Source organism: Balaenoptera physalus (genome assembly GCF_965194825.1).
Source record: "Balaenoptera physalus genome assembly, chromosome: 2".
NCBI lineage: Eukaryota > Metazoa > Chordata > Mammalia > Artiodactyla > Balaenopteridae > Balaenoptera > Balaenoptera physalus.
Genome location: NC_138883.1, coordinates 168,994,549 through 169,282,906, shown reverse-complemented (window position 1 = coordinate 169,282,906; position 288,358 = coordinate 168,994,549). Strand labels below are relative to the sequence as shown.

Below are 288,358 nucleotides of genomic sequence, written 5' to 3'. Positions count from 1 at the left end.
AGACATCTCATGAGTGGAATCATACAATACGCGTCTTTTTTGTGGCTGCCTTATTTCACTGTATAATGTCCTCAGGTTTCATCCATGTTGTAGCATGTGTCAGAATTTCCTTCCTTTTTAATGGAATAATATTGCATTGTATGTATATACTGTATTTTGTTTATTCATTCATTTGTTGATAGACACTGAGTTGCTTCCATCTTTTGGGTATTGTGAATAATGCTGTTGTGGAGTTGCTTAGTTTTGGGGTGAAATTTAGAGGAAATATTAAAGAGTCAGGATTTGGAAATAGAACTGTTGCACATCCCCTGTGTATTCTAGCAAAAGAGTCTCAGAATATGAAATGGCTTCAGAGCAAAGAACCACCTCAGGGTGGGTCTGGAAAATCCTTTGTTAAGACTTAAGAAAGGTCTAAGGCAGTGTTTCATAGAGGCTCTCAGCTAGACTAAAGGACTTCTGATGGTCTTATGGGTATGCCTCATAGACCCTCACTGTTAAACAATGAGGATTCTAAGATTCTCAAGGCTTTATTTATTTATTTATTTATTTAAATTTTATTTATTTATTTATTTATTTTTGGCTGTGTTGGGTCTTCATTTCTGTGTGAGGGCTTTCTCTAGTTGCGGCAAGCGGGGGCCACTCTTCATCGCGGTGCGCGGGCCTCTCATTATCACGGCCTCTCTTGTTGCAGAGCACAGGCTCCAGACGCACAGGCTCAGTAGTTGTGGCTCACGGGCCCAGTTGCTCCGCGGCATGTGGGATCTTCCCAGACCAGGGCTCGAACCCGTGTGCCCTGCATTGGCAGGTGGATTCTCAACCACTGCACCACCAGGGAAGCCCCTCAAGGCTTTATTGCACAGTAACCACAGGACCCAAGATAAAAAACTTCCTGTCTTAAAGAGATTTGTAAACGTGACTTCTGTCTAATAGAATGAAACCCAGTAAGATTCATAGGAAACCTACGTTTTTCAATGAATAGCATAGGTAAGAGCACTGTCATCTTGAATTAAAAAGAAAAGAGATAGTGCAAAATTTTAAAAGACACTTTCCCCACCCCCACCCTTCTATGGGCAAGAAGCAGGCTGAGAAGGCCACTCAATTGCAAATATAGTCAGTTTCTTAGGGAAAAGGAAGGGTAGCTCAGAGGACAGACTCAAGAGCCCAGAGGGTAAAGCCAGGACCTTCAGAGAATTTTCCCGTTTTTGCGTTTACTTTCAGCAGGGTAATAGCCCCCATCTCTTTCTTTTTGACAATATGTGTTGAAATGAATTTCAGAATTGCCATAGACTAGTAACTGCTATGTGTATCCTGTTCTCCTGCTTTTTTAACTGAAGTGTTATTGTAATTGTCCTATCTCTTTATCACATGTGGATGTTTCAGGGATACTGGGGGCAGGGGACGGATAATGTTTCTTTACAGGTCTTTAAATTGAGAGATACTATACTTGAACTATACACATAGCACTCATGCTCACCTGGGTCTCATTCAGTTGGCTAAGTCCTGACTTCAAGACAGTATCACAGTGAGATAAGACTTTGGGGGTGGGAGACTTGAGAGGAGTAAGTGTATTCTGGAGATAAGAAGCCCTACTACCCTATTACCCTGCTGAAAGTAAACGCAAGGTGCCAGGTGGAGTAAATGTGGAAAGAGAGTTTACTGAGCAGTGCCCATGCATCCCCCAGCTATTCCAAACTTCTCAGCCCAGTTGCCAGATATATGAATGAAGAAGCCACCTTAGAAGTGGGTCTTCCAGCCCCGGCCATGCCAGCTGACACTGCATACACTGGAAACAAACCACTCAGCCAAGCCCTTCCCAGATCTGTGACTCACAGAACTGTGAGAAAAATGCTTGTTTTAAAAAGCCCCTAGGTTTTTCAGTAATTTGTTATGCAGAAATAGGTAACTGGAACATCTAACCAATATAGACACTGTATATGCGGAAAAGAAACAGTGGATTTAGAGGACATAGCTACCAAGGGCATCTATGCTGCCAAGGGCACGTGTGTGTGCTTGTGTGTATGTGTGTAAATTTATCAACAATTGACATAAGAAAGAAATAATTGTAGTTGGAAATTCTGACATACCTCTGAGAAACTGATAGATTGAACAGAAAGAAGCAATTAGCAAATATCTCAGCAGTACAATTAGTAGACTTAAGCTATTTAGGCATATATAGAGTCTTCATGTGACAAATAATTCACGTTTTGTATTCACATGCACAGAATATTTACTGAATATTTACCAAAAATAAACCAGAGATAATATTTCAAAGGGAACCTCAGATTCCAAACTATCAGTGTCATACACACTATGTCCTTTAGTCATAATGCATTAAATTATAAATTAAGTTTCTTAAAAGGATAGCTTAAATACATCTCACATGTTTGGAAAATTAAAACAAATTCCTAAATAACCCTTAGGTTGAAAAAGAAAATTAATGAATACTTAGATTTGAATGGCAGTGAATACACTACAAGTAAAAAAAAATTCTGGAACAAGGGTTAGAGAAATGAATGAACCTAGGGCTGGGGCAGGGAAAATGCAAGATACACTTAAAGCATCATTTTCAGAAAATAAGAACAAGGGCATGTCAAAAAGACACACAACCAGCTTAAAAGAGTTCCCAATTGTGGAAGCTGGAGTAGTTTGAGCAATGAAATAAATAATGATAATATCTGATTCAACCCCCAAAATAAATATTCATAAGTCCATACTCATATGAATAAATGATTAAGTTAATAAATGAGGAAGAAGACAGAACTCTTTGTTACAAAAAAATTCCAGCTCATACATTTAGAAGGAATGAGGGAAATAGAAAATCATCATTAGAATACCACATTAATAATTGTTGCAGGCAAGACCTGCTGATAAATCCTAAAATTAGTGGGAAAAACATTAAGAAGAAACAGGATATTTGAATAAGCTCAAAGCATCTCCCCCAAAACATTTATTCATTACTGTAGTGGTTTTAACATATGTCCAAAATTCTTTGATACTCCTCCCTCCAGGAAGAAGTGAATTCACCTTCCCTTGAGTGTGAGCTTAACTTAGTGATTCACTTAGAATAAAGTACGGAAAGGGAAAAATAGTAACTTTAGAGTGGAGAAACCTGGCAAACACCCCACTAACCAAGTGACCACGGTTAACATCACCAGTAATAAGACATATCAATACTATGTACTCTGTGGTATGATGCAATGAGAAGAGCATTTCCCCTCTATTGTATTCTTCCCAAAAGTCCGTAACCTCTGTCTTATCATGAGAAAGCATCAGACAAATCCAAATAGAGGGATATTCAACAAAATACCTTAGCAGCACTCTTCAAAAGTGCCAACTGACAGTTGATAACATGAGAGAGTATTGTTTAAAGGCAAGGAAAGACTGAGAGACTGTCACAGATTGGAGGAGACTAAGGAAATATGAAAAACAAATGATACATTAGTTTGCTAGGGCTGCCATAACAAAGTACCCAGACTGGGTGGTTTAAACAACAGAAACGTATTTTCTCATAATTCTGGAATCTAAAACTCCAAGGTCAAGGCATCAGTAGGGTTGGTTTCTTCTGAGACCTCTCTCCTTGGCTTGTAGATGGCCATCTTCTCTCTGTGTCTTCACATGGTCTTCCCTTTGTGTGTTCCTGTGCCCTAATTTCTTCTTATGAAGACCCAAGTCATATTGGATTAGGGTCTATCTTAATGACCTCATTTTAACTTAATTACCTCTTTAAAGATACTGTCTCAAAATACTGTCACATTCTGAGGTACTGAGGGTTAGGACTTCCACATACGAATTTTGGGGAAACATAATTCAGCCTATAAGATATGGTATCCTATTTTGGATCCTGGAAGAGAAACAGAGCATTAGTGGAAAAACTGAGGAAATCTGATTAAAATCTGTAGCTTAGTTAACAGTGTTGTACTAATATTAGTTTCTTAGTTTTAATAATTTTATGTAAGATGTTAATGTTATAGGAAGCTGAGTGAAGGGTATATGGGAACTTTCTGTATTGTCTTTGCTAATCTTCTGAAAGTCTGAAAGTATTTCAAAATAGTTTAAAAATTTTTAGTTATAAAAAAACTAAATTTCTTTGAAAAGATAAATAAGGGAGACTCAAGAATTAAAGAGAAAATATGCAAATAAACAGGAAATAGGCAAATAAACAATACACAGAATGAATAGATACAAAGGAATGTTTTAAAAAGCTATTATTATTTTTAAAAAATATATGATTAATTATTTTGTAACAAACTTTTAAAAACTAGAGGAAATGAAAAAAATGGATAAATTGATAGAAAATATACAATGCCAAATTTGCCACAAAGGGAGTGTAAAACTTGAATACAACCATAAGCATAGAGAGTTTTAAATCATTCACTTCCCAGAAAAGCTTCAGGCCTACGAACATGGTTTTGTTTATGAATTCTACCAAACTTTTAAGGAAAAGTTCTTTTATTTTTACAAGTTCTTAAAACCCAAAATTATCCAATTTATTTTATATGATTTTGATTCCAAGCCACATGAGGACAATATTAAAAAAAAAAGTCCCATTTTAACTTTGCATAAAGATCCAAGAATCCTAAAGGAAATCTTGGCTAAGCAAATATTAAAATATATTAAAATAATTATACATTATGATCCACTGGAGTATATCTCAAGAATAAAAGGATGTTTTAACATCAGAAAGTATATCAATGAAATTCAGCAATAATAGAAGAAATGAGAAAAATTATATGATTGTTTTAATCAATGTAAAAAGGCATTTTAAAAAGTTCCAACACCTAATTTTTTTAATGGTATACTAGAAATTGAAGGATACTCTTAACTTGGTAAAACTTGCCTCTATCAACCCTATACTTAAAGGAAGAACTTTTTCTTTAAGATGTTCCCTTTAAGTCAAAAATGTTTACTATCACTGGTGCCGTATAACATAGTTACTGAAAGTCAAACTAATTCTGTAAGAAAAAAAAAGAAATGAGATATAAAGATCAGAATAGAAGAGATTAAACTCATTATTTGTAGATGATATGACTGCTTAGCAATAAAATCAACAGACAAATATGAGAACAATAAGAAAGTTCAGCAGGATTGATGGATACCAGATCAATGTACAAAAATCAATAGCATTTCTCTACACCAACAATCTCCAACAAAAGTTATAACTAAAAAGATGCCATTTAAAATAGCAACAGAACCCATAAATTCTCTAGAAGTTAACTTAATCAAGAATACACAAAACCTTTATGGAGAAATTTTGAAGCTCTATTGAAGGACAAAACAAATGATCTGAGTAAATGGAGAGACATCACATGCTCTGAAAGGGAATAATTTAGTGTATTAAAAATGTCAATTCTCATCAAATGGAGCTATAAATTCAATGCAGAACCAATCAAAATTCTATATGGATTTTTTTTAGAAACTTGATAGCTTACTTTAAGTAGAAAAATAAAAGTCAGCTGTGAAAAGGGGAAAGAGGTAGGCTTTGCCTAAGCAAATATTGAGACATACTACCCAACCACAACAATGAAACATAATAGTATTGACCAGAAAACAGACATGGGAAACAGTGGAACAAAACAGAGAGCTCAGAGACATACACATGCATATAAGGCACTTATTTGTATGATAAAGGCTGATAATGTTGGGAACCTGGCTCACTAAATGGATAAAAATAATAACTGCATCTCTACCCAATACCATATACAAAGGTGAACTCCCAATGTTAAAGACCTGACTGTGAAAGGTAAAACTTTAATGGTAGTAGTCGATTATAAGAGAATATTTTTGTGGCAAAGCATTGAAAGACTTCTTAAAATGAAACCCAAAAGCATAAACTGTAAGGCAAAATTTTGACTAAGTAACATCAGAAATTTTTAAAAATTCCATTCATGGGGAGATATTATGGACAAAGTTACCTGAAAGATGACAGATTGGGTGATATTGCAGTGTCTAAAATTGACAAGGAAATAATATCTAGAATACACCAGGATCTCTTGCAGCATAACAGAAATATAAGAATCACAATAGGAAATGGGCAAAGGCTATAAACAAGCAGTTTACAGAAAAGTAAACCCAACAGGCTTACACGCACATGAAGAGATGCTTAAGCTAATTAGTAGTCAGAGAAATGCAAAGTAAAACAATAGTGAGATATCACTTTACATTCATTAAAATGGCAAAAAATTAGAAAGCTGTATGATGCCAAGTATTGGCAGGAAAGTGAGGCTATAGGAGCCCCTCTGCCCTGCTGGTGGATATGTAGACTGATGCAGCCTGTCTAGAGAGCAATCTTGCAATATTTTGTAAAATGACATTTACCCCTCTCTGTGACCCAGAAATCCTGCAATTCAGTTTATCTTTCAAGAAAATTCTCATGCAGGTCCATAAAGGGGTATATAAGCTTACCACAGTGTCATTGTAATGGCAAGGAACTGAAGACAATCTGGGTGTCCATCCCTAGAACTGGACAATTTCTACATGCTATTTAGCAGTAGAGTCCTAGGCATCAGTAGGGAAATGGACTGGTTGTATACATAGCAGCAGGAAGAGATTCTTAAAGCAGAATTGTATAAATAAAAAGTAAGCAGAATAATGAGAAATATAGCAATTATTTAACTAAAATGATTTGCACACAAATAGCACATGAACAGAAGAGCACGCTTCACAGGTTAGTTGCTAGTGGGGTGGGATCAAGGAAAAGAGACTTTTTTTTTTTTTTTTTTTGGCTGTGTTGGGTCTTTGTTTCTGTGCGAGGGCTTTCTCTAGTTGCGGCAAGCGGGGGCCACTCTTCATCGCGGTGCGCGGGCCTCTCACTATCGCGGCCTCTCTTGTTGCGGAGCACAGGCTCCAGACGCGCAGGCTCAGTAGTTGTGGCTCATGGGCCTAGTTGCTCCGCGGCATGTGGGATCTTCCCAGACCAGGGCTCGAACCCGTGTCCCCTGCATTGGCAGGCAAATTCTCAACCACTGCGCCACCAGGGAAGCCCAAAACTTTTTTTTTTTAAGGGACGAAGAGCGATTTCCTTTCTGTTTCCTTATAACTGTAGAAGACTAGATTCATGTTTCAGTCATCTTTGGGTAACTTCCTCACTTGGGGCCTCTCATCCTCAGAAAACACTGCTCACAAAAACATCTCTACCATTTAGCTCAACCCGTGACTACAAGAAGTACAGGAGAACCAAGAACACAGTCTGATTCCCTCTAGATTATCTTGAAGAATTTGACAACAGTCTGTCTTAAAGCAAGAAAATGTTCTCCCACATTACTTTGCAGCTGCCATGTCCAGAGAAGCTTGCCAAAGCTTTACATAGTGACAAATGTCTTCCTCTGTCTGGCTTCTTGTTCTTGGAAGGCATTTTGGCAATCAGGTCACACCTTCCTTGGGAAGATCTATGCATTTTGTGTGGGGAAAATAACTCAAGTTTGATTTAAAAAAAGAGAGAGAACCAATAAATATGAAGTAAGGTCAATCAGAACATCAGTTCTCCATCCACAAGTGTACAATCTTTGGGGCTCTTGGAGGTGATCCTTTTTCAAAGTTAAGTGCAGTACATATCTTAAAAGTGCTAGGGTTTAAAGTTTGATAATAGATGATTGTCCCCCTGAAAAATATATTTTGAGTTTGCTGCTTTTGCAAAAGTAGCTGACTAATGTCTCATTTTATGGTTTTCCTTCACTGCAATAATTTTGAGGTACATTCTATTTCAATTTTAAATGAAGAGAGGACAGTTTATTTTATCAAACACGTCCACAGTGTTCTTTATATCACCTCTTTGAATATGACCATTTCTAAGTGGGGTGGAAAATCCCTTGTCAGGGAACCCACTACAAAGAGATCACCTGTCTTGACTCATTTTATTCAAATAACACTTCTATAAAAGAGCAAGTACTTTTCTTGATTTATAGATGAGGAAAATAAGGTTCAGAAAAGTTATATAATATGTCCAAAGATATACTTTTTTTAATTGCTAGGGGAGAAAAAATAAGAAGAAAGTATATTCTGTCAGAGAAAATAAATGTCTAATGTGGACACTAATCTGTCTTAAAATATAACGATTTCCTACCTTGAGTTTCCTGGTGATTTCATTAAACAAGTCAGTTATGCTTGGCTACAATAGCTAAGTGAAAATAATCTTTTTTGTTAGTAATTTTTAAAATCATTAAATTTCTTTTTTCTGTTGGTTCTTATTCATATAGCTCTTCAAGTGAAATTACCCATCTGATAAGCTGCACAGTTTTTTATTCTAAATGACTTCTTTGTAGACCCTAATATTTTTTACAAAAGGTACAAGTTAGCCATTCATAGTAACTTTTCAGAGAAAGATATATAGCTTGTGCCAATGAATTCTTCTGATTTAGAAATAATAAGAGTAAGCAAGGCTATAAAGTAAATTTAAAATGTTCCCATTGGAATTTAAACTAAAGTACTTTGGTTAGATACCCAAGATATGAACTAAATATAGGATGTACTTATATGCTTAGAACCCTATGTTTTAAGTTATCATTTATTGGGTACTCATTGTGTGTCACACATTATGCTATACACCCTTAAAACACCCTCACTGAACTGTTATGTGACTGATATTATTCTCCCCAATTTATATTACAACTATATATGGTCAATATCATTCTCCTAAATAATAGTTGAGAAATTTGGGACACAAAGAAGTGAAATAGCATACCTAAGGACACACACCTAATAAGTAAAATAACTGAATATGATGTCCATATCTTAGGTATAAGGGTAAGGAGACTGGTCAAAAGACCTAAGTTTGAGTTCTTGTTCAAGTTGGTGAGTTGAGCATATGTTTCTCCACCTCGTCCCTCCACCTTAATGGCAGTAAATAAATACAAGAGGGAATGAGAAGAAGTAGCTGACCAGAGATTTGACATAATTCTCCAGGATCATACTGATGATAAGCCAGAGTGGTGGCAGCTAAGCCCAGGACATGCTCAGGAGAAGGCTGGAACAGAGGTGGAAACTATTCTTTAAGCAGAGTTTCCAGAAAGATTTTAAGCTCAAAGTCAACAGGTATCAAGAGTGGAAGTAGAAAATGAGGCAGACATCAAGGTGATGAATTGAAGGATTTCCTTCTAAACAGTTACACGAGTTGGCACATCCTCTCCTTGCATGCAGTGATGACATTTATTCCCAAGCTAAAAACCAAGATCTGTTACGTAAAGAGATTGAAAGAAATGTCTGGAAAGAACTAAAACTTCTAAATGGTTATTAGTTCTCCCAGAGTAAACGTCTAGGGTGAGCCAGAAACTGCCAGCTTCCTTCTCAGGCATCCTAAAATGAATGTTGAAAGCCTGACAGTCAAGGGGAGGTCTACTGAGGAACTAGGCCTACTCATCTGCCATAGGAATCCATGCCATCTAGCTATATATGTTTACCTAGCCCTTCAGTCATAAAATCGATGGCTAACAAGGATCATATCTGAGATGAACTGGTAGCATAAAGGAGAAGAACTGGTATGAACAAGCAAAATAACTGAACCTGGAACAAACAGCAATAATTCAGGGAACAGAAGACAATTCAGTAGATATTTTAATTAATATTCTCAAAGAGATTTAAGAAAATGAACATACAATTATGAAAAAAATAATCAGAGCAAGAAAGAGTTCATGGAAAGTAAAAGTGATTGCTAAATGAAAACTAATTTAATTTTTCAAAAAGGTAGAAAAAATAAAATCTTCTAGAAAGTAAAGTAAAAAGAAAAAGAGATGAAAAATGAGAGAAGAGTTAAGAAATACAGGGATCAATCCAGAAAGTTGAATACTTAACTGTAGGAGTTCCAGAAAGAGAAAATGCGTAGCAGAACGTAGTTTTAAGCCATCATAAAAGAAAATTACTGAGTGGAAAAGTCTAAAAGGGCCAACTAAGTGATGAGGTTGATGAATAAAAAGAATCACATCTAAGCACATCATCATGAACATTCAGAACCCCACGGAAAAAGAAAAGATCTTAAGAGTTTCCATGAGGAGAAAAGATTACCTACAAAGATATAATAAATCAGGTTAATACCAAATTTTTCACCAGCAGCAATGAATGCTAAAAACAATATAACAATGTCTTTAAAATTCTGAGGGCAAAATGACTTTGAACCTATAATTCTATATACAGACAATCAATCATGCATGAAGACAAAGACATTTTCAGACATGGGGGAGACTTAGAAATTTTACCTTCCACAGATTCTTTCTGAAAAAGTATTTGAAATTGCGCTTTAGAGGGTGGGAAAAAAAGAAGAATTCTTGAAATAAGAGGACCAGCACCCAACACACAATTGGATCCAAAATTTCAATAATTTGAAAATGTTTCCATCATAGTTATTCTGCAGAAGACCTAAAGCAATTTGTACAAATTATGGGACTCTAAGAAGCATGTTTTCAACAAAAATGTAAATTTTCTTTAACAAAGAATGATTGATTAAGAAGTTGGATGATCTTAGAAATAAGAAAACATAGGGTTTCTTTTTGTTTCTTTAACGTGAAAAGAAAAGCAATTGGCAGCTGCATGGAGGGAAAATAGGTGAAAAGTCTCCATTGCAGACATGCACAAACTAAAGGTAACATGGTTTTGTGCAACTGATCTAAGAAAAAGGGAGAGATAATCCATTGGTCCTTGAAATTTGGAACATTCTGAAAATGGCATAGATTCAGATATTCAGATTTTAATTTTTAGAAGCAACTAATGGACAAAACACAGAAGTGCGTTTTTGGGAGCTTTTTTTACTGCAGTGACAGACTGAAAATGTTACCATCTTGAATTACCTAAAAATATTGGAATAGGAGTAGGAGCGTAAAGAAAGAAAAGAATAGAAGATACTATTTAAAATTGATGGGTATAAAAGTCAAGGTAACCAATAGAAAAATTAAAAATATGATTAATAAAACAATGGAGAGAGTAGAGAAAGGAAAAGTGAAATATAAAGAAGCTTAAGTTTCACATTTGTCGTATCAGAGAAGCTAATGGTGATGATTTTACTCCCCAAAATTCATAATCCCAATTTTCCATTGATAATGCTCTTCATTAGAGATGTACTTCTGCCTATACTTCCTTTCCTATGGTGCAAAGTCTGCTTCCTCCAAATTCATGTCCAAATGTTTGTGGTGTCCCTTCTGGCTTTTCCAGTCTCACTTCTGTATCTTGTGCCTCTCACTGGCAGTTTTTGAGGCAGCCCCTAACCTGACATCTTAGTCCTCACCATAAAAGACAACAGAGTGAGGCGGGAAACGCCAAACGTCAAGACCTGCCAGCCGCCAGCTTGAGAGAGGTAGGGGACCCACTGCATGTCATCTCAGGCATGCTGGTGAGGGAGAAAAGTGCTTTGCCCCTGAGTTTGCCTGCTGTGCCTCTGCCTTTAGTCTCCTGCTGTCTGTGTTTGGAAAGGGTTTCACCGTACAGGTTTAAGCCAGGGAGCAAGAAAAGCACCCAGCTGATTTTTGCAAGAAATTCTAGATTTTCAATCTCTATCTCCCTTACCACTCAACTCTTTCAGTGTATTCATTCACAGCCAAGAATGGAGCAGCTGTAAATAGCTTCTTTGACTGAAATCTCATCAGAGAAGCTGGAAAGCCCAAGCTCCCAGAGCTAAGGGAGGCACTAGGCAGGAAGGCCAAGACTGAAAGAAGGAGGAAAGAAAAATGGAAAGTAAAGAAAACGAATATACATCCACAATCTACATAGTACTACAGGGCTAGAGATTTGTAAAGCCCTTAACATGTTCCTATATTTTAACCATTTACTGAGCACCTTCTACATCCCTTACTCTCATTTTCTATGTCAACCCCCCTCTCACTACATTCCAGCAACATTGACTTTCTTTCTGCTCTTAGAGCATTTGAAGCTCATTCCTATCTCAAGGCCTTTGTTCTCACTGTTCCCTATCTCAAGCATGATTCCTAAGCTTAAGCTTGTTTCATGGCTGTCTCCTCATCCTTCATTTCTTAACTCAGAGTCACATCTTCAGAGAGGTTTTCCTTAATCACCCTATTTACTGCAACGTGCCTTACCTCTCAGCCATTCTTTACCACATTATCATATTTATTTTCTTATAGCATTTGTTTGTATCAAGAATTATATTTATCTTGCTTGTTTGTCATCTATGTCCCCCCACCCACCAAAAAAATCCACAGGTACGGGATTTTTATCTGTCATTTTCACTATTATATCCTCAATACCCATACTTCTAGCCAGGCGCATGTTATATACGTTATTTTTTTAAATAACACATTCCATACATTATGCTAGGCTCTTTACATAGGTAAGATTGTTTACTCTTTACAGTGTACTCTATACTCTTTGCAGATAAAGAAATTGAGCCACAGAAGGAAATAACTTGCCCAATATCACACAGTAAGTGAAAGTGGAAGCTCGTAGTTTCAAATCTAGGTTTATAATCCTAAAACCCTTCTTCTTAGACACTATTCCACACTTCCTGAAATATGCAAGGCACTTTCAAGAGGCAGTGAATATGGGAAGTCATGAAGTGTGGTCCTTGCATTTGAAGGACCTGTAGAAATGGTTGGGGAAATAGGATGTTTACATTAAGAGACAAATTATAACAACAAGAGGCAGCTGCTCTCATGATAGGACCTGTGATCCCCCTGCCTTCATAACCTACTAGTCATCCTGCCCCTGCCAGTAGGGTCATGGCCGGCAGCCAAAGTTTTTGGACGACTACAGCTGAAGCTGCCAAGTATTTACAACTCTTAATTCTTACTCTTAAAATCGTTTAAAAGGAATTTTATGTGTTTCAAGCTTATCAGATACTGTTTACTTTTTCCCAAGTTTGTGTTTAAGGACCAGTTCCTTCTGAATTATGAAGACTTTGTTTTTGATACAAACTTCTGAAGCTGTCCCCACATGTCTCCTTCACAGGGTCTGGAAGGGCCTAGGAACATACTGTCAGGCTTTTCAGGTGATCCTGATACCCAGCCAAGTTTGGAATCAGTGAATAATGACCGTAAATTAACGTTTACTTGATGACTCAGGGTCTTTTTATCTGTGCCTGTTATTAAACTACAAGTTCACTGCAGCCATAGCCAGTGCAGATGATGGTCACCACTTCCCTGGGTCTCAATTTCCTCATGTGTAAAAGTAAAAATAAATTGGATTACATGATCTGTAAAATCCTTTTTACTTCTAAAATTCTAATTCTTCAAAAAGGAGCTTTCCCAGGATGTTTACTAGAACATTGTTTCTTTCAAGAATGCCCCAGTTGTTATTTGCTTCTTTCTCAAAAAAGTGGAAAGACAAATAAATTTCTAAATAACTTTCAGAGGGCTGTAATATGAGGGCCTTCCCACAAATCTAATTATTAAGTTAGTACCTGAAACAGCTTTCTCAAGTGTGCCTTATCCAGAAAAATAGTAATCTTCATCTTTCTCTTCATGAGCTTTGGTCTCATCTCTTAACATGCACAACATCATCTCTCATTTCTCTGTAACCCACACAATATACAGCAGCACGCGCCTCGCTTCTTGCCCCTGAAGCTCACCTGTACTACATGTTTATGGACGGCACAGGAGGAAGTAGGCATGCATCAGTTTGTGCTGCAGTAATTTGTAAAGCCTAAACATTCTTTTCCATCATGTAGCCATTGTTATTTTTTAAGGTTTCTTCTGACAGGACTCTAAACACTAGTAATGTTAAAAACTGTGTCTTTAAACATGTTAAAGCCTTAAATAATGTCTATATAATATGTCATTTTAATTATTTCTTCTAGGAAATTTCATTTATAATACGTTCAAATTATGAGCAGCGTCTAGTTGAATCAATAAAGGTAAAGTGGCAAACAGAGCATTTTAGGAAATTCCCTGGTGGTCCAGTTGTTAGGATCCGAGCTTCCACTGCAGGGGGCCTGGGTTGGATCCCTGGTTGGGGAACTAAGATCCTGCAAGCCATGCAGCGCAGCCAAAAAAAAAAAAAATCATTAAAAAAACCAGAGCATTTTAAGAATATATATTGTAAGGTATTAATATTCCTTTAATGGGATAAGCTCTGCATCAGCCTGTTTATAGCTTTGACTTCCTGAGATAAAGTTCTGAAATGCAAGCACAGTCAACCTATCTTTATAATGATTAAATCTTCAGGAACTTGATTTCTCACTACTTGCTAGAAAAGAATAATTCAGCTTCATCAGAACTATGAAAGTGCTCAGTGGTAAACGGAGCTTCATGAAAAAGTAAAACACTATTCCACAGCATCATAGATTGCTAACTGTTTTTCATTGTTTCATTCATCTCCATGTGTTCCCTGTCCACACTCCTCTCTACCCCCTACTTTTTCCCTCTCTCCTCTCTTTGTCCCCACAGAGATTCTCACACACACACACACACACATTTTCTTTTCAAAATGCATCCTTTAATGGGAAATCTTAAATATAAGACATTTAGCTATATAAGTAGCAAAGCCATGCTTAGCAACAAATTCTGGAAATAATTTGGCCAGATGTTCTTTTTGAGCCTTAATAACATCTAAATGTGAATTAATATTCCATCGATTCATCAAAATTTTCCAGTTCTCATTCATGTCAGATTCTATATGCAGTGATCTTATGTTCCAAACAAACAAACAGAAATGCGATCTGACAAAATCGCGTGCACACACACACACACTCACACACTCACACACACACACATACACACAGATACATATAGAACTCTTGAAATAGGATAGCCACAGAATAGCATTTTTATATGTGTTCCCTCTACACCAGCTGCTTTCAACCAGAGGCATTTTTACCCCTTAGGTGATACTTGGCAATGTTTGTAGACATTTTTGATTGTCACACTGGGCAGGGAGGTTGCTACTGGCATCCTGTGGGTAGAGTCAGGGGTGCTGCTAAACAACTTACAGCAAAAAAGCCCCCCAGCAAAGGGTTATCTGGCCCCAAATGTCAATAGTTCTGAGGTTGAGACACCCTGCTCTACACAGTGGTCTAAGGCATCAAATAAGGGGACAGCCGAACTCTTCATTCCGTTCCCGGCAACTGACTAGAAAAGAAAGAGAAAAAACACATACCTCCACAATTCCATTTAAATCTCTTTAACCAAAACTAGTTACATGGCTACACCACAAAGCTTTTATTTCCACCCTGAAACTTTTAAGCACTTTAGAAAGGAAAGACAGATCTAGTCCCTCTATTTTTAGTTTATAAGTGGTCTTGTATTCTCACTGTCCTATCCATCTCCCCACAGTGTGAGTGAAACGCTTTGCCAGATGGTGTAGGAAAGATTTTGATAATCCTTACCTCACCTATGCTGAAAATAAGTTTCTGCAGCTTCTGGCCCGATGTTTTGTGTATTTCACATATATTAAAAAGACAGTGTGGTTACATGTTTTAGTATAGCTTGTCTTGTTTAAAAAATTATTATGAAGACAAATAGCAATCTGATATACAGCAGTAAGGTCTAGGTTTTTTGTTTACATATAGGCATATTTTGCTGCATACTTATAGTTTATAGATGACAGTAGAGCTTTATAGTTGGAGAGACCATGGAATTTAATTTCCCATTTTCTAATATCACAGTTCATCAAATATAAAATGCCATTAATTGTAAGATATGCTATTACATTCTGTACCACTAAAAGAAAGTGTATGCCAGTTGCAAATGACATGCCCTCAATAATTAAGACACATCTCAGTTTGAGAGACATCAAAATGTGGAAAAGGTACATCTTAGAATTGATAAAATGCATTATTCTGTACTACAATACCTTTACCTTTTCCTCTTTCTGAGATAAAAGCCATGTGTCTTGTTATTCTATAAAAATCCTTCCACGATAATGTAATAAGGCATACACGTTGGAAAACACATAAGTGGTGAGAAAACCAGGTTAAGAAAGTAAACCAACATCTTATGTAATTCTAAGTTCCCTTTTAGGTTATAAGTGCACTGGGTACTTTGCTAACTGGACAGGAATTTTTTTTTAATCCTGTTTTGTCTTATTCTAAATGGGGGAAAGTTACAAGAGATATTATAATGAATAAAAATTAACTGGATTTCAATTAATTATAAGTATCAGTTAACTATAAAAGAGAAAGAGACTGCCTTCTTTAATAAAAAGGAAGGAAACAGTGTTTTTTTGAGAAAATGATCTTGGGGTCAGATCACATTTAAGCTAATCTCTGTTTTCTATAAATTCTACCTATAATGAAGGTAATAAAGCTAGGTGACTCCTGTGATTGCTTTGAGGCACTATAATATCCTTTGGTGTAAAAGAGAAAGTCAGTCATGGTTCGTACACTAAGTTTGGTATTGTAGAAAATGGGGCTGGGGGGGTGGGTACCTGAGAAAGACTTTTAGCCAAGAGCATTAATTTTTTCCTAAACTGAAGAAGTATTTTATAGAACAGTCTATCCACCTAAATCTTCTCATAGGTCAAGTTTTAGGAAGAAAGACTTGTTAGATGAGTAAATGCCCAACCAAAGTAGAAATTACACCAGAAAAGGTTTCTTGCTAAACCTTGAAAGACGAATAATACTAAAAGACCAGCAAAACAAGCCAATGTACGTATGTGCCATAGCTGTGCTAGGCAACAGCCTAATGATGCCGTTGTCTGCAAAGTCTCCGAAACATAGCCCCAGGCCGGTGAACTGCCCATTTGCACGTAGTGGCCATCAAGCTGCCAAAGTTACCAAAATTCCAACGTACTATTTCAGTAATTGTGTTTAAATAACCCTGTGAACATCAATCCAGTACTGAATAGAGAAAACAAACAAGGCCCTACTGCTTCTGTACCAACCAAGTACAAATAACACCAACAACGTACTTCTTGGCATCCCAGTATATTACAATATAATCATAAAACACGGTGCATGTTGGAAAAGGGTAGCCTTAAAACCCTGAACAGTGAACAACAAACTGCTGCGTTTATGAAGCTGAAAGTAAAATTTGACTTATCCAGCAATTGAGGCCATAAAATCAGTCTTGTGAGGCATGAGTTCTCTCCCCAGAGGGGAGGCCTAAACTCTTGTCATTTATTTAGCAGTCTTGAAATCCCATTTCAGCTTCCAAATGCGTGTTCTAGAAGGTGGCAAGATAATGCTGTACCACTGCTACACCACACTAAATAGCCTCCTTTGAAGTATTAACACCAACTACAGAGGTAAGTCAGAGACAGGTTGTTTTTTAACAGTAAGTAGGAGCTTCAGGATGCCTAAACATTGATTACCTTGGGGGAAATTACACAAGTATACTGAGGCCCTTGGTTTAGAAATCTGTGAAACAGCTTCTTGTTGACTTTAAGTAAATTTCAGGTGATCTTTCAAGATCTAGAAACTCAGATCATGCTTATTCTTATTTTGAAATGGAGTTCTCATTTCCCTTAGTATACTTAGTTCAGTGTACACCGAGAGGGCTTTCTCTAAATATCCTATGAGTAAATGACCGTGATAAAGTTAAACACTGAACATATATGAACATGATCTGCATTTAAGTGAGGCTACATTAACTGGCTTCAGCATAACAATCAAAACTTCACAAGTTAAAGTGACACAGTTAATTATGTACATAATCTTAGACTTTTAGATTATAAGGAACCCAACAGGTCACCTAGTCCAACCCCCTTTAATTTACAGATGAGGAAACAGGATTAGAAAGGCAACTGCTGCCCATGGGAACACCATAGTCAAGGATGTGGTCCAGGCTGGGGTCAACGTCTCCTGTCTCCAAGGCCAGTATTTCCCCCATGATCCACTGTAATTACAAGCCTTCGCAATAATAGGAACGAAACTAAGTCATTATATAAATTATAAATTACTACAAATCATGCGACTTTAATACTACTAAAAGTGTTCAGTATTTAGGAAGACAGAAGCTGTGACACAAAATATTTACTGAACTTCCTGTGTGATGACAGTTCTTCATTTAGTCTTTACAAAATCCCAAAGATTTTTACTTTACTATTCACAGATTAAAGATGAAATAATTGAGACTCAAAAGCCTCAATAGCAGAAATCCATCTAAAAACTGTTTGATCTATTACCCAGGTAGACAACTCTGTACTGTTCCTATAGGTAACCTCTTCACCACTACCAGTACCCACAAGAGAGACAAGATATGTTTGGCCTAGAGCAAGATGGTCATTTCTCTAATACTATGTAAATTGCCATCTGCAGAAATCTATACCAGAATCTCTGATGGAGGTGTGTGGGCACATGTTTGTGAAGGAGAGAGAAGTAACCCCTCAGGAGTCAGTGACTCAGTGACACCAATGTTAATTATGTAAGTTTCTAAAAAGGCGTTTCCACACTATTGTGGAAAAATGCAGGTCTGGTATTCATTTGGTGTCCTCTTCTGCACGTTACTCCCCCATCAATGTCATTTCCACAAGGTACTGCATTTATGTGTATCAGCCCTGTTTCCAAAGCCTCCTTGTTGCCCGTTGGATAGGTCACTTAAGAACTCATAGAACAAAGAGTTATAAAGGTATATGGATATCACCAAGTCTCTTTCCACGTTTTAATTGTGCAGAAACTGATTTTCAGACAGGTAATACAGCCAGTCAGAGACAAAACTGGGACTTAGGGCAAAGTTCTGACTCAAGTCTAATACTCTTCTCTCTATACAACATACTTGATTATAAGATTGGCCAAAAAGAACAAGTGTCTGTCACTTATTTGGCCAAATATATTAATTATTTCAAGCCAATACCATGTTACATTTTTAATAACAAGGTGAAAACAAAATTGGTAATTAAGAGATAGCAGCATAGGGTAGTAGAAAGACAATACAAGCCTCATAGCTAGATAGATCTAAATTTAATTCACGCTCCCTAATTTACTAGCTGTGTTGCCCTGGGCAAGTTGCTCAACTTTCCTGAAGTTGTAACTACCTGAGAATACTAAGAATTAAATGCAGTGGGATATTTATAAAACATCTGACACATAGTAGATGCTCAATATATATTGGTTCCCATTAATTCTAACCCACCGCAAAAGAGCTGTGCCACTCTAGCAAATTCCTTTAGCCCTTTGGGTCTCAGTTTCCTCCACTGTACAATGAGAAGAGGAAAGAAACCAAATGAATTCCAAAATCCCTTACAGCTCATCAAGTAAGAATTCCCAAAGGTTCCTTTACCTTAATTTAAATTCAACAAACACTTAGGTACCTTATATTCATCCTAGGCACTGAACAGTTCCAATCACCACCAGGAATGTGTCTATGATTTCATTAGAATGGGCTCCAACTCCATAATACTTTAAGTTCCACGCAGAAAAATCAGTATACAAAAGCAAAGGACTTAACTTTGAAGAAAACTCTGCAAGGACATCACAAACCTAATATGATAAATAAAAATAATTTAGGGTATACCTTAAATTGTTAGTCTTTTTTTTTTTTTTTTGCTGGAATAGAAGATGAGAACTTAAGTGTTTATACTATAGGTCTATAACAAGACTCAGGAGCCATTTAGGTAAAGCACTAATGCCATTTTTGGGGGGAAAAAAGCAATAAACTCTTCCCATGTGAGTCTTATACTAGGCCTTAAAATTTAAGAAACCTGTGTCATTCTGAAGCAGAGGGGAATAAAATTTATTCTGAGAGGTGTTTTACAGTGATAAGCATTAATATAAGAAGGTAGTTGACCATGTTTTCCACATTACTTTTGAATTTCATATTTCAGATTTGCATTCTCTAAAAATAAAATATAATTTAAATCTTGAACCTTGTAAGTAAGACCTGGGGAAATATTAGCTAAAATAGTAACTGAAGTTAAATGAAAATCTGAACTACAAAGTTTATCCTCCTCTTCTCTTCCATGAGGAAATCATTAGCAATAGATTTTTTTTATTACAGATAAGGCTTTTTGCAAATAACACTCTATAGATTCAAAATAGATTTAAAATCATGATTAGAGCCTAGTCATGGTTTCTCAGAAATTCATTTGGGGTTTACCCTGTTACCATACCTGTACAATATTATTCACTTATGTTATAAAATTTTAGAATACACATCTTAGGTGATAAAACGTCAAAAACATTTGCCTTTTATGAGTATGAAGAGACAGAAAAGGCCTATTGAAATTTATATGTATATATATATGGCATAGTGTGAACCAGAGGCAGAAGGCCTGGATCCTATTTCTGCTGTTGTTAAAAGCTTGATATGTGATTCTTGGACAAGTCACTTCACCCTTCTTATCTGTTTCTTTATGAAACAGGAAGAACCATCTGATCTAAGATTTCTTCCAGTTCCTATAATTAACATCTGTGTGAATCCTCAATACAGTACTTGAGGAGCATGGGACATGGGGCAAAAGTACTCACAGGAGAGCACTTATTCTGCTCTTCATGTGTGCTGCTAGGAGGAGCCAGATTCTGTAGAGAGCCAGACACTAAATGGCCTGGCTTCCTGCCTTGGCTAAAGAACACCATCGATGACTATGAAGGCACTTACAGAGACTCAGCCAGAGGAAACAATCTATTTTCTGAACATAGTCCAAAAATTAGATAGGGTCGTGTGAGCCTACACAACATGACCCCTGGTGTCTCAGCCTTTTATCTTGGCCTGTGGAAGGCCTGAGTTCATTTAGGTGACCTATGCTTTCTGAGCCTTATGAGAAATACTTCTGAAAATAAATGGTTCTCATCCCCAGTCTCATATCTGACCCTTGAAAATACATATATTTTTATGCAGGAGCTGCAATACATGCAGCACTCCTAGGACACCTTCATGAGACAGAGTTTAGCATAGTGGTTAAAAGTGTGAATCGAGCTCAAATCCCGACTCTACTACTTAACTGCTGCGTGATCTTAGGAAAGAAGCTTAATCTCTCTGTGCTTCAGGTTCCTTTTCTGTAAAACAGGGAAACTAATAAAACCTAACTCAGGTTTGTTGTGAGGATTAATCAATTTAATACATGCAAAGCAGTTAGCACAGAGCCTAACATAAAGTATCAATATACGTTAGTAAGATGGATGAATGGATAGATCAATTGGTTGATTGATCGATCGATCTTTCAGTTCTGGGACCTGGGACTCCCTGAAAAGGCTTATGTGAAGGCCAAAAGCAATTTTCTAGCAGTGAATGGCATCTGCAGATCTTTTCTGAGCAAATAATATAGCAAAGACTCAAAGCTGGGCTCAGCTCTTACTAATAGGATCCTGCAGAAATCAGGAGGAAATAAGATTATCCTTAAAGTAGGAAAGAGTTACGCTGGTTTAAGACAAGATCCTTTAAAGAGATAGACACACACAAAAAACATTTAATATGGTCATACAGAGTTAGAGAAAGGAGGTTACTTTTCATTTATACCTTCTCAAGTGTTGCCAGCATTAAAAGCCACAGAATTTTATAACTGGATGGCTCCCTAGAGACCATCTAGTTCAACTCCCTTACTTGATAGGTAAGTTGTTGAGGCCCAGAGAGATTAAGCAACTTTCTTGAGGTCATTCAGCAGTAAATAACAGTGCCAAGACAAATAAGCTTTCTGACTCCTCCCATTTGCCCACCCAGTACTCCCCCTGGTAACTTTCACCAGGTCATCATCCTGTCCTTGTTGTACCAAAAGGGCATTAAAACACACACAGGTTTCTCACTTTTGCCCAGTTTCCCAAAAAGTACAGAAGCAACCTCAACCCCCAAGACCTTCTTCCCACTGGGAATTGGGGAGGGTCCCAGTCAATCTGTGGCCTTCTCCCAGGCCCTCTTTGGAGTTTCTACTCTTTCCTTTCTGTTCCTCATGTTCACTCAACAGGGCTACTTCTAAAAGTCCCTCACCCCAAAAATCAGGCACGTCCCAGGGCACAAGATACCACCTGCTAATCTGCAAATTCTCATCTTCCCACAAATGCTATACCTTGAGGCAGGAAATACAGAACTATTACTAAATTTTCTCTGAGCTCCCTGAGTGAATTCAGTGAGAACTGATTCCTCCCTCCCTAGGATAACTCAACCAGGTTCATTTATAAAGTGTGTGTATGTGAAGGGCCAGAGAACCCTTAGGTGTGCCTAACACAGAAAACAGGAGAAAGAGGGGACCAAGGAATGGGAGATGAGCTGAGGGAAGGAGGGAGATGAGTAGAAGGAGCACGCCTATCGAATTGCGAAGTATGGTTCCTAGAGACAGCTATGCTGCTGAGACTGACTCACTGCTCAAGGGGCAGAACTGCCGAGGGGGCTGCAGTGCTTTCATTATGCGCTCTGGTAACTAACAACAGACTGGCGCCTCAAACTACACACGTAGGAGGAAGTAGGTAGAGGCTATCCCGAAGCAGCAGAAATAACGAACTCTCTTCCCACTCCCTTTTCTACTCTTATGAGTTGCTCACCACTCTGTGCCTGGCTGGCATGCCCTGAGCTTGCCAGGGTGCAGTGCATCACCCCTGACCGGGAACTCCCCTCCCTGCTCTCCCGAGGGTTAGAGAGAAACAGAGAGCATCTCTCAGCTCTACCAAGAGCTCCCGTCCCTTGCCCCTTGCAGGGGAACTGATTTGAGAGAAAAGCTTTTGCTGAGTGTCTGAAGCTGACAGATGCGGGGCACTTCTTGTCCCTAAGCACTTGCGCCTGCGTGGGGTGTCCCTCAGCCTGGGTCTCGGCTTTGAAGGTGGGAGGCCTAAATGTCACAGCCAGCGTTCCTTCCCCACACGCGCACCTACCCATGAAACCGGAAGGAAGGCTTTGCTTTTATCTTTTTTCCCTCCCTACCTGAATTCCGGGACCAGGTTAGGCTGCAACCCGTAGAAAGCAGCGGAGAGAGTGACCAACCACCCGGGCTTGTAACTGCCGTTCTCGCACTCCAGATAAGGCGAAGACCACTTGACGTGGCTCTTGTCCCCGCTAAGACCGTCCCTGCGCCGCCAGCTGTGGCCCAGGCCCCGGGGCCCCTGATTGGAGCCGCGGCGGTGCAAGTGAGTCCTCCACTTGCGCCGGAGGCCGTGGAACCACTCGGTCTCCAGCGTGGCGTTGGCCAGGTGGTGTGCTGAGGAGGACAGGTCCTGGAGCAGGATGCGACTCTCCTCGCGCGTGGCCTGGAGGAAGACCTGCGGGGCTGGGGCGGACAGCGACTCGGTGCTGAAGGTGATGGCCGCCCGGGAGATGCTGGGCTCACCCTCCAGGAGGCTCCGCACCAGTGCCTGGTACCACTCCAGGTCGTCCTGCAAGTTCTGCTCCCGCGACTTATTGCTCTGCAGCATCATGTTGAGGAAGTTGGTGGCGTGTGTCAGCGTGTCCAGCGCCCCGTGCAAGGAGGGATGGGAGCTGGCTAGGGCCGGCGACTTCCCCGGCAGGCCCGCCAACTCGTAGCGGCTGGAGCAGTTGGCTCGCTTCAGCTGGTGGGAGTCCCCGGTGTAGAGGTAAGAGGCCACGTCCATGGGCACCTCCTCGGCGATTTTCTGCGCCAAGATGGTGCCGTCGGTGGAGCGGCTCCAGGGAGCCGAGGGGTCCGAGGCAGAGGCTCGAGCCGGCTGCTGGGCGTGCTGCTTCGCCCTCAGGGTCTTCTCTCGAGGGGAATCCGTCCGACTTGGAGGGTCGCGGCCGGCGCCGACAGCTCCTAATCCCAGGTGAACGAGCAGGAGGCAGAAGAGTAAGGGATAAGCCATGGCTCCCATCTGCCTCGCATAAAGGAGAGGAGGTAACGGAAGGAGTCACTTTTTAAATTTTGGTCGTGTCTATCAGCAGTAAGACTTTTCCTAGGAGTCTTCCCCCTTTTCAGCTGGCACCCAGTCCAAAAGGACTTTAAAATAGCAATGGTCTGAAATATGCGCGGCTGACTAAGCTACCGTCACTGGAGATCAAATCACCTGTGGCAACGCTGGCTGCTCCCGCTCCACAGAGGGTCGGCTCGGGATTACGCACCTCGCAGCCTTGAGCCGAGCAGGTTACCTCCCCTCTCGCCGCCGGCAGCTATAGTTAGCCTGCTTACGTCTTTCTGCTTAGCAGCTTCCACCGCCGCTCTCATTGAGGTGTGTTCGGGAGCTGCTGCTGCTGCCGCCGCCGCGGCCGCCGAAGACGCTGCTCCATCGTCTCGCCCGTGGCAGGTCGTTCCCGCCTCCCGGCTCAGGCTCCTCCTCGTTCGCTTCGCCCCGAGGCGCGGAGCGCGCGCGCCCAGACCCGCACCGCGAGCGCAGCAGCTAGGGTTTCTTTTAAGGCGTTTGTCTTTCCGGAACCACGAGGGCTAGGCAGCTGGTTAATTGGAGTCTTTAAGTTTGGCCACAAACCACACTCCTACCTCTCCCTGCTCTCGGGAGGAAAGCCGGTTTAAAGAGGCAGCTTGGCCGCAACCAAACCCTTGTAGGGCGGCTTCAAGTCGTCTTGTGCGCTGTTTGGCCAGCTCCTCTGTCAATCAACCGACTGCCATTTGTTGGGCTGGGGCGGGAGCTGTCCAGTGCTGAACCCGAGGCGCAGGAGGAGGCGGTGGCGCGGGATGCAGCTCCGCTGAGTCCTTTCACCCCCTCGCGTTCCCTGATGACTCGGGAACCTGAGGGGGTGAGAGGTGGGGTGGGCGGAGTGAAGGGAGAAGCAGAGGTTTGGTGGCTCAGAGCGAAGGAAACTTGGACGTACAGAGGAGGAGGGTGTTGGCATATAGCATGCTTAGTTAAATCAGCCTTTCCTTTCGCCTGGAAAAGAGGGAGAAAGTAGTTTTCATTTGTGGCTTAAATCGGAGAGGAGGGACGTAGGATGAAGACGTGTCCTCCCGAACATCTGCTCATTTTAGGCAAATTATCAAATCTTCCTCCTTGTTGTCGGTTAAAGAAATGATTAAACCCTACTTGCCGAGGTCTTAGCTATAAGGGAGTAATAGAGACATCTACCGGCTGAACTTTAAGGGAGAAATGCCATATTAAAGGAACCTTTCTGCTTGAAAGGGATGAAGGGGAACCTGTGGAAGTGTAAGCAAATGAATATGTGGAAGGGAGAGAACATGTGCCGGGGCAGGACTCGGACTGTGAAAGAATGAGAATGAGTCTGTTGAGCGGGAAGGGAAGCCATTCTGACTGGGAGTTCCTAGAATTAATGGATGTAAGAACTAAGACATCTGGTTAACTATAGGTTGGGATGTCCCAGCCGAAGAAAGAAGAGCTGAATAAGTATGCCAAGACCCCCCAGAATGATTGGAAAATCCCTAACACAGTCTAATTGTTTTATTTGAAGCTTTAAGAGGGTCTTCTGACATTTTCATTCTGAAAATACTAATTAATACTTTGGATAGGTAGTGTTTTATGCACCTCCACCTTCCATATGCACCTCCACTTTCAAATTCCCCAAGAAAGACACAAGATAGAAAGTCTCAAATTCACTTCAATTCCCAACTTAAAAAAAAAAAAAGTTACCTGTGGCATTCTAAGGTAGCACTGCTTAGATTTGCTTTATCATTTCATTTTATTCTTCCTGTTGAGAAAATACCTAAGCACAAAAATTTAAGCTCCAAAGAGCAAAAGTTTGTCTGCATTGGTCACTGTAGTATCTTGAGCACCTAGAACACACAGATGCCTGGCACATAGTTGGTTCCCACTAAATATTTGCTAAACTAATGAATGAACCAGAAGATAATGATAATGAAGCTAGTTATTTAGCAATCCATCTCCTTACCTAAGAAGAGAAGTCTGCCTGTTGTGTCAGTGGTGAGGGCTTTTGGAATAAGACATAGCAACCGGTTTCCAAACTGCCATGTATGGTCTCCAAGGGAGTTTTTATAGCTTTGCAAAGAATGGTTATTAGATTTGTGTTTATTTACAAGTAGAGTTCGTGTTCATATCTGACTTATTTAAATTTTGCTTTGCAATGTATATGCTTTTGCTAAATAAAGGTCATCCCAGTTTAATCCTCTACTATAGCAATGTGGCAATAATAGGAGTTTCTGTTTGTTTAATTTATCAGAGTATACAATATGATTTTCTATTTAGTTGTCTAAAGACTGGTGTAATTTCATCATTAATTGATTTTTTAAAGAAAACCTGTATAACTTATTAACAATCCTTTAAAATTTCTAGTATTGCATTTTAAAAGGAAGATATAATTTTATTAGTCGGTCCTTCTATAAGTAATTCAATGACTTAGCATAATTGAAAGCCCTGGGTTCTGGTCCTATCATTATTTTAAGCAAGATATATGGACACTAGCAAGATATTTAAAGTTTCTGTGTCTCGGGATGCAAACTGTATGTGGGCCTCATGATTTGACATTGAGGGAGTACTGAAATGACACCTGAGCCACTCTCCTGGAGTGCCAGTCCTTCCCCTAGTGCACATCTAACAAGAATGGAGCAGGCTATGAGAGGCTCTTGCAATTTGGGCATTCCCTTCAGGGGATCACCTTCAGTCTACATTGCCAAACAACAGAGGTAAACTAGTTAGGTCTAGAACAACACTGCCCAATAGAAATATAATGTGAGTCACAAACGTGATCCACATACATAATCTCAAATGTTCCAGTAGCACATTTTAAGAGTAAAAAGAAAAAAAAGTGAAATTAAATGTAATAATATATTTTATTTAGCCCAATAGATCCAAAGTGTTATTTCAATAAGTAAACAGTATGACCATTATTAATGATATTCTGCATTTTTATACTAAATCCTCAGAATCCAGTGTATAATTTACACTCACAGCATATGGCACTTCATATAGCTACATTTCAAGTGCTCAATAACCACCCGTGACCAGAGGCTACCATAGAATACAAGCTCTGGAAGATAGTACATTGTGGTCTAGAATGATCTAGAAAACCTAGGTTTACTTACGATAAGGTACCATGGTCCAAATGATCTAAGAGGCCTGTCCATTTAATAGGTCTGGAGTCAAGGTAACTAACTGAGTAGATAGACAACCCTATGTCTATGTTAGTGTCTGTCACTGAAGGAGATCATCCAAAAGAAGTTATTAAAGGGGACCAAGATATAACACATACTCATACCCCTCTAAGCAGACTACAAAATTCCACAGCAACTCATAGACATATTCATTCAACAAATGTTGATTTAGCCTCTGCTGTGTATCAGGCATCGTGCTTAGTACTCGGGCAAACACCTGCATGATGGACACATGAACCTCACCATCAAGTGTATAGAGAGAGAAACATAAAAAAGCAAACAAATAAATTTTAAAATTACATATTGTGATCAGTGCCATGAAGAAATAAACGCTGTAAAGTTACAAAGAGTGCATGATATGGGGGCGGGGAGATTCTTATATAGAGAGAGAAAGAAAAGGAAGACTTCTATGAGGAGGTAACAGTTGAGCTAAGATGTAAAAATGAGGAGTAGTTAACTAGGTAGTAGGTAGTAGTGAACTAGGTAGGGGTAAGATGAAAAGAAACTTGGCAGGAAAGAGAAATGGAAAAAGATGACTGCATTAAGATGAAGTTCATATATAATATAAAAAGTACAAACAATTGAGATAAAAAGAAAATCATTTTATAAGATAATCAAGTGATCCTGGCATGAATAGCACCTCTGTCCCACCACCAATTACATGAGTGTGATTTGTAGAGGAGATAAATATCCCTGTGTAACCTCAAGTTAAGAGCTAAGTTATCTAAGTGCATATTATACTGTGTGGGAGCTTGACTGTAATAGAGCAATGTATACAAGACCCGTAGGCCCTGTGTGAAAAGGCCCAGAGCATTTTCATCACAGCCTGAAAAGTCAATCTAACTGCTTTAGAACAGTCAAATTTGCATTGATGAAAAAGCAATATGCAATGGAGCTTTGAGTTATTAGTTGTCAGTATATTATTGATTTATCATGACTGTAAAAAGGAAGATGTGATATTAGCATATCTTTAAGTAAAAGAAATTAAAGGAGGTTAAAAAAAAAACTGCTGAGACCAGATTTTATGTGAGCAGTATAGGTAAAGTTGTTTCTAAAATTTAAGTGCTCCTTTAAATCATTTAAATCAGCAAGGATTAGGACAGTGGGATATGGCGAAAGGACACTGGATTGGCAGTTGGGAGACCAAGCTCTAATTTCCACACTGCTCATATCTAGTCATGTGACTTTTGACAATTTCCTCAACCTCTCTGAGCCCTTTTGCTTCATCTTTAACATAAGAGTGATGTATTAAGGACTTCCCTGGTGGCGCAGTGGTTAAGAATCCACCTGCCAATGCAGGGCCCATGGGTTCGAGCCCTGGTCCGGGAAGATCCCACCTGCTGCGGAGCAACTAAGCCCGTGCGCTACAACAACTGAGCCTGCGCTCTAGAGCTCGTGAGCCACAACTACTGAAGCCCGTGCGCCTAGAGCCCGTGCTCCACAACAAGAGGAGCCACCGCACTGAGAAGCCCGCACACCACAACGAAGAGTAGCCCCCACTGTCTGCAACTAGAGAAAGCCCACACGCAGCAACGAAGACCCAACGCAGACAAAAATAATTAATTAATTAATTAATTTTTAAAAATACTTAACTTTAACCAAAAAAAAGTGATGTATTAGATACAGCCACAACTGGAGCAATTTTAGCTGAGTGATGGATAATGGTCCAGGTATATTTTTCAGGAACTCGTCATTTTTGGTAGTTCTAGATTTATAATGTAAATGTTATTTTTAGGTTAAATAATGCTAGGTCTCAGTAAACAAAGTGGCACAACCCGAATCAAATTCTTGATAAAGCAAATAAAGCCACAAAGAAGCAGCATAATCTGTCAATATAACACAAAATCAGAAATCCAGTTCTTATTCCTGGTCTTACTGAGATTCTGGATTTCCCTGAGCTTATGCTACCCCCTGTGCCTCATGTTCCCATTTGCAAAATGAAGATCATAGTCTTTGTTTTCCAAGGGCGGTGGTTTTGAAATTTCTGGGTGAAGAAGTATCACTAGAGAATTCTGATCACTGCTCTAGGTCTGGGGAGAGGTTAAGAATCTGCATTTTAATAAGCACCACAGGTGGTTTTGATGCAAATGATCCATGGAGCACATGCTGAGAAATGCTGCTTTGAGCCACGGAAAATAACTCTAAGATAATAGGGGAGAAGATCTCCTGGTAAACACAAAGCTGTGCTGTAAATTGTGAAATGTAGCGTGTGGGGGGAAAAAATGAAAATAACACCTATAAAGAGATTATCATCATCATCACCTAATCATTTATATAGCACTTACAGTGGCCAGGCATTGCTCTAAGGATTTTACACACTTTAGCTCATTTAGTCTTCTTTACCACACTGTGAGTTTGGTACAGCTACCATTTTACAGATGGGAAACAAACAAACAAATGAATTGCCCTAAGTAATACAGCTATCTGGCTCCAGATGTCATACCCTTAATCACTACACCAGTGGTTCTCAAATGTTGATACACACTAGATATACCTGGAGAACTTTTGTCAAAGCACAAATTAGTGGCCTTAGCCCCAAAACTGCTGACTTGGTAGGTCTAGAATAAGGCCTGAGAATTTGCATTCCTAACAAATTCCCCTGTGATGTTCATACTGCTGGTCCAGGGAACACACTTTGAGAACCACTGCTCTGAGATGTGCTTTTCATCATTATAATCCCTGACTTTTTGGTAACACTTTCCATCCATTTAATGTGGAAAGAGGAGAAAGTCAAATTAAGGGATGAAAATATGCCTGAAATCTACCAAGAAAAAAAAAAAACTATTTCTATTTCTAACTTAGAAAGCTTACTCAAGATGTTTATGTTTTTTACTTAGCAGTTTATTCTCATCTGCCTCCAGTTTACCCTTAAAACTCTTACTCCCTGTCAGCATCACTTCTAACAACACTCCTGCTCTTTCCAGAGTCGTCTCCTCTGTTTTTCACTGTGAAGTCATGACTTGGGCTGTTCTTGCATTCCCAGTGAAGTGCAAACACAGTATCATCTATAGAGTCACTAGGGCTTTGACCCAAATTGCTAGTTTCCCTAATCCCCTTACCCCCATGCACGCAAGATGGTTCTGCAAACTAAAGACACTTGAAGAACTTCCTGACCACAAGGGAAGAAAACGCCAGGAAATGGCATTTATGTTAGGAGAATCCTGAATGTGCTGAGGTGAAGTATTTCCCCAATGTCCCATGACACTGACCTGACATTCAGCAGTGCAGGAAAGGACCAATATGACCTTCACAAAAAAATCACACCAAATTAATTATTCAAAGCCCAACTCCATTCAATACAAGGATCGTCTCTGTTTCTTATTAAGAAATAAGAACAACCAAAAAATTTGAAACAAAGTTTACTGAAATATGGACTTTGTGGATAGCAAAAGATGGGAAATGGATTATTTTGTCTTTGCTCAATTTTGTCTGCTTCCCTTGCTGGAGGGAAGCCCCTCACACCATATGTACCCATATGTTGTTATAATTCATGATATAGCTTTCATCAGCATATTACCTTGGGCATAATGGGGGTTTACTTCATGTTCACTTTAGGACTTGTCTCTCCATCTGAACACAGGAGCTTCTGAAAGTTGGGATCTTCAGGTGCCCAGGATCATGCACACATAGGATACACTAACCAATGACGGTTCCTCATTGATGAAGAGCAGAAACTTGTAAATCCAAACAAACTTATAAAGAACAAGTTTAAAGTAGTAAGCTGCTTATAAACTTTTTGCTGTTATTTTTAAAAACTTGAAGGAAATTAATCCAGTAACGTTGATATTGTTGAAATTGCAGACATCATCTTAACATCAGGATTGTATGGAAAAGGAAAACAAAGAAACATAACATGGAAATATATGCCAACAAAATGTAGTGAAAGAAGACAATCACTGCACTTTTCAGGAATATCCGCAGGCTAAGAAAATGACAAACCTAAGTATGAATCCAGGTACAAAACAGTTCTGCAAATCTATCGTTTTATTTTAACAGTAATATTATGTATGCCTACTTAAAAAAAAAAAAAAAAGTTTCCTCCAGACCTCTGCTATCCCTAAAGAAAAAAAAAAAAGGAGGCAAAGAAATTTACTTTAAGATTTCCTATCTAATCTGTGGTCAGTTGGTCTCTCCTCCTCTTCCTCCTCTTCCTCCTCCTCTTACATACAGTAAGTGCTCAATGACAGATTAGCTGTAAGTCTGGGTTGTCCCCAGGGAAAGGGAAGAGAGAACGTCCATACCTGTGAGATAGTTATTGACGTTTACTTAGAAGTGTCTTCTTTTGATTACTTTCGGTACTAGCATTTAAGTAGGTCTGAGGCAGAAGCCTGAGTCCTGTGGCATATATAAATCATTTCCACTTGTCCTTTTGATGTACCCTTGGGAATCAGTAGTTTCAGGGAAAATTTTGCCTGGTCTTTACCAACAGCACCCTATTCAAACGCAGGAGAATTTTAGAGAAGTTTTGGCACAAGAAGCTTTCAGTTCCTTTTGTTCACTGTGTCACTGAATGTTCTTGGGTGATGGGGCTGGCTTCCAGTCTATATGGCCATCATTTATCACACTGTCTGTGGAGGGATGGGTTCTTCATGAGTATAGAAAAAGCACACTAGGGAACAGAGGCTAAAAAGACAAACAGTTTTCAAGAATCTGCAGTATCATGAAGACCAAATGTGATGAAAAGTAGCTGTCTCAACTGTTCATTTTTATATCTCAAATCAGATATTTTAGAGTAAAAAATTAAAATGTAATTAAAAGTCAAGAAAGAAGTAAGGGGGACTTCCTTGGTGGCGCCATGGTTAAGAATCCGCCTGCCAATGCCAGGGACACAGGTTTGACCCCTGGTCTGGGAAGATCCCACATGCCGCAGAGCAACTAAGCCCGTGCACCACAACTACTGAGCCTGCACGCTAGAGCCTGTGAGCCACAACTACTGAGCCCACGAGCCACAACTACTGAAGCTCGCACGCCTAGAGCCCATGCTCCACAACAAGAGAAGCCACCACAATGAGAAGCCTGCACACCGCAACAAAGAGTAGCCCCCGCTCACCGCAACTAGAGAAAGCCTGTGCACAGCAACGAAGACCCAACACAGCCAAATAAATAAATAAATTTATTAAAAAAAAAAAAAAAGAAAGAAATAAGAAAGCAATAAGAAGGCTTTTCTGAATGTCAAGGTTGTTTTTAATTGAAATGGATTAGCCAAGAGCAGAAGAGAATATCTTTCCTTGAAGAATAATTTGTGATCTCCAGTAGAAACTATATCCATGTATCAGAAATGAGTTATATTTAATTCTGCCTGGATAGACAAATGAACCAAATGGTCATTGGAATCTATTCTTCTCCTACAGTCCTATAATAGACTGAGGAATATATCCTGTTATGTCCCCACAAACAAGAAAACTAGTGCATGCATATTTAACCCAAGTACTTCTTTTAGGCATCAAAATCCAGTCTCTTTGTGCTACCTACCACTCCTCTCCCACTGCATTACTCAACCTGGCATTCAAGGCCATTTACTAACTTTTTTTGCCCATCCCAATAGTCCTCCACTACATTTTGGAGGTACTCCATTCTAACAAAGCTATGCTGTTTACACTCTTCCTTTATAAGTAATTTGCACACTCTCATCCTATGTCTGCCTTTGTAGAAGTTAGTTCTGTGTATTGAGAAAACTTCCACAAATACACTTCCTCTCCTTTAAGACCTTTAAGAACTACCAACACTTTGAGTAGACATTTCTCCAAAGAAGATATACGATTGGCTAATAAGTGCATGAAAAGATACTCAACATCATTAGTCTTTAGGGAAATGAAAATCAAAACCACAAGATACCATTACATACCCACTAGAAGGGCTATAATAAACAAGACAGATGATAACAAATGTTGGTGAGGATGTGGAAAAACAGGAGCCTTCGTATACTTCTGGTGGGAGTGTAAAGTGGCACAGTCACTTTGGAAAACAGATTAGCAGTTTCTCAAAAGAGTTGAATATAAACTATCCTGTGACCCAACAACTCTACTCCTAGGTATTTGCTCAAGAGAAATGAAAGCATTATGTCCACACAAGGACACACACATGAATGTTCACAGCAGCTTTACTCACAATAGCCAAAGTCCAGAAACCACGGACAAGGTCCATCAACTGGGGAATGGATAGACACAGTGTGGTACAGCCATATGGTAGAATCCTATTCAGCCATAGCAATGAACAAATTGCCAGCACATGCTATGTCACGGATAAAGCTCAAAAATATTATGCTAAGTGAAAGAAGCTGGACACAGAGACCACATATTGTATTTAGATGAAATGTCCAGAAAAGGCAAATGTATGGAGACAAAAGGTAGATTAGTGGTTGCTTGGGGCTGGAAATGGGAATAAGAATCAACTGTAAAAAAAAAAAAAAACAAAAGAATCAACTATAAATGGGCACAAGGGAATCTTACTGAGGGGGATGAAAATGTTCTAAAACTGATGATGGTACCTGTACCACTCAGTGAAGTTATTTAAAATCATTTGTGTTTTACACTAGAAACTGGTGATATGTAAAATGTACCTAATAAAGTTTGTTAAAAAAAAAAAAAGAACTACCAACTCTAAGTATTCTCCAAAATTGACTTGATTTTCTAGAATCAGCCTTTGATTCTAGCTAGAATCATCTTAGTTCTTAGAACCGATTCTGTATGATATGGTTTACCTATGCTGATTTAATGCTATCTGTGAACGTCTAGGTGAACAACCGAAGAAGTTTTGGGTAGCATTCTCATCTATATTATTTATTATTTTATTTTATTTAACAAATACCTATTGGGGGGTCCACTATGTGCCAGACACCGTTCTATATAAAAGTGATGCAGCAGGAAACAAGTCAAGTTTCTGCCATTGTGGCACTTACATTCAGATGTAATATGTACTGTGAGGAAAAATAAAGTGGGATAAGAAGATATATAGAGATTGGAGGTCAGGGAAAGCACCTCTGGTTAAGTGGCATTGAGTAGGAGAGTGAACGGTGTGAAAGACCGATACATGGGAAGACTCAGGAGAACAACTTTCCCAGCAGAAAATAATGATCATAAAACCCCTGAAAGAGTATCAAGACTGGTCTGTCCCAGGAGCAGCAAAAATTTCTGTGTGGATAGAGGTCAAGGAAAAATGGATGGAGAGAGAAGGCAACAATCAAATCACATAGAGCTTCTTGCGCTGTGGCAATGAGTTTTGGTTTTATTACAAGGGCAGTTGAAAGTCATGGGAGGGTTTTGACAGGAGTAAAAAAATCATGGGGGCTGCTATATAGACTGACTGAGGAGGGCAAGAATAGAAGCAGAGAGACTAGTTAAGAAGCTGTTGCATTAGTCAAAGTGAGAGACGAGGGTGGTTTAGACTAGAAGTGGATGGGAAAGCAGGATGATAATGGTTGAGATGGTTGAAAATTGTTGAATTCAGGATTGTAATTTTCCAAAGGTCTGGAATGTGGCTTCCCATTCATACCCTCTGAATTTCAGATGCAAATAAGGTTTTCCTAGAGTAAGAATAATATTAATATATAAAATAATGCGTGCCAACTTCATTTGGGAGTAGAATCCTAATTTTAGAATAAAAATTAATTCTATTCCTTAGAAAAATCACTGTTCCTATGTATCAGTTTAAAGTACTTATATCCCAACTGAAAAATGAGCAGAAGACATGAACAGAAATTTCAAAACAGAAGAAACATATATGGCCAGTAAACACATAAAGCAAATGTTCAACCTCATTAGTGAGCATGGAAATGCAAATCAAAACATGAGACATATGAGTTATATCTATATATTTGGCAAAAATTAAAAAGTCTAATAATGCCAAGTTGTTGGCACTGGTTGTGGAAAGGATGGAGGAGATGTGGATTCACAAAATCTCTTATGCTCTGCTGGTAGAAATGTAAATTAGTATGATCGTTTTAGAAAATAATTTTGGATTATCTAGTAATGCCAAACATTCACCTACTCTATGATCTAGCACTTCCACTCTTGATATATACACAAAAGAAACTCTGGCCCATGTATACCCTATGTTATATACAAGAATGTTAATAACATTACTGTTTAAACAGCACAAACCTGGAAATCCTGAATGCCTATCCACAGGAGAACAGACGAATGAACTGTGTTATCCTCACACAGATGAAAATAAAAACAAGGAAATTATGAACACAGGATTCAGAGAGATGGCTGACCTCCTTGGGTTGGGGGGAGGTATGAGAATGGGATAGGGTACCCCTCACCCTTTGCAATTCATTGGACTGACAAGTCTGGCAAAGAAATGGTATAACTGTTCCAGTAGGTGCCAAGATAGTACTCCTCCTCGGTAACACAGTCAGCTTTTCTGACTGACTTAGCCCAGTGGCCAACAATCTACTTGTGGCCAGTTTCGGTGCTCAGACAGGGATCTGAGGGAGGTATCTGAGATCAGGAAGGGTTTTTAATGCCTGCCTTCAACTGTGCTGAGCCTCTGTCTTTGACGAAGTCCACTCTAGGAGAAATTTGATTCCACTTCCGGAGAGTCCAGCCCTTTCTTCTCTTCCATATCAGTCTCTCTACTTACGGAGTCGGTATCCAGAGCACTATTTCAAGACCTCCGATGTGTCTCCTCAAAGACTGGCTGACCCACTTTCCAGATGGAGCCAACATCATCCTCCGTCTGATCCATAAATCATGAACAGAAGGCTGAGGAAATGAGAAGCTGCGCTCCCACTGGGAGGGGAGTGAAGCTTCCAGCATGGGGTGCACAGCATGATCACAGAGGCACAACATAATTCTCCAGAAAGCCAGTTCTGATGAATGACAGAACAGCCGGTTCCAGATGAAACTATCCTGGATTTTCAAATACAAACAGTAACACTGAAATGAGATAAGACTTACCACCAACTTAATTGGACATATTTAATTATATGTATTATGATTATTATGGCATCTGAAGACCAGATATAAATAGTAAGTCATTCACATATTTTACCATCATAGCTATTTCTGGGATTCCCTCAGACAAAAGATGGGAGAGAGAAAAGATAAAGTGTATGAGCTTCTCTCCTGCCAGAAGGGCACAGGGCACTGCTCCAGTCCTCCTTCTCTAAAAAGGACTGAGGGTGTCCCATAGTACCTGAAAGAAGAAAATAGTGAGATACCCCAGAGAGGCTGATTTCAGTGTTCATTTAAAAGTCCAAAGTATCAGGTCAGATCTCTCTCTGATAACAGCAGAGAGAAGCCCTACCTGGGAAGGGGATGGAGAGGGTGGGGCGTTTTTCAAACATCAAGAAACTGTGGAAACCAGCTACAGTTTAGTGAGAGCTGGTGGGAAAGACAGCTAGATATACAAGCAAGCTGGAAGAATAGCCGTATTTTCAGTGCAGCGTAATAATAACTCTTGCTCCAGGTATTTTCTTAAATCTAAGCTTTTTACTACTTAACTCATTCCAACTAAATTAGGAATTGAAGTGAGAAAGGCCAGATCATAGGATACCTCTTAAATACAGGCAGAGGATTTTAGACTTCATACACCAGTTCCTTGATCATCAATAAATTCATTTCTAAAATTGACCTGGAGGTTATGGAAAGAGTAACTTCAGGGGGAAAAAAAAAAAAAAAGCCTAGAAATAGGTCTCTGTGCTGCCAATGAGTTCGGGATTGGTGAATTCCTAAAAACCAGGACAGAGCTTCCTGCAAATTATGATGAAGTGGTTTTTGCCTCCAGTTCACTGGCTTTGTGTTACAATATCTACCGAAGAAGCTGGGTTTTCCCCCCCTCGCACCCACTCCCTCCTAAGATGGGGGCAGGTTTGGGACAAGGATCAGGAGAACACTGAGCCAAAGTGCTAATGGGTAGACTTTTGAAGCGTGAAGAGTGAAGAGGATATAAAAAAAATCTTGTCTCTGTATAATGTACCCACCTGAATTCCTCTTTTGGATTCTTTATCCTTATTTAAACCTGTCATTTGAGCAGCTGAAGTGAAAATATGGGCCCAGGATCTCCTTCTGAGTGAGAGAAGCACCTCTTCTCCAACATCCTCACCAGAAGAAATCAATGAAAACAGCCTCCAATCAAAGGTCAAGAGGAAATCAGAAGGGAGGGGGGGAAAGTCGCAATGAGTAGCAGGTCGGCCTGGCTACACTGGATCTTTCTAAGAGCTCAAGGTTCTCTCTCTCATAAGCTATCTTTTCCTGGTTGGATTTGACTTCTGTGTTTTGTTTTCATTTTCGTTTTGTTGTCTTACCATACGAGTGGTAAGGCATTAAAGTTTAGGGAGTGAGCCGGGAGAAAAATGGCCAAGAAAACAGCCTGGCTGCCTTCAGGCTAGGCTTCTGAGTCACGGAGAACAAAAGGGAGTCCTCCCAACAGCTCAGGTCCAGCTGAACTCACCAGGATCAGAAGAGCAGCGTGCAAATTGGAGTCAAAGTTCTGTAGAAATAAACAATACATACGACTTGGGGGTGGTTTTCACGTCCACACAGAGCTCGCTGGGGAACCTCATTCATTTGGGCTGAGTTTGCAGGTCCTGGTCATGACTACATTCTCCGTGACCAACACTGACTGATGGTGGGAGGCGGGAGTGCTGCCCATGACTAAGCAGGGTGAGTGGGTGCAGGCCCTGCGGGCCGAGCTGGGCAGATCTCTGCCTCATACCCTGTACTCTGCAACTCAGAGACACCTCGGAGGGGAAAACAGAGGCACCATGAGGAGGTATTTAGACACAAGAATAGGCAGCTGTCACCATGCCTCCCCCTGAATCCTTAGTTCCGCTCCTGACCTACACAAACAAAGCCTTTTCTTGAGCTCTGACCATTGGGAAACAAGAGTCAAGATGCTAATCACCCAGATTTTGAAGCAACAGACTTTTCTGTTTCTTGTTTTTGTATCATCACAAGGTTATAATCGTGGTTTACAAATTCAGATGTGAATGGATTATGGCTTTTAAATATTCTAGGAAACAAATTAATTGTTACTTGAATATTTCATCTCAATGAGCAAATCAGAAATTCAGCCTCAGACATTCTGGAAAGATCTGCCTCTCCCATACCAGATTGGACCAGGTTTCCAAGGCTTCACACAGTGACAGGGTGCGGGAGCTTGGTCCTCAGTCATCTGTTTATTTCCACTTACTACCAAGATAGCCGCTGTTCCTGGTTGTATAGACCCAGACCTGGTGGCTCTCTGATGCATTCCAGACCACACATCGGCCTCAGGAATCTCTGTCTGGTGCAGAGCTGAGCTCTGAAGTGCCTGTGATCTAGGGTTGCCAGATTTAGGAGGAATTATACACACACACACACACACACACACACACACACACACACACACAAGAGGACATCCAGTTAAATTTGAATTTCAGATAAACAACAAATTAATTTTTTAGTGTAGGTGCGCTCCATGCAATATTTGGAACATATCTTCTATAAGCAGGACCTGGGTCGCTGTGTCTCTATGAACCTCTTCTAATACTAGACCAGGGGAACTTTTTTTCTGGGGAATCATTGTTCTCAGTGGGATTAAATGTTTTGAAACAAAGCTGGGAACATCCTGCAGATGGTTCTGCTTTCCACCTGCCACATAACTGCCCTGAGGCAGTGAATTAGTCTACTACCTTGAAATGGCAAGGCAGGAATTAAGGTCTCAAATTGTTTATCTATACTTCCTTTTTTCCCTTTTGTTCTTTCTCTTACTCTCTCTCTCTTCCTCTCCTCTCTGCTTTCTTTTTGCAATATCAAAGGAAAATGTTGGAAAAATACATTTTTATTTAGGTCAAGAGATCAGGCAGTTCTTACACTATGTAAGAGATTTATGAAAATACAGTAAGACTATATGAAGCCCAGGAAGTCAGAGTACCTTAGAACGCAAATACAAAGGAGTAGGTATGCTCACATCTCACAAAAATACTTTTTCTAAATTTACATTTCAAGACCCTAGACTTTTTTCTGTAAAAGTGTGATCCCATTGTAACTCAAAACAGAAGTTACTAAGAAAATGCATGGTTGTCTGATAACCACATATACTTGTTTTAAAAGTATTTTAAATATATTTATATGTGTTTAATTTAATTGTTGATTGGACTATTCCAAGAAATCCAGAATACATTCTAAGGAATGAATGAGACAACTGCACAAAAACGTGTGTAAAAAGATGCTCATTGCAGCATTATTTATGATAAAGAGAGGACTGATTTAAGTGCCCTTTAATCAAATATTGATTAAATAAATTGTGCTATAATTACATGCTATGGCTATTAAATCTGATAGTCTAGTCATCATTAAATCAGAGTTCCTATAGTAAGGAAGAGAAGTTAAAAGATATAAGGAGTGGAAAAGAAGATATAAAACTGTCATTTTCCAATGACAACGTAATTATGCATGTATAAAATCCAAAATCATCTACAAATTATTTGAATTAGTAAGTTTAACAAAGTTGCCAGATACAAGGGCAATATACAAAAGTCAGTTGTAATTTTATACCAATATAAATAGTTTGAAAATGAAATTTTTTAAAAAATTTATAGCAGCGTCAAAAAAAAAAAGGAAGGGAAAAGATTTTCAAGGACTCTACACAGAAAACTATAAAATATTATTTAGTGAAATTAAAGACCAAAATAGGGGAAGAGATAGATCAAGTTTGTGAATTACAAGAATCAATGTTTTGAAAATGTCAGTTCTCCTCTAATTGAACCTATAGAGTCGGCGTAAACCCAATCAAAAACCCAGCAGACATTTTGTATGTGTGATAATTGATGAACTAGTTTGAGGACTTCAATATAAATGCAAAGGGCCAAGAATAGCCAAGACAATCTTGAAAAACAAAATGTCCCAGTTATCAAAACTTAAGATAAAGCTGCGGTAATTGAGACAACTGTGGTATTGCCTCAAGGATTGACAAAGAGACCAATAGAACGGAATAGAGTTCAAAATCAGACCCACACATGTGGTCACTTGATCTATGACAAAGGCAGCACTGCATAACAGTGGGAATAGGATAATCTTTTCAATAAATTGTTCTGAATCAATTGGCTTACTCAGATGCACCTTCAGGACAGAGGCTCTCATTCTCCCAGTTGCTGGGAAAGTTAGGTGGCTGCTCACAGCTGCATCTCGCTCTGGGAATTTCCCTCAGCCAAAGACAGCTGCATCACCCAAGATTACTCTCTCTCCCTGAGGGTACCCCACCTCCAGTGACTGGTCATGCAAGGATGCAAAGTCCTGGCCCTTGCCTAGATTGGTCTCTGAAGGGCTGTTCCAGTTCAAGAGCGCCCCTTGGGAGCAGCTTAGGTCACTGATGCAGCTGTGTCCTCACAGCTTGTCTCCCTGCACCCAATCCTGCTTCCTCTGCTGCCTTTCAGATTGTACCTGAGGGGTTTACGCCAGCAACACTCCTGCACACAAACCTCAAAAGCCCAGATGCTGTTTCCTAGGGAACTCACCCTGGAACACACTGAAAAAATGAACATTGACACATACCTTACATACAATTAATGCCAGGTGAGAGTATACCTAAATGTGAGTGGTAAAAAATAAAATTTCTGTGAGAGTTTCTAACATAACAGAGCCTCCACTACTTTGGAGTTAAGGAAGGATTTCTTAAACAGGACTAACCATAAAGAAACTAACCATAAAGAAAAAGACTGATAAATTGGACCACATTAAAATTAAGACTTTTTCTGTTTATCAAATGATACCATTTAGAGTAAAAAGGCAAGCCACAGAGTAGGAGAATACTATACAGTAACTATAAGCTACAAAGGCTTGTATACAAAATATATAAAGAAAGACCAAAAAATCAGTAAGTTAGACAACCCAATAGAAAAAAGGGCAAGAGACTTGAATAGGTACTTACCCCCTCCAAAAAAAGACAAAATGGCCAGCAAACAAATGAAAGGGAATTCAAACTTATTATTACTCAGGAAAATACAAATTAAAACCACAGTAAAATACTCATCTTAAACTCATTGGAGTGGTGAGACTCACAAGTGTTGGTGAAAATGTAGAGCATCTGGAATTCTCAGACACACAGCTTGAGGAAACTGGTATTACATAGTCTAATAAAATTGAGCACGTGCATGTATATCACTTTTAGGAATATCCCCAACAGAAATGAGTGGGCATATATACCAAAACACTTATGAATAAATGTTCATAGTAATATTATTCATAATAACAAAAAAATTAGAAGAGTCCAAATGCCTGTTAATTTTTATAGACAATAAAGAGATAAATAAGGCAAGGAAAATAGAATCAAAACAGATGAAGAGTAATCAGGAAATGCCTGAAAAGCAATCAAATTATGCTGAGGGAGAGGATCTAGAAATTAGGACAGCCTTGAGTAAGACAATGGTAGGGGGAAATAAATTTAACATTTTAGATATGGTGGATAATTCCAAATAATTAAGGAATTATTATTACTTGATTTATTTGTAGAAATTTATATAATTCATTCCTTTCCTCTAACTAGAGTATTATACACACACAGCTTAGAAATAGAAATGAACTGAACACAAAGTAGTATATCCTTCAGTGAGGAGCTCCCTGTCAGATCTCTGTTCCTCTGAGTTGTCCAACACCGTAGCAGCATACCACACCACTGGCACCCCTACCACCAGCCTGGTAGCAGGCAGCTTTCCTGGGTGCAGGCCCATGGTAGTTAATTGTATATGTCAACTTGGCTGGGCCGTGGTGTCCAGATATTTGGTCAGACATTGTTATGGTTGTTCCTATGAGGGTGTTTTTGAATAAGATTACTATTTAATTGATCAATTAATTTAATTGATGAGGCTCACCCCATAGCGTGGGTGAGCCTCATCCAATTGGTTGAAGGTCTCAATAGAACCAGGACAGACACCACCACCACCACCCCATGTCTCCCTCCTGCAGCAAGAAGGAATTCTGCCAGCAGAGTGCCTTTGGACTTGAACTGCATCCCTTCCCTGAGTCTCCAGCCTGCCAACCTACTCCATCAGATTTTGGCCTCACAGAGCCTCTTACAATCATGTGAGCCAGTTCCCTAAAATCGATCTTTCTCTCTCGTGTGCACGTGCACCCCCTGCCCCCCCCCCACACACACACACAAACACACACACACACACCCTCTCTTGTTTTCTGGAAAAGTCTGACTAATACAGAGCCTAATATCTGGGAAGAGTCAATTCCCCCACGTGGATACCTGGATGAGCCTGGCATGAATGGTACTGGCTTCACTGCATTCCTGGTCCTAAGTGAAGCCTGCCATGTAAGTTCCTCTATTCTCTCTGAAAATCAGTCTTAAACACATCCTTTCCTCCCAGTCTTTCAAACTGCACCATTTCTTCTGTGTCTTTATAGGGACCAAACTGAAGACTGTCTGCATTTTGGGGGAGAGTTATCTGTGCCAGGCTCTGGTCCCCTGCCATGATTGTGTGATGCTCTGACATGTGGTTCTCCTCTGAGCAGGCTTGTCTCATCTTTTTTTTTTTTTTTTAATTTACTTTATTTATTTATTTTTGGCTGTGTTGGGTCTTCGTTGCTGCATGCGGGCTTTCTCTAGTTGCGGTGAGCGGGGGCTACTCTTCGTTGCGGTGCACGGGCTTCTCATTGTCATGGCTTCTCTTGTTGCGGAGCACGGGCTCTAGGCGCGCGGGCTTCAGTAGTTGTGACATGCGGACTCAGTAGTTGTGGCTCGAGGGCTCTAGAGCGCAGACTCAGTAGTTGTGGCGCACGGGCTTAGTTGCTCCGCGTCATGTGGGATCCTCCCGGACCAGGACTCGAACCCATGTCCCCTGCATTGACAGGCGGATTCGTAACCACTGCACCACCAGGGAAGTCCAGGCTTGTCTCATCTTGAGTGTCCCCTGACACTCCAGTCTCTTCAGGATCCTTTTTGTTCTTTGAGTTTTTATTTAACAGATTGAAACTCTGTATAAACTAAACCCTCCTCTTTAATGTCAAAAGCATCTCAGATTTCAACTTTTTTCTTTACTAGAACTACATTCCCCAAGGTTAGGCTTGCTTAGCTCTGCTACTGAACGAGACTAATATTCTAAGGTTACAGTTTCTTCCCTCTGGCTAGCTCCAAGAAATCCTTTCCTGCCCTAAGGTTGATTCACTACCTGGTCATTCTTCAGCTTAGAATCACCCGAGGGCTGATAAAAACGTAGTCTTCTGGGTCCCACTCCCAGCGTTTTTCACTCAGTAGGTCTGGGGTGGGGCCTGGGAATTTGCATTTCTAACAGGTTCTCAGGTGAGGCTGACTGTGGATCCGGGGACCACACTTTGAGAACCACTGCCCTGGCTCTGGTTCCTTAATTGCTACCTCCTGTGCCTGTTTTGCCATTGACTCCCTTTAGCCCCTAAATCTTTTACAGATTTTATCTCTGCTGGTCCAGGATGAAACTCAGAGGGGGAAAGGGAATGGGAGCGCTCACACAGGCTTCCACAGTGGAGATCGGCCAAAAATAGTGGGAATTCATTTCAACATCACAACCAGTTTTTTTTTTATATAGTATTGTTAATTTCTCCATTTTTTTTTAATTTTATTTATTTATTTATTTATTTATTTATTTTTGGCTATGTTGGGTCTTCGTTTCTGTGCGAGGGCTCTCTCCAGTTGCGGCAAGCGGGGGCCACTCTTCATCGCGGTGCACGGGCCTCTCACTATCGCGGCCTCTCTTGTTGCAGAGCACAGGCTCCAGACGCGCAGGCTTAGTAGTTGTGGCTCACGGGCCTAGTTGCTCCGCGGCATGTGGGATCTTCCCAGACCAGGGCTCGAACCCGTGTCCCCTGCATTGGCAGGCGGATTCTTAACCACTGCGCCACCAGGGAAGCCCCCACAACCAGTTTTTTGAGTGGCTGGTGTGTTATAAAGCACTGGTGGGGAGGGGTTAGAGAGATAAATAAGTTTCTGTTCTCAAGAAACTTAACATCTAATAAAGGGAAAGCCCAGCATAGCACTAATGATACTATAAGGGAAAATGTATTCTCTTAGAAAAAACGTTAAAGGGCTCTGGGACTATCCAACACTGTTGGTGTCCCAAGCATATTCCCTAGGCCTACCCCAGAGGTCATGGCCAGGACTCATTCTCAGGGTCATGAAAGTGCAGTGTCAGTAACTCAACAATCCTGAGTGAGCACCTCTTTAAATTTTGCACCCTAGGGGTCTCCTAGGGTGTCCTCCTCCTAGCCTTGGCCCTGCCAGAGGTTACAAGAGAGTTCCAGTGTTCCTGATGGATTTCAGCCTTTCTCTCCATACAGGTATTCTCTACCAGAGGAGTCGGCCAGGCAGGTCTGAACCACGTGTACAGCTGGAGATGGAGCCAAGAGCTCATGAAATTACAGTGCAAAGCGTATAGAGCAAGAAGAGCAGAGGGCCTCAGGCTGGTATTTGAGGAATGCCAACATTCAAGGGATGGGATTCAGAAAGGTAAGTAGTAGAACAAAAACCAGTACAGCTTGAGATCTGCTTTGATGACTGAATGAAGTGTTAGACACAGAACTTGCCTTTGGGAAGCTTCCAGGCTAGTAGGGGAAACAAGATCTGTGCTTGAAAAGATAAATATTCTGGCACCAAGCCCCAAATCAGTGTTAAGGAGAGAGTGTAACGAAGAGGGTTAAGCTAAGGCTTGCCTTAACTTGAGCAATGTGATCCTCAGTTTTTCCATTTATAAATGGTAACAGCGATATTGATTGCATAGTGTTTTTATGAAAATTGTGTAAAATAATTAAACTCCTAAGCACAGTTGCTGGCCCATAGTAACCACTCAGTAAAGTGTTCTTATTGTAATGTCTGTTGTGATGCTGTTGCTGATGATGATGAGTAAAGTTTAGAAGAAAGAGAGGGAGTTGTGGGTTGTGTTGGGAATGATGGATGACGGACAGCGAGTAGTTGGAAGGGTCAGAATGTAGAGCAGGATTCGCCTACATCCTGGGGCAAGACACTGCAACACGGAGCAGGGGCAGTGATTGTTAAAAGTGCAGGGATGAGTCAGAAGATCGGTTTGTTCAGAGTGTGTGCAGCCTGAGAGGGAGGCGTTAAGAGTAGATAGTAAAAAAACTGCTTTTTGTAAGCATGTGTGGTGAAAGATGTTAACTAGACTTATTGTGATGATCATTTCATAATATATACAAATATTGAATCATTATGTTGTACACCTGAAACCAATATAATGTTATATGTCAATTATATCTAAATTTTAAAAAAAGGAGTAGATAGTGGCCACACTGTGAATCTTGGGATAGGAAGTTTGGGCTTTGCCCCAGAGTTAATCCAGAACCTCTGAAGATTTATGACAAAAAAAATAACATAAATGAAAACAACCTTTTAGTGAGATTAATTTATAAATTGAGAGCGGTAGTAGGAAAAATGATGCTGGGTAGCTCAGTACCTCAGATATGATATGATGCTAGGTTAGTGGAAATTGAAAGGAAGGAGAACATTGAAGAAATATTCAAAAGAAAAGAATCAATTCAAAACAGAAGAAAAGGGTGTTAGGTTAAGATATGAAGGCATGGATGGAAGTAGGCATCCTTTGTCCTCATACCTGGATTTTGAGGTCGGGTTTCCTAGAGAATGGTTGTATTAGTCGGCTTGGGCTTCCATAACAGAAAACCAGACTGGTCGGCTTAAACAACAGACACTTATTTTCTCACAGTTCTGAAATCCAAAAATTCATGATCAAGGTGCCATCGCAGATGGTTTCTGGTGAGACCTTTGTTCCTGGCTTACAGGTGGCTGCCTTCTCACTGAGTCCTTACATGGTCCTTCCCCTGTGCACGTGCTGAGAGAGAGATTTCTTCCTCTTCTTAAAAGGACACCAGTCCTGTTGGATTAGGGTCACACGCTATGATCTCATTTAACCGTAATTATCTCCATAAAGGCTCTATCTTCAAATACTGTCACATTGGGGAGGGGGGATTAGAGCTTCATCATATGAACTTGGGGCAGGGAGTGGGGCAGGGACACAATTCAGTCCATAACAATGGTGTTATGTGCTACTATGAGACAAAGGAACTACGAAGTTTGAGCTAATGGAGAGGAAGATAATTTGGGCTTTAGACATGATGGTTGGTTAATCTATAGCACCATCCAGTAAAACATCCTGCAATGATAAAAATGTTCTATATCAGCATTGTCCATTATTGTAGCTACTAGTCACATGTGACAACTGAGCATTTAAATGTGGCTAGTGAGACCAAGGAAATGAATTTTTAATTGTATATACTTTAACTGTATTAGATAGCACAAGTTATAACCATAGGAACCCTAGGCAGAGTAAAGAGGTTTTATCAATAATTAGATAGCTAAGGCTTCTCCTAGGCCTTAAAGACTGGTACTATAGATATTCAACTTCAAACCACCTCTTGTCGGCCAAGGAAAATCTGAAGCTCTGAAAAGATATATGACTGTTCCAGGTTAATGCAGCTAGTTAGTTACAGATCCTCAATTTAACAGACAGCTGAAGATATACAACTGTTTGTCAGGGACTGAGATCAATGCTTTGGAGTCATCCCCTGGACATGACATGATAGTGGATATAATCTAGAAAGAAAGGATAAGCCTTGATAAATACTCACCTAAATAGAATGAAAAGAAAAACAAATCATAAAAGGAGATAGATTTTCATCTGCCAAATTTATACCAACAATTAGACAGCCCCAGATCACCACCACCTCAACATACTCCAAGTGCATCTCAGAGAGGTGGGCACGGTTAAAGGGCGAGAGCCCTTGTGGCCCCCATCTCCACTCACACTGGCTGGCTGCCCACAGCGAGGCTCTCAACCTCTCTGCGCTTCCTTTTCCTCCTTTGTAAAATGGGAATAATGACAAGACCTCCTTCCAAAGGCTGTTGAGAAGATTAAGTGAGGTGGCATGTAAAGTATCAGCAAAGCCCTGGCGCATAATACACATTCTTTAAATTTTAGATTAAAAAAATGAAATCTGTCTTGTCCCTAATCTTGTTCCTCTTCCTGCGTCCCTGATCTGGGCTAATATAGCCTTGCCGTTCATCTAGTCAGTCTTTCTGGAAACCTGAGTCACCTTTGATTTCTTCCTCCTCATTCCCCACATCCAGTAACTCACCAAGTGTTACGATTCAAGCTCCACAGTCTCTCAGACGTAGCGTCCTCACTGTGCGTCCTCCACTCCTGCTGTCGCTCACATCCTCGGCACTTTCTGTCAAAAGCGTCTCCGCTAACAATGTGTTTGCTACATCCATCCATTCTGTACGCCAGGGTGGGATTTTGCGCCCTTCCCCTGGCAGTTTCTTTTTGCAGACAGGATTAAGTTGACATTGCTCAGCTCGGCACTCAAGGCCCTTCACAGCTCACCCCCCAATCTACCTCTGTTTTCATATTTCACCTTTTACTTTGAACCAAGAATACATAAATAGGAATCCGTGCATTTTAAAAATTCAAATGAATGATTGTCTTGTGACTCTGTGTGGACCTGGGAGGAGGAAGCAGAGTTGTTTGTTTGTTTGTCTGTTAATTTGACTTCTAGGGGAAAATGCAGAATTCCCCATTAGAGCTTACAGAGAGATTCCTTTCCAGTACCTCCTGTAATTAGGGGGATTGTGTGTCCTCATTTGCCCAGGACAATCTTCTTTACAACTGTCCGTGCTATATAATTTTTAGGAGCAACCTCCCCCCATTTCACCCTCAAAAGTGTCCCAGTTTGGGCAACAGGTTGTGTGGTCACCTAGAACCCACCTTGCCAAAATAAGTCAGTCTGAAGAAATGAAGGACAGCAACAGAATGATTGTCCCCACCCACCCATCTTCTTTGGCATTTGGCCTTGGAGTCACTCTTCACTTCTGTCAGCACCTCCTGCTTCCTGCTGGAACCACTGCAGGGCTGCTTAGGCCACGCTGAAGCATCTCTTCCAAGCTATTGCTTCATACCTCCCAAGCCTCTTTATTAAAAATCACCTCATGGCCCCATTCTCTGAACCTACTTGATGAAAAAAACTAATAGCTAAAAAGTAGCTAGATGTGCCACCTTCCAGAGAGAATTTATGAATTTTAAAAGGACCTTAAGAGCCCTGACCAAATGAATGACTAACGGAGGACTTTTAGAACTGTGTAGGTGTCAGCAGTGTCATTCAAGTGATGCATCAGAGGCCAGGGATGGCATGAGGGACCGGAGAGGACATGAGCCATTGCTCACACCCCTGACCGACAGGGAGAAAGAGATGGGGGAGGGGGGCGTGGGGGGCACATAGTAATGAATGATCCTGGAAACTAAGAGAAATGTGAAAATTTAAAAGAGGCATGACTCAGGGAAATTACTGCTGGGGACTCCCTGGGCATGTATTTGGAAATTAAACACGAGAAAAAAATTGTCAGAAGTAGAGGATACACAAGCTGTTACAAAGAACCGGCAGCATTCCAGCCAAGCCAAGTCAGGCAGGCACAGGGCAGGATGCATATGGTGACAAGGGGTTCTGTTCTCTGGCACTATCCCCAACATCCACAAGCTCCCCTTTGCTTGACACTGAGGGATGCTCTAGCACGAGCTTCCTGAACAGCGCTGGTCAGGAGAAATAGAAATAGATAGGAAGAAACTTTCTCAAATGGAAAAGTAAAGAGTTGACTTTAGTCAAGAGAGTATTTAAAAGGTTTCAGAAAGGGAGATGGGAAGAGAGAATAGATCCTGTCTTGGGAACACTTTACAAAGTTAAGACAAGAGATCAAAGACATTTCAGAGACTAGGCTGAGAAGGAGAACCCTAAAAGGGACAATGAGACTGTGTCTAGGAAGGAATTACATAGAATGGGAGCCCTTCCATCAAAGGGGCAGGAGAAATAGACAGTGGAGGCAAACAGGGATGTATTTTCAGCAATCTGTTTCTTTCCTCACTGCTTTCCTTCCTCCTTTCCCCTGTCCTTTCTAGTCTCCGTCCCCACCTCCTTCACTTCCTTCCTTTCCTGTCTTCTGAGCTTGGATGTGGACCTTTGGCTGGCGTGCCTTACTCTGCGTACCAACTTGGGAGGTACCATACTCGATGCAGTGACCTCTAGCAAGGTTGAACTCTCTCAGGGGAAGGGGGGCAGATGATGGAGGAAATTGCTGCAGGCAGAAGCTCAGTACCAAATATGACCTTATTCCTCTTTTAATAGAAAAGTTTGATTATTATATCTTTTTTCAGGATCATATAGAAATTGGCCAAAACCTGGTTCATCATCTGTACAGAAGGTCCTGGGAGGCTGGGCTTTTTCAGTCTGGAAAGACTATTCTCAAAACATTCAAATGCTAATTCACACATGGCTGATAATTCTACGGAGTAAAAACTCAATCTCATTTGTAATCAAGAGAACAACAAAAAAATTTAAAAATAAAAATAAATGCCATTTTTTTTCATTTTGTATTAGTAAAGACTTAAAATCAAAAAGAGAAAACACCAAGATTTGTGAGGAAAGAGTAAAATAGATAATCATATACTATTTGTGGAATTATAAATTGGTATAACCATTTTTGGAAGATTGGGCAATATGTATCCAGAGCTCACGAAAGTTTACATAAAGAAAGCAATCACAAATATGCCAAAACAGTTTTATACAAAGATATTTATTTAGTGTTTTTATAATAGTGAAAAAATAGAAAAAAAATGCAACATTAAAGGATTTATTTCTCCTATTGAAGTATATCTGACATAGAACATTGTATAAATTTAAAATGTAAACATGTTAATTTGACCCATTTCTATATTGCAATATGACTGCCATTGTAGCAATAATTAAGTCAAAACCGCTGTGAGAGATCACCCCTCACCTGTTAGAAGGACCATCATCAAGAAGACAGGAGATAACAAGCGTTGGTGAGGGTGTGGAGAAAAGGGAGCCCTTGTGCACTGCTGGTGGGAATGTCAGTTGGTGCAGCCACTGTGGAAAACAGTATGGAGGTTCCTCAAAAAATGAAAAATAGATCTACCATGTGATCTAGCAATTCCACTTCTGGGTATATACCTAAAGGATTTATTAAATAAATTATGGAGCATATTAAAAATCATAGGATATATAAACATGAAGAATGTTTACATTCTACTTAAATTTAAAAGGTCCTTTATAGGACAATATTACATATGATTTCAGCTCTTGTCATATTATATACGTATAGTAGAAGGTGAGAAGGTTTATATATATAAAAATTTATAGTTAATTTTTTTAAAGAGTGAGCTCACTCACTGTGGCCAGGGTTAGTGTTTAGGTCCTGAGGTGCCAGTATCTCTCCTGGCCCAGAACTTGGCATGTGCTGTTTCCTCTGACTAGCTACCTAGAACGTTTACCTACCTATCCTATCCTCCTTCCCTTCCTCCCCCTCTAATCATTCTTCAGAAGACAGGTAAAAGATGCGTTCTTCCTAGAAGCCTTGCCTGACACCCTGGTCTGTCTGGTTCCTCTGTTATGTGCTCTCTAGGACTAGTATCTTCTTCCTTCAGAGAAGCTCCTCAATTTGTAGTAATGCATGTTTATTAGTATAACTATTTTGTCACCGTCACTCCCACTTGAAGGTAAGCTGTACCAGCGCCCAGACGATATTTCTTTTGTTCACTGTCATATCCTCACACCTAGCCAGTGCCTGGCACATATTTTGTGTTCCATAAATACCTATTGAATAAATGAATGAATATTTGAATATTAATATTTGAATGAGTGAATGAATAAGCATAAAGGTTCATCCTAACTTGATCTCCAGATTAAATGATGCTCAAAATTGCTAAAAACCAATAGGAATCCTCCAAGTTTGTTGTGATCTGGAGTCAAATAGTCTTCATCACTCAACATACATTTATTCATCACCTATTATATAGTATAGAGGTTAAGATCACAGGTTCTAGGGTCAATGGCCTGGTCAAATACTTGCTGTGTGAACACTGGGAAGTTAGTGAACAGTTCTGTGTCTTAGTCAATTCATCAGATAACAGGAATTTTAATTGTAAATACGTATCTCGAGTGGTTGTTGGAAGAATTAAGTTAATAGAGATGAATCACAGAAACTGGCACATGGCCACAGTGTATGGGATCGATAAATGTTAATTATTGCCAGCATTACTATTAATTTTTGTATCCAAAAGCCCTTGCACTATAAGTTATGGAGGATGCGATGATAAATCAGGCAAGAATTGCCCTACGAGATCTTGTAATTAAGCAGACAAGATAAAGAGTATAACAGTGGAAAGAGCACAGATGAAACAGGAGAGCTAAGAGAATTCAGAGGAGGGAGCAAAGTACATCCAGGGTAGATTCTTTTCTGGGCATCAGATAGAAGACAAACTCTGATGTTGTTTAAACAGCAAGGTATATCTTGTTTACATTTTAATGAGCTCAGATAGGTACTCTTAAACAGATTAGACAAACTCTGCACCAACCTGGTTAGCAGCTCTAGCTCATTGGGGATGTAGTCACAGCAAGGGGCAGCCACAGCTTTATGCATGTTTTGAAAAGATTCACACGACTTCCCTGGCGATCCAGTGGTTAAGACTTCGCCTTAATGGGTCCGATCCTTGGTTGGGGAGCTAAGATCCCACATGCCTGGTGGCCAAAAAAACCAAAACATAAAACAGAAGCAAAATGTAACAAATTCAATAAGGACTTCAAAAATGGTCCACATCAAAAAAAAAAAAAGTCGGGCTTCCCTGGTGGCTCAGTGGTTGAGAATCTGCCTGCCAATGCAGGGGACACGGGTTCGAGCCCTGGTCTGGGACGATCCCACATGCCGCGGAGCAACTAGGCCCGTGAGCCACAACTACTGAGCCTGCGCGTCTGGAGCCTGTGCTCCGCAACAAGAGAGGCCGCGACAGTGAGAGGCCCGCGCACTGTGATGAAGAGTGGCCCCCACCTGCTGCAACTAGAGAAAGCCCTCGCACAGAAACGAAGACCCAACACAGCCATAAATTAATTAATTAATTAATTAATTAATTTTTTTAAAAAGTCTTATAAAAAGAAAAGATTCACACAAAGACATCTCCATGCCAGGTCTCCTGAAGACCAGCTGGCCAGGGCACATCAACATCGGGCTCAGAACACTCCCCGCTGGCCAATCATGGTTCACTTTTCTCCAGAAAATACTCTTCTTGTTTTTGCAAAGAATCTTGAACAAGGAGCCTTCCCTGAACCCTTGTTATTCTGCTGTTCAGCCTGATAAACATGAGAGACCACTCTTCCTCTCGCTAAGCTATGGCAGTTCTCTGCCAAGATAAGATTATACCGGAGAAGATGATTATCACCTAATAAAACAGCTTACCCAACTCAATATTAATCATGACTCAGTTATTTTACCAACTGCTTAGAGAACTATCACCTCGTACAGCCCAGCAGGCACCCTTGTATACATTTTCTCTTTCAGCAGAATAATCATCCACAGTCAGCAACGGGCCATTTCCATGGAATATTGCTTGCAGGTAGATAGCTCCACCAATGCTCCCTACTACCACCGTCACCTTCACCCCCCCCCACACACACACACATCCCTCCCTCATTCTAGAAATGCCTATCTGTCAGCCCCTCCATCAATGTACCGCATCTTGGTCTTTGGAGTGAAATGACAGAGTAACAGCTGGTGGACAGAAAGCAAAGTCAGTCAAATACAAACGTAGCACAATTTAGACTTTAAAGAGACCTGATTCAAAGTATCTCAAACAAGCAATTCAAAACTGTTAAGTGACCAGGTGAGTTTTGTGGTTACAGATTCAAAGTGAATTAATTCAACAAATATTTGACCGCCTACTCTGGGCCAGACCCTGTGCTAGTTGCTGCTGGTTTAACAGGGAGGAGTCTGGCCAAGGAAGTTTATACCCCAAAACTTGACAGTGTTGTGAGGAATGTCCTTACTCCCCAACTTCTAGAAGATTTGCTGATGGCAGTGACAGGAGCTGCATTTACTTGAGTTCAACTCTCATTTCCTAAGCACCTATATGGTGCAAAACATTTTATCCAGCACTGTAGGATTACATTCAAGTCATATAATACATTGCCCCTGCCCTCACAGGTACTACAAACTACTTAGGAAAGGCCAATATTTGGACAGGTCAACATACATGACCTACAACTTGAGGCCTTGAGCACCAGGTTAAGTTGAGCCAAAACTATTGGGTAAAATCCATCGATGGATGCTCTTTGAGCTAGTCCTTCAACTTCCTCTTTGCAAGGGTTTTATTTCCTATTTGAAATTGCTCTTCCCTAGGAAGGTCCAGATTAGGACTGCATAGGAGAGAGGCTGATGTAGAGGAAGCAGCCTCTACAGGAAGCATGTACAGTGACATGTGTTTGGTTGCAAGAAGCAGAAAAACCAACTCAAGAACATAAGTTGCATGTGCCATTGAAAAGTCCAGAGATACAGTGAAATTCAGATGCTGTTTGATCACTCCAGCACAGCCTTGGTAGTTGTCTCCACTCTGCCCTCCTCTGTGTGTTTGCTTCAACTTAAGCTAGACTCTTATAAAATAGGATGGATCGATGGATACATCAGTCCCAGGCCTCCGGTTTCCACATGGCACCATTTTGGAGGAAAAGGGACCTTTTATTTCTCCAACCACCAAAAGTCTTCCACTCTATTTGACCCAACTTAGTTCTCATACCCCTTGGAACTAATCATTAAGATTAGGGGAGTGTCAGGGGCTGAGTGACATAGGTTTAGAAATAAGAAGGTAATCTCGCCCAGGACCTGTGATGCCAACGCAGCTGCAAGGGGCGACGAACACTCGGGGTTGAGCCCCGAGTGAGCTGAGGGCTCGCGCTCTTCTAGTCTCCCGGGCCTGCCCCGCCTGAAGAAATGAGTGGTGGGTTGGCCCCAAGTAAAAGCACAGTGTGTGTATCCAACCTGCCCTTTTCCCTGACCAACAATGACTTATACCGGATATTTTCCAAGTATGGCAAAGTTGTAAAGGTTACTATAATGAAAGATAAAGATACCAGGAAGAGTAAAGGGGTTGAATTTAGTTTATTTTTGAATAAAGACTCTGCACAAAACTGTACCAGGGCAATAAACAACAAACAGTTATTCGGTAGAGTGATAAAAGCAAGCATTGCTGTTGACAATGGAAAAGCAGCTGAGTTCATCCGAAGACGAAACGACTTTGATAAATCTAAGTGTTATGAATGTGGGGAAAGTGGACACTTAAGTTATGCCTGTCCTAAAAATATGCTTGGAGAACGTGAACCTCCAAAGAAGAAAGAGAAAAAGAAAAAAAAGAAAATTCCTGAACCAGAAGAAGAAATTGAAGAAGTAGAAGAAAGTGCTGATGAAGGGGAAGATCCCACTCTTGACAGCCTCAGTCAGGCCACAGCTTTCCAGCAAGCCAAAATGGAAATCCAGTTCAGGGGGTCCCTCAACATCAGATGATACAAGACACCCAGGGATAAAGAAAAGCACAGATTTCAGTGATGAGGAGGAATGTACTGATTAAAATTATATATATTATGTCAATATCATTAAAAAAATTTTTAAATCTTGGAGTACCAAGTTCCATCGGGACTAAAGATTACTTTTAGAATTTGAACATAAGAACACTTAGTACCAAATAGTTTTTTACTTTAAAATAGTTCATAGGAAATTGAAAAGTAATTTTAAAGTATCATGTTTATCTTGCATCAAGATTTGCTAATAATCATTAATCTTGGAAACAGTTCATTTGAATAAAAAAGAAAACTTAATACTATCATAATAATGCTATTGTCATCCCAAGAAAAAAGGTAGATAAGTAAAAAGATTTGTTTGAGAAGTTCATTATAAAAGTTTATTCATGATTGGCTTATTTGAGGACTTCTGAAATAAATTTCATCTTTAAAAAAAAAGGTAGGGCTTCCCTGGTGGCGCAGTGGTTAAGAATCCGCCTGCCAATGCAGGGGACACGGGTTCGAGCCCTGGTCTGGGAAGATCCCACATGCCGCGGAGCAGCTAGGCCCATGAGCCACAACTACTGAGCCTGCGTGTCTGGAGCCTGTGCTCCGCAACGAGAGAAGCCACCAAAACAACAAAGAGTAGTCCCCGCTCGCCGCAACTAGAGAAAGCCCGCGCACAGCAACGAAGACCCAACGCAGCCAAAAATAAATAAAATAAACTAAAAAAAAAAAAAAAGGTAATCTCTAGGCCAGTTACCATGGGAACAGGGATGAGAATATGTTGATTGGTTCAGGACCTCCCCCCTTTGGTTTCGGGTTGAGGTAGTCAGGAGTCAATCCCACCCACAAACAATGTGTTAGGAAGTGGTGGGGGGGGGGCATTTTGGCAGAAAGGAAAGCAACGACGTACATCACAGGTAGACCCTTCGAAACTGGAAAGATTCAGACTCATTCACTAAAAGACGGCAATAAGATGGTAAGTGATATCTGGGGAAATGAATCAGTCCCTGTAAAGCATTCTGTAAGAATGAGCCACTAAATAATAAGCATGTAATCATTGGGATGCTTTGTACACATACTAACTCTGCAGATTGCCTGAGCTCAGGGTGATTTTACTGCTGTTACTCTGGCAGCAAGCCCTCCTTGCCAAGATTGTTATTATGGGACCAGCTGAGCTGTAGCAGCCTGGAGGGTTCTTTAGCTCCTCATTCATCACAGAGACATTTATTACCTACTTGGTACATAGCCCCCTCAACATAAAAAGAAAAAATTGGAGGAAGATCAGCAGCCATGGAACCAATACACCTCCTTCTAGCCCCTTCTGAACACAAATCTAAACACCTTTCCGGGCGTGGGGCAGGGCCCTTCGTGGTTCAGTATCTCATGTGGCTCTCTTCTCTGAAGGGAGCATGTCAGTTGCCACCTGCATGGAGGAGATATCATACTGGCCACACGATGTGGATAAGAACCCCAGTTTGGGAGTCTTCACAGCTGGGGCCAGGACCTGGCCATAGTGCGGTGTCTGTTGTGGGACCTCAGTCCTTTTGTCTCTCTGAGTCTCAGTTCCTCTTGTAAAATTAGCTAACGTTGCCCTATCACATTTTAAGAGCCTAAGTTTTTATGGTAGACTTCCCTGGTAGAAGAGTCTCCATCCGAGTTCAAGATTGAAAAGATGTTCTATCTTAGTCCTGGCGCCCCAGGAAAGAGATCCGTGTGAGGGACTTGGCGGGAGTGCTCTCAGGATCAACACTCCCGAGGGAGGGAAAGAAGTAGGGTTGGGAGGCGGACAGGTTGACTGCGGCGCGGTCTCAGTGCAGACCTCGCAGTCATCACACAGCGAGCAGTGGAGCTGGATGGACCTTCAGGGCCCACACTGAGGAGGGGGCTGGGTCTTATCGACAAGGCACAGGGTGCAGCTCCCCGCAGAGAGAGCGCCAGACCTGGGGCAAGGCCGTTCTCCTAAGCTGCTGGCAGTTGCCTGGGAAGGACTCAGTTGTGAACTTTCAAACAGCCAACACCCCTGGAAACCAGGGACAGAATGCCTCTGTCTTGAAGCGGGGTTTGGGGGTCTGAGTGACAGGCAACAGCACCCACTGCATGTCGTGCAGCCGTGTCCTCTGAACATGGGGACCAGCGCAAGGAGGGGCCATGTCTCTTCCCTTCCTAGTCTCTGTCCCTGTATGATGGCCCAAGGCACCCAGCTTTCCCTCTAGGGATTTTCTGAAGGGAAGACTAATGCTGCAGTCCCCCTCACCTGGCTTTCACGGATGCTGTGACTGAGCCTGACTTAATCATGCAAACAGCCCTCAGAGGAAACCAGGCTCCTTAGTGGTACAGGGGATGTTACTTTGACCCTGTGAGCACTGCTTTTTAAAGGGCGTTTTAATTTATCCCTCAGAAAAAAAGAATTTGGTATGTTGAATGTTACCTTTGAGAACAGCTCTACCCTTATATATCCTTGTGACAGTCCCCTTGTGTGATGTTATTAACATTTCCTTAATTTATACCTAGGGGAACCAAAGGCCCACAGCCTTTTTCTGGAGGGGCCCTATGTGTGAGGAACTCTCACCTGCCTTTTGCTGAGAGTGAAGAAAAAGCTTTCTTTACAAACTGAAACAATGTAGTTAATTTTGACATTCATTTTTCCTTTACCCACTATTTTTCTCTGATTTAACTGTTTTAGAATATGCTTTTCTTATATTTCTGTCCTTTGGTTTTGAGCAAAAGACACATCTTAAAAATATCTAATCAATAAAGACGATGCAATTCCATTATGCATCACTTCCTTTAATAGGACCTATTTTAAACCTGGACTTCCAGAACTAAGATATCCAATAGTTTATCAGAAATAATTAGACAGTTTGAATAAAGTATATTTGCAGGTCCACAACTGCCTCTTTGTATATAAATTTGTACAAAGCCATCAAAAGAATGCTGGTAAAACCACTCCACTTGAAATGACGTCCTCACTTAAATAGAATTATCCCAGTGCAGTTGTTCAGGGAAAAGGATGTAGAGACAGAACCTCCAAAATAGTTATTTTTAGAATCAATCAGGAGTTTAAGAGAATTCAACTTTCCAAATGTAACTCCAGTGTATGAGAAGACATTTTTTTGGCTGAGGAAATTCTCACCATTAAAAATCAATTGCACATTTTTTAATGAGAGTCTACTTTATGCTCCACAGTACTGGTCAGAGGAGAGTGTATCAAGAAGTATTAAAAAAAATGTCTTGCCCTCGAGAAATTATAATCTCATTGGGGAGAACACACTAGCACATGAGATAATTAAAGCACAATGAGGGCTTCCCTGGTGGCGCGGTGGTTGAGAATCTGCCTGCCAATGCAGGGGACACGGGTTCGAGCCCTGGTCTGGGAAGATCCCAGATGCCACGGACCAACTAGGCCTGTGAGCCACAACTACTGAGTCTGCACCTCTGGAGCTTGCGCTCGGCAACAAGAGAGGCCACGACAGTGAGAGGCCCGCGCACCGCGATGAGGAGTGGCCCCCACTTGCCGCCACTAGAGAAAGCCCTCGCACAGAAACGAAGACCCAACACAGCCAAAAATAAATATAAAGAAAGAAAGAAAGAAGCTTTCATTTAAAAAAAAAAAAAGCACAATGAAATCTAAAATACTCTAAATTTAGTGGAAGTTCAGGGAGGGGAGAGCCTAGTAACCGCAGGCTGATGTAGGTAATGAAAGCTTTTACTAAGGGGTCAGGAGTGAAGCCTTTGAGAGCCCCAGTCGAACTACAAAAATACTTTCTGGGAGGAGCAGTGTTTTAAGTGTTAATTACTTTTTAATGTCTTATCTATAAATTATTGATTAGACCGCTGAACACTTGAGTTGTACTTGAGAGGAATAGCCGACAGTGGGTCAGGTAAGCTTGGAGGGGGGGAGGTCCCAGAGAAGGTTTGAGAGCTGGAGGCGCCACGTGAGGAAGGGCAGGCCTGGGTGAGAGTCCTGGGGGTGTCAGCAGAAGGGGTTGACCCTTGGTCCACATGGACAGAAAGCCTCAAGGAAGGGAAGAAGAGGCAACCAAAGGGAAGTTCCCCCAAAGCAGTCTGTGCCTGCTGCACATTCAGGGCCAAATTTGCTAACCCTCCATGGAATATAAAGGGAGTTGAGAAGTATTACAGCTTCCCTGGTTATTTCAAATAACCCCCGGTCCTGGGCAGAGTCACTATCTGCAGTGGGGGCTTCCTGGCCCCAGCCCTTCTTTGCTAATTCTAGGCCTTTCCAAGTGGTAGAGAGCATCACAAGCAGACCTGAGTCACGTCAGCATGACTCAAGACTTCCAAGGAGAAACTGAGAAGAGTATGTAGTTGGCAAACGATAAGAGTAATTATGAATTGAGCAGGTACTCTGCTCGGCACTGCTGTACACATTTATTAGTCAGTACTTAATTTAACCTTCAAAATCATACTTTGAGACTGTGGTTATCCCGTTGTACAGATGAGGACAGTGACCCTCCTGGAGGTTACGTAACCTGCCTTAAAGGAAGTATTAGAATGCGCTCCCTAATCCATTCATTGAATGAATAATTGATTGAGCCAATCAATTAAGAATGCTCCATGAGAACAAAAATTACCAAAATTATGAAGATTTGTAAAGTGCCTGAGTATGAACAAAGTACTTTTGGGTATCGATTACCTCTCTTGGTTCTCACCACAATTCTCCAAAGAAGACATTTTGCTTTCTCCTTCAGCAGATAAGAAAGTGGACACCCAGAAAGGGTATGTGACTCACCTGTGACTTCTCAGCTGGTAGGAATCGCTTGAAACAAGATTCAAACCCAGATGTTTGAACACCAAAGCCAGTTTTGTTCCCACCAAGGACTCCAAGTCCAGGAGTAGGAAGACAGTCTGAGGGCTGAAGGGAAGGTTGCCCTCCCACGGATGAACAGTTACAACAAACAGAATTGGTTCGGCTTTCCCATAGTTATTATTCTTGTGATTCCCCCTATCCCCATATTCTTGCATACAAAACTTGCCTTTTTCAAAGGAGACTTTTTGTGGAATTCTGGTGTACAGCAGGGAAGGTGAATGTATGCAAAGACTGCAGCCTACCCTGAAACTAGTCTTGGGCAGGAGAAAGGCATAATCACAGTGATCTCAAGAATCTGGAGAGGAGAAGCCAGCAGAATCCCTGGGGGTTGTGAAAAAGAAAAAAGGGAGCAGAGAAGAACAAGAACAGATTTGAAAGGTGACATCAGGGCTTAGCTGGTGAGAGACCTGCCCAGTCTCTGCCGCTGGGGATGTTGTCATGGCAGTGAGGTCCCTGGGAACCGGGCTCTTCAGCCAAACTCCCTGCCCATCCCCCAGTATCCACCCCACAAAGCCAACCCCTCTCTTGGAAAGAGCGTGTGGAAACCATTAAGATAATGCAGTTCCTTCCTTGCTGACTTTGCCATTGGGAGCACCAGGCAGATCCCTTGAGCCAGACTTTCTTCAAATGGAAGAAGTAGAAGAGTTGCTGCCATGACAATGCAGTTCCCCTGCCCATTTATACCATCGGTGAGCTGGGGGAGATCCCTGGAGGAAGTGGTTCCCCACCTACTTCACCAAGGCAGGGAAATCGCCAAAGACACACAGATGGAGAGGAGCCTTAGGGAATGTTCCCTCTAGCCTGAAATGGATGCTGGAAGTTGCCGTGGCAACCTGATTCCTTGCCCACCAAACCATGAAGGAGGGAGAGCAGCAAAGCCGAAGGGCTGCAGCGGAGCCCGCTCCTGCCGGTCCAGCTCTGGGCTCCCACTCTGGCTGTACGGGGAGCGTCTGTCTTAGGTCAGAGGCGTCCCTGGGAGCCCAGCCCTTTCCTGTAGTATCTGTAAGGACGAACTGGGTACTGGCTCTTTTCCATGAAAGGACAGTACTAGTGAAGCCGGAGGACCGAAAGGAGCAGCTGAAGGAAACAAGTGGACAGTTGCTATCCCTCTCAGCAGTGGCTTTGTCATCGGGAAGCATTTGAATTGCAATGTGAATTGAATTTCCTTATTTTTGTCTCAGTTCTTGAGTTTCCTCGGGTACCTCCCTCAACTAATTATAATCTAACATTCAGAGAGGTGGGTTTTGCTTCTTGGGAGCTGGGAGTAGTTGTAGTATAGAACAGTAAGTTCAAATATTAAAATTCAAGTTACGCATGTGTATGTGATTTATATGATTAAAATTTCATCTAAACTATGAAAGAACTGAAAAATGAATAGAAATAAACTGTTTTAGGAGCCAAAGGCATGAGTTCAAGAATCCCAAACGCTGTTGGTAATAAGAAGTATGTGACCCAATTAAAGCACAGCCTTTGGAGTCAGAGACCTGAGGGTCTGCATCCCGGTTTATTATCATAACTACTAGTCAAATCCAGAGACTAATGAGTGAAGAGTGAATAAAACACACCAGTATATAATTGACTGGTCTTTTTTTAGACAGCTGTATTGAGGTATAATTGACATACAATAAGTGGAGCACATTTAAAGTGTATCATTTGATAAGTTCTGACGTGTGTACACCCCCTTGAAACCATCAGTGCAATCAAGTGAATATATTCAAGTCTCCTCATGCCCCTTTGTAATTTCTTCTTCCTATCCTTTCCTGCCCACCCCCAGCCCACACTTAAGCAACCCCTGATTTACTTTCTGTCAGTATAGATTCAGTTGCATTTTCTAAAGTTTTACATGAATGGAATCAGACAGTATGTACTTTTTTGGGTCTGATTTCTTTTGTTCAGTATAATGATCCTGACATTCATCCATGTTGTTTTGTGTACCAATACTTCGTTCCTTTTTAATGCTAAGTGTATGCCATTGTATGGACATACTGAAATTTGTTTATCCACTCATCTGTTGATGGACATTTGGGTTGTGTCTAGTTTGGGGCTCTTACCCACAGAGCTGCCTGAACATTTGTGTACAAGTCTTTGTGTGAGCATATATTTCTTTTTTTCTTGGGTAAAAACCTAGAAGTGAAATGACTGGATCATATGGTATGTGTATGGTAACTTTCTAAGAAATTGCGAAATTGCTTTCCAGAATGATTATACCGTCAGGAGTACATGTGAGTTCCGTTTCTTCCACGTCCTCCCCAACACTTGGAATGGTCAGTCTTTTTGAATTTTAGCCATTCTAATAGGTGTGTACTGGTATCTTGCTGGGTGATTGACCTTTTTTATTGCATTTCCTCTCATTGGATCATTTTCATTGCCTTCTGGGTTCAGAAAAGCAACATCACTTGAAACATGATGGAGGTGGGTTGTGAATCAAACCAGCTAACAGGCCACATGGCTAAATTTGCATTAATGAGAAGAAGAAATTAGACTTATCTCACCATCATTTTACTGTCCAAGAGTGACAGATACAATGCAATGACCTTAGTACGAGATGCTGGTGGCAGATGACATTTTATGCTCGTCAGTGATCACAGTGACAGCTACTATTTATCAGGTTCTTATTATGTATCAGACCCTGTGCTAAGGGCTTACATAAATTCTTTCATCTGCACAATACAGTGAAGTAGGCATTATTGTGCTCGCTTAGCCACTGATGGAATTGAGGCTAAGAGAAGTTAGGTATCTTGGGAATAAGTAGAAAATACCTGGCCCAAAGCCAACCCTGATGCAAAGCTAATGCTTTTAACTACTGTTCTCTGAGCTGCCCAGGTGGTTATGACTCAGCATACATATAGAGTACCCACTCCTGAATAGGCAAAGCAAGTTTTGTATCAGCTGCTATAAAGAGGAACATAAAGACAAATATATATATATATATATACAAATCTTATCTTAACATCCTTACAAACCTGCTGGGCAAATGAATATAATTCAGGTCAATGGCTGATCGTTTGATCTATGGAAATATCAAAGTAAAAGTACTCAACTTTACTAGTTAAAAAATATGCAAGTTAAAATAGGACACCATCAGTTATATGTCAATTATATCTCAATAGAGCCAAGTTAAAAACGTTAATTTGAAAAAATGAGACACCATATCTTCTTATCTATATCATTTTATCTACTTGCTGAGGTATGTTTACATGCACACAAACATACACACACACGAACAGAGCTAATGAAGTTGCAGTGGCACTGGACCTCTCATACACGGCAGGCGGGATTTTTAAATTGCAACCGCTGTTCTCAAAGGAAACTGAGCAGGACATACATATATACATATATATTTTTTCATATATCACAAGTGCTCCTACCACTTGGCCCAGTGGTTACCCTTCTAAAAATCTACCCTAGGGAATGAGGTTCAGAATAAGATTTACCTAAAGGCTATTTATCATTGCTTTGTCATAGTAAAAACCATAAAAACAGCTAAAATGTTGAGAGTAGGAGAGCAGTTAAATAAATCTTGGTACAGTCATATATGGTGGAGTATTGTACATCTATTAAAAATTACATTGTTGGGCTTCCCTGGTGGCGCAGTGGTTGAGAATCCGCCTGCCAATGCAGGGGACACGCGTTCGATCCCTGGTCCGGAGAGATCCCACATGCCACAGAGCAACTAAGCCTGTGAGCCACAACTACTGAGCCCGCATGCCGCAACTGCTGAAGCCCGCGTGCCTAGAGCCCATGCTTCACAACAAGAGAAGCCACCGCAATGAGAAGCCCATGCACTGCAACGAAGAGTAGCCCCTGGTCGCCACAACTAGAGAAAGCCCGTGCGCAGCAATGAACACCCAACACAGCTAAAAATAAATAAATAAAATAAATAAATTTGTTTTAAAAATTACATTGTTGAGGCATATTTAAAGACAGCAGGCTATGCCACCTTATAATGCTAAGTGAAAAGAAGCAGGATACAAAATTACATGCAGAACATGGTTCCAATCTTATAATAGAAATCACATATATACATATACTGAAACTTAATCAAGTATTTATATTTTTGTCTTCAGAAAATAAGATATAGAAGGAAAAATACCAAAATTTAATAACAATGATATTTTGTGGGATTTTAATTTTATTCTTTATGTTTTCCCTGTATTTTCTACAGTCAGAATGACTACTTTTACAGGCAGAAAAAAAAAATAATAACTAGTTGTTTGTTTTTTTTAATCAAAGTAAGAAATCAGCCAGGTTATTACAATTCATTGCCCAACTTGTTACCTCGCCTCAGCCATGTAAAACGGGGTTGACTGAGGCTTGGAAGAACCACCCAGACTGGAAGTGGCAGCATGGCTGTGTGAAATGCAATGACTTTTCTCCGGTAACTTGCATAGAAGACCTAATAAAAGCATCTTGAATAAGGTCATTACCCCTTCAAAGGAGGAGGAAGGCTGTGTCATAGCCTGACGTGCCTATTTCTAGCACTCGCCTTTGTGTGAGAACAGCATGACTGGATTATCAGCAAAAGAATCTTAGGAAAAGGCCCTGCCAATAAGGAGTCAAAGTCATGTGAAAGGGTCAGAGGAAGAAAGACCAAGGACTCAGTGTGGGAGGGACTTCCCAGACATACTGTACAACAGACAGAAAATAGGCACCCATATATCAAGTTCATTCCTCACCGTCACGAGGAGTAAATTCACATCCTGTGACATTGCTTTCTGTCCTTGATTATCTCAAATACAAGAAAATATTATCAATCAGCCTTTCTGAAAAATACCAATACCAATGAGCCACATTTCCTTTTCCTTCATTTGTCTGTGTTAACAGTGTTGATGTAAACCTTCCTGAAATAGAAGCCAGCACATTTCTTAAAATATTTTTTTGATGAGTGGTGCTCCCCACTTTCCCTTTCCTATTATTTCCCATGCCTCGCACAAGAAAAAAAAAGAATTCAAAATTTTTTTCCCAATTGATCATGCTTTGGTTAGCGGGGGATTTTTTTTTTTTAATCAGTCATCAATTTTATACACATCACTGTATACATGTCAATCCCAATCGCCCAATTCAGCACACCACCATCCCCACCCCACCTCAGTTTTCCCCCCTTGGCGTCCATACGTTTGTTCTCTACATCTGTGTCTCAATTTCTGCCCTGCAACCCGGTTCATCTGTACCATTTTTCTAGGTTCCACATACAAGCGTTAATATACGATATTTGTTTTTCTCTTTTTGACTTACTTCACTCTGTATGACAGTCTCTAGATCCATCCACGTCTCAACAAATGACTCAATTTCGTTCCTTTTTATGGCTGAGTAATATTCCATTGTATATATGTACCACACTTCTTTATCCATTCGTCTGTTGATGGGCATTTAGGTTGCTTCCATGACCTGGCTATTGTAAATAGTGCTGCAATGAACATTCGGCTGCATGTGTCTTTTTGAATTACGGTTTTCTCTGGGTATATGCCCAGTAGTGGGATGGCTGGGTCATATGGTAATTCTATTTTTAGTTTTTTAAGGAACCTCCATATTGTTCTCCATAGTGGCTGTATCAATTTACATTCCCACCAACAGTGCAAGAGGGTTCCCTTTTCTCCACACCCTCTCCAGCATTTGTTGTTTGTAGATTTTCTGATGATGCCCATTCTAACTGGTGTGAGGTGATACCTCATTGTAGTTTTGATTTGCATTTCTCTAATAATTAGTGATGTTGAGCATCTTTTCATGTGCTTCGTGGCCGTCTGTATGTCTTCTTTGGAGAAATGTCTATTTAGGTCTTCGGCCCATTTTTGGATTGGGGTGTTTGTTTCTTTAATATTGAGCTGAATGAGCTGTTTATATATTTTGGAGATTAATCCTTTGTCCGTTGATTCGTTTGCAAACATTTTCTCCCATTCTGAGGGTTGTCTTTTCGTCTTGTTTATGGTTTCCTTTGCTGTGCAAAAGCTTTGAAGTTTCATTAGGTTCCATTTGTTTATTTTTGTTTTTATTTCCATTACTCTAGGAGGTAGATCAAAAAAGATCTTGCTGTGATTTATGTCAAAGAGTGTTCTTCCTGTGTTTTCCTCTAAGAGTTTTATAGTGTCCAGTCTTACATTTAGGTCTCGAATCCATTTTGAGTTTATTTTTGTGTATGGTGTTAGGGAATATTCTAATTTCATTCTTTTATATGTAGCTGTCCAGTTTTCCCAGCACCACTTATTGAAGAGACTGTCTTTTCTCCATTGTATATCTTTGCCTCCTTTGTCATAGATTAGTTGACCATAGGTGCATGGGTTTATCTCTGGGCTTTCTATCTTGTTCCATTGATCTGTTTCTGTTTTTGTGCCAGTACCATATTGTCTTGATTACTGTAGCTTTGTAGTATAGTCTGAAGTCAGGGAGTCTGATTCCTCCAGCTGTTTTTTTCCCTCAAGACTGCTTTGGCTATTTGGGGTCTTTTGTGTCTCCATACAAATTTTAAGATGATTTGTTCTAGTTCCGTAAAAAATGCCATTGGTAATTTGATAGGGATTGCATTGAATCTGTAGATTGCTTTGGGTAGTATAGTCATTTTCACAATATTGATTCTTCCAATCCAAGAACATGGTATATCTCTCCATCTGTTGGTATCATCTTTAATTTCTTTCATCAGTGTCTTATAGTTTTCTGCATACAGGTCTTTTGTCTCCCTAGGTAGGTTTATTCCTAGGTATTTTATTCTTTTTGTTGCAGTGGTAAATGGGAGTGTTTCCATAATTTCTCTTTCAGATTTTTCATCATTAGTGTATAGGAATGCAAGAGATTTCTGTGCATTAATTTTGTATCCTGCAACTTTACCAAATTCATTGATTAGCTCTAGTAGTTTTCTGGTGGCAGTTTTAGGATTCTCTATGTATAGTATCATGTCATCTGCAAACAGTGACAGTTTTACTTCTTCTTTTCCAATTTTTATTCCTTTTATTTCTTTTTCTTCTCTGATTGCCATGCCTAGGACTTCCAGAACTATGTTGAATAATAGTGGTGAGAGTGGACATCCTTGTCTCCTTCCTGATCTGAGAGGAAATGCTTTCAGTTTTTCACCATTGAGAATGATGTTTGCGGTGGGTTTGTCATATATGGCCTTTATTATGTTGAGGTAGGTTCCCTCTATGCCCACTTTTCGGAGAGTTCTTATTATAAATGGGTGTTGAATTTTGTCAAAAGCTTTTTCTGCATCTATTGAGATAATCATATGGTTTTTATTCTTCAGTTTGTTAGTATGGTGTATCACATTGATTGATTTGCGTATATTGAAGAATCCTTGCATCCCTGGGATAAATCCCACTTGATCATGGTGTATGATCATTTTAATGTGTTGTTGGATTCTGTTTGCTAGTGTTTTGTTGAGGATTTTTGCATCTATATTCATCAGTGATATTGGTCTGTAATTTTCTTTTTTTGTAGTGTCTTTGTCTGGTTTTGGTATCAGGATGATGGTGGCCTCGTAGAATGAGTTTGGGAGTGTTCCTTCCTCTGCAATTTTTTGGAAGAGTTTGAGAAGGATGGGTGTTAGCTCTTCTCTAAATGTTTGATAGAATTCACCTGTGAAGCCATGTGGTCCTGGACTTTTGTTTGTTGGAAGATTTTTAATCACAGTTTCAATTTCATTACTTGTGATTGGTCTGTTCATATTTTCTGTTTCTTCCTGGTTCAGTCTTGGAAGGTTATACCTTTCTTAGAATTTGTCCATTTCTTCCAGGTTGTCCATTTTATTGGCATAGAGTTGCTTGTAGTAGTCTCCTAGGATGCTTTGTATTTCTACAGTGTCTGTTGTAACTTCTCCTTTTTCATTTCTGATTTTATTGATTTGAGTCCTCTCCCTCTCTTTCTTGATGAGTCTGGCTTATCAATTTTGTTTATCTTCTCAAAGAACCAGCTTTTAGTTTTATTGATCTTTGCTATTGTTTTCTTTGTTTCTATTTCATTTATTTCCGCTCTGATCTTTATGATTTCTTTCCTTCTGCTAACTTTGGGTTTTGTTTGTTCTTCTTTCTCTAGTTTCTTTAGGTGTAAGGTTAGATTGTTTACTTGAGATTTTTCTTGTTTCTTTAGGTAGGCTTGTATAGCTATAAACTTCCCTCTTAGAACTGCTTTTGCTGCATCCCATAGGTTTTGGGTCATCGTGTTTTCATTGTCATTTGTCTCTAGGTATTTTTTGATTTCCTCTTTGATTTCTTCAGTGATCTCTTGGTTATTTAGTAACGTATTGTTTAGCCTCCATGTGTTTGTGTTTTTTACGTTTTTTTCCCTGTAATTCATTTCTAATCTCAGTGTTGTGGTCAGAAAAGATGCTTGATATGATTTCAATTTTCTTAATTTTATTGAGGCTTGATTTGTGACCCAAGATGTGATCTATCCTGGAGAATGTTCCATGCGCACTTGAGAAGAACGTGTAATCTGCTGTTTTTGGATGGAATGTCCTATAAATATCAATTAAATCTATCTGGTCTATTGTGTCATTTAAAGCTTCTGTTTCCTTATTTATTTTCATTTTGGATGATCTGTCCATTGGTGTAAGTGAGGTGTTACAGTCCCCCACTATTATTGTGTTACTGTTGATTTCTTCTTTTATAGCTGTTAGCAGTTGCCTTATGTTTTGAGGTGCTCCTATGTTGGGTGCATATATATTTATAATTGTTATATTTTCTTCTTGGATTGATCCCTTGATCATTATGTAGTGTCCTTCCTTGTCTCTTGTAACATTCTTTATTTTAAAGTCTATTTTATCTGATATGAGTATAGCTACTCCAGCTTTCTTTTGATTTCCATTTGCATGGAATATCTGTTTCCATCCCCCACTTTCAGTCTGTATGTGTCCCTAGGTCTAAAGTGGGTCTCTTGTAGACAGCATATATATGGGTCTTGTTTTTGTATCCTTTCAGCAAGCCTGTGTCTTTTGGTTGGAGCATTTAATCCATTCACGTTTAAGGTAATTATCGATATGTATATTCCTATGACCATTTTCTTAATTGTTTTGGGTTTGTTTTTGTAGGTCCTTTTCTTCTCTTGTGTTTCCCACTTAGAGAAGTTCCTTTAGCATTTGTTGTGGAGCTGGTTTGGTGGTGCTGAATTCTCTTAGCTTTTGCTTGTCTGTAAAGCTTTTGATTTCTCCATCAAATCTAAATGAGATCCTCGCCGGGTAGAGTAATCTTGGTTGTAGGTTCTTCCCTTTCACCACTTTAAGTATATCATGCCACTCCCTTCTGGCTTGTAGAGTTTCTGCTGAGAAATCAGCTGTTAACCTTATGGGAATTCCCTTGTATGTTATTTGTCATTTTTCCCTTGCTGCTTTCAATAATTTTTCTTTGTCTTTAATTTTTGCCAATTTGATTACTATGTGTCTCGGCGTGTTTCTCCTTGGGTTTATCCTGTATGGGACTCTCTGTGCTTCCTGGACTTGGGTGGCTATTTCCTTTCCCATGTTAGGGAAATTTTCGACTATAATCTCTTCAAATATTTTCTCGGGTCCTTTCTCTCTCTCTTCTCCTTCTGGGACCCCTATAATGCGAATGTTGTTGCATTTAATGTTGTCCCAGAGGTCTCTTAGGCTGTCTTATTTCTTTTCATTCTTTTTTCTTTAGTCTGTTCCGCAGCAGTGAATTCCACCATTCTGTCTTCCAGATCACTTATCCGTTCTTCTGCCTCAGTTATTCTGCTATTGATTCCTTCTAGTGTAGTTTTCATTTCAGTTATTGTATTGTTCATCTCTGTTTGTTTGTTCTTTAATTCTTCTAGGTCTTTGTTAATCATTCTTGCATCTTCTCGATCTTTGCCTCCATTCTTATTCCGAGGTCCTGGATCATCTTCACTATCATTATTCTGAATTCTTTTTCTGGAAGGTTGCCTATCTCCACTTCATTTAGTTGTTTTTCTGGGGATTTTTCTTGTTCCTTCATCTGGTATATAGCCCTCTGCCTTTTCATCTTGTCTATCTTTCTGTGAATGTGGTTTTTGTTCCACAGGCTGCAGGATTGTAGTTTTTCTTGCTTCTGCTCTAGCGGGGGATTTTTAAAGCTACCTCTCCCAATTTGGGTTATTTCCATAACAAACTAAAAAGAACTATATTGCCAATATTACTAAGAACGTGCATAAAAAGATGCTTAATCCATTTCGATAAGCTATTCACAGGCATAAAGAAACATTCAAAGTGGTTAATCATTGTCATGAGAAGCTCAGGAAAACTATCACTTTCAAATGCAGTATTTAGGACACACTCCCATGCATTGAGTCAGCCCTCCAGCATTCATGCTGGCCAGATTCAATTTAGTCAGTGGCAGCATTTGCAGAGCTGCCACTGACTAAACAAAGCCTTTAAGAAACAGAGAGGGGGTTGGCTGAAGGAGCTAGCCTTGTGTGACATGCCAGCCCAGGCCTGCCGATGAAAAGCGTGTAGAAGGACATCGTGGAAAATTCCTAGGTCCTGGAATCCCAGCGCCAAGTAAGGGGAAGTTGCAGAGGTTGCAGTGCGGGTGCACAAGGAAGGCTACAGAAGTACAGCACAGAAAGACTTTCAGGGCCCACGCTGCCAAAATGAGGCCTGGAGAACATTAATTTGCAGAGCAGCAGGACTGATGCCTTTCGAGATAGGGTACAGTGTTTCTGGATGCTGATGGAGCCTCTTGAAAGGTAGATAAATTTCTGGGGTCCCTTTTAGGGAGACTCTCACCCCGGGCAGGCTGCTGATCATCACCGCTGACCTGAGCACAGCTATATACAGAAGGACGACACCAGGAAGCCTAGGTCTGTGCCTTTGGAAAGAAAAGCATCACACTCAGAGAGTCTGGGGAACTTTTATTGATATTAAGCAACAGATTCACAGGTATCAATATAATATAGAAGCCAAACTTCATTTAAAGTCTATAACTGTAACAGAGCTTATATATGACTTCCAGATCCTCACAAATCCATTTATTTCAGAAAAGATTCTAAAGAAGAAGTCTGGAAAATCCTTAATTAAATTTTGGGGTTTAGATGATGATGGGATACAGAATAAAGGAGGACTCACAGATCTTTGGGGTTGATCGGAGGAAGGCCACATGGAGGAAGTGATTTAGGAATTTTCTTGTGAAAGTGTTGGAAACATACCAGCAGAGAGGTCTGAAGACAGTGAGGCTGTCCACAGCAGGCACGGGCTGGAATGTCCACAGGCGGCAGCTCAGTCCACTTCATGCACGGATCCGGAAAGGAGCAGATCTGCTCAGAGTCAACCTTGGAATGGAGATCCCTGGCTGCTCTGGGTCAGCCTAGGGGATGGTCCCAGGCTGTTCTGAGTATGACTGAATTTCCTTTCTGAAGCAGAATCTGCCCTATTCCAGGAACCTAGGGTCTCTCAGAGATAAGGTTGTTCAGGAGAGACAGTAGCCTCCTGGGGATGCCTGGGATTAGAGAGTTTGGTCAGTGTGCCTCAGTCTTTAAACTCATATTTGCGTGGATATTAAGTTTGTCAAAAAGGTGGGGATCAGAAGTTGTACAAAATGAATGATCTGCAATGCTCATAAAAAGATACAGGGAGATGGGGCTTCCCTGGTGGCGCAGTGGTTGAGAATCTGCCTGCTAATGCAGGGGACACGGGTTTGAGCCCGGGTCTGGGAAGATCCCACATGCTGCGGAGCAACTAAGCCCGTGAGCCACAACTACTGAGCTTGCGCATCTGGAGCCTGTGCTCCGCAACAAGAGAGGCCACGATAGTGAGAGGCCCGCGCACCGCGATGAAGAGTGGCCCCCGCTTGCCGCAACTAGAGAAAGCCCTCGCACAGAAACGAAGACCCAACATAGCAATCAATCAATTAATCAATAAATAAAATAAATAAGTCTTTTAAAAAAAAAAAAAAAGATACAGGGAGATGGAATTCCCTGGCAGTCCAGTGGTTAGGACTCTGCAATTTCACTGCTGAGGGACTGGGTTCAATCCCTGGTCGGGAAACTAAGATCCCACAAGCCGCGCGGCGTGGCCAAAAAATAAGTAAATAAATAAATAAATAATTTTAAGTTAATAATAATAATAAAATCATTGAAGAGCAATCTGCCTCTTCTTCGGTGGAGTCTGAGAGCACCTAGGAATGCTGGTCAAGCTTGGAGGTTGTGCTGAGAACTTAAAAAAAAAAGAAAATTGATACAGGGAGAAAAAGGAAAGATATGACAGAGGAAAGCATCTGAAAGAATAGATAAAATAGATTGAGCTAGAATAACAGGATTTAGTTTACTCTTTAAATTGAAGGCAAGCAATTAGAAATGAAGGGTAAATTTTCTAGTCCTTTCTACTCATACATTCAAAAGATGTAGAGTAATCAAAAATGCATGATATGTTCTCTGTTGTAGTTACCAGAGAGAACCAACCCCCGCACACACATTAAATCTGAATAAAGAAAAAAATGCTGCTTTTGTGTGCAGGGAAAAAGAAAAAAAGGTCAATGGCAAGCAGGACAGGGTTACCTGGTGGTCCCAGAGGGGCACCTTTACCATGGCCCATAATTCAAGGTGGCTGATACAGACTAAAGGGGTTTAATTCCAACGGACCAACATTTAGTGAGCACCTACTAAGCCCAAGGGCTGGAGACTATGGAAACACAAAGATGAATAAGAAGAGACTCCTCCCTTCTCAAGTTCACAGCCATCTATTGGGAACCAGATCAGAAGAGGAATAAGAAAGATATAAGTGAATCCAGTCTTTAGAGTTGTAATAAACCAACCTTAAAAATGCCAAACCATTTGTTCATAAGAACAGCAATCTGTTCAAATGTAAGCCAAAGGCAGTAAGCTCTAAGGCCTGGCCAGTCTGCCAAATAGACATCACTTGTGATTTTAGGGATTCTCTGTTAAAAACATCAAATCACAACCCCTCTTAGTCCCCTGGAAACTCATAATCCACTGTTGAGCCTCGCTGAAGGTTTTCAGTATCTTGAGCAAGTCGTAATGTCTGAGTGCAGGCTCTGGAGTAAAGACTCCCTGGATTCAAACTATGGCTCCGCCATCTGCTAACTGTGTCCTTGAGTAAGCGTCTTCCCCTCTCAGTGCCTGAGTTACCTTATCTGTAAAATGGATACCTTCATCACAATATTGTTGAGAGAATTAAGTGACCCAACACTTGGAAAGCATTTAGAAGCATTTCTGGCACATAGTTAGCACTGAATAAATGTTAGCAACTTTTACTGTAGAGGCCCCTGACTAGGAAGTTCTCACTAATCCTTATCAACCAACACCCAAATAGGAAAGAGCAAGAAGAGCTATAGGTTTAGGAGGCTGGAGGTGAAGAGAAGTGGGGTTAAAAGAGTAGCAGAAAATAAATAGCTGGGGGCTTCCCTGGTGGCACAGTGGTTAAGAATCTGCCTGCCAATGCAGGCAACACGGGTTCAATCCCTGGTCAGGGAAGATCCCACATGCCACGGAGCAACTAAGCCCGTGCGCCACAACTACTGAGCCCGCACCCTAGAGCCCATGCTCTGCTGCAAGATAAGCCGCAGCAGTGAGAAACCCGCGCACCGCAACAAAGAGTAGCCCCTGCTCGCCACAACTAGAGAAAGCCCGCACACAGCAACGAAGCCAAAACCCAACGCAGCCAAAAATAAATAAAATTTAATGAAAAAAGAAAGAAAACAAATAGCTGGCTGCTTTTCAGTGCTGCTGGGTACCTCCCACGATGGCAATTCTGGACTGGGACTAGGGGGGAGGCTAGAGAGTTGCCTGGGCACAATGCAAAAGGAGGCATTGCTCTCAGGCTCAGGCAATCAAAGGGCTGCCGGGATGCCTCACTTGCCTCACCCTAGTTCCAGCCCTGCTCAGCATTCCTGCTGGTTTCCTCCCAGGGCTGGTTCCTTGGGTTTATTGTCATCGTTTTTGCTGGAACAGGAAAGGACACAGACAAAAATGTGAGAGAAATAAAGAAAAGTTAGCCAACTAATGAGTCACCAAACATCTGTAAAGCCACATGCAGTGAGTGATCCCAAGAGTGACGCCTGCCTCCAACATGGCTGCTTCCACCAGTAATCCAGTCAACATTGGGGGCGGGGGGGAGGGGTGCTGCATCAGGACGCCCCCTGCTTAGAGAGCTGCCCGTGTAAGCGGGAGTCTGGGGTTGGGGGTTGGGAGGGCCTGCTAGGTTGGCGGCAGGGAGAGTGCATGAGTTGGCTGCCAGAGTTGCTGAGTCTCTTGGAGTGACTCAAGCTGACCTCATGTAATCCTATAGAAGCATTTCCCCCATGTTTATGCTTAGCATAGCTGTAACCATAACCTCCAGCTCGTAACCAGGAATCCATTCTGTCAGAGAACCCTGCTCACGTCCTGAAAGGGCCCCTTTCCAGGGAGCGCGCTGAGATGTCTAGGCGCCCCCTAGTGGTAAAGGTCTGTGCCATGGCTGCAGAGAGCCCTCACCACCTGGAAGGCACGCAGGATCCTGAAAGGTGATGGGAAGACTATTTAGAAATGTGCTTTCTCCCCTCCCCGGGATGAATGGGTGTGCCAGACTGGCTGTACCAGAGGCCACGTGCCTCACCTCTGCCAGACAGTATGGGGGAAGGATGAGATGCTTGCCAGGCAGAGACCACACTGAATTTTCAAGAAAACTTATTATCCCTTATCAAACCTTCTCCCTAAGTAGTTTCTGGGGCAGGCTAATAGGTACAACCTCTGTGGACACTGAGCTTTCAATTTCTTGCCTGTTCGTCTGGAAACAAACCGGAACCTCTCTGAAGACGGAAAGAGGCTTCCTTCCCTTCTCCTGGTCGGCATGCTGGTAAGGAGACTGGAGGTCAAGCTGCAGAGCCGTCTCAGACTCCAGGGCTGACCCTGCAGGCTTCCCTGTGGATTGACGCAGGAGCCCTTGGTTTCCGGGCTGAGATTCAGTCAGAGATGTTACTCATTATTTACAGTTAATAGTAATTAACGTATAAAGATCACTTGAGGGAGTATGGGCTCTGGTGCCAGACAGCCCAGAATGAAATCCTATTTTTATCAGTTACCAGCTCTGTGACCTTGGGAAAATTACTTCACCTCTCTGCTTTTGTTTTCTAATCTGTAAATCAGGGATAATAGCAACTACCTAATAGGGTTACCCAGAGGACTAAATGAGTTAACATGTATAAAGCCCTTAGAATAGAACCTGACACATTATAAGTGCTGTGTGTTAGCTATTACTATTGTTGTTCTTGCTGTTGTGTGTTAGGCATATAAATTATTATTATTATTATTTGTCTGCTCTCTTTTACAATAGTTTATAAAAATCCTGATGTGAACGAGTAGTTTTTAATTCCTTTTTGGACTACACTGTCCTGAGGATAACATGGCCCATTTTGAGGATCGTGGTGGGGACTAAAAGCATGTGTAATGCTTGTCATGTAGTAGGTGCTCAACCAAAGCTAGCAGTAATAGTAACTGTCAATAGGAAACAAAAGAAGGTGAAAAATCAACACGTGTAGCAGCCTAGGCACTGCTACTAACTAGATATGAGAATTGCAGCCTCTCCAGGCAGGTTGCTTAAACCCTCTGGGTCCAGTTCCTCGTAAAATTTCCATAAATTGAAAAGTTTAGAGCTGGCTCTTCTTTAAGGTAACTGTCAGCTCTAACATTCTATTGTATTCGAAGAGCAACAACTGGCCGGGTAAGATCATACTCTCATCAGGAGCTTAGTGAATACTGTTGTCTGGCGACTGAGGAAAAGAAAGAACTGGAAGAAAAGGTAGCCAACGGCACTGCGAGGCATGGTGGAGCTGAGCGCAGCACTTCCCTGACCTCATCTGAAACAGACGTCTGCATCCCTCCTCCGGCTCCAACGGATGACTCCATCTCTGTGCCCCGAGTTCATCTGGTCTAATTAGGCGTCACTGAGTATTGACCTAGTGAGGGGAATATGAAAAGTGCGTTGACTAGAAATCAGAGATGCAGATTCGACCTGTTGCTCCAATACCAACTGGGTGGAAGTCACAAGTTCTCTGTACCCCAAGATCCATCCCCTCTCCAAAATGAGGAAGGACACTGTCTACCTTCAACATACTTCCCAGCAATCTTGGGAATGTAAGTGATTTAAACTTAGTAAAATGAACTTTAGGAATTTTGGAGTGCTTGAGGAAAAGAAAATGGAGACACTCTGAATCAACGTCGGGCAGACTTTTAAAAACCAGAAACGTATACTATACCATTTAGATGAGATCTGCATTAGAAAAAAAGGGGGGGGACTTCCCTGGTGGTCCAGTGGTTAAGACTCTGTGCTCCCAATGCCGGAGGCCCGGGTTCGATCCCTGGTCAGGGAACTAGATCCCGCATGCCACAACTAAAGATCCCGAGTGCTGCAACTAAGACCCAATGCAGCCAAATAAATAAATATTTTTAAAAAGGAAAAAAAAACAAGACCAGTGCAAACTAGAGGTGGCCTCAGAAAGTTGACAGTGGTAGTGTCAATTAATAGAACTGAAAGCACAACACAGATAATTTAAAATTTTGAAAAATCACATGTAAGCATCCTGCCCAGTCCCTCAGAGAGCTTCAGGTTCCATCCATTGCAAGGCTCTCAGCCTCCCTGGCATTCACAGTCCGCCCTCGTGTCCAGGGCATTCTAAGGGAATATGTTACTGGTAACTTTGCCTACATTAGCGTTATCAAGAATACAAAATGGTCCTATTACTATGTAAGCAGTCTCAGTTTTAACAGGCTGTCAGTCAGCTCCCTCCAGGCTTGGCAGCATCTACTGTGCTGGCAGATAGAACATTCCAACCTGGTTTATCCTGTCATGTTTTTGACAAACATTATCATAAGCCAGGTGCCTTTTTGAGCCGTCACCTCCTCTCAGGCAGCTGCCTTATCTATCAAGAGGGGCACCCGTTAAGAATTGGGGACATTATTTCAGCAGGTAATTAACCAAGCTAAATGAGCATATGAATTTGTTTCCAATTCAACTTTCCATTTCTTTTCCCAGCTGCTAATAGAGGGAGCAGAGTCAGTAATGTGTTATGAATGGATGATGTGTGAGGTTATGTCTTAATAAAAAACACATGTCCATGCAGATTTTTACAGCCAACAATTATGAGAACTCTGACAATTTTACAACATCCACGACACATCCAAAAAAGCACTATCTTGTATTTTGTGATTGATTATAAGTACGAAAAGTTGTGTTTTTTAAAAGGAGATTTGTAAAATGCATTTGCAGTCGGAGCCAAATACACTCAGAAGTCACCAGATGCCTCCCCTCGCAGCCCCTGCGAATTTCTGCACCTGATCATGACCTCACCTCCCTTAAATGGCCCAAATCAGGACATTCTCCAGAAGGGTGAACTGAGTGTCCTGTATAAACCCTTCTCAACATGCTTTATTTCGAAAGGAATAGGAATGAGGACAATGTCTTGAAGTTTGGACTTCTTTGATTTTTTAGAAGAGTTTGCAATCTACCCAGTCACCACCCTCCCCCTACAAGTAATCCAAACTTTAATCATGTGAACTACGGCAGTATGCCTAAGACAATGAGTTTTCACTCAGAGCAAAACAGATCTGTGAAGTTGGAGAGCACAGCTCCCCAAAAGGATGAGGAGGAGGACTCAAGGTACTCAGGCTAGTCCGAGGTCAGGCACCAATGTCTACTCCATGGCAAGGACAAGACGGCCTTCTGTAAATGGAGACTCAGTAAATTCGGGGCGGGGGGGTGTACTAGAAACAGAAATCAACAGAAAATGGAGTTGCTATTAAATGGTCAGTGGTTAACACTTGCCCCGACCCGCCCAAAGCAGGGGCTGAATGTGACAGGACCCTGCTCCGAAAGATAACTCCTTCCCTGTACGACAAGCTTATTCATGAGTGCAAACTGGTCCTGAACTTTGGGAAGGGCCAAGGGTAAACTTAGTGTTGGGGAAAGAACAGCAAGGTGGAGAGATTCCCGTCAAAGCAGAAGCCAAGTGTCACTTCTTTGGCATCCGGGCTGGATGGCCGGCCCTCACATGCAGACCATCACGCCAACGAGGCACAAGATGCAGTTTGGCGTCGTTCAAAGTGCTCTGACCCTGCAGGTCCCTGCCAACTTCTGTGCTGAGGAAGAATTGTGTTAATTAATAGGAAATGTGCGTGAAGAAAATAAATATCACAGCAAATGCCACTGGCTCTAAAGCCAGAGGATCTTGATCTTCTCCAGGGCTGGGTGGGGGACATGGCATTAGGAATAAAGCCCAAACACTCATCACCCTCTCTGCTGACTTCTTCCCCTCTTCATTAGCCATGTGACCCTGAGTGACCATTCATTCACTGCCGCCATTTACAAAGTTTATAGAATATTGAAAATGTTCCATATTTTGCGTTTCAGGCCTGGTCCTAGGCCCTGGGGCTGCAGAAAAGACTCTCAGATGGGATTTTTGGCCTCAGAAATTCATATATGAGAGCTTAGCCAGAGAGGAGACTGTCCTGCCTGCGGGTAATTAAGAAGATGAGACCAGCTCCGATCTTGCTTCTTGGAGAAAAGGCTCCGTCCACACTCCCTTCTCTGGAAACTGGCTGCTCCCCACAGGCCCTGGTGAAGGGACAGGGTGTCCTCTGACCACAGCTGATGGAATCGGAACTAGATAGGGGCCCCAAGAGGAGCTAAGAGATGCTTTGCCTTGAGGATTAGAATCGTAACCCAGAGACGATCATCCCAGGCGGTGTAGCTGAGAGACCAAGAGAGCTGGTTCGCCACCAGATGCGCCTTGACGGAGAATGCGTCGCTACGGAAAAAGGGCGGAAAGAATCAGATACCCAGAAGGAAGAGGAGATAAGAGATTGCCCGAGTGTCCTGCGGAGATGGGAGAACACCTTCAGGTCCTGACTTGTTCAGCCCCAGTGGAACCTGGCTGTGCTTCCCACCGTAGGGCCCTTTGACGGGGGCTGGACTGAGTGAGCCTGGGGCCCCTTAAGGAGCCAGTGCCGACAGCGCTGCGGCGGGTGGGAGGCTGGTCCTGCGAGCAGGCCTGTAGGCTCAGGAGGTTGGCACTCTTCTGACAGCCCTTGCAGTTTCATTCCGTTCATCAGAAGAGCCAGTCCTGACGGGCCCCCTACCTTCTCTCACCCTGCCTCGGGCCCAACACAGCGGGCCCAGCATGTGGCTGAGGAACACGTTTTGAATCCTTGTTAGAAGACATGGCTTCAGTGACCTTGACCTCATTTGTTTAGTTTCCAGCTTCTGCCACTTCTATTTTCCCCCGAAGAGCTCTGTTAACGTTACCTGGTGGCTGCTTCCTGAGCCGTGAATCATCACGCTGTAATCAGTCCCTCTGTGAATTCTGAGAGGCTGTGCCCCTGAACACTCAGCTGGCACTTGACGCTACCCTACGAGGACTCGGAAGCTGCTTTGCAGTCTTGAGTGGTTTTCCATCTGTCACAGGTATATGTCTTGTTTTCACAGTTAGAACTCCTTGAGAGCCAGGGCTATGCGTTGTTGTTTTTAAAGCCCTAATATACAGTCATCTCCACGCAAGAATAAGCCCTTCGTGAACAAAATGACAGTCAGGTCCCCTCAGTGCTTCTCTGCTCATCGGAACTGAAGGACATGAGATAGCTCTGGACTTGAGCTAGCCCATTCTTTCGCCCATAAGCCCCTTCTGCCCTCCACCCCGGGGCAGAACTGAACTGTAAGGCTGATTCTCAGCACGGGAGGAGAGACCTTAGGAATCCAGAAGAGCAACGCGTATTTCAGAGGAGGAAACCGAGGCCCAGAAAATGTCCCCTCTCCGTATCACCCACATCATCGCTCTCTACTGGCCCGCTCGGCCTTCATCAAGTAGGCAGCTCCCTTTTGCTTTATGATGGTGAGGAGGAGGGAGCAGGTCTGACAGTTTGTCTGTCTCTGCTTCTTTTGCCAGGCTCTGGAGCTGCGGGGAGCCTGGCTGCTGAGGAGTCCCCGCCCCTGCTTTCAGATGCTAGCGAGCCTGGCCCGCTCCCTCCTGGCCACGCTCCTGGTCACAGAGTCCAGCCCAGCACTGACCTCAAATGACTGGTCTCAGGACTTCTCTAGGCTTTTCTGATTTAAACCACTTCCTCTGCATCTCCCCCAACTGCCCCAAAGAAAACAGCTCCAGGATTCATAAAACAAGGCAAGCTGGCCTCACTCCAGCTCTGGGCCTCACCCTGTAGGGCTCCCTGACATCAACCATTCACGTACCACATCTTAGAAAATCAGCTCCTGGGGGAGGGTGTCCCAGAAGCTGTTTCTCTACCCAAGTCCAGCCTCAGACAAGGCACATTATGCAAAGCAGACACAAGATGGGCAGTTTGGCAGTTCAGTTACCTTGGATCATGGGAACTCTCGCCAGCTGTCTATGCAGAGGAAGTTAACGTGTTAATTAATGGGAAATTCATGTGAAGGAGGTTCGTGCCACGTATCAGAGCGAAGCCCCCCTCAGGAAGCCGGAGTCCGGAGCGCGTCGCAGTGTCGGGCAGGTAGCGGGTGTGCGTGAAGGAAGAGGTGGTCCTGCCTTTCCTCCAGAGCCTCGCACAAAGTCTCTGTCCCTCCTCCTCATGCTAATGAGGCACTTTCCTCTCCATTGTCTCCCAACAGCAGCGGAAATGAGTCTTTTCAGGAGGTTCAGCGCCTGCAGAGCCCACCTCTGCAGTGAGGCCCAGCTGGCAGTCACAGTGCCTTCGGCTGCAAACGCAGGCTCTGAGGGTGCTGCTCGGCAGCCTGGGCCCCCCGCTTCCCGGGGGCGCTTCTCCTCTGTTAGCACCCCCTCCGTCAGCCCCTCGCAGAGCTGTGGCTTCTCTGTGCAGAGCCAGGCTGACACCCAGCCGTGACCACGCTGAATGTCAATCGCTGCTTCACGCGTCTGCCCAGGAGGCCTTGCGCTCCCTGAGGACACGGCCCAGACATAGCCACTGGCCCATATTGTGGGATGATCAAACATGTCGAATAAATGAACGACTGACTAAACTCCCAGGACAGGCTCTGACAAACCCAGATTAAAGTGAAGATTACCGTGAGGACCAAGCGGTACTACTCCAGGATATTTGCATCCTGAAAGCCTTTCACCAACCTGAAAGGAATTGGAGAATTTTAAACACCAGGTCATTGGGAGGGAGAAGAGTTTGGGGAAAATCCAGTGGCCAATCAGAGAGCCCTTCGAGCCCAGGATACAGGCAATAAGGTGGCACCTTGTCGGTAGAGAATTTAAAAGCAATAAGAAATCTGACCAAGATTGGTTTACTTTTATTATAACCTTAGCCAGCAATTTTAATGTCATTGATAAAATACCTCTTCCCCCCACAAAAAAATCTTTAGCTGGTCTAAGTTGTAAGCAATTGCTGCAGTTTATTGTTGAGTATTAATAACAAGGAAAGAGAAATTCCACTATGTTTCTTTTCTGGACATTATTATTCTTCTTTTAATTTTACAATTATTACTGAAAATAGTTTTGTTGTATAGAGGAGGTGGTTGTTAAAATGTGATCCTCTTCAGATGTGAAGCCAGTAATGCCATGGGGAAATCTAGGGCACTAAAATCATACCGTGTAAGCACTGCACCCATTGCAGACCAGCTCTGCCCCTGCCACTCTCTCACTAGTCCTTCTCTACTCATTAATCTTGTTTTCCTTTCTTCATAGCCTTTTGCACTACCTGCAATTCTTCCATCATCCTCTTCCTCTTCCTCCTTCTCCTCCTTCTTCTCCTTTCTCTCTCTCTCTCCCTCTCTCTCTCTCAGGCCTCCAACTAGAATATGACCTCAGGAGAACAGAGACTGTATTTGTCTGTGTACTGTATGTAGAAGGTGTTAAAGAACATTTAGTGGATTAATTAATTAATTAGACAACCTAAACTTAAGGCAAGTTTCTATTCCAGTCTTGAAATGCTGACCTCTGGATGGTCCGTGAAGCCAGAGTGGGTGGACTTTGAACCGCAGGTCCGTATCCTTTAATTAAGTCGCTCTTTTTGCTCAGTGGTGCTATGATAGCTCAAGTCACGTTGCTAAGGGCAACATACCTTGGCTTTTCCATCTTCATCTACTCCCCTCAAAAAAAGTACAAAAAAATTCTTTTAAAAGGTTCAGATGTGAAAAGTCCCCAGAGGAAGAAAAATGTCCCCAAACTATACTCTTATGTAATCCAATCATAATTATAAAGATCTCAGTTCATCAACTTGAACAATTTTTTTCAGCTACCACATTAACAGGTTTAAAGGTATTTGCTTCTTACTCATTTTTTACTTTTTAAAAAATATTTATTTATTTATTTGGCTGTGTCGGGTCTTAGTTGCAGCACACAGGATCTCCGTTGCGGCACACCGGCTTCTCTCTAGCTGTAGCACGCGGGCTCCAGAGGTGCAGGCTCGGTAGTTGTGGTGCCCGGGCTTAGTTGCCCCGAGGCATGTGGGATCTTAGTTCCCCGACCAGGGATTGAACCTGCGTCCCCTGCATTGGAAGGCAGATTCTTAACCACTGGACCACCAGGGAAGTCCCTTTACATTTTATTTTGGGGTTTTCAGGGGGGAAAAAAAGAGAATTTCAAGACATGAAGACATAAAAATGTAGGTTTCCAAGTTCTGTGGTTTGCAATCCAAGTTATTGGGGCAGTAGGAGGGAACACAGGTGAGGCTGACAGTGGGACCCTGGGTTTGACCAGCACTGATTACTCCCTGCCACATCCCCACATGCAATCAGTCTCCAATTCTTTCAGACTATAACTCCAAACTATTTCTCAAATCTAACCTTTCCTATCCATTTGTTAATCAACAGCCTTCTGGTTTCCCTGCCTTCAATATTGTCCTCAGTCCCACCACCCATCCTTCCCAAGGCCAGTAATCAGACCATGCCCCTCGCTGTATAAAATGCTCCAATAGCTCCTCTTTGCCTAGAAAGAAAGGTTCAGGCTCCTTAATGAGCCATAAATAGGCTCTCCAGGATAGCACATCTATTTCTTGTCCCTCTTCTTGCTCTTAATGATCTAACAAACCCAGCTCTTGTAGTTCTCTGAACACCCTATGAGGCTTCTCACCTCTGTGTCTGTGTATAGGTTGACCTTATACCCCAATCCCTTACCCAACCCTCCATTCTCTGGTTGATTCCTACTCACCTTTAAAGACTCAATTTAAGAGTCACCTCCTCCAGGAAGCCTCGTTGGAAACACTTCACCCAGTCAGAATTAGGTCCATCCCTTCTATATTCCCTCAGACTCCTCTGTCATTCCCTGTATGTTCTCAAATGGTAATTACGTGCATATGGTTCCATTAACCTTATTAGCCAGGAATTCCTGAAGTCAGAGACTGGATCTTATTCGTTTACTTAGTGCTTAGACAATGTCTGGCACATAGTTGGCCCTTAATGAGTGCTTGTTCAATGAATTAAGTGAGTATCTGAATGACAAAGTAGCTTTTTTGACTTAAGTATATATTCTTAGAAAAGTCAAAACATTTGAAGAACTGCTTTTATGTAAAAACAAAGTCATGTGAACATGCGATCACCCCAGTCACTCTGGGGAAAGTTTGCCCAAGGGCCAGTTTAACCGCTCCTAGCCTGGCTTTCTCAAGTCCCAGGAAGGGACTCATGGCCCTCCTTTGTGCGTGGAGGACATTTTTCTCCGGGGTTGCTTATTTAGCACTTCTCATGGCACTGAAATAACTTACTTATCACTGGGTCTAGTTGCACCTCAGTTCAGAGCAGAAATAGAGACAAAGTGAGCTGGAGACAGGACATGCTTGTTTGGGAATTTACTGAAATCAGTCTTGACCTGCAAGCTTCTAGAGACATCAGTTAATTCCCTGAAGTTAAATCTGTGTTTCTAGGGAGAGCTTTTTCAACCTACACAGAATCTGCAGATATTTTGATAAAGCTCCCCAGTTACGCTAATATGTGCTCAGCCTCATCCTGCTAAACACAACCCACCTGGACAGCTGATCAGACTGTCCCCTCCACTCATGAAATGCAAGGGTCAGAGCGTGGCAGCAAGGGTTTTCTGGGAGTGGACACCGTACTTTTCCTCTTACCGCAGTTCAGCCCCAGCATTTCTGACGTGTTTCCCTAAGAGAACTTTAAGAATTGGGAAGATGTAGCATCGTGGGTCATTGGAAAGGACATAATCAGATGCTGGAAGAAAATGTGAATTAGAGGATTCCAAGGAAATGAGTACCAGCTGGTCTTCTGAGATTGCAAACCCCAAATAGGGCTTTTCCTGGCCAGGACCATGCCAAGAAGATGCCCTTGTAGTCACCAAGCCTGTGGCCGTGTGGTAAGGGCACACATTTAACCCTTAGTGAAGGTCCCCAAAGGCAAAGGAAAAAAATAACAGAGAATAATGATGGCAACTGCCAGCTGTGCTTCTTTCATAAAGTTGGGGTTAGAAGAAGATTGTGCAAACTCCGTGATAGAACAAGGCTATTGTCCTCACAACATGCCTAGTGCCTCTAAATGTCCAGAAACTCAGCTAGCAAGATGTTCCAGGAATTTCCCAGACCTCCTGTAAATAACAAACAAACGCACCAAAATCAAAGAAAAACACTTTTGTTAGCCATACATTTATTTGACAAATATTTATTGACATCCCTCCATATGCCAAGCCTTTGGTTAGATCACAAATTAAAAGACTGTGTCCCTTTGGCTCACTACTGTACTCCCAACACTTAGTATAGTACCCGGCACATAGTAGGTGCTCAGTAGAATGTCCAAATATATATATTTTTTATTTGATGGGGAAGTTAATTCAGTATATGAAATGAAACATTTTTCCTTTTTCTTTTTTGGTGTTTGATATTTTCTTCATTCAAACTGATACGCAGCCCAACGTTACCAGACTAATATACGAGAGTGCTGTTTTGACTAAAGGGTATGATTTCAGCTACATTTCCATTATATATGAAGTCTGACAATGAGGTAATTATTTTATCACTCATAAATGTGACTCAAAAACAATCTCAAAAAGGTGCTCTAAAAGACTTTAAATATGAAATGTCCCAATAAATTTAGACAAAGATCAGTTTCCACCATGACAGCATGAGGACCTCTGCAGACTTGTTTCCCAGTGAAATTGGTGAAAATTATTTTTTTTAATAGCCATTTAAAACCCCTAGAGTGACTTCCCCAGTGGTCCAGTGGTTGAGAATCTGTCTTGCAATGCAGGGGTCGTCGGTTCGGTCCGTGGTCGAGGAACTAAGATCCCACATGCCGCAGGGTGTCTGGGCCCGCCCGCCGCAACTGCTGAGCCTGTGCACTGTGGAGCCCGTGCCCCAGAACTAGAGAGAAGCCCGCACCCCACAAGGAAGAGCCCGCGCGCCACAGCGGAAGATGCCACGGGCCACAACTAAGACCCGACGCAGCCAAAAAGCAAATAAATAATTTAAATAGATAAATAAATAAGTAAAACCCCTAGAAATGGTTTGAAGGGCATACAGTAAAGGAAAAAAACATCTGTCCAAGAAAATCTATGAAAATTCATTATGAAAAAGGAGTCACTGGTATTTGAGCCATTCCCTTCCTGGCCCTCTGGGTTCAGTGAGGCAGAGACTCCCCTCCAGGCTGGTGGAGCCAAGATGGCAGGGCTTCCTCCCCCCAGCTCCCAGTTGGAGGCCTGTCTTCCTAGGAGGAGCAGGACATCAGCATTTTTATCCAGCCTCAACTTCCTATTGCTGAGGCTAAGTTGTGGGCAAGTGCCGTGGAGAGGTGGGGTTTCCCTCAAGCCCCCACTGATGGAAGGTAGGCTTTACCCTGGGTGCAGTACTGCTGAGAATCCTGGAGCCCCCATCACTCCGGGACCAGCTTGTAAGGCAGTGGTTCACGCTAGGAGTAGCAAGCGGTCAACAACTAAAATGAGGGTGTCATGCTGAAGAAGGGGTGCATTGTCCCTGCTCCCAGCTCCAGAGCCCTGGCTCAGAAATTTTGCCTGGAGGTAGAAACAGATCCTAAAACTGATAAATCCTAACCTCTTTCCAGAGGAATTATTTTTGCAGCACAGTATAGAGAAATTCAAGCCTAAGAGCTCTCAAGGACAGTGGATGTTGTTGTAGGGGTAACTGGGAGGAAGTTGGCTAATTCTCAGAAGGGAGTTGAGGGTGGAGGTGGCTGGGTGGACCCCTCCTGGGGTCAGAACAAATACCAGTGACCTTGGGAACTTTTCCTTCAAGAGAACCTGAATGTGACTGAATTTGTCTCTAGAGCAATTTATGCCTCTAGGGTATTGTCGAAAATAATAGAAGGATTAATCAGCCAGCAGTAGTGGAGCCTAACAGCTGGGTGTGGTCAGGGAAAGAGAAGACTAAAGCTCTGCCCATCCCATCCCATCCCGGGGTGACTGGGCGCCCCCAAAGCTGTGCTTCCCTGAGGAGCCCTATCAGAGGCTTAACACTGTGTGTGGGAGGACGCAGGGTGGGGGGGGAGGAAACTTCACTAAAACAATCCAGCCAATCATTCAAAAACGAAACTGGCAAATAACAATAACAAGCCCTGGGGTGGGGGAGCGAGGAAAGTACTAGAGTTGCTACAATATGTCCAGTTTCCAACAAAAAATTACAAGACATGCAAAGAAACAGGAACGTATGACCCAGATCCTGGGCAGGCAACAGAAACAGCCTGTGAGAGCAAACAGATGGTAGAATTAGCAAAAAAAAGACTTCAAAGTAGCCGTTATAAATCTGTTCAGTGAAGGAAAGGAAACTATGATGAAAGTAAAGAAAGGTATGATGATAACATCACATCAGAGAAAGAACATCAATGAAGAAATAAGTTAATATATGAATGAGTGAATGAATGAACTGGTAAATGAAAGAATAGACTTTTTTTTTTTAATTATTTATTTATTTTTGGCTGTGTTGGGTCTTCGTTTTTGTGCGAGGGCTTTCTCTAGTTGTGGCGAGCAGGGGCCACTCTTCATCGCGGTGCGCGGGCCTGTCACTATCGCGGCCTCTCTTGTTGCGGAGCACAGGCTCCAGAAGCGCAGGCTCAGTAGTTGTGGCTCACGGGCCCAGTTGCTTCGCGGCATGTGGGATCTTCCCAGACCAGGGCTCGAACCTGTGTCCCCTGCATTGGCAGGCAGATTCTCAACCACTGCGCCACCAGGGAAGCCCCGAAAGAATAGACTTTTAGCAGCAGGACTACCCCTAATATTTGCAGGGTCTAGGATAAGAGTGAAAAATGGAGGCCTGCCTACTACATATCTAAATATTTAAAAGATATGTCAAACTAACAGACTGTATGTTAGTAAACTGTTTTATCCTCATACTTTGAAACATGTACTTGCATAATGACTTAGGTACTTGGGGTATGACTGCGAACAACCCAGCCCACCACATTCAAACTCTGTCTCCCACTCTTCCTCCAAGATCTGCTTTTGGCCTCTGGAGGCACATCTGTCCTCAAACCGGGGGAAGAGGCCTGTGCAAGCCGTGGAGGGGGCGCAGAGCCACCTGAGAGGGGAATCTCTGGGTATTAGACCCCAGAGCCTGATCCAGATTAGCGCAGCAGTTCTCAAATTGGAGCAGACAGAATCACCAAGAGGGCTGTTAACACACTGATTGCTGGCCCCGTCCTTCAGGGTTTCTGACTGAGTAGTTCTGATTGGGGTCCAAGAATCTGCATTTCTAACAAATTCCTAAATGATGTGATGCTGCTGTTCTGGAGGCGGCATTCTGAGAGCCACAGGCCTAGAAAGAAGATGGGCTCTGGGCGGGCATAGCTTCATTGGCCTCTGGGGAGGGCCCTTTGGAGGAGAGCCAGAGCAGGGTCTTCTTAAACACGGGGCCCAGGACAGGGCTCTCTTGTCCAGGGCTACTTGGCAGTGGCAGAAGGTATACCAGGCAGCCTGAGACATTGCAGGGGATAATGCCTAATGGGGTGCCTGCAACTCTGAATGCAGCCATTTTTTCATCACTGGAGTCCGGTCATTTGATCAGGAGACACATACTCCCTAGCAACTGACCAGCCTCTTTACTCCAACCAAGTCCAAGTGCCAGGGGGCACGAGGATGCTCTCCTTCCTTCTATCACCAGTCAGGGGATGACACAGCAGCAGGGTCAACCGAGGTTCCGGTGAGAACAGGTATTACTTTGTTCACACTGAAAAATGCTAACTCAGTTCCTTTGAGCACAGACCCTTTTTCTGGAGTCTCCTCTATTAACATCACATGCAAGAATTTGGGGAATTACGGTACTGCCCTGTTCTAATGGGAGATTCAACTGCCTCCCCCATCCGACTTTTAAAAAGGTAACCAAGTGATCAAATAAAAGATTTATTTTCTTACTTTCTCTAACCCGGAGATGTCAAATGACTAAGCTGTGGATCGCAGAAGAAAAGACTGAAAACAAAATGATATGGTGAAATCACAATGCCCATTGTCTACACCTAAAGAGCCAGAGGAGTAATCTGCAGGTGATCAAATTAACTCCACCCTGGCTAATTGCACTTTTGTCCAACGGATTGATTTATAAAATCTGCAACTATAGCCTTACTTTACATCGGGCACACCGAAGCAGTAGTAGGCTACTTTATTAGCATTATTTTTTTAAGTTCATGCATTCTTTCAACGAGATAGCCATGACTAAGGTCTGGAAACAGCAAGTCACGAATGAGCCAAATAACCAAGTCACCGTCACCGGGCCCTATATCCCCCCACAGCAGACCTGCACATCTTGAACTTCTCTTCCTTCCTGTGGTCAGGAGGTCACCATCAGCCCTCTCATTTTCCAGGGTATGAGCCAGCACACTGAGGAAGTGACTTTCTCAAGGCCACGGGACCACTCATCTCTCCCAGGCATCTAGAGAAGCAGCATGGAGTTAATGTGCACCAGGAGATGAAGGGTTAATAATGAAGCTTAGCCTCTTGAAATAAAACCCCCTGAATTTGCTCAAGGACATCCTTTAAATTCCTTTCCTCCAGCACTTTGTTTGCAAGCCCATAAATAGCTCCTCTTCAAACACAAACTGAAAGCCCAATTTAATAAAAGAGGTAAAACTGTTTCTGGGCTGAAGTGCTTATTGTATTTGCACAGGTCAGAGCTATAGTGTTCGCTCTGATCTCAGTTTAAATAAAAGGCAAAGAATTTGAGTACAGCAGTCTCGGTCTCGAGATTCCCATGACATGGGGGACGGTTTTCTTAACCCACTGCAACTACACATGGAATGCTGGAGGCTGCCTGCTTGTCAGGGCGCAGACTGAGATGCTCAGACGCCCTGGGCGGAACAGCAATGAACTATTCAGGGGACACTTGGGCCGGGAATTAGAAAAAGGAAATAGTTCCTGCTTTGCTGTTCGAACTTGCCTTAGATCACGAACAAACAGTGATGGTGGTGGACGGAGGAAAGGAACTTTCTCGTAGATTGCTCTCTAAGAAGAAGCTAAGTGCTGTTTTTTTCATGCCGATTATAACTGGAAGAGCTGCTTACATCTCATCTAATTCAATCCTCTAATTTTGCAAATAAAATCTAGACTCAGAGCTTTCAAGCAGTTTGCTGTAGGTAGGTAGGTAGGTAGGTAAGCAGGCAGAAAGGAAGGCGATAGGTAGGTAGGTAGGATGCAAGGAGGGAGGGAGACCGTAAGTAGGTAGGTGGGTTCTTTACCAGATACCAGTTCACCTCATCAGGTTATAGCTCGACTTCTTTATAAGCTCATGAAGAGATCAATATAGAATTTAGACAATTCATGTGTGAAAGCTTCTCAGTTCATTCTTAAAATAGCAACATGGCTATCTGAGGTGATTGGCTAAATTCTGAAAAACAATACCATGGAGACTTTAGACATAGCCCTCAATAAGTGATTTGCCGGTAACTCTTGTAATATTCTCTTCTGTTTTTCTCAACGTTCCTAAAATTTTACATTTACAGGAAAGCAAAAGAAAGTGATTTTATGACATTTTCCAATAGTTTATCTGAATCTTCTCACGTTCCCAGCTGCTTTATTCTGGGCTCTGTTCATATTTGCAATGCCTCTAGCTCATGACACAGCAGAAAGTGAATCTGGACATAACAAGTTTCTAACACTGGTGAAAAAGAAGCACAACCCAGTAGACTGCTGAATTAATTAAAAGAAAAAAGAGGCCAGGATACTGCCCTGCAGGAAAAAAACATCCCCTGATGTCTTGTCTTGTGGCAGCAGTTGACACAGATGGCCTGTTAAAGACAAAAACTTCCATGGAGTGGGAAGACTCTCCTTCAGAAACACAGCTTCCATTATTTCAGAAGGGCATTTAAGGACACTGATTCTTGGCTTCTGGACCTTGCAGGGGAGAATCAGCCTGTTTGCTTAGTGCTGACATCCACTAGGGGGAGTCAGGGTCCTTCTGTGGATTTCTACAGGGACGAACTTCCCAAACTGCAGTCATCTGAAATAGAAACAGAACTATGGAAGCTGGGAGAGGACGAAGGTGTCACTTCTGCCTCGGACACACCTCTCTTTGAAGAACGCTTAATTAATTCATTGATTTAGCTCTTCCTTCCACAAACAATCACTGAAGGGCTATGTCATGTGTGTCTAAAGTCGGCAATGGGAACAGTGGACATCAGCACACACGGAAGGGCCAGCCTCACTTCCATTTTCGAACAATGTATGGAAAGTAGAAGCTAGGAAGCCTGTGATCTCGATTTACTAGTTGAAAACTGGTCAACTTTCACCCCACTTTCATCCTACCTAAGTGAAAAGCAGCAGTTGCTTCATCTGTCTCCGACTTCAGCCACATACAGAGGTAGTTAACCTTTTAGCAAGAAAATGAAGAGTCTCTTTTCCCTTCAAAATTATAACTCCTTCCTGTAACCAGTTTCTGCAGTTTTGTGTTAAAGAGACATTCCTTGGAGTCTTCAAGAATCCCCTATAAAACACCACCGATATGTGGGGGGAGAGTATGTTACAGTATAATTTACAATAGCAAAATCGGAAAGAGACTAGAGGCTCCATACCAAGGGAACAGCAGAATAAACTATGATGAAGCCACAGGATGTGATATGATGACAACTTTAAAATCATGCTTTAATATAATTTTAATGACATGAGAAATGATTACCAAATAGTGTTAAGTGAAAAACAGCATATTGGAGTTCTGATATAAAAAAAATCTCGATTTTTTAATTAAAAAAAAAAAAGCAAAGGCACCCAAATCCTGAGATCAATATCTCTAAGAGGTAGAGTTACAGATGGACTTACATTTTGTCTTATTTTTGTAGTTTCCTCAAAAACCTGTTCAAATGAATATTTATTAGTTTTATAATAAGAAAGAATTTTTTGTATACTATTAGTCCAGGGAAAAGTGATAGCTAACTTTTTGGGATTGTCAAAAGAAAAAGGGAGATTTAACAGCTAACCAAGAGCTAGGGATGGTTGACAGGAGAACTGAGGAGCAGGCCTGCAGGGAGTGGGTGGGGAGTGAGTAGGGGGATGGGAAGGAAAGATTGAGAAACAATTTTTTTCCTACTACTACCTTGTCACAATAAGGCCTTGCTTCACCTCCCTCCCTGGTCGGAGGGCAGCACTGGGCCCAGCCAATCTCTGTTCTCCAGGGTCAAAAATCAAGAAAAAAAGAATGACATTATTGAAGACCTTGCCTAATGAAAACAAGCACTTTTAATAAGAGACAGATTAATACACGGACTTTGAGATCTTTGCTTTGATGGCTTTGCAAGGCAGAGAGAACAGAAAAATTAGTTACCATTTAAAGTTTTATTTTTACTCTGCTCAGCTCAATTCCCATTGATTATGAATGGCCCAAATAATGTTTAATAAGCTCTAAATGGCTTTCTGTCCTTCATAGAACTCATTTGGTCACTTGCAGGTGTCTATGATTGGGTGTTTTATATATAGAAAGACATTTGCATTATACACCATGGAGCGAATATATTTAGCATGGAAGAAAGGGAACAAACATTACTTGGTAAAGTGATGTTAGCAGGAAATTACCACCTGGATGAGGGGGTGTTTCAAGCATATGTTACAATTTGAAAGAAAGCTTAGAGGTATCTCTTCCAGGCACAGAAAGTCTCTCTTAGAGCTAATTTCCTTCCAAGATTTTTGCTAGACTATGGGCAACCCAGAGAGACAGTGTATTGAAGGAAAATGCGAAGTAAGAGGTGAGAAAACTAGAATGGCTGACTAGTATATCTGTGAATATGTGAATAAGTACCTAGGATTTTTCTATTTATCTATGGGAATCTAAACAACAACTGTGGGACTTCCCTGGTGGCGCGGTGGTTAAGAATCCGCCTACCAATGCAGGGGACACGGGTTCGAGCCCTGGTCCGGGAAGATCCCACATGCCAGGGAGCAACTAAGCCCAAGCACCACAACTACTGAGCCTGCGCTCCAGAGCCCGCGAACCACAACTACTGAGCCCACAAGCCACAACTACTGAAGCCCCACGCCTAGAGCCCGTGCTCCACAACAAGAGAAGCCACCGCAGTGAGAAGCCTGTGCACTGCAACGAAGAGTAGCCCCCGCTCGCCGCAACTAGAGAAAGCCTGCGCGCAGCAACAAAGACCCAATACAGCCAAAAATAAAAATAAATAAATAAATTTATTTTAAAAACACAGGGAAAGTTGTGGAAGACAAAGAGTTCTGTCCTAAGTGTCAGAAGGCGCGGCAACATGGTTAAGAACTTGGAGCCATCCATTGTGAACCTGAAATCATCTTCCCTCTTGTCGTCACCCTGCCTTCAGCCTGTAGCCCAAAATGGGGTTGCGGGGTGGGAACCGGAACCATGAAATGACTGCACTGGCCAGAGACTAACCTCGAGACTTTGAACTTGTAAGTGTTCCTCTGCTGCTTGCCAACTTTCTTATCTCTTTGTGGTGGATCTTACTGATCTGCCTAGGCTTACAATTGTAAATGATTAACGGGTAGAAACGAAATGCCTAATCCTTTTGGCAGTTTCCGAAGATACTTTCCCTCCACAGCCAATACTGTGCCTGTTTATCAGAGAAACTTTTCCTTCAAATTGTAAGATTGGTCCCTTTGGAAAGTGCATTTTTATTTTATTTATTTCTTCAGCTCAAACAAGTGCTGTGTTGTTGCTTCAGGGTAACACATAAGAGCCTGGTCATCGTGCCTCAGTGCAGTCACGACAGTCTCCCTTGGAGCCTGAGGAACAAGCGTGCAGGGAAGGAAGAGAGAAAGCCATGAGAAGGTGAAGGTGCTTTCCCCGAGGGAAGAAAAAGACATTTCAGACACCGTGAGAAGGAAAAAGACAACTGTCCTTTCCATGCCTGCCAATCCCAGGGACTTAGTGCTATAGTGATCACGTACACCAAATAGGAACTATCCGGTAGGTTGTCTGAGAAGGAATCTCAACAATTTTGTAAACATATGACAAGAATCAGGGACGCGAATAAATGGTATTAAGCCATTTCTTATGTCAGTAATTAGATCACAGAAACAACTGCGTCCCAGCAACTCCTTCATCACAAGTGTTCGTGATATCACACCTTCACTCACTGTAAGATGGTTTGTTTCCCCCCCAGATGAAAACAAAGAAACCAGGATTAGTTCCAAACAACAACAAAAATAACCTAAATAAGCTCAGGGAGAAAATGTATTTAGATGAAGGCTTTAAAGGCATGGAATTCTTTGAAGAAGAGGTAAGGAACAAGGCATAGAAAAACTCAACAATGCCCAACTGTCTTAGCTCAGGTTTCCTAGAAGCAGAGCCTAAAGTGGGGATTCTTGCTCCAGTGACTTCTTGGCTCTTGCTCTCAGGACAGGGGAATAAGGGGAAGGAGTTCGTCTGGGGGTGGAGGGGGAAGCTAAGCAAGAATCTAGTCTTAGCTGGAGACCAGCTTCAGTATGGCTGCCACTGGGACACTGTGGAGCACAAATCGCACCTGAATTAGGTCCCATCTTTAGTGAGGGGGCTGGCCTGTGCCCATCCACCTTTTGCTGCCAAGGTCCGTTGGGCAGGGGGGGAGGCTACCCAAGGGTGCCGGGTTGGCTGGAGCAGACGGAGCGGGGCAGTCTGCAGCGTGGGGGCAGCTGTGGGTCACAGCAGCTACTGGATGGGTGCACTCGCTGGTGAAGGGCGTCTGGATGGGGCCGCCCATGGCATTCACTGTACCAAGCGAGTGTCAGGCCATGACCTGATGCACAGAGTGGGAGAGATGCTGGGCAGAGCAGTGGCTGAACATGATAGGAAGCTACTACGGACATTCACTCGAATCCATTCCCACCTCACCAGAATGAAAGTCCTTCCTTTTTGGAAGTGCAGGAGATAAAGTTAAATCAATAGTAGAACGCTCACATAACAAATCAGACAAATGTGGACCAGATGCCTACTAACTCTTTCAAGCTTTATAACATGGAGCAAATTACTCACTTTCTCTAAACCTCAGTTTTCTCATTTATAAATTAATAATAAATATAAATACATTTATTATTAGAGATAATAATACTACCTTAGCTATGGGATAAGTATTAAACAAGATCTTTATTAAACAAGATCTTGTATTTTAATCAGCTTAGCCCAGTACCTGGCACATAGTAAAGGCTAGATAATTGGGGATTATTATTAATTTGGAAGGCAATTTTTCAACAGTGTATATCTGATCGGAATTGTAAAATGATGCCCCATCAATGGGAAATCCAATAATTGTACCAATACCTAACATAACATGTCTCTTGGACTTGGCTGTTTACCAAGTGCTTTCGTATGTGTGGTCTCATTGACCCTGTTTTACAGGAAGAGAAACAAAGACTCAACTCAGAGAGCATGTCAGGAAAAGCCTCTGGACACACTGCCACAAGCTGGAGGTCCCCTGTAGATCTCGCTTTCTCTGTGTTGGCAAAGTTTTACCAACTCCCAGGGGGCAGATTTGTCAGCTTTTCCAAGGGGTTGGGTGACATCCAAATTTCATGTTGGAAAGTACTACTTAGTATTTTATCCATCCTGGAATGAGAGAAACATTGAATCAACAAGGGAACATTATGTATTCAATGGCTTCCCAAAGGTTTAAGTGTTGATTTACCTGTGTTGCTGGCAGAGCCAGGCGTGTTGCTGCTCCTCACTCACATAGGCTTAGCACATGGACTGGAGAGAATCATACCTTTTATGTGAGCACCAGGATCCATAATCCAAAAGCCGCAAGAGGCAGCAGGAGGCTCAACCCGAATAGCCTCGACTTAATCTTCCCAATCAGAAATTGGCCAACCGAAGTGCAAAGACCTAAAATGTGAACACGCATTGCTCTGCAATGTGCCATTGATGTCACAGCACAGTCATTTGGGAAAAGTGAGATGGGTCCTAGTTTTCTCTTCAATAACTAGTTCAAAAGAAAAAAATTATATATTTTTTCTTTTTAAGACTACGTGATAGTAAACAACAATTTAGCTGACTTTTTTCCCCTACTGAATGTTTTTGAGTATCATGTAGTCATTCCAGTAGTCAAAACACAAATTAGTCCATAGAGATGAATGATTTTTTAAGTTGCAACTTTCCTTGGTAATCTATTCCTAAGTTTTACAATTTTCTCTTTCGGGAATTTAATTCTTCATATTGGATCTAGGCCATGTCTCACAAAATTGTCTCTTATTTTGTCCTCAGAAAAAATAAAGAACATTATATTACTGAATACAATTCAATAGTACATCTTCGCCTACGTGTGATACTGGTCTACTCCTTCAACTTTCTCCCATGCAATTCAAATAATCACAGGTTACTAATTTCTTCAATTCCTCCTTATACATGATTCTTTATACATAGGTGGTACCAATTGTTTCCTAAGTTCAAAATAGTTCTGGGATTGTGTGATCCAGGATTGGTGCTGTCCTTTCAAGGTCTTGGTTGAAGATGTTTCTCAGAGAACCTGATTCAGGGATACCTGGGCTACAGGCATCCAAGATATTTGGGAGGCCCCAGTCTCCTCTGAGATAGTAGTTAAGACGGTCAAGTGGAAGCACACCTGAGTTTGGATCGCAGCTATGCCATTTACTGGTTGTTCATGCTTGGATAATAATTAACATCTCTGTGCTTAAGAACTGAGCCTAATAGCTACCTATTTCATAAAAGTTTTTTGAAGATAAAATGAAACAATACTGTGAAATGATAGACATTCCAGCAATATTAGAGATTATTAGAACAAACTTTAGTTCTTATTACATTATGTGCTCATCTGCTGCTTGCCTGAGTTCTACTGGTGGATGAAACAATATAAGATGTTGAGTTCACACATATTTCTTCCTCATCTTTAATTTTCCCTTTTGAATGTGTTAATGTAATGAATGTCATTGACCTTCCTGGGCCAAAGATATATCTTGTCTCCCTTGAGACATTCAGAGAAGCTCCTGGCTAAGTCATACTTAGTCTGGATTACTCCAGTCACCTGAGTAGCACACTCAAGGCTTTAGGATGTGCTGGAGAAAAAGTAAGTCTTCTAGGAAGCCACTCTTCTAAGAGCCATGTAATTGATCTCTGTCCCAGGTTTTGAAAGAAATTAGTTCAGAGGGAAATTCAGCAGAGAGCAAGCATCATTTAGATTTAGAACAATAGGTTCCCCCAACATCATTGTTGGAAGAAATCTTAGAGGCCATTTCCACCTGACGCATAAATTCTCCTTACAGAGTCCTTGAAAAGTAACCATTCGATCAATCAGCTTCAGACAGCTTGACTTGGTAGAAAGTTTGTCCATATTTTGAGCTAAAATATTCTCCACTATGATGACATCTACTCATTGGTTCTCACTCTGCCCTTAGCATTCCTATATCCTTGAAGGTGAATCAAATCCCTCTGCCATGGGACAGATCTTTCCTCTTGAACACATCCATCTGGTCCCTTCTACACAATGCTTACCATCCTTCAGATCTCCATTTTTTTTCAAAGTAAATATCCTCAGTTCTTTCATTAAAATGGAAAAAATTACCTTGTACGTATCACTGTGAGTACCACTGTAATTAAAGAAAGGGTTATTAAAAATCTGATTATACACACACACACACACACACACACACACACACACACACACTTTAACCTCACCTCAGCCACTATTTTGTAGCCAAGAGCCTAGAGCGGTTTTCCCCCATATTCTTTTTGCTTTCTTACCCAGCAAAACTGGGTAAGAGATCGCAGATCTCTGGGGCCAAAAAATACAATAGATTGCACTGAATATTGCCATTCTAAGCTAACTTTATATGTATTGTGGCATATATGGAACAGTAGCTTGCTTGGGTATGCCCAGAGGTCCCCAAATCAGTGGAGGTTGCAATGCTGTTTGCAAAGATTCCCCATTACAACCTCCTTCTTCCCAACCCTATTTAAAGCATACAGCTGCGCAAGTAACTTAAGAGGTCATTATGGTTTTCTACATTTACAGAGACAATTTAGTTTGTACCTTCCTTAGCTTGAAAATTGTTTCTGGTTTTACAGGGAAAATCATTCCAGGGAAGGAAATTATTGAGGTTTCTACTTTAAATATTATGGCACTACATCAAGATAAATAAACATATTTAAGGAACAATGAAATGTAAAGGGAATACTACCATAGCCATAGTGGACATGGTAGAAGAACACAAAGAACCACCACAGAGTAAAGTGCTTCTCAGTAGTGGGGTGAGGTTGCTTATTTAGTATTCAACTTAAGATATTTTTGAGAAACAGTAAATAAATGGGGAGGACCTAGATGGCATGTGTGGTCACTCTCATAGTGTCCTGAATGGGCAGAGTATTTAATTCATACCCTATAGAACGGTGCCTGAGCTGATTCATTTTGCGTACGTATCTGCTTAGAGATACACTGATACACTGATGTGTTTTTTCCCCGAACGTTGCATTATGCAGAATTGTTACCGAACCAGGTTTGTTTGCCAGACGCACAGCAAGCCAGACGCTGAAATACTGAAGTTTGCAGCAGAGAAGTTTATTTACAAGGCAACCAAACAAGAAGATGGGAGAACAAGTCTCAGATCTGCCTCCCTGAAGGTGAGGTGCTGGAGGTAATTATGGGATAAAGAAGCAAGGTGGTCTTAGGCATGGGGAAAGGTCATTGGAGGTAGGGAAAAAGTGAGGTAATCGGTGTTCTACACAGGTGTATCTGGGTTACGTGCTTCTTCATGGGATGCATATTTGAAAATGGAGGCACTTAACATGACCTGACAGTGGAGTTTTCGGCCCTCTGATGTCAGAAGGTCATTTATTGAAGACCCAGTTTTAGGGTTGGTGGCCCCAACTAGTCTTAGCTAGCCTGACCTGTACAAAGCTGACTCCAAGTTCCTAAAAAACAACGTAAGTCTTGTTACTATAGCAACCCATATGTCAGAGGTGTTATCTATAGAGGTGGTTAAGGAGTCTTGTGATACATTCCATAGGCTTTGTGAAGCTTGGAGGGTATGCAATTAAAGAAAGGAGAAAAGAAAAGAAAGAAATAACTAGGGCTTCCCTGGTGGCGCAGTGGTTGGGAGTCTGCCTGCCAGTGCAGGGGACACGGGTTCGAGCCCTGGTCTGGGAGGATCCCACGTGCCGCGGAGCAACTGGGCCCGTGAGCCACAATTACTGAGCCTGCGCGTCTGGAGCCTGTGCTCCGCAACAAGAGAGGCCGCGATGGTGAGAGGCCTGCGCACCGCGATGAAGAGTGGTCCCCACTTGCCACAACTGGAGAGAGCCCTCGCACAGAAGCGAGGACCCAACACAGCCATAAATAAATAAATAAATAAAAATTTTTTAAAAAAAAGAAATAACTAAAGGGGACTTAATCAGTGAAGGCAGTTTACAAGTAGAGGGGTTTTTAACAAGCTGTTGCTTTATCTGTTCTGTAAAACAGGCTCAAGAATTTCTGCTAGTCACCAGCCTCTGTTAATCCTGTGGGTCATGGTTTCCGAATATCTTCTTAAAGCTCAAGGCTATTTTGATTTCAGTATTTAAGAGAAGTGGTAAGTAATTCAGATACTTGACTTTCTCACATCTGCCAGTATCTTAGAATTCTCACAGGATTGCTTAATCTAAGAAAATTCTAGCCTCTTAAACACTACCTCCAGGGCACTTGCTATAAATTCAGAGACATGACATTATTCCTCGTATATAATTATAGGATTTTAAGGTTAATTTTCAGCCAAACTTTGACTATTGGCACTCTCCTCCTCCTCCTGCTTTATAAGTGAGGAACCTTTTAAACAAGAAATGAAATTCTAAGTGTATCCAAGGCCAAAAAAGGTGGGAATTTGTAAAATACAGTTGTGAGAATTTTTTTAAAGTTCATGCTATTTCCCTGGTTAAAAATACTGTGAGCCTGATATTCCCTTGGTATTCCTTAAAATTATTCCATTAAACAATCATAGTGACATATAGGTGTGAGTGAGGCACCCTTATAAGATTAATTTCACTATCCAGCTGTTGAGATGCTTGCTATCATTTTATTCACTCTATTTTTTTTTAAAGATTGATTGATTGATTGATTGATTGCTATGTTGGGTCTTCGTTTCTGTGCTAGGGCTTTCTCTAGTTGTGGCAAGTGGGGGCCACTCTTCATCGCGGTGCGCGGGCCTCTCACTATCGCGGCCTCTCTTGTTGCGGAGCACAGGCTCCAGACGCGCAGGCTCAGTAATTGTGGCTCACGGGCCTAGTTGCTCCGCGGCATGTGGGATCTTCCCAGACCAGGGCTCGAACCCGTGTCCCCTGCATTAGCAGGCAGATTCTCAACCACTGCGCCACCAGGGAAGCCCTATTCACTCTATTTTTGACATGGAAAATTAGAAAAGAAAATAAAAATGGAATCTTGGTATAATGAGATTGAGACTGTTATTCTTTTATCAACTTTATGCAACATGAAATCTTCTAAGAAATTTAGTAAACTTTATCATGAGCCTGTCCTAAGCACCGTATGGTACCTATTTTCAGATAATGAAATACCTACAGAAAACTTATAATGACTTATTTTTGTCTGTGGCTGTGATGCCTCTTAGTAATTCGTGGGCTTTTGACAGGAATTTTAGTCTTCCTAATGCAATCTACAAGGTGTGACCAGTTGTCACATACATCATAAGAACAATAGCATACTTATATTTTGTTAAAGCCGAGGAAAATTCTTAGGAATGAACGTCAATAAACCCGATCTACATGGCCACAAGTGGAGTCAAGATATAGCCCATGTTCTGTTCATCTGACCAAAATAGGGAGCCAAATAATTCTCAAATCTATTCAAACCTATTTTACAGAAAGCATCACATTTCAGCTGCTTATTTTTGTCTTCATTCTACTTGGTGCTGAAAAGAGCCACCTTAGTCTTAAGGCATAGCTTTTATCCTATTCTAGACACTTGCCCAATGGATGCAGAGAAAAATGTATAAAGTAATGAAGAAAAATGCTTGTAAGATATAAATACTTGGAGTGATCTGGTTCTTTCATAAGGTAGTATGAGTCTCTCCGCTTTTCCAAAAAAGCCTCGGGAAAAATTGCTAAATGTTTAATCCAGTTTTGCCAATAAAAAGACAAGATCATTCTTGATGAGTAGATTAGATCTATTTTTTTTACCTATTCACAAACTGTCTACTTAGTGGAAAGCCCCTAAAGAAAGCAAGACTTGCCCCAGAGGGAACATGGGAATTTCCTGGTTACATGAAGTTTGTACACAAGCTATAGCTTGAAAATATTCCCCATTCAGTGATTAATATGGCTACTGCAAATTGGAAAAAGTATCTCTGGCTTTGGATTTATTTGGGGTTTGGCTATTCTCTGGAAATTTAACATTTTTTTCAACATTCAATAACACTGAATATAGAGGTTTAGTTCAGCTCAAGATACTTGATTTTTGGTTTTAAAGCCCTTGTAGGTTTAAAGTGATTCTGGTCTTTAAGCCAAAATGGCCTCCTCTGCCATCCCTATGCTTTCAGTAAATGGACCTAAAACCCAACAGTATGATGCAAATAATTTACAACTCTACCTCCATTTCCCAAAAGCCAAGCAAAAGTCTCACAGAAAATATCATCCTATCAATAAGACTGGCTTTGATATTAGCTCCATATAGGATAAGTAATAGAACTGATCAAAAAGAGATACAGATCATTTGAAAACTAAAACATATACTTAGGAGAAGAGTTAAGGATATTAAGATATAGAACCAATATGCAATAAAGCCTAAATAGTCATTTGAGAATGTTTCACAAAACTTTATTTCTCGAGTGGAATTTTCATAGAATGTCAGATAATGTCAGATAATGTTATCCTGTGGGTAAATCCATTTTGCCTTGTTATTAACCTCTGTTGAAATAACTTTGGAGAAAGAAATACCACTGAGGCAGCTCCTTCCATTTTTTCAAGTCACAGAAGGGCTTCCATGTATTGAGCTGAATTTTATCTACAGTTTCCAAATCAAACTTGGTTTACTCCTCTTCTGCATGACTCGGATTCCACCACTGGACGGTAATTCTCAAAGCCCCTCCCAGGTGTCTCTGCAGAGAGCCACACATCCCTAATTAGTTCATTCATGCACTTGTTCATTCACTGATTAAATATTTATTGAGTATCTATTATATACTAGGCACTGGGGACATTAAAAAAAAAGGGGGGGTGGGACACACTTCCTGCCCTTATAGAACTAATGGTTTTAGGTAGAGATAAATGCATAAAAATAAATTTACTATACAGTATGGTATGTACTTCCACAGAGGTTGGCCAGACTTTGTGAAAGCCTAGAGCAGGGACACATTATCTTGGTTTGGGGGTGGGTGACCAGAGAAACCCCCTAGAAAAAAAGACACTTGAGATGAGTTTTGATGATCAAGTTGGAGTTAGCTGGGTGATTAATAAAAAACCACAATGATCCCATTTAACATAGCCAGGCACTGAGCTAAACCCGTTATAGACATAATCTCATTAATCCTTAGTAATACTGTAGAGAGTGATTTCCTCCCCGCCCCCCATTTTATAGATGAGAAAGTGGAGGCTTAGAAATGTCAGTGCCTTAAGCAAGTTCACACAGCAAGTAGCGTAGCTCTATCTAGGAGAGAGCCTCCTGCCAAGAAAACAGCATATGAGAAGGTCTTAAGAAGGGAGATAGACTGCCCGTGTGAGCCACACAGGTGGCACTGTGCATCTGAAGCAAAACCGGTACGTGCAGAAGTGAGGGTTGCTGACATGCGTAGACGGGCTGTAGCCAAGCTTTGCAGAGTGGCTAAGTTAAGTATTTTGGATTTAGTCCCATAGCTATGAAACCTCTTGAAGGATCCCACACAGGACAGGAAAAAAAAGAGTATATTTACATATGGAGGCTTTAGTTTGTTTACCTTTATTTTATTTGAGACCTGGTGCTGCCAGTTTGCATGACTTGAATACCATCCATTCCACCAATGAAAAGTTTACTCCTAACATCCATTATGCTTATGAACGTACCCTTTGTGGTGCAGATTTCAGTAATAATATTTGAAGTGCTAAGTCACCCCCCTCTGAAGTGTCGATCCCTAATTAGGGCATTTCAGATGCTAACTAACCACCTTTGGAATGTCGGTGCCTGATTCAGACACTTCAGATGCTTCCTCACTACTTGCAGGATGTAGATTATACCAAAATATTTCAAACTAAATCGACATAGAGACGACGTAGCCCTTAGATAGGGCTTGCTACTAAAAACAGGAGAGAAAAGTGTCCCTTTGTGTGTGTGTGTGTGTGTTGGAGGACGAGCAGAGACATGCTCTGAGTGATGTGGCCTAGTCATTTCCTTTTCCTGACCGGGTGTGCGGGTGACTTAGCAATGCGTGAGCCTCTGCACCCCTTTGTCTGAAAACCCTCGTGACACACTTGGGCTCTACAAACACGACCATTATCCCTCATGCCTTTCCTATAGCTCCAAAGTACAGACGTGAAGTCAAGGCAGACAGGCTGACACATCTGAGACTTGAGAGCAGGATCTGAAACCAAGGCTCCGACGGCATCATGTCTCCACGTGGCTGGCCTTGAGAGAGAGGCACGGTCTCTGGGCTCTGCTTGGGGAAGGGAGGCTTATTCTGGGCTAAAAACAGACGAAGCCCTGGCACCGCTGCAACAAGCAGGCCAGGCAGGGGTGTCAGTATGTCTCCCTCTGGGAGAGATCTGAGCAAGATCCCGTCTGTCTTCCTTTTACATGTGACAAAATCAACTTAACACAGCACTTCAGAGATGGCACAGAGCCCTGTGGGACCCTTGGGCTGAGAGAATCCCATGAAAGCTCTGGCCCCCATTCCCAGAAAAACAATGAAAGACCACATAGGCACATACATGGTTTTGTATATAATTTCAGGAGGAACATGGACCTTCCCCTTCCCTAAAAAACTATGTATCTTTCAGTGCAGCCTAAGATAGAAATATCTTGGGACGGCAAAAATATCACAATAAAGGGACTTCCCTGGCGATCCAGTAGTTGAGACTCTGTGCTTCCACTGCAGGGGGCACGGGTTCAATCCCTGGTCGGGGAACTAAGAGCCCACATGCCACATGGCACAGCCAAAAAAAAAAAAAATCACAATAAATACCTTTTCTATAATTTCATCTCATTTCAAATCAAATTTAGCTCAAAATAAAAACAGAATTGTCTGGTCTTTGGAGTGTCGGGCGGTGGCATAAACAACCCTGATTTCCTTATTCTTGGTAATGTTTGGCCAAGGTTGGGTGCTTCCTGGCAAGGATGCTAGAGAGGGGATTCCTATACTGGATGGCAGATTGGGCAAGACGCCTTACACATAGGCCTTTCAACCCTTAAGAGTCTATGAGCTTCCATTTGAAATATCTGTTGGGGAGGAGGAAGTTTCCCCCTCTATTCCTCTTGAGTTCTTGTGTCTGGACTAATAGTGAAATTGACACATCAAAGACAGACTAACAGGGAAAAAGAAACAAATGTTAATTCATGTATGTGGTTGTCTCATAGATACAGGACCTAAGAAATGGCCAAAGCAGACAGTTTTTATACTTTTTAGACAAAGGAACAATACATTTGTGAGGAATTCACAGGACAAAGAAACTCGGGTTTTGGCTGCCCGATTAGTGAAAAATCTAAACAGAGTTTGGGCTTGGGGTAGTCAATTTAAAAAGTAACCACGTTTGTCTGTATCTGCTTCTCCGTGGATTTTCCCTGTCTTTGACAGGAAGGGTGTCCTTCTACTTCCAGATGCAGCGAGGGCACCTTTCACATGAGAAATCGATATCCTGCTTTCAGAGGGACAGAGGAAGGTCAGTTTTCCTTCTTGCATCGGCTGCTTCTCAAGCGACTTCATTTCAAGATAGTCAATATGCTGTTGTGGCATGTTTTGGGTTGGTCCACCCTGAGCTCCAACACACCCATATGACCCCAAGGAAGGAGATGCTGAAGGATCTTCAGGAGTCACGGAGAATTCATCTTCCCACGGTCAGGTCAAAGGTCGTCTGAGGTTTAGGTCTCCATCAGGATCAGTTCTAACATCCATGAGGTCAGTAGCCCCTACCTACCAAGTCTACTCACTCCCAACTCCCTTAGGCCCACAGAGTGGGTGGGGACTGGGGGATGGGACCGGGGGCAGGAAAAGCAAGCCTAGGAATCAAACTTCCTCCAGGACTAAGAAGACAGAGATGAGCAATTAGGAGTACTTGAGGGCTAGAGGGCTAGTCCTAGGGGGTCAAAGTTCAGTTTTCTGGTGGAATTTGTTTCCTCCTCACCCCCTCCTACATATACTCCCAGTCCCAGGCAAAAAGAGAGGGTAGATTCTTTTTTTATTTTATTTTATTTTTGGCTGTGTTGGGTCTTCGTTTCTGTGCGAGGGCTTTCTCTAGTTGCGGCAAGCGGGGGCCACTCTTCATCGCGGTGCGCAGGCCTCTCACTGTCGTGGCCTCTCTTGCTGCGGAGCACAGGCTCCAGACGCGCAGGCTCAGTAGTTGTGGCTCACGGGCCTAGTTGCTCCGCGGTATGTGGGATCTTCCCAGACCAAGGCTCGAACCCGTGTCCCCTGCATTGGCAGGGATACTCTCAACCACTGCGCCACCAGGGAAGCCTGAGAGGGTAGATTCTTATTTGAAGAAAAAGAGAATGCATATGCCAAGAATAAATAAGTAAAACATACACACAAACATTAAGACAACACCAAAAGGGGACAATAAAATGTTAATAGTAATTACTTTGGGGTTATGAGCTTATAAGTAATTTTGTTATATGTATTTATACATATCTTTATATGGATTGCCTATGTTTTCTGCAACGATTTGATATTTTTTTAAAGCAATAACAATATTTTTTTAATGTACGTTTTTTAAAAGTAAATTTATTTATTTTTGGCTGCATTGGGTCATTGTTGCTGCGTGCGGGCTTTCTCTAGTTGCAGCGAGCGGGGGCTGCTCTTCCTTGCGGTGCGTGGGCTTCTCATTGCGGCCGCTTCTCTTGTTGCGGAGCACGGGCTCTAGGCACGCGGGCTTCAGTAGTTGCAGCACGCGGGCTCAGTAGTTGCAGCACGTGGGCTCAGTAGTTGTGGCTCGCAGGCTCTAGAGCGCAGGCTCAGTAGTTGTGGTGCCCTGGCTTAGTTGCTCCGCAGCATGTGGGATCTTCCTGGACCAGGGCTTGAACCCATGTACCCTGCCTTGGCAGGTGGATTCTTAACCACTGCGCCACCAGGGAAGTCCCAATAACAATATTTTAAAATGCAAGTTCTTATTTAGAAATACAACCCATCGTTGTTGTTGGATGCAGGCCCGGTAGGATAACTCAAGACCAGACATGATAATAATTAAATTAATGATAATAAATATGAACTAATTAATACTAATTAATATTAATGATGAAGTAATTCTGGGAAATAGTGGCTCTTGGTTTCTTTGGATGCCTGGAGCTAATCACCAATGCCAGGAAGCATAGGCAATACATCAAAGCAAATTAGCATCCAACAAACTGAATATTGCCAAAGAGAGTCTAAACACAACCTGAGCACATATACTTTAAAATGTAACGTCAGCCTTCAGCAACAGAAGAATCCCTGTTTTGCTTGGGGTTCCATTTCTGTGCTACCCTCTTTATCCTGGCACAATTCCAGCCTCCCTCCTCCTTCAAGAGCTGTGTGTAGTCTTAGGAGAGGTTGACAAAAGCCATGTTGTCCCCCACTTCTATTTTATTCTCTTCGTGGCAGCCTCCTCTAGCCTCTGCGATCTCCTGCGGGAACTACTCCAAGAATCTCTTGACAATTCTCTGCCTCCATTTCATCCCTCCCTCCTGCCAAAACCAGAGTTTCCATCCTGTGATTCCACCTTGCCTGGTGAATCAACACATTGAGCTGAAATTCAAGAGCAGGTGCTCGTAACTGCAAGCGCTGATTTTCAGTCCAGCTGTTTCTAACGTGAGTGTATAGGGAGATCCAGGGAAATGAGAAGCAGGATTTTCTTTATTTAAAAACATTTAGTGATTCTCCCGAGCAACCGTGGGTGGGCCAGTGTTGACTGATATGTTCTCATTTCAGCACACTGTCCTTACGGTCAATAGGAGTAGAGGTTATATCTTTTACCTCTTTTGGATCCTCCACTTCATTTATTGTAAAGCTGAGCACTGAGTAGGTAGTTTATAAATTCTTATTGACACGGCGCAGACATGACGGCCAAGGAAATCCGCTAATGCTGTACCCTGCAACTGGCAGTCCCTGCGCTTGGAGGCCCGTGAGAGGACCCTTCCTACAACCAGATACGTGGCGAGGATCTTTCTGGGAAGAGTGAACAGATTTATAGGGGCCTGAGGATGGCAAACTCTTTAGAATTTCAGACTTTGGACTCAAATCATCCACTTACTAAGCCAGCGTCCTGTGTCCCTGGCACAGTATGTCTGCTTCGATCCACAATCAGCCCATGAACACTTAGTGAGTGTCTGCTATGTGCCAGCCCCTGGCTGGTAAAGTGGATCCGAAGATGAACCAGGGGCAGTCCCTGCCCTCAGGTAATCCAAATCTGCTGAGATTGTGATACAAAAGCTGTGACAATCTAATAATTGCCTTATGGAGCGTGGATTTGCCCAAAGGGCTTCCCGGTTGCAAAGGGGAACAGAGGAAAGTTTCCAAAGAGAGAAAACTTTTGAATTGGGCTTTGAAGCACAAGACCAAACCCATGCAGACTTGAAGGAAGAGCACTGGAGGCAGAGGGAAGGGCGTGCGAAAGCACAGAGGCGTGAGGCGCGAGGTACATACAGAGGAAGACACATCCCCCACGGGCTGGAGCCGCTGAGGAGGCGGGAGTAGGGGGCCTGGCTTCAGTACCGAGAGCATGGCAGGATGCGGGCTGTAGAGTAGACTGGGGTGGCGCAGAAGGCGGGGGGATGGGAGAGACGCGCCCTCCTCTCCCGGCCCTTTCTTTCCTGTCGTTGCCCTGCAGCCCAAGTGGCTGGGTCTCTCCCGCCGTGATGTGAGTCACGGCCTGTCTTCTCTGAGCAGGCCTGAGAGCGACCTGATGGAGGTGAGCCCTATTCCTAACGCATTCCTCTGGACCAGGTGTCAACAATTACTAACAGATGAGGCCAGGCCCGCTGCGTCATCAGCTGCCAGAGGTGCCATCAACTCCCTGACCTTGCCTGCAGACAGATTCCTGCCTCGGGAAATAGGACAGCACCCTCAGGGTAGGGCGGGGGGGGGCACACAAAGAGGAAAAATAGAAGAAAAAAACTGCAAGAGACTTCCCAGACAGGGAGCGGCTGTGCAAAGCCCAAGGTTTTCCTCAAACGTTCCAGAACAGCTATGAAAAAACCAGGCTTAGTTACCTCTCCTGCCCCCTCAGCAGGACCCTCGGCAGGAATGTGAGGAAAAAGCAAAAAGGCCGAAGGAGAGCTCGCCCAGAGCTCGTAGCTCACTGAAGCTTTTTCCTCTTCTCGGGGAAACCGGAAATGCGTGGGGAACACGACACTAGCCTGACGGTGAGGAACAGAAGGGGGAAGAGAGGGCTCGCTCCTGCTGGGAGCGTCTGCCGCGCCGCCTGCTGCCCTGGCCCTGCTCCTCCCAGAGCCCGGGTACAGAGGGGGCCGCCCCCAACAGGGAAGGCGGCTGGAGGGGGGGCACCCTGACGGCGCTCTCGGCGCTGCGCTTGGCGTAAGGTTTCTTTCCGTCAGCTGGGCGTGTCTGGCAGCCGCGAACAGGCCAGGCGCCTGGGAGCTTCCCGTGGTGCTCGGTTGCCATGGAGCGTGAAGACAGAGCAGGTGGCTGGAGGTGGCTCCCCAGCAAGGGCTGACATTCTTGTGCCCAAAGATTTTGCATCTGGGCAGCCAGCCCATTAGCGGACCTGAGAGACCTCTTGTCTCATTGAAAGAAACAGGAAAGGTTGAGATCATCATTGCATTACATCCTCACACCCCTGGGGTGCTGTCTACTTGGCCAACACGGTGAACTGCCTACCATTCGCTTCAAGTTCAACCACCACTCAAGCTTTGTGACTTAAGACCACAAAAATTGGAGACGTTCCTCCTGGGAAAAGGGCACCGTGGCTTTGGTGCGGTGAGTCTGTGCACGTGGGGAGCACGTGGGAAGGGGCTGAAGGCTTCCTCAGTTCATTGGGTACTCAGAGGCTGTCAAGTGTTTCTTCCTCAGTAGACCTCACCTGCTGAGCATGAGCGCTGCTTCTGCTGCTGATCTGTTTGAGACATCAGAGCGGCCTGGCTGCCTCTGGTGGGGGGTTACTTTGGCCTTTTGTTGGAGAGCATGTTGAGAGCGGAGACCAGCATTCCTCATCCGGAGTCTTTCTTACCCAGGAGACTGGCACCCCGTCTGTTTGCACAATACAGTTTTAGACTCCGAGTCACCTTACGTTCTCTTCTTGGTATCACTTTGCATTAAACTCAGCAGCGTTCTAGTACCTTGGCTTCTCCTTTAAGGAAGCAGAGAGGCCTGGGCAGATGAAAGGATTGCATATATTAGATGCCCACTCACCTGGGACAGCCAGGTTTTGGTAACAAGGTTTTATCACCTCCAGCCCTACAAAACTCTCACCAGGCTGCCCTAGGCAAAGTGGTGAAACACGTCCAGTTCATCCAGGACTTTTTTCTCATCTCTCTTTATGTCAACACTAGCCAGCATATCCTTCCATTCCCACCAGACAGAGCTTCATACGGTAAGTGTGTGTTGACATTTATTTGGCCAAGCAGTGTGTGCCAGGCTCTGGGCTAGGCCCTGGAGGCGTGGCAGTGAACAGAACAGACAAGCCTCCTCCCTCATGGAGGGGTTGAAAGCTGCCATGACATTTGCTATATACATTTTTCTTTATACTTTGTACAGACAGAAGGACAAAATGAACATCAATCAAGTGTCCTCTTACATAGAAAAATAAGTTACAAAGGGGAAACTGTCAATGGAAGCCTGGGCCGTGGGGAGGGAGTGGGCAGGGGCTTCTCAGAGCAGCTGGTTGGTCTCTGAGCCTTAGTGGTCACTGCCACGTGCCCCCCCCAATCTGCCAGCCACAGCTTTCTTCCCTGCTGCCCGCCTTTGATGTCATTGGTCGGCTCTGTCATTTCTAATCAGGGTGGGATTAGGTCAAAGGTGAGAACCAATCCCTGCTCTATTTAAAACTGAATGATAGATATATACACTACTATGTATAAAATAGATAACTAATGAGACCCTACTGTATAGCACAGGGAACTCTACTCAGTGCTCTGTGGTGACCTAAATGGGAAGGACATCCAAAAAAGGGGATATATGTATATGTACAGCTGATTCACTTTGCTGTACAGCAGAAACTAATGCAACATTGTAAAGCAGCTATACTCCAATACAAATTAATTTAAAAAATAAATTTAAAAAAAATTGAATGATAGAGGGCTGGCAGAGGGGCTGGCAGTAGCCACTTACAATTATCTAAACACCAACCACATACTCTCCCGACTCCAGACTTACATTCATAATGTTCTCTTTATGGGAACTACTCCATAGTGATACCTGATGAAGTTTGATCTTTTCAAGGCCCTCCTCCAATCCCTAACTTTCCCCAAATGAGTTAACCCTCCCCCAAATATGAGTTAATCTTCCCCCAGGCCCACACGACATGTTTCTAGTCCTTAATAACAATTCACAGACTGGGTCTGCACTGCGATTGTTTCTCTGTGTGTCTTTTTCTTCCCATTGAACTGGGAACTCCTGGGGTAACAGGCAGGTGTTGTCACCTCTGTATAGCTTATAGTACATGGCACGTGACAGAAGCGCTTCACAAATGGACCACTCTTTGCAGACAGACTTGCATTCAAATTCTGACCCTGACTCTTACTAACAAGGTGAACTCAGCAAGCTGATTAACCACCCTGAACCTCAGTTTCCTCAACTGTAAAATGGAGATAACAGTTACCTCAAAGGAGTCTACACTTGATCTTAGCCAAAAGGCCGAGAAGCGATTCAAAGGAGTCTAAAGACAGTACCAGGAATGTGGTGGTTATGCTGTACCGTCTGACCCGTGTTATAATGATGATGGTGGATAAAGACGTAACATCCTCAACTTCTGTGTATGAGCAATATAATAAAACTGACGCCACCAGAAAACAACTATTCCGTAAGAATTTCCAGAGTCTTTCTCACACCTGCCATGCTAGAAATGCTTTAGTTGGTGACTGGAATTTCTCTAATAGAAAAGAAGGTTGGCAGTGCTGCAGGAATAGACAGATGAATCATAATGTTTGGAGATGTCTTCAATGAAAGTAAAAAGAAGAGCAGCTGAAAAGACACATAAAAGAGCTTCACTGTGTCCTTTTATCAACCACGCAAAAGGGAATATAATAAAATCTCCCCCCCTGCAAAAAAAAAAAAGATAATTTTTTGATCATCAGTATTTCTGTGGAATCTTCTGTTTGTTAACATTCCAACTTAGACCAAATCTAGAGCCATCTTAATGGAAATCCCCCCCACTTTTTTTTGCCAATTTATTTGCTCCCTGGAGCTCATGTCCGCAGAGAGAGATTCTACTACATCGGAGTAATTGAAGCATATTTTGGAAGCGTGGACCTTTCTGATAACATCCTGTAAAAGCTGTGCCTCTACGCGGAATGCAAGCTGGGAAGAAAGCTGGGTAACAGCAGTAACAGTTGAAAACCTGGACCATTTCTTTGAGATGTGGCCTCTAAGGTAAATTACACTGTATTCCTTCTCCCCACTCAACTTTTGAACACAGGCAAAATTGATTTAAAATAAAGATGGCACTTAAACTAAAAAGAGGTCATGAGAGGGCAGGGAGACAGAGTGAGAAGGAAGGGCCATCATTGATTCTTAGGGATCTCAGTGAGGGAGAATGGTGGTGACACTAGAATATTGTAACAGAAAAACCACCGGACTCCGAATCCAAAGATCCAGATGTGAGTTCTGGTTCCTTCACTTAGAGAGCTGAGAGAGCTTCAGATATTGACTCATCTCTCAGGACCTCTGTTCCTCATCTCTGAAATGGAGATAAAAGTACCTCACCGACCTCACAGGGATGCGGGGGAACTGAGTGAGGTAGGAAACAAAAGCACCTTGTAAATGCAACAGCCCCGTTCATTTTTTTTTTAATTTATTTATTTATTTTTGGCTGTGTTGGGTCTTCGTTGCGGCGCGCGCTTTCTCTAGATGAGGCGAGCGGGGGCTACTCTTTGTTGCGGTGCGCGGGCTTCTCATTGCGGTGGCTTCTCTTGTTGGGGAGCATGGGCTCTAGGCACGTTGGCCTCAGTAGTTGTGGCACATGGGCTCAGTAGTTGTGGCTCACGGACTCTAGAGTGCAGGCTCAGTAGTTGTGGCACACGGGCTTAGTTGCTCCACGGCATGTGGGACCTTCCCCGACGAGGGATTGAACCCGTGTCCCCTGCTTTGGCAGGCGGATTCTTAACCACTGCGCCACCAGTGAAGTCCCAGCCCCATTCATTTTAAAGCAATTGTTTTAAACCCAACTGATTTTGTAAAGTGTGTAATAAGAGGAGCAAAATAGATCAAAATAGTAACAATGGTTACTATTTCATAATGTTGTGTTTGGGGCAACAATTTTGTTTGTATTTTTATTTATACTTCTGTTTGTACCTCATTATCTTGCCAACCTTTCCACAATGAGCATGCATTACATTTGCAATCAAGAAAGTTACATTAACTAGTTAATACATGCGTGGCTTAGAGATACACACCATGTAGTGAAAGTATAAAGGAATGTGGGAGAATGTTACACACTGACTTCAGGATAAGGTTACCATTGGGATAAGAAAGGAGATGGGATGGAGAAGAATGCGTGAAAGCTCCAACTGTATTGGTAAAGATCAAATTCTTAAGTAGGGACTCCCCTGGTGGTCCAGAGGTAAAGAATCCGCCTTCCAATGCAGGGGATGAGGGTTCAGTCCCTGGTCGGGGAACTAAGATCTCATGTGCCACGGGGCAACTAAGCCCGCATGCCACAACTATTGAGCTTACATGCCTCAACTAGAGAGACTGTGTGCCGCAAACTACAGAGCCCACTCGCTCTGGAGCCCGTACGCCACAACTAGAGAGAGAAAACCAGCATGCCACAACTAGAGAGAAGCCCGAGCAGACCGCGGGCGGTGATGAAAAAGATCTCATGTGCCACAACTAAGACCTGACACAGCCAAAAAATGTAAGGAAAATAAATAAATTAAATAAATAAAATTTTGTTTTAAAAGCCATTAGAGTTAAAAAAAAAATTCTTGAGTAGAGTCCTGGGTACGCAAGTATTTTTTTAATGATTTATGTATTGTATGTGTTTTAAATATTTCATTATAATTTTTAAAACAAAGTATCAGTGCTGGGTACAAAGCATTATGTGTAAGGATGCTTATTAATTTGCAACAATCAAAATATTTTAAACTGACCAACAATAGAAAATTGGTTAAATAAATTTTGGCACAGTAAAAAAAGAAGGAAGATAATATTGTTAATATTATTATGATTGTCCTATGAACCTTAAGTCACCTCATTTCACTGAGCTAGCCGCTGCCTCTACCATTGAGAGTGGAAGATGACAGAAAATTGGCACCTAATTGAAAATTTGATTCCTCCCACTTCATTTTCTCCAGTACTTTATTAAGCCCATTATCGGTCTAAATGTATCCACTTAGGTGAGTATGCCTGAGGATTTAGAAATGTTCAGTCAGTATTGTGCATCGTCCCACACATATAAGAATATTTAATACTTAAACAAGGAGATATGAAGAAGGAAAAATTTGCAAGGCCCAAGCGAGGCCACCTACTATCAGGACCTACAAAAGTTAGCCTTTAGTTAGCATACTTGCCTCTTTACTTTCCAGGTGAGAAGGCTTGATTTAGGTTGACTTTTTGTCTCCTTCCTCTTATCAAGTTGTTAAACTAAGGGAACATTTTCTCACTTATTTCATTAGCCTGTACGAGAGATATTAAATAGTAATGGACCTTGCCTAGGATTTGACATTTCTGTCCACCTGCTTCTGCACATTCTATCCAAGAATTCTAAGAAATGTAGCTTTCAAATCAGTGATTAAAGACAACTGGCTTTCTGCTCTGTTCTCCGGTGATTACACTGTGATCTTGCAGCTTAAGGTAAGTTTTTTCCATTTTTATAAATCAAAAATAACATTATTTTATACATGTGTACATTGCTGATGCAGATACAGCTGCCAGCCACTAGGTGTCACAATGGCGAATTACAGTCTCATTTCAGAGGATCACCAGGATAGGTCTTAGTGCAGAAAGGTGAGCTGGATTTGTCCTCAGCCCCTCAAGACCCCTGCTTCTGCCCTGTTCGCTTCAACAGCTTAGTGCTCTCTCAAACTTTCAGGAAGGGACCCAGCAGAGTTCTGTGGGAATATGAACACGCAGACTGCTTCACCCAGGAGTATTTATTGTCCCTCTTACCTGAGGCTGACATTTTTACTCTAGGATTTTTTTTTCCCACTTATCAGTGAAAACCCCTTAGTATATTCTCTCAATTCTTTCCTTTCTTCCCCCTGTTGCTAATATTTCCTTGGCTTACTTCCACCCTATGACCTCTGGTTTCACGAGAGAACCAGATGCAGATGTGGGAACACTCCCTAAGTTTTCCCGCAGAACCTCTGCAGAGCTGCTGTGGCGAAACCATTTGTGCTGATGCTATTGATACACTTTCTCTGTGGTGCAGAGAGGGGGCAAAGGGAGGAACAGGGTCTTGACCTTGAGAAATGATTCAGAAACTGTGTGTAAGGGACCACGGAAATAAAAAGCATAAACAAAAAATGAAAAATGTGACCAGGAAAATATTCTGTGAGAAATAAAATAAATTAAAATAAGATCTAATCAACTCCATTATACATGCTTTCCTTCTGTACTATGCGTGTATGTCAGGGAAACTGCTGGGACCATCTGTTAAATGTTTATTTCCATTATTACTTCTGAGGTGCCAAAAATCCTGTAATGGGAAGAAAGAAGAAAATAGCCTTTAAGACTGTTGGAAAATGATCAAGAAAAGAAAAAGCCAGAAGCCAAGTTCAGGCTTAAGTTCTGTCTTCCTTTTTATACCAGAAAGTTCTAGAACACACAAGTCCACCTTTTCAGGGAATTACTACCTAGGCATATTGTTGATGCCACTTCTTTATGGCTGGGAAGGGGACACTTGGGAGGAAGACATCATGTCATTTGTAAATACTTCTTTAAAAGGACAGAGGAAGTCAAGCAAAGACAGGAAACAAAGCTTCTACTTTCCTTGTTAGCTCTTCTGGAAAAAAGGTTTGAGAAGAAGGATGAAGCCATCAGCCAAAATAAGATACAAGAGCTTGTCTGTACAATTTGATTATTCATGCTTTCCTTGCCCACAATTAGTCTGGATAATCAAATACTGAGTGACCCAGAAAGACTAAAAGACAATGAGGCACTTTCAGGTGGCCTCACATGCTCCTGAGGTTTAATCCTGCTCACTAGCGTCCAAGAAGAGCTTCATCATGGAAAAACTGAACACGGAAAGATTTGGCATCTCTGAACGAAACTTGAAAATTTGTGTTCACATTGGATTAACTTTATAAGAGGAAAAATTGGGTTTTTCTGTTCCCTGAACTGTAAGAATTTGGATAGATAAAAACTTAAACTGCCAGCAGCTTCAGAGTTAATAACCCTGAATCTTGTTGCCAAAAACTAATTTTAGTTGGCGGAAAGCAAAGTGAGAGTCTACTGGTTTGGCCGAAACTTGCAAATGACAAATTGTCATTTTTTTCTCCACCTAAATAAAATAGCTTCTACTGAAACATTGTGAATTTCTAGGATATTGAAACTAACATATATGACTTAACTTTAAAGACCTTTGGGCACTTCAGTAAATAAATGTTTTGGCTGGAATACAACACAGCAGTTTGGTAAAAAAGAAGTCAATCTGTTTAAGGAAAGGTATAGTGAGATTTCAGTATTTTACGGAACAAAATTATTTTAGGCTTAGCCTTTGGAAGGGTCATGTTTTTGGAGAAAGCAAAGGATTGTGGTGCTTCACATGTACTATCTCATGTTGTTCTCACAACCCAACCAGGCAGGTATTTTTATCCGTATGTTCTAGATGAGCAGCCGAGGCACAGGAAGATTTAGTAACTTTCCCAGGGTCTTAAAGCTGCTTTTGGAACCGGGGCCTGGATACAGGTGATCCAGCTTCAGAACTGCCTCTATAAATCATACGGGAAAAGTTTTTCACCTCTGGGATATTATAAAGATGGTAAGATGCAAGAAAACCTTTAAAGTATGGAATTAGAGCTTACCACCCACACAAGAAAATGGAGGTGATAGTTCTAATGATTGACATAATGCTCTCATCAAAAGTCCATGATACATACACACGCTACCACATGTAAACTAGTCGGCTGGTGGGAAGCAGCAGCATAGCACAGGGAGGTGGGCTCGGTGCTTTGTGACCACCTAGAGGGGTGGGATAGGGAGGGTGGGAGGGAGGGGACATGGGGACATGTGTATGCATGTGGCTGATTCGCTTTGTTGTGCAACAGGAATTAACACGGTGTTGTGAAGCAATTATACTCCAATAAAGATCTATAAAAAAAAAAAAAAAGCCCATGATACTATTGATCGTGAATTCCTCTTTTGTGTCAGTGAGATTAATTCTGGACTTGATACAATGTATCTAAGTTTTAAATAGATCATTTTGGCTTTGCAAAGATATGGCTTCTAGTATCATTCTGATTGTACCACCAGGAGATTTCTCATTTCCCCTGTGAAGAAGAGAAAACAGCCAGATTGAATCATAATAATTAATAAACCCCCCTCCATAGCATTGGTTAAGCACTGCTCCACATCCTCTTGCAGTTTTTTTTTTTTAATCCTTTTACTCTTGATAAAAAAGGATACTGAGAAGATGAGCAAGGCTTTAATCAGTGCTAAATCAAACCAAAGGCTGATTTAAGCAATTTCAGGAAATAATGTCCAGGTCATTCCACATCACTGACATTATGAGAAACAGATACCATTCATGAACTACTGAAAGAAAAAAAAAACATAGTTTGAAACAAAAGTGTGCATTTAAGATCATATTGTCCCATTCTATTCCAGTGTCAAAAACTGGCATTCATTTCAGAAATCAACCTAATAGGATTGCAGGGATTTTTCTTGAATACATTAAATCATTCTCAGAAAAGAAAACTACTACTTAAAAAAAAAAAAAATCAATGTGCTTCTCAGTTCTCTCAAAATTTAAGGCAGTATTCGTAATGGCACCCTAAGAATATCTTTTTTTTTTTTTTCTTTTTTTCCACACCACGCGGCTTGTGGAATCTTCATTCCCCGACAAGGGGTTGAACCCAGGCTCATGGCAGTGAAAGCGTGGTGTCCTAATCTCTGGACCATCAGGGAAGTCCCTGTTTTTCGACGTCCTTTTTTTTTTTTTTTTTTTTTACGGCACCCTGAGAATAATATGATGTATTCCTTAAAACTTCTCACATACATCAATTTACCAGATCCCCATAGCAAGTATATACCAATTTTAAGATTAAGAGATTAAGAAACAGATTAAAAAATAGAGGCCTGTACAGATGAGAAAGGTACTCACTGATACTGTAATAAGAGTATCTTTTAAATGTAAACCTAAGTTCCTTAAGAGTTAAACAAATGTCTAATGCCTAATTCACTTACTATTAAAAGTGGAGATCACAACCTGTGACAGGCAGCACTATGACATGGGGAAGTGGGGACACAGCACCATTCCATGTCTATTTAAAGTGTAAATTTCATGGGCATCCTTCAGACAGCTATCAGATTTCTATCATCTTTCCTGATAACCAAAAAAGTAAAACAACTCCTTTTAAAGGGAAACCATTTCCTGTGACACCTTACCCTAGAAAACAAACCAAAAAATTGTGAGTAGATGTTGAACAACAGTGGTACCCACAGGGACTTCCCTGGCGGTCCAGTGTTTAAGACTCCGTGCTTCCACTGCAGGGCGTACAGGTTGATCCCTGGTTGGGGAACTAAGATCCCACATGCTGAGAGGCGCAGCCAAAAAAAAAAAAATAGAGATTAAAAAAAAAAAAAAAGGTACCCACAAATAATCTGAAATATCCTATAATACTCTGTACTTTAGAAAGTGACTGCAAGTCAAAATGTTCCATTACATAAAGAAGGCTGCCCAACAAGCTTAAAATTCAATAATTTGTTGTGTTATCTGTTTTATTGTCAGTTATCAGAATGAAGTATACCAAGAAGTCAATTAACTAAGACTTTATCCTTTAGACAATAATACACTGGTACTTTGGCTGATATCAAAGAATTTGAACTTGTAAAGAATTTTATAATAATTTTTTTAAATGATACATATTTATAAGAAAGAAAGCCAGGATTTTAGCAAGTTAACTACAGAAGAGCATATAAATGCTAAAGCTAAAATGAACAGGAATGGTCGTTGCTCAGGGAATAATTTAAATGAAGTGAATTCTGATTTGCAACTTGAAAATGTTGACAAATAGATGGGCAGGATTTAGGAAGCATTTTTAGTAGAACATGGTAAGGAAAGACAGGAGGAAAGAAGAGCAAGACAGGTTTGGGTGTGTGTTAGGGGAGAAACAGAGATGCATTTGTTTGGAGGTGAAAGTTCTCCAGATCCCCACATGCTTTCATCAGTAAGGGAGTCACTTTACTTTCTCTTCTTTGAAGAGGGTTTGGAGACTATTTATTTCAAGATGTGATGGAAAATTAGAGTGAAAATTAAGTGTCTAGTGAGTTAGGCATGCAAAACCATCACCATTTCCTCTCCATTCTATTCATCACCAAGTCTGCTCATCCTACTATATTCTTGATCTCTGTGAATGGTAAAACCATCCATCTAGTTTACAAACTTGAATCTTTCTCCATGCCCTTCTCATTTAATCTGTCATCAAATCCTATAAAGTGACGTCCTAAGTATTTCTTGAAAATACTCCTTCTGGTTCCACTACTGCAGCTTATACTCTGGCCTCTTAATGGGTCTCAGGTCTGTGAGTCTAATCCCCCCACCCCACCCAGTTGCTAGCAGGATCCTTCTAAAATAAAGAGTTAATTATGGTATTCTACTTAAAATTCTTCAGTGATATCTCATAGCTTTCAGAAACGTGTAAACTCATGGATCCTGCCTGATTTTCTAGCTTCATCTTCACAACCCCATACATGCATGTTTTGTTCCAGGCAAGCTGAGTGATACATCCCTACTCGCCACCATGTTCTTCCCTCTGCTCACCAATTCACCTACACAACTGTCACTTGACTTTTAAACTTTGACTCCCACGTGATCATCTCTTCTAGAATGCCGTCTTTAATCCCTCAGTCTGATATCTATGACTCTCTTTTTGGCTCCCATCCATAGCCCCAGGTCTAAAACATGATCATGGCCTGAAGCAGACTAGGCAAGAGCCAGCCAGGCAGTTGTCCAGGGCACCAGTCTTCAAAAAGATTTACACGTGGTTAGGAACATTGCAGAGAGAGAATATAGTGTTTATCAATACCACTGGTGCTTAGAAGGACTACTTCAACAGGGTTCTAGGAATCAGAAGGTGAGAAGACCCAAGAATATGCTTGAATAACAATAAAGGATTTCTAAACTGCCTTTCAAAGAGGGTGAGTTTGGTTGGTTTCCATGTTTTTGTTTTGCTAGTAAGGTATGCAAGTTAGGAGTCCAAGCTGAGCTGCTTAGGACAGCACACGAGAGGGAACCTCTGCCAATAGGTGTCCTTCTCTGTCCTTCCCTGCACTGTGCTTGTGGTGGGGGGTCTGTGCAAAAACTGTGGTCTCTCCCCAGAAGGAAAGTGGAACAAATGCTTAAAGAACATCAGTTTGAAGGGGAACCAAATATCTAACTAGCTTTTTCAGGGTACACCATGTTTCTGGCTGGTTCTGGTCATAATATATATCATATGATCTTGTAATAAGTTGAATTACTTGCCTAAGTTCTCCATAAGCTTCCCAAGGACTGAGAGTATGATTTTTTTGTTTTGTTACAAATCTGAAAAAGGTACATGTTCACTCAAAGTGTGTGATCTGGAGGGATGATGATACAAAGATCAAGAGTTAGCAGTGTATATTTAGCACTGTCCAGAGAAGAACGACCTTGAGTCAAACAGGTAAGAATATTCTGTTCACTCAAGAGGTATTCTATTTTTATTTTTTAATTAATTAATTTATTTATTTATTTTTGGCTGTGTTGGGTCTTCGTTTCTGTGCTAGGGCTTTCTCTAGTTGCGGCAAGCGGGGGCCACTCTTCATCGTGGTGCGCGGGCCTCTCACTATCGTGGCCTCTCTTGTTGCGGAGCACAGGCTCCAGACGCGCAGGCTCAGTAGTTGTGGCTCATGGGCCCAGTTGCTCCGCGGCATGTGGGATCTTCCCAGACCAGGGCTTGAACCCGTGTCCCCTGCATTAGCAGGCAGATTCTTAACCACTGCGCCACCAGGGAAGCCCAAGAGGTATTCTATATTGTGGGATAACTACAGTTAATTGTGAGTAAAACATCCCTGAAAACTATCCTTCTCTCTTTGGTTTGACTTCATATTTACCAAATAAACTACTATTTCCAGGGTATCTTCTTAAAAGGGATGGAGAGTCTTAGGTGGAGAAGACCAAGTATGTGGTCACTGGAAAGATATATCAACCATTATAAATCAATAAATGTACATTTTAGTTTATGTTAATTCTTCTATAAGTGTGATTAGCGGAAGATAAAAATCTCTAAATCTGATCAACTTTGTGTACCTGAACAAAATTTAATTTCTGGACTTCTCACTCTGGTGACTGCATCAAGGCACTATGTCCCTTTCTGAGGTCTTGGGAAAATCAAATAATTTATGTGTAATCATTTTCAAAGTTATAAAGCTCCTACATGTATTTTTTTCCTCTTTGATAAGAATGTCCTGCATATTTCAAAGGATATTTTAACTTTGATTGTTTTCTCCTTAAAATTTCATTTCATTTCGGTATGACTTTTGGCCAGTAGAAATTTTATGCTCTTGACCCAATTTAAACTAATATTTTCCTTCCTTCTTTTGCTAGTAAAATATTATTATACTCAACTTTTGTCAAGAGAAATACGTTCTGTTTCTTCATAGTAGGCTACAACACTGAAGGGAAAAGGGGGTACCTTTTGACTTGACTCTTTTTCTGGAAAGTATACAGAATACTGTGAATAAATAAGCTTTTCAGATCTTTTAGGATTAAGTTACATTACTTTAATAGAGAAGAACCCTAAACAGATGTGGAATTTACAAGAAATGATGTTTTTTCTGGTAATGACCCATGTTGATTTGGCAGTTGTTTAAATATTATGTCAGCCAATTATATTTAAAATCTCAAACAGATTGGAGAGATAGTCCCAGAAAAAAAAGGTAATATCGAGGGCAAGTAAAATTATTTTCTGAAAACTTCTGCTATTTGATTTGAACCTTGTAAAATTCAAAACAAATATGAATAATCTCCAATCTTGTCAAACCAGGATGTCAAATCATTTTAACCAGGCCACTTGATCCAGTAGAAATGCTATTTTCTTGCATATCTTTTCTGTTAGATTAGGAAACTGTTGTGCTAAAATGAACAAGTTAACAATCCATTATGCAAAATCATGGGTTAAATGTTTTGCAATTCCAAAATTTTAAGATCTTAGAAAGGCAATGTCATGTGTTTGCCATATATTCAGTGTGGTAGTAATAAATGGCTCTCTGAAAAAAGTGTGTGTGTGTATACATAAGTTTATTAAGACTTTTACTGATTAAACAATGTAGAACACAAAATTACAAATAATAATAAAATATACACTACTCTTTCCTGTAACTGTATATAACCAATTTCCACCGAATGCTTTAACTTATTTTTGCCCAGCTCAAAATGTTTAACTACTCTATATCACTTGGTGCCAATCTCACTAATTTTACCTGTAATCATCACTTAGAACTGTATTAAGCAGGGTTGTTAATTGCAAATAACAGAAGTTACTCCGAACAAGTTTAAGCTTAAATTAAAATAAATTTATTAAAAGATAATAAATGGACCAAAGAATCTCCAGAAAACCAGAGAATCAACTTTAGAGGTTGGCACCAGAAACAATACCCAGGTCACATCATTGAATTGCTTTTGGGGACCACTAAAATGGCAGTAAAGTCATTAAAAAAGTAAGTCGTAAATGGACAAAAATGTCAGAAGAAAAGACCAGCAGCAGCACAGAAAGCAAGTGAATGACTCAATGAGAACATGAGATAGTAAGTGCTGCAAACAAAACATATTGAGGGACTTCCCTGGCGCTCCAGTGGGTGAGACTTCGTGTTCCCAGTGCACTCCAGTGGGTGAGACTTCGCGCTCCCAGTGCAGGGGGCCTGGGTTGGATACCTGGCCGGGGAACTAGGTCCCACGTGCCGCAACTAAGAGCTGGCACAGCCTAAATAAATAAATGAATAAATATTTTTTTAAAATATTGAAAACCTAGAAGTTCTCTAATTTTAAAGAAAATGATATACTACAACATGGATTGCAAATCTGGGGCGTGTGCTGTCAAGTATACCCCAAACAGTATTTTTTTATGTGGCTTCAAAAGAAAACCTATTGCTGGGCATATAGTTATAAATTAAAGTTTAATGTTGCTATGAATACAAGCAAGCCTAGTTTAATCTGAAATAAAATTGAGTGATTTAAACATCAACGTGCATTGATATTTGTGCCTTAAAGAGTGCCAACAAGAGTTTTTGTTGTTGTTTAAAAATGTTTTTAACTTCTGTTCAAAATGATTCCTAGCATTTTTTTCTTATTTTAGCATTTCTTATGAGCTCTGGAATATCTATCTTAAAGTTTCCATTTTGAAAAATGGCAATTTTTAATGGATTGAGAGAAACAGTATTTGCCATGATTGTTTTTGAAAGTGAGTTGCTATTAAAATCTAACAAAAACTTCAAAGAGAACAATTTATTACCTTCTAAACTCTATTTTGATGAAAAAATATTTTACAATTTTCATTAATATGTAATTTAAAAATCTCCTTTCTTTTTTCTCAAAAATCTTACAAGTTCACTATATTTTTGACGTGATAAAATAATTTCAAAGATAAGGTAGAAATTATAACCATAGCCTAAGAACTGATAATAATTTTTCATATCATAAACAGACCATACATTTTTATTTTAATACAGCCAAGATATGAAATCTATTTTTACGTCATTAGAAAGAATCACAAATGTTTGGAAGTCCATTTTCACTAGACTTCAACACAATTTTACAAAACAGTATACCTATTGGATACAAGAACATATAAATATTAGACAATCTAAATGTCCACTAACTGGCAAATGGATAGATTATGGTATTCATACTATAGAATATTATACAGTAATAAAAATTAATGAACTATGGTTTCACTCATCTGCATGGATGAATTTTAAAGTTTTTAAATAAAAGGTCATGGAAGAATATATATAGTATGATTCCATTTACATAAATTTAAAAAGAGGCAAAACTAAACAGTGCAAAATTGTAATACAAACAAGGGAATGATGAAGAGAAAATTTAGGATAGTGGTTACCTCTGAGGGAGAGAAGTAAATGTAATCAAAGAGGAGCCACAGCGGGTGTCAGAGAGGAGGAATGGTCTATTCATAAAGCAAGGTGTGGGGCACATGGTTGTTTACTATTCCTCCTTAAACTGTGAGTGTACTTTACATACTCTGGAGAAAATGGGAGGTAAGAAAGTGGAGACCATATATGCAGACAACTCTTTTTGAAGAGGCTTGGTCTTGAATGGAACATAAAGAAATATAAGAGTAGATGGGGGGAAATGTGGATGTTTAGTTTTGTTTTGCTCTTATGCTTTATAAGATATGAAAAGAGAGCATCTGAATGGCATAGAAAGCAAGCTTCCATCAGAGGGGAGAGGCTGAAGAAACAGCAGAGGAGAGAACTGATGAGGCAAGTGACGTGAGTGCCCTGACGGGAACAGAAGCCAAGACACACCTGAAGGAATACCACCCAGTTCAACCCAGCGGCAGGCAGGCGAGCAGAGAAAACAGGTACAGCAGATTTAGACATTTGGTGGTGGGAAACCATGTCTTCACTGCTGGCTTGTCCCTCTTGACTGAGGCAAGGTTTTTAGCTGAGAGGGAAGGGCTAGAGTTGGTTTTAAGAAAAAGTGAAGGCATGAAATAAGTTTTGGACAGAGAACAAACCAACCACAGATAAAGGCAGGTGCCCTGTTCAACAACTCACCATACCTATTTCCTTTGTCTGCCTAAAATGTATTTCCCTTTCCTTTTCACCTAGAAAATCTTGCCATCCTTCAGGACTTACCTCTGTTTCTCTGTCCTCTGTGAAGCCTTTTCTGACTGGTCCATGGTAATCCTACAGCTCTTGACTGTATCATTTTTCACTTACTCATGACCTGTCTTGCAATAACTCTTCTGTGTTGTATCAATACATGATTTAATTTTACATGTTGTCTCCTTAACTACAGTTCTTGTGGGCAAAAATCATGTCATTTTTTTTTAAACACTGTCCCTCCCACTTTCAGAAAAATAGTGCATTCTCATACACACAGGATAATTTACATGCATTTTCTAAACATGTCATTTACTGAAACAAATATTCTTAAAAGCAAATGATAAAATAACTAAGACCTATGTGAATAAGTAAACTTTGAATCTTCCATTATTTTCTTGTAACGGCTCTTGGTTTTCAAGTTTTGGTTTTAAAATGTACTTGTTAGAAGCCATAGATCCAAAGTTAACATAATTAGTTTAATTAAAAAATTTTTTAAACAGATTGTTTTTGCTCATTGAACGATTACAATTTTTTCTTGACTACTTGTAATATGTTTCTTTTTTTTTTTTAAGTTTATTTATTTATTTTTGGCTGTGTTGGGTCTTTGTGGCTGCACGTGGGCTTTCTCTAGTTGTGGTGAGTGGGGGCCCCTCTTAATTGCAGTGCGCAGGCTTCTCATTGCGGTGGCTTCTCTCGTTGTGGAACACGGGCTCTAGGCACACAGGCTTCAGTAGTTGTGGCACGCAGGCTCAGTAGTTGTGGCACGTGGGCTCTACAGCGCAGGCTCAGTAGTTGTGGCACACGGGCTCAGTAGTTGTGGCACGTGGGCTCTACAGCGCAGGCTCAGTAGTTGTGGCACACAGGCTTAGTTGCTCTGCGGCATGTGGGATCTTCCCGGACCAGGGCTTGAACCCGTGTCCCCTGCCTTGGCAGGCGGATTCTTAGCCACTGTGCCATCAGGGAAGCCCCTGTAATGTGTTTCTTTATGGAGGTAGTTCTCCCAGAAAATGAAGCAGAATGCTATCAGCAAAGACAAATTATGTTAGGAATGCCATCTTGTGGTTGAGAGTAGTCCATTACACAACAGGTCCTTTCACTGATAATCTTTAATTCAGAAATAAAACACCCAGGAAATTCACAAATGTAAATCATGTTTATAATGTATTGTTACTACAAAGAAGGAAAAACTAAATATGTGCATCAATTGTATGTGATTTTAGTTACCAAAAAAGACAATGTTCATTGAAAAGAGAGACAATAGACAAATTATATAGGAATGGAGTCCAAATAATACAGGAAAACGGGTAGAACTAGAAACATACTTCCATGAAGACTATTCAAATACCCTGAATTTTGGAAAGCTTTTCTCTTGAAATAGATACATAATTTTATTTCTGTATCCACTACTAAGTAGTTCTGTTGATTATTACATCGTGGATTTAAATCTTGTGTCTTGATTTTCAAACTACATCACCTTAACTATACATATCCAAAGGGGAGTGAAGGCCAGAGCACTTATCTAATCTGGGTAGCATAGAATACACATAATTAATTACAAGTCCGAAATGGAGAGTCAAAAACACTACTAGCCCTTTCTTAATAGATGAGCTTACTACTTCCTCCAGAGAAGTTAACCATTAGAGTGGTAAATTATCTTTCTATTCAATAGAGAACTGGTAATGGTTACAGATGTACTACGTAACAACTAGGCTTAAATGTTTTAATTGCCAGATTGAATACCAGACATTTTGGTCTGCTTAAAAGTGGGGGTGAGGGAGTAGAAACTGATATATCCCTCATGAGTGCAAAGCACAGCACAAGGGTCTGTGCACTATGCTACCTGTCACTTCCAGATTAAGGATCCAAGGAGCATGTGTAGGTATAATGTTCAGATCTAGAGATTAGGCTATTGAAATTCCAAAAGATAACAGATCTACATATAGACATACATATTTACATAACAAACAAAATGTTATTTGTATTCCAAATCAACTTTTGTGATCTATTATTGCATGCTTATCACCAGAAATTTTTTTTACTCAGAAAACTTCTATATGAAGTGATTTTGTACTAGTTTTTCCACGTGACTCTTCAGGACATTCACATCAGCTGCACAGGCCTGGCACTCCATCTTCTCTTGCTGTTTTGTTCTCTCTAATAAAGCCTCATGAGGTGGAGGTAATGCATTGTATGAACTCAGTAAATAAACCTGACTTGATGAAGTTTGACTGATTTCTTTGATCTTTAAAGCCTGCATGATAGCAGGTGCAAACTTTGAGTAATGAGCTGTAGATGAGATGATCACTGGGCAGGTTTTATCTTGCATTCTGTCTGCAACTACTTTTGCAACAGCAGTGTGTGGATCCAAAATATACCCGGAAGTATTGTAGGTGGAGTGAATAGCTGCTAGGCACTCTTCCTCAGAGCACCAGTCAGCTACAAAATCCTGCTGAACTTTCTCAACTAGAATCTTTTCTATCTGGAAGTGATGCTGCTCTTCTAATTGATTAAATAATCTTGTCATTAATTGTCCATCTTTATTAGCCATCAAGTGTAAATGTCGCTCCAGGTTTGAAGATTTGAGAATATCAATTGCTGGTGAAAAGGTTTGTGCTGATTTTCTTTCCCTTAGATCATAATGTCCTGTTTTTATAAAATCAGTCAAAACATGGTTCTGATTAGAAGCACAAATAAATTTTCGAATAGGGATTCCCATGGTTTTGGCATACACTGCTGCTAAAATGTTACCAAAGTTTCCTGTGGGAATACACACATCGACTGGGCTTCCAAAAGAAATAAATCCTTGGCTAACGAGATCAAGGTATGCAGAAGCATGATAAACTACTTGGGGAAGCAGTCGGCCCCAGTTTATGGAATTAGCTGAACTTAAGACTGTTCCATATTCCACAGTAAGAAAGCCAGTAAAATCAGAATCTTGAAAAATCCTTTTTATAGATGTCTGGCAAAAATCAAAATCTGACTTGACACCTACTGCCCATCCATTTTCGTTCTGACTGCCAATTATTTGTGCTTTTTGAAAATCACTTACTCCATCCTCAGGAAAAAATGTGGCCACGGCTATTCTTTGCTTGTCATTCTTACTAAGACGACTAAAGCCATTTAAGACTGCACTCCCGGTGTCTCCTGAGGTGGCTACAAGTATCATGTAATTACAACTTGGTGGAATACAGTGTGCAAAAAGATGGGGCATGAGCTGTAAAGACAAATCTTTAAATGATCCCGTTGGTCCATGGAACAACTCCAGGATGAACTGGTTGCCTGACAGGTGCCTGACAGGGGCAATTTTTGAGCAGGCAAAGTTTTCCCCATAAGCAGTTTCAATCATTTCTCCCAACCTGGAAGCAGGTATGTCAGCAGGATGTATACATTTTTCCAAGAGTATTTGTGCTCTTTCTATGTACGTTGCTCCTACGAGGCTTTTCCACTCCCCACAGTTTAATTTCGGAAACTCCTTCTCAGGAACAAAAAGTCCACCATCAGGAGCTAACCCCTCAATCACAGCTTCACTAAAGAATTTTGTTGGAACCTTCTGTTCACAGTCTTTAGGCCAAATGTGTCTTGTAGAAATGAATGTTTCCGAGTCCACATCTTGGTATCTTTTAACTGCATTCAGCACTTTGTCAGCCACCTCCTCCGGGGAAGCCCCATCTTCACATAAAACACGAGTATCGTACCACTTCTTATAATACTGTCTTCTAAACTTAAGTAAGTCTTTCATAGATGTTCCAGAATTCTGACCTACAATCCTATCTATTTTCATTAATTTTAGACGACTAACTATATCTATTGGAGGTACATCCAGATAAACAATTATTCCATTTTTCTTCAGATGCCGCATGCTAGCATCATGCATTGGATTGGACCCAGTAAGGGAAATCACACTTCCAGATGCAGAGAAGTTTAACACAGCTTTTCCTTCCTCTTCTAAAAATTGCTCATTACCAACATCCTGCAATTTTTCAGACACACTCATATTCCAGGTTTTTTCAAGGATATCATCATCCACATCTATGACACAACAACCTAGTTTCTGACCTATTATTCTGCCTACTGTTGTTTTCCCAGCACCGGGTGGTCCCATCAGGATAATATTTTTGTCTCCAACAAGAGAGTAGATTGAGTGCCATGACTTCCTTAATTCTGCAAGTGCAAAGGTTCTTGAAAGAAATAGCTGTGCATGTTTATCCGTTTTCACATGTGTACTAGAAAAGCATTTCTGAGTTATTTGTTTCAGATGCTGACATCGGTTAAAGTGGAGCATTCTCTTTTCACTTTTCTGCGCAATCCAACATAAAAACTGGCTTTGGCCCTTTCAAACATAAAAACAAACAAAAAAGACATTTGGTTACTAATTTCAAAAGACTATCCCAATAGGATTAAGTATAACCATGCCCACAGTACATAAACTGTTTAAAATGCTTCCAAATTTATGGGATATTTAAAAAAGTATTCAAACCCAAATTCTCATTTATTTCATATTATCCTTTTAACAATCTTTTCAAGTCTCAAGACATTGAGTAATCAAAACTTTAACAACTTGTAACTATGAGCAACACTTTATTCAGAAAACGCCGTATCATAGATGCTTTTTCAAAAAGATACTAAATCAAATTAGTATTTATTTTCCTATAATGAAAATTGTCTCATGGTTTATAACCCATGTAAATAAGGATTATTTGGAATTGGAATGCTATTTACTTGCAATTCAAAAAGCTGAACAATACTCTTTATATTTAATTTCTCTTTAGTTATATGAAAATGCTGATAGATTATCATGTTACTCATAAATTTCTTAGTCAAAGAATTCACAAGGAACCAGAATAAAACATTTGTTTATAAAAATAAATAAATAAGATGCTTAAATAATTTTCCAAACTATAGGGCAAAGGTATGACATTTTCTTTCTTACATGCCTTTTACATGCATACTGTTAAGAATCATTCTTACACATTTTTCATGTTGAAGGCCTTAAAAAAAGCTAGTGAAAGATATAACATTATGCAGATACTTAAGAAAAATTGATAATCAGCAGCAAAGTCAAAGGCTACATATCTATAACCTTCTCTGCATGGGACCATCACTTTAATTTCTGTCCTATAAACATCATCAATGGAGAGACTTAACTCAAATTCCAGACTCCAGAGTGATAGCAAAAAAAACTCAGGAATGTTTCCAATGATAAGAGGACAAACTTATTCTGGCATCCAGAGAAGCTCTGTAATTCCCCATACTGGTCAAATCCCTGTCTTTGGAAATATACTCACCATTAAAACACAAATGTATGCAAGACAAGTCAAATTTTTAGTCATATGTAAAGTACCATTTAATAACTGCTGCAATGTTTATTTAAATTGACTAAAGTAACTTTACAGACATGTAGTGGGGCTTTTCACGTGTTCTGTGGTAGAACCAATATGCAACTAAGCCACATTAAATGTCAGATCGTATGTTTAGACATGTTCTGAAAACTTTCAGTCATTTGCCACTCTGATCATCTATGCTACTCAAACTGTTCTCTAATAAAACATTTAAACTATTTTAAGCTAACACTGAATTTAACTTAAATTAGAACTTTTAAGAGAAGGAATACATTTCCTTATTTGGCTTTTCAGCTTGTATGTGCTTAACTCCCACTGACTTGTAAACATATGACACACAGGAACCAATCTTAGGTGAAGAGTTTGTGGATGCTGAGGCAAAGCCATCTTTGCAAAAAGTGGAATCTATAAGGGAAAAAATTTCAAGTTAATCATAACAGTATCATAAAATTCCACACAGTCTATTGTTAAAATGTCCATCTGAAATTTTTTAAGTACAGAAAAATAATAAACTGACCCTTTTCATGGTTCCCTAAAACTATTATTAAAAAATTAAAATACTGTCTCTTTTTCCAATATGTGCATCTTATGATAAAAAAGAATTTTACTAAAAAAAAAAATAAAGTTTTACTAGACAGTACCGAATTTCTGCCACAAAGCAATATACAAGGCAACATAACCAAATGATAAATATAAATCTTTCACACGACACCTAAAACTTTCAATGATTTAACTGTATGTTTAGTGATCAGTGGACTGAAGCTATGAAATGAGTATCTGAATTACTCTTTTAGGTTGTTTTATCCATCTGAATCACTACATGATTTAGATGCAATAATATCTCCTGTAAAAAGCGCAAACAAAGTGTCTGCCACACATGGGTACCTCTTGGCTACTTAAATGATCTTATAATAAATTCAAAGCACATAGCATGGTGGCTGGCACATAAGACCATTTATACAGTAATATTAACCACTGTCACTCAATGACAATAGACTAAAAACATATAAATTGAATCAGAATAGCTAGGCACAAAGCTAGGCATATTTTTTTATGGTTTGGTTTGTTTATAAACCTTCAGAGAAAACAGGGGTACTCGTCTGTGAATCAAGAACTGTTTTGTCAAGCACAGTCTAATCCTTTCCCTGAAACAAACCAAGGATCAGAGAACTGTACACTTGAACCCTATCAGCAATTTCTTTTATTAAACTACTTTTATTCTGGAACTCTTCTTTAACACATTATTTTGAGGACACTGTATAAAACAGCCTGATTAACCTCCTATTCAGGTGGCTTTTGCTTATAACATCACAGAGTGTCTTCTTTTTTAGTTCCCAACGCATAACTTTCTGAGGTCTATATTGGTAATAATTGTGTATTACCTGAGTAGCTGGTTTGTTTTTATGGGCATTAAATCTTTTATCTGATCTTTTCCAGTTTATGTTGGTTGCTACAGTGCTTAACATCAACTCCATTAAAAGCAGAAGACTGTAACACAAACATTATGCATGTTAACTTCACCTTATCTTTCGTAACCTTATTCTTCCTTTGTTTTATATGAATTCAAAGTAGAAAATTATGACAGTTCAACTTATTCTGTATCAACATTACTTCACCATGAAAATCTTCCTGAAACTAGCAGAAGGCAGGTATTAAGTGCTCTAACATTATCATTTTTAAAGAAAATTAAAGAAGCTACATACTAAATTTTGTAACATTTAGCCACAAACTCATTTTAGGGTTTCAACATCCACTGTAAGCAAACCAAAAGACAAGAGAAGATGGAATAATGCCCACAGCATGTAACTTTTATCTGGAAACTGCATTTTTACTTAAGAGGTAATGTAGTCAATTTTCATTATTCATGGTAGTTATGTTCTATCACGTCACCATGAATATGAATTAGTGCATATTGAACCATTGCTCCTAGGGGAAATACAGGGTTAGGTTCCTGTGAGCCTCTGGTCACAACATTTTTGCCAACCGATCAATACGTAAGGTTTTATGTGTGTCTCTGCTTAAAGACGTCTTATTTAATATATATAAATAGTGATTCACTACCATTGAACTCAGCCTTTAACACACACCTGAAGGAAACTTATCTAACACACACATTTTCTCTGTAAGGGACATCGTGGCCTTAGTGCCTTAGGAACACGAGCAGCACTTCGGCACTCTGCTTGGGGGCCATTTTAACCAGCAAAATCACCAGCTAGAAGCACAAAAATGCAAAAAATGTGGCACTTAAATAGAATTCAAAAAAGACACTGGTTTATAGTAGGAGCTGAAACAAGAAGGCAGAGCATCACCTTGTTTAACTCCAGCTTGGAATGCATATCTCGTGACTCAAATTTTTCACCACTGTGCACGTGGCCATGAATGATTGCAAAAGTGCTACAAGTATTAATTTTGGGTTATAAATAAATTTTAGCGAGTAGACTTCACAAATATAGAACTTGTGAAAAGTGAGGACCAACTGCATATCATTTTCCTTTATGATTCAAAGCCATGCTATTAGACTTTTTCATTTACTTATATTTTAATACGTTTTTCAGTACAGGGGTTATGAATAGGCAATTTTTCTTCAGCCAAAGAACAAAACTATTTCAAATTAAATGCAAGTCAATCACATAAGAGTCAAGAAACAAAAACAGTACTTAAAGACTAAATCTCTTGATCATTAAGTACTCAGGTTTTACTGAATCATTGATGTTCTCAAATATTTTTTGTAGAGTCAAGTCCTACACAAAAAATATTTTAGTAAACTCTCTAATTTCTCAGGGGATAGAAGATATATACCACTCCATTATACATTAATAATTTTTAAATAGGTTTTCTTATCACTTACAGTGGAGTTTTTTGATCCACTAGTTCTAATGGACACATTTTTGACATGAAAGACACTTGCCATTCAAATAGATAAATGGAAAGGCAGTGGTGTGTCAGTATCACAGCAAGAACTTTAAAAAACAAAAACAGAATGTCCACATGTACGTATTAATTTAAGTACTGTGTGACCTCCAAGTATGAAATTTAACAATTTTACTGTGGCAAGCTGATCAAAACTGAAGAATTCAAGGGAAAAAAAGTACAGAAACCACTTTTTTAAAGGTTTTTAAATTATTTCCTAAGAATGATAACAAAGTTATATACTTTTAAAACAGAAATACATATTAATTTTCAGGAAACTATTTACAGTGATATTTTCCTACATTTACCACTAGATGACTGATAATCAGCCAAAATTATATTAAACCCATTATCAATTTTTACTTCCAAAATAGTCCAGAAATTTTCAATTCCATTATAAAATTACCTAGAATACTTCTGGGAAATTGTCAAAATCTATTTAGTGAAAATGATTTAGCATTTGTCACCCATTTAAAATATTTGTTATTACTCTCCCAAAATAAAACATAAGACATAGCACTTCAAAAATTATTTCATGATGAGAACTGGCTACAGTTCAATGAACTTTTGAAAATATTTATGCCATGATTATACTTGTCATCCTGTTTTAATACAATCTCTATTTAAATTTCTAAGAATGACTAAATCTAGTCCACTATTTTAGGAAGAAAGACATTCTAAGGTTTTTAAAAAATTCTTTCAAAATTACTGCATTTTTACAATAAATTGTTTTCCCATAAGTAATATGAAAAAAATGCAAATACATTAGTATATAAACTAACCAGAAGGTTAGAAGCTTTGCTGCTTATGACTACTAAGTAAAAATCCTCTTAACAAGCCTTCAGTCAGTCAGCTGACTGAAACAGCAAGGAGGAAGGACCACACTTCAGTGCCATGTGGTAATCACAGGGGTCTTACAATGAAAGTATTTTCCAAGTTCACCACTCATCTTTGCCTTTATCTTAGAATCAAGCTGACTAAGCCTTTCCTGTTGGTAGTCTTAACGCTCTTAAATATTCTCTTTAAGGTCTTGCGTATCTAATTCAAAAGCCTCTTTAAGTACCCTTTGAATTCTATAACTTAGAAAAATAGTGTAAAGAATATGTCTTTAGAAAGGGTTTATTTTCCTCCCAATTGTCCTATTTATAGTCCCACCTCTGCCTATTTTATTCATTTAAGTAGATTAAAATAATACTTAGTGAAAAAACCTAATTTGTATGTACAACCATTCATATAAGGGGTCTGTGCAAACTACAACCACAGGCCAAATCTGGCCCACCCCTATTTTTGTAAATTAAGTTTCATGGGAACAAAACTTTGCTCATTCATTTTTTTCATTTGTTAAGTATTGTCTTTGGCTGCTTTTGAGCTATAATGGTAGAGCTGAGTAGTTTCGAAAGGATCCATCTGGCCTGCAAAGGCCTAAAATATTTATTATCTAGCCCTTTACAGAAAAAGTTCACGACCTCTGATGGTACACCAATACTAATTCTCTGTGGACATACTGAACATAGGCATTTCCTTGAACAGGACTGCCATTTTGAGGGAATTATAAAAATTAGAAATGTATTCTTTGTAAACATACTTTCAAAAGGCAAGAATTACAGACCAAGTATCTAAAGGAAAATAAGTTCCTTTCCAAATGATTTAACAACTTCATTAAGATGGTGCACTGAGGGCTTCCCTGGTGGCGCAGTGGTTGAGAATCTGCTTGCTAATGCAGGGGACACGGGTTCGAGCCCTGGTCTGGGAAGATCCCACATGCCGCGAGGCAACTAGGCCCGTGAGCCACAACTACTGAGCCTGCGCGTCTGGAGCCTGTGCTCTGCAACAAGAGACGCCGCGATAGTGAGAGGCCCGCGCACCGCGATGAAGAGTGGCCCACGCTTGCCGCAACTAGAGAAAGCCCTCGCACAGAAACGAAGACCCAACACGGCCAAAAATAAATTAATTAATTAATAAAAAAAAAAAAAGAAAAACTCATAGCTAACATCTTAAAAAAAAAAAAATGGTGCACTGAATACACTACATAGAGACCTTAAAGTCTGTTTAGTATTTTTAAAACCATAATAAATATACTGACATCAGTGAAATTACTGTATTCATTAACAGCAGAAAGTCAAGACTAGCTAAAGCCAGTGGGTGCTTACTAACTGGAGAAATCATGCTTTGCCTTTACTGGCTCTTTTAGGAACTGATTCACATAAACAGTCCTAAAACGTTCCTTCTAATTAGAAAGTTTATAAACTTTGGCCAATGACTGTCCACTTGGCTTAACGGTATTATCATTCTGAGTCCTTAGTTCAAATCTCAGCATATAGAGAGAACATTATTCTTCTCTATACATGCTAAGCAAAAAACCCAAAAACGTAAAATACTCAAAGTGGAAAGGAAAAGGGCAAAGTGGCATATACATATAAACTGTTTTGTTTCAAAACAGAAAATCCGATGTGAAGAACAGGAGCATTACCCCCAAGGTGCCAATCATCTGAAATAAAATGTTTGTTAAACGCCTGGGATAAAAAATAAAAACCTGACCGACTGGATAAGAAAAAACTAAATTTATTCTTGTCTAATGAAATTCACTAAGAGCCCAAGATGATAAGGACCCACACATTCAGCAAACCCTTTTAAGTTAACCAAGCCACCAGGCTGTTTTAATCGCTCCACCGAGCACCCTGGCAGTGAGATGACCAAAACTGGCCTTCCCTTATCTTAGAGCATCCTTAGTCCCTTCGGGCAGAGTGGCCTCTATAAGGTTAGTTCAGAACCATATTGCCAAAATGTCTTTCAAAGCCTCGGGATGGTGAGCTTCCTTCAGCAGTCATATGCGAATAAGTAGGTTCACGGAAGACCAAATGGTTCAAACGGAATAAAACCTAAGATCGTTTTCAAAAAGGGACACCAAAAAAAAAAAAAAAAAAAAAAAAAAAGGGCAACAACTCAAGGGCCCGTTTAAAAGGCTTCTCCCTCAGGCTTAGGCTTCTCGTTTAAAAAACAAAGACCTAAGAGGAGGGGCCCGATCAAGAGGTAAACTGGCGGAGAAGGGGCGAGGTGCGGGAGAAAGGGAGGCAGGTGGCCCAGGGGAGGACGGGCCGCGACAGGTGAACCGGGAGGACGGCGGGGCGCGGGCGCGCCCGCACAGGTGGCGGCAGGGCTGAGCCCGGGACGTAAGCAGCCGGGAAGGCAGGCGCGGACAGAGCGCTGGGATCACCGCCGAGCAGCGCAAAGGGGAAGGCGCGGAGCGGGAAAGGCATGCGATGGGAATGAACTGGTTTCTACAGTTTCCCTTTCTCCTCAAATAACTCACCAAGAAAATCACACTGAGAAGACGGGGGAAAGGAAAGGAAATGGGAAGGAGCGTCCGGGAGCCGCCAGTGCCACCTCGGGCGCCCGCCCAGGACGGCCCACACCCTCGGTCCCAGGCCTCGCTAGGCCCACCCAGCTTCCGCACAGCGGCCTTTGCGCCTGCGCCGAGGTCGGCCTCCGCGTCCTCGTGCGACGCCCACCGCCGGAGCAGCCCAGCACCGGGTACGTGACTCGTCCCGCGCTCCACCCACCCGAGCCCGCTCCGTTCCTCGGGCTCCTCCCACCCTCGTCCCACTCCCGACGTCGGACGTGCGTCAGCGTGGCCTCAGCCGCTCGCCCCGCCCCCACCGGGTTGGCACCTGCGCACAAGAATGTTATTGTGCGGCGTCTGCACGCCAGCTTTGCTGCTGCGCGTGTCTCTGGTAGAGTTTATCTTTTTCTCCAAATATACAGAAACAGGAAAGAGCAACATTTTTAAGGGGACGCCACTCTTCACCCCTTTACTACCAAAGGTACATATAAACAGTGGTTTTCGGGTTGAACTTCTCTGAGAGAAAAGGAGCTGCAGAGAGAGGGAAGAGAGGAAAGGTAGTTTGCAGGGCCACCTTCCACTTCCCCGTTGCCTAGTAACTGTTTCCAGGGCAGTCGCGCCGTCAACAACGCTAAGTGATCCCAAGAGTAATAGAAGAGATATTTTATTTTCTTCCCAAGAGAGGACAGCTAAGAAGAGGTCAAAGGGGAATTGTGTGAAAGAAGGCTTAGTTCCTTGAGAAGGCAAGAGAGTAGGAGAGGAAAGGGGAAGCGATGAAGAAAGGGATGGAGATATTGGTATATTGAGAAAAAAGCTGAGTAGTTTTAAGGACTCATTTGGTGGCCATGGATCCAACGTGCTCTTCTGAGAGCATTTATAACCTCATACCCAGTGACTGGAAGGAACCTCCCCCGCCTCCTAGGTATGTGGGTAAGCGAAGATTACCACTTGAAACAAGAATGGGGAATTATTGTTCCATTTCAGGATTAAATAAGCGTCATATCACTCTCAAAACGAGATAACATGTATTTTTGTCTCAATGAAGTAGCCTTGGATGACAACTTCTTAAAGAAGAGTTTGCAAAATATAAGTATTTAGCATCTCACAATTCACAGAGAGGGTGGCCTGGTGCTGTGAGAGGGCCGTTTTCTTATGTTAGCCTCCTTTTAATACGTGTGTGAGTGTTTGTAATTTAATTGTTCGTGTATGATGTGGCATACATCATAGCCTGAAATTTCTTATTGTTGAAAAGAGAAAATCACAATTTTATTATCCTGTGTTAGGATGCTTGAAACTTGGTTTCAGGAGTTCATTGTTTTGTTTCTGACTACACTGCTGCTCCCTCTATAAAGGGATAATACTTACTTTTTTTCCCCAAGAGTATTGTCAAATATAAATTCCTGTTTGTTTCTGAGCCTCAGTTTTTTGATTGGTGAAACAAAATAAATGGATGAGATCGTTTCTAAGGTCTTTTTTTTTTGTTAACTAAGTTGTCATTTTCTTTCTTTTTTTAAAAATAAATTTATTATTTTTGGCTGCATTGGGTCTTCATTACTGCATGCGGGGTTTCTCTAGTTGCGGCGAGCGGGGGCTACTCTTTGTTGCCGTGTGCGGGCTTCTCACTGCGGTGGCTTCTCTTGTTGCGGAGCACAGGCTCTAGGCGCGTGGGCTTCAATAGTTGTAGCACACGGGCTTCAGTAGTTGTGGCTCATGGGCTCTAGAGCGCAGGCTCAGTAGTTGTGGCACACGGGCTTAGTTGCTTCACGGTATGTGGAATCTTCCTGCACCAGGGCTCGAACCCGTGTCCCCTGCATTGGCAGGTGGATTCTTAACCACTATGCCACCAGGGAAGTCCCTCTAAGGTCTTTTTTTGATCTGATAGTTGATGGAAGGAAGAGTGGATTGATAGAGACCCAAAAATATGTAACTGAGTTAAGATTTTCATGTAGGTGTTAGGACCCCCTTTAATTCCCCAAATTTCGAAAAGGTAACCACACAGTAAACATCCCAGTTAGTCTCCTGGGACTTAGCGCTTACTTAAATCTATGGGGAGAAAAGAAGGTAACTGATAGAGAAAATCGCATTCCTCCTAGGATTTTTGCAGCTTTTACCTTTCTCTTTTTCCTGATCCAAATCAAAACCGCATTTCAAGAGCACTGGGCTAAAAACAAAAAAACAGAAAAAAACAGGCTCTGCAGCTAATTGGTTTTGTGATCATGAATACATTTTCATTTGTTTTCTGATCTGTAAAACAAACTAAATGAACTAGATAATCTTTAAGGTCTTTCACATCTAATTATCAATTATCTTTACTAGTAATTACTTGGGGTGCATAACATCTTCAACAAGAGGGCAGATCCTTCCATTTTTAAGCCTGAGTATCTGTTTTTAACCAAACCAGTACCTATTTTGTTTTTCATTAGCGTCTCAAAATCTGGTAGAAATTAGAAATAGGACTTCAAAGTACGATATGGTACAGTTGCAGAGTTTATGAGAAGTGTTCAAATTAACTATTGCTGAATGGACTTTTGGTCAAAAATTCCTGTATATTGTACAAGATAAAGTTTCTTTGTATAACTCACTGACAGATTATATTTTCCATAGAATACTGTATTTGAATGTTAAGATAGTTTATTAAATAGGTGTTTTGTTTTTTGGTAAATTTAAAAGCTTTACTGCATCTAGGTGACTTTTTCAAGAAATCTTATAGGAAAAATCTTTATTCATTTGGCAAGCACTTACTGAACCCCTATTAGTGTATAACATTGCCCTTGGGCAATGTTGGAGTGACAGCACAAACTCCTTGGTTTACTCTGAAGGAGTAAGGAGAAAAAACTAACCTACGGTGAAAGGAGCAGAAGGCATCCAAATGTGATGGCAAAGAACTCATTGCATTAGGGTGAAGTTAGCCTACACTGTCAGCACAACCATGAGTTTTTAATTTGACAAGATGTCATGCATGCAAAACACTAATTTATAAAAAACAGAGCATAATAAAACATTTAACCAATTCTTTCTCACCACAATAACACATACTTGCCCTTACCCAATCCCCTTACTGCAGTACAAATTCATGCTAAGAAAGAAATATATTAAGCTGCGAGCCTTGTTTGCATCACTGAGTTATAAACCCAGCTTCAATAAAGCTCACTGCAGCTCTTTGCAAGACTGGCAAGATGATCGTCCAGCTTTCACAAAGAGGTGGATTCCTTGGGGAAACCAACAATTGACAGCACTGTGATCTCCCTTACCTCAGATGTTACAGGCTCCTTGGGGAACTGAAAGATAAACATTAAAATGTTGGTTAACAATAAAACCATATATTATTGAAAACCCTAATGAGAGATGCAGATGCTAAATGAGAATTTAGAAAATGGATATATGTAATCAAAGTGGGATGAAGGGCACCCTCTTCCCGTTGAACAATGAGCTATGAGCAGTCTAGGTCCCAAAATTCTACACAATTGACTAGTGCTGCAATAATATTGGCCTGACATTTAAAACAAAACAAACAAAAAACAGTAGTTAACCAGATGTTCATCTAACCCATTAGGATAAAAAAAATCTCAATCTGTACCAACTCTTGGTCTGTATTTCTCTGTGTGCTTTTTAAGATAAACTGCTCTAGAACTGTGTATGTACAGATTTAATATGACTATGTGGTGACTATTGGCAAGAAAATAAGTGCAAGTATGATACATCTATTGAAGATAACTTTAGTTTTAGAATAATTAATCTATAGCCCACATCTAATAAAAAGTAGAAAGTAAGGCCAGTTGTCTAATAAAGTCACCCTCTGGATCTTTATAATAAAACCACACTATCCAGAAAATGGAATAAAATGCAACTATTGAAAAGAAAGTATAGTGGAGGCAAGCTAAGTGTCCATCAATAAATGAATGGATAAAGAAGATGTGGTATATATATACAATGGAATACTACTCCGCCATAAAAAGAAGAATGAAATTTTGCCATTTGCAGCAACATGCATGGACTTGGAGGGCATTTTACTAAGTGTAATAAGTCTGACAGAGAAGGACAAATACTGTATGATATCACTTATATGTGGAGTCTAAAAAATATAACAAATTAGTGGATAAAACAAAAAAGAAGCAGACTCACAGAAATAGAGAACAAACTAGTGGTTACCAGTGGGGAGAGGGAAGGGGGGAAGGGTAATATAGGGGGTGGGGGAAAAAAGGATTATTATGGGATTATATGAAATGATGTGGGTGAAACTTTTGAAAATTGTAAAGTGCTATAGAATTTAAAGACTCTTTCATGCAATAAAAAAAGAAAAGAAAGTAAGCTTTATGTGTACTAATATGGAAAGGTATCACATTATATTAAGTTTTTTAAAAAATAAATTTATTTTATTTATTTATTTTTGGCTGTGTTGGGTCTTTGTTGCTGTGCACGGGCTTTCTCTAGTTGTAGTGGGCAGGGACTACTCTTCGTTGTGGTGCGCGGGCTTCTCATTGCGGTGGCTTCTCTTGTTGCTGAGCACAGGCTCTAGGCGCGCGGGCTTCAGTAGTTGTGGCACGTGGGCTCAGTAGTTGTGGCTCGCAGGCTCTAGAGCACAGGCTCAGTAGTTGTGGCACACGGGCTTAGTTGCTCCGTGGCATGTGGGGTCTTCCCGGACCAGGGCTTGAATGCGTGTCCCCTGCATTGGCAGGCGGATTTTTAACCACTGCGCCACCAGGGAAGCCCCTATATTAAGTTTTAAAAATCAAGTTACAATTCATACATAAATAGAGATATAGAAAACAGAATTTTTTCTGGAAAATGAATTGAGGAGATGGAGGGAACCTAGATCTTTATTCCTTCTTGTTGTTGTTGAGATATAATTGACATATACCATTACATTAGTTTCATCATTTAAAAAAATTTTTGTAATTTGGAAAAATTACAAAATTATTATTCATATAGAATAGAATATCTTGTTTTCTATAACAGATGGTGAGCTTTCAACTCACACAAAATAGTGTAATGAATCACAAGATTGCAAATTTTAAAAAGGTGAGAGTATATGCACTCCTTTTTACTCCAGAGGAAGTTATTTTATTAAGGGATCATATCTGCCAATTCCAACTTCCATGGGAATTTCAAGGCACAGATTTGGATTGAACATTATTTCCTGATGGTATCTAGTGAGCTCATTCAGTTTGGACCATAATTAATTCCCAGCCATTTAGTTCATGATTGAGGAAAGGCTTCTAAAAGCAAGAAACAATTTAATGTTTCTCCACACAAACTTACCTATATAGTAAGATGAGAATACAAATTATTAAAAGTGGTATAGCTGGGCTTCCCTGGTGGCGCAGTGGTTGAGAATCTGCCTGCCAATGCAGGGCACACGGGTTCGAGCCCTGGTCTGGGAAGATCCCACATGCCGCGGAGCGACTAGGCCCGTGAGCCACAATTACTGAGCCTGCGCGTCTGGAGCCTGTGCTCCGCAACAAGAGAGGCCGCGATAGTGAGAGGCCTGCGCACCGCGATGAAGAGTGGCCCCCACTTGCCACAACTAGAGAAAGCCCTCACACAGAAACAAAGACCCAACACAGCCATAAATAAATAAAAATTTAAAAAAAAAAAAAAAAAAAGTGGTATAGCTGAACTTCTGCTTCCAATCAAGAGTGGAATTTACCCTCTCACCTTAAACAACTAAAACACCAGAAAAATATATGTAAAACAGTGGTTTTTCAGGCACTGGACAATAGGCAACACAGAGCAATCACCCCTAAGAGAAGGGAAACAAGCCCTACAATTGTCTCAACATACTCTCTGGAGAGACTCTCCAGACAAAAGTCCAGGAAAGAGAAATTAAAACAAAATCCAGCAGTTTCCCTGAGTTAAAGAAACAGAGTTCAGAGTTTGATGTGGTCAAGGCATGTAGAGTTCACAGCACAAGAGTACCAGAGAGGAAAGAACTACATATATAGAGAACTATAGAAGTATGCAGGAGAATTTCCCTGAAGTCTTTGGTTGACAGTACTTTTGTATGTTGAAACTACCAAGGCCAGGGAAATAACCAACAGAAGGCAGCAGAGCCAGATAAAGTTTATATTCCCACCAACCAGAGTGGAGACTCCTCCTAAGATGCAAGGGGTTGAGTAGTGCCCTCAGAAATATATTGCCTCAGTAGTAGGGCCAAATCAGAAATAGACTAAAAGCTCCTGGACCCAGAAGTACAATGTATAACCAAGAGAAAAATCAGTCAATACAAACAGACAAAGAAATGACATCAATGAGAGAATTAGTAGACAAGGAGATTAAAACCACTATTTTAAATATTCTCCATGTGTTCAAAAAGACAGAGGAAAACATGAGCAAGATATGGAGAGAAATAGAAGGGTAAATAAAACCCCAAATCTAACTTGAAGACATAAGTAATACCATGTCTAAATCGAAAATAGTATACTTAATGGGAATAACAGCAGCTAAGACGCTGAAGAAGAAAATATTGTTGAATTTGAAGACATAGTTATACTAGAACAATACAAAATGAAAATGAGAGGGAAAAAAAAACTGAAAAGGAAAACAGAATCAGTGAGCTATGGACAACATCAAGCAACCTAACACAAGTGTAATTAGAGCCCCAGAAGGAGAGTAGAGAGATACAGAAGAAATATTTGAATAATGGTTGAAATTTTGACAAAATTAATGAAATCTCTAAATCCACAAATCCAAGAATCATAATGAACCCCAAGCAGGAAAAGGAGAAGGAGGAGGAGCAAGAGGAGGGGGAGTAAACCATACCAAGGGCCATTAACATAAAATTTCTTAAAACCAGTAATAAAGAGAAAAATCCTAAAAACAGCCAAGGAAAAAAGAAACATTACATACAGAGGAAGAAAGAAGGTCAGCAAATATCAGAAACAGTGGAAGCCAGAAGTTTAAAAGTCCATAATGCATAAGAAAAGGGTATGAGTTGGAAATTTGGATTTACACAATGAAATAACACATAAAATGGTAAATATATGGGTAAATAATTAAAGTTTCTTCTTTGTAAATTTACTTCTGAATTTCTTTTTAATTTCTTTGGCTTTTTAAAGGGAAAGTAATCACAATGAATTACGGGTTTTATAACACACATAGAACATTAGGATAAAGGTGGCGGGGGGTAAATGCAAGTATTCTTTTGTAAGGTTCTTTTTTTTTTTTAAAACTCATTTGCGTTTTTTTTGTTGTTGTTTTTAAAATTTATTTATTTTATTTATTTTTGGCTGTGTTGGGTCTTCGTTTCTGTGCGAGGGCTTTCTCTAGTTGCGGCAAGTGGGGGCCACTCTTCATCGCGGTGCGCGGGCCTCTCACTATCGTGGCCTCTCTTGTTGCGGAGCACAGGCTCCAGACGCTCAGGCTTAGTAGTTGTGGCTCACGGGCCTAGTTGCTCCGCGGCATGTGGGATCTTCCCAGACCAGGGCTCGAACCCGTGTCCCCTGCATTAGCAGGCAGATTCTCAACCACTATGCCACCAGGGAAGCCCTTGTAAAGTTCTTATGTCCTATGTGAAGTGACATAATAATACTTGAAGGTAGGCTGTGATCAGTTAAACATGTATATTGTAAACGTTAGAACTTCCACAAAATAAAACAAAAACAAAAAATAAGGCAGAATAAAATAAGGAAGAACCAGCAATGGGGTATGTAGAAAAGAAATAGCAAGATGGAAAATTTAAACACAAACATATTTTAAAAATCACATTAAATGTGAATGGTCTAAATACAACAAAGAAATGAAACCCTTTGAAAGGATAAAAATTCTGTGCTTTCCTTAAGAAAATCCCCTTAAAAATAAAGACACAAGTAAGTAAAAAGTGAAAGAATGGAAAAATACTGTTACCATAAATCAAAGGAATGTGAACTGGTTATATTAATATCAGATAGAGTAGATTTTTAGAGTACAGAATTTTAAAGGGGATATAGAGTATTATTTTATAATATTGAAGTGATTAGTATTTCAAGAAGGTATTCTAAATGCTATGCACCTACTAATAGAGCTTCAAAATACATGAAGCAAAACCCGATAGAACTAAAAGAAGAAATAGACAAATCCACAATTATAGTCAGAGATTTCAACATCTCTCTTTCAATGATTATTAGAACACTTGAAAATACTTCTAACCAGTTTGACCTAATTGTCATTTATAGAACACTACAGCCAACAGCAGCAGTGTGCACTTTCTTTTCCAGTGTATGTAGAACATTTACCACGATAGACTATGCTTTGTGCCATAAAACAAGTGTCAGAAAATCTTAAAGGATTGAAATTTTACAATTATATTCTTTAACCACAATAGAAATTAATTAGAAATCAAAGAGGTATCTAGAAAATCCCCAAATATTTGGAGATTAAGCAAAACACATCTAAACAAACTCCTAAGCCAAAGAAGATATCAGAAGGGAATTAAAAAGGTATTTTTTAATTTTATAGCTTCTGTTAAATAAGTATAAAGGTTTAAAGTCAAATATCTAAACTTGTACCTTAAGAAACTAAAAAAAAAAAAAAAAATTGAAAAAGAAAAGCAAATTAAACTCCAAATAAGGAGAAATAGTAAAGATCAGTGCAGAAATCACTGAAATGGAAAACATGTGAACATTAAAGAAAATCAATGAAAAGCTGGTTTTTTAAGAAATCAATAAAATTAATAAGCCCTTAGCTAGACTTATCAGCAAAAAAAAAAAAAAAAAAAAAGAGAAGACATAAATTACCAATATCAGGAATGGGAGCGGTGACATCACTATAGATGCTACACATATTCAAAGCATAATAAGGAACTACTATGACCATCTTTATCCTGGCACATTTTTCTTAGGGCAAAGGTTCCATCTAGATTGCCTAAGCCTGATGGACAGGGCTCAGATAATTCAGATAATTATGCTTTATGGCTATCTCCAAATGAATATAGATATATATAAATTAGAAATGTATATCTTTTTTTAAACTTTAAATAATTTTTATTAGAAATATAAATGCTACAACTTTTTTTTTAAATTTTAGGTATGTATCAGTTTTTAAGGCAGCTGTAAAAGATGACAAGCAAAAATTTAAAACTGCAATGAAAACTATGGGACCAGCAAAACTTGAAGTACCTTCTCCAAAGGATTTCCTGAAGAAACATTCAAAGGAAAAAACTCTACCGCCCAGTAGGTTTTATCACTCTTTTTAATATTAAAAGTATTAGCAGATAATTTAAAATTATTTTGTCTGTGAATATTAAATGTTTACAGTGATAGCAACTTTACCTCATATTAACAGAATTTGAGAGACTAGGAGAAAGCAGAAGTCAAGAACATAGTAGATGCACCCCAGTGTTCATAGCAGCATTATTTACAGTTGCCAAGACATGGAAGCAACCTAAGTGCCCATCAGCAGATTAATAGATAAAGATGTGGTATATGTATACAATGGAATACTACTCAACCATAACGAAGAATGAAATATTGCCATTTGCAGCAACGTGGGTGGACTTGGAGGGTATTATGCTAAGTGAAAGAAGTCAGACAGGGAAATGTATGACATCACGTATGTGTGGAATCTAAAAAATACAACAAACTTGTGAATATAACAGAAAAGAAGCAGACTCACAGATAGAACAAACCAGTGGTTATCAGTTGTGAGAGGGAAGAGGGAGGGAGCAAAACAGAAGTAGGGGGTTAAGAGGTACAATATTATGTATAAAATAAGATACAAGGATATATTGTACAACATAGGGGATATAGCCAATATTTTATAATAACTATAAATGGAGTATAACCTTTAAAATCACTATATTGTACACCTGTAACTTATATAATATCAATATTATACATCAACTATACTTCAGTGAAAAAATATTTTTAAATAAATGTTCTCAAAAAGACCCACAATGTAGTAGAAAAAGAGAGTGGAGAATGCCAAGTTGCCCCCCAAATAGACTTTCCTTTGATGGTGCAAGCATCTTGAACTACATCTTGGACTATCTGGTAAAACCCCACCTCCAGCACCACATGCCCCACCATCTTCATAACTAGCTATATGACTTCAATAACAAGGATCATAAGAAGAGTTCTAAACCTCAGTGGGCAAGATAGCTCAGCATCTAAACCCTGTCTAGTCTTTTCTCCAAGAGATGAAAACTACAACCGTTACTATCAGTTGTCGAAGCAACTGTCAGGCTCACTTTAGCCTTGAGTATGGACTTTAACTCTCTCCGATCTCTAAGACCATTAGGACACTGAAAGAGTTAGATGTAATGGAGGAGCCTTCATGAATGAGGGCCAGTTTCTTGGGCATGCTACCTGTACAGTCACAAAGGGCCCCGTGCTTCAAGGATCCCACACTTGGTTTAATGCTCTGCTTTTGCCATCTTGAAATGCCTAATAATTTTTTACCAAGGAGCCCCACATTTTCATTTTGTACTGGGCCTCACAAATTATGTAGTCAGTTGTGGTCATAGAGAATATGGATATCAGGGGAAAAGGCCATCAGGAAAGTGGAGAGTGGATGAAAAAGGAATTGTTATTGGTATTCATGGAAGCAACTTCTTCCCATCTTGGGTATGTCTTCCCTGATGTTTTCAGATAATAAAGAGAAGAGGGCAATGAGTCTATCTATTTTAAAAAGTTAGCCTCGCTGACTTCCCTGGTGGTGCAGTGGTTAAGAATCTGCCTGCCAATGCAGGGACACAGGTTTGAGCCCTGGTCGGGGAAGATCCCACATGCCACGGAGCAACTAAGCCCGTGCACCACAACTACTGAGCCTGCGCTCTAGAGCCCGCGAGCCACAACTATTGAGCCCGTGTGCCACAACTACTGAAGCCCACATGCCTAGAGCCCGTGCTCCGCAACAAGAGAAGCCACCGCAATGAGAAGCCCGCGCACCGCAACGAAGAGTAGCCCCCGCTCACCGCACCTAGAGAAAGCCCGTGCGCAGCAACGAAGACCTGACGCAGTCCAAAAAAGCCTCTTCCCATCTTCTGGCATCAAGGAAATAATGCAGTATCTCAAGCCCAACTAGGGTGTGCCTTTTGACAAAAATGAAACTATTTCTCCCTATGGCAATATTATGTGTCCCACAATCCTCTCTCATAACCCTCATGCCGTGACAGAGGATGAGGACATTATTGGGAAAGGTGGAAGAAGCAAGTCTGAAAATACAACATTCATGCTGAAATTCATGTCTTCAGAAGCCTCTCTTGTAGCTCCCTTAAGTGGAGTCTTATTATTTTGTGACCCACAAGCACTTGAGAACACTGGAAAGTCTTAAAATGGAATTTAATACTTTAAGTGCCTTAGAACCAATGATACTACTTGGGTCCTCATGAATCCTCTCCGAGGTTAAGCATATTACATAACCTAACTATATATAGCCTAAGTTTCAAATAAGGAGAAAGGGAAGAAGTCTGTCTCTTCTCTTATAAACATTATAAGGCAAAAGAAACACAATATTTCATTGGCCTTAGGAATAAAGAAATTCAAGGCATTGCAAGAGCTTTAAAAGCCCCGTCCAGTGAGACAAAGTTAAAGGTAATATAGGCCAAAGCTACTGCCAGTCTCTTGGTGAATATTCTGCCATTCTGAACACAATAATTTGCTAGACACACTGAAAAATACCTAACCGGTACAAGAAGATTTCTCTAAATTTAAGTAGTAGAACATCTGCATGACTACGAGACCGTGTTGATATCGCCATTTTATTATAGCCTGAAAAGAAACCCAGTCATTTGGTTTTCAGACTTATTAACAGTACCACCGAATAATTTGTAAAGAGACATCCTCGCCCCATTTTCCGAGCCACCCCACATTGCCCACCCCTACTGCTCGGATGAAAAAAATATGATGTTTAGATATTGATAGATATAAGGGTAAGATGGGGTGGGCTTTAGGCTCTATCCAGTGCATAACCACAAACAACCAAGGTTTATAATATACTTACTCAACTAAGAATGAATTATCAGTCTTTCTAAACTGTTTCCTCATTTTCTGAGAATTCAGTTTTGCCTCTTAATTGCATTTCTAAAGCTATCGTTATGGGAGTCCTTTGCATGCGCTTTCAACTCATAATTAAATCTGGCTTCTAAATGTTTCCCATGTGAACATCTATAAGATGTGATGCCTCTGGTTTTTTAGGCAAACTGATTATGCCAACCTTACTTGATATACCCAACCTGACTTAGGTATATCTGGTAGAAGGGAGCTATTTGGGTTGTAACAGGCTTATTCTCTGCTCCGGGCTTTGGAAGAACTCCCTAATTCAATTTCTGACAATGCTCACAACATCTCAGTAGTATGTTAAATAGGAAGAGGATAACCATTTTTGTAGGTCAAAAACAATAAACAATTTTACATATAGTTCAAGCAAATATATACAGTATAGTCTACATATTATATTTTATTTTTTCATCCCCCACTATAATGTAAACTCCATGAGAAAGGGGACTTTGTCTCTTCTGTTCACTCCTGTATCCACAGTTCCTAGAGCATTACCTGGGGACATACTAATTGCTCAACAAAAATATATTGCATGAATTAATGAATAAGTGAACATTCAAAACCTCCTTTATAATGTTTCCGGGGGTGGGGTGTAGAATTATCAGGGGTATATTGGTTTGCTAGGGCTGCTACCATAACAAGTATGGGGTAGCTTAAACAGAAATTTATTTTGTGACAATTCTGAGAGCTAGAGTCCAAAATCAGGGTGTTACTGGGAATTCCCTGGTGGTCCAGTGGGGATTCCCTGGTGGTCCCTGGGCTTCCACTGCAGGGGGTATGGGTTCGATCCCTGGTTGGGGAACTAAGATCCCACATGCCACACGGAATGGCCAAAAAAAAAAAAAAAAAAAAAAAAAAAACCAATGACAAAACAAAACAAACAAAAAAACAAGATCAGGATGTTTCCAGGGTCATTTCTTCTGAGACCTCTCTCCTTGACTTATAGATCGCTGTCTTCTCCCTGTGTCTTCACATGGCTTCCTTCTGTGTGTGTTTGTGTCCAAATTTCCTCCTTTTACAAGGATATCAGTCATATTGGATTAGGGTTCACCCTAATGACCTCATTTTAACTTAAGTCCCTCTTTAAAAGCATGTCCAACTACAGTCCCATTCTGAGGTACTGGCATTTAGGGCTTCAATGTATGAATATGGTGGGGGGGACACAATTCAGCCTATAACAAGAGATAATCCATAAACTTTTAATAATAAGTATTTTTTTCTGATAATAAAAGTTATATAAAATGATTTAAAAGTTCAAACAGTACAGAAATGAATAAAGTCAAAGTCCATAGTAATTGTGATGGGGTTAAAGATTTGAGTAAGGTGGGGTTTTTTGTTGTTTTTTTAAATTTATTTAATTTATTTATTTTTGGCTGCATTGGGTCTTCGTTGCTGCATGCGGGCTTTCTCTAGTTGCGGTGAGCGGGGGCTACTCTGCATTGCGGTGTGCAGGCTTCTCATTGCGGTGGCTTCTCTTGTTGTGGAGCATGGGCTCTAGGCAAGCGGGCTTCAGTCGTTGTGGCGTGTGGGCTCAGTAGTTTTGGCTCGGAGGCTCTAGAGCACAGGCTCAGTAGTTGTGGCTCACGGGCTTAGTTGCTCTGCGGCATGTGGGATCTTCCCAGACCAGGGCTGGAACCCGTGTCCCCTGCATTGGCAGGCAGATTCTTAACCACTGCGCCACCAGGGAAGCCTTTGAGTAAGGTTTTGTCAAGATAGTTGTTGCCTTCGGTTCTTGGAAATAAAGTGTTTACATTTTAGCATTTTGACAAACCACTTTGATGTGGCTGTATCAAAATAGATAAGTTGGAATGGTCAAGTCAAAGAGACTGTATAAAAATGGCCAGTTTCATCTGCTGCTAATGAAGAGAATGTGGTAGAGAGAGATAAGTCACTTTGGAGAGCAGTTATTTTAGGAGGTGACCTGTAATCAGGGAGGAGTGAATAGGAAACCTCAGCAGTGTTGGTCATTTATCATTTCTTAAGCTGCATGTTAGGTACATTGCTATTACATGATTTTTATACCTTAAAATAGTAATCGTTTTAGTGAAAAACATCCACAGATTCTTGGATACATCAGATACATCAAGTTTGATTTATTTACTTGGCGATTTTACAGTAACTTTCCTCTGAAGAGGCAATTATTCATAATATTGAAGGTACTCAGAAAAAAGTGTTAATGTTTCTTTGGACTTTTTTCAGTGGGCATACTGAACATTTGTTATTGAAATCTTTATAAGAAAATATTTTTATAATAGCTAATAAAAATGTTTTAGCTAGCATATGATTTGGGGTGTTTATTTTCTTCCCTTAGATTTTTATATTGTTCTCCAACATATTAATTGATTATGTCACATTTAATTTTTTGCATTTATGATTACTGATTTTTACCTTAAATATTTGAATATATTATTAATAAAACTCTAATATACTAGTGGTAAAATATCTGGATGCTATAAATAGTACTGAGTAGCCACATTTATCGTTCAATATTAACAAGGAAATGTTATGTTTAACAGAAAAAAAGTTTGAACGGAATGAGCCCAGAAAGCCTCCTGTGCCATTGAGGACGGACCATCCAGTCATGGGAATACAGAGTGAAAAAAATTTTATAAATACAAATGCAGCCGATGTCATTATGGGAGTGGCTAAAAAACCTAAACCAATTTATGTTGACAAAAGAACTGGAGACAAGCATGACCTTGAAACTTCAGGACTAGTTCCAAAGTACATCAATAAAAAGGTAGCCTTGTGATATATTAATAAGACCTGATATTCAGATAATTTAAATATGGTATTCATAATGGTTGTCTGTATTATCACTAATAGTGCCCTCACTGACAAACTAATGGTTACCAGTGGGGAGAGGTAAAGGGGAAGGGGTTGGAAAGGGGTAGGGGATTAAGAGGTACAGATTACTATGGATAAAATAAATAAGATACAAGGGAAATATAGCTAACATTTTATAATAACTTTAAATGGAGTTTATATCTATAAAAATTTTGAACCACTACGTTGTACACCTAAAACTAATATAATATTGTAAATCAACTGTACTTCAATTAAAAAAATAGTGTTCTCACTGGACAAATTATCTAGAATGCCAGTTCTCACTCCTCTGAAGTCTGTGTTTGGTCCAAATCTAGTGTGATGAAATTACAGAGAATTTGGAATGAACAACAACATATAGTTCAGTAGAGGAAAACTGTAATTGTTTTTCGTAATTTCAATTATTAATATATTTAACATTTATAAGAAACATTCTCTAAAAGGTACTCATTTTCGGTGAGGTGGAATTGTCACTAGAAGCACAGTTGTTACTATAAATCTAGAAGGAATAACCTTTCAGAAGATCCTAAGATTTAGTCATTAGTTTACATTATCTTGTTAACAGAATGAGAGAAATGAAGAGGAAAACAACTTTAGAACCATCCATCCTATCAGTGTACTGTAAATAATTCACAGTACTATTTCAGTTTGAATATACTCATTTGTGTTTGGTTTGGAGTAAAGCAGACCTTGAAAGTGCTGTACAATATTTAGTCTTTTCAGGACCTTCATTTCTATCTGAAAAGGTGCTTATCAGATAGGCATATAATTTCATTGTTGAAAATTATAGAAGCTTGGGTTTAGCAGTTTAAGTATAGAACTTTAAAATTTAAAAAGCTTATGAAAAATACCTTATATAAGACCTATTTTACTTTGCATACTTATAGAGCATAAAAGTGCTAGAAACACACATAGTATAATATGAGTACAAAATCCTAAAGAATAATAATGCATAATAATAACTTGTGGCAAAAAAGAAAGGAAGGAAAGAAGGAAGAAAAGAAGAGAAAAAGAGGAAATTGTAACATTGATGTAAGAGGGGCTTGTACTGAGGTCATCCAGTGATCTACCATGGTGAATCCAATGACTGTTCACCGTCAAAACAGGAACGTCAAGGCTGTTGTCAGAGAACACTACTTATTCCCTGAGAAATCCTTGTCACTCAGCTGGCTGAGACACCTTTGGAAGACCTTAGTCGGAATCTAGGAGTTGGCAGCTCATGCTTACAAAGATTTCAAGTTTCTCTGGATACGTCTTCCTTCTATGGCCCCTGGAGGTTCTTCAGGGTCCTTGTCCCATAGGGTGTGGAAAAGCAGAAATTTCATTCTCCTGGATCTTTTTTTTTTTATTTTTTTTAATTTTTGGCTGCTTTGGTTCTTTGTTGCTGTGCGTGGCTTTCTCTACTTGCGGCGAGCGGGGGCCACTCTCAGTTGCGGTGCACGGGCTTCTCATTGTTGCGGCCCCTCCGGTTGTGGAGCATGGGCTCCAGGGTGCACGGGCCCAGTAGCTGTGGCACGCAGGCTCCGCAGCTGTGGCTCACGGGCCCAGCCGCTCCACGGCATGTGGGATCCTCCCAGACCAGGGCTCGAACCCCTGTCCCTGGCATTGGCAGGCGGATTCCTAACCACTGCGCCATCAGGGAAGCCGCTCTCCTGACTTTTTTTTTTTTTTCTGACTTTTTAAAGCCATTTCCAATCCATCATTTCTCCACCATCATGTAAAAACCCTTCTCCTTTGATGGTCATGCCACAAACCGCCACACTGGCTGCCTTCCACCTAAGCTGTCCATTTCAATACATTTTCTGCCTTGAACAGGAAATTGAGAGTCTCCATCACAGAGACAGAAAAATACAAGGTTAGTCTACCTGTGCTTGTCTATGAAGCCACGCAAATTCTCTGCTCCTAGTGTACTCTCAATGGCTAACCAGTCAGGGCTTACGAAGAACTAACTCAACTTACTTTCTACTTATCTGAGTTAAGCTTTAAAATCTATTATTGGTAAGTGAGATAGTAAGTCCTTTTAAAGGCAAGGCCATTTTTTAAAAGTGAATGAACCTCATGTTTTAGTTCCATATAAAGTATTACATGCCCATTTGTGCCATGAGAATAATTTGTGTAAGCAAACTGAAACATGGATGTATGCCTGAGTTACATAGCAATAATAGGAAGACAAGCATTTCAAATTCTAAATCTGCCACTTACTTAACTCTGATTTTTAACAAGTTATTAGATTTATCACAGCATGGTGAGGATTAAATGATATAAAATATATTAAGCACTTGACACAATACCTGGTACCTAATAGAAGTTCAGTAAAGAGTGGATATTATAATATATGCAATTATTAATATTTATAGTATACATTAGCCCTCAATGATCCAACACATGGGAATATTTCAGATCACTGCAGCTTTTACCCATTTGTGAGGTAGTTCTTTTTCCTAAACAGAGTATGCTAAATATAATTTAATCACTTGTGATGACACAATCATCATTATGAACCTCAGTGGTTGTACTAAGCTGAAATGAGGTGTTGCCCTCAGTGTTTCGTGAAATGGATTGAACTGGTTACCATGAAACTAACTTACCAGAATACTGAGCTCTTAGAGTCTATTTGTATAGTGCTTTGCAACTTTCCAGAACACATCTGTAGCTAGGATTTCTATCCCTTGTTGTCAGGATTAGGTTAGGTTGTGCTGTGGTTAACAACCCCCAAATTTCAGTAACTAAAAGCAACTAAGACTTATTGCTTGCTCGTGCGACCTGTGCATTGAGGACCGTCGGGAGCTCTGCTTCTCGTCCTCATTCCAGGACCCAGGCTACCGAAAACATCACCCATCACCACACCAGAGAGAAACAGAACACGGCAAGTCAGCCATTAGTTCATGAGGCTTCTACCCAAAAAGGACATGACTTCCACTCACACGGGGAAATTCAGGTCACATGGCTGCATCTTACGTGAAGGAGAGCAGGAAAATATTGTCATACCAAGTGCCTAGAAGGAGAAGAACCAGAATATTTGCGAATAGTTTTAATGACTCATATCTCGCAACAGCTACTTCCTCAGAGAGGTCTTCCCTGACATCTTTTTTTATTTTTAATTTAATTTTATTTATTTTTTTATACATCAGGTTCTTATTAGTTATCCATTTTATACATATTAGTGTATACATGTCAATCCCAATCTCCCAATTCATCCCACCACCACCACACCCCCGCCCTGCCACTTTCCCCCCTTGGTATCCATACGTTTGTTCTCTACATCTGCGTCTCTATTTCTGCCCTGCAAACTGGTTCATCTGTACCATTTTTCTAGGTTCCACATACAAGCGTTAATATACGATATCTGTTTTTCTCTTTCTGACTTATTTCACTCTGTATGACAGTCTCTAGATCCATCCACATCTCTACAAATGACCCAATATCGTTCCTTTTTATGGCTGAGTAATATTCCATTGCATATATGTACCACATCTTCTTTATCCATTCATCTGTCGATGGGCATTTAGGTTGCTTCCATGTCCTGGCTACTGTAAATAGTGCTGCAATGAACATTGGGGTGCATTGGTCCTTTTGAATTATGGTTTTCTCTGGGTATATGCCTAGTAGTGGGATTGCTGGGTCATATGGTAATTCTATTTTTAGTTTTTTAAGGAACCTCCATACTGTTCTCCATAGTGGCTGTATCAATTTACATTCCCACCAACAGTGCAAGAGGGTTCCCTTTTCTCCACACCCTCTCCAGCATTTGTTGTTTGCAGATTTTCTGATGACGCCCATTCTAACTGGTGTGAGGTGATACCTCATTGTAGTTTTGTTATGCATTTCTCTAATAATTAGTGATGTTGAGCAGTTTTTCATGTGCTTCTTGGCCATGTGTATGTCTTCTTTGGAGAAATGTCTATTTAGGTCTTCTGCCCATTTTTTGATTGGGTTGTTTGTTTCTTTAATATTGAGCTGCACGATGGCTTCCCTGGTGGCGCAGTGGTTCAGAATCTGCCTGCCAATGCAGGGGACATGGGTTCGAGCCCTGGTCTGGGAAGATCCCACATGCCGCGGAGCAACTAGGCCCGTGAGCCACAACTACTGAGCCTGCGTGTCTGGAGCCTGTGCTCCCAACAAGAGAGGCCGCAATAGTGAGAGGCCCGCGCACCGTGATGAAGAGTGGCCCCTGCTTGCCGCAACTAGAGAAAGCCCTCACAGAAACGAAGACCCAACACAGCCAAAAATAAATTAATTAATTAATTTTAAAAAAATTCCTAAAATTAAAACAAAATTATTATAAAAAAAAATATTGAGCTGCACAAGCTGTTTATATGTTTTGGAGATTAATCCTTTGTCCATTGATTCGTTTGCAAATATTTTCTCCCATTCTGAGGGTTGTCTTTTCGTCTTGTTTATAGTTTCCTTTGCTGTGCAAAAGTTTTTAAGTTTCATTAGGTCCCATTTGTGTATTTTTGTTTTTATTTCCGTTACTCTAGGAGGTGGATCAAAAAAGATCTTGCTGTGATTTATGTCAAAGAGTGTTCTTCCTATGTTTTCGTCTAAGAGTTTTATAGTGTCCAGTCTTACATTTAGGTCTCTAATCCATTTTGCGTTTATTTTTGTGTATGGTGTTAGGGAGTGTTCTAATTTCATTCTTTTACATGTAGCTGTCCAGTTTTCCCAGCACCACTTATTGAAGAGGCTGTCTTTTCTCCACGGTATATTCTTGCCTCCTTTATCAAAGATAAGGTGACCATATGTGCGTGGGTTTATATCTGAGCTTTCTATCCTGTTCCATTGATCTATATTTCTGTTTTTGTGCCAGTACCAGATTGTCTTGATTACTGTAGCTTTGTAGTATAGTCTGAAGTCAAGGAGTCTGATTCCTCCAGCTCCGTTTTTTTCCCTCAAGACTGCTTTGGCTATTCGGGGTCTTTTGTGTCTCCATACAAATTTTCAGATTTTTTGTTCTAGTTCCATAAAAAATGCCATTGGTAGTTTGATAGGGATTGCATTGAATCTGTAGATTGCTTTGGGTAGTATAGTCATTTTCACAATATTTATTCTTCCAATCCAAGAACATGGTATATCTCTCTGTCTGTTTGTATCATCTTTAATTTCTTTCATCAGTGTCTTATAGTTTTCTGCATACAGGTCTTTTGTCTCCCTAGTTAGGTTTATTCCTAGGTTTTTATTCTTTTTGTTGCAGTGGTAAATGAGAGTGTTTCCTTAATTTCTCTTTCAGATTTTTCATCATTAGTGTATAGGAATGCAAGAGGTTTCTGTGCATTAATTATGTAATTATTTACAACTTTACAAAATTCATTGATTAGCTCTAGTAGTTTTCTGGTGGCATCTTTTGGATTCTCTATGTATAGTGTCATGACATCTGCAAACAGTGACAGTTTTACTTCTTCTTTTCCAATTTGTATTCCTTTTATTTCTTTTTCTTCTCTGACTGCCGTGGCTAGGAATACCAAAACTGTGTTGAATAATAGTGGCAAGAGTGGACATCCTTGTCTTGTTCCTGATCTTAGAGGAAATGCTTTCAGTTTTTCACCATTGAGAATGATATTTGCTGTGGGTTTGTCTTATATGGCCTTTATTATGTTGAGGTAGGTTCCCTCTATGCCCACTTTCTGGAGAGTTTTTATCATAAATGGGTGTTGAATTTGTCAAAAGCTTTTTCTGCATCTATTGAGATGATCATATGGTTTTTATTCTTCAATTTGTTAATATGGTGTATCACATTGATTGATTTGCATATATTGAAGAATCCTTGCATGCCTGGATAAACCCCACTTGATCATGGTGTATGATCCTTTTAATGTGTTGTTGGATTTTTTTTTTAAAGTATTTGTTTATTTATTTATTTATGGCTGTGTTGGGTCTTCATTTCTGTGCGAGGACTTTCTCTAGTTGTGGCAAGTAGGGGCCACTCTTCATCGCGGTGTGCGGGCCTCTCACTATCGTGGCCTCTCTTGATGCGGAGCACAGGCTCCAGACGCACAGGCTCAGTGGTTGTGGCTCACGGGCCCAGCTGCTCTGCAGCACGTGGGATCTTCCCAGACCAGGGCTCGAACCTGTGTCCCCTGCATTGGCAGGCAGATTCTCAACCACTGCGCCACCAGGGAAGCCCCTGTGTTGTTGGATTTTGTTTGCTAGTAGTTTGTTGAGGATTTTTGCATCTAGATTCATCGGTGATATTGGTCTGTAATTTTCTTTTTGTGTAGTATCTTTGTCTGGTATCAGGGTGATGGTGGCCTCATAGAATGAGTTTGGGAGTGTTCCTTCCCCTGCAATTTTTTGGAAGAGTTTGAGAAGCATGGGTGTTAGCGCTTCTCTAAATATTTGATAGAATTCACCTGTGAAGCCATCTGGTCCTGGACTTTTGTTTGTTGGAAGATTTTTAATCACAGTTTCAATTTCATTACTTGTGATTGGTCTGTTCATATTTTCTATTTCTTCCTGGTTCAGTCTTGGAAGGTTATACCTTTCTAAGAGTTTGTCCATTTCTTCCAGGTTGTCCATTTTATTGGCATAGAGTTGCTTGTAGTAGTCTCTTAGGATGCTTTGTATTTCTGTGGTGTCTGTTGTAACTTTTCCTTTTTCATTTCTAATTTTATTGATTTGAGTCCTCCCCCTCTTTTTCGTGATGAGTCTGGCCAATGGTTTATCAATTTTGTTTATCTTCTCAAAGAACCAGCTTTTAGTTTTATTGATCTTTGCTATCGTTTTCTTTGTTTCTATTTCATTTATTTCTGCTCTGATCTTTATGATTTCTTTCCTTCTACTAACTTTGGGTTTTGTTTGTTCTTCTTTCTCTAGTTCCTTTAGGTGTAAGGTTAGATTGTTTACTTGAGATTTTTCTTGTTTCTTGAGGTAGGCTTGTATTGCTGTAAACTTCCCTCTTAGAACTGCTTTTGCTGCATCCCATAGGTTTTGGATCATCATGTTTTCATTGTCATTTGTCTCTAGGTATTTTTTGATTTCCTCTTTGATTTCTTGGTTATTTAGTAACGTATTGTTTAGCCTCCATGTGTTTGTGTTTTTTACGTTTTTTCCCCTGTAATTGATTTCTAATCTCATAGCGTTGTGGTCAGAAAAGATGCTTGATATGATTTCAGTTTTCTTAACTACTGAGGCTTGATTTGTGACCCAAGATGTGATCTATCCTGGAGAATGTTCCATGTGCACTTGAGAAGAAAGTGTAGTCTGCTGTTTTTGGATGGAATGTCCTATAAATGTCAATTAAGTCTATCTGGTCTATTGTGTCATTTAAAGCTTCTGTTTCCTTATTTATTTTCATTTTGGATGATCTGTCCATTGGTGTAAGTGAGGTGTTAAAGTCCCCCACTATTATTGTGTTACTGTCGATTTCCTCTTTTATAGCTGTTAGCGGTTGCCTTATGTATTGAGGTGCTCCTGTGTTGGCTGCATATATATTTATAATTGTTATATCTTCTTCTTGGATTGATCCCTTGATCATTATGTACTGTCCATCCTTGTCTCTTGTAACATTCTTTATTTTAAAGTCTATTTTATCTGATATGAGTATAGCTACTCCAGCTTTCTTTTGATTTCCATTTGCATGGAATATCTTTTTCCATCCCCTCATTTTCAGTCTTTATGTGTCCCTAGGTCTGAAGTGGGTCTCTTGTAGACAGCATATATATGGGTCTTGGTTTTGTATCCATTCAGCAAGCCTGTGTCTTTTGGTTGGAGCATTTAATCCATTCATGTTTAAGGTAATTATCAATATGTATGTTCCTATTACCATTTTCTTAACTGTGATGCATTTGTTTTTGTAGGTCCTTTTCTTCTCTTGTGTTTCCCACTTAGAGAAGTTCCTTTAGCATTTGTTGTAGAGCTGGTTTGGTGGTGCTGAATTCTCTTAGCTTTTGCTTGTCTGTAAAGCTTTTGATTTCTCCATCGAATCTGAATGAGATCCTTGCCGGGTATACTAATCTTGGTTGTAGGTTCTTCCCTTTCATCACTTTAAATATATCATGCCACTCCCTTCTGGCTTATAGAGTTTCTGCTGAGAAATCAGCTGTTAACCTGATGGGAGTTCCTTTGTATGTTATTTGTCATTTTTCCCTTGCTGCTTTCAATAATTTTCCTTTGTCTTTAATTTTTGCCAATTTGTTTACTATGTGTCTTGGCGTGTTTCTCCTTGGGTTTATCCTGCCTGGGACTCTCTGCGCTTCCTAGACTTGGGTGGCTATTTCCTTTCCCATGTTAGGGAAGTTTTCGACTATAATCTCTTCAAATATTTTCTCGAGTCCTTTCTCTCTCTCTTCTCCTTCTGGGACCCATATAATGCGAATGTTGTTGTGTTTAATGTTGTCCCAGAGGTCTCTTAGGCTGTCTTCATTTCTTTTCATTCTTTTTTCTTTATTCTGTTCCATGGCAGTGAATTCCACCATTCTGTCTTCCAGGTCACTTATCCGTTCTTCTGCCTCAGTTATTCTGCTATTGATTCCTTCTAGTGTAGTTTTCATTTCAGTTATTGTATTGTTCATCTCTGTTTGTTTTTTCTTTAATTCTTCTAGGTCTTTGTTAAACATTTCTTGCATCTTCTCGATCTTTGCCTCCATTCTTATTCCGAGGTCCTGGATCATCTTCACTATCATTATTCTGAATTCTTTTTCTGGAAGGTTTCCTATCTCCACTTCATTTAGTTGTTTTTCTGGGGTTTTATCTTGTTCCTTCATCTGGTACATAGCTCTCTGCCTTTTCATCTTGTCTGTCTTTCTGTGAATGTGGTTTTTGTTCCACAGGCTGCAGGATTGTAGTTCTTCTTGCTTCTGCTGTCTGCCGTCTGGTCTTCCCTGACATGTTTATTTATCTCAAATAGTTCTCATGACTTTCTTTCTTCTTACTGTATTTTACTGTGGAGCACTTATATATATTATTTTATACTTTATTTTTGGTGAGTTTCTCTCAGTATAGAATGCACATTCCACGAGGACAGAAACTTTGCCTTTCTTATTCACTAGTGTAGCTAGCACCAAGTACATCCTGAAATAATTCTTTGAAGAATGAACAGGGAGTAGTTCTGTTTCTCTACACAGTGGTATCGACACATTCACTAACTTGAAAGAATCATAGCTGATTGCTTCACTGTCAGTCCTTGTAAGCAGCCCAGGAACCTAAAATTGTATTTTGTAGTTCCAAAAACAACCTTCGGGGCCCAAGTCAATTTTTTCTTAAAGCAGATGTGCCTAGACATCTTTAAGAGTTTGTTCTTACAATGCATTGGAAGCATTTATCTTCCTTTTTTTTTTTTCTTTTACGAGATCATGCACAAGAGACCTTAAGATACTTGAGATATTTCAAGGTATAATCTGAAGCACCTAAAAGATATAAAGAAAATCCAGTTCTTCGGGTTAAAGTAAGGGCCAAGTCATCAGCCAAGAACAGGCACTGGGAACATTCAAAAGAGGGAAAACAAACAGCCATGATAACAGCACAGATGGTTTTAAATGACCAGAATCAACTAGTTCCGAATAGGAAAAAAAAAAAAAAAATCACCGACTTTTGTTAACTTGCAGTGTTTTGAGCAAAGGCTTTAAGTCTGTAACATTTCTTTTGCTCCTAATCATTGCTTGGTATGTACACATATATAAGATTACTTTCAGGATGTTAATTTTTTTTTCCTGAAAAATCCTTACAAGGGTTATGGTGTCACGCCTGAATATATACGTAAGCGAAATGAAGAAGTGAAGAAAGCCCAGGAAGAATATGATGACTATATCCAGGAAAACCTCAGGGAAGCAGCTATGAAAAGGCTATCTGATGAAGAAAGGGTGGCAGTTCTGCAGGTAAGCGTCTGTAGTTTACATTCATGTGTAACTCTTTAAAACATCTGTGAAAGAAAGGTCCACCATCAGTGATTATTAAGGCCAGCAGTTTGATTTTGAAATCAGAACACTCTCTTTTGCTTATAGTGACAACTGCATGCAACAAAGCTGGCTCTTTGGGGAGAGCAAAAAGTTGTGATATAGGGATTGTTGAATAATAATTTGTTTCCAACTAGGTGAGCTTCTGTTTCTTCCTGAAGTAGTGTCATAAGCAAGCTAAGCTTCTCCTTCAATGAACGTGCATAAATAAAGTAAAAAAGCATTTTGATTTTCATTCCCATGCCCCTGAATTTTTCAAAAATAATATCCATAAGGTAGATATTTTTCACTAGGTGGAGCTCTAGAATAATTGAAACTGTCCCTAGACCAACTTTTTTTTTCTTTCTTATAAGCAAGTGTCCAGATTTTAAAATAACCAGGTGTTAGGCTTTACATATGTTTTCTTTATTTGGAATAAAACAGACTTAAAGACACTTACACTGGAGTTTTTAATGCAAGACTTCTATCTGAAGCATTTAAAATATTGGGGGATGTGAGCACCGTTGCTCCATCATCTTTAGAGAGTATTTATTAAGCACCTACTTACACTGTTCTATAGTTGTGCTCTCTTGCAGAGGTAAAAATAGTACTTTATTCTTTGTTTTGTTACTTTGAAAGCTTTCTACAAAGTCATTTCTGGTGACCTTTTCAAAACAGAAAAAAAAAAGCTATTTTTACAACATTAAAATGGATTCATATGCTGTTATAAATTCTTAGCATTTTATCAGTGTCATCCCAATCATCAGTAAACATTTATTAAATGTCTGTTCTGCATAGAGTATCATGCTAAGCCCCAAGGGGCATAAAATAAAATTTCTGCTATGGATAATGTTGTAATTTAATTGATAAGAGGTGCTGTGTATATATGTACATATAGAAAGATGTGTGTGTGTACAGATCATATGTTTTATAAGGTTCACAGGCATGAACATCCAGTGCAGGACGTAGGTAGGTCTTTAGCTGCGCCTTAAACTGCAGAGTAAGAGGACATCGCAGACAGCAGGAGTGGCCCGAGGACGGAGACCCTGTCTCTTTGTTGTCAGCAATCTCTGCAATGCCTAACCTAGTGCCCAGTGTAAACACAGGTGATTAATAATGGTGCGCTGGAGAGAAGGAAGGAGGACAGGCAGGCAAGAAGTCTGGCACACATGGAAGTGGGACTCGGCCCGTCATTTTCAGGAAGAGCACCGCTCTTTGGTTCCCTCCCTCCCTCTCTCCCTCCCTCCCTCTCTCCCTCCCTCCTTCCCTCCCTCCATCAGAGTCTGCCATTCTTAAAACATACATGCCTTTGTGAAAGCCAGGTTTTCATATCTAATAAAAATAGGAAAAGAAAGGAAGAACCTCCCTGGGAAGGAAAAGGCTCTTCCCTCGGGCACCTGCTTAGTGGGTCAGCAGCTCTCAGCTTCCTGATGTGGTCGCTACAGAGTTTCTTTGTAGACACTTTGATAGACAATAGCCGATCCTCCCTTGGATGCCGTATTAGCTGGGTAGTGTAGCTGCCATGGTAACAAAGCCACGAGCTCTGTCCCTGACAAACCCTGAGCCCTGCTCCCTTCCCTGGTTGAGAGTTGCATGTAGTTCTGTGACAGTATGGTCATATGTCCCCGAGTAGGGCACATTCTGCTCATTCTTCATAAAATAACAGTCTCATTATCCAGGAAGGGATCATCTGGTCTAATTATTCCAGACTTCTCATTTCACAGATGAGGATAGAAAATACAAATATATCAGTATTAAGTGGGCACATCTGTTCATTCATCCCTCCATTCATCTACTGAACATCTAATCTACCATGTTCCACTCACTGTACCCAGCCTGGGGGATATACTGTTGTGAGCAAAACAAACGTGGTCCTTACTGTCAGTGAACTTGGAGGTTGATTTACATTGCCCCTGGTCACAACATTATCAAGTAGCTGACGAGGGACTAAAACGCACATCGACCAGTTCCCAGGCCGGTGTTTTCCTACCACATGATAAGCACGTGCATGAGAGGCAACAGAGGGAAGCTCTTCCCGCCTCGGATCCAGCATTATATAGAAGGCATACTCGGCTGGGATTCTGAAGAGAATTTACAAAGGAACTATTTACAGAGGTGAAGCAGGGCTAAGGGAACCAACAAGGAACACTGAGGCACCCAGGACTAGGGACAGTGGGAATCACCACCACCCTGGGCTGGAAGGGCAGGGGCAGGAAACAGCATTACCAGAGCTGGGTGGGAGCTGGAGCCTGGAAGAGGGGCCCCGACAGGCACTGTAGTCACGGATGGAAGGGCCAGTCGTGTCCAGGTGATGTCAAGGGTGGGGGAAGAAATGCCCCAAGCTCGCTGTCCTCCCACCGGTGCCTTCCTTGGCTGAATTCAGGCAGAGGCTGGAGGGAACAGTGCTGGGGGAGGAGCAGCCCATAGGAATAAATACCTCAGCCCCACCACCGCCCAGCCCCTAGTCACAGCGCAGAACAAGAAGGTGGAGAATGGATGGGGGTGGCAGCAGAGGAGGATGGACCTGAACACACTTCCTATTGTTTTATGACTGCTTCTCCTATGTGAAATTTTTCCAAAATTAACAATATTATTTCAGTATTAAACTAGCAGAGAGAAAAATGAAGAAATAAAGGTAAGGGAAAATCAGTATCGCTGCAGTGGATAAAAGATTTTTTTTACATGAAATAACCACAAAACCGCTAAGAGGCAATTTCGGTATAATATGAAATATCAATCACATTTAGTTCCCATCCCTAGAGGTTGACTTTGATCCAAATGTTATTGTACACACTGGAAGATAAAGAAGACTATCCTTTAAAAAGAAAGACTGCAAAACGTGTAGCTGCTGTGACCACAAATAATAGGGAAAGATCACCCAAGGAGCTATGAGAAACCTTTGATATTTCAAAGTGTATAAATACATAGATTTCTTCTCTGCAATAGGCAACCCTGTGGAGCCCTGTGGAAACATATTTCCCATTTCATAATGAAAGGCTGTAGAGAAACAGAATTCTTTTGAGGACTTCTTATTGGAATACTTCTCATACACTATTAACAACTGTGTTAGCCCATCCCCCTCTTTTTAAAATTTAGAAGATGCTTCTACCTTTTCCCTTTCCCAAATCCTTGATATAATCTCACTCAAGAAATGTTCAGCATTTGTGGCCTTTTTTCTCAACAGATCTTTTCTATAAAGTGTGTCCAAACTTGTAGTCATTTTTACCTGAGCATGGAAATAAATCATTTTGTCCCCGAAAAGTTTACAAGATTAAATTTGTACTATGAGGGCTTATTATGAAGGTATTGTTATATAAGGCACTTCTAATTCTCTCATAAATCTAAATGTATGGCCATGATTTTCAAGGACCATATTTTCTTTCTTTTTTTTTTAATCAATAATTTTAAATTATGCTACTCCTGAGCTCTGGCTAGGACTTCCAATACTATGTTGAATAAAAGTGGCAAGAGTGGGCATCTTTGTCTTGTTCCTGATCTTAGAGGAAAAGCTTTTAGCTTTTCACCATTATGATGTTGGCTGTGGGTTTGTCGTATTTGGCCTTTATTATGTTGAGGTATGTTCCCTCTGTATGCACTTTGTTGAGAGTTTTTTTTAATCATAAATGGAGGTTGAATTTTATCATGCTTTTTTGCATCAATTGAGGTGATCATATGATTTTTATCCTTTACTTTATTAATGTAGTGTATCACATTGACTGATTTGCGAATATTGAACCAGCCTTGCCTCTCTGGAATAAATCCCACTTGATTAGGGTACAGGCATACCTTGTTTTATTGCACTTCATTTTACTGTGCTTCACAGATACTGAGATTTTTACAAATTGAAGATTTGTGGAAACCCTGCACTGCCAGATGATGGTTAGCATTTTTTAGCGGTAAAGTATTTTTTTAATTACAGTATTTGGTTTTTTAAACATAATGCTATGCATACTTAATAGACTATGGTCTATTTCTAGTTTTATACCATTGTGGTCAGAAAATATGTTTGATATGATTTCAATCCTCTTAAATTTATTAAGACTTGATTTGTAACCTAACATATGATCTGTGCTGGAGAATGTTCTGTGTACACTTGAGAAGAATGTGTATTTGTCGCTTTTGGATGGAAAGTTTTATATATATCTGTGAAGTCCATCTGATCTAACCTGTCATTTAAAGTTGATGTTTCCTTACTGATTTTCTGTCTGGATGATCTATCCATTGACGTAAGTGGAATATTAAAGTCCCCTACTATTATAGTATTGCTGTCTGGTTTTTTCTTTCAATTTGTTAATATTTGCATTAATTTTTTTTTTTAAGAATTCCTGACTTATTTATTTATTTATTTTATTTTTTTGGCTGTGTTGGGTCTTTGTTTCTATGTGAGGACTTTCTCTAGTTGTGGCAAGCGGGGGCCACTCTTCATCGCGGTGCGTGGGTCTTTCACTGTCATGGCCTCTCTTGTTGCGGGGCACAGGCTCCAAATGCGCAGGCTCACTAGTTGTGGCTCACGGGCCTAGTTGCTCTGCAGCATGTGGGATCTTCCCAGACCAGGGCTCGAACCCATGTCCCCTGCATTGGCAGGCAGATTCTCAACCACTGCGCCACCAGGGAAGCCCTGCATTAATATTTTGATGCTCCTATGTTGGGTACATAAATATTTAAAAATGTTATATCCTCTTGTTGTATCAACCCCTTTATGATTATGTCATGCCCTTTGTCCCTTATTACAGTCTTTGTTTCAAAGTCAGTTTTTTCTGTCATAAGTATAGCTACCCCAGCTTTCTTTTGGTCTTCATTTGCATGGGATATGTTTTTCCATCTGTGTGTCAGGGATCATAATTTCCAGGCAATATTTTAAATTCTACTTTCAGTTTTACTTTTCATTTTTGTGTAAATAAAATGATTTGTGCACCCATAGTGAATAACAGTGTTAATTTATAAAATTTCATTGCATGAGTTCAATTAGTTTAAGACCATTTTATCAATGGAGCCTCTAGTGCATTGTGATAAGAAATGATAACTGTGCAGAGATGGAAATAACCTTTATTGCTCCTAAGAGATTCCTAATTTTGAATTTGTTGGTTTCTGAGAACATAAAACATTAACTTACATTATTGAATTAGCATATGCGTTACATGTAATGATATTTCAGTCATTTCTAGAATAAATTAATGGGAAGTATAGATCCATTAACTATATGGAGGAAGAATTCTTTCTAATACTGAAAACACATAAAAGATTATCACTTGTTAAATTGAATTTTGGCATTTTATACAATTCCATTTAGTCAGATATAAGAAAACATGGCCATGTAAGTCAGAATCAAGTGTTTTGATGTGATTTCTCTGTTGAAGAATGAGGATAATATTTTTTTTCTAAAGAAAAAAAATGAAAATTTTTATAAGAAATAATTTCCTGTTCAAAATTGTTTTTTTGCTTGGGACATCAACTCTTAAGTTGTTTTTACCAAAGCATTTGCTACGAGCTTAGTTTCATACTACTCATAACTCTGCATACACGTATTTGATGGTAAAAACAAGTACAGTAACATTAAAAACAAAGAAAATAAATACTCCCAGTGGGAATTGAGCACACAATCAAGGACAGGGTTTGGCCTCTGTACAGTATTTTTTGTTACTGTGGCCAAGAACTTGATAAACACATATCATTTTTTAGTTATTTTTGTCAGCTTTCTTTACCTGTTTACATTTTTCCTTCCCAGTGCAATTTTCTTTGCGATTTACTCTGCTTCTGCGGTTTACTTGGCTATGTACAGTTTTCTTTACCATTTGCAGGGGCTGAAAAAGAACTGGGAAGAAGTACATAAGGAGTTTCAGTCCCTCTCGGTCTTCATCGACTCCATACCAAAGAAGATTCGCAAGCAGAAGCTGGAAGAAGAGATGAAGCAGCTGGAACACGACATTGGTGTCCTCGAAAAGCACAAAATTATTTATATTGCTAATAAGCAATAGTGGATTTTTAAAAATATAGTCATTTTAACATAGAAAAGAAAACCCACAGAAAACATAGAAATTAAATCATAAGTTTTTTTCAAAGAGGAAAATACTATGAAGAGTATAAAACTAGTCTTTACCAAAACGCTTAGGCAACATTTAAAGAATAATTGTATTACTTACTTACATAGAGAAAAAAAAAATTATTTTTTCACCAGTGTCAGGGTTTCCATGTATAACCTGATTAAAATTTGATGTACTTGTTTCAGATAAACATTCATTTCTGGGCCCTGAAAAATAAAGTCAGCACTCAGAACTTCACGTTTTTTTCTACACTGCGTAATACAAGGAATACAAGGTTAAAAACTGTAAAGTATTTTGAATTGGAAATAGTGGTGTAAGCTTTTTTACTACTCTGAAGTATTTTCTACATATTATTCCAGAGATCCAAAAATTACATATATTTTCTGGTAGTCTATGTCATTTGCAGCTATTCACACCTATAAATATTTTTAATATCCATAATGTTATATATAGGCTGAGAGGTTTACATTTGGAGGAAGAAAAATTAAGAAGATAACATAAAATCAAGGAGACAACTTATAAATTGTGTTACTAAGGATTGTTGAAGAGAATACCCTTCTTCCTGACATCCAACTTTTAAAAACTGCTATTCTAGGTGCTTTATTCCATAATTTACTATGTGTATTTCACTAAAATGGATATTACTTTTTCTTTTTGGCTTTCTCTATTTCATGAATTCTAATGTTTCTATTTGTAAGGTTACATAATTTATTAAGCAATAAGTTTATGTAAGTAGAGCTGTCTTCAACTCAAAATAAATGAGCCTATAAATGTCCAAGAAGGAAAAGATTCTTTTATGAAATTTTAAATAGAGAAATTTGGTAAAATATATGAAACTATAAAATATCAGAGCAATAACCATTTTTACTGCTTACACTGATTTTTATCCTGTTGGCAACACAGAAAAAAATGATAATTTTTTCAGGCTTTTCCACAAACACGGAATTTGGGAGCATTGTAGAAAAGCTAACTTTCATTAGAGAAAAATTTTTATATACAAATATTTTTGAAAACTCACTTTAAACTTTTTTTCACGTATCTGTCTAGGCATCATTTCTTTATTCCTTTATTACCTTAGGACAGATATAAAATAAAGAATAGTACAGTTGACCCTTGAACCATGAAGGGGCTAGGGGCGCTGATCCTCCACACAGTTGAAAATCTGCGTATACCTTATAGTTAGTCCTCTGTCTGTTTGGTTCCTCCATATCCATGGTTCCATATCCTCAGAGTCAACCAACCACAGATTGTGTAGTACCACCATGTTTATTATTGAAAAGAATCCACGTGTAAGTACACCCACACAGTTCAAACCCATGTTGTTCAAGGGTCAACTGTATATGATAAATTCTCATTTATGCAGAATTTCCTTCCTTTTTAAGGCTGAATAATACTCCACTGTCTGTATATACCACATTTTGCTTATCCTTTCTTCTGTTGATGGACACTTGGGTTGCTTCCACGTTTTATCTGTTGTGAATAAGGCTGCTGTGAACATAGGTATACAAATATCTCTTCGAGACCTTGCTTTCAATTCTTTTGGGTATATATCCAAAAGTAGATTTGCTGAATCATATGGTAATTCTATTTTTAAGTTTTTGAGGAAATGTCATACTCTTTTCCACAGCAGCTATACTATTTTACATTACCACCAATGCTGTACAAGTGTCCCAGTTTCTCTGCATCCTTGCCAACACTTGTTGTTTTCTGTTTTTTGGTAGTAGTCATACTAATAGGTGTGAGGTGGCACCTCATTTTAGTTTGGTTTGCATTTCCTTACTGATTAGTGATGTTAAGTATCTTTTCTTGTGCTTATTAGCCATTTGTATGTCTTCTGTGGAGAAATGCCCTTTGCCCATTTTTTTAATTGGATTGTTTGATTTTTTTGTTGTTGTTGAGTTTTAGGAATTTTCTATATATTCTGGATATTAATTCCGTATCAGATATAGGATTTGCAAATATTTTCTTCTATGGGTTGCCTTTTTACTTTATTGATAGTGCCTTTTGATATACAAAAATGTTCAATTTTCATGAAGTGTCCAGTGTGTCTATTTTTTCTTTTGTTACCTGTGCCTTTGGTGTCATATCCAAGAAATCACTGCCAAATCCAATGTTGTAAAGGATCTTTTATCCTGTTTTTTCTTGCAAGAGTTTTATTGTTTTAGGTCTTACATTTAGGTCTTTGATCCATTTTGAGCTAATGTTTATACATGATTTAGTAAGTTTTAAAATCAGAACGTTTTGAATCCTCCAGTCTTGTTCATCTTTTTCAAGATCATTTTGGCTATTCGGAGTCCCTTGAGAGTCCACATGAATTTAGGATAGGTTCTTTTATTTCTGCAAAAAAAGGCCATTGGGATTTTGCTAGTGATTGCATTGAATCTGTAGATTGGTTTGAGTAGTACTGACATTTTAACTATATTAAGTCTTCCAATCCATGAACATGGGATGTGTTTCCATCTATTTTTGTCTTCTTTAATTTCTTTCAGCAACGTATTATAGTTTTCATTATACAAGTCTTTCACCTCCTTGGTTAAGTACATTCTTAAGTATATTTGATGCTATTGTGAATGGAATTGTTTTTGTAATTTCCTTTTTAGATCATTCATTGTTTATAGAAATACAACTGACTTTTGTGTGTTGACCTTATATCTTGCTACTTTGCTGAGCTCAGTAATTAATTCTAACAGTTATTTTTTGTGTGTGAAATCTTTAGAGATTTCTACATGGAATATCAAATAATCTGCAGATAATTTTACTTTTTCCTTTCCAACTTGGGTGGCTTTATGTCTTTTTCTTGCCAGCTGCTCTGACTAGAACTTCCAGTACTACGTTGAATAGAAGTGGTGAAAGCAAGCATCCCTGCCTTGTTGCTGATCTCAGAGGAAAAGCTTTCAGTCTTTAACCATGATGTTCACTGTAGGTTTTTAGTATATAGCTTTTATTATGTTGAGATAAGTTCCTTTTATTCCTAGTTGTTGGGTTTTTTTTGTGTTTTTATCATGAAAGGGTGTTGTGAACATCACTTTTTAAACTAAGAGCTATCTCTCAAATGATCAGTGTGTTCTCTCCTAGTTATCAAGCTATGTGGGAAGAAAAATCATAATCAAAAGGGTATCTTGGCTAGAACAGAGTAAAAAAAAGTAATTAGATTATAAAAATCTCTTCAGCTAACAAAGCTCATTCATTGTAATTCAACAAATACTAACTGTCTATAATGTGCCAGGAACTGTTCTGATTGCTGGGTAGAAAAGTGAACAAAATAACTATGTTGGAAGACACAAGTAATCAGACAAATGCATCTATAATTAGAAATTGAAATTAGTGATCGGTAAGAAAAAAAAATAGGAGGCTATTTTGCAAGGGAATATAAAGTGAGTCCTAAATCAGATTTTATAGTTAAGGGGATGCATTTCTCAGGATCCGACATTTAAAAATAGGCTAAAGAATGAGTAAAAGTTAGGAGAGATGGGGAAGAGAAATATTGTGGAGGGAAAAAGAATCCAAGCAGAGAGAATAAAATGTGTAAAGGATCTGGGGCAGGAAACCCTGAACCCATAGGAGGAAGGCAGCCATTAGGGCTGGATGGTACTTAGAGAAGGGAGAAAGGTGCAAGGTGAAGATGAAGAGGGAAGCAGGGGCCACTGGTGTGTTTTAAGCAGGGAGGTGGCACGAGGTGAAAAATATTTTTATTTTTTTATTTTTTAAATATTTATTTATTTGGCTGCACCAGGTCTTAGTTGCAGCACGGGGGATCTTCGTTGCCATGTGTGGGATCTTTAGTTGCAGCATGCAGGATCTAAGTCCCTGACCAGGGATTGAACCCGGGCCCCCTGCATTGGGACCACAGAGTCTTAACTGCTGGACCACCAGGGAAGTCCCAAAGAGTATTTTTAAATGATCATTTGCTATATGGATTAAAGTGGAAGAATGAATGAATGTGGGGATACTAATTAGGAGACTATCATAGTCCTCCAGGTAAAGAAGATAGTGGCATAGACCAAGGCTGTGGTAGTGAAGGCAAAGAGTAGCTGTTGGCTTCCAGAAATATTTAAGAAATAAAAATGTAACTTGGTGATGGATTGAAAGGAGAAGAGAGTGGTTTCAAGGATGACAGCTACATTTCTGATTTGAGCAACTGGGCAGTGAGGGCACCATTTTCTGAGGTGGAAGAATCTAAAGGAGGAGCAGATTGGAGGAGGTTATGGTGAAGAATGAAAAATACAATTTTTTTTTAAGCTAGTGTTCTTTCTTTATTTTTTGGCCACATCATGCGGCATGCAGGATCTTAGTTCCCCAACCAGGGTTTGAACCCGTGTCCCCTGTATTGGGAGCGTGGAGTCTTAACCACTGGGCCAGGGAAGTCCCAAGAATACGATTTTTGACGTGTTGTATTTATGATAATCTTGTGACATCTAGCTGGAAATTTAGATAGGTAGGTAGATATTTGAGTCAGAAAAGAGATCTGGGGTAGAATGATAAATTTTGAAATTCAGCAGTGTGAATGAGACCCTGGGACAAAGAATTGAGTGAGGAGACAGTGAATGAGCTCCCATCAACTGGTGTGTTCAGAAGTCAGATGGGAGAGCAGGAAGGAGCAAGGAGATGAAAGATGGAGTGACCCAAGAGGTCAGAAGAAAACCAGGAAGCCAAGAAAATTCAAGAAAGGAGTGCCCTTTTCCTAAGGTAGAACTTTGAAAATGGGAATGAAATTCTCAACACCTGGCCACGCCTTCCTCTTCCCTGCTCTGAGCAGGATACAGGTCACCTTCTATATGGGCTCCTCTGCTCCTGTTTTATATTTGCAGTCCAAACTCTTATGTGGAAATCCTTTTATCTCTCTAGGTATGTTAATCTCATTGATCGATGTCCCAAAATTAGCATGTGACTTAAGGTGCCCATTAATACAGCCCACATGAACACAATTCGACTACCAAAGTGAAGGAAACTTTTCAGCAGCTCAAGGACATTTTTCAGCAGTTAAGGAAGCCAATGCTGCTTAATATCATAATTAACTCTTTAGAGGGCAATCTAATTTCACAGAAGGTGGTCTATTCATAAATACTGATTACTCCAAGTTGGAGACAAACATTTATAAGGGACAAAAAGAGCAAGGTAGTTTTTTTGGAGCATTTCTTTCTTCCTGCTCTGATGTGCTATGGTGAAAAAAATCAGCAGGTCTGACTCTGACAGTAAGTTATGTGACTTTTTGGGCAATCACTTAGTGTTCCTCAACCTTAGTTCCATCTATAAAGCAAACTGAACTAGATTCTGTCTCACCCTCCTTCCAGTTCTAATGGTATATCGCTATAAAACTATATGACTATTTTCAACCTCGCTTAAGCAGAAGTTTGGTCTTTAGACTGATCAGAATGCAGAAAATCGTTAAGAGGATCCAGAGCCAATGATTTTCACCAGCCCTCATCAGCTCAACCTGCCATTTGACAAACTGGAAAAAATGTTAAGTAAAGTGAAAACCATCACTTGTTTGCAGATCTTTTTAGATGAAGATTTTCTTAATAATAGTCATTTGAGGTTTTCAATCACAGGGTGTTCACTCTAAGGATTTTAAGTAGATGGTCTCTCTAGAAAACTAGTGCTGAAAGGAAAAAGGAAGGAAGGGAGGACAGGAGAGAGGGAAAGGGACAGGGGGAGGGAGGGGAGGAGAAGTGTTTAAAAAGAAATGGGATAATGTCCCTTTAGCTAGAAAGAGTGGTTCCAGTTACAGAAGAACATTCTCTCTGACTGTACCAGAGCCTCTATGCTTTTAGACGATATCTGACAAAACAAAACAAAACAAAAAACAAGAAACTTGTCTTCATAATAAAAAAATACTGAATGAGGTCATTTTTTCTTCACACATAATGTGCCTGATGAGAAAGAACTGAAATTAGCAACAGACTAAGTTAATGCTAATTATCCCTGAAAACTAAAGATAATGTTTCACAGGATTGGTGTAAAACGACCATGCACATAATAATTTGTTTAAACTGCACATGCAGATATGGCCTTTAGATACAGACTTTTTATTCTAAAAGATGCTGCCTCTATAGGAAATGAAACTGGATGGGTGTTTGTTTGTTTGTTTACCTGCCTTCACTTAGGCACTCAGATGAGTGTTGTCTATGAAGTTAGGGTATACACTTACCTAAATGATGCTGCTGATGTGGAAAACATCTGTGGAATTCTTTTGGAATAAAAAGCATTCCTCCCACCCCTGAACCTCTACCACCAAGTTCTCCTTTCCTGAGACAGCCAATGCTTCAATTTTTTATGAACTTTTTAAAAACTCAACTAAGAGCACACAATAACACTTGCCTTTTCAGTTAGTAAGCTCGTTTTTTATCAATACATAATGTTCTTCATTCCTTTTTGTAGATGAATGGTATTAAGTTGTATGGGTGTATATAATATATTTTACCAGCACCCTACTGATGGACATTTAAGTTATTTCATTTAAGTTTTTTCAGTATTTCCTATTAAAAGCAATGCTGAAGTAACTGACCTTGAACCTACCTCATTTTACACATTTGGCTATATTTGTAGAAAATCATTCCCAGGAGTAAAATAACTAGGTCAAAAGGTATGTACACTTGTAATTTTATTAGAAACTCTTTTAAATTTTGCTCTGTGTGTGTGTGTGTGTGTGTGTGAATAGGTGATGTATATACATGGTCAAAAATTCAAAATTCATAACTACCCAAAGGTGAGTAAGGAGAAGTAAGTCTCCCTCATGCTTCTTTCCTGTAACCACTGAATCCCCCTGCCCAGAAGCAACCACTGTGACCAGCCTCTGTGTACTTTCCAAATAATACTCTAGGCATATGTGTGTAAGATAAAAGTAATGATATATGTGTCTATAGGAGAATTACTCCGATTCAACAGATATGTGGTTATGTCGGTGGAGATCAGAAGACTCTTGCCAAGATAGGTATCATATAGTCAGTGTAAGCACTCAGGCAAGGAATAGCTTTTTTATCGTCCCATCATTCATTATCAGCAATTATCTGTAGATTCCATCAAGAAAGCAGAGGTTTTATTGATTTTCACTATGCCTGTGTGTTCATTCTGGATGGAAGAGAGGCCATGGATATGGGACCTTGCCCTGTCCTTGGCCACACCATGTTGAATTTCCAATCTGGGTTCATTGCAACCATCTGAGATCTGCTTTCATCTTCCTGGGGGTGGGGTGTGCATTGAGTCTACTGATTCCTGTGTTTGGTGTTCTTCTCTTTCTTAGAAACACTGGAAGCCTACACATTTATTAACTTTAGATTGCAGGCCACATTCAGAAAACCTCCCTTAACTCTATTCACTCCCATCTTTCTGTGCAAACTGGCCTGAGTTCTTCTCTTTCTTAGTATCTTGTTAAAAACAAGAAGCAGTTGACCCACCACAATATCCTAAGTTTTTACAAACAGTCCCCCTTGAGAGTGTAGCTAAGTCACGTGGTTTCTCTTCTGTGACAGTACAAGAGACAATTTTACCAAATATTTTGCCGTGGAATAACAAGGGTCAGCAGCTTCCCAGCCTGCCCAAGAATCTTTCCTATTGTGCTTATGCCACCCTGTTCATGACTGTTAAAAGGAATTGGACCTTTCATGGCTCAGAAGTCTGTCAAGTCTTACCTTTCATAGGATCCTGTTCCAATGATGTGGTTCTTGTATCACCTAAGTGGACATAATAACCAGAGTTTGCTATTACACGCTCAAGGCCCCCTATTCACCAATAGGATTCAAAGTTTCTTTTAAGCAAGGAAAGCAACAAAACAGAGGGACCCAGCAGCTGTCTGCTTTCCTTTCTATCTCCTGGCCTTTTTGAGGACAACACAAAGGACAAACTTTAATCTTGTGCAATTCCCACATGTATGAGCTGTGCTTTTTGGACTGATACAGGTTTCTTTTATCTTCATTGGCTTTGAGGAGACAGTGAAATTTTCTCCTGGGTAAGCTCTATGGCTGTACACAGCCAGCAGGCTAGGATTCAGGCCCAGCACCCTGGAGGTCACATGTGGTTCCATCTGGACAAACACTTCAAAACAAATTCCCTGGCTTTTCTTCAGAATTATTGAGATGACAGGCAGCTGCCACCCACGTGGTAAGATGGTGTCCAGCACTAACACGAAGGCCTTACAGTATGTGGGTGGTAGACAGTGAGACTGGTGAGTTAGGCTTTAAATTATTAAATTATCTTAGAATTTGGAACACCATCTTGCTATATCATTAAACTGCTATAATTCTTTTGCAGTGCACCCATAGCTTTTCCAAAAATCACTGTGACACACCCTTTGGGGATTTAAAATACAGTAGTAAAGCCTAAAAGACTCTATTTCTTCTAAGTGTATTTTATAACGTAAAAAATAATGTGCCAAGGTTCCAAGTTTTCAGAATTTCTAGTTATTTCAGAATTAGCCAAACAAGTTAATGACAATTGACTCATACACTTTTTGAAAATTAAATAAAATGGAAACTTTTCATAAAGTAAAAATGTAAGCCACAGGTCTTAAAGAGAATAATCCTCTTTGTAAAAAACGCATTATTCTAGCATGATTTAGTCTTGTGTTTCTAGTAATATCTCATACGTTTAAGTATATTTTAAGCAGTTATCTGACATTGATTCATCATATGGCACTTTGGGTATTGTTTTAGGACTCAGGTATTTTTCATGTAAATGGAACTTAATTATATTGAGTGTTCAGACTGATATTTTATTATTACAATCCCTTTAATACACACATTGAGGCTAATTATCTTAAAATAGATTTTTTAAAAACTATTTTAAATGGTTAGATTCTTTTAAAAGTCACATCAGAATTCACGTGTTCAAGATATTTTATTCAAATGTTTAAGAGAAAACTAATTCTAAAATTATTATACTTGCTAACCAGTATTCTTATGGGGGTCTTATGTAGTGTGATTCTTTTTACCTGCTCTTCCACCTTACACATTGAACTTTTCTATTGCATGTTCTTAAGATCATATTTTGCTTATTCATCCTTCTCATGCCCATATCTCTGCTTTGTTCCATGCTTTTCTGTAGACACAAAAACTTTTCATTTCCAGGACAAATAGTAGTATAACCATTTATAAATGTCAGTTAAACTCAACATATAGAGAGAGCCAACAATGGACAAAACTCAGTTGAAGTGACAATGACTCAGTTTGCTCATGTGTGTATAATGAAACATCACAACTGCACCTAGTCAATAGTGACTATGAGATACCATGAATTCTAAGGCAGCCTCATTTCAGAGATGTTTTGATGTGAAAACTATGCATCTTAAAGTAGATGTAATATAGTAGTAGCCCTTATACTAAAACATCACACCACCTCCTAGATGTTACCTTTCTTTTAAAACCCGGCTCAAGTCCAGCTCATTGTGGAAGCGCCCACGATTATTACACCACTCAACACACCACGTTGTTCACAGAACCCCGAGTATCCACTTACGCAGTGGTATGTCGCACTTGCTCTCTTTTTCAGAATAAATTCTTAGGAGCCAGGCTGTAAGAATCCTCTTTGATACTGCTTAGCATGGCTTTCAGCTGACAGCTGGGGTGATGCCCTCCTGGGAAATTAGAGCAGAATAAAAAGCAGTGGGCATCAAAGTGCCCACTTCGATGGTTAGTTTAGCAAACTTATAGTTTGATCATTCGATGTGCAAACATTTCCCCTTATATTTAGAGCTCTTGTCCTCCCTCTGTAACACCTGCCTATTAAATCCACAATCTGTTGGATTTGACTCCTAACCAATGCTTAATTTGTGTAGCTTAGATATTTCTGTGAAAATTTACTACCATGATTACTCTACCATCTAATGGGGGGAAAAGTTTTGTTCCTATGGTAACTGTTGTAGAACAGTGCATACTTACTATACTTCTAAAATATGCAGCCCAACCTTGTGGGAATACACATCATCTTGAAAGAATTTTCTCCCTTCAATAAAGATTGATATTTTCCCCCATTTTCACCTGATTTCAGAATAAAATAAAACTTTGTAAGAAGTGCTAAGGAAGAGCTTGAGGAAATGAGAACCGTGGATGGGTCTCGCCCCTGCAGCTGTCACGGGAGAGCAACGCAGCCCTCAAGTGGTTTCTGAGAATACATGTCCAATCCCTCTATGGCTGTATTCCTCCCAGACTCTTTCTGTTTTCCATGTCTCATCATGTTTGCTGTGTTTGGGATGTTGCTATGCAAAAATGATATAAAAGAGTGGGGTTTTTTCCTAAGGCAATCAAGCTTTGCAAATGCAAGTTTAGGATGATGCAGAAGTTTCTCAGAAAAATTTTAGCATTCCTCGGGGAATGATTTAAGAATGCTCATGATAAGAAAGGATAAATGTCAATAATGGCCTAAAATGTCATTCCACATGAGAAAATTAATCAGTTCCAGGGTTTTTGTAACTATTGATATCATTTAAACCACAGTTCTTATTTGTATTTTTGCAAACGAGACTTTCTCCATCTTTTTTCTTCAAATTAGTTACTCTCTATGAGTTTTTTCCCTTTAAAAATTCTATGCTACAGGGCCTCCCTGGTGGTGCAGTGGTTAGGAATCAGCCTGCCAATGCAGGGGACACGGGTTCAAGCCCTGGTCCGCAAAGATCCCACATGCCGCGGAGCACCTAAGCCCGTGCGCCACAACTACTGAGGCTGCGCTCTAGAGCCCGCGAGCCACAACTCCACAACTACTGAAGCCCGCTGCCTAGAGCCTGCGCTCCGCAACAAGAGAAGCCACCGCAATGAGGAGTAGCTCCCGCTCGCCGCAACTAGAGAAAGCCCACGCGCAGCAACGAAGACCCAACGCAGCCAAAAATAAATAAATAATTTATTTAAAAAATTATATGCTACAATCTTATTAAAGCAAAGAAACAAATACATCAGAACTACAATTTTTAGTATTCGCTAGAAAAGTTTGCATTATGGTCTCCTTTTTGTTTTATCTTTCTTTTTGTGTGTGTGAATTTTTCTCCAGAGCTTACTTAGAGATCTGTGGATTCTATAGTTCTGTGATAGAAGAGGAATTAGGAAAAATGTTGATAATATCTTAAGCACATAACCCCATCCTCAGCAAACATGACTTATAGACAGTAATGATGAAGGTAGCAGTCCCTGAGTACAGGTCACCCTGCATAAGGTACAGGATTCGTAGGTGGTATTATGGGTTTCCAAACATCCTGCCCTCTCATCAACATGTGACAGTGTCTGAAATTCCACCATCATGTTTTATCGGGCACTCCTGAATTAGATTATCCAAACAGGGAGAAGGCCCCAATAGAAGGAGTCAGAAGGCACGTAAGAGAGTAGGGCAGCATAGGGGACTGAAAAAAAGCACGGGTGCACAGTTACACCATACAGGGCAGGTCCAGGGGAAGCTTGGACGGCAGAGGATATTATGAAGGATATTAGCTGCTTGATGAGTGACAGCGTGTCAGCATCTGTGTAAAGAGGTTGGCGGAAGACATAGAAGGCATTTCCTGCTTTCTAAGCTTGCCGTGTTGGCTCTGCAAGACCTCAGTTTTGTGCAGTCTCAGACCTCACAGGCAGGATCACCTCAGAACAGCTCAGCTTATGCTTTGTTTTCCTTGTTCATCAGCCCCGGAAAAGGATTGTTGTCGCAGAGAAAGAAAACGGAGTTCTTCTTCCTCTTGGGGCTGGGAACACCCTGCTCCCTACATCTGGATGAGAAGGAAGAAGGAATGGGAGCCCAGGATCTTAACAGCATATGGGTTTAAAAATCTACCAGGTAACAACATTTTCCACCAATATTTTCCACTCTTTCAGTGTCCCAGTGATGATGTAGCTGATGGCCAGAAATACTAGAAGCCTGATCTCTGGTTAAAATCTTTTTTAGAAGACTATATATTACTTGACTACATTTTCTTATATTTTTAGGCTGCAGCTAATTTCTTTCAGTCTTGGGTGTGTGAAGCCGTAATTATTCAATCAGCTGAGATATATATAACACATATATTTACACAAAGGTATACAGCTGTCATTACTATAGGGCATAAGGGAGGGTCAGGATGATAGAATGCTGAAAAGTCTCTTGTAAAATTTTTGTTCAAGGATCTAAATGTAGAATTAAGCAAAGAGTAATGCAGTGAGAAATACTAGGGCTTAACTGAAAGAAAAGACAGAATTCATGATCTTTCATGCCCTACCTCCATGATAAGTATTCAGTTCATTTGGAGGTTTATTCTCCTTTGTAAGAGCCAAAGCCTTTCATCATTTCTGGGCATGGCATACCTCAGAGGCAGACAAGGTGGTACCAGCTGCACATGATGAAAGAAATCACACGATTTCATTGTGTAGAGTAATGACAGGAATGGGCAGTTCAGACCAACTGGACCCATTTCTGCCACTTTTTCAAGCGTGCACGCGTGCACACACACACAGAGCAGAAAAAGAAGACTCTGAATTTGTGGAGGCGGGAACTGAACCCAGTACCCGAGGAATCTTAAATCTTCTGGGTCTGTTATGGTGGGCAAAGCAGCGGGTCTTGCTCACAGTAAAGAGTAAATTTGTTTATTAAATTAGCCCAAAAAAAGCTAAATTATTACATGACTTTTCAAAGCCATGAATAGCCAGTAAAATGAGAAACAGAGATATTGCCACATTTGCTTCTCTAAAATAGTAATGATAGCAAACATATATAGCAGTTGCTAGGGTCTGTATTGTTTTAAGGGCTTAAATAAATTCACTTAATGCTCATAATAACCTTATGATTATGGTTAAGTATGATTTTCCTCCTCTTCTAGTAATTGGAAAACTGAGGCACAGAGAGGTTAGGTGATTGTCCAAGAACGCACCATTACTGATTGGCAGCAGAAGTGTTGACAGGGGAGAGTGTGGATGCCCATTAATAGAGGCATACCCTCAGGCACCTGAAGGGTAAATGACGTACACCGCGCCAAGATTTCACTTAAACTCCAGCATCTTTCTTGTACCATAGTCCATCCACTTGAATGCCTATGTAAGTGAAGTGGCACATTCTAACAGAGCGAGATTGCACCATATGGAGAAGGCACCCCAGGAAGTGGGCTGGCAGCATAGGCTGCTCAGTGGATAAGTGTCTCAGAAGAAAGTGTCTCAGAAGAAAGTGTCCAGAAAAAGCCCCAAGGCACTGGGAGAAAAAAAGGAAGGAAACTGGAGGGCATTACTGCCTACGAGAAAGTCGGCACTGCTTTCAAAATTAATGAGAAAGTTGCATATACCACACGCAATAGGGTCTCTCCTTTATTAGCCAGTTAAGTATTAAGGATTTTGCATGTTTCATTTTTCTTCTCTAATTACAAAGGTGGTTGTGCACCTATAGGATTAGTTTCATTGCTTTGTATTTGATAAATTCACATATCAAGTCTTTAAATGTAGCAAATGTATGACTTGCTGAGGACTGTGTAGCTCATTAGCAGATAAAGAAGGAGATGCACTCAGTGTTTTTCCAGAAAAAAACCCAAAAGAGGTTCAGGCAAGATCAGAACTTTCCAGTAAATAAAACTTCTCAAAAATGAGATGAGGTGCCTGCAAAGGGCTGAGTAGCCATCAGTAAAAGCATCCTGACCATAGGCCAGGAATCCCCGCTGGACCAGATGACTTCTAATAGTCCTCCTGACCCAGTGCTAAGACTTTGGTGATTATTTTCACAGGGAACTTGATTTTTTATGTTCATAGACATCTAAACATTTGGAAATTTAATGAAACCATTTTAAGTAGTAAGAAATTGAAAGACAGAGCTCTCAGTTAATTTTATGAAGCATGCAGTCTTAGTTTTCTAAATACCCTGGATAAGTTGGCAAGCCCTCTGCAGTGCTGGGGCTCAGAATCGGGGCTGAGCAAGTATGTGAGGGCTGTGGTCCCTGAGGGCCTGAGTGCAAGGAATAGATACAGCGGAGAGGAAGGAAGGGGATGGAGGAAAAGAGGAATAATACAAGTGACAGGGATCCTGATACGAATGTAATCATTACAACAGTCACATCAGAGAATCATGGCTGTTCTCATTTTTCACATGGAGGAACTGAATCTCAACGTCGTGAGTCCCAAGGCCATGCGGTAAGTGGCAGAGGCAGGGCACAGACTGCAGAGCTGTGACTCACCTGTGCAGTAGCTTGCTCAGCCTAGCATGCGTGGCTCTGTATTAAAGACAGGCCTGGGACTTCCCTGGTGGTCAAGTGGTTAAGACTCTGCACTCTCAGTGCAGGGGGCCTGGGTTTGATCCCTGGTCAGGGAACTAGATCCTGCATGCCACAACTAAAAGATCCCGCATATGGCAACAAAGATCCCATGTGCTACAACTAAGACCCAGGGCAGCCAGATAAATAAATAAATAAATATTTTTTAAAAAAACAGACAGGTCTGAGAAGAGAAGCTTATTTCCGAATCCTGCCATAAGCCTCATGAATTTAAAATATCAGTACTTTGGGAAGTCTTTATGTTGCTCAGCCTCACCTGAAACTCACCTTTCTTTATATGAGATGGAAATAATATTAATGAACCCTATAGGTCTATTAATTTTTTTTTGCCACACCACGTGCCTTGTGGGATCTTAGTTCCCCGACTGGGGATTGAACCCGGGCCACGGCAGTGAAAGTGCCAAGTCCTAACCACTGGACTGCCAGGGAGCTCCCTAAGTCTATTAATATTATAAACTCAAATTCCCATTTTGAAGGACTAAGAGAAAATGGAAAATGATTGAGTCCATAATAAAAAGAAAGTGTAGAAACCAAGTTTTGATTTTGCTTTTTGACCCAAGCTTTGATTTATATTTCTCTATGTCTGAAACATAATCAATGTTTTCTTTGTGTTTGGTTATGTTTCTCTATTCCAGAAAGCATGAAAGGAAGAAAACCCTCCCACAAACTTTTCTCACATTATTCCATTGAGAGAGGGCTACAGACTAATTAGCTATGGGTCTATTGGCTATCAGACAAACCTTTTCCTTTATCTCTTCAAAACAGAGTAGAAACAGTTGAGACCGGCATAAGATCTGTTACTCTAGGACAGTGATTCCTAACTAGAAATGATTTTGTCCCTTCCTCCCCTCCAGGAGGACATTTGACACTTTCTAGAGATATTTTTATTACCACAACTGGGAGTGGTACTGGCTTCTAGTAGGTAAAAGTCAAGGATGCTGCTAAACATCCTACAAAGCACTGAACAGCCCAACAACAAAGACTTATTTGGCCCAAAATGTCAATATTGCTAAGGTTGAGAAACCCTGGTCTAAGACCTGGTAAAATGCTTGGGAGTTTACGTACCTGGGCATGCCCCTGGCAAAATCTTCTAGGCCTCCAAACCTAGGGAATCTCAGCACAGTGGAATTGCCTAGAGCTTTGTGGGAAGAGAACATTTTCCCTGTATTCTCCATTAATTTTCACAGGTTCATAAACTGGGCTTAGATAATTATTTCCAGTGTCTTCTTTCTCCATTCTTTCTCATTATGCAAAGGCAAACCGGATTTTGAGAATTTTTGCTTGTCTATTATTTTACATCGTTTTTCATGGTTTGATTTTTAGGCCAGATTTTTCCTTTTTGTTAATTTAATTTTTTTTACAAAGGGAAGAAAATGTGGAAGAATATTTGGAAAAAAAAACTTTTAAATGTCTGATCTCTCTAAGAATAAGAACAATCATTGGAAATTTATGTTCCAAGTTTTCCGAATTAACACCAAATGGTTTCTGAACAACTACTCGAATGACAATTTCAGTAACCATTTTCAATATTTATAATTTTTAAAAGTCTGCTATTTTAAAAAATTCAATCTGATTAGACAACTGGCCTGAATCCAAGAAGTATGCTGAAAGCAAGAACTCAGAAACACAAACTAGTTTTAAAACTTAAAAAAGAAATGTTGATAAAGAATGCAGAAAGTTCACAGGTAAGAGAAAAAGAAAACATAATACAAAAGGTGATAGAACTTGACTATCAAGGTGAAAAGGTAATGAGTGCAAAGTCCAGGTATGACATTTATGATTTTTGAGACAGTCTGTCTATATCACTTAAGCCTTGGCAAAATCCCCAGACTCACAGAGAAGACTGAGTCATCTCTCATTCCTTTATTCTCTGTAAAAAAGGTGACCTGGGTGTATATTCTGTGACTGATTGTGCTGAACATGATGAAAATCTGAGAATAAAAAGCCAACGACATCAGTTGTAAAGTGAGAAAGAAATTATTTCCTGGTTACGCATTTGGCCTTATCATACAAACTAGATTTTTCTGGCCTCCTGTTTCTTTAAATGATCTTAACTTAAAGATGTGTTGAAAATATCTCACCTGTGCGACTTTTAGGGTTGTTGCCATGTGTGGGTTTGGTATGAACCAACAAGAATCTGAAGGTTATTTCTCAAGCCAAGAGACAAACTCAGATAATGACAAAGTTGGCCTGAGCTTTGAGTTCAAAAGGATCATGATAGTTTTGCTGAGCTCAGAAATAGTGGAGAATTTGAGGTAAAGTGGGTGCTAAAGCAAGAAAACCACTGACCACAGCAACCAAATAGCATCTAAAAATGGCCTGTAGAAACAGAGCATGGCTTCACCCAAATACTAATGCAATGCCCAGTCCTGCATTGAGGGACAACTTTCCACTAAAAGACTTTCCCCAATTGCTCCTTACAGAGAAAATTAGAAAAATGTTAAGTGATTTTAAAATTTGATCCATTTATACTTGTTCCTTAGGTGTAAATTATAAATATTGGGATTATCAATGTATGTTTGCTGGAAACTTATCTGAAGTATATTCATTAATTTTGAAGTTAACTTTTATTGTTGTCCTTCATATTCCAAACATGAAGACCATTAAGTCAAGCTAATTTTTTTCTTTCTAATATAAAATAAAAAATAATAAAGCAATAAATAAAAAAATAGACCTCTTAATTAATTTGGATTCCATTACTATTTGTGCTAATTATACAGAGGCTTTTCTTGTAGCTTACTTTTGTTTTACATAGATGACATATATATATAGATTATATATATATATAAAGTTGATAACCCAAGAGCTATAATTTCATGGAAAATATTAGCTCATTTACATAAAGAAACTGTGAATGATATAGAGTGTAGGTTTATTTATTTAAAACTTTTCGACTGATCTGTTTATTAATGCAGAAATTCTAACTGACTAGGAATTCCATTTTAAATTATTTTTTAATAATAGATAAAATGTATTGTGCACTCCTTAAGTATTTGGTACTCTGAATACGATATTTTATTTAAGACACACAATAACCCTAAGAAGCAGGAACTAACATTATTTTCATTGAACAGGTGCAGAAAATAAGGCAAAGAAGTTAAGAAACTTGCCCAAGGTCAGGTGGTAGGTGGTGGAGTCTGATTTTAAAGCTGAGTCTGCCTGACTTGGAGCCAAAAGCCTAAAACAGAGTACCATAAACTTTTCATTAGTCTAGGTATTACTTTATGGACTACAGTAAAAGCACATTGTTTTTGTAGTAGTCTATAGTTAAGAATTAATCACAAATTCAAACAGACTTTTCTTATTAGTTCCAATTACTAAGCTTTTAACATATGTTAGCGAATGCTCTTCCCTCAAACCTCAGTGTTTTTGCAATAAAATTTTATTCATGTTCAGTTAAAAATCCCATGAGATTTACTATGATTTTCCATTGAAGAAAGACATTAATATTGCAAGCTAAATTTAGAACCATATATCAAGAGCCTTAAAATATTTACATCATATAACTTAGGAATTCAATTTCTAGAGAATTTTTCCTCCAGAAATAGTTAAAATACATATAAATATTTTATTACAAACATAGTTATTTATATATTTTTATAAAATCAGAATTTGGAAGTAATAAAAATATATTGAGGAATGGTTAAATAAATGATGGCATTGCCATTTCAAGTGATATTTATAAAGAGCTTACTATACCATGGAAAAACACTTGAGTTATATGTTTATTTTACTTAGTGTGTGAAGCAGAGAAGCAAGGCATTATAGAGTAAGCATTTAGTCACAACCGTGTAAGATAAACTTTCCAGAATCGCAAAATTAAAAGATACCAAACACGTTTAAAATGCCTTTATATTGTACTCTTATTTTTCTATATTTTCCAGTTTAAAATAATTTGCACGTACTAATTTTAAAATGAAAAAACACATTTTAATTTTCTTTTAAAAAAGTTATAGGCCAGTAAGATGGCAGAATGAGAGCTCCCCCACTTGTGTCCCCCACGGCAACAGTACTTTGGTCATCCTCAGACAAAAGTGCCTTTGTGGGAGCTTTGGATCCAGGTAAGAGGTTGTGAAAGCCTGATGGAGCCCAAGATCGTCGAGGGCCATTTTAAGAAGGCACGCCCACACCCAGGCGGCAGGCCCACTGACCGAGGTCCCAACGACAGGCCCAGAAACAGCCTCTTCTCCCTGTGGACTTGCCAACAGCACCATTCCCCAAGGGACTCAGGAGGATAACTGGCCTGCCAACCTCAGTCCCAGTTGAGGACCCTGAAGTGGCCTGTGACCCAGCTCCAGTCCCTCTCGGCCACAATCCAGAAGGAGTCCTGCTCACCCAGGGACCCATGCCCATCAGTGACCCTGGAGGAAGGCCCACCAACCTTGGTCTGATGGTGGAGCCTGAAGTGGCCCTACAGCTTGGCTCTAGCGCTTCTCAACCGTGGTCTGAGAGTAGTCTTGACCACCCAGGGACATGATGGGAGACGTGGTCCTTCACATTCCTGATGGTGGGCCTGCTGACCTTGCTTTGTTTACATATCCTGAAGCAGCCCTGTGACCTCGCTCCAGCGCTACTTAGCCATGGTCCAGAGGCAGTTCGGCTCACCCAAGAACCCAGCAGGAGACATGCCTCCCCATGCCCCTGGAAGCAGGCTTGCAGACCTCAATTCCCGCTGTGGATCATAAAGCAGCCTCTCATCTCAGCTCAGTCCCTCTCAGCCATGGTCCAGGGTAGTCCTGCATGCGCAAGGATCTGACCAGTGACCCAGCAGGATCTCTCCCAGGAACCTGGTGGGAGACACACCTGTCTGTGTACGTGACAACAGGCCAGCTATCTGCAGACCCAATTGCAGACCCTGAAGTGGACAGTTGTCCCAGCACCAGCCCTACTGACCAAGGTCCTGGAGCCATCCAACCAGAGACCAAACAGGATCCATGCCCACCTGAGCCCCTGGTAATAGGCCCACCAACATCATGAAACACCACTGCGGACCCATACCCCTGAACAACCGATGGATCAAGGAAGAAATCAAACAGATCTTGAGACAAATGAAATGGAAATGAAAATGGAAACACATACCAAAGCTTATGAGATGCAGCAAAAGCAGTTCTAAGAGGGAATTTTTCAGTGAAAAATACCTACATTAAGAAAAAAGAAAGATCTCAAATTTACACCTAAATTTACACCTATAGGAACTAGAAAAAGAAGAACAAACTAAGCCGTCAGCACAAGAAAGGAAATAGCAAGGAAGAGCATAAATAAATAAAAGACCAGAAAAACTTTAGAACACATCTATAAAACTAAGAGTTGGCTTTTTGAAAAGGTGAACAAAACTGGCAAACTTTTAGTGAGACTAACCAAGAAAAAATACATAATATAAATAAAATAATAATTTTATAATAAAATAACAAAATTATAAATAAAATTATAAATGGAAGAGGAAACATAACTGATACCACAGAAATATAAAGGATCATAGGAGACTACTATGAATAATTATATGCCAACAAATTAGATAACAAAGAAGAAATGGATAAATCCCTAGAAACATACACCTCTCATGACTGGATCATAAAGAACTAGAAAATCTGAAGAGTCCAATAATGAGTAAAGAGATTGAAGCAGTAATCAAAAATCTCCCAACAAAGAAAAGCCCACAACCAGATGGTTCCACTAGTGGATTCTACCAAACTTTTACTGAAGAATTAATGCTAATCCTTTTCAGACTCTTCTAAAAAAATTAAAGAGATGGAAACACTTCCAAACTCTGGTTATGAGACTAGCGTTACCCTCACACCAAAGCTAGATAAGGACAGTACAAGAAAAGAAAATTACAAACCAATATCCCTGATGAACATAGATGTAAAAATCTTCAACAAAATACTAGCAAACAAAATTCAACAGCACACGAAAAGTATCATACACCATGATCAAGTGAATTCTATGCCTGAGTTGCAAGGATGGTTCAACATACACAAATCAATAAATATAATATACCACATTAGCAAGATAAAGGATAAAAATCATATGATCATCTCAATAGTTGGAGAAAAAGCTTTCGACAAAATTCAACATCCTTTCCTGATAAAAACTCTCAACAAATTAAGTATAGAAAGAATGTACTTCAACATAATAAAGACCATATATGATAAGCCCACAGCTAACATCATACTCAGTGGTGAAAAACTGAAAGCTTTTCCTCCAAGATCAAGAACAAGAAAAACGTTCCCACTCTCACCACTTCTATTCAAGATAGTACTGGACATCTTAACGTGAGTAGGCAAGAAAAAGAAATAACAGGCACCTAACTCAGAAAGAAAGAAGTAAAACTGTCTCTCTTTGCAGATAACATGATCTTATATATAGGAAACCCTAAAAATTCCACCAAGAAACTGTTAAGAGCTAATAAACAGATTCAGTAAAATTGCAGGATACAAAATCAACATACAAAAATCAGTTGTGTTTCTATGCACCAGCAATGGACTATGTGAAAAAGAAATGAAGAAAACAATCCCATTTACAATAACATCAAAAAGAATAAAATACTTAGGAATAAATTTAACCAAAGAGGTGAAAGAAATATGTACACTGAAAACTATAAGACATTGATGAAAGAAATTGAAGAAGACACAAATAAATGGAAAGATATCCCTTGTTCATGGATTGGAAAAATTAATATTGTTAAAATGTCCATTCTACCCAAGGCAATCTACAGACTCAATGCAATCTTCATCAAAATGTGAAATACCTTTACCTATATCTAATGGAATATAATGTAATATTATATGTTATCGATTATATTTATGTTATGTATTCCATTATAATATACAATATATCCTGTTTTATATATAAATTATATTTTATTTCATATATATGTATAATATTCCACTATATACATATAGTAGAATATTATTCAGCCATAAAAGAGAAGGAAATCCTCCTTTTTCTGACAACATGGATGCATCCAGAGGACAGTATGCTAAATGAAATAAGACAAGACAAATACTGTATACTCTCACTTACATATAAAATCTAAAAAAGTAAACTCACAGAAGCATAGAATAGAGTGGTAGTTTCTAAGGACTGAAGGTGTGGAGGTGGAAATTGGGAAATGATCAAAATGTACCAACTTTCAGTTATAAGACAAATAAGTTCTGGCCATCTAATATACAGCACAGTGACTACAGTTAATAATACTATCTTGTACGCTTTACATTTGCTGAGAGAATAGATCTGAAATGTTCTCACCACACACACACACACACACACACACACAAAGATAACTGTGTGATAACTATGGGGATGTGTTAATTAGCATGATTGTGGTAATCATTTCACAATGTATAAGTATATCTCAAGTTACCACGTTTTACACCTTAAATATACACAATTTTTATTTGTCAATTATACTCAATAAAGCCGGAACAAAAACAAAAAATTCAAATTAAAAGTTATGAACAGAATTACTAAAACTTAGCAAATTCGACCGTCTGTGAGTCAAGTTCAACTTGCCACGAATCCCACTGGTGTAGCTGAGGTAGTGAGTGTAGTTAGAGATCCCGAGGTAGAAAACACAGAGGGAACTCAGTTCCTTCAAGTACAAACCACAGGACTATTAACGTGGGCACTGCAATAGATTCCCATTGTCCTGGATGTGATAGCTCCTTAGAAGCAACCAGGAGCCCAGTATGCCCAGGCCCTTGTATGACTTGCTATATCACATGCCAACTTTGCCACTTGGTTCATCTGGATACCCTATATGCTGGCAGTGTCTCAAAGCAATGGTCTTTGGAAGCCACCACACTATCACTGAAAGAGACCAAAAGGAAGTGCCACAATGAGATACCTTGCCTCTCTCTTGCTACTCTGAAGGCTGATCTTGTTCATAGCTGGGGGAAAAAAGAAAGTATGCATGGCAGAGGGAATGGGGGTGGGCATGGGGGTAAGTTCTTTGTCTTTTAGGACAAGTTCCATGTCAACTGGAAGGATGGCATAAATTGCAAAGTCATGGCCTTTCAGAGGTTGAGAAAGCCCTTAGCCATGTCCATTTAAGTTCTTTTTGCATATATATTTTTTTAATTAATTAATTTATTTATTTATTTTTGGCTGTGTTGGGTCTTTGTTTCTGTGCGAGGACTTTCTCTAGTTGTGGCGAGCGGGGGCCACTCTTAATCGCGGTGCGCGGGCCTTTCACTGTCGCGGCCTCTCTTGTTGCGGAGCACAGGCTCCAGACGCGCAGGCTCAGTAGTTGTGGCTCACGGGCCTAGCCGCTCCGCGGCATGTGGGATCTTCCCTGATGAGGGCTCGAACCCGTGTCCCCTGCATTAGCAGGCAGATTCTCAACCACTGCGCCACCAGGGAAGCCCGCATATTTTTAAAGAGGGAAAAAAAAAACAAAACCCAATGCATAGTTGGAAAACAATGTTATATTTTAAATATTTAGTCCTCTCAGATGTATCTTTAAGACCATATAAATTGCTTATTTCAAGATAACAAGTATAAATTTAAATAATTTATAATAATGCATTTTAAAAAAACTTTTATAAAACACCCTCTAAAAAGGTTTGCATGGTACAAAAAGTTTGGGAAACACTCCATTTTGCTACAGTCTTCTTGAATATTGACAGTGCAGGTTGGCATATTAAAGGCTTCCAGACATTCCACAAGATAGAAGGGTTTAGCTTTGCTTATCCCATTGTTTCTCAAGCCTAATGAGTCACAACATCTTTTTCAAGCATAAAGAAAAGTGAATCGAGGACTTCTCCGGTGGTGCAGTGGTTAAGAATCCGCCTGCCAATGCAGGGGACACGGGTTCGAGCCCTGGTCTGGGAAGATCCCACATGCTGTGGAGCAACTAAGCCCGTGCACCACAACTACTGAGCCCGTGTGCCACAACTACTGAAGCCCGCGTGCCTAGAGCCTGTGCTCCGCAACAAGAGAAGCCACTGCAATGAGAAGCCCGCGCACCGCAATGAAGAGTAGCTCCCGCTCATCGCAGCTAGAGAAAACCCGCGTGCAGCAACGAAACCCAACGCAGCCAGAAATAAATAAATAAATTTATTTTAAAAAAAGAAAAGTGAATCGAAACACACTTTGGGAAGTGTTTCTCTAGGTATGTCCGTGTCCAAATCTCTTTTTTCTTTCTCAGTCTCTTTTCCCATGTGAGACATCAGACCTCAAACTACTTCTCCCCAGCCTCTTTCCCAAGCTCCCTCCACCTCGACCCTAAAATACAACCCAGAACCTGGCAAGAACTGGATCAGTTCCTGAGATATTGCTGGTGGGTTTCATATATCAACTCTGATCTGAAGAGAATCCATGTTCAGCCAAGAGAACATTCAGTTCCCATTCCACTTGGTCCTTAGTCTCCCCACACCAGCAAAAGTTTTCATCAACTAAGGTCTCCTTGTTTTGTGTGTGTATGTGCATGTGTGTGTGTGTGTGTGTGTGAAGTGGACATCTTTCCATTAGAAACTTGGCACTGGCTGAGGCACCAATTAATTTTGCATAAGCTACCACTGCACCATTAGAGGCTAATCCGTTCATTCATAACCACAAGGTATTGTGTTAGGGTCATGTACATGACTTGTGCCTCCAGCACTATGGATTTATTTAGTCCTTAGCCTCTAGTTCCTGCAGCTGTGTCCTTTCAATGACTGCTTTATGGTGGCCAAGAGAGTTGAGGTCGCCTGCCAGGACTCTGAGATCTGGAGGAACACATGGACACATTATTCCTCTACTCTGAAGCTATCCAATTCCTGTTCCGGTCAGATGGGGAGATAGTGAGTGGATATCTCTGAAGCAGCCCAGCACTTACTGTTGATGATACTACTCATGCCTGACATTACTGCAAAAGAACGGGCAAATTTATCCTCCATGTTCTTCAGTGGAAGGTTAATTACCAGTGAAAGTGTAATAATGCCAAACATAATTCTGAATGTAGCTCCTGCGTTTCTTTGTAAGAACCGTTATGGAGTCATTTTTTTTACTCTAAGACTACGCATTGGATCCAGTCTGCTTCAAACAAGAAGCCAGGAAAGAGGGCTTGCTATGCTAATTGAATACTAATTAGGCTTTTGCTTAAGTGGTTGTGTGTTACAATTATTTGCAACTATATTTTTTTCTGTATTTATGTTGAGGGGAAAAAAAATACCTGAAAGGTAGCAAGGTTCTTACTTAGGCTGAATATCTGGAAGTATCTTGCCACTGTTTTTCTTTTTTTTTTTTTTTGTACTTGTAACATTTGTAAAGGGTTTTGTTCTGCACTAAGAAAAAGCAAAATATCATCATCATTATTACTGGCCTTTGTTCACAATGGATTTCATCCAGACTCTAATCAGTTACTCTGTGACTAACAATCTGAGTCACTAAGTTTCACATGTTTATGGATTTCAACACAATTCCCAGGCCGAGCATTTTTTTGTTTATTTTCATGTTTCAGGACTCAAAAAACTAAATGCCCTTCCGGATTTCGAATCTGGTGTCACTGAGTGACTGGCTCTGAACAACTCAGCACATAGACTGAATCACTCCTTCAACAACAGATTAACAGTGGCAAAAGGTCAAGAACTAACCAAACTGGCAAAAGGTTAGTATATACTTTTAGGACAAAGTCTTTAGCCTGGTGGAGAATTCAGGTAAACATAAATATTTGTGTTTACACCATGGTAATGGTACTAGACAGTTTCAGAATTGAAAATGCAGGAACCTCCAACTAAAAGGGGATTAAGAGAAGGACAAAAAAATGCAAGTATATTTACTGGTTATTAACTTTGTAAAGATCTATGTCTTTATCCTTACAGCTTCTTCAAGGGAGTATCAGAAAACGGACAATCTGAGCTAAAACATCCTTTTTTATGGAAAATTCCATTACTTTAATAATTTTCTCTTTCTACTGTATCCATTCTCATACCAGTCCCATCTTGTCCCTAGATTATAACTGTCCGTGGTTGGTCACCCTACACCCATCTTAAAAAGGCAATTACCCTGTCATTTTGCCCATCAAATAACTTTATAAACATCTGGTCACACATTGTCACGGCATCTCCAATTAATAACACCTTACAGTTTTATAGCACTCTTCAAAGGATTCTCTTGCATGTTAGCTCACGTTAATCTCATCTTCATATGCAGTAGAGCAGAAATGTAGTGCCCCTCTTACCCATGAGAAAATTGAGGCATATTGATGGATGTAATTGGCTTAGCCTCAGTGGCTCACGTCATATGGATTATTGCTAGAAAAATCAGAATCCTGGTCTGAAGCCATTGCACTAGACACATAACAGAAATTTGAGATTTAAAAAGAATTTTTGCCCCTAAGTCCTCATATGCAAGATTAAGAGTAAAGTCTGGACAAATGATTTGTTATTTTTGGGTATCATCGGTTCTTGCAAATGCTATTTGTGATATCAAATGTATATTGTATTACATTAATGCTGTCCAAAGTATAGAAGTATAACTAGATCACACAAAATGTTATCAAAATATAAAAAGATAATAAATAAAATGAACTGAATTTTAAACGATTTGTGCATCATTCTGTATCCTTCATAGGATGTCCTATGGGTCTCTACGGGATGTTCTTGAGTGTGCATTCTTACGATTCCTGTTGTCATTCAAGTAAGTGACTTTTTTTTTTTTTTCTATTGTGAACCTATTGGATTTTACATTTAATTAATGGCCTTTCTAAGGAAAGACTTATCTACCATTTCCTTTACATCTTCCACAGTGCCTGGCCTGGGCACACAGTAGTAGCTTTTTGATTTCAATAGAGCAGCTACATCTGTAACCTATTTTGAAGTTTCTTGTCCCTAAGGCCCATGTACCAGCACTGAGCCTCCTATGGGTAAATGTGATTTTGCAGCAGTAAGACAGTGGGATTCCTTAAGGCATGGTTGGTGAACCACCGCATCACACTCACCTGAGTGTCTTGGTGCAGATGTCTGAGTCTGAACACACAGCTTCTCCACCATAACCTACCAAGTAGGCAGGTGGCTGCCTCCCCAAAAGAGTCTTCTGAACTCTAAAGCTGGATCACCACTTTTCAGTTTCTGGAAGTTTTAATGACTTTGGTTGTGAAGATGCTTCCTGGGCCTGGCCTTTGACAATGAAAATAGAAGATGGTCCCTCACTTTTGAGAAAAGAGGTCAGACTATAAAAATGGCCCAAAACAAGGACGTCTGACACTTACTGAGAGAAAATGTTTACCTGTGCAAGAAACACTGTCACCCAGTTTATGGGAGCCAGTCCGCAAGCACAGCACCTAATTTCAGCAATCCACGGGGCTGCCTTCCTTCCACGTGCTGGCACTTAGGAGAGGACAAACAGGGCTGAGCACGGCCATGTCGGAATGACTAACATTTTTCCAACCCAGAGTGACATTACTGATTGGTAACTATTTTCCCCTCAAACCAAGCAAAATCAGCATTCCTCTCCCTCCCTTGTGCCAGAACCCGAAGATGAACAAAATAGTCTTTCGGAGGGGCCCGAGTTCTGCTCGGGGCTTCAAACCTGAGCGGGGCTGCAAGGGATGAGGCGGGAGGGAAAAGACCAGGGCAATGAATACATATAAAGGGAGAGCAGGGCCCTTGAGGAACGGACAAAGAACGGGGACCCTCATTCCGGGGAAGGCTGGGATCAGGGGTTGAATTAACAAAGGATTCATAAAAGAAGGCTTCTGAATCTGAGAAGAGCGACGGCTTTAAGCTGCAGCCTGAAACAGTTAAAATCTGACCATACGTTCTTACAAAAGTGGTAAAGTAGATGGTGTGTCAAAACTTCTTTTTTTCGCCCTGAAAGGGGTAAAGGAAAGGCCCTATTTCCCAGTCCACATCCTGTAACCGCGGGCATGGTTCAGGGATAAGCCACCGCACGGCTCTTTCAAACGCCTGGCTGGGCAGTTCGAGGATTTTAAAAACACATCAGAGCTTCGCCCACAGCCGTACTTCGAGAATATCCTCTACCGCAGGCTCTTTCGCGGACTTACTTGGGATAAAGAGCGCCTAAAAGTCAGCAGGAAGGATTCAAGGACCTTGTCAGCCTGAAAGCTGGGACGACAGACCTAGGGAGGCGGGGGATCTGGGCACGCTTTCTGTTCCTGTAAAAACCGAGCCGCGGGCAGCCTGGGTCTCCCGGGTCCCCGCGGGGCTCGGGCTGGGGGCTCGCAGACGGGCGGTGGCCGCAGGGGGACCCGTGCGGGCGCCCGGGGAACGGCGCTCAGGTGGAGAGGACGCCGCTCTGCAGCTGCGCCCCGCGCCCCCGCCCCGCCTCCCGCCCCGCCTCCCCGCCCCGCGCCCCGCGCCCGAGGAGCCGCCAGGGTTGGGGGCGCGGGCCGAGGCGCTGGAGCCACGCCAGGCGTGGGGTCGTCGGCGCGCCGCGGCTTGGTCGCCCGGCGGCCCGGCGGCCCGGGGCGGGGCGGGCCCCCTCCCCCGCCCTCCCACCTCCCCCCACCCCCTCCCGGCCCGTCACCGTCCCGGCTCCTTCCCGCGCGCTTCTTTCCTTCCCGCTTTCCCCGGAGAAACATGGCCGGGAGCCGTGAGGAGGCGCCAGACTACGGGCGAGGCGTCGTGGTAAATGCAAACTCCGGTTTCGGGGCCGAGTCGCGCGCTCCCCGCCCCTCCCTTGTTGGCACCCCTCCCCCCCCTTTTAGATTAAACGCCCGAAATGCATTCGGGAGAGAGCGGGCCACGGCTTTGTTCCTCCCTCGCGACGGGATCGCGTCCATCCTGCCCCTCCCCCAGTCTGACCCGCGCTTAACATCCCTTCACCCCGTGTCCTCAGTGTCCCCCCCTCCCCCCGCCAGGAATCCGCTACTCCCGCGTTAAGCCCGGGTGGTGCCGGCTCCCCACTCTCGCTGGCCACCGGGAGTCACCTCCGGGCGCCGGGCGGGCCTGCGAGGACCCCCGCGGGCCGCTCCTGTGGGCCTCCTTCCTCTCGTGCTCCCTCCTGACTCGTCCAGCGCGGGCTTCACGTGCTGTTTTCAGAAGGGATACTCAGGGCGCTCCGGGGCAGCCAGGAAGTAGAGGAGCTCTAGTGGACGGAGCTTGAGCTTGGAAACCCGGGCGAGGGCTCTTTCTGTGGGGCCTCTGCGCGGGCTCGGGACACGCTAGCGCCGTCGAGCGAGCCTCCGGTTCGGCAGAGGGGAAACAGCACGCTGGGCCCGCTGAGCCAGCTAGAGAGGGTGTGTACAGAGTAGCTAGTAGTGTGTCCAAATGAGAAGGTGGGGGAGGATGGGGTCCCAGACCAGAGCCTCTTTATCCCTGGGGATCCCTCGAAGTCAGCCAGCGCCCGGTGGGTACCCATCGCTCGGTGTCCTGGAATCAAATCTGGTCTTGGCCTATGGCGCCGGCTTCGGCTCGGTTTAGAATGGTCTCTATGGAAGGTGGTAGTTTTAACGCGTCAGGTTTAAAGTGACCCGGTGGTGAGGGTGCGGTGTGGGCTAACTTGCTACATTAAGAGTCTTTGTTCAGGGATCAGCCTGTAATGCACAGATAATCTGTGTGTGACGGGGAAGGGACTACAGGATAGGAGCGTTCTGCTAGGAAACATCTCACAGCCTAACCGATCTGTTCAGGTTGAACCGTGTTGCCCAGTATTAATTTCAAAGCCGGGCCTTTCCTTCTTAAAGGAGGAGTTCATTTATTTATTCATTCCACTCATGTTGACTGTCCTGTTGTGTTCCAGACCGTGTTCTAGGCTCTGGGGAAACAAAAAGCCCTGTGTTGGTGGAGCTCACATTCTAGAGGGGAACACAGGCAAGCAGTAAGAAAGCAAATACACAACGAAGATACTTTCAGAGAGTGATAAGTGCAGTGAAAAGACAAGAGCAATGAGATGGAGAGTGGTTGGCGGAGGGCTGGGGATGCTGCTTTAGCTCAGGCAGAGCAGCCCCTCGGTGACATCTGAACCAAGAGCTGAAGGCTAAGCAGGAGGTAGCCACGTGAAGACTCTGAAGAAGGGTCTTCCAGACAGCGCCGGCCAAGGGCAAAGAAATCATTACATTCTGAGAAGGAATCATGACACCCAGTTTACGCTTTAAAAAAAAAAAAGGATCATTCCAGTTGCCATGGAGAGGATGGCCAGGCCTAGACTTGGGGTGAGTTGGAGTGGGATGAAAATGTAAAAGGGGAAATCACTAAGTTCAATTCTGGGCAAGTTGAGTCTCTAGTACCTGTAAAGCCTATGGGTCAGGATGCACAGGAGGCAATTTGAAATTCCTGTTTGGAATTCAGGAGGGTGATTAGATAGATTTGGAAATTGTCAGCAAGTAGAAAAATATCTGATGCTTGGCAGTGGATAGGGATGCCCAGTGAACATGGAGAAGAAATGTGAAACTATTGTTAAGGGTAGAAAGCCCCAAATGTAACAGGCCGAGTGTCTGGGAGAAGCCAGATAAGGAGACCAAGAATGAGTAGCAAAGTAGGAGAGAGCAGACGGGGTGGTAGGTGCCTAGCAAACAGAGTTTTGTGGAGGTGAGGAGGCTAAGAGGTCAGCAGCAGGGGCAGATGCCTCAGGAAGAGCAAGTGGCATCACGATGGAAAAGACGAAGCCATCAGTAGTGAGAATCTTTTAAACAACTATTTCATCAGTAGAACGGTTAAAGTATAGTACTAGTATCTAATAATAGATAGTCTTAAAAACGAATGAGGTCAGTCGATATGACTAATAGGAACGGTAGATTGTTAAAGTCTAAAAAGCAAATGATGGAACAGTAAGTAGCCCAATCTATCACTGTTAAAAGAAGCTTTCTCAAAAGCAAGGTAATTTGGTGAAAGATGCAGGAAGGTAGTGAGAGGGTCCACCAAGGTTGGAAATAATCAGGGTATAATGGAGATCATCCCTGCATTTATGTCATTCTCTCCAGTAGAACTTGGGATAATTACATTAATATCAAGTTGGATATGGGCAGGCAAGGCAAATTCAGAATGAATTCAAGGTGCTGATGGAAGGGTTGAGAGGAAAAGGAAAGCTCAGTAGGGTAGGTAATACGGGGAAAGCAGAGAGCACTCAAGGATGGGTTGGAAAAAATCAAAGGGAAATTTTAGTACCAGTGGAAAAGGGGGCAGGTAGTAATGGCAAGCATTTATTGAGCACTTACTATGTGGTTTTCCTGTATGATTCATTTAATCCTCACAAATCTTCGAGGTAGGGATATTAATAATCCCCAGTTTACAGAGGAGGAAGCTGAGGCAATGATAAGCAATCGCCAAGGTCACAGGATTAGCAAGTGGCAGAAGCAGGAGTTGAAGCCAGCTTTCCAGCACTGTGCCACATGGGAAGCTGTGCTTCTGGAGAAGAATGTCAAAGGGGAGGCTGCTGTGGCGGATGGGATGTGGCTAAGGTGGACCAGAGGCGAAGTCGCTTGAGCTAAGGTAGGTGAAGTTACTACAAGATGGAGTAGCTAGAAGGATCATCAGGGCGTGTACTGGAGTGTCCAGAAATGAGGTGGAGAAGAGAAGTCTGAGTTGGTAGAAACTTGGTGATAAAGATGGCAAGGGACATAGAGCCAGATGACTTGAGCCTAAAATGAGAAATACAGTTCGTGCAAGAGAAGGGAAAATGAAGAGACTGAAGATGGCTCTTGCCTACAAATGGCTTTCAGTTTACTCGGGGAGGTAGGACATTAGTAGATTATTAACAATAAATGGGAGCAGGTGCTAATTACCAAATCGGAGATGTAGACCCTGAGTTTAGAAACTTTGCTCAGGATAGACTGGCTACCAGTGTCCCCCGTACCATGCCGCACACACACACCTCAGTTGGTATATCTTTGTTGCTTCTCAGGGAGAGAAAAGATTTCTCTACCTCTCTGGTCTTTGGGGATCAGGTTATTAGATATGGTTTACTTTTACAGAACCATTATCAAAGAAGCATAGTTAGTGCCTACACATGTGAGTTTGGTAGGAGTAAGGAGAAGAGAAAATCTGAAATGATTGTGCTTCTGTTATGGCATCTCCTTCCCCCTCCCCCCATGGAAACGACTTTACTAGATGTGATGAGTTTCCCCTTCCGGGTATAGAGCCCCCCACAGAAGAGGAAGGCATGCAGATACAGGATGTTATTTGGTCTGTGGAGCCCCCCTTCATTCCCCTGGTAGCAGAACCTGAGACCCTTCTTTGAGGACACAGCTTCGACTCAGTTTCTCAATGTGTGGCTCTGAGACATCCCTCACAGTGCACCCCCTTCCCTGGCTCTGGGGCTGGACCAGTGACCCCAGCTGGGCCAGTTGATGTTCTTGTCTGGGATTCCCAGAAGCAGAGCTGTGGGACGAGACACCCTTCCTCTCTAACAGTGGATGGGTGGATGTGAACCTGAAATTGGCGGCCACTGTGATCACTGCCTGACGGAGAGAGTAGGGCCCAGGGTTTGGGGCTTAGCAGCAGAGAGGAGCCGAGGTTAGCTTTTTTTTTTTTTTTTTAAAGATGTTGATGCAAATACTTTAAAAAAATTTTTTTTTAAATTTTTGGTTGCTTTGGGTCTTCGTTGCTGCACGCGGGCTTTCTCTAGTTGCGGCGAGCGGGGGCTACTCTTGGTTGCGGTGTGCAGGCTTCTCATTGCGGTGGCTTCTCTTGTTGAGGAGCACGGGATCTAGGCGTGCGAGCTTCAGTAGTTGTGGCACGTGGGCTCAGTAGTAGTGGCTCGCGGGCTCTAGAGCGCAGGCTCAGTAGTTGTAGCTCGTGGGCTTAGTTGCTTCGCGGCATGTGGGATCTCCCCGGACCAGGGCTCGAACCCATGTTCCCTGCCTTGGCAGGCGGATTCTTAACCACTGTGCCACCAGGGAAGTGCCCCAAGATTAGCTTTTTGTATGTGTTTCCAAACTATTTTTCTCCCTAGGGGTTACAACTTGAAAAACAAGGCAAGAAATATTCTAAGCAAAAAATTTATTTTTGATGACTTAGAAAGAAGGTCTTCAGTATATCTTCCAATGGGGAAAAGAGAGTCCGAAGGAGTTCCGGGGTTTGCATGTGGTGTAAAATGGCTCAGTGTGTTTGTCACTTCCCCAGCTTGGCCATATTTTGCATCTTTGAACAGAGAAGCCATTGTTCTGAATAAACTTAGAGCGTATTATCTGTGATACTGAAACTATTTAAAGACTTCTTGTTTTGATTTTTCAAAAAGAAGATGAAAAACATAATTATCTGCAGTTCCTAGCAGCCTCCATTCCTTCAGGTCTAGGACACATTTACAGTGCAATTTGCACGCACTATTAAGGATAAACCAGTGGTTCCTTCATTTCTAATTGTCTTTTATCTCTACAGTGAAAACTCACTATTTCAGACTCATTGGGAAATAGGCTGGTTTGGCTTATAGGATAGTTTTAGAGAAACATGTTTCTTCTACTTTGAAATTTACAGTTTTAACTAGGGTAATAAGACTTTGGCAGATAGGTTTAAAGCACTTCTTTAAATTAATTAACACACATAATTTGTAAGTAAACTATTAATGTTTCAGTACATCTAACTGGTTAACATTTACTGCAGCGTTCTGTAGACCAGATACTGATGTAAGAGTTTTACATCCATTATCTATCTTATTTAGTCCTTGAAATAGCCATATGAGGTAGGCATCGGCTCCATTTTATAGATGAAAACACTGTGACCCAGAGAGGTTAAAATGCCCAAGGTCCAACAGCTAGTAAATTCACCCCCGGGTGTGTTAGACTTCTAATCCGTGCTCTTAACCATTACTCCGTGCTGCCTCTGAGCTACAGATTGCCAGTACAGTTTTTATATGTAGGTTTGTTTTGTCATTTTATCATTCTTTTCTTTTTGGGGGGCATCATTTATTAAGCATTTATTATATACCTGGAGATGTGCTAGGAACTCTAAGTACATTATCTGCTCTATCTTTTTATCCTCAAAACAACCCTGTCCGTGGGTTTTATTGTGTCTTATTTAAAGGAGGGGGAAATGAGTCTCAGGTGTAATTTTCCTAACATCATAGTAAGTGTCAGAGCTGAGCCCTAGACCAGGGACTAGGGAGTGGTCTCAGATTCAGCCAGGCAGGGGGTTCTACAGGATTTCCGTGGTGGGAGGAGTGGCCACTAGTTCATGCCGCTGCCTCTGGGAGGGCTGCAAGAGGCAGGGTGGGTGGTGTGCGTGGTCTGGCAGGGGAGCCAGAAAGTGCTGTGCCCTTGGGTGATCTCCCTGGGGCCTGGTGCTGGTCAGGCTTCTCGTCTGGTCTTTGTCGTGGTCTGCTAGTGCATCTTCTGGAATCTCCTCACGTTCAGCTGGCGGTTCAGGCTCTGACCAGCCGTTGTGGTGTTGATGGTGACAGCAGGCCCCAGGAGTTCTCAGGATGGAAGCCAGAGTTGCTCTGTGCAGATTCAACAGTTGCCACCAGCTGATTTGCTGGTCAAGGCAGAGCAGATGTGATGCTCTTCAGATACGCAGATGACACATCATTTGACTGTCAGTCGGCCCACGGTAGGTAGGAATTTCTGGGGCCATGAACAGTGGTGCTCTTTATCACAAGGAGATAAACTGAGGGTTGGGTAACGTGTGGGTGGAGACTGTGCCATTTATTCACTCACTTAACATTTTTGAGCTCCTACCATATTCCGGGTCAGGGTTCTGAGCACTGGCGTTTCAACAGTGAATGAGACAAAGTCTCTACCAAAAGGAGCTAACATTCCAGTGGGAGGAGACAAGACAAAACACACACGCAGACGTACATATGTCATAAGCAGTGGGAACACACTGAGCTCTGAGGGGCACCAGGAGCTTGGGAGACATGATCATAGAGCAGGAACAGTCAGCAAGGCCTCCAGGAAGAAGTGGGGCCTGACCTGAGTTTTTGTGGAAGATGCTGAGTTTGGGATACAGAGGTAGGGGGGACAGAGAGGAAGAGGGCATAGGTGCAAGACAAATGAGCAGAACACAGAGCTGGGAAGGATCCTGATTTGACTGGAGACCAATCTGAGGGCAGGAGGGGATGGTGTAGGCAACTGGGCTGGGAAATTAGGATAGGTCTGCATTATGAAAGGCCCCGGAAGCTTACAGCTGCATGGAGGAGTCTGGTGGAAGGGTACGGGAGTAACCGGAAATCCAGAGCCCATTCAGCTGTGGTCTGTCTTGGTGTCTAACACCTCCGTGTCACAGGTTTTCTGGATGACCTGAAAGTAAACGTAACTTGGTCTTCACCATCATTTCCTCTCCCGCCTCTTCGCTATCTAACCATCAGACTTGCGCATCCTGTCCTAAGCAAGAGGAAGACTTGCTAGCAGTCTGTCCGCTATCTGAATATACCAGTTTTCTGGAGTAGTCGGCTCCCAACAGGACTGACTTACGTTCCCACCATGGCACAGCCTTTTGAAGTCTTTACTGTAATGACCCGACCACTCAGAAGTTTGGGTCCACAATAATCCCAGGAGACATGTACTTTTAGTAGGTAATCTTTCCCAGGCAGATGAGGTGATTACAGTGCACAGACATGTAAGAGTATATATAATAATATATTATAATAATGTGGGGTGATCCTGTCTCTGTCAGTAGACAGCCAGACCTCGGAGATATGGTGGGTTCACTTCCAGGCCACCAAAATAAAGCGAGTATCGCAATAATGAGTCACAAATTATTTTGGTTTCCCAGTGCATATAAAAGTTATGTTTACACTACACCATGGTCTATTAAGTGTGCAATAGCATTGTCTAAAAAAACAACGTACACACCTTAATTTAAAAATACTTTATTCCTAAAAAATGCTGAGCATCATCTGACAGCACAAGGTTGCCATAAACCTTCAATTTGTAAAAAGCATACCATCTGCAAAGCGCAATAAAAGGTGTGCCTGTAATTACAAACATAATTTTACTTATAATATATTCATGATAGTATTTGTAATTTAGATATAAATTGTATATTTACATATGTGCACTCTTACAAACAATGCTGTCAGGTTAGCTGTAAGACATTAAGTTGGTATTTTATCTTGTGATGCCAAAAGTCAGGAATGGAGTTCCCTGTTCACTTCAGTAGGTCCTTCGTCAGGTTACGTGAAACAAATTACCTTGTCCCACCTGGCTTCTCATAGGTTGACGGAATATAATTTTTTAAAAAATTTATTTGGCTGTACCAGCTCTTAGTTGCGGCTTGCAGGAACTAGTTCCCTGACCAGGGATCGAACCCGGGTCCCCTGCGTTGGGAGCGCGGAGTCTTAACTGCTGGACCACCAGGGAAGTCCTACAGAATATAATTTAATACCATATGGATTATCAGACCTAGTCTGTTTTCAATATTATTCTTTTTTTCAAAGGATGCTCTTGTTTATTTATATTTCTTAAAATAAATTTCCAATGAAAAATATTGTAACCAAGATAATTTGATTTGCAGATTATGGACGACTGGCCAGGGTACGACTTGAATTTGTTCACGTACCCACAGCACTATTACGGAGATTTGGACTATGTCCTCATCCCTCACGGCATCGTTGTGGACAGGTGAGTGTTCTTTGCCGTGTAAGTTTTGTCTAGCCCTCTCTTGTGTGAGTCAAACGGTACACTTGGGGACCCTCTTCCGGAGTCTCTTCTATATAATGGTACACAGAACTATTATACTGCAGAGAATTTGGAATAAAATAAATCTGTGCTTTACATGAACTATTTACTGGGATATTTGTTCAGGGGAAATGGTGAGAAGGCTATACATATGGAAGGTGTTACATCACAAGTAACAGCCTCAAAATAACAATGTCCTGTACAAACTGATGAAAATGAGGGTTGGGAAAGCGTTTATCTCACGTTTTTCACAGACTCTTAACCAGGGACAGTTAAGAGGTGACCTTTGCTTTCACAGGCCACACCCCTGAAGGCTTTTCCTGCGACTTGTGTTTATCTCAAATAAGTCATTTCTCACAGGTCGGCCAGTCTGTGCACAATTACGTTTTCAGTGGTAATGTTTTAGAAATAGAAATATTTGCAGCTTAAAAATAGCAGCACAGAACTGTTTCTCGAGTAGTGTTTCTAGTTCTTTTGGACCCGTCGACATAGATATCCTCTGGCTCCTTCCTAGCTGATTGGCTTTTCGAAAGCCAACATTTTCTCTCCTGTTCTAAGCCCCTAAGTCACCCTCATTTGTTTTTTGGTTTTCAGAGAGCCCCCTCCAGTTCAGCCCACCACAGGCTTCAGGATTGATAGGTCCTATCCCTTTAACAAAGCTTCCTTAATGCCCCGACTCTTGCCTTTCCATGGACCTCTAATTTCTTGTACAAAGATCAAGTACTTAAGCCTTCACATTTATATGAAAAGCAAGCTTCATGGATTTCAGACTCAGAAATTGGGGTGGGAGAGGCTCTGAGAAGCAGGAGCAAACTGAGACTTTGGGCTCCGCACTCTCCCCTTTTCCTTAAGCCGTTGTATTTCTGCCTCTATTTTTTTAAGCTGTTATATTCTTCTGAGTTAAAATTTAACTTGTAAAATAGATCCTCAGCCAAAGGAAAGTTTGAAAAGCGCTGGATGGTCACTATTCCCAGGATATTATCTTTCCATCAGTGCCTGTCTGTAAGCAAAAGGAAATGTCATTCTCTCACTCACATTCTAAGATTTTCCATTGGATAAGATCTGCACATTGTGTATTCTCTCAAACTATAGTATATTATTAAAATAAGGTCTAGTTTGTGGTTTCTCACAGCCTCAGGTGGCCTTCCATGGTATACAAGTTTTGATCCTTGAAAGGAAAAAAGGTTCTGTGATGAAATAAATGTAAGAAATTTGGCATCTCCCAACTTGCTAAACCTCTGTGTTGGCAATTCATATTAAAGATACAGATTCCTGCAAAAAAAAAGGGAGGGGTAGGGAAGAAATCTGCTTGACTTTAGCAGTTAAAGCACCTTTTTTGTGTAGTGGGTGTCTTTGTACTCAATTCACTTCTTAATAACTCTCAGAAGCATTTTCTCTTCACACGAGTTTGGGAACCCCTGGTTTAAACAAATTCCTGCTTTTCTCATCTGAAAATTAATTTATGACTTAAGTTAATTGCATCCTGATTTAGTACACGATTGAATCCTGGTAAGGTTACCAGTCCCCTCTACAGGAGACTTACCCAGTGAACTTGTAAAAATGCATAATCTTAAGCTTTATGTCTAGAAATTCTGATTCAGTGGTCTGGAGTGGCGTCCCAAGAATGCCCTTTCCCACCTTTAAAAATGAATTTATTAAAATATAATTTACATACTACAAAAGTCACCCATTGCAGGTAAATGACTCAATGATTTTTGGTACATTTTTATGGTTAGGCAACCATCACCACCACCATCGTTTTACAATATTTCTGTCATCACCAGAAGTTTGTTGTCAGTCTCTGCTCCTACCCCCACCATCAGGCAATCACTAATCTGATTTCTTTCTCTATAAATTTGTCTTTTCTGAGCACTTCATATAAATTAAATCATACAATATCTGATTATTGACTCATCAGTTGATGGACGTTTAGATTTCTAGTTTTTGGCTATTGTGAATAATGCTTCCATGAACATTCACGTATAAGTCTTTGTGTGGACATATCTTTTCATTTCTCTTGGAGAGGAATTCTGAGTTTCATGGTAAGTTTAAGAAACTGCCAATTATTTTCCAAAGTGGCTACACCATTTTACATTCCCACCAGCAGTGTTTGAGGGTTCCAGTTTCTCCACATACTTGCCAACATTTAGTATTGTTTGTCCTTTTAATTATAGCCATTCTAGTGGATATATAAAGGTATTTCATTGTGGTTTAAATTTTCATTTTCCTAATGATTAGTGTGCTCGTTAGCTATTCATACATCTTCTTTGGACAGATGCCTGTTTAAGTCTTTTGCTAATTTTGCAGTTGGGTTGTTTCTCTTCTTATTGAGTTGCAAGAGTTCTTTATATATTCTGGACACAAGTCCTTTATCAGACATGTGATTTGCAAATATTTCCCACTAGTATGTGGCTTGTCTTTTCATTTTATTATTGATATCTTTTAAGGAGAATGTTGGGTGAAGTATTCTACAAATGTCAGCCAGGTCCAGTTGGTATATGGTACTGTTCCTTTCAACTATATCCTTACTGGTTTTCTGCCTTGTTGGATCTGTCAAGTACTGAGAGAGGGGTGTTGAAGTCTCTAACTGCAATAGTGGATTCATCTACTTCTTACAGTTCTATCAATTTTTTGATACTCTGTTGTTGGGTGCAGATGCATGAAGGACTGTTATGTCTTCCTGGAGAATTGACCTCTTTTTAATACACTAATGTCAGCCTTTATTCCTGACAATTTCTTTGCTCTGAGGTCTGCTTTGTCTGAAATTGATACAGCTACTCCAGCTTTCTTTGGATTATGTTAGCATGGTACATCTTTCTCAACCCCTTTAATCTATCTGTGTCTTCATATTTAAAATGGATTTCTGGTGGACAACATATATTAGGGTGTTTTTTTGATCCACTCTGACAGTCTCTGCCTTTAATTGGTGTGTTTTGACAATTCACGTTTAAAGTGATGATTGATATACTTGGTTTAATCTCTACCATATTAGTAACTATTTCCTATTCATTGCCCTTCTTATTTTTTTAAAATAAATTTATTTATATATTCATTTATTTTTGGCTGCATTGGGTCTTTGCTGTTGCACGTGGGCTTTCTCTAGTTGCGGCAAGCTGGGGCTACTCTTCGTTGCGGTGCGCGGGCTTCTCATTGCGGTGGCTTCTCTTGTTGTGGAGCACGGGCCCTAGGCATGCGGGCTTCAGTAGTTGTGGCACGTGGGCTCAGTAGTTGTGGCTCGCGGGCTCTAGAGCGCAGGCTCAGTAGTTGTGGCGCACGGGCTTAGTTGCCCCACCGGCATGTGGGATCTTCCCGGACCAGGGCTTGAACCCGTGTCCCCTGCATTGACAGGCGGATTCTTAAGCACTGCGCCACCAGGGAAGCCCCTGCCCTTGTTCTTTGTTTCTTTTTTTGTCTGCCAGTCTGTGAAAACTGTCTCCCCCACAATGTGTAGCCTCTGATGATGTGCAGTTTATTTTTCTTGTTTTTCCTTTTAAGTTTTGCTCACCAGAGTTCATGCTTGTGTCTGAATAGCTTAATCTTCAGCCTAAGATTGGGTAGAGATTGTACTCAAACACCTTGAGCCAGGGAGGCTTCCACTCTTTGCTGATGAATGTGTGTGGGAGCCTGGCAAGCACATTCAGATTTCCAGCCTTTCTCAAGCCTTCCCTGGCTTTTACTTTCCACTGAGCGTTCCTGTGTCTCTGCCACACAGGCTTACGGGCTCCACCATCCAGGGATGTGTGGTGGCCTGGGCCCACACTAGTCTCTGCAGTGCACATGCACGGCTTCCGGTCAACTTGGGATATGTGGAGAGTTTATTATCTGCCCCTCTCCCATGACTGCAACCTCCCGGAACTCTCTACTAAATCTGTGACTAGTCTGCCAGGTAGTTGCTCAAACAGGACTGCAACTTCAGGATAACGGGGCCCCTGGCCCTCCCTGTTGGCATGCTACCAAGATGGCCTTGTTAACTGACGGTGCTCCCCATCGGGTGAGCAGTGCCCCACCCTGCTTGACTGCCTGGTTGAACGGTAGAGCAGATTGGGGGCCAGGGAGAGGGGACCATTCTCAGACAAGAATACCACAGATCTGTGCTGTTTCTACCCAGTGTTCAGTGTTTTCATGAATAAATGATTCTCAGTTTGCTGCACGCCTTTGGTTGATTTCCAGAGCGCTGAAATGGTTGCTTTTGACAGTTTTGTCCGACTTTCTACTTTCTTTTTGTGAAGAGGATGTGTTGACCTCCTCACTGCATCATGCTGGAAACAAGTGTCCCTTTTTATAGAATAGCTGGCATGCTGGGGACTTTCCTGGCAGTCCAGTGGTTAAGACTTCGCCTTCCAATGCAGGGGGTTCAGCTTCGATCCCTGGTTGGGGAGCTAAGGTTCCACATGCCTCATGGCCAAAAAAACCAAAACATAAAACAGAAGCAGTATTGTAACAAATTCAATAAAGACTTTAAAAGTGGTCCACAACAAAAAAAATCTTTAAAAAAAAAAAAAAAAAAAGAATATTTGGCATGCTGATGTACATGTTTCGTTGATCATATTTTGAGAAACATTACCTGAAACCATGGTTGTCATTTTATATGTATATGTAGGCACATATACACACACAAATAAAAAACTTATAAAAATATATAAAGTATATATATTACATATTTAGAACATATGTGATATAATATTTTATTTTTTCACATCATTCACTTCATCTGTTTTAAATCTAATTCAGTTTGAGGTGCCAGTGGGAATATTTTAAAAAGTGTGCACCTTAGACCCTACCTCCATTCAAGGTTTTAGTGTTGTATGGGTGTATGGGCAATGGACTTATACATATGAAACAATGAGAAAAAATACAATGACAGTTCCACATTAGGTGTTGGGTGCCAGCCCAAGGCTGCATCAGTGTAGAACTTCAGGAGACACCATTCAAACTATGATCTGTGGAGACGGTATCCACTGAGATTGTCTGGAGCACCTTTCATATAGGTAACGTGTTATCTTCATCAAATATAAGTCAAATATTATTCTTTCGATAGTTATTATGGTCTTGACTTTTCCTCCAGTCTCGTCTAACGTGGTCAGGTGGGTGAGTCATTCTCCATTTCCTTTTTCTCTGCTTTAAAGGGAACGTAATATCACCACATACCATCATAGCCTTGTTAAAGCTAACAACCAGGCTCTGTAGTGATCAAGTAATAGCCTTCGTGATCTTTGACATCATATTTTACACCTTAATCATTTTTTGTGATGCAGAGGAGCAAAAATGTATGATTGATGATGTGGTTATCAGAAATATGTTTTGAACACTTTCTCTTTGTCCAACTTTAACAAAGCTTCTTTATCTGTAAGCTTCTGTCTCCCAAGCCCTTCTCCACATTCTCCTGCATAATCTAATATGTAGAGTACATCATGCATTTTTTTGGGAAAGGAACAAAAATGCTCAGAAGTAATCATGCTTTAATATATCTTTTAATCCCTTCTTTCAGAATTGAACGGCTGGCTAAGGATATTATGAAAGACATAGGATACTGTGACATTATGGTCCTATGTGTACTTAAAGGAGGCTACAAGTTCTGTGCAGATCTGGTAGAACACCTTAAGAACATCAGTCGAAATTCCGATAGATTTGTCTCTATGAAGGTTGATTTCATCAGACTAAAAAGTTACAGGGTAAGTTATGATTTACTCCATTTTCATTATATGATGTTCAGAATGAACAGTGCTATAAATCAAAGAACTAATAATATTATGAAGATGAAGGATGTATTTTATTTTAATTTGCAAGATACTACAACCTGTAATTCAGATAATATTCTTTGGGCAGAGGGAACCCTCCTATTATATTTCCCATATAGGGAAAGATGATTCAGGAATGATTCATGCTTTTTTCATGGTTATAAAGTTGATTGGTTATTTCCTGGTGCCTAGTCTCATCAATGGCCGTGTTGAGAATGAGTGTTAAGGAAGTCCAGTGAATACAGACGTGTTTCTGCTCTGGATGTCACTGTTGGCCCTGGAGACCTGTGGGAGGGTGTCCCCCCCAGAGAGGAGTGTTAGTACTTCGGTGACTGCAGTCAGGGCCCGGAGGTAGAGAAGTAAAACCTGTAGGGACAATGAGTTATCAAGAGCAATGAGACAAGAACAGGGAACCTCCACCAGTCTGTGCTGGGTTTTCTTGGCCACCACTGGATGGAATTGATAGAGATTATTCTCCAAAGACGTCTGCCCTTAGCCTTCGCCTCTTTTCTCTATGCTGTTGCTTTTTGTGATGCTTTTTTAAAATAAATAAATAAATAAATAAATTGCAGAGCACAGGCTCTAAGGCACGCCGTCTCAGTAGTTGTGGCACACAGGCTCAGTAGTTGTGGCTCATGGGCTCTAGAGTGCAGGCTCAGTAGTAGTGGCGCACAGGCTAAGTTGCTCCGTGGCATGTGGAATCTTCCCAGACCAGGGCTCGAACCTGTGTCCCCTGCATTGGCAGGCGGATTCTTAACCACTGCACCACCAGGGGACCCAGATAAGCTCCTTTTGATGAACTCAGAGTCGATTGACTAATCACCTAATCATGGGAGTGAATTCCTATTATATTTACAAGTCACACCCACACGTAAGTGGAGGAGATTATACACAAAGGGTGTGTACACGGGGGATAGGGATGGGAGGGCATCTTAGATTTCTGCCTACCGTTCTCTTTCTTTGACTCAGTTGCCTCAGCTTTTGAGTATCTGGCAAATTAGTTCTTATTTCTTAAGATACTCTGTATTTCCCTGATGACCTCTCAGGGCAAGATGAAGCTGGGGTTTTTTGTATTTGTTTTTTGTTTGTTTGTTTTTGCAGACATCTTAAACCTGATTTATTGGTTTCATCTTCTCTTTTTTTTTTTTTTTTTTTTTTTTTTTTTAATTTTTATTTATTTTATTTATTTATGGCTGTGTTGGGTCCTCGTTTCTGTGCGAGGGCTTTCTCTAGTTGCGGCAAGTGGGGGCCACTCTTCATCGCGGTGCGCAGGCCTCCCACTATCGCGGCCTCTCCCGTTGCGGAGCACAGGCTCCAGACGCGCAGGCTCAGCAATTGTGGCTCACGGGCCTAGTCGCTCCGCGGCATGTGGGATCCCCCCAGACCAGGGCTCGAACCCGTGTCCCCTGCATTGGCAGGCAGATTCCCAACCACTGCGCCACCAGGGAAGCCCTTCTCTTTTTTTTAAAGATTTTTTTTTAAACACTTTTTAATTTTATTTATTTATTTATTTATTTATTTATGGCTGTGTTGGGTCTTCGTTTCTGTGCGAGGGCATTCTCCAGTTGCGGTAAGCGGGGGCCACTCTTCATCGCGGTGCACGGGCCTCTCACTGTCGCGGCCTCTCCTGTTGCGGAGCAGAGGCTCCAGACGCGCAGGCTCAGTAGTTGTGGCTCACGGGCCTAGTTGCTCCACGGCATGTGGGATCCTCCCAGACCAGGGCTCGAACCCATGTCCCCTGCATTGGCAGGCAGATTCTCAACCACTGCGCCACCAGGGAAGCCCTTTCATCTTCTCTTAAAAATCTTTTCTCTCTTGAGGTGTCTTTCATCCTGATTTAAGTAGCTGTGCTTCCTTCTTAGAAGACTTTTTTTTCTTTTTTACTTGACTCTGATTCTTACTGTATTTTTCCCCAGCAAACAGCTTTTTAAAAAAAATCTTTTAAAATCTCAAAAAAATTAAAGTGAGGTTTATTGAAGCATAATTTACGTGCAATAGAATTTGCCTCTTTTAGTTTGCAGTTCTATGAGTTTTGACAAATGCATACGGTCATGGAAGTCACCACAATCAAGACATAGAACAGCCCTTACCACAAAAAAATGCCCTTGTGTCCCTTGGTAGTTAATCCTTTCCCCAGGCCCCAGGCTCTGGCAACCACTGATATATTGTCTGTTCCTAGAGTTTTGCTCTTTGCAGAATGTCGTATAATGTAATCAAATATCATGTGGCCTTAGTAAATCTGTAAAGCTTAGCAACATTCATTTGAAATTCATCCATATTGTTTTGTGTCCCAGTAGTTCATTTCTTATTGTCAAGTAAGATTTCATTATATGGATATGCCAGTTTTAAAATCATTCATCAATCCTAAAGATGCTACCAGAAAACTCCTAGAGCTAATCAATGAATTTGGTAAAGTAGCAGGATACAAAATTAATGCACAGAAATCTCTTGCATTTCTATACACTGATGACGAAAAATCTGAAAGTGAAATTAAGAAAACACTCCCGTTTACCATTGCAACAAAAAGAATAAAATATCTAGGAATAAACCTACCTAAGGAGACAAAAGACCTGTATGCAGAAAATTATAAGACACTGATGAAAGAAATTAAAGATGATACAAATAGATGGAGAGATATACCATGTTCCTGGATTGGAAGAATCAGTATTGTGAAAATGACTCTACTACCCAAAGCAATCTACAGATTCAATGCAATCCCTATCAAACTACCACTGGCATTTTTCACAGAACTAGAACAAAAAATTTCACAATTTGTATGGAAACACAAAAGACCCCGAATAGCCAAAGCAATCTTGAGAACGAAAAATGGAGCTGGGGGAATCAGGCTCCCTGACTTCAGACTATATTACAAAGCTACAGTAATCAAGACAGTTTGGTACTGGCACAAAAACAGAAATATAGATCAATGGAACAGGATAGAAAGCCCAGAGATAAACCCACACACATATGGTCACCTTATCTTTGATAAAGGAGGCAAGCATATACAGTGGAGAAAAGACAGCCTCTTCAATAAGTGGTGCTGGGAAAATTGGACAGGTACATGTAAAAGCATGAAATTAGAACACTCCCTGACACCATGCACAAAAATAAACTCAAAATGGATTAAAGACCTAAGTGTAAGGCCAGACACTATCAAACTCTTAGAGGAAAACATAGGCAGAACACTATGACATACATCACAGCAAGATTCTTTTTGACCCAGCTCCCAGAGAAATGGAAATAAGAGCACAAATAAACAAATGGGACCTAATGAAACTTAAAAGCTTTTGCACAGCAAAAGAAACCATAAACAAAACCAAAAGACAACCATCAGAATGGGAGAAAATATTTGCAAATGAAGCAACTGACAAAGGATTAATCTCCAAGATTTACAAGCAGCTCATGCAGCTCAATAACAAAAAAACGAACAACCCAATCCAAAAATGGGCAGAAGACCTAAATAGACATTTCTCCAAAGAAGATATACAGATTGCCAGCAAACCCATGAAAGAATGCTCAACATCATTAATCATTAGAGAAATGCAAATCAAAACTACAATGAGATATCATCTCACACCGGTCAGAATGGCCATCATCAAAAAATCTAGAAACAATAAATGCTGGAGAGGGTGTGGAGGAAAGGGAACACTCTTGCACTGTTGGTGGGAATGTAAATTGATACAGCCACTATGGAGAACAGTATGGAGGTTCCTTAAAAAACTACAAATAGAACTACCATACGACCCAGCAATCCCACTACTGGGCATATACCCTGAGAAAACCATAGTTCAAAAAGAGTCATGTACCACAATGTTCATTGCAGCTCTATTTACAATAGCCAGGACATGGAAGCAACCTAAATGTCCACCGACAGATGAATGGATAAAGAAGATGTGGCACATATATACAATGGAATATTACTCAGCCATAAAAAGAAATGAAATGGAAGTATTTGTAATGAGGTGGATGGAGTTAGAGTCTGTCATACAGAGTGAAGTAAGTCAGAAAGAGAAAAACAAATACAGTATGCTAACACATATATACAGAATCTAAGGGAAAAAAAAAAAAAGGACATGAAGAACCTAGTGGCAAGACGGGAATAAAGACACAGACCTACTAAAGAATGGACTTGAGGATATGGGGAGGGGGTGGGGTGAGATGTGACAGGGTGAGAGAGTGTCATGGACATATATACACTACCAAATGTAAAATAGATAGCTAGTGGGAAGCAGCTGCATAGCACAGGGAGATCAGCTCGGTGCTTTGTGACCACCTAGAGGGGTGGGATGGGGAGGGTGGGAGGGAGGGAGATGCAAGAGGGAAGAGATATGGGAACATATTGTATATGTATAACTGATTCACTTGGTTATAAAGCAGAAGCTAACACACCATTGTAAGGCAATTATACTTCAATAAAGATGTTTAAAAAATAAAAAAAAAATAAAAATCATTCATCAGCTGAAGGATATTTGGTTTGTTCCCTTTTTGGGGTGATTATGAATAAGGCTGCTATAAATATTCACCTGCATGTTTTTGTCTGTACTTATGTCTTTGTTTCTCTTGAGTAAATTTGTCTTGAGATTCCTAGGTCATACGGGGAGTATACATAAGAAATTGCCAAACTGTTTTCCAAAGTGATTGAATAATTTTGCATCCCCACCAGTGTGTATGAGAGTTCCAGTTGCTTCACATTTTTGGCAACACTAGGTATTGTCAGGATTTCTTTATTTTCTTTGTTTTTTACCCATTCAGCTAGCTGATAGTATCTCACTGTGGTTTTAATTTGCACTTCCCCGGTGAATAATGATGTTGAACATCCTTTCATTAAGTAATCTTTGCTTAATTCAAGGTCATGAAGATTTTATCCTCTATTTTCTTCACAAAGTTTCCTAGTTTTAAATTTAGATCTAGGTGTATGATCCGTGTTGTGTTAACTTATTAATATGGTACAGATAACGGTTTCTTTTTTTTTTTTTTTTTTTTTTTGGCAAGTGAATGTCCACTTGTTCCAAGATCATTTGATGCAAAGACTGTTCTTTTCCATTGAATTGCCTTTGATCTTTGACTGAAAATCAATTGACTGTATATGCATGGGTCTATTTCTGGGCACTCTGTTCAGTTCTGTTCATCTACGTGCTTATTTTGATTTGGTCAGTACCACACTGTTTTGATTACTGTATCTGTACAGAAGTCTGGAAATCAGGTAGTATGTATCCTCCAAGTTTGTTCTTCTTCATAACTGTTTTAGCTATTCTAGTTGTTTGTCTTTCCATATAAGTTTAAAAATCATGTTGTTGATTTCTGCAGCATAACCTGTGTTCTGCACAGGTGTATCTGAGTTGCATGCTTCTTCCTGGGACGCATGTTCAGAAAATGACAGCGTTAGGATGATCTGAGGGTGGAATTTTCGGTCCTATGACGTCAAATGGTCATCCATCAGATATTTGCACAGGACCAGTTTAATGGTTGGGGGGTCTTGACTGATTTGACCTGGGCAAGACTAACTCCATGTTCCTGAAAAAACAACTGTACTATAGCAATCCATATGTCAGAGGTGTTATCTGTAGGGGGTGATGAAAGGCGTCTTGTGATATATTGTCTAAGCTACGTGAAGCTTGGAGGGTATGCAGTTTTCGAAAACAAAGCAAGCTTCGTCAGTGAAGGCAAGTTACAGGATGTTATTTATTAAGCAAGTTATAGTTTAAGGGATCTAACTGATGACTGCCCTTGGTTTCACTATTATATATGGTAAGTTTTTCTTTGAATTTCAATTTCCAGTTGCCTATTGCCAGTACATAGAAATACTAATGATTTTGTGTATCAAATACTATGACTTTTCAAAACTCTCTTATTAGTTTGAATAGCTTTTTTGAAGATGCTTTTGGATTTTTCTATGAACACAATCATTTCTTCTGTGAATAGAGATGGTTTTCCTTCTTTCTTTCTAATTTGTGTATTTATTTCTTTTTATTGCTTTATTGCACTGGCTTGGACTTCCTGTACAATTCTGAATAGAAATAGTGAAGGAAAACATTCTTGCCTTGCTCTCAGTCAGTGTGATATTAACTGTTGCATCCTCAAATTTTTGATGTATTGTTTTCATTTTCATTCAACTCAAACTATTTTCACATTTCCTCTGTGACTTCCTCTTTCATTCATGGATTATTTCTTGTTGTTTAATTTCCAAATATTTGGGGATTTTCCAGAGATAGTTCTATACGATTTCTAGTTTAATTCTGTTGCAGAAAGGATACTTTGTATGATTTCAGTTCTTTTAAAGTTTTTGAGTCTTGTTTTATGGTCCAGAATACATCAATCTCGCTGAAACTAAAAGCATTAGGATCCATGTGAGATTAAACCATGTTGCTAACTCTCACTGTCCATTTCTCTAAACATCCTCTATTTCATCAATGTTTCAACCTAGAGGCACACATTCTAACACTTATTATCTCATGATTATGTGATACTAGTTCTGAACAAGCATTTGCATTTGTATAGCTCCAAGACTATTGTGATCATTTTTGCTGCATCTCGACAGATATTTTCAAGTCACCGTATTTTTTTCCCTGGGGATAGGGCTGGCGGGACGCCTGCCCAGGGTTCTGATGAAGGAGGAAGGCAATAGTAGACTTTATTTACTATTTATTTTTGGCCGTGTTGGGTCTTTGTTGCTGCGCGCTGTCTTTCTCTAGTTGTGGCGAGCGGGAGCTACTCTTCGTTGCAGTGCGCGGGCTTCTCATCGCGGTGGCTTCTCTCGTTGTGGAGCACAGGCTCTAGAGCGCAGGCTCAGTAGTTGTGGCTCGCAGGCTCAGTAGTTATGGCACGCAAGCTCGGTTGTTGTGGTTCGCAGGCTCTAGAGCGCAGGCTCAGTAGTTGTAGCACACGATCTTAGTTGCTCCGCGGCATGTGGGACCTTCCCGGACGAGGGCTCGAACCTGTGTCCCCTGCATTGGCAGGCAGATTCTTAACCACTGCGCCACCAGGGAAGCCCTAGACTTTCAATCTTTACCACCAGCGTCCATTCTCACACACAGCACATTTTAGTGTTTGTCCCACCCTTAAATCCTGTAGGAGCCAAGGATAATTGTGGTGTCTCTTCTCTTCCCTTCTTACAAAATGTCCTTCCTCTTGTCCATCACCAAGGTGACACAGATCATCTCCTGAGAGACGACCTCACGTAAAAGCCTATTGCTCACTCAGAGCCAGGTTTTCCCCTGATTAAATTCCTCAGAAATGGATGGAAAGCATATTCATAGACCAGGCTACGAGGTGAACAGCCCAGCTCTCTGCTCATAGAGCGTAAGCTGTCCTCATCCAGAGGTGAATTCATTGCCCTCAGGTTAGTCTTGAGCTGACCATCCCTTTACACACTTGAGCTCTTTCAACATTGCCGAGGACAGAGACCTATTAAGACACCACCAAATAAGGGGAGCAGGGCTAGCTCATTTTCCTCTGGGGGTGTCTGGTGCTCCCCGTACCTCCAAACCAACTCATCGGGAGCAGACATCTTGAAGACCTCTTAGCAGAAACAGTGGCCACTAAGGTGTTCTATTCATTCCTTTAGAGATTTCTAGAGGGCAGTCAGGACTCTGGGGGCTGTTGTGACTGCTGGTCAGAAGTATCATGTAGTTTTACTCCCTCCTATCCTTCTGCTCTGTGATTCTTTTCAATTCTTCTCTTTTTTTTTGTTTTTGAGGAAAAAAGTTGGAAGTTCAGTTTACTGAGAGGCAGTGTGTCTCCTGGTCACAGCCATCAGCATTCATAGTTCACTTTAGGGGCTCTTTTCCCAGGAGGGGTCCCAGTTGTTTGACGCCCTCCACTGTTTACTAAGGGACCTTCCTGAGGGATGGATGGTCCAGATATCTCAAGGCTCTAGGCAATTTGACTTGTCTTTGTTTTGTATTAAACTTCCCATAAGACATGAAGTGAATTTGCATGAATGATAACCATCTAGACGAAGATTACTTAGAAATTAGCATTAGGCTAATTCATTGGAGAGCATGGCCTCACATACTCCTGTTCTTTAAATGAAATGGGAGGCACTGGCAGCCTGGATTCCTGAACATTTCAAGCTTTCCTTCCTCCTTCCCTCCGTTCTTTTTTCCTTCCGTCCTTCTTTCTGTCTTTTCACTAGCGTTCATTTAGCATTTGCTAGATGAATTCATTATCTCAGTTAATCCTGAGTGTAACTCTGCCAGGTATCTCTCATCTCTTCTTTTATTGATGAAGAAAAAGAGGCTTAGAGAGGTTAATTAACTCACCTAAGGTCACACAGCCAATAAGTAGTAGAGATGGCACCAGAGCCCAGACCCATCTGTCTCTCAAGCCTGTGCCCTTTGCAACATACCACATTTCCCACAGTTTTTTCTAAGGTTTTCCACAAAATTTTACTGTTTCACGAGATATTAATATGTTTGCTAACATTTATAAAGGAGTTGTTTTTTTTCCTAAAATATATGTAAGACAAATATTAAGTTCATATATACAATTATTATCATTATGCAATAATTTGCCTTTAAGAAACGGTGACCTTACTTGAGAAAATCTGGAAGTTGCATGAAGAAAGAACTTATTACATGTATTACACCCCATATGCCCACAAATGGCTATACTTTGTAGCTTGTCTTATAAGATCAACAAAACTAGTGAAAGTATTCAGTGTTTATTTAACAAAGAATCAAATATCAATTATTTCTCATAAAAATTTTTTTGTCTACGGAGCCTAATTTTTCAGCTGATCTAATAATCCAAAGATAACACTGCATTACATGAGCACCTATTTGTGTTACACCATTATGTTACACATTTTAAAAATATTTTCTTTTTCTCAAAGTAATACATTCAAGTAGGTTAACAACCCAAACAAAGAATTTGATTGTGGTAGTTTTATGGAATAAACAACTTGAAAATCCTCTTGCTACAGACATCTAAAAATGCTAGGTGAATATAATAACTTAAAAAGCCTTTTAAATGCTTACTGGAGCTCACAAGAAGGTAGGGAATATCCAAGGGGCAGAAATGAAGATCTGAGAATCAGCGCGTAAGTGTGAACTGGGGGCTCCCAGGAGGCAGGGTTGGGAGTTGTCTCAATAATCTGACTTTAACCCCCATGGAGAGGCAGATGGTAAAGCCTTGGACCCATATAAAATGGGAAGTTAGATGAGACCCTCATGCAAAGCCAGTGCCTTCAAAGGTATATGCCCTTGCTGAAAAGAAATCCATCCTTTAGTAATGGAAGACCCTAACAAACTAGCTTGTCCTTCTTGGCCTGGGCTGGAGTGGGAAAGTGAAATATCCTGTGGGAACTTTTAAACAGGAGTCTGTACCACATGTGAGTTTGAGGTTTTCGTTTACTTTACCTGCATCATCTGGGAAATTCCAACCAGAGAATTTAATATTAAAATTGGTCTCAGACCACAATACTCCCAAATTCCCTGGTAGAAGCAAGTGGAAAACCTCTCTGGAGGGAATATCTCAACCTAGGCAGGATTCCACAGATAAGCCTCACTTAACCTGAGCTCACACACCCAAAGCACAACAGATGCATAGAAACAATCTACCATAGGCCAGATCGGCTGGCAAAGTAAATAACAAAAATAAGTAAACAAGCTATGTGAAAGAGAATATAACATAATTGTACTTAACATGACTAAAGACATAAAGGATTTAAAGGAAAGATAAGACAACAGGAGAAGAAAAAATAACAGAACTTTTGGCAGGGAAATTATAGAATGTCTAGCAAGGAAAAAGATACTAATTGAATGGATAAGAAAGTAACTTGAATGATAAACAGCAGATTGAATGTTGTTATGGGTATGAATTTTGAACTGGAAGATAGATCTGAAAAAACTATCTAGAAGGTAGCATAGATAGAGATGCAATATAAGAAAGAGAGGATGGGAGACATGAAAAACTGAGTGAGAAGATCAAAAATGTGTCACCTAGGAATTCCATATGGAAAGACTAGAGAGAATTGAGGAGAGGCAATTTTTGATAAGATAATGCCTAATCATATTCTATAGCTGACAGGAGACGCGAATATTCAGATTCAGGAAGCACGGTGACACCACATGTAGACACACCCTGGTGAAACTGAAAGGCAAAACCCCAGAGTCAAAGAATAGATTGTAAAAGTAACTGGGGAGAAAAGGAAAATTGCCTTTAAAGGAATTACCACTATCCTGTCAACAGACTTCTCAAAGGCAACAGCAGAAATCAGAAGTTGTGGAGTAGTATCATCATTTTGAGAGAAAATAACTGTTAACTTAGATTTTCATTCCCAGCTGATCTTGAACTCAAGCGTGAGTGCCAGATAAAGACTTCAGTAGTAATATTCTAGAAGAGTTTCCCGATAACAGATGCTGACTGAAAACATCTCCTAATTTATTTTAGTATATTTAGGGTATATTTTAGTAAAAAGGAAATTGAACCCAAATGAATAAATGTGATGCAAAGAGATTGACAAGCATGTAGGTAAATCAACAAAGTTTTGATTGGTTCAAATAATTGATGAAACAATAACGCTATAACCCATTTTGGTGGTAAAACAAAGTGGAATTTAAAAAGACCAGAATAATAGCATTCTAAGGTTGTATATGGTTTAGGAGAAGCATCGAGAGGTTGATGATTTACAAAATTTCAGTTAGGTATGCCTGTTAAAAATTTAAGTGTAACACTGAAAGAATAAGAATACTATGTATATTATGTATAACTTTCCAGCAAATAGAAAGGACGAGAAAGAATAAAGAAAACTCCAAACTTGACTGATTCAATAGTAGACAGAAAATGAGAAACAATTAGGTAATATTGTTATACCCATTTTACAGATGAGGAAACTGAGACCTGAGCTGTTAAGTAATATGTCCAAGGTCAAACAGCTTGTAAGTGGAGGACTAATATTCAAACCCAAGTTCAACTTCAGAGCCCGAGATTGTGACCACTAAAACATACTGTGAATCTAGAGATATGTTGATGTGTTGAGATGTATTAGGCTAAAAGGAGGGAAATTTCACCAAACATATCAGCATAATTTTTTCCCGAGGTTTATTTTAATATTTACCTTACTAGGTTAAGCCGGCTCCTGTAATTGCTAGAAGAATGACAGTGTCCATAAATAGACACTTAACTGCTTATTTTTCTGAAATGTCTTATATTCGATATTAATAAACTATGAAGACGTACCCTCCAAAAAAATGAATAATAAATATTCACAGCTGGTTTTCTTGTAAATGATGGGAAGCTATGATTTTCTTTTCATCTTTGCCCCCTACACTATGGAGATTTTCCAAAAGATAAGAACATTCCCTACACCTGCTTTGTGTCTGGATTCACTTAGAGCTGTTGCACTTGGGAAGCCAGATCTAGCAGAGTTTCAAAGGAACCTTGAGCACCAAGCTGCCTACCAACTCTGGAGGGTATAGAGACTTGAAGCAAAAAGAAACAGGCATCATTCAGCTACCAGTTGAGCTCCCCAGTTTAGTGTGTTCTGAGGAAGCTCTGTAAGGGTAGGGGTGGGAAGACTTTTGGAATATCTGTCCTAAGGGGCTTGGGAGTAGAGAAACGAGAGGATTTGAGAGAAGTGGGATGGAGTATTAGTAGGTGCCAGCAAGTTACTTCTCAGCCAGCTTTTTTGTCCGTGGATGTATTGTTTGCCAAGTGTTTTTCCTTTATTCCCCCTGAAATGTTGCCTTGATTTAAAGCTTCGTTAATTTGTGTACAAGCCCATGTGAGGATAAAGTGTATTTCAGGGAGCTATACTCTGATTTCTTTGTTTTCCACCAATTTGGTTAACTAACCTGCGAGCAAAGTAAAATCTTCATCACACTTCCAGTCGTTACAAACTGAGACTTTAATTTCAGGCAAGTTGTTGTGGTCCTGGATCCCTCCCCCATGCTGCTTGCACATGCCCTGCTCGTATTCATTAATAATGCCTGTGTGTTGGCCGCGCCCAGGGAAAGCTTTCTGGAGATAAAATGGAATCCAGAGTGTGGCTGCAGTGGGACTGAAACATTTGCCATGCAGGGCATGTGGGCCCCTGGGGAAGCTGGCACCTTTAGTAAAGAGGCTCATTAGAGCAAAGAGTTGGCCACAGACCTATTCCCATGAAGGAAGGGGAAAGCCAAAACACATTTGTTCTCTCTCATTCCCAGAGTGCAGAACAAAGGCTTTAAGTCAGTCCTTTATCACCCCTGCTAGTGAGGAGTGGGGACCCGCTAGATAAACCAGATCCAGCATCCTGAGTGTTAATGAGTGAGTGAGTACTTTTCACTTCACCCTGCAACAGCCTTTCACTGAAAGCTTTCCATGTAGTAAGGGGGCCTCGTGTTGAATGCCCCTTTCTTTTGTATTTTTTTTCAGTTTATTTAAACAAAAACAAAAACAAGAACTGTTCACCCATTTCTTCTACCTCTCACCACCCTACCCCCGCTGCCTCTAATAAACACCAGTCTGTTCTTTGTATCAATGAGTTTTTCTTTTTTTTAGATTCCACACATAAGTGATCATATAATATTTGTCTTTCTCTGTCTGACTTATTTCACTTAGCATAATGCCCTCAAGGTCCATCCACGTTGTCACAAATGGCAAGATTTCATTTTTTTATGGCTGAATAATATTCCACTGTGTGTGTGTATACTATATCTTCTTTATCCATTTATTTATAAATGCACACTTAGGTTGTTTCCATATTGACTATTGTGAATAATGCTGCAGTAAACATGGGGGTGCAGAAATCTTTTCAAATTGGTGTTTTCATTTTCTTCAGATAAATGCCCAGAAGTAGAATTACTGAATCATAGGGTAGTTCTATTTTTAATTTGTTGGGAAACCTCCATACTGTTTTCCGTAGTGGCTTCATCAATTTACCTTCCCACCAACAGTGCACAAGGGTTACCTCTTCTCCACACCCTCACCAACACTTGTTATTTGAAATAGAAAATATGAACAGACCAGTTACTATTAAGAAGATTGAATCAGTAATCAAAATCCTCCCAAAAAACAAAAGTCCAAGATTAGACAGCTTCACTGGTGAATTCCCCTTTTCTTTTGGAGACAGGCAGTCCACCTTTAGCAGAGTCCCATATCGGGCTTGGGGTGAAGAAAAGGACCCCAGTTCGATTCTGTAGGGAGGGACAGGTGGAGAAAAGAGGTCCTCAGTTCTTGGGGGTGCTGGATGGGTCCAAGACAGGAATATATGTGTGTGTACGTGTGTGTGTATCTATAGTATGTATGTATGTGTAATTTGTATATATGTATATACATTTTACATATATATGTGTATATATTATGTACATATGTGTACACATGCCTTTTTAAGCGAGAAAGGGAGGAAAACTAAAGGAATAGAAAAGTAGAAGAAAATAAAGGAATGAAAGAGGGAAGGTAAGAGAAAAGAAACTCCAAAAGTTACATTTTGTTAAATCTGAGACATCATTGATGGTAAAGAACACCGTTACTTTATATACTACTCAGAAAGAAAAAAAGTGCTATAAATTAAGCCATGACATGACATGATTGTAAGATGCATCCTGATTTTGGGTATATTAAAATTTAAGGAAAATGTACAACTTGGAATTGATGAATTGGTAGTTCCCCCCTTTTGGGCAGTACCAAGTGTTTCAATAGCTGACATGTGGCAGAAAACATTGTCTTTACCCTTTGGTTATTCTTAAATCTCAGGTCCTGTAATATTATTCCAATATTCTTTTGCAAATGGTAGGATATTTCTTTGAGACTACAGATTTTTTCCACCTTAGTATCTAAAATATTTTTAATATCCTCAAAACATTTATGCAGACTTCAAAGGGAGAGTTACTTAGTAAAGAATAAATCGGGGAGAGGCCTGGGTGGTTTGATTCAATCCACATAAATCCTTAAGCGTCATCAAAAGCACATACGAAAACCAGAACATAATTTCTCTGTGACCTCTGGATAGAGATGCTGCAACATCTGTCATGTTTATATGTTTACTGAAACAAAGAGCGTTGACATTACTTGTTTTGTCTTTGACCTTTGGTTCTTAAGATATATTTACTGCTGGCTTCCAGGATGCATGGATGAAGAAACTTGGCATGAAGCAAATATCTAGTTTGATCTTAAAAGAGATCATCTACTGTTGCTCTAGGGAAGTTTACTTTGAGATGTCTAATTCTGTCAAGTAAAATATATTAAAAAAAAAAGTGAAACCAAACTGTGTAATAGGATGGTAGGGATTATAGCAACATTTTTAGTTATCATTCCTGGTCTTTATTTTGTAAATATCTATGCATTTTCTTAGTGTACATTCTTTGTATTCAAATTTAATTTTCTATAGAGATGCTTATTAGGATTTGTCTTTCCTTAGGAAGAGCGAAAACTGAGAGGGCAAATAAGAGAGTAATGCAGAAGCAATGATTAAATTGTAGAGGCAACCAAGTTTTCAGAGAACACTGGGGACAGAGCTGGGCTTAACTCCGTATCTGCCTCGGGCTGGGGTTGGGTCCGGGACAAGAAACCAGACCCAGCCTGGAGGGGGGCGTGCTGGGGGGCGGACTGTGCTGCCAGTGCAAGGTGAAGTCCAGTGCCGCAGGTGTAACAGGTAGTGGAAACATGGGCGGAAGGACCACAGCCTTTAGAGCTCCAAGCACGAGGCCGGTAGTATCCGCCAGCTCATGTCCTACTGTGGGTTCTACTATTAATAAAGCTGGATATCCGCTGAGTACTTATGTATTACGGCAAACTATTGTTCTAAGTGCTTTATATGTATGAACTCTTTAAACCCTCACAAGACCCCTATGAAGTGGGTGCTGCTAATACCCCCTTTTCACAAGTAAGGACACTGAGGCCAGAGAGGTTAGTTAGTTGGAACCCCAAGGACACATGGCCAGGAAGTGGGGGTCTGTCAGACTCCTGAACTAGGGCACCACGGCTGCCTTTGGAGCTGTGGAGGAGGCAAAGGACCCCAGGGCCTAGGAGGTAGACAGGCAGGAGAAGGGAGCACCTCCAGTTCCTTAAGAGTGCTGGGCAAGTTTCAAACAGGACAAGCCACAGATCCAGAGTACAGTGGGGTGTTGAACCTTGAGAACAAGGCAGAATGCCAAAGCCAGCAGGAGAAACGTACTGCTGAGTCATGGGGCATTAGGTTCCAGATGCCTGCTCAACAGTTCCGAGGAGTTCCAGTCCCCATCTGAGGCTGGCTTTGTTCCTAGAGGTTTGATGAGGTTGAGCCAGTAGGTGAGGTGTGGGCGGGAGTCAAGTGACTTAGCTATTAGAAGAGAAGGCTGCAGCACCTGCCAACGGGGCAGGGCCTGGCGCACCAGAAGGCGTATGTACTAGGAGTATTGATGGCATCACATGCCCCAGGGTTCCAGTTATATTTCATGTCCCTGCCTTGCCCCATATAGCATTCACAGGCATGCTGGACCCATGAAACTCGGGCGTCCTGCCTGTATACAGTAAGAATGCTAAAAATCATTTAAATCCATTTGTACCTGACCTTTTCCCAAAAAGATACAACATGGTGTTTTATTAATTATGTCCAGACAGTTTCTAATTTTTGGCACAAAAATAATTGCTGGCAGCAAAAATCCTTGCCCTTATTTTTAGGTTACGTTATCTTAATCAACATTTTGTTACTGATATAGAATATGAAACCTAGCATCAAGACCATAAAGCCTCAGGGCTTCCCTGGTGGCACAGTGGTTAGGAATCCACCTGCCAATGCAGGGGACACGGGTTCGAGCCCTGGTCTGGGAAGATCCCACATGCCGCAGAGCAACTAAGCCCGTGCGCCACAACTACTGAGCCCACGTGCCACAACTGCTGAAGCCCGCACTCCTAGAGCCCGTGCTCCGCAACAAGAGAAGCCACTGCAATGAGAAGCCCGCGCACCACAACAAAGAGTAGCCCCCACTCGCCGCAACTAGAGAAAGCCCGCACGCAGCAACGAAGACCCAACGCAACCAAAAATAAAATAAGTAAAATAAATAAATTTATTTTTAAAAAAATCCTTTATGATGGTCATTGTGCTATAACACAGTTTGAATTTAATGTTTTGATTCCATTTTAGATTATAATATGGGTTACTTTATGGCATGAGTTTGCCATTATTAAACACAAGATGATTAACAACTTAGGTAATTTCAACACATATTAAAATGCTTGAGATTCATAGCTTTCAAAGACAAGAATGATTTCACTTTCTTTTTGTTAATTTGGCATTCATTTAGAGGATAGTTTTGAAAATACTTCTTTTTTTGTTTGCCTAGCATTATTTTCTCCTGGAGAATAGAAATGGAATTCAAACAGACATTGACAAATGAGAGTCTTCCATGAAAACAGGATGACTCTCAGGGAGGGAAAGGGCACAGCAGTACGTCAAGGGCCCTGAAACTCACGCCAGAGACAGAAATGACTGGTCAGAAACACCTCCGGAAGAGACTCAGCAGTCACTCTAGAGCAGTAGTCGTGATGAATCAGCAATGCTTTTGCTACAAATGCTAATCTAATACAGTAGTGGGAAGTATGGGTAGGCATGTGACACTTGGAAACCAGAAATTACTCCTTCCTTTCTCATGAGCCCCTGCAGAAGTGCCGGCGTGGGCTTAGTGCCCTACTAACCTCTGTGGGTTGTTTTGGTTGTAGAGCCTCTTCTAATTAGGAAAGGCAGCTGGAAGAGATGGCTTCCAGAAGCTGCCCCAATTAGAATTCTGGTAAGGGTGCACGTCTGAAGTTCATCTTGGCCTGTGTTTAAGAAATCTGAGAAGTGAAAATGTACAGTGTTAGCCCTCTTCCTATGAAGATAATTTATTTTAAAAAATTATCTTAATTGAAGTATAGTTGCTGTGCAATATTATACGTTACAGGTGTACAATATAGTGATTCACAATTTTTAAAGGTTATACTCCATTTATAGTTATTGTAAAATATTAGCTGTATTTCCTGTATCGTACAATATATCCTTGTAGCTTTTTTAAAAAAATTTATTTATTTTTGGCTGCACTGGGTCTTCGTTGCTGCGCACGGGCTTTTCTCTAGTTGCGGCGATCGGGGGCTACTCTTTGTTGTGGTGCGTGGGCTTCTCATCGCGGTGGCTTCTCTTGTTGCAGAGAACGGGCTCTAGGCGCATGGGCTTCAGTAGTTGTGTTACACGGGCTCAGTAGTTGTGGCTCGCCGGCTTTAGAGCACAGGCTCAGTAGTTGTGGCGCACGGGCTTAGTTGCTCCGCGGCATGTGGGACCTTCCCGGACCAGGGCTCGAACCCGTGTCCCCTGCATTGGCAGGCAGATTCTTACCCACTGCGCCACCAGGGAAGTCCTATCCTTGTAGCTTATTTTATACCTAGTAGTTTGTACTTCTACATCTCCTACCCCTATATTGCCCCTCCCCCTGAAGATAACTTCTTAAAGATGAAAATAGGATTTTCCCCTTATTCCACTGCTTTCTGAGCCCAAGTCACTCAGGAAGATATTAATTATGCCTCTATTGTTCAATTCTTTAAATCACTTCTAACTGTTGTTGAATTGTAGGCAGGGAAATAATTAACTATGAAAGAAACATAGCCTGGCTTTATTTCTTTATTTGAAGCAAAATCCACTCACTTTTAATGCAGATCAGTTTGGACCAGCAAAAAAGGGTAATTATTTCTGATGTTTTAAAGGTAGTGTTCTTGTAAGAATTAGAATTGTTAGTCATTTTAGATGATTAATGAGTATGTTTTAATTTGAAAACCATTATGTAATTCAGTTTGTTTCTTTTATTGAATAAATTTAAACATATTTCAAAAGGATGGGTTAATGCAGACTTTTTCAGGGATATTGGTTTTTCTGTCAGCAGTATTGTTAAGCTAATCTCTCCATACAGAACACATATACTAGAATAAATTATCCCTAATATTAGTTGTACAAATTCTTAAATTAAGATCTCTTTCTACTATAATAGTACTGTAATAGCACTATGCCTGGGTTTTTTTGAAAGTTGAGTTAGATATATCCAAACTAATAATAGTAATATTGAATAATTGACTACAGTGTAAAAGTACTATTTTAAGTGCTTTACAAATACTAATGCATTAATGCCAACCACAGCCTGCTGAGTTAGGTATAATTATCCCCATTTTACATTTGAAGAACACGTGCCACAGCGAGTTTAAGAAACTGTCCCAAGATCACGGAGCTGATAGAGAATGGGGCTGAGATGCAAAACTAGGCAGCCTGACTCAACAGCATGGAGGCCGGACCATGTCTCGTGCTGCTCCCAGAAGGACCCCGTCACTACAGATCACTGTGGCAAGGACCTCATTTCTCTGAGCTTTCCTGTCTTCTTTTGTAAAATGACAAGGTCAGCTTTCAAGATCGGTAGGGTTCCTGACAGATTTGAATTTATAGAATCTTTAAAATCCTGGAATGTCTGCATTAAAATGACAGGTTGACCACACGTATTCGATTTACATTCTCCCCTGAAGTGACAGTAATATATTTTATATACACTATATATAATACCTCACATGGCACACTGAACAGGAGGCAAGATAATAGTGCCAGGGATAATGGACATAATGGCACGGGGTGAACAGCCCCCAAATGCCCGCAGGAATGACACGGAGAGCCTTGAGAGACTTAGGGCTCCAAAGGTGTCAGTGCAGCAGACAGTGGGCTCATATCTGAACAGACCATTTGGACTTCCTGGTTGCACTACCCCACCTCCATAGTTTGAAGTCACGTGACTGCTGTCTTCCCCTTCCAACCCACCCTCATCTGCCTCTTGCACTGTTGCAGAAAATTGAGGATTAAATTTTCAGGAAAAAATGAACCAAAAGGTGTCAAAAGTGTGGACATCAAGTAAAGCAGAGGCCTGGGGGAATTCAGCTAAAATCTCTATATAAGATTTTGGGACCATCACTCCCTTCCTTGGCAGTCAGGCGTATTACTACTCCCACCCCCATCTAGTAAATCCATCTGTCGTCACTCTCTGCCCCCAATGGACACATAACTCCTTACAATGGACTTTTCATGTGTCTCACTTTTAAATACACTTTTAAAAACAAACAAGCAAAACAGTCTCTAACATGAAAGAGAAAGACTACACAACACGAAACAAAATAAAAGCAAAAAAACATATAAAGGGAACTCCAAGAAAATAGAAGTAAAGCAGGGAACAGAAGAAAATTTCAAAATATTATGTTTAATAATATTGAACGTAGGTCAAAAATGAGATATTGTATCTCCAAAGCAAGAACAAGACTCTGTAACAGAAAAAGAGAAGACAAATAAAAGGGGAAGAAAAATTCTTGGAAGTCAAAACTCTTTGCACGGTAGCAGATACTCTTGCCTGCCTGTCCAGAAACCATTGCTACCCCGACCATAACTTCTCCACCTCCCACTGCAGAGGCTGCTGGTGCCGCATCTCTCTTTCCCAGCCTCCCTTGCACTTAAGAAGTGGGCATTTGACACAGTAAAGGGAAGCCCACTGTGAGTCTTCTCAGAGGGAATAGTTTGTTTCCCTAATGAAAGACAAACCGTGGGAGGAAACTCTCTCTCTTTAGCAAGGTGGGGTTTTGTCACAGAGTGAGTGACTCGTGGAACTGTGGCAGTATTCTCGGGACCACAGGAAGAAGTGTAAGGGCTCATCTAATTACTGAGGATGGCGGGAAGGAAAGAGGGACAGGGCCTGCGTCCTCGATGGCGCCACTGAGCCAAGGCGCTAACTCTGATCTCTAGGGCAACGGCAAGACAGGACGATACGGCAATCGGGCCGTAAGAGGGAAGGTCTGAAGTTTAGGTGGAAGAGACAGCCTTGTCAGGAAGTGGGAGATGATGCATTTGGGGGTTCTTTGAGCACAAGATTGCCGTAGGCTAGTCATTCAACAAATAATTATACTATGGGTCAAGCCCTATTCTAGGTACTAGGGAGACGGGTGTGAACAAGACAAATTTCTTGCCATTCTGCAGCTAACATTCTAGGTAAAACAGACGGGAAATTTAAAATAAGACAAAAACAAGAAAATATGAAATGCGTCAAGTAGTGAAAAATACTTTAGGGAAAAATAAAGCTGAATCAGAGAGATAGGGTGGGCTAAAGAGGGTCATGGGAGGAGTAGTCAGGGAAGGTGGACTTTAATTGAGGGTCATTTGAAGCAGAGACTGGAAAAAAACAGAGAGCAAACCATATGGATAAGGGAGGTAAGACCCCAGCAAAGGAACAGCAAGTGTAATAACTCTTAGGTGAGAATGTGCTTGGCACCTTTGAAGAAAAGCAAAGGGGGCCAGAGAAGTGTAAGTGAGGGGAGATTGACAGGAGATGAAGTCAAAGAAGTAACAGAACTAGAATCTGGCAGGCCATTGTATGGACTTTGCCTTTTGCTTTGAGCAAGTGAGAAGACTTTGTTGGGTTTTGAGCAGACACGATCTTACTTATATTTTAAAGGGTAAGTCTGTCTGTTGTGTTGAGAACAGAAAGAATGGGGTAAAGGTTGAAGCAGGGAGACATTTGGAAGGCCATTACAGTAATTTGAAAGATAATAATAGCTTGAATCAGGCTGGTTTCAGAAAACGTGGGGAGAAGTGTTTGGATTCTGTATACGTCTTAGAGTAAAGCCAAAACCATCGGCCAAATTTGCTGCCGTGATGGATTTGATGTTGCGTTTCAAGAGCGACTCCCAGGTTTTGGGCCTGAGCAACAGTAAGAACTGAGCTACCATTCGCCTAAAATGAGGAAGAGCATGAAAAGAGGAGGGTTGCAAAGGAAACCAGGAGTTTGGTTTCAAGCTATTTTTCCTCTTGCACATTTGAGATGAGCAGCAGCTGGATATGCCAGTCTGGAGTTCAGAGAAAAGGTTGAGGATGAATAGGTCAATGTATAGAAGGAATTTAAAGCCACGGTAAAGGATGAGGTCACCCAGGGAGTAGGTGGAGAAGAGATCCAAGGACTGAGCCCCGGGGCATCCTAATATTTAGAAACTAGGAAGGAGGGCAAGAAGAAACTAGCACAGGAGTCGGAGGAGAAGCAGCCAGGGAGTCATGTCCTGGAAGCCGAGTGAAGGTGAGGCTGATCAAAAATGCAGCTGATCGATCGAGTAAAAAGACTGAAAATTCACCTCCAGATTTAGCAAGATGGAACTTGTTATTGGCCTTGACAAGAGCCCAAGTGTCTTAAGGAACAAAGAGAGAAGGACAGGTTCAGCAAATGATGCTGTCAGCAATAGCAGCTAACCTAGACAACCGGTCATCGGAAGTGGGGTACAACATTGGAAATGACTCCTTGCCTAGGAGGTGTGTGCAATTCTAACATTGCCTTTGGGGAACTAGAAGCCAAATGTTGGACAGGGTCATTAAGAGGAAAATAATGGTAAATAGTAATGGTTTTACCTTTAAGTTGAGTAGTAATTCTCTCTGAAGCTCTTATTTATTTGGAAGCATGGCTAAGGAAGCTAGAAGACCCATTTCCCTGTCCAGATGTCAGAGGTCTTTGAAAAAGGCAAGCGTAATAAAGAAGAATGTGGAAACCGTAAGCATAAACTTTAGAATAAAGATGCATCTGATGCAAATTCCAGTATCACATACTAATTTTTGGTACCAAGTTACTAAACCTTTCTGAATCTGAGTATTCTCATCTCAGGCTGTTCGTGCCTATCTCATGAGAGGATTTTATGAGCAATAAATTAGATAGCCTGTAGAAGACCCCTAGTACAGATTCATGCAAATTGATGATCAATAAATAACAACTATGATTTATTATTATCATTATTATTATTATTATATACTAGTTAGGGTCTGAGGTAGAGGCCACTTGCTTTGATGTGGAAAAGATGAGCATTTGTTGACATGAACCTAGTTGGAGAAGGAGTTGGCTGTGCCTGCAGTTTCAATAAAATTCTTTGAAAGGCATTTCTTATGGCCCAGACCTTGTAAGAGCAGAGCAGGGCCGAAGGCCATATTTTCTCGATATATCCCAAAACAAATTTCACTGACTTCTCTTAAACTCTCCTCTTTAAACCAGATCATAGCATGTGTTGAGGTTAAGATAATACCACACCCCTGGGATGCTGAGGGCAGAAACCTTGAGCAGGAGAGAACACCTTGCTGCCTAAGGATGTCGCCAGGCCAAGAAGTACATCTTCGTGAAGCACTCGCTGGCTGTAAACCTTCATTCTATGTTTTCCTCTCACCATTATGCATTTTTACTTTAGAACACTGTGTACACATGGGTGTTGGTTCTATTCTCACTGGTTCACAAAATAGAAAGCAGATAGCAAATGCCTAAGAAATAATTCTGTGGAAGTACATTATGACTTTCTTTTTATTTTCACAGTAACTCAGACCAAACTGGAATCTTTATAGTAGAAAGTGTCACATTCCTCACACTTGAGTAAAATATTTAGAAATTTAGCAGATGGGTTCTATGTCCTAAAACAATGTTTACTTGTAGCTATTATTGACTTCATTTTCTTATTTAAATATGTAATTTTGAGTCCTGGCTCTACGATTTGTTTTTTCTAACTGACTTGACTCTGAAACTTTATGGCATTGAAACACTTGAGCCAAGAGGTTCATAGGGCAGTGTTGGTTTTGGATTTTGTTTTTGTATTACAGTTCGTGGTCATTTAATTTATCAACATAAAAAAATTCAAACAAACGGATATTCCCAGAAGTCAAGTAATTTCCCCAGAGGGAGTCATGCTAATGCCATTAATTCCTAAAGTTTAAAATCTCCTAACTCTCTTTAATAATAACCATGGAAATTCTATTTCTTCACATGTGACTCAAAGAAAGATTTGTTTGTGCATCTTGAATGCACAGCTGCTTTGTATGTTTCCTGACCTTCACTTACATGCATTCTAGTCCCTATGTGAGAGGCAAAGATTCTGAAAATCTCTTTAAAATCACTGCCCGAGTGACCTTTACCCTTAGTAGCATCTGACTATAATCTGAATGAAAATACATTCTAATAGGGGCATTGGAAATCATTTAAGTTAACTCAAAAGGGTCATTTCCGACAGAAATGACACAAGTTTATTATAATTAAAAATTGCATTAAGCATCTCACAAACCTAACATACACATGAAGTTATTTAATGGGTCGAGCTTAAAGGAACTTTAAGATTGCTTGATGTTATTCCCTGACAGCTTTACACTCCCCTCTCTTTGCTAACCTAACCTTGAACTAACAAGAGGAAGACGATTACAAGGTTATCTCTTTTTCGGCATAGAGTTCCTCTACTGGGTGACTCTGCCTTGGAAACTGGGCAGCCCTAGAAAAGATAGTGTTTTCTCCATAAAGTAGCTGAAATTTCAATGGCAAATCATATTAGAACCATTCAAGAGGCCATACTTGAAATCCTTCCTATTTGATTTAGTGAAAAGATTTTATTATACTGTATTGTCAAACCTAATTTTAAAAAAAGTAAATGGGTAGTATTTTCTGAAATGTAAACATTTTCTCTGTTTTTACAACTGTAGTTTTTGACTTAGTAAAGGGAAGACTTTGGAGGGTTTTGAGTGGAAAGTGACAGGATCTGACTTTTGGTTTAAAAGGATCACTCAGGGGCTTCCCTGGTGGTGCAGTGCTTAAGAATCCGCCTGCCAATGCAGCGGACACGGGTTCGATCCCTGGTCCGGGAAGATCCCACATGCCACGGAGCAACTAAGCCCATGCACCACAACTACTGAACTTGTGCTCTAGAGCCTGCGAGCCACAACTACTGAGCTTGTGTGCCACAACTACTGAAGCCTGCACGCCTAGAGCCCGTGCTCCACAACAAGAGAAGCCACTGCAATGAGAAGCCCGTGCACCACAACGAAGAGTAGCCCCCACTCACCACAACTAGAGAAAAGCCCACGTGCAGCAATGAAGACCCAACGCAGCCAAAAATAAAATTAATAAAATTTAAAAAAAAAGGATCACTCAGGATGCTATGTTTAGAATAGCATGAAGGGGCAAGGGAGACCAGTTAAGAGGTTACTGCAGTAATCCCAGTGAGAGATAGATGGTGGAGCAGAGCGGGAGCAGTAGAGGTGGTGAGAAGTGTCAGATTCTAGATACATTTTAAGATAGAGCCAGGAGGATTGCATTGTGAAAGGAAAGAGGATGAGAGGTGTCAAAGCTGACTCTAAGGTTTGGGACTTAGGCACCAGTTGGAGGAAAATATTTGCAAAGCATATCTGGTAAAGGTCTCGTATGCAAACATATGAAGAATTCTTATAACTCATTAATAAGAGGACGCATAACCCAATTTTTAAAAATAGGCAAAAGGATTGAATAGGCCGTCCACCAAAAAAGATAAAAGAGTGGCAAATGAGAACACAGGAAGATTCCCAGCATCCTTAGCCGTCAGAGAAATGCACATCAAAACCATGAGATAACCACTTCACACCCACTAGGATACCTATAATCAAAGAGTCAGAAGATGATGTCGAGAAATTGGAACCCTCATACACTGCTGGTAGGAATGTAAAATGGTATAACTGCTTTTAAAAACTCTGGGGCTTCCCTGGTGGCGCAGTGGTTGAGAATCTGCCTGCCAATGCAGGGGACACGGGTTTGAGCCCTGGTCTGGGAAGATCCCACATTCTGCGGAGCAACTAGGCCCGTGAGCCACAACTACTGAGCCTGCACGTCTGGAGCCTGTGCTCCGCAACAAGAGAGGCTGCGACAGTGAGAGGCCCGCGCACCACGATGAAGAGTGGCCCCCACTCGCCGCAACTAGAGAAAGCCCACGCACAGAAACGAAGACCCAACACAGCCAAAAATAAATAAATAAAGTGTAAAATTAAAAAAACAAAAAATAAAACTCTGGTAGTTTCTTATATACACTTGCCATATGACACAACAATTCTGCTCCTAAGCACTTATCCAAGTGAAATAAAAACATGTTTTACACAGAGACTTGTATACAAATAGTCATAGCAACTTTATTTATAAAAATAACTAAAACTAGAAATAATCCAAGTGTCCATGAACCAGAGAAGGGATAAACTGTGGTACTTCCATGAATAGAATACTACTCAGCAATTAAAAAGAATGAACTATGTGCAAAGAATAATACACACAGCAACATGGATGAATCTCAAATGCATTATGCTAAGTAAAAGAGCCAGACTAGAAAAGTTACATACTGCATGATTCCATTTCAGTGAAATTCTAAAAATAGCCAAAGCTATCATAACAAGCAAGCAGAACAGTGTTTGCCAAAGGCTGCAGGTAGAGGGGAGGGGAAAAAGAGGGGCACAGGGAGCTTTCAGGGTGATAGAAGTATTCTATATCATGATTGTCATGATGGAGACATAGCTGCATACATTTGTCAAAACTCATTGAATTATATGCTCAAAATTGGTATATGTAACTGAAACCTTAAAAGAGCAAATTTTTTAAAAAGTAGCTCTAAATATCACTGTCTTTATTTTTGAGGTTAGTATATTTTAATTGTTTGAGATTCAATAAATAAATGCACAGGTGTACAGTGCATAAGCAATCTTGAAAAAAACTACTAAACTCTCTGGCCATCTGTCTCCTTACCTGTAAAATGAAGACCATTGTTCCTGATTTAGTGGGGTTTTTTAAATCTGAAAAGTCGTGTATAATAACTATTTTTGTAAATGGTTTTGAATTTTAATTGTCTCAGGTTCAGTTTTTATTTAATGGAATCCAGTAGTGATTCATAGGGTTGGTATCCTTTTGCAGTGAAATAAGTGGGCTTGGATTCTTTTGTAGACTTGCATTTTTTTTTTCTTGTGGGATTTTTTTTTATTATTATTCAAACAGAAAGTCACAAAAATTGTAATCATCCTCATCAGTTCACTCAGTCCCATGTAATTAATTTTTTTTCATCTTGATCTTTTGTTAGCACTTTTATGAATTCATCAGTTTTCCATTAGAGTTCTGAAAATGCTTATTCATTCAGTTCAGCAGTACAGTCAGTTACCAGAAACCTGTACTTGTCAGAGTCTTTTCCATGAATTCCTTGAAGATGAAACCCTTTCATAGGAACATTTTTGCGAAAACATCAGAGTACACGCAGAACTGTCTGTAAATGACAAAAGACTTAAAAATGACCATGGTTAAAGATTTGATGAAAGTTCATAATGCAATTGACAAGGAAATTTAGTTATTTCTGAGAAATACATTTTAAAGTAATAACTAGAATTATGACTTAATAACATTATACCAGAACATATAAGATTTTTAGAAATTTCATGTAATGTCTGAAACATTTATATTAACATATTTCCATACAAGTAACCCAAAGAAAGTTTAGTATTAGTTGTTTTTTTGTTTGTTTGTTTTTTTATACTGCAGGTTCTTATTAGTCATCAATTTTATACACATCAATGTATACATGTCAGTCCCAATCGCCCAATTCAGCACACCACCATCCCCACCCCACCGTGGTTTTCCCCCCTTGGTGTCCATACGTTTGCTCTCTATATCTGTGTCTCAGCTTCTGCCCTGCAAACCGGTTCATCTGTACCGTTTTTCTAGGTTCCACATATATGCGTTAATATACGATATTTGTTTTTCTCTTTCTGACTTACTTCACTCTGTATGACAGTCTCTAGATCCATCCACGTCTCAACAAATGACTCAATTTCGTTCCTTTTTATGGCTGAGTAATATTCCATTGTATATATGTGCCACATCTTCTTTATCCATTCGTCTGTCGATGGGCATTTAGGTTGCTTCCATGACCTGGCTATTGTAAATAGTGCTGCTGTGAACATTGGGGTGCATGACTCTTTTTGAATTATGGTTTTCTCTGGGTATATGCCCAGTAGTGGGATTGCTGGGTCATATGGTAATTCTATTTTTAGTTTTTTTTTTTTTTTAAATACTTTATTTATTTATTTTATTTATTTATTTATGACTGTGTTGGGTCTCTTAGTTTTCGTGTGAAGGCTTTCTCTAGTTGCGGCAAGTGGGGGCCACTCTTCATCGCGGTGTGCGGGCCTTTCACTATCGCGGCCCCTCCCGTTGCGGGGCACAGGCTCCAGACGCGCAGGCTCAGTAGTTGTGGCTCACAGGCCTAGTCGCTGCGCGGCATGTGGGATCTTCCCAGACCAGGGCTTGAACCCGTGTCGCCTGCATTGGCAGGCAGATTCTCAACCACTGCGCCACCAGGGAAGCCCTATTTTTAGTTTTTTAAGGAACCTCCATACTGTTCTCCATAGTGGCTGTATCAATTTACATTCCCACCAACAGTGCAAGAGGGTTCCCTTTTCTCCACACCCTCTCCAGCATTTGTTGTTTGTAGATTTTCTGATGATGCCCATTCTAACTGGTGTGAGGCGATAACTCATTGTAGTTTTGATTTGCATTTCTCTAATAATTAGTGATGTTGAGCAGCTTTTCATGTGCTTCTTGGCCATCTTAGACTTGCATTTTTTAATACTCTATTTTATTAAGGCTGAATAGATCTATAATCAGATATTCCTGAGGGGAGAAAAAGGCTTTTGCTCTCATACAAACAACCAGAAATTCTAGGTTTTTAGTGATTCTCACAGAGCTAACATCGATTACAGGATTGACTGTGATCATACACTGCATTTTCACATACATTATCTTAATCTTCCACAGCCTTTGAGACGGCTGTCATCGTCCCCATCATATACATAACGAGATAAAAATATGTGAGTTGTTAGATGACTTGCTCGTGGTCACCCAGCTTGTGATTGGTAAAACCAGAATTAAATCTTAGTTTTTTGGGCTTTATGCCCTTTCCTCAGCCAAAGGTGTATTCTTCCCCTAGTCCTTAAAATATATGTAAGTTGTCACGCTAATAATGGTTCTTAATTTGCTGAGACCCCATCTTCTGCCATGGTTCAGCTCATTAGACATATTTTTTTTTTTCATTTTATTGGACTGAATCTGTGTGGGAACCCAGCAATGTTGATAGAGTCTGGCCATAGCATTGAGAAAGGTCCTTGCACAGCTAAATTAGCCCCCTGCCTAATTTCATTGAAGTGTAAGTGTTTCATGGACTTTCAGTAGGAGGCAAGATGAAACAAAGTGTCATTTTTCAATATAGAGGGTAAATGTGGAATAAGAACCTTTGAAACCTAAATGTAGTGCCAGGAAGAGCATACTAGACTCTCACTATGGGAAGAAAGGGACATACCCCCCCCCCCACAAAGCTGTACAAATTAAGAAGTATACGCAATATTTAAAAATTCACCCATTCGACTGACATTTGCTGCAAGTCCGTGCATCAGTGATTCTGCTAGATCCTGCGAAAACACAAGCCCTACACGATCCCTGTCCTTAAAGGGACCCACAGCCTCGTAAGGGAGACAGTGCCAGCAATGAATGCTGAACAGTGAGATCACAGGTAATGGATATATGATCCCAGCTACTTATTAAAAGTCCTGCAATCTCTCTCTAATCTTTGAGGTAGATGTTCTTATCGCTACTTAACTTACGAGGTGACCGAGGCTCAGGAAGGTTAGACACCCTGTTTAAGGTTGATCACCCCAGGGTGGGAGTTGGTGTTTCAAACGGACGCCCTCTCTCCTGCATCCTCACTCCAGCCAGAGATCTGTTTTCCTTGGGCGTAGCTGGAATTGAAGGGCTGTTTGGAAAGGGGGTAACTCCTAACGTTCATCTGTTGCCTCCGAGTGGAAGTAGGTCTCAGATCCAGTGAAGGGCACGGTTGCACGTGGAAAGTTATAGCACTCAGCCCTTCCCAGCCCCTTCCAGCCCTGGCTATGCCGTCATTCCTTAGGGGAAAAACTGGACACTTTGTCACTTGGTATATTTCTTCCTGCCTGAGACTGTGAAAAATATCAAAATATGTAAAGAAACACTGTTTAGGCCTTAAAAATATTGCCTTGAAATACAGCATGGAGTCTTCCAGTCCTTTATTCGATAAAGGATAGAAGGCATGTTCAATTAAATGCAGTTCATCAAAAATGTATTGAGGGTCTTTTGTACCACAGGGGTGGGCATACAAGCATGTGATGTAGCCCTGGGCCTTGGGGGACTTTGTTATAGATGGAGCCACAGTCAGTGAAACTTTATTCTAAAAGGCCCTATTCAACATTCATGTTAAATGTCTTGGACCATATCCTAGAAAGCAGTGTTACCCTGAAGTAAAATTTTCCCACATTTAATGCTCAAAACACTTGGTTGCTAGAAAACTCTGTAAAGAAATTTTACTGAAAATCAAACTCTGAGGGCAAAGGTCATGACATTTTGTTGCCTGGCTCCAGAATGAAATAGTCTTTTATTCTGTATTCTCTACTTATACTGGGTTAGAATACTTCACTTTGAAATGTATTTGGATGCAGTTTTAAAATGAAAAAGGACAGAAAGAGAAAGAAAACAATCATTCCAAATATTTTTTTTATTGTGAGACATTACATTTGAAAGACTATAACTTCTTCAGTGGTGTTGTTGAAGCTTTTATGGATTTTCAGAGCTCAAGTGAAAGTGTAATAGCTCCAAAAATGATTATGTTGCTATTTTCATAGAAATGATTTTTTTTCTGAAGAATTTGCCTTGAAGTGATTCAAGTCAGATACTTTTATCCTGTGGGAATTCTAACTCATAAACTCACTATCTCTCCGTCTCCATTTCTTGGGTCATTTTCCATTTTTATACTTATCTACACTATCCCATTTTTCCGTAATGTGTTCATGTGACTTTTATATTCAAGAAAGTAAGACATAAGCTGCTTTATATGCTGAGTGGATATAACTATGACATAACTATATGCCCATATTCCAAAGAAATCCATTTAAGGAAAGATAAACTAGCAGCAAAACCAGGAAAAGTGCCAAGTTCGCCTGACATCTTGTCCATTTCTCTATTCCTCTGACCCCATGCCTTTCAGAACCAGGGCCTGTGATGCTTAAATGGGAGCATGCAGCCAGGAGCCCTCAAGGCAGCTCTGAGGAGCAGCTGAGGCAAAGCTCTTACATGTGTGGCTCCCGTGAAATGAGGTCTTGTAGCAATCTCACTTTTATTTCCTTGATAAATAAAAATGTTCCAGTTCACTGGCCTCTTAGCATAAATGCCAAGGATATCAAAGAAGTAAAGAGAGCCTTTTGTGTTCCTTCTGTGTGGTCTATATTCTGGCCATTTACCAAGGGAGATATTATTCTGTTTGTTTCACACGGTAAGACAAACTCATTCATTCACTCATCCGAGTCATTAGTTCCAGGTATGAGCGAGGCCCATCTGCGTGTAGGAGTTTGTTAGTGTGTGTGTGTGTGTGTGTGTGTGTGTGTGTGCGCGCATGCACACACGCGCACGCATGCATGCTAGTGTTCTGTTAGCCTCCAAATTATACCACGTTTTTGTAATTCTTAGTATTTCTCTGTGTCCAATATATAAGGATCCTCATGTGATGGGTGACCCAGGCCTCCCTTGACTTCAGAGAGGACCTGGCAGCCACACTGTCATCAGGCAGATACACAAAGCACGGGGAGCAGAGAGAAGGCTGGGGAGACTTCCTCAGCTGAGTTATGAAGGCACAGGAGAGTTCTTTTTGCAGACAAGAGGAGAGAGCAGTTAGGCCGGGAAAGCAACATCCGCCACCGCACAGGGACAGGAGGAAGCCTGATCTGGGAGGGATGGAGGACCAGGCACGTGGGGCGTGATGGGAGGCAGGCCTGCAGAGATGGGCCTGGTCAGCCTCTGGGAGTTGGCCCTGGTGCCCTGGGCCTGGAGGATGAGTGTTGTGTGTAGTGAACTCAGTTGGGCAGAGGAAGACAGATACTGCGTGATATCACTTGTATGTGGAGTCTAAAAAACAAAAGCTAGTGAATATAGCAAAAAGAAACAAACTCACAGATACAGAGAACAAACTAGTGGTTACCAGTGGGGAGAGGGAGGGGGGAGGGCAAGATAAGGGTAGGGGATTAAGAGGTACAAACTATATAGACTACTATGTATAAGATACATAAGCTACAAGGGTATAGTATACAACACAAGGAATATAGCCAAGATTTTGTAATAACTATAAATGGAGTATAGCCTTTAAAAATTTTGCATCACTATGTTGTACATCTGAAATTTATATAATATTATAAATCAACTATACCACAACTTAAAAATGGAAAAAAATTTTGAATTTCATTAAAATCTTTTATTGAAGTGTAATTACATTCAGAAAAGTGCTCAAATTGTGAGTGTACAGCTCACGGAATTTTTCACCAAGTGAATATAAATACACTTGTGTAATCATTACCAGTTAACTACAAACAGAACATTACCAATGGCTTCTTTATTAGTTTTCAACTTTTTTATTGGAGTATAGTTGATTTCTAGATAGATAGATATAGCTAGATACTCTTTTTCAGATTCTTTTCCATTACAGATTATTACAAGATATTGAATATAGTTCCCTGTGCTATACAGTAGGTCCTTATGGTCTTAGTTTTCAACTTTTAAGGGATGCTCAGTAAATAACAGTTTACCTAGTCTGTGAAGATGATCCAGTCATTTCTCACAGAAGTCTCTATACCGTGTTAATCCATTCACAGTGGGAAATTCGTGCCAGATAATCTACTCAGTCTTTTATGGTCTTAGGGGAATCAGTAGATATTTGTTGAAAGACTAAATGAATGGCTACCCAAGCCAGCAGTTATGGTGGAGCACCAAGAAAATGAGGGAGGAAGCAATCTAACTATAATCTTGTTAGACGACATTTGCTTACTTTCTCTCCTAGCTCCTATTCCTAAGACCGTATCACTGGGTGGTGAGGGAAGAAAGCTCTCTAAGCTTTATTGTCACTCTCTTTGGTTCCAAGTATGAAGAAAAATGTAAAAGGCAACTTCCTCTAGGGCTTCTAGAAAGAGCCAGAGAGGCTGTTTGCACTGGATTGGATTTACGAGGACTAGATTCTAGTCCTGGTTCTGATGGGACCTTGTGAATCACAAGGTCTCGGACAGAAGTTGACTGGGTCTCTCATCTGTGAAAGGACAGAAGTAGACAATTGCTAGAAATTACTCCTGCTCTAAGATTCCAACACCCACTCTTTCGCAATGACTGGCTGTAGCTCAGGGTGCAGCCTGTGGCCATAGAGCAGATAAAAATGACCTGGGCCCCACTGTAGTAAGCCATTGGCACGGATCCACGGCTCTGTGAGTTGGCCAATCCTACTAACCAGGCAGAGATTCATGCCTGACTAGAATGTGAGTTGTCGCTTTGCAAAAGAGCAATTTGAAGATTAAGGGGGGAAAAAAAAAAGTCCTGGTCAATCACATCCCTCTACCATCCAGCTAAATGGGCAGCTTTGGTGAGTAATCCATCGATTGCTCCAAGCCATCGGCCTTCTTCTTCCATCCTGATTTGCTGGTGCCGAATTTTCACTGCCAAAAGCAACTCCGACTGTGTAGGCTCCCCCCAGATTAATGGTGCAGGAAATGCAGTGGTGTCCGTCGGGGGGACTCTGGGGCTTTGGACCTTGTGGATGGATACCTCCTGTGACCAGTTGTCGTGCCCTTAGACCACCTCATTTGGGGGAATTGGATATTCATAGATGCTCAGGAAGACAAATTCACTGCAAGTGCAGTGATCTAATACAGTAAGACATTCTGGGTGCGACTAGAACCATGACACCACGACACGGGGAAGATTAGAAATGTTCTGTTTCAGCCTTTTTTCAAACACACTTTAGCGTGTATTAGTGAGGTGAGGCAGTGGTAGTCACCTCTCTTCCATCGGTAACTTCTGTTTTTGTCTTACTGTGACAGCATGCACACGCTCTCACCCTTGCCAGTTTCCTTCCTCTTCTAATCGCTGACGTTCTGCCAGAAAAGATGGTTTCTTTCTCACCCAGTTGCAGGTTCCTTTTTTCATAGTGACTTGATGTTACCCTGCTCAGCCATTCAAGAAACAGGAGCCTGACAACTGAGAGATTTTAACTGTGGCTTGCAATCCACTACACATATGTAAAGGAACCAAGATACAATTTCCTATTAACTTGTGTGATGATGTTTGAGGCATATGATTCTGAAGAATTTTAGAAGACTAGACACATTTCTGATGATAAATTATGATTTCCAGGTTGTAATTACTTTGTACTATGATAGTTTGAGGTTCAACTTTCAGAGTAGAAATTTCAAATTCTCATTTCAAACACCAATTCATGACAGGTGGCCATGAGGTCATTTCCTTTCTTAAGGACATGCACAGGAAACAAGGTTCTTCCTTTTTAAATGCAGCCTTTATGCATAGATTTTATTTATATAAAAGGTGCATCCCAAGTCTTTGTAAATAGCACTCAGCCCAGTTATTTTGTTTTTTATAATTCTGAAAATAAACATGTACAGAATTTAGCAACTAAAATCCAAACTCACTGGGCTTGCAATAATGTTATATAGATCTGTTGATTTGGTTTGTAGGAGAAATGACTGATTTTTTTTAAATTAATTAATTAATTAATTAATTAATTAATTATGGCTGTGTTGGGTCTTCGTTTCTGTGTGAGGGCTTTCTCTAGTTGCGGCAAGTGGGGGCCACTCTTCATCGCGGTGCGCGGGTCTCTCACTATCGCGGCCTCTCTTGTTGCGGAGCACAGGCTCCAGACGCGCAGGCTCAGCAATTGTGGCTCACGGGCTTAGTCGCTCCGCGGCATGTGGGATCTTCCCAGACCAGGGCTCGAACCCGTGTCCCCTGCATTGGCAGGCAGATTCTCAACCACTGCGCCACCAGGGAAGCCCTGATTTTATTTTTTTAATTCAATGAATGAATTTGAGGAGACAATTTAAAATAAAGAGCTATGTATCCCAAAGAGCATTTTTTTGGTCACCAGATTAGCACATTCTTCTTTCTTTACGTCCACTCAAGATTCTAGAAGGGTCTGAGGTATTGCCTGTCTGTTAATTAGCCAGAGTAAGAGGGCAACTTCTCAGGAGCTGCAGAAGTTGATGGGAAAAATTCAGTTGCAAAAATACTAAGTTACCTAAGGTTATATAAAAAGTCAGCTGCAGAGAAGCAATTTCAGAGTTTCTGTTTTTTTTGGTTTCCATTTGGACCAACACTACTGCCATGGTCTTCTTCTCATGTCCCCTTGATACTGGTTTAGGTTTTCACAAGAATTCGTATTTGGAAAGAAACTCTGAAGAGGCAAATATTTAAGTTCTCTCAACTTAGCAATATAAGAAATAAAATAAATGGCGTGTTTTTCAAAAGAGAGAATTAGGTTGCATCAGGTAATTAGGTGAGCTGTGGAATTCTGCCTACTGATGGGCAGTAAGCAACGACTAAAGTGGTTTTTTTTTTTTAATTGATTTTCAAACCTTCACCAGCTAGCAATCTCTACAGATCTGTTCTCTTCATAAATAAAATCTGTGCATTCATTTACAGTTCATCTTCAACCTACTTCCTAAATCCCCCAATTTTAGTAGGTAAGAGTCCACAGATATCCACGTCTGAACAATAAAGAAAATCTGTAAAAGCAGCAATATTGTTTAATTTGGAATACTTCCTGCAACATCGTTGGCTGTTCTCTAATGGAGTTAGAGCATTTCACTGTTGTGCTAACATGTTTAAATGACCATCATTTGTCATGTGATTTGTCTCTACTGTCTTGAAATCTTGGCTTTTTAAAGACTTATGTTGGATTTCTCTCTCTTTTTCTCTCTAAAGTATGTGGTTCAAACACGGCATCTCTAATGATAGCATGATAGAGTCCACTTGCTGGTTAGTTAGAAATCAGTATGTTTTAGAAATGCTAGATTTCAATGCAGTAGATAAGTTGCTATTTCCCATAACCAGCTCTTACCCACTGTGTTTTGTGGAAGATATGAAGCCTTTCATCAGTTCATCTGTCTGGTCCCATTCAAACAATGTGGCCGGGGGAGTCATGCACAGGGTAACCCCTATCCAGTGCCCTTTATCCCAGAGCACTTCCCAACCACCAGAGGAATCCCTGTACATGAAATAAAGGAAGACAAAGTTCCTCTCTAACCTCACAAAAAGCCTAGGCCCAGCTATTATGGAGAGGAAGCACTGACAAATAATATCACCAACTGAACTCGTGGGAGACACATGGGAGTGGCTCCCCAGGTCCTTGCAGCTGGCCAGGTGGCCCTGACTGTGCTGTCCCATCCTCTCCACGCCTCTCCCGGGGGCTCCAAATTGCCCCCTTGATCGCAGCGGTTGATTTCAGAGCGGTTATCTGACACGAGGTAGGCTAATCCTTCCAGGTCATGTATACAATGATTGGAATAGACGTGTGATCCAAACCAGACCAATCAAGTCTTCCTTGGAATTTATTACAGGGGGACATTGTTTTCTCCTGGGTGATGAGGTTGTTAGGTTGAGCCCAGAGATGGAGTGGAAGCAGACACATGAGAACGAGAGGTCCTGAGACTGAGTCCCTGGTTCAAGATGCCCTGTGTCCGTCCTGCCGTCCTATAAGCTTAGTCATCCAACTCTTCCTGTAATCAATCGCCTTTCTGTTTAAATTAGTTCAAGTGAGGTTCCTATCACCTGCACTTGAGAAAAGCCTGAGTTGCACACGTATCAAAAAGAAAAATTTTGGACTTCCCTGGTGGCGCAGTGGTTAAGAATCCACCTGCCAATGCAGGAGACACGGGTTCAAGCCCTGGTCTGGGAAGATCCCACATGCCGCGGAGCAACTAAGCCTGTGCGCCACAACTACTAAGGCTGTGTTCTAGAGCCCTTGAACCACAACTGCTGAGCCCATGTGCCACAACTACTGAAGCCCACGTGCCTAGAGCCTGTGCTCCACAACAAGAGAAGCCACTGTGATGAGAAGCCCATGCACCACAAGGAAGATTAGCCCCGCTCACTGCAACTAGAGAAAGCCCACACGCAGCAACGAAGACCCAACACAGCCAAAAATAAATAAATAAATAATTTTTTAGAAAAGAATAATTTCAAACTCACAGAAAAAGAGGTCAGATTTGTGGTTTCCAGAGGCAGGGGTTGGGGGGTGGGGGGAGGGGGAGGGGGAACTGGATGAAGGTGGTGAAAAAGTACAAACTTCCAGTTACAAGATAAAAAAAGTAGTAGTAATGAACAACATGATGAATATAATTGACGCTGCTTTCTGTTATATGGGAAAGCTGTTACGAGAGGAAATCCTGAGTTCTCGTCACAAGAAAAATATTTTTTTTCCTATTTCTTTAATGTTGTGTCTCTGTGAGATGTTGGATGCTCACTGAACTTACCGTGATCATCCCTTCATGATGTTATGTGGGAGTCAAATCATCATGCGGTATGCCTTGTATGCAGTGCGCCAGTGCTGTATGTCAATTATATCTCAATAAAAATGGAAGAAAAAATAAAAATAATAAAATATTTCTTTAGAAGAGTAATTTATGGTACCACTTTCAGTGGCTGGTGAGCATCCCATCATATGCGTATATTTACAGATTTTTCAGGTAGCCCACTATTATTAGACACTTAGATCCCTTCAAGCAGCGGTCCCCAACCTTTTTGGCAGCGGGGACCGGTTTTGGGGAAGACAGCGTTTCCACGGAGGGCGGTGCGGGCGGAGGATGGTTCAGGTGGTGACGCGAGCGATGCGGAGCGGCACCTTCGCTCACCTGCCCGCTGCTCGCCCCCTGCTGTGCGGCCCGGTTCCTAATCGGCAGCGAGTGGTACTGGTCCGCGGCCCGGGGGTTGGGGACCCCTGGCTTAAAGTGCTCCCGCATGGTAAATAAGGCTGTGGTACACATCCTTATTCACAAAATGTTGTGCGCGTCTCTGATCCTTTCAGTCGGCTAGCTACTGAAACCGTGTGCCCTTTGAAAGCTTTTGATACCTTATCGCCCGATTTCCCTGTCAAACAGTTGCATTTAATGTGTATTCCCAACGGCGGTTCATGAAAGTGTCTGTTGTTTTCACAGTGTCACCACCTCGGGATATTGTCAATCTATTTAATACGTTTCTCAATTTCATACTCAGAAAGTGCCAACTCATTGTTTTTTCAGTTTGTACTTCTTGGGAAAAACAGGTCATTCTTACAAAGAAGTCCTGGATTTCCCTCACGTTGTAGAGTCTCATGCCGGTGGCGCTGTTATCACTCCACTGGGCCTCCGTGGCTGACTGACTCACGCTATCAAAATGCTAACAGAGTTTCCTGCTGTCACAGGGTTCTGTCAGAATACCACTTGCCTAATTTTGATCCAAAATGCCAACAACCCTCTTCGTTCTGACAGGAGGGGAAGAGAAAAAGCATCAAGCAAACATCCTAAGACATGATAGCAGGTCGCAGGAGCATTTCTGCTTTCATTTGTCTGGATTTGTCAAGTTTAGACGTGGTGATTGAAGGGCAGATGGGAAAGCCCTTTCTCTGGCAGGGAAACCGACCCTAAGGAGACTTTCTTTTGACCCAGATTGCTCTCGATTTTTTAACGCATTCACAGTAGTTCCTCCTTCTGGTGTGGAGTTGGAATGACCTTGGATTTCACAGAGGCACAGTGCCCCTCCTTGCAGATGGAATGACTCATGTTCCGTCCTTCCTCTGTCGCGGTTCCAAATAGGGTGCGTTTGCTCTCGTGTTTTTCCCTCCCTTCCATTAGGAACAGACTAAATCTAGCATTACATTGTCAGAAGTTGAACTTAGTGAACTCCGGGATTCTCATGAAGGGGCTCGAGTGAAGAAAGGCCAGGTCTCGTAATTAAAGGCTTCAGGAAGCATCCTTCAGGGCACGTGCCATTGGCTTCTGTGCCTTTTTGCTCAGCCAAAGCCCCTTCTCTGCATATTGCAGTGTGAGTGTGATGTGGCCAAAGAGAGCTGATGCCTGAGATTTTTCACCGTGACAGCGCAGAATAAGAAAGAAAGGGGAGGCACTATTTTCATTTTATTTTTAGATTAAGTGTGTGTTGTCCTAGCTTCCATTGGTCTGAGAATTACTGTATGAAAAAATTTTTTAATAAAGTCTGTACTATTATATCATTATTATTAATGTCATGGGTTAAAAAGATTGCATTAAGCCATGTTGATTTTCATTTTTAACCAGTCTATTGTAAGTAATATATATTTATATATTAAGTATTAAATACGTATTTCTATATTTAAATATATATGTGTATATATATATTTTGGCCAGCTTCAACTCTATCCCTCGTAGATTTTCAGGCTTTCTTTCACTTGTATTCCAGAACTACAGCTTTCCCCTAAGCTTACATCAGGTCCCCTCGTATGTAGAAAACTACTTTATTTATTTGAATAAGAAAGTTTAGAGATTTCCAGAAGAAAGGAAAAAAGGTACATGGGCATAGAAACAGAATAGTTTATAGAATATACGTTTCCAATTTAATCTTGGTATAAGTCACAACTTCTCTAGACCTCAGATTTTATAATTATAACAGGAGAGTTTTATCATTAGAAGACATAACACAGGTAAACTTTTAACTTCAGACCTGTCTGAAGCCAGGCCCCAAATCTTTCACAAACCAGAAGCTGTTTCCCCTTCTCCTGAATTTTAACCCAATTCCCTCTAGTTCTTCCCTCTAATAGGGGCCAGACGGTAGTGTTAATAACAACCACTGATTCCTATTCTGGAGCCAGAATAGGTTTGAGGTTCAGAGAGTGGATTAACTTGCTCCGTGGGGCACGTAGTCCAGGAGTGGTTGAACCTGGACTTGAACCCATGTTATCAGGCTACAAAGCCATGATCTCAGCCACTGAACTGTGCCGTCTCCCAGCAGCCTGGTGGTTCTCAAACTTTTGTTTCAGCACTGAAACTTTTTAAGTGATATCTCCCCTAAAACCTCAACAGTGGAGCTGCTCTGGGTAAGTGGGAACCCAGGTCTCAGCAGCTTTGCCTCGTCCACAAGCCTAGGTTGGCACCACAGTGCTTTAACAGAACCCTGAGCTACAGGAGGTGGGAAAAGAAACCACTGTATTCCTGTGACTACACGCGACCGTGATGGAGCAAAACTCACCTTCCCTCCTCCCCAGAGACTCTGGGTGAAGATCAAGCAGTCAGGGTCCACAGAGGCAGAGGCCCAAGGGCATGACTCACAGCTTAAGCAGCGGTGCCAGCAGCCAAAGGGCCATCAGAGCTGCCCTATTTTGATGCTTCCTTTGAGGGCCGCAGAAGTGTTATCAGGAGGCAGGCAGCGTCTGCGCTTCCTCTGCCTTGACCCTCTCACATTTCCAGTGGACATGATAAGGAAGGAGCCCTCGGGCCTTCATTTTGGAGCACTGCTGCCACTAGCATTGCCAACTTGATTAGTGTTAATTTGTATCTTTTTTTATTTTTTATTTTTGGCCACGCCGCATGTCTTGCAGGATCTTAGTTCCCCAACCAGGGATCAAACCTGGGTCCCGGAGTGAAAGTGCTGAGCCCTAACCACTGGACCACCAGGGAATTCCCAAATTTGTATCATTTTCATGAAGTTCACCATAACGGTCAAGTGTGAGAACTCTGCCGTGGGCAGGCCTGGGTTCCCACTCTGGCCCTGCCAATAAGTAAGTGAGCTTGGACCAGCTATTTAACTGAGATGCCATTTTCTCATCTAGAAAATGACATAAAGCAAGTAAAACACAACACAGTATCTATCACAATAAAGGGTAGCTATTAATAATATTATAAGTTAACAAAACATGTTTCTAGTTATAAGAAAATAAGAATCCAAAAACTCTATTAATATATATGGTTATTTAATTATTAAGAGATGGACCCATGAAAACTTTTTTTTTTTTTTTAGTTTGAATACTTTCCTTCTAAATTGCATTTGCATTTTTTAAAATTATCTCCACAATAAGTCCAGTTAATATCCATTGCCACACAGTTACAAATTGTTTTTCTTCTTATGAGAACTTCTAAGATGTACTCTCAGCATGATGTAATGTACAGCCTGTTGACTATAGTTAATAATAATACTAGTAATAGTATTGTATATTTGAAAGTTGCATTTGAATTTTAAGTGAGTTTTCTCTCATTATGTAATATAGGATGTGCTACTTCCATTTCGTGGCACTTCAGTCAGAAGTGCCATTATGAAGAGGGATGTTATATGATCAGAGTTTGGGTGGATTTTATTATCTATTGATAAGCTAAATCCCAGGGTTTTAAGAGACTTTGGAAACTCCTTCTTCTCGTTCTTCTTAGCCAAATAAAAACCAGAGTTATAAAAATTGAACATCCTGTGTGACAGGTTTGGGAGTCATTAATGCATCCTTAATATCTAGCCATGTCTGCCAGTGGTAGCAAAATCTGCTTTTAGGTCTTTAATGCTCCAGAAATAACTAGTGCTTTAATAGAATCTGAAATGTCAGTTTTCTAGTGAAGAAGAATATTGCTTTCACTGCCTCTTGCCTCCTGAAATACCTCAGTCCCTTTCCACTGTGGACCAGTGTGTTTATAACACCCACAATTTGATATTAAATTTCAGCTGTTGAGTTAGGTGTGCTGGAAGGGCGTGTGAGCACAGAACCACAGCTACACTACCTAATTGGCCCCGGTGGCATTAATCATTAGATAAATGGGAGGAGAAGAGAATTTATTTTGACTGTAGGGGTAAAAACCATAGTGCACAGCCAATCTGAGCAGATGAGAATCAGGGGTGAACATGCAGAAGAAACAGATGGTGGTGAGTAAACAGAAGGAGGCCAAAAGTTTTACATAAAACGTGTGACTTAATCAGAATCCTGGCAACTTGAATGGGATTTAAAAGCACATCTGAAAGAAGTTTGCCTTGTTGGTCTCTATGGTGGAAACGGAGTTAGAGCACTTGGAGCAGCTTCCTAGAACTTTTGGCCACAGTAGGGTGTAAATTATGTAACATTAATCAAAACTGTTGATTGATTTTTAATTTTTTAATTTTATTTTTTTTAATTTATTAATTTATTTATTTTTGGCTGTGTTGGGTCTTCATTGCTGCGCGCAGGCTTTCTCTAGTTGTGGCGAGCGGGGGCTGCTCTTCATTGCGGAGCGCGGGCTTCTCATTGTGGTGGCTTCTCTTGTTGCGGAGCACGGGCTCTAGGCGCGCGGGCTTCAGTAGTTGTGGCACACGGGCTCAGTAGTTGTGGCTCGCGGGCTCTAGAGCGCAGGCTCAGTAGTTGTGGCACACGGGCTTAGTTGCTCCATGGTATGTGGGATCTTCCCGGCCCAGGGCTCGAACCCGTGTCCCCTGCATTGGCAGGTGGATTCTTAACCACTGCGCCACCACGGAAGTCCCTGATTGATTTTTTTAAACTGAACTTTTCATTTTGTTTTTTTGTTTTTTGTTTTTTTTACATTTTCAAATACTTCAACCAGATGTGAAGTCCTCTTTGAAAATGGCCAGTCAACAAGCACTGTTACAGGCACACGTGGGCATAGCACACTTAGCAGAGGATCCTGTTTGCACATCCACTCATCCACTTGCCAGTGTGAGGCATTTCCGTTTCCTCGTGCACAGCACCCCCTCTTAGCCCGCCTCCTTGGCACCTGTTGATGGACATGGAGGCAGTTTTCAGTTTGGGGCTGTTACAGATACAGCTGCTATGAACGTCTGTAACAGCCCTTGTGTGTACATGAGCTTTCTTTTCTCCTGGGTAAATACGTAGTGGTGAATGCCTGGACTTTATAGCAGACGCATATTTAACTTTCTTAAAAACTGCTCAATTGTTTTTCAAAGTGGCTGTGCTGTTTTATATCCCCTTTAGCAGTGTGTGAGAGTTCCAGTTGCTCTACATTCTCACCAACATTTGGTATGGTTTTTCATTTCAGCCATTCAAAGGAATAAAGGTATCTCGTATTTTAGTTTGTATTTCTTTAATGAATACTGATGTTATATGTTTCTCTTTCCTTTTGCTTTTAACCTTTGTTTCTTAATATGTGAAGTTGGTGTCTGAAGGCAGCATATATACAAATATCTTCTACTAACTTTGCAACTTTTTTGTAAGTCTGAAATTATTCCAAAATTAAAAGTTTATATTTTTAAAAAGACTTAAATACTAAGAGAAAAAAATATTTTATATTTACTCATGTAGTTACCATTTCCAGTGCTTTTCATTTCTTTGTGCAGATCCACATTCCCTTCTCATAATCATTTTCCTCCTGTCCGAAGTTCTTCCTTTAACAGTTTTCATAGTACAGCTCTGCTGGTGATGAATTATTTCAGCTTTTGTTTGTCTGAAACCATCTTTATTCCACCCTCAGTTTTTGAATGATAATTTTGGGGGGTATAGAGTTCTAGGTTGACAGTCTTTTTTCAGTACTTTAAATGTGTTTTTCCATTATTTCCTTACTTGATTTGTTTCTAATCAGAAATATATTGTCATTATTATTTTTATGCTTTGGTGTAGTTTTCTTCATGTTACTTGTACTTGGATTTCATTGAGCTTCTTAGATCTGTGGACTTACACTTTTCATCAAACATGGAAGTTATTCAGCCATTATTTCTTCTAATTGTTTTTTCCCCACTCCTCGTTTTCAGGGACTCTAATTACATGTCTATTAAGCCATATCCTAAAATTGTTCCACAACTCTTTGATGATCTTTTTGTTTTTTTATTTTAAATGCTTTTTTCTCTGTTCCATTTTGGATACTCTGTTGTTGTCATCAAGTTCACTAATCATTTCTTCTGCAATGTCCCATCTGCCATTAATCCTATTCAGTGGTATGGCTTCTCTATTGCTGCATGACAAATTACTACAGATTTAACAGCTTAAAACAACATACAGGCATAAGCTCATTTTATTGTTTCACTTTATTTAGTTTCGCAGATAGTACACTTTTTACAAATTGAAGTTTGTGGCAACCCTGTGTCAAGTAAGTCTGTTGGCACCATTTTTCCAACAGCATTTGCTCCCTTTGTGTCTCTGTGTCGCATTTTGCTAATTCTCATAATATTTCAAACTTTTTCATATCATTATACTTGTTATGGTGATCTGTGATCTTTGATGTTACTATTGAATTATTTTGAAGCACCGTGAACTGCACCCATATAAGATGGCAAACTTAATTGTTGAAATGATAGCACAGGATTTAGAATATTACATAAAGTTAGTTGATAAAGCAGCAGCAAGGTTTGAGAGGATTGTCACCAATTCAGAAAGAAGTTCTACTGTGGGTAAGATGCTGTCAATCAGCATTGCACGCTCCAGAGAAGTTGTGCTTGAAAGGAAGAGTCAATCGATGCGGCAGACGTCACTGTGGTCTCATTTTAAGAAGTTGCCATGGCCTCTCCAGCCTTCAGCCACTGTCACCCTGATAGGTCAGCCGCCATTAATGTTGAAATAAGACCCTCCATCAGCAAAAATATTACAACTCACTGAAGGTTCAGATGATGGTTAACATTTTTTAGGAACAAAGTACTTTTAAATTAAGGTATGCACATAGTTTTTTTTTTTAGACATAATGGTATTGCACACTTAATAGAGTACAATATAGTGTAAACATAGCTTTTATATGCACTCGGAAACCAAAAACTTTGTGTGACTTGCAAGAGAGTAAATCTGGTCTTCTTTATTCTGTCTTGACAAGAAACAGAAGTCACAGAGCCTTATCCAAAGTATAATGAAATTTTGAAGCTACAACAATAATAAAAATAATTGCCTTAACATTTTTTAAAATTAGGAAAGCAAGGTGTATTAGGAAATAGTTTCACGAACCCCATTATGTTAAAGACATCGTGACTTTTACAGCAAATGAATGTGACATAGCCAGAGGAAGATTATGTAAATGCCAAATAAATACCTGAAATTTCCAAAACCCAAATGTCATTTTCTGTGTAGCTTTGACCTTTGGCATTACCAGTCGGTAAATACACAATTGGATCCATTTATGAGTACGCCCAAAGTTCATTGAATTGGGCTTGAACGTTTCCCATCTGCCCAATCAAGAATGTAATCTTCAGTGATTTCTGAGGGTCCCCAAAAGGGTCCTCACGTGTGTCCACAAATCAGTCTGTCAGCTGCAGTTACCACAACGCACCTGCCACCTCCTCGGTCAGCCCCTACTCAGTCTGTGCCTGAGAAGCCTCTTCTAGCATCATTAGTGAAGCCTTCGCTAATGGGCCCTATTGTGAGAGTGCCAACCCTCTGGGTCCCAGGGCCGGGCCAGGTTTCTCACAGAGGCAGGGGGCCCCAGACAATTCTGAGCCTACCGTGCCTCAGACCTCTCACCCCTGCAAGAATCTTACAGTCTATAATGAAAGCAGTTCAGTCCTTCAGCAGCAGGGCTCAAATGCAGTCCAGGGAGCCAGACAGGGAACAGAGGCCACATCACCCTCCAGCCTCCTCTTCTCTCTTCCCCACCACTTCTGAGTCAATCAGACTTCTCTGTCTCCCCTTAAAAAACAAGGGCCCTTGTGCTCATCAGCCAATGACAGCAAATATTCGACAGGGCAAAGGCAGAGAAAAGTAGGTATTTCGTGCATTAGCAATATCTGGATGCAAAAACCCGACAGCCCAAGTGCCCTGTTCCATAGTTGCTGGAGCTCAGTAGCCCATGTCATGGGGACATTGTGACCTTCAGGGCACAGAGGTCATCGGGTCTGGAGCTCAGTTGAATGTCTCATTGAGTTGTTCTTGGATCATCCGGCAAAAGCTAAGAACAAAAGCCCCCTCCCAGGGTGATTTGGCATTCTCCTTGGCAGTCTAGAATAAGGTACCCTCCCGGAGCCTCTACATTCCCCATCTTTAGAGAAGGCACGGCCTCTCTTGCATCAGACACAGCTGTGGACTTCTTCATCCTCCCACTCCTCCTCCAGGCTTCCGCCAACAGATTGGTACAGTGGAGTCTCATTTCCTTTGGTGTCCTGGACCTTCCTCTCCACTGTGATTATAAGAACATTTACTAGAGAATAATTTATTCCTCAGGCACATTAATGGAGTCCAGATTCTGTTTGTTTTATATGGAGAGACAGATGTGCAGCGTTTTGGGCTACTTTTAGATGAGCAATGCTGTTTATACGGAATTTTCCTGAGACCACCCAATTTAGTTCACATGACCTCTTCAGCTACTTCCAAGCCCTGGCTTCCAGAGGAAAAGAAAAAAACTTCATAACTCAGCGCCCCACCCAGTTTTGAAGACATGACTTAATACCGAAGGAATTTGCAAGCCTGCACTGCCAATCAACATGCCTACATCAAATAAACCATCTCTTCTTATTCTGAAAAAGGGAAGGTGGCTCTAGAAGCATTCTGCTCTCCAACCTCCTCACATATGACTCATGTCTCATTTAGATACCTGGAGCAGTTGGAGCCAAGACCATCAATCTAAAAAGTAATAATAGTAGATGAAATACTTAATAATTGGTCCTCCCCAAGTCTTCCACTTTCTATATGTTGCCTTTCCCCTCAGCTCAGGATTATGCCCAAAGATACTGTGAATGATTTTTTGCACATAGAAAGTTTGCTATATTTTTCATAGCATTTGCATAAATGGGCAATTTTTTGCTCATTACATGAACCCTGAGAAGCAAGTAAGGCGGTTGGTAGTGTGTGCGTTTTCCAGATGAAGTAAATGAGAAATCAAGTGAGTTTGCCAACGTGTCCCAGTGAGTAATTGGTGAAGGTAATCACTCTGGTTGATCATAATCATTCATTTTCTCTTGTATAATCATGTTTAATCTGGAACCATTTCCTATATTTAAATTTGGTTGTTTTGAGTTACATAGACATACCATTACATTATAGATGGATATTAAATATATTATGTTACTTTATCGTTTACCAAGATGTGAGGATACATCAATGCCTTTTATTTGTAAGCTCTGTCTGAACTTTAGCCAGTGAAATCGTACAGAAAATGTGAACCAGGAAACAATATTCTAGGTTTCTTCTGTAAATAGCGATAAATTTTAGTCACACGAATGACTGGGAGTTACTCACATAACCAAAATAGAGCTTGATATGGTGGAAAAATGACTAGACTAGAATAAAGGTTAAAATACCTGGTACCAGGCCTGGCTCTTGTCATTAACTCACCTCCACACCCACGTCCTTTCCTGATTCAGATAATAAAAGAGGAAAATCCAGTTCAATAAATACTTATCAGGAGCTTACCGTGGGTGAGGCATTTTACGTATGACATTTAATTTAAACCTCACAACAATCCAAATGTGTAGGTGTTATTGTCCTATTTTATAGCAGAGAGGACCAATATCAGGAAGATAAGGAAGGGGGCAAGGGAGGGTCATGTTCCTTTCTGCATACAAAGCCCTGCTCACTGTTAAGGAACCTATAAAGATGAAAGAGAGTCCCTCTCCTCAAGATGCTTTCAAAACAGCAGAAGTGAACAGATGCACAGCCAATGAGCAGGGAGACGCCAGTTAACAAGGAAGAAGCAAGCGCTGCATGAAATGGCGCTGACGGCAAGGGAAGCACATCAGAGGGAGAAATTGACTCTGGCTGTTGGTGGGGGTACATAAGGGTCAGGTGATGATTTATCATGAGAGTAGACTTTAATTTGTATATCTAAGGGAGATTATGATCTTTGACAAGCAGAGATGTGGCAGAAAGACATTCCTGGTGGAGGGAGCATCAATAAGACACCGGTGATGATAAAACGCAGGGTGTACACTGGACTCAGGCAGCAGGTTGGTGTCGGTGGAACACAGACGCTGGCAACTCAGAGTGTCCCCTCTGGACCTGCCCTATCCCTGTTGCCAGGGAACTCGTTAGAAATGCAGGCTGTCAGTCCCCACCCCAGACGGGATCACATCCTGCCCAGGTGATTCATGTGCAGAAGGAATAAAGGGGCAAGTCACACAGAAAGGTAGCTTCTGTAGGACGTATTGGTTAGATGGAGGCCTTGGAGCAAGACACAGAGTCAATCTCTGCTCTGTCTTCAGCTCCATCACTTTCCAGCTCTGGTGGGAACTTCGGCAAAATTACTTACACTTTATTTAAGTTACCTGTTGCCTCATAAGATTTTTTTTTAATTTTTTAAAGATTTTTTTTATTTTTTAGAGCAGTTTCAGGTTCACAGCAAAATCCAGGGGAAAGGACAGAGAGTTCCTGTATACCCACCACCTCCACACACACTTAGCCTCTCCCATTATCAACATCCCTGACCAGGGTGGCACCTGGGTTACAGCTGATGAACCTACATTGATTCATAATCATCACCCAAAGTCCATAGTTTACAGTAGGGTTCACTCCCTTTTTTTTTTTCTTTATGGTGTTTTATTTAAGAAATGCTTTCTTCACTCCGTATCATAATGATTTGCCTTTCGATTTTTTTTAACATCTTTATTGGAGTATAACTGCTTTACAGTGTTGTGTTAGTTTCTGCTGTATAACAGAGTAAATCAGCTATATGCATACGTATATCCCCATATCCCCTCCCTCTTCCATCTCCCTGCCACCCTCCTTATCCCACCCCTCTAGGTGGTCAAAAAGCACCGAGCTGATCTCCCTATGTCGTGCAGCTGCTACCCACTAGCTGTCTATTTTACATTTGGTAGTGTATATATGTCAATGCTACTCTCTCACTTCATCCCAGCTTACCCTTCCACCTTCCCGTGTCCTCAAGTCCATTCTCTAAGTCTGTGTCTTTATTCCTGTCCTGCCACTAGGTTCATCAGAACCATTTTTTTTTTAGATTCTATATATATGTGTTAGCATACGGTCTTTGTTTTTCTCCTTCTGACTGACTTCACTCTGTATGACAGACTCTAGGTCCATCCACCTCACTACAAATAACTCAATTTCATTTCTTTTTATGGCTGAGTAATATTCCATTGTATATATGTACCACATCTTCTTTATCCATTCATCTGTCGGTGGACACTTAGGTTGCTTCCATGTCTCGGCTATTGTGAATAGTGCTGCAATGAACATTGTGGTACATGACTCTTTTTGAATTATGGTTTTCTCAGGGTGTATGTCCAGTAGTGGGATTGCTGGGTCATATGGTAGTCCTATTTTTAGTTTTTTGAGGAACCTCCATACTGGTCTCCATAGTGGCTGTATCAATTTACATTCCCACCAACAGTGCAAGAGCGTTCCCTTTTCTCCACACCCTCTCCAGCATTTATTGTTTGTAGATTTTTTTGATGACGACCATTCTGACTGGTGTGAGGTGATACCTCATTGTAGTTTTGATTTGCATTTCTCTAATGATTAGTGATGTTGAGCATCCTTTCATGTGTTTGTTGGCAATCTGTATATCTTCTTCGGAGAAATGTCTATTTAGGTCTTCTGCCCATTTTTGGATTGGGTTGTTTGTTTTTTTGATATTGAGCTGCATGAGCTACTTGTAAATTTTGGAGATTAATCCTTGTCAGTTGCTTCGTTTGCAAATATTTTCTCCCATTCTGAGGGTTGTCTTTTCATCTTGTTTACGGTTTCCTTTGCTGTGCAAAAGCTTTTAGGTTTCATTAGGTCCCATTTGTTTATTTTTGTTTTTATTTCCATTTCTCTAGGAAGTGGGTCAAAAAGGATCTTGCTGTGATTTATGTCATAGTGTGTTCTGCCTATGTTTTCCTCTAAGAGTTTTATAGTGTCTGGCCTTACATTTAGGTCTTTAATCCATTTTGAGTTTATTTTTGTGTATGGTGTTAGGGAGTGTTCTAATTTCATTCTTTTACATGTAGCTGTCCAATTTTCCCAGCACCACTTATTGAAGAGGCTGTCTTTTCTCCATTGTATATTCTTGCCTCCTTTATCAAAGATAAGGTGACCATATGTGCGTGGGTTTATATCTGAGCTTTCTATCCTGTTCCATTGATCTATATTTCTGTTTTTGTGCCAGTACCATGCTGTCTTGATTACTGTAGCTTTGTAGTATAGTCTGAAGTCAGGGAGCCTGATTCCTCCAGCTCCGTTTTTCTTTCTCGATTGCTTTGGCTATTCAGGGTCTTTTGTGTTTCCATACAAATTGTGAAATTTTTTGTTCTAGTTCTGTGAAAAATGCCATTGGTAGTTTGATAGGCATTGCATTGAATCTGTACATTGCTTTGGGTAGTACAGTCATTTTCACAATGTTGATTCTTCCAGTCCAAGAACATAGTATATCTCTCCATCTGTGTGTATCATCTTTAATTTCTTTTATCAGTGTCTTATAGTTTTCTGCATACAGGTCATTTGTCTCCTTAGGTAGGTTTATTCCTAGGTATTTTATTATTTTTGTTGCAATGATAAATGGGAGTGTTTCCTTAATTTCTCTTTCAGATTTTTCATTGTTAGTGTATAGGAATGCAAGGGATTTCTGTGCATTAATTTTGTATCCTGCTACTCTACCACATTCATTGATTAGCTCTAGCAGTTTTCTGGTAGCATTTTTAGGATTCTCTATGTATAGTATCATGTCATCTGCAAACAGTGACCATTTTACTTCTTCTTTTCCAATTTGTATTCCTTTTATTTCTTTTTCTTCTCTGATTGCTCTGGCTAAAACTTCTGAAACTATGCTGAGCAACAGTGGCGAGAGTGGGCAACCTTGTGTTGTTCCTGATCTTAGAGGAAATGGTTTCAGTTTTTCACCATTGAGAACGATGTTGGCTGTGGGTTTGTCATATATGGCCTTTATTATGTTGAGGTAAGTTTCCTCTATGCCTACTTTCTGGAGAATTTTTATCATAAATGGGTGTTGAATTTTGTCAAAAGCTTTTTTCTGTATCTATTGAGATTATCATATGGTTTTTATCCTTCAGTTTGTTAATATGGTGTATCACATTGATTGATTTGCATATATTGAAGAATCCTTGCATTCCTGGGATAAACCCCACTCGATCATGGTGTATGATCCTTTTAATGTGCTGTTGGATTTTGTTTGCTAGTATTTTGTTGAGGATTTTTGCATCTATGTTCATCAGAGATATTGGCCTGTAGTTTTCTTTCTTTGTGACATCTTTGGTTTTGGTATCAGGGTGATGGTGGCCTCGTAGAATGAGTTTGGGAGTGTTCCTCCCTCTGGTATATTTTGGAAGAGTTTGAGAAGGATAGGTGTTAGCTCTTCTCTAAATGTTTGATAGAATTCGCCTGTGAAGCCATCTGGTCCTGGGCTTTTGTTTGTTGGAAGATTTTTAATCACAGTCTCAATTTCAGTGCTTGTGATTGGTCTGTTTATATTTTCTATTTCTTCTTGGTTCAGTCTCGGAAGGTTGTGCTTTTCTAAGAATTTGTTCATTTCTTCTAAGTTGTCCATTTTGTTGGCATATAGTTGCTTGTAGTAATCTCTCATGATCCTTTGTATTTCTGCAGTGTCAGTTGTTACTTCTCCTTTTCCATTTCTAATTTTGTTGATTTGAGTCTTCTCCCTTTTTTTCTTCATGTGTCTGGCTAATGGTGTATCAATTTTGTTTATCTTCTCAAAGAACCAGCTTTTAATTTTATTGATCTTGGCTATCATTTCCTTCATTTCTTTTTCATTTATTTCTGATCTGATCTTTATGATTTCTTTCCTTCTGCTAACTTTGGGGTTTTTTTGTTCTTCTTTCTCTAATTGCTTTAGGTGTAAGGTTAGGTTGTTTATTTGAGATGTTTCTTGTTTCTTGAGGTAGGATTGTATTGCTATAAACTTCCCTCTTAGAACTGCTTTTGCTGCATCCCATAGGTTTTGGGTTGTCGTGTTTTCATTGTCATTTGTTTCTAGGTATTTTTTGATTTCCTCTTTGATTTCTTTAGTGATCTCTTGGTTATTTAGTTGCATATTGTTTAGCCTCCACGTGTTTGTATTTTCACAGTTTTTTTCCTGTAATTGATATCTAGTCTCATAGGGTTGTGGTCGGAAAAGATTCTTGATACAATTTCAATTTTCTTAAATTTACCAAGGCTTGATCTGTGACCCAAGATATGGTCTATCCTGGAGAATGTTCCATGAGCACTTGAGAAGAAAGTGTATTCTGTTGTTTTTGGATGGAATGTCCTATAAATATCAATTAAATCTATCTTGCTTAATGTGTCATTTAAAGCTTGTTTTTCCTTATTTATTTTCATTGTGGATAATCAGTCCATTGGTGAAAGTGGGGTGTTAAAGTCCCCTACTATCATTGTGTTACTGTCGATTTCCCCTTTTATGGCTGTTAACATTTGCCTTATGTATTGAGGGTCTCCTATGTTGGGTGCATAAATATTTACAATTGTTATATCTTCTTGGATTGATCCCTTGATCATTATGTAATGTCCTTCTTTGTCTTTTGTAATAGTCTTTATTTTAAAGTCTATTTTGTCTGATATGAGAATTGCTACTCCAGCTTTCTTTTGATTTCCATTTGCATGGAATATCTTTTTCCATCCCCTCACTTTCAGTCTGTATGTGTCCCTAGGTCTGAAGTGGGTCTCTTGTAAGCAGCATATGTATGGGTCTTGTTTTTGTATTCATTCAGCCAGTCTATGTCTTTTGGTTAGAGCATTTAATCCATTTACATTTAAGGTATTATCGCTATGTATGTTCCTATTACCATTTTCTTAATTGTTTTGGGTTTGTTTTTGTAGTTCTTTTCCCTCTCTTGTGTTTCCTGCCTAGAGAAGTTCCTTTAGCATTTGTTGTAGAGCTGGTTTGGTGGTGCTGAATTCTCTTAACTTTTGCTTATCTGTAAGGGTTTTAATTTCTCCATCGAGTCTGAATGAGATCCTTGCTGGGTAGAGTAATCTTGGCTGTAGGTTTTTGCCTTTCATCATTTTAAATAGGTCCTGCCACTCCCTTCTGGCTTGCAGAGTTTCTGCTGAAAAATCAACTGTTAACCTTGTGGGGATTCCCTTGTATGTTATTTGTTGCTTTTCCCTTGCTGCTTTTAATATTTTTTCTTTGTATTTAATTTTTGATAGTTTGATTAATATGTGTCTTGGCATGTTTCTCTTTGGGTTTATCCTGTATGGTACTCTCTATGCTTCCTGGACTTGATTGACTATTTCCTTTCCCATGTTAGGGAAGTTTTCGACTATAATCTCTTCAAATATTTTCTCAGACCCTTTCTTTTTCTCTTCTGGGACCCCTATAATTCCAGTGTTGGTGCATTTAATGTTGTCCCAGAGGTCTCTGAGACTGTCCTCAATTCTTTTCATTCTTTTTTCTTTATTCTGCTCCCTGGCAGTTATTTCCACCATTTTATCTTCCAGCTCACTTATCATTCTTCTGCCTCAGTTATTCTGTTATTGATTCCTTCTAGAGTATTTTTAATTTCACTAATTGTGTTGTTCATCACTGTTTGTTTGCTCCTTAGTTCTTCTAGATCCTTGTTAAATGTTTCTTGTATTTTCTTCATTCTGTTTCCCAGATTTTGGATCATCTTTACTGTCATTACTCTGAATTCTTTTTCAGGTAGGTTACCTATTTTGTCTTCACTTATTTGGTCTTGTAGGTTTTTACCTTGCTCCTTCATCTGTAATGTATTTTTTTGTCATTTCTTTTCTTTTTTTTTTTTTTTGATGGGTGGTGCTGTAGTCCTGTCTTACTGGTTGTTTGGCCTGAGACGTCCAGCACTGCAGTTGAATAGAGCTGGGTCCTGGTGCTGTTTTGCACGCAGTTGAATAGAGCTGGGTCCTGGTGCTGAGATGAGGACCTCCAGGAGGCCTCACTCTGATTGATATTCCCTGGGGTCTGAGGTTCTCTGTTAGTCCAGCAGTTCAGACTTGGAGCTCCCACCGTGGGAGCTCGGGCCCAACCTCTGGCCTGGGCACCAAGATCCCGCAAGCTTGGTGCGTGGTGAAGTCCGTGGTGAAGACCGCATATGACACCAGCCAGGCTGCTTTCTTCACCTGTCAAAACTACCACCAGATCAGTGATGGGCACTGGTCTTGACCACCTTGATGACAAGGACCACACTTGTGAAAGGATGTCAATCAAAAACGGACCCGGAGGAGAAGAAATGGCAGCTCTCACCGGGTTCACTCTTGGTGTTGTGCATTCTAATGGGTTTAGATAAATGTGTAATAATATGTATCCATCACTGTGGTGTCATAGAGTAGTTTCACGACCCTAAAAATCACCTAAAAAATGTGCTCTGCCTTTTCATCTCTTCCTCCCCCTGAATCCCTGGCAACTACCAATCTTTTTACTGTCTCCATAGTTTCGCCTTTTTCAGAAAGTCATATAGTTGGAATCATACAATATACACCCTTGTCAGATTGGCTTCTTTCACCTAGTAATATGCATTTAAGCTTCTTTTCATTGCTTGATAGCTCATTTCTTTTTAGTGCTGAATAATATTCCATTGTCTGGATGTATCACAGTCTGTTTATCTCTTCATCCACTGAAGGATATCTTGGTTGCTTCCATGTTTGGCAGTTGTGAATAAAACTGCTCTAAACATCCAGGTGCAAGTTTTTCCTTAATTGTTTTTTCTTCAGTTTTAATATTTTTTATTGAAGTATAGTTGATTTACAATGTTACATTGATTTCTGCTGTATAGCAAAGTGATTCAGTTATACATATATATACATTCTTTTTAAAAATATTCTCTTCCATTATGGTTTATCATAGGATATTGACTCTAGTTCTCTGTGCTGTACAGTAGGTCCTTGTTGTTTATCCATTGCATATATAAAGGCTTACATCTGCGAACCCCAGTCTCCCACTCCATCCCTCCCCCAACCCCCTCCCCTTTGGCAACCACCAGTCTATTCTCTGTCCGTGATTCTGTTTCTGTTTCATAGATAGGTTCATTTGTGTTGTATTTTAGATTCCACATATAAGTGATATCATATAATATTTGTCTTTCTCTAACTTACTTCACTTAATATCATAATCTCTAGTTGCATCCATGTTGCTGCAAATGGCATTATTTCACTCTTTTTTATGGCTGAGTAGTATTCCATTGTGTGTGTGTGTGTGTGTGTGTGTGTGTGTGTGTGTGTGTGTGTGTGTGTGTGTGTAGATCTTCTTTATCCATTCCTCTGTCAATGGACATTTAGGTTGTTTCCATGTCTTGGCTATTGTGAATATTGTCGCTATGAACATAAGGGTGCAGGTATCTTTTGAATTATAGTTTTCTCTGGATATATGCCCAGGAGTGGGATTGCTGGATCATATGGTGATTCTATTTTTAGTTTTCTGAGGAACCTCCATACTGTTTTCCACAGTGGCTAGGGTGCAAGTTTTTGTATGCACCTAAGTGTTCGATTCCGCGGGTAAATACCAAGGAGCGCAATGGCTGGATCACACCTCATAGGATTTTGTTAGGATTCATGTAAGCAATGGCCTTAGCGTAGCGCCTGGCACTCGGTAAATGGTTCTCAAAGTTAGTTTTGCCCCTACTATGTATGAGGCCCAGGGCAAGAGAACAAATGGAGATTCACGTAGCATATACCTAAATAGTTAAGGTTTTGAAACTTCACAGCTTTGTCCATGGCCAGGCTCATGTTACTAGCCAGATCACCTGACCTGGAGGCTGCAGGAGCGGTGCTCATCCCTGCAGCCTACAAGCCCGAGCAGAGCCGTGTACCTGCTAGGCAGGGTGGGGCACCAGCTGGGCCCAGGACCAGCTCCTGCATGGTGACCGAGTCTGCCTGAACCCCTCATGGGACTGGCCGGGTTAAGCTCTCCGGGGAGTTGGGGCAGCTAGATTCTTCATGCCTCTCTTTTCCAACTCAGATGCCTCTGAGACCCTACTTCCTGAGCAGAGAGGCGGGAGGGAACACAGTTATCTGGGGAGTCCAGTCTCTGAGGCACCTGCTTTGGGTGATTTAGGGCGGCCAGCTGGAAAATAGACCAACGCCTCTTTGTCTGGCTTCCCAAGGGAGGCCACCACCACCTTCCCCACCACAAATTTGGCCCTGTGAGGGTCAGGGGTGGGAGGAAAAGCCCAGTTCAGCACACATGTCCCTATTGCATAATTCTCATTAGCTCAAACTATTCCAGAATTTTCCCCCAAATCTTCCTTTTAAGACCAAAAAGAAAAAAGCAAATGTCTTTGTGTTTTGGTATTTGTGATGTGCAAGACCTCTCTTGCCTGGCTCTAAGGATGGCCCTGCCCGTCGCGATGACAAAATGAGACTTCATTCTGCAGGCATGGGCAACTGCAGAAATATTTTGAGCTGAGAAGTCACACAAGGAAGCAGAACCCTTTGGACCCAGAGTACAATTGGGTGGGAACAAAGGCAGATCCAGTCTAATGCCAGAAAGCAATGTGTGTTTTGGAGGTCTCCCTGGCGCAGGATGTGCTACCAGCCCTCTCCCTTGGCCCTTCCTGTTCACCGTCCCATCCCCTGGCAATCTTAAAACAGGTCTGTGAGAGCTGGCTTAAGATTTCTTTACTGTTGAAAAACAATTTCCATTTGGTTCTTTTTTTTTAAAGTTATAATTATGAATCTTCCCTGGGTTATCTAGGGGAAAAAAATTGTGTGGAGAAAATGACCTTTCAAGAAATAGTCACCACTGGGATATGGTCATCCACATTTGAAAACATAGATTTTACCGAAGTCCTTTGGGGTCATTGAGTTGTGTCAAGGGTTCAACTTGTTTTTCTTTCTGACTCATAATTTAAAAACATAATTTAAACCAAAAGAACAAATCCATACTGAGGTCTAAAACAGAAGGATATCCTGCTTCAAGGTTTCAGAGTCCATGTAAAGCAAAGTCACCGAATCTGTTTTTAAACTGAGTTTCCTCTTTCCTGGGGTCTTTTATAAATAAATTGAAGTAAAGATCCATTTTCTTCTTTCTTCTCCCTTTTTCCTTTTTCTTGGTGACCCTTTATTATTCCTACCAGCCTATAGCTTCTCATCATTGTGGTCGCTTCTTCTGACCCAAGATTGCTTTATTTCTCATAAAGAAAAGAGCTTTTCTCTGTTGGGTGGGGATTACTCTGAGCTAACCAGGACCCCTCTTACAGACTGGGTGGTGTGGAATACCAATCACAATAGAGCAATAAATCATTGTCATTACACAGAAGGCCATTTTGTCCTTGAATAAGGTCTCATCCTGCTTGCAAAGTTACACACCAAATTCAGGAAATGCAAAACGTGTGTGTTCTTTCAAATGAGCTAAATTGTACATGCTAACATATACATATTTTTTTCTGGGTTAAAATGCTAGTTTGGCTTTAAAATGTATCCTTTACTAATCATGAAATGAAAGACTGATATTAACATACCTTACTAATTCATATTTTCATATTTTTCATGTTCAGAATTCACATGGATTTTCACATATAGATTTTTCAAAGTACTGAGAAGGCTCTTTGATAACAGATTATAAAATACTAGTAATAAGAAGAAAGAAACATAGTTTGGGTGGGAATCATTCAGACATCACAAAGGAGGTTCTGTATTCTTTCAGTCTTCCCATCTTGCAAGTTACTCAAGTCAGTTTCATTTGTGCCCCTTTCAATTGAGCTTTACAGATATTTTCTCATATGTGTTTGTTTATAGTTTTTATTTTTTCTCTGTCTCTATTGGGCAGTAAGCTCCTTCCGTCTCCTGGACAGCTGGAGAAAGAACTTAAAGCAAGAGAAACCAAGTGCTGCCTGAGAGCACTTAGTGTCTCCCATGGGTAGAGGAAGAAGTATTAAAAATATAGCAAACTCATGTACACAGATGCTTCAGTATAGCTCAACAAACACTGGATGCCACAATGTGCCAGCCACTGGGGGTGCAGTTAGGATGAAAATAAAGCTGTTTGTGCTGAAGTTCTCATGCCATTGGCAATTGCTGCATTCACAGAAAATTCCAGTTGGACGTGGTCTATTGACGTGCAGATATGCATAGAGTGTTATGGGGACACATCACGTCCAGGGGACTCCTGGAAAGCTTCCTAGAAGACATGATGCCTGAACTGAGTCTTGAAGAAAGAGTAGGAATTAGTCCTGTGGAGAAAGATGGGGAGGTGTGACAGGAGCAACCACAAGCTAAGACATGGAGGAGGAAGCAGTACGTCGTGTGCCGGGAGCTCTAGGGTCTCATGCAGCACAGTGATGAGTGTCCCTCAGTGATGAGTGATGATGTGTCACCACTACGTTGTCACTAATAATATTTATCATAATTTGCAAATATTGACTTCTCCTGTAAGTTGGTGTGAAACCTTAGTCAAGGTGCTGTTATTGACAAGTAGTGTAAATCTATTTTAAATTACCTTAAGCTGAGGTGGTGGATTAAAGGAAAGAATTGGGGTATCTCATGATCCCCAAGGCAAAAATGGAGCCAGGCCTGGGAAAATTATCAGGAAACCAGCCATCCATTCTCATGTTCTACTACAGATCTTCTGCTGCCATCTTGTAAAGCAATTTCAAGGTTAACTCTTTACTGACTATAAATGGCTCCAACAGAGTACAGACGAGAGCTGATAAGGACAAAAGTGGATCTGAGCATGATCTCCAGGTGGCTTCTGTCTATTGAGGAGAAAGATGAAAACAGCAGAGTGGAATGATGCTTATTATACCCATGAAATGGTCTACTTTAAAGATTCAGACATCACAGCTTGGGAACTGGGGAGAGGTCACTGAGAAACCCCAAAGGACCATACAGCTGAGCTTGTTTTTAATCAAGACTGTAGCCATGATGCAGAGTGGCAACAGAAGGCCATGAGTCCTTCTTAACCCCATGCCTCATGGGTGGCTGTCAGCCTCAGAAACCCTAACCTCAGAGCACGAGGCATTCACATAGCAGTCGTGTGCTCAGTGAACTGAACGAAGAATCGTCACGAAGTCAGTGTTAGGAAACTCAGGTAGACGTGCAAGTTTCTTAGACTAAAAGTAGATGATGAGAAGACAAGGCTTACTTTAGGAACTGCTTATTACACGCCAGGCACTTTTGTAAGTGCTGAATTCGTATTAATTCATTTACTCCTCCCAATAATCCTAGGAGGTGGGAACTATTGACATACTCTTTTTATAGACAGGGACAGTGGAGCATTGAGAGGTTAAGTAGCTTCCTCAAGGTCCTACAACTAAGAGAAGGTGGGGCTGGGACTGGAACCCAGGAAGTCTGGTCCCCAGGGGACCTGGGGACACCAGCTGCCTATTCACCAGTCACCATGTTCCTTTCTCACAATTCACCCACATAGGTTGTAAGAATGAGTTTCTAAACAAAAATGATCTCAGAAACAAATGGATATTTAAATGAACAAGAACTGAAAAGAAGGCAAGTCCATTTCAAAGGAAGAAAATATTGACATGAGAGTTTTCAAACTTTTTGGCCGCCACCATCTTACCTTGAACCCAGTTAATATAACAGAGATAAGAGGAGCTGTACTGGGTGAAGCAAGGGACAGGCACACAAGCCACCGGCTCTGACTGCCCTGTGACCTCTACTTTGACCCCAGGCTGCTTAAAGGACTCTGGGACCCACACCCTACATCAACAGCTGGTTAAAAAGAAAACACTGGAACTGATTCACCTGTCCTTGTTATCTGACTTGGTATCAATGTTAGAGTTTTTGAAAATTTTTTCAACAGTGTGCAACATTTTCATTAGAAGCTCTCCGGTTTGATCATTAAAGCTTCTTATAACGAACTGTTTTGGTTTGGGGTTTGCCTCTCTATCCATTTGATACAGTACTGATGACCTTACTGAGCACAGGAGAAGAGCTGAGAGGAAGGATGAGGCTGAAAAGAAGAGGGAAAAAGCAAAGTTAAGGCATCTGTGGAGGCGGAGCATGTTGAGAAAGCCTTTGTGTGTATAGATTCTGAATGAAGCAAGTTGCTGTGACTTTGGAAGTGAATGGCTCAGAGAGTGGTTCTTTTGTTTATTTGTTTTCTTTACTTTTCCCCTTCCGGTTCCTCAAAAGGAATTCAGGATATTTATTCTTCTTCGGTTATGTTTTTTTTCTAAACATTATCTAAACAGTCCACATTCTCTTGCTTGAGTAGTCACCGTACCTGCTGAGCTCTTTTTTGCACCTGGAGATCAGGTCACCTAAACTAGAAATTTCCAATATATTTCTTTCTGAGGATGTCTGGACTATACGTCAGAGACTTCCTTTGCTATTTAAATAAATCCACACAACAGCTAACAATATTTCTTTCAAGATGTAGATTTCTCCTAGCCATTTCAGCTTATGTATTTTACTACATTAGTACAACCGGGACCCAATTTCTTCTCCATGTTACCCTCAGAGATGTACTATTACTTCTACCTTCTAGGAATATTGTGGAGGACGGGGGTGATTAACACAAGAATAATGTCAATTCAGACAATTCTAGAATTGAACTGGATCCCTTCACTTACTAGTAGTGCCTCTTTGGGCAAGTTACTCAGACTCTTGCTGCGTCCAGTTCCTTGTTTGTAAATTGCGGATTAAATAATACCTATTCTGAGCTCTACTGAACCTTAACAAAATAGATAAATTCACCCATATACAGACTTTTCTAGCATATAGAAAAAAAGACAAAGAATCACCCAACTCATATGAGGCTTGTATAACTGGCTTTAAAAATCCACAAAGGTAGCAAAAGAAAGGAAAATTGTAGGTCATTCTTACTTACGAAGATCAGATGAACAATCCCAAAGAAAATAGTTTCAAATCAAAACCAGTGGTGTAAAAAAAAAAAAAAAATCAATCCTAGGAATATAAGGATGTTTTTGAACCACTAGAAAAATGTTATGGTTAAACACAGTGAATTTAATGCATTCAGTTAACTTCTTTTTTTCCTGAAACCCCAGCGAAACGACAGTAAAGAAATAAACAAGGTATATATATACCCACAAGGACGAGAGGAAAGGGAGAAGACCTCAGTGGGCAAGAGATGTCAATGTTTTTTAGGCGATAGAACTGATTAAGGAAGGGCATTGACTCAGCAAAATAGAGAAAGTGAAAATCTAAATGTCTATGGAGGCTGATTTCAAAGAGTAGAGAGGAGTCATCAGGCCACAGGATTCCTGAAAGGCTTACTAGTTTGTCACCAGGTTCTTAGAAGGTAGAGTGAGGAATGGTCTGGACGCAGCAAGGCAATGGGAAGCGTATGAATGGAGAAGTTGGCCCCTAAGTGCCCTTCTCCATCCCAGACGTATTTTCCGGAGTCATTAAACCAGGGAGCTCCAGACTCCAGTGTACTAGGGAGGATTGAGGGGTGATTGTTTCCAAGGAGGGAAGGAAGGAAGAAAGAAAGGAACGGAGGGAGGGAGGAAAAGGAAGAAATCAGTCACAGCTAGCATCTACTGAGTGCTTACCATATGCCAGACTCTGTTCTAAATGTTCTGTGTGTATTAATTCATTTGATCTTCTTAACAGCCCACCAGATAGGAGAATAAATGTGCAAAAGTAGCCAAGACAATTTTTTAGAACAACAAAAAATTGGGACTTGCTCTACCAGACACTAAAACATACTAAAAAGCTACAATAATTTAACGGTATGGTTTTGATGCTGAAATAGACATTTTCGGTTAATGAAACAGAAGTATATAGAAATTATCCTTGCATATTAGAATGAAAGATATGATAAAAATGACATTTCAAACCAGTAGGGAAAAAAATAAACAATTCAATAAATGGTATTAGGACAATTGACTGTATACACACTTGGAAGATATAAATTCCAGATGAATTAAGGGCAAATCTAATATTAAAAATACGTTATAAGCTTGGACTAAGTGAGGCCTTCTGAAATAAGACTTGCTTGAAAACACACTAAATTTATGACTTAGAGCACTATATTCAGCTTTCTGATGTATTGTGTTTTTTTTTCTGATCAATGGAATAGAGATGATAATAGTAGAATTATTGTGAAATTTACTCTGATCTAGCAGAGTATAAATCTCTTTTTTTACATTAAACTTTGTGGTTTAGTTGTTCCATCCAATTCTGCATACCTCAGTCCTCTGGAGACACTGAAATTTTATTTTTCTTGCTGCTATTACCATGTGTGAGTCTAATACACAGAAATTCTCTCTATGTTAACTCCTCTTATCTCAGCACCTCTAGAAGTGACAAGAAAATTTTCTCCTTTGACATTTTTGACAAGTTCTCAATCTGCTGACATGACTGCTTGTGAATATATGATTATATACGCCTGTACAAAAACAGCAAAAGATCAGCGAATTCTGGATAGTCTTTGATTTTCTCCTTTTAAGATCAGTTCCCAAAAGAAGAAAATTATTGGTTTTATCTAACTTATGGGCCACTTCAAGCATTGTCTCCACTCCTTTGCCGTAAGGAATGAATGCTTTCAAAGTGGAAGTAAGAACATTTTAAGGTCACTTTTTTTTTTCTCTTGAGCAGTAAGGTAAAAAAATAAAAGGCTGCTTCATTGGTAAAACTGTTATATTGGTTGGTTGGCTTTTTTTTTCCCCTTTCCGGATGACCAGTGCTATGACAAAGTAACTCTAGGTCTAGACTCTCAGTTGCAAGTGACAGAATCCAATTCAAACCAACCCAAGGGAAAATTCTTTGAAGGGAATGAATTGGCTTAAGTAGCTGGAAAGTTCAAGGTTGGTTATAGCTTCAGGCATAGCTGATTTATACAGGTAAGGCCTGGCTCCACCTGATCCAAACGGAATGAACTCTCCCGAGAAAGAAGCAGGACCTTCTTGCCGGAATAAGGGAGAAAAGCAGTGAACTAGCCAAAACAACAGCTGTCCGCAGCAGTAACTGAAGATGTTTCCTGGTTCAGCACAGTGTACATCTGGTCCCTCTATTGGTGTCTTCTCACTTTGGTTATGGTTTGGATGAAGGGACTGCAACATCGCAGCAGTCTTGCTTGGTCATGAAACCAATTGCCTGTAGGATATCTGCTTCGGTTCCTTTAATGCCTCTTTGCAAGGAGGCCAGAAAACAAGCTGCCTGCTCTCTGTTTCCCATTCTGCCCCCATGTTATTCTATTGTGATATTTATACTAAGGAACAATCCATATTTTGTTCATGGTGTGTGTGTGTGTGTGTGTGTGAGGTTTAATTGGGACAGGATAATGTCCTGTATATAAATATTGTGGAAAGGAATGCTCATAACCCCTGATAGGATTTGAGTGAAAAGGCTTTTTTTTTTAAATTGTAGTATAGTTGATTTACAATGTTGTGTTAGTTTCTGGTGTACAGCAGTGATTCAGATATATATATTCTTTCTCAGATTCTTTTCCATTATATGTTATTACAAGGTACTGTGATAACGTCTTCCAAATGGGGTTCTGGGTCTCATATTCCTGGAACTGCAGAAAGTTCCTAAGCCTTCATCATCCATGTCTGAAGGTCTGACTGTAATAGTTCTTGAGCCTTGGCCTGTCAGAACTGCCCTCAACACCAGATGAGGGATTGGACCAGCGCTGGTAGGGAGTAGAGGGGGTCTCTAACCTCTCTGGGAACCAGTCTAATTGTTCCCCACTGCAGGGCTGTAACTGAGGCCTGTTGGCACAGCTGACAAATGCTAGGCCCCTCCTGGGGCTCCCGTAGCCCCCCCCCCCTCACCCCAGGGAAGTTCAGGAGCATGACTGTCTCCTCCAGTTCCATCTGTCTCAGAATAGGTTCAGGCACCTTCCATGGTTTTTTTGTCCCAAAATTAGGTTTGCTTGTCCTCTCTCTACTCCTTCCATCCCCTCTCCACACAGACTCGCCCGCCAGCCATTAGAGTGCTTTGTCTCAAGCACAGTGGTAGGAGAGTGGCTCTTGGTAACCATAGGCAACCATGAATCTGTACCAGCTATTTGTGCTATATTTGTAAGGCGCAGTCTCGCCGCTGGCCGGGTAGACAGGGAAACGTGCTTTAAAGGTTTTCTTGTACAGTAAAATATTGTCTCCCCTTTTTCTTTTAGAACGACCAGTCCATGGGCGAGATGCAGATAATTGGAGGTGATGATCTCTCAACACTGGCTGGAAAGGTTCGTTCATGTAACTATGCTCTGTGCATACTGAGGCATTGAGGTTGCGGGGAAATCAGTGACCTTCATTTCAGGTCAGCGCTGTAGTCCATTTTAGGCACTCTCCCGGGTTTGCTAATTCATGCAAATGGATGTGTGAATCCTTTTAATGATTTCTTCTTTTATAAAACACTCCTTCTATCATGCTTCCAAGACCTGATGCGAACCGAATCTTTTGTCTCCAGGCTTCCTTCCAAGTTTGTTTCAGACAACCTCACATTACAAAACCCCTTAGCATTCCTTCTTCTCTTTCCCTTTCTTTTCCTACTCACCCTTTCAGGTACCTCCTGAAAGGGAAGACTTTTCCTTTATTTGTCTGCTTTTCTCCTCTCATCTGTGCCTCAGCACCTAAGCACTTCAGTAAGACATTAAAACAGGTTTGTTGAAATGTTTAAAATTTAGGCAGGGAATAAAAAAAGGATATCTGGAGATTTTTTTCATTTTTCAGCACTTCGCCTTTTTTCCCCACATTAAAAAGAATGTAGCCCAGGAGATCATGAGGCAGACACCTCCGATGGTAACTTGGAGTTCCAAACCTGCCAGTGCTTAATAATAAAGTGAAAACCTGTTTGGATTCTGACATAAATCCATGCATTTGGGAAGGAAGAGTTGTTTCATCCAGCAGATGGTCTTTGTGCAAATGTGATCTGAAATGCAAGTTTTGCCGTGAATGAAAGCGACACAGAATTTGTTTTTGTTCACCTCTGCTGACGTATCTTGTGTTCATTATCCCTGAGCAACTTCAGCTTTCTAAGTGAAACGGATCAGTCTATTATACAAGCTTAATCTCTCATATTTGCGGTTGTTATTGTTTTGCAATGCCCTCATGGGGAAAGAAAGAGCAGCCACATTTAATTTTTTAAAAAAGGTATAATAACACTAGGACCACTGCAGAGCCACAAGGACTAACTACAGAACAGCTTGCTTCCCTCTCCTCGGAAGATAGCATAGCATCTGAGTGTTAAATTGCTATCTAGTAGGAAATTGTGCCCCGCAGAAATTGGAATTAACTTGTTGGTGTTAATGTATGTATCACATGGCCACCATTTAATGTTACTACATCAGTGCATAAAATATTATTTGATATTTGAGTATTTTATCCTAGAAAGATAAAATACTCAAAGCAATTCCCAGGAATTCATAACTTCTAACAACCCTGGAGTGGTCTTTAAATGATAAGTCATTTTAGTACTTTGTTGTATGACACTGCCTTGTAAGTTTATTACACAAGAGAATTATCGTACCTTGTGCATTTACCATGGAAAATGTCAATGTGGCAACTCTAAGAATCCCGAAGGAATGCCAAGAAAAAATTTGCACAGAAAAAGTGTAGTCTTTCTCTCCTGCCTTCTAAAATCATCTTCTATTTTGTTTTAAAGTGATTTTCCCTCTTAAGTGAGCACTGGATATTCCCTTCCTTTAAGAGATAGGATAAAGGTTATAAATTTTTTAAAAGAGAGAGCGAGAGGAGATTGAGGAAAGGGTAGTTTCTTACTGGGGGTGGAGTCAGCAGAGGAGGTAACAAGGCTGTGCCTCAGTTTCCCCACCTACAATTACTGCAAAGACCACCCCCATCATGAGAAAGTAGAGATCATGGAAGTTGAGGTAGGAAAAATGGAAACCAGCCAGCAGTAAGTCCGAGCAGGAGTGGGCTTCAGTTTTTTGCTAGCATGACAAATGATTCGTCCAGGTTACCAGGTGCTGTTATGTTTCCACTCTCAGTGTGTGCATAGACACATTTCTATATACATTCAAAGGTATGCCGAGTAGAACCCCTTGGGCTTCTTGGGTAAATGTTTTCAAGATGAATCACCATTGATAACCAGGTTCTCAGCTGTCTCAACATGCAGCTCGGGGTCCCTAGGCTCAAGTCAGAAGGGAATGTTTAATGAACCAGTGTAGACCACACTCTGTGCTTTCAAATATATCTTGAATCTGCCTATGTCTCTCCATCTCCATGGTAACCATCCAAATCTAGACCTTGCTACTCAAAGTTGTGGTCTAGGGCAGGCATCAGATAAACTTTCCAGGTAAGGGCCAAACAGTAAATATTTTTCGGTTTTGTGGCCCATACAGTCTTCTGTTCGACGACTTCACTCTGCCATCATAGCGTGAAAGCAGAAAGCTGCCATAGATGAAATGGAAACCAATGGACATGGCTGTGTTTCAATAAAACTTTATTTACAAAAACAGGCGGCAGGCCAGATTTGGCCAATGGGCCATAGTTTGCTGACCCTTGGTCTAGAAACCAGCAAGGTCAGCACCACCTGGAGGCTTATTAGAAATGTAGTATCTCAGATCCCACTCCAGATCTACTGACTTAAATCTTCATTTTAACAAGATCCCGGACATGATTCCTATCCACATTAAAGTTTGAGAAGACTAGTCTCTAGGGCAAGACTAGCTCTGTCCCTCTTCTGAGCTGCTGTGAAAGCCTAACCAGTCTCCCTGAACTTACCTTCACTTAACTAAGCCACCCTGAAAACCATTCTCCAAGAAGCAGTCAAAGGGATCTTCTTAAAATACAAATTGGATCACATCACTTGCCTACTGAAAACCTTTCAGCAGCCTGTCAATTAAGGTTGTCAGACTTAGTAAAAAAAAAAAAAAAAAAAAAAAAAAAAAAAAAAAAACAAAGCAAAAAACAGGATGCCAAGTTAAATTTGAATTTCAAATAAACAATGAATAAATTTTCAGCGTAAGTGTGTCCCATGCAATATTTGGAACACACGTAAACTAAAAAGTTGTTCTTTATCTGAAATTCAGATGTATCTGGATGTTCTGTATTTTACCTGGCAACCCAGTGCTCTGAGATTACAGTCCGGCCTCCTTATCACAGCCTCAAAGACCTGCGTGATCTGGCACTGTCTCCCTCCCAACATCACGGTACAGCGTTCATCCCCACCTCGCAGTGCCGTAAGCACGCTGGCTAAGCTCCTTCCTGCCAAGACCTCGGACAAGCCGTGGCTGCCACCTGGAATCCACTTTCCTCCTATCCGTCAGATTTCAGCCTAAAGGCTCTCGTGTAAGGGAGGCCTTCCCCGACTCTCGGTCTGAAATGAGCACAAGCTCTTCCCCTCTAGCCGTCCCCCCGCCCCACATTCTCCATTAAGTCTCTATACCCACCCCGTTTCCACTGAAGCCCTTTCCATAATTTCCGGTGTTTATTTGGGGCTTATTTTTTTTTTTTGCCTATTTCCCCCACCAGGATGTCAGTGTGATGGGGGCAGGGACCATTCTGTCCCAGCATCGTGCACGGCACCTAGTCCGCAACAGGTCTGAATAAGTATCTGGTGATCGAGTGAGTGCAGGCTCTTCTTTCTCTTAGACAGAAATCCGAAAGACCTCTTCAATTAAGTTTGGGAACGGGCGGACATGGCAGAAGGAAAGGGTAAATAGAAGCCCACCTGGTCACACGGAAGGAGGATCACCCAACTGGTTTGGTTGGGAATTGGATGAGTGATGTCGAGTGAGGGGACATTCTCTCTGTAGAAGCAGAAGGGCTTCAGTGTCCCAAGAGAGTCCAGGCTAGACGGAGTTGGTGAGTGCTACACACCTGAGGTGGAGGATGAAAAAAATTTCACTTAACCTTTGGAATTTCCTTTTCCTTAAAAGGATAAAGGCATTCATATGGCCTGCTCTGCTCATCCCTTCTTCGGCATTTCAGAAAAGGCTATCCATTAAGAGTTTGAGAGAACTTTAAAAATAAATTTCAGGGATTTCCCTGGTGGTCCAGTGGTTAAGACTCCGCGCTTCCCACGCAGGGGGCGCGGGTTGGATCCCTGGTCGGGGAACTAAGATCCCGCAGGCCACGCAGAGTGGCTGAAAAAAGGAAAAGAAAAAGAAAAAAAAAATTCAGAGGCCCTTCAGAGTTTTTCCATCATGCAGAATGTACACCAGCTGGGAAAAAAACTTAAAAGGAAAAGGCACCCAACAATGAGTGGGTCCTTTTATCAATGGTGGTAGAAGAAAGTCTGAAACTGCAATAAGTGTCTGCCTGGGATGGAAGATGCTTTGGGTGAATATCTACATTGGAAGGGTTGTTACAAGCCATCAGCTAACTTATCCCTTCTCATAGAGTAATCACACAATTTCTCAATCAATAAATTTACATTGAAGTTATACTTATCATTATATTATTACTCTGCCATGAACTTATTCAGGCCGCCTTTTTGTTAATGCTCGGTACCCAGAGAAGAACTTCAGGGATTCTTTCCACCCACGACTGTTTCCTTGAGCTTAAAGAAATCCAGAAAAGGAATGATTCCTTAGGACTGTAATCGTCTTAGAGAGAAGAGGGTGAGGTTTTACTTGGGACCAGAAGGTCTGGGAATAGCACCGAAGAGGGAGAGAGATTAGCGTGCGGAAAGGGGGAGGAAGGGGAGGGAATAGCAGAGCCAGAGGACAGGAATGGCCCAGTGTGACTGAAGGAAATTAGTCAAAAATAGGAAAACGATAATTTGAAAAACTTAAAATGTCGACTGAATTTGGTTTATAGAATATGTTGAATAACTAGTGTAACTTGCTCGGAAAAGCAAAGAGCCGCAAAAGTTGCTGAGCCGTGGTGACATCATGAAGCTGTGTTTTGGGGAAAATGCACCTGATGGGAGGGTAGAATCAACTGAAAGAAGGGGGAGACTCCAGGTAGAGAAACCAGTTAGGAGACCACCTGATTGTCCACTTGATTGATTGATTGATTGGAGCACTTGAACTACAGGAACGAAGTAGGGGGTGAAACAGAAGGAATAGCCCTCTCCAAAGGGGCAGGAAGGAGTTCAATGATTCCTGAAAGAGGGAGGGTTAGAAAGGATTTTTTTAAATCAAATTTGTTTATAGAAGGACTTCTAAAAACATGGGAAAATCACCTGTATAATTTTCCATGCATTGTAAACCCCATAACTGTACTATGTAACTTCTTAAGTCCTCTATAGATGTGCAAGTTAAAATGTTTAGGAAAGGGAGATTCTAGACAGCCCCTGTGCTCATTTCTGTTTCTTGGCTTCTTTTATTACCTCTTCTTCCTTCCTTCCTTACTCCCTCCCTCCCTTCCTTCCTTCCTTCCTTCTTTCCTTCCTTCCTCCCTTCCCTTCTCTCTCCTTCCGTCCTTCCTTCCTTCCTCCCTCCCTCCCTTCCTCCCTCCCTTCCTTCCTTCCTTCTTTCCTTCCTTCTTTCCTCCCTCCCTCCCTCCCTTCCTTCCTTCCCTCCCTCCCTCCCTTCCTTCCTTCCCTTCTCTCTCCTTCCTTCCTTCCTTCCTTCTTTCCTCCCTCCCTCCCTTCCTTCCTTCCCTCCCTCCCTCCTTCCCTCCCTTCCTTCCTTCCCTTCTCTCTCCTTCCTTCCTTCCCTTCTCTCTCCTTCCTTCCTTCCTTCCCTTCTCTCTCCTCCCTCCCTCCCTTCCTTCCTTCCCTCCCTCCCTCCTTCCCTCCCTTCCTTCCTTCCCTTCTCTCTCCTTCCTTCCTCCCTCCCTCCCTCCCTTCCTTCCTCCATTCTTTTTCTTAAAGCAAAAGGAGGAAAACTCCCAAGAAAGGCTGGCTGCGTCATGGTTCTAAGTAGGTCACGGCAGTTGAATACAGGGAGCCCTCAATGATTCAGTTCAGTGGCCCCTTCAGCTCACAGCATTAAAAGCATTTCACTTGGTGTGTTTAAGCTGTCTGCACAATGTGCTCTCTGGCTGATTTTTTTCAAAGTTGATTTAATCCTGGCACTTCATAAAATGTGTGTATCCATCAAAGCAAGACGATTTTATTCATGTTCAAGAGAAATCTCTGAAAGGGTGGAATAAAACCAAACGCATGGAAACAGGCCCAAATCCGGCAATGGAAAAACACAGATGTGCAGGTTAAGTGCAAGATTTCAGGAGACGTGCCACCCCACCCCAAATAAGTTTCTAATCAAATGCCAGAGTGAAGCATCGGAACCTGCCAACATTTCCTCCTTGGCTGCCTTAACTGTTTAAATCATTCCTTTTAAATTGCATCTGACTAGGCTGAGAACAATAACGGAAATGCCCACCGACTGACGATTCTGGCAATTTTGTGAATTATCACATAAAGTGGAGCGCTGGACTGCATGCCTTTCTCCATGGGGTTTATATTCACACTCCTGTGCACGCTCAGCTCACCATCATTCCTGCCATCATCCCTCTGCTGGGTGTGACCACAGCCGCAAAAACACGTTGCTGCAGATTAGACTGTGGTGTGCTGACCGTTGTGCGTTTTGAAAGACTGAAAGGAATAACCTATTCAAGAAAACCATTTAGATGTGCATAACTCTTTCCTCCTTTCTTTTCTTCTTCGCTTTCTTCCTTCCTTTCTTTCTCTTTAGGAAACCTGATGGGATTAGCTTCAATCAGGATCATGCAATAGCAAAGAGAGGACACACTCTGGAGAGTCCCCATAGGATTTTTGCCTGCGGTTCCCAAGCTACAGATTTTACTGGCTTTCTGGGAGGAAATGAGCTAGGTGTGAGGAGATGACTGAGATGGTGACTGGCGAACATCTCAGATTCAGTGATTGGAGTTAGCAGATTGGAAGTGTTTAAGGGAGGCACAGTATGTTCTGAAAAATTCCCAAGGTTGCCCACTGAAGAAAATGGGAATTTTAGAAGATTTCTTAAAGCAAAATTAAAAGCAATAGACATTAATAATAGCTCAGTTAAGGAGGGATTATACATCATTAAGGAGAAAAATGGAAGGGATGTGTCAGAAGTATAATGAACCAGAGAAAGAGAGAAGGTCAGAATTGTTGATTTGTTCCACGGGCAGTTTTCTGAGCCCCTACTACTTACCAGTCTCCATGTTACATGATGATCATATAAAGATGAGTTAGTCTTTGTCTCTTAGCTTGTGGAGCTAATCTTGGTCCATTAAAGTATCAAGAGATTAGTTCTCTTGGACAATACTGAAAATGCTTCCAAAGTTGGGGAAGTCACTTTCTCTCTACTCAAGGAGGGTTTTGCAAGGCAGAGCCAATCTTCCAAAGGTACTAAAAGCATTGCTGTTTTTGGAGGTGCGCTTTTCACACGACAGGCAGGCCACTAAAATATCCAGGAGTCAATCCATATACCACTAATGAAAGAGTCTGAAAACACTGTTGATGTTCTATAAAGGAAAATAAAGGTATATGTAGTGACTGCTCTGTAGAACTCACTAAAGAACTCCAGTTTTCTGCTTAGTTCCCTTTCGAGAGCAGGTGGTTTTTCTATACTCGTATTCCCGTGCCCATCATTTAGGAGCCTGTAAATAATTCTACTTTTTTAGTACTCTGCAGAACTCAGAAAGTCCTCTGTATTGTTACAGACTATTCTAAATTAAAAGAGATTAAAGATCCACTGCACGGTCTTAGATTAGACAAACCAACTACAACAAAAGCCATCTGAAGGACAACTGGGAAAAGTTAAATATGTACTAGGTTTATATGATATTAAGAAATTATTGTCGAGGGGCTTCCCTGGTGGTGCAGTGGTTAAGAATCCGCCTGCCAATGCAGGGGACACGGGTTCGAGCCCTAGTCCGGGAAGATCCTACATGCTGCGGAGCAACTAAGCCCGTGCTCCACAACTACTGAGCCTGCGCTCTAGAGCCCACGAGCCACAACTACTGAGTCCACGTGCCACAACTACTGAAGCCCGTGCGCCTAGAGCCCATGCTCTGCAACAAGAGAAGCCACCGCAGTGAGAAGCCCGTGCACCACAACAAAGAGTAGCCCCCGCTCGCCGCAACTAGAGAAAGCCTGCGCAGCAATGAAGACCCAACGCAGCCAAAAGTAAATAATTTAAAAATAATAATAATAAATAATTGATTTTAAAAAAGAAATTATTGTCAAATAAAGAAGTGTGGTATACATATACAGTGGAATGTTATTAAGCCATTAAAAAAGAAAAACCAAGGAAATCCTGCCATTTTCAACAACGTGGATGGACCTTGAAGACATTACGCTAAGTGAAATAGGTCGGACAGAGAAAAACAAATACTGTGTCATCTTACCTATATGTGGAATCTAAAACAAAATAAAACAAAACAAAAGCCAAACTCACAGGAAGAAAGGTCAGATCTGTGGTTACCAGAGGCAGGGTGTGGGCCCGGGGAGTTGGAGGAAGCTGGTCAAAAAGCACGAGCTTCCAGCTTTAAGTCAGATAAGTCTAGAGATGCAGCGTACAGCATGGTAACTCTAGTTAACACTACTGAGCGATATATGTAAAAGTTATTAAAAGAGTAAACCCTAAGACTCCTCATCACAAAGAAAAGATGGTTTTGCTTCTTTTGCTTTTTCTTTGTATCGTATCTACGTGAGAGGATGGCTGCTGACTAAATTTATGGCAGTAATCATTTCACAATATATCTAAGTCAAACCGTCATGCTGTACACCTTAAACTAACATAGTGGAGTATGTCAATGATATCTCAATCAAATGGAAAAAATGAAAAAAAAATAAATTATTGCCATTTTTGTTAGAGGTGCTAATACTTTGGCTATGCATAATGTGCAATGTCATGATAACTTTAATATAAAATACATAAGCATTTTTTTAACATCTTTATTGGAGTATAATTGGTTTACAATGGTGTGTTAGTTTCTGCTTTATAACAAAGTGAATCAGTTATACATAAACATATGTTCCCATATCTCTTCCCTCTTGCATCTCCCTCCCTCCCACCCTCCCTATACCAACCCCATAATCATTTTTAAATACTTTTAACAGTTAAAAACACACCAACATCTAGAAAATCTTTAGACTTTTCTATTTGATTTTCATCATGTGTATGCATTACCTTGATTTTTTAAATGTATTTAATTAATTTTGACACTATATCTCTGGATTTGTGCCTATACAAATCCCACTTCCCAGCCACCACTATATCTTGTAGTTGAAACTAATCACTTCAAGGATGAGTCTTGTTTTGCAAGGCTCTGAGCTTTCAGAAAAACAGATTTAATTATGTTCAGTGCACTTTATTTAATTAAGCAAGAATGCAGACTAACAGTTTAAAAGGCGTTTTCATTATAAGATTGAAACAAAAAGAGATTGTGAACTAGGACATTAAATTAACCAAGTATTCTCCCAGTATTCTGGTTGGTTAATAGGCATGGTTGATAAGCCTCAATCAAACTAAAAATGCACACCCTAACTAGCTGTGATGAGTTGATGGTTAAGAATATAGCAAATGCGTTCAGTATACCAAGGGGACTTCTCAGTCAGTGTGATCCACCGGGGATACCGTGGGCATGACCTATTTTAAAAACGGACAAAATAATCTTATACTTTAATGATAAAATTAAGATTCTTTAATGGATTTAATGAATAAAAAGACTGTACCTGTACAGACACCAATATTGCAACACTCAGTAATTCCAGAAAGACTGTTAAAATGAATCTGGAAGCCTAGATTACCTCCAAACATTCGGGTTAGATGGACGGCGGAGGACCAGCTAAGCTAATTGTGAAATTCTAACTCTCAGCAAACTGTGTGTTTATCTTATGAGCCAGATTTGCCTCATATTCTAAATAGTTGTGTTTTTTGTTTTGTTTTGTTTTTTTATTTCAGAATGTCCTCATTGTCGAGGTAAGCTGACTTTTATTTATCCATACTTGGAAGCTGAAAGAATCTAATGGTGAGTTTTGAAATATAGAACTTGTTATCAAACTGGCCAAGGATTTATTGAATTCCCACTGTGTTTAGGGCTCTTCAAATTTACAGAATAGGAGTCAACTAGAATCACTGGCTTGAAATAACTTAGAATGGAAGCTTTGCAATAATAGTTGCATGGTACTTTATCTGGTTTTATATCTAATGCCACCCATGTCTAAATTGGTTCTTATACCTATTTGTGAATCAGACATTTTCACAGAAGAGAAAACTAGACCACAGAACCAAATTTTTTTAATAGCAAAACCAAGGTTAGAATGCTCTTCACCCTTAATTCAGTGTTCTTGCTAATGTCTTCTAATGACTTGGAACAATTCTCCCTTCGGCATCCAAATCATAAATAGAATCAATCTAAAAATTTGCTATCCAGGGGAAATCTATAATTTAATTTGTTCTTCTGTTTAAAATATAAAAAGAAGAAAGAAAAGAAAGAAAGAACGGGTCCTGTAGCCCAGCAGACCTGTCTTATCAGCTGGCAAAACTTCAGGGAAGCTGTTTTCAAGCTTTGGTTACACTTGCCTGAGTGTGCCACATGTATCTGCAGTTCTGCCTCAGACGTAACCCATAAAGTAGACCCTCTAGCCAAATGCATGGCCCAGCCCTGGCTAAATTCAGACCTGTTGTTTTGACAGTCAGCTCCTGGCAGCTGATTTCTGCCCCACGGACAATCAATCTCGGCTGCCCATTCTACTCTAATTGTGCGGTAGCTCATCAGCGGGGGTGAGCCTCAGCTCATGGCAGCCTCGCGCCCTCAGAACTCACAGGCTGTCCCCAGCTGCTGCCCAGACACATCTCGCTTCCCAGCCATAGAATCTCCTATTAAGTGAGGAGAGCAAGGGGGGGAGGCATTTATCCATTCAGCGTATTCAGATGTACATCCCAAGTGCATGAAAATTCATGCGTCCTGTGTCGTGTTACATAACCTCAGGGCCAAATTTAGTCCTTGAATGCACGTGCACGAGTCCAAATGCACTCAGTAAAGGGCCCCACGTGCTTTCCAGAGGCTGAATTTAGCCTTTCAACACAGCTCAAGGATTCTAGGAGGAAATAGTCACCAATATATCCCCGCCAAACCCAGCTTCCAGAAAGAAGCACCTGTCTAAAAAATATAACCGGCTCTGCCTCCTACTTTTACTCTAATTGGATGGCAGTTCTAATTATGATGCATTATTAATAAGGACTAGAATCATCTGTCTGGATGAAACGCCTTTTAATGCAGCCCAAAGGCACTTGGTTGAATTTGTCTGTCCTCTTTGCAAAGGATGTTGTCGGAACTGGGAGGACCATGAAAGCATTGCTCGGTAGCATAGAGAAATACAAGCCCAACATGATTAAGGTCGCCAGGTGAGTACCACATTCACATCACCACTGTTTCTATCTTTCCAAACCAGCACGAGAGGGATGCTAACACAGGAAGCTGTTTCCAATGAGTGCAGCCAATTCCACACCACTGACCCTTTGCCCTGGAGTGTTATGGTTTGACCATACTGAACAAACAGCCCATTTGACCGCTAGCCTGAGAGAGAGGAAAGGGAAGAGGACATGCTTTGCTGTGTGTCTGAGCCCCTCTTTCCAATGCCTCTGTTAGTTGTTTCCAGGAGCAGCTGGCAGAGCCCCAGTGCCCGCGCCCCTCTCCCTTCCTTTTATCCAGAATCTCACTGATGAGGTGCCGCAGGAGGGAATTTGAGGGCTGTGCTCATGCCCCATGTGCCCGAGGGAAAGAAATGCACGTTTCAAATATATATTTTAATGATTTTCAATCCTATTTGCAATTCACAAACATTTCATCTGGATCACTAAAGCTTTTTTTTTTTTCTTTTAATGGTAGTCTGTTGGTGAAGAGAACACCTAGAAGTGATGGCTTTAGACCTGACTGTAAGTGTTTTGGGGGGTTTTGTTGGTTGTTTGTTGGCTGGTGGTGGTGTTTTGTATCTCAGAATCTTTGGTTTCCTAGTTGTTGGCATTCTTGTGAAATGGAAGCTATAAAGATTTGATGGTCCCATAAATGGTCTATGGTCTCCCCAGCAGTAGAACCCTCTACAACCAGAGGTTTTCATTTTCTAATTTGCATCTTTCCCAGGAACTGTGTTGTGTACACTGAATGTTTTTATTTTTAGGTTTTCCATAGTACCTTCACTCCTAAGAACTCAGCTAAATTGGTTTCAGGGGGTAGAGGGAGACGTGACCCCCTCCTGGGCTGACTTGGATGCACAGGATTCCTGCCTTGGCCTCTGTCCCCACCAGTTGGACACAGAGAGGCACTGGGAAGGTCGAGAGGTGTTCTACTGTCTCCAGGACCTGTGAGCGGACAATGCACAGTGCTGACCTTCAGCAAGCCTGAATTTTAGCACCGAAGGGGAAACATGAGACACCTCTCCACCACCTTCAAACACAAGTATAATAACACAGAGAATTAACAGAGCAAATATCTCTAGATACCATCTTCGCACTTGAGTTCAGACACATGTTCTGAAGGACTTTCCTCATCTAAGGCACTTTCCTCCCTCCTCCCCAGGATACGAATAGTTCTAATGCCAGAGAGGATAAACAAGCTGCTTGATTATTTATTATTCTAACACTAGAGGCGATATTTTTTTTCACTTGCATAGGCAGACTTCGGCTTGATTTTTATGACTTACATTTGCACTCAAGCCTCTGGGATAATTTGGCTGCAGTTCTCATCAGCAAGCTGAACAAACATAAGCACAAGAAGCACACTATGGATGGGTAATGTGCCAGTGACACTGAACCAGTGATTCTTTATTCTAAAAACAAGTTTCATTCCTACGCGGGGTGTATTAAATCTAGACAATGTCAGTTCTGGCCAGATAGACCCAGTAGCATGTCTCTGTCCAGTTATTGGCTTGGGGAATGTAATCTGGATATAGTTAAGGTCCAACAAGGTTAATAAACAGAAATCTTCTAAGGAAATAATGTAAGATACTGTATAGAGAAGATTTCAACTGAAGTTGAAAGACATGCACTTCAGACATATCCAACTAGTTACAAATGTCTTGTGTCACAGCAACAGCATTAATAAAATAATAGCAGCTAACGGTAGTAAGAGATTTACTTTTTTAATTTTTAAAATTTTTTAAAAATTGAAGTATAGTTGATTTACAATGTCTTAGTTTCAGGTGTACAGCACAGTGATTCAGTTATATACATATATGTGTGTGTGTGTATATATATTCTTTTTTAGATTCTTTTTCCTTATAGGGGTTATTATGAAGTATTGAGTATAGTTCCCTGTGCTATACAGTAGGTCCTTGTTGGGTCTCTCTTTTATATATAGTAGTGTGTATCTGTTAATCCCAACCTCCTAATTCATCTCTCCCCTCCCCTTTCCCTTTTGGTAGCCATAAGTTTGTTTTCTATGTCTGTGAGTTTGAGTTACCATATGATCGTGCAATCCCACTCTTGGGCATATAACCAGAGAAAACTATAATTTGAAAAGATACATGCCCAATGTTCATTGCAGCACTATTTACAATAGCCAAGACATGGAAGCAACCTAAATGTCCATCGACAGATGAATGGATAAAGAAGATGTGGTACATATATACAATGGAATATTACTCAGCCATAAAAAAGAATGAAATAATGCCATTTGCAGCAACATGATGGACCTAGAGATCACCATACTGAGTGAAGTAAGCCAGACAAAGACAAATATCATATGACATCACTTATATGTGGAATCTAAAAAAAAAAGATGCAAATGAATTTATTTACGAAACAGAAAGATTCTCACAGACATAGTAAGAGATTATGATGTGCCTGACTCTGTTCTAAGAGCTACACAGAGATTAACACATTTAATCCTTGCAACATTCCTCTAAAGTAAGTGCTATTGCTGTGCCCATTTTACAGATGAGGAAATTGAACACAACCAGGTTAAAGAGCTTGCCAAGGTCACGACGCTGTAAGTGTAGAGTCAGTATTGAACCCAGGCAGTCTGGTTGCAATCATGGCTTTTACTCTTGCCCTGCATCTGTAAGTAGCATCTGCCATTGCAAATATAAGGGTAGGAACTGCAGCCATTTACCAGCTAGAGATAGGTCACTCTGATTCCTGGCTGTTCTCCTGTCCTACTGATCCAGTGTTCTTCTTTTTTTTTTTTTTTAATTAATTTTTATTTATTTATTTTTGGCTGCATTGGGTCTTCGTTGCTGCATGCGGGGTTTCTCTAGTTGCAGCGAGCGGGGGCTACTCTTTGTTGCAGTGTGCGGGCTTCTCATTGTGGTAGCTTCTCTTGTTGTGGAGCATGGGCTCTAGGTGCACGGGCTTCAGTAGTTGTGGCTTGCAGGCTCTAGAGCACAGGCTCAGTAGTGTGGCTCGTGGGCTCTAGAGCACGGGATCAGTAGTTGTGGTGCACGGGCTTAGTTGCTCCACGGCATGTGGGATCTTCCCAGACCAGGGCTCGAACCTGTGTCCCCTGCATTGGCAGGAGGATTCTTAACCACTGCGCCACCAAGGAAGTCCCTGATCCAACGTTCTTTTTTTTTTTTTTTTTTTTTATGGCTTTGTTGGGTCTTCGTTGCTGCGCCGGCTTTCTCTAGTTGCGGCGAGCGGGGGCTACTCTTCGTTGCGGTGTGCAGGCTTCTCATCACGGTGGCTTCTCTTGTTGTGGAGCACAGGCTCTAGGCACGTGGGCTTCAGTAGTTGCAGCATGAGAGCTCAGTAGTTGTGGCTCGTGGGCTCTAGAGCGCAGGCTCAGTAGTTGTGGCACACGGGCTTAGTTGCTCCGCGGCATGGGGGATCTTCCTGGACCAGGGCTTGAACCTGTGTCCCCTGCATTGGCAGGCAGATTCTTAACCACTGAGCCACCAGGGAAGCCCCAACGTTCTTTTACTCAGAAGGTTTGGCCTTCTGAATTGACTTTTCCCAGTCTGAGTTGCCACGCCTGTTTTAAGGATTGCATTGCTCGCTGTAAAGTCATCATTATCCTTACAACCAGGGGTTCCTGGGATTTGCTAATATTCTTTTAGCTAGCTCAGAATCTCTGTTCTATCTTTCTTCCCGGATTTCTGAGGCTTTGTACTTTTTGGTCCTTTCTCGTAATTGACTTTTTCCTTTATGCTCAATGACACCTTTTATATCCTCTGACATCTTTTCTTCTGCTCTGCTTCTTCTCTTTGATTATTTTTTCTCAAGAAACCTACAGTTTGGAGGGATCAAATAGGCTTCCTAACAGTGACACATAATGGAATCCTTAGAAAAATAAGTCCCTCACCTGTAGCACTTTCTGCGAGCAAGAACCGGTTGGTTTCTCCATGTGAAAGCATCCTTGGTCAGAAGGACCAAAATGGTGGTGAATGGTCAATGATGGAGATATATTTCTCTGGGCTGTAAGTCCACTGGCTATGCCAAAGTACTGTTTCATAAAAGTAAGCAAGTACATCTCTCGTTTGCAATACCGTAATAAACATAAGATTCCCCAATACTGGAAAGAATTTGCAAAATCATTGGGCTATAGTTTCAAGACCTAAAGAATATATATATTCCTTAAGAATTCTTTTCAATAAAAATCATCTGGACTTCTCTGGTGGCGCAGTGGTTAAGAATCCGCCTGCCAATGCAGGGGACACGGGTTCAAGCCCTGGTCTGGGAAGATCCCACATGCCGTGGAGCAACTAAGCCCATGTGCCACAACTACTGAGCCTGCGCTCTAGAGCCCGCGAGCCACAACTACTGAGCCCGCGTGCCACAACTACTGAAGCCCACGTGCCTAGAGCCCGTGCTCCGCAACAAGAGAAGCCACCACAATGAGAAGCCCGCGCTCCGCAATGAAGAGTAGCCCCCACTCGCTGCAAAACAGAGAAAGCCCACACACCAGCAACGAAGACCTAACACAGCCAAAAATAAAAAAATATATTAAAAAATAAAATTTAAAAAAAAATCATCTTTCTTTCAATATATTCATCGTTTGCTTAACCTAAGTATCTCCTACTGCATTTAAATCCATTTACTCTCATCCTGCCCTCAGTGGAGACAGAGAGCTAAGTACTATCATCTGCATTATGGACTCAAAGACTAGCATTAGAGTAACCCTTAGCATTGTCTTCCTCAGGCTGAACAGTCCCTTTTCCTCTCATCTTGTCTCCCGGGTTTTGCTTTCCAGCCCTTTATCCAGCTGAGGACACTGAGTGCCGTGGGAGGATGGCTTCCTATTGCAACAGCCTGTGCCCCTATTCATGTATTACAGCACTGGAATACCTTCTGTTTGAACTGCACTTCATGCTTTGCAGTGTTTCCTTTGGCATGATATCATTGGATACTGCTTGCTTTGGAACAGCAGGGCTGCATGCCTGACTCATGCACACTTCTTGATATCCACGGGGCTGCCTGAGCCCTTGCTCAGCTCTGTCAACTGGGAGTGCAGTCCTTTTTCACTGTCTGTTTGCTGGTCGTCCTGTCTCCCTGAGTAGAGTCACTCTGGTCCAGGTCCTACTGGGCTCATCCTATGCATTGTCTGTCACTTTTCTCACTTACTTCTGCCTAATGGAAGGTCGTCATAGGTTAAGTGCCAACAATAGCATATGGTGGCTTTATACTTATGTTATTTAAATTGTGTTCCTTTTTTTTTTTTCCTCCCTCTCTCTGCTCAGATGCTGGATTTGAGATCCCAAACTTATTTGTGGTGGGTTATGCCTTAGATTACAATGAATACTTCAGAGATCTGAACGTAAGTCTTGCATGCAAATCCCTAGCCCCCTTTTCACAAGAACTTAACAATGACATCAATTTAACAAATTTTTGCAATAGCTGTAATGATGGCTGCCATTTATTGAGTGTCTTCTGTGTCAGGAATATTCTGGGCACTAGGCATTCGTAATCCCAATGAATTTCCACCACTGCCCAGCAAGGTAGGTATTAGGTTGATGGAAGCAATTATGATTGTCTCTATTTTGTATGAAGGAAATAAGGAAGTTAAAAGCAGAAAGATAGCTTGTTACTGATTTTTCTCTGTCATCATCGACTGTGTCTCCTCTCAACCATACTAACAGTCAATATTCAATAAACTGTTTAGTGTCAGTGCTTGAAATCTAGAAGGTTCCAATTACAGCAGCATGTAGCTCATAACTATTCCCCCTTTGGGAGAAATCGTTTTAACATGTAGACGTGGACCCCCAAGTGTATGACCCTATCACTGCTGAATGATCTGGAGGTAAATATCTTACCCGAAGTGGACCAGTCCGTGTCTCTCTCCTAGGATTTAGAAACCTAAACCAAACGCCACAGAGACCAAGGGATTTTGGACTTAAGCCGTGGGCTGAGGTCTGGAGCTACCCCGGTTCCTGCCTTCTAGTTGTTTCATTGCTTTGCTCTTCCTCTACCTCTGCGAGCTACCCCAGTACCCTACCGATAACACCCCCCCTTTTGCTTACGTTCACCCACCACCATTTCTGTTGCTTGCCATCAAAATATTTCTGACACATTTCTTGCTACCGAAAAAGGGTCAAAAGAGAGTCAGTACTGTGTTTAGCACAGCTCTTTCTCTATTCACCCTAGAAGGTGTAACTTCACCAGTGGGACACATCTATCTCCACCACTGCTAACTATACTCCACCACCCTCAGCATTTCTGGTTGTTACAGACCCACAGAGCCAGATTCAGAAAAGAGCTCAAAACTAAAACAATGAAGAAACTTGTCAAGCATTTTAGCGGGTCTCTTTAGATTTTACATATATGTGCACGTATACATATATGTGTGTGTGTGTGCTTATACATGTATGAATGTACATAAACATATAAATACATAGATATGTATTTAAATGAACAATAAGCAGGTAGGAGATGACATTCTGTTCTTACTGCATCCCATTTTCTGCACTTTATACAGTAAGTCCCCTAAATATGAACCTTCAAGTTGTGAACTTTCAAAGATGCGAACATATTATAAACCTATCACGGTACAGTACTATATAGCCGATTGTGTTAGTTGGGTACCTAGGCTAACTTTGTTGGACTTACGAACAAATTGGACTTACGAACGCACTTGGAATGGAACTCGTTCATATGTAGGGGACTTATTATATTTTGTTAAGAGGCTGATGCATTTAAATCCTTTATTGTTTCAGCACATATGTGTGATCAATGAACACGGCAAAGAAAAGTATCGCGTCTAAAGAAGTAAATTTTCACCATCGAATCTCCAGATAACATCCTACTTATGACTACACTCAGGAAGCCAGCATGTAAAGTTTGTCTCCCAGGCATGTTCACTCAGCAGGATTTAAAAGGAAAAAAAAATTTTAATGAGCGAGCTTTCTTTTCTGAGATTATAACATAACATGAAGAGTCCCAAAGGTTCTTAAGGAAAAGAAAGCAATCCTTTTATTTGACTTGTTCCAAATTAAACACTCTGCCTTTCGACTCAAACTGCCTTCACACCCCTGAGATACACCTTCTTTTGTTCTGATAAAGTCGTTATGCTTGATTACTATACCGCCACCTAGTTACTCAAATATTTTTCACTTACCTTTTTTTTTTTTAATACTTTACTTTGGTAATATTTTGCAATCTTAAAACCTGGAAGCCTTTTTATTGAACCTCTCAGCCCATGTACTGGAACTGCAAGTAGATTCCCATCCTAATAAAGGAGGGAAAGGACAATTTAATATAAATTTCTGTTTGCACACTTCTGACAGGCCATTATTATCTGCTTTGACAAAGTCTTTCTGAACAGCAGCGTACAATGAATCTTAATGATGTTATGAAATGGGCCTTTGCCCAGTGCTCTTGATTGGAGCTTCCGGTATGTGATAACGGTACGTCATGTATGCTTGGATGTACTCAACTGTGTTTAATACTCTGAATTTTAATTAGAAAAAATACAATGGCAGCAAAGCCCTGGTTTCTAAGCGGCATCCTTTTATTCATGCAGGACATGAGAAACAGCAAATCGGGGGTGGAAGGAGAAGTGTTTTCAGTGCTCAAAACTGAGCAAGTATAAATGTTTCATGTATTTCCATCAGAGGGCAAGACACTATTATGTATTATCCTAAAGAAGAATACAGAGGTTGAATTATTTTTTTAAGTGGCCTTATGAGACTGATCACACGACCCAAGGCGCTATAGAAAACTAGGATACTTAAGAAAGTTTTTTCTGAATAACATTTTTTTCCATTTCCACTGTTTTATGAGAGGTTTTCTAATTTATGGGGATTTTAATAGAAAATAAACTTGAGTGCCAATAGAGCTGTTTTTTCTCACTTCCTAAAAGGAGCAAATGCAAAATAAATAACTAAGCAGCCTTTGTTTGGTTCTGAACCGTATGTGGTGTATTGTTATCGGGTTCCAGCTTCCTTTAAACTAATAAAGAATAAGAAAACTTGTTATGTCTCATAACTGCTTACTGTTTTTCTTCCGCCTTCATATTTTTTATATACTTTCAGCCATTAAACTGTGTGTGAGCCAGTAGCTTAAATATACGACTGCATACATCTTCCCTGTGGCTTTATTTTTGTTAACCTGGAAAAAATCCAGTATATGCACCAGTATAAGCAAACGATTAAGCCAGGCTTGATCAGCTGCTTTTTTTTTTTTTTCTCCTTAAGCTTGTTTGTAAAAACAAGGAATTTTAGTTGTAAAAGAAGATTTTCCTGCATATCTTTGTTCCAGTCAGAGAAGAAAATAAACCACACCAGCTATCCCAAGGGGCAAACCAGCAAAGGGAATTCCTTCTGGCTTTGTTCCACAGACAAATTGGTATCCAAGTTATAGGTTGATAATTTGGTCTAACTGGCCAGTTTCTTGAACTATCAAAATTAATCTTCTAAATATAATTTTCCACTATGCCACATTTATATCAGAGGACCTAGAAAAATCCAAAGACATTTGATTTTAAATATAAAATTAGCCATAAAGTATGTATTATTGAAAGATTTTCTTTAAAATGTCGAATTTTAGTAAACATCAGTATCATTTTTGAGGACTGTAGGTTTATTCAAATTAGAAAGGAAATTGATCTCCTTCACAAGATTTTGAGAAGGATTTGTGAGAGTTAATGCTGAAAAAGAAAAATTCATTAAACACACAAGAAGTTTAATCATT

At 40.8% G+C, this 288,358-nt stretch overlaps 4 protein-coding genes, 1 long non-coding RNA gene and 1 pseudogene across 14 annotated transcripts in view; 3 read left to right on the top strand and 3 right to left on the bottom strand.

Moving 5' to 3' along the window:
* GPR158 (G protein-coupled receptor 158) overlaps window positions 1-31,900 on the bottom strand; it is a 329,591-nt gene extending 297,691 nt beyond the window's left edge. Inside the window, exon 1 of the mRNA XM_082452975.1 lies at window positions 22,656-31,900. Coding sequence (XP_082309101.1) covers window positions 22,656-23,557 — 902 coding nt within the window. The 5' untranslated portion in view covers window positions 23,558-31,900. The remainder of the gene's footprint in view (window positions 1-22,655) is intronic.
* Window positions 31,901-47,909: 16,009 nt separating this feature from the next.
* LOC309656432 (zinc finger CCHC-type and RNA-binding motif-containing protein 1 pseudogene) lies at window positions 47,910-57,647 on the top strand (annotated as a pseudogene). Its single transcript has one exon. The product of its transcript is annotated as a zinc finger CCHC-type and RNA-binding motif-containing protein 1 pseudogene (transcript).
* Window positions 57,648-122,842: 65,195 nt separating this feature from the next.
* On the bottom strand, window positions 122,843-134,045 carry THNSL1 (threonine synthase like 1). 2 transcript variants are annotated; one of them, XM_082452832.1, is made up of 2 exons: window positions 133,947-134,045; window positions 122,843-126,717 (listed from the first exon to the last, which is right to left on the bottom strand). In XM_082452832.1, the coding sequence occupies exon 2, from the start codon at window positions 126,667-126,669 to the stop codon at window positions 124,438-124,440; it is 2,232 nt and encodes a 743-aa protein (XP_082308958.1). In that variant the 5' UTR covers window positions 126,670-126,717; window positions 133,947-134,045; the 3' UTR covers window positions 122,843-124,437. The 2 variants fall into 2 exon arrangements, with proteins under 2 accessions (XP_082308958.1, XP_082308957.1); XM_082452831.1 differs by lacking the exon at window positions 133,947-134,045 and adding an exon at window positions 129,109-129,211.
* ENKUR (enkurin, TRPC channel interacting protein) lies at window positions 134,041-188,332 on the top strand. 4 transcript variants are annotated; one of them, XM_082452950.1, is made up of 5 exons: window positions 134,041-134,167; window positions 142,977-143,122; window positions 148,465-148,688; window positions 158,440-158,586; window positions 164,442-169,144. In XM_082452950.1, exons 2-5 carry the CDS (start codon window positions 143,035-143,037, stop codon window positions 164,616-164,618), a joined length of 636 nt encoding a protein of 211 aa, XP_082309076.1. In that variant the 5' UTR covers window positions 134,041-134,167; window positions 142,977-143,034; the 3' UTR covers window positions 164,619-169,144. The 4 variants fall into 4 exon arrangements, with proteins under 4 accessions (XP_082309076.1, XP_082309074.1, XP_082309075.1 ...); XM_082452948.1 differs by lacking the exons at window positions 134,041-134,167; window positions 164,442-169,144 and adding exons at window positions 134,247-134,898; window positions 176,280-188,332; XM_082452949.1 differs by lacking the exon at window positions 134,041-134,167 and adding an exon at window positions 134,247-134,457.
* Window positions 188,333-188,424: 92 nt separating this feature from the next.
* On the bottom strand, window positions 188,425-191,371 carry LOC309656457. Its single transcript, XR_014261371.1, has 2 exons — window positions 190,796-191,371; window positions 188,425-190,109 (listed from the first exon to the last, which is right to left on the bottom strand). It is a non-coding gene; the product is annotated as an uncharacterized lncRNA (long non-coding RNA).
* PRTFDC1 (phosphoribosyl transferase domain containing 1) lies at window positions 189,358-287,653 on the top strand. Of its 5 annotated transcripts, XM_082452953.1 has the most exons (10): window positions 189,358-189,463; window positions 190,429-190,494; window positions 200,205-200,311; window positions 205,857-206,040; window positions 268,553-268,618; window positions 278,198-278,215; window positions 279,561-279,643; window positions 280,128-280,174; window positions 284,911-284,987; window positions 286,384-287,653. In XM_082452953.1, the coding sequence occupies exons 3-10, from the start codon at window positions 200,208-200,210 to the stop codon at window positions 286,429-286,431; spliced, it is 627 nt and encodes a 208-aa protein (XP_082309079.1). In that variant the 5' UTR covers window positions 189,358-189,463; window positions 190,429-190,494; window positions 200,205-200,207; the 3' UTR covers window positions 286,432-287,653. The 5 variants fall into 5 exon arrangements, with proteins under 5 accessions (XP_082309079.1, XP_082309078.1, XP_082309082.1 ...); XM_082452952.1 differs by lacking the exons at window positions 189,358-189,463; window positions 190,429-190,494 and adding an exon at window positions 192,275-192,443; XM_082452954.1 differs by lacking the exons at window positions 189,358-189,463; window positions 190,429-190,494 and adding an exon at window positions 192,913-193,054.
* Window positions 287,654-288,358: the final 705 nt, after the last annotated feature.

Coding starts and splice junctions, on each gene's coding strand:
- THNSL1 (XM_082452831.1), bottom strand. CDS start 129,201: ATGGAGTTGATGTTAAGCACTGTAGCAACCAACATAAACTGGAAAAGA. Junction 126,718..129,108: donor AAAACAAACCAGCTACTCAG/GTAATACACAAT, acceptor TATGTTTGAAAG/GGCCAAAGCCAGTTTTTATG.
- ENKUR (XM_082452947.1), top strand. CDS start 134,822: ATGGATCCAACGTGCTCTTCTGAGAGCATTTATAACCTCATACCCAGT. Junction 134,899..142,976: donor GAACCTCCCCCGCCTCCTAG/GTATGTGGGTAA, acceptor TTTAAATTTTAG/GTATGTATCAGTTTTTAAGG. Junction 158,587..164,441: donor AAAGGGTGGCAGTTCTGCAG/GTAAGCGTCTGT, acceptor TACCATTTGCAG/GGGCTGAAAAAGAACTGGGA.
- PRTFDC1 (XM_082452952.1), top strand. CDS start 192,396: ATGGCCGGGAGCCGTGAGGAGGCGCCAGACTACGGGCGAGGCGTCGTG. Junction 200,312..205,856: donor CACGGCATCGTTGTGGACAG/GTGAGTGTTCTT, acceptor CCCTTCTTTCAG/AATTGAACGGCTGGCTAAGG. Junction 284,988..286,383: donor AATACTTCAGAGATCTGAAC/GTAAGTCTTGCA, acceptor TTATTGTTTCAG/CACATATGTGTGATCAATGA.